General features: G+C 42.7%; 1 protein-coding gene across 8 annotated transcripts; it reads right to left on the bottom strand.

The window, feature by feature from the left end:
- Positions 1 to 69,025: 69,025 nt before the first annotated feature.
- Positions 69,026 to 198,762, bottom strand: PAG1 (phosphoprotein membrane anchor with glycosphingolipid microdomains 1). Of its 8 annotated transcripts, XM_023648395.2 has the most exons (10): positions 198,623 to 198,762; positions 155,584 to 155,653; positions 118,245 to 118,339; positions 103,181 to 103,303; positions 83,442 to 83,649; positions 81,794 to 81,845; positions 79,789 to 79,885; positions 75,984 to 76,585; positions 75,080 to 75,139; positions 69,026 to 70,584 (listed from the first exon to the last, which is right to left on the bottom strand). In XM_023648395.2, exons 5-10 carry the CDS (start codon positions 83,564 to 83,566, stop codon positions 70,216 to 70,218), a joined length of 1,305 nt encoding a protein of 434 aa, XP_023504163.1. In that variant the 5' UTR covers positions 83,567 to 83,649; positions 103,181 to 103,303; positions 118,245 to 118,339; positions 155,584 to 155,653; positions 198,623 to 198,762; the 3' UTR covers positions 69,026 to 70,215. The 8 variants fall into 8 exon arrangements, with proteins under 8 accessions (XP_023504163.1, XP_023504161.1, XP_023504162.1 ...); XM_023648393.2 differs by lacking the exon at positions 103,181 to 103,303 and having other exon boundaries at positions 83,442 to 83,864; XM_023648394.2 differs by lacking the exon at positions 103,181 to 103,303.
- Between the last annotated feature and the right edge of the window lie 15,895 nt (positions 198,763 to 214,657).

The following is a 214,657-nucleotide window of genomic DNA, read 5'->3' as shown; positions in this document are numbered from 1 at the left end:
GAGCAGCTGAAATTGGTTCCCATGAGCGGTATTTCGACCGCAGGACTGTGCGCTGTTTTCCCCGCAGCCCTGTGTGATGTTCTCCAGTTTCTCTCAGAGTTGGTGTAGGAGTGAGGAAGGCAAACACATTTGATATGTATCTGTGGTTCTCCCGAGACTGGCAGCGTCACCTAGACACCTGTTAGAAATGCAAATCTTAAACCGTGCTCCAGACCTACTGAATCGGAAAATCTGGGGGTGGGGTCCAGCAGTCTGTGTTTTAAGAAGCCCTCCGGGCGAGTGGGATCCATGCGAAGGTTTGAGAAACACTGGTAGACCACGGCCACCCAAGGTCTGGTCTGCAGAGAAGCAGGTAATTTGAAATGGGGTATCTCAGCCCCCCCTCCTCCCAGATGGGAATCTGGATTTTAAAAAGATTCCCGGGTGGTGTGTAAGCACATTAAGTTAAGAAGCACTCAACTTGTCAGCTTGTTCTCCCCAGGGGTATTTATAGATGAGCCGGTGGCTTCTTGAGGCCCTAAATTAGGAGGTAATCTTTAATGGAGTAATTTCAGGTTCAGTTTCGACGGCAGGGGATCTATCACATTGGGTGGTTAAGAACCCTGCCTGAGACCTTTCAAATGACACCATCTAGGTGGCTGCACATTCCATCTCCTTCCATGGATTACACATGAGACCAAGATTAAAAAAATACAAAACCAAACCAAACCAAATGCAGCCCTCAAGGCTAGTCCTTCAACAAAGGTTACTGAGTATCTATCGTGCATGCCCAGACTGTTCCCCAGTTCCTGCACTGAGGAGCTCCAGTCTAAGGAAGGATGCAGAGCTGTGAGCACATTATTACAATGCCTCTGGTAAAGACATGATCACAATCCACAAGGGAATTTGAGGATCTTGGGAAAGGAGGGAGCCGGACGGCCAGGGTGGGTCAGAGAAGGCTGTGGGCTGAGGTCCTGCTAAAGCTGAGTGTTATGGGGTGAATGGGGATCTACCAGATGATGAAATGGCACGAAGGACACTCCAGAGAGAGGCAGCCATGGGAGCAAAGGCACTGGGATGCCAGGGAGAGATCAGCAACTCCATCCAGGGCATGGGAACACATTCATTGCAATGCCCAGACACATCTTATTAAAATAACAGTTCTTTTTGACGTTTTCAGTCCAAAGCCTGTGTAGTCTCACTTGTGAACACAGCTCTTTTTGTCTGGGGCTGGGGCTCAGCTGGCGTGTAGAAGGATTCAGCAGTGGCAGCAGCACTGATATCCTTGCACTTCATACGGGAACCAACAGTCCAGAGAGAGGGGAATGAAGACGTGTTAGATGGTCTATGGAGAAACCCCTCTGTTGTCACATTCTCTCTTCTTCTCAATCCAGAAACCACGATTTGGTGGCACAGAAAATGCGAATACTCATGTTGGAAACATTTGACAATCTCATTTCTCCATTCAATGTGCCTAAGGCACCCTAATGTGTACCCAGGTCAGCACCGCCAGCCCTCTTTCTGCATCCCCTGGGTTATACAGTTTTAGCTGTGCTCATGCCAGAATACGCTAAAATCAGTGAGAAAAGTTCTCCAGGTGACTCTGCCCTTCCCCCACTGCAGAAGATGCCGTGAGTCGGAAGGCCTAGACGTCTTGTGCCTCAGTGTTCTTCAGCCTTTATAGATTTATGCTGGAATCTGTGACACTTTATCTTCTAAAATTGTCCCTCAAGAAAGAGGAAGATGGCTTATATTTGGGTCTTACAGCATCTCTCATTTTACAAGGGTGCTCCCTCAAATATTTAATTTTGAACAACAAAGAAGGCAAAGAAATTTACCTTAGATCTGGCGGTTTCTCCTGGGATCACCCATGTGGGATGTTGCTAGAAATTAAGACTTCTAGACATCACCTTACAAAGCAAGGTCGTGTGTGATTTTGGGGTGGCAATCACAAGCAGCACATGGTGTTCTGTGGTTGGAATAACGCGTCCAGAGACAATACTACACACAGATCCAAAAAGTACTGCGTGTCAAACAGCTCAGCTGTAAGTGAACAACACGTGCTCTGGAAAAGGGTTCAAAGATTGGAAAAGTGGTCCTAGTGATGGAAAAGACACTGCCGCCACGTGGAAAGTTTGAATAAAATAGGTTCAAGGAGTGTGAGAATGGGAGAAGCAATTCTTTTCACTTAAATTATTATTTCATACAATGCTTACTTTAAAATATTTGCCTGTAACCTGTTTAGTGAATAGTGTTTTTACTTAGTTACACACACTATAAAGTTCAGTTCCAACTACCCACTGAGTAGCAGACTCATATATTCACCATCCTACTCTACACTTGGATGTCTAGTAGGCTTCTCAAACTTCATAGGACCAAAACAGAATTCTTGGCTTTCTCCCCAGATTTCGTACCTTCCTCAGTTTTATTCCTTTCAGTAAATGCATTGCAGTTTACCCAGTAGCTAGGAATAAAAATCTAGAAATCATTCTTGACTCCTTTTTCTTCCGCATCCTGGCTGTATCTTCAAAACACGTCCTAAGTCCAACCAATTCCACCACCTCCGTCACTACCATTTTTATCCAGCACCAGCGTGCTAGACTCCTAATGAGTCTTATTGCTTTCACTTTTGTCTTCCTACAGGCCAGCCTTCACATAGCAGCCAAACTGTCTTAAATACAGAAAACCAAGTATGCCCTTCTCCTATCCAAGAGCCTCCGATAGTTTCCCATCACACTCGGAAGAAATCTAAACTTCCCTGGGAGGCCTAGAAGACCCTAGGCCGTATCTTGCTCCTCACTAACCTGCTCTCCTCCCCTTCCACACCACACTCTATCCACACCACCTTCTCAGTCTTCCTCGATCACACCAAACTCACGTTTGTGTCACACTGTCACACCGCCAGTGCCCTCTGGCAGAATGCCCTTCCTCCAGATCTTAGATGGCGTGCTGGCTCTTGTGCTTTCCTCAGGTGTCTGCTCAAATATCACCTCCTTGCAGAGTCCTTTCCTCACTGCCCTGCTAAAATTGCTCTCCGAATCGGATGCTTTTTCTCTTTAGGGCACTTCTCACCAGCAGCTAGAATGTAAGCTCCACGGAGTTGAGCTATTGTCTGTCTTGTTCATCCCTAGAATAGTGCCTAGCATTTGTGGATGCTCAAACATTTCTTTCCAAATTTCAAGTAGGTTCTTGACTATTCTGTTTCTATCCCTGTAGGAATGATGGTCCATTCTGGTGGGCCAAGATATTCATTTTTGGATCTTTTTGTTGAAAACTCCAATGGTTCTCAAGCTTCACCATGCCTCAAAATCACCTGGAGGGTTTATTAAAACATAGGTTAACACAGGGCTGGCCTGGAGGCCTAGTGGTTAAGTTCACGCACTCCGCATCAGTGGTCCAGGGTTCGCAGGTTCCGATCCCAGACGCAGACCTAGCGCTGCTCACCCAGCCATGCTGTGGCAGCACCTCACATAAAATAGAGGAAGATTGGCACAGATGTTAGCTCAGTGTCAATCTTCCTCACACACACACACACACACAAACACAGGTTAATGGCACACAGCCTCAAAGTTTCTGATTTAGAAGATGTGGGGTAGGGCAGGAAAAGAGCACCATTAATATGTTGTGGATGCTGCTGATTCAGGAACCAGACTTTTCAAACATGAGAATCACAGCCCGCAGCAGGGTCCCTCCATCACGGCTGTCTCTTCCCGACCCCATTACCCTTTGTACAGTTGCCAGTGGGATCTCAGAGAGCCAGTAGGACTTGTGCCTCAGCTCTGCTCCTCTCTAGGAGGGCAGTCTTGTGATATGAAGCACACGGTTTCCACTTCTCCACTGTCAGGACTATGTGCTGTAGTTGTCAGACTCTGTGAAAAAAGTCTAGTCGGGGAGAGTATTTGTGGAACATTATGCATTCTAATTATGCTATAATTTGTGAAGGGAATGCTTTTCACTCTCGTGCCCCATTAGGCTTTAAGCCAGTGTTCTCTGCACCATGTAGAATATGTCAGGGTCATCAGCACTAAAGGGCTGTGGTTGGCCACAGACCATCAGACGGGGCTCTGTGGTAGCGATTGCAAGTCTGGGCATTGACGGATTGTTTAACTTCTGCCCTGTGCTGTTCAAGGGGAACAGGAATGAGATCCAGTTCTTCAGCTGCAGCAGAGAGTTCTTATTTACTCCAATGGGTCATCGCAGGGTGGTGAAGGGGAGAAATTTCTAAAACATTTCTTTTTTTTTTTGAGGAAGATTAGCCCAGAGCTAACATGTGCTGCCAATCCTCCTCTTTTTGCTGAGGAAGATTGGTCCTGAGCTAAGATCCGTGCCCATCTTCCTCTACTTTATATGTGGGATTCTGCCACAGCATGGCTTGATAAGCAGTGTGTAGGTTCACACCCAGGATCCAAATCATGAACCCCGGGCTGCTGAAGTGGAACGTGTGAGCTTAACCGCTGCACCACTGGGCCGGCCTCCATTTCTGATTTTAGAGATATGTGCTATGACCTGAATGTTTGTGTCACCTCAAAGTTCATATGTTGAACCTCGGTCTATGAGGAAGTGGGCCTTCACCAGACACTGAATCTGCTGGTGCCATGATCTTGGACTTTCCAGCCTCCAGACCGGTGAGAAGTAAATGTTTGTTGTTTATAAGCCACTTGGTCTATGCTACTTTGTTATAGAAGCCTGAACAGACTGTGTGTGTATGTGCACGTGTGTGTGCGTACGGGTGTGTGTGCATGTGTGTATCTTTACTTCCACTTAGATGGATCAGCCTGGATGCTCTTGGTCTTATAAGAGGCTTCCATGTTTCTTCCCCACCCTGAGTTTTCTCCTGCACATTTGAGGCTGAGTGATGATTCTGAGCCCCGTATTCCTTCTATCTGCTCCCTGATTTTCTCCTACTGCACATCCCCCAGAGAGAAACCATTAAAGCTCTTCCTGAGACTACAGTTACCTTGGGGCTATGACCCATTCAACAGTTAGCATCCGCCAATACCTTAGGCAGAATTTATTTGTGCTAGGTTAAGCACACTCTTAGCAGGTGAAATCTGTGTAAGACAGATTATATCAATGTCAATATCCTGGTTGTGACATTGTACTATTGTATTAGATATTACCATGGGGAGAAACTGGGTGAAGGGTCTATGGGATTGCTCTGTTAATTTCTTACAACAGCATGTGTATCTGCAACGATCTCAAAACAAAAATTTGAAAAAGAAGTGCTACAGAGAGGACAGGCCTAGTTGATGCTAGAATGCAGAGTCCTGAGTAGCTGGGGCACCGAAAGGATGTTAGGAGCCTGAGAAAGGAGAGGACCCAGATCTAAAGGGAAGAGAGGCATGGAAGGGAATTTGGGGCATGTTCTTAAGGAAAACTTCATTCTCCTCCTGTCCGTAAGTTATACCACAAGGAGAATATAATCTGTCACCAAGCCATAATTTCTAAAATGATCATCCATTAGATGCTGAAAGCAACAATAATAACCGCTGGCATTCACTGAGTGCTGTCAGGTGCCACTTCCTCTACATGAGCTATGTCATCTGATCCTCTCCGTAGTCCTATGGGGTAGGCACTGTTATTATATTCACTTTACAGGTGAAGAAGCCAAAGCACAGAGAGATGAAGAAACAGCTGGGAACTGGCAGAGCCAGGATTTGTCTGATTTCAGCAGCAGCATCACCAACACTAACCAGCCCTAATGGTCCAGTGCGTAAGATTGGGCTCTCTCACTGCCATGGCCCCAGTTTGTTTCCCGGTCAGGGGACCATACCACCCGTCTGTCGGTTGTCACACTGTGGCGGCTGCGAGTTGCTGTGATGCTGAAAGCTATGCCACAGGTATTCAAATACCAGCAGGGTCACCCACGGTGGACAGGTTTCAGCAGAGCTTCCGTATTAGACAGACTAGAAAGAAGGACCTGGCCACCCACTTCCAAAAAAACTGGCCATGAAAACCCTATGAATAGCAGCAGAGCACTGTCTGATATAACACAAAAGGTGAGAGGAAGGCGCAAAGAAAAGGACAAGGCAGGATTCCACTCTGCTGTACACACAGTTGCTGGGAATTGGAATCGACTTGAAGGCACTAACAACAACAATAACAAAATTACCCACTCTACCTGGGCGCTCATACGTGCCTAGCGTACTGTCCTAAATGCTTTTCTCTTCACGAGGAAGAACGTGCCTATCATCACACCTTTACTTTTGGAAAATTCTCCATCATGTATTGGCATCAGATAATCACAGTTGTTTATTGTGTGCTTATTAAGCGCCAACCGCTTTACATAAATTATCCCATTAAATCTTCAGAGCAAGTCTGGATGTATTATCTCTGCTTTATTGATGAGAAAACAGAGGCCCAGAGAAGCTGGCTGTCTTGTTCAACTCACACAACCAACACGTGCAGACCAGTGGAGGTCGTCAGGTGGGTAGACGCCAGAGCCACCATTCAGCCTCTGAGGTCTGTGGCCTCCAACCCAGAAACCACAAACTCAAAGTCATTTAAATTCCCCCCAAAGCTAGGTGCTTGTCAGTCTCCTGGTATCCACTGACCAGGCCCAGCTCTTGTTTTATTTTGCCTTGTGTAACAGATACAGCTCTTGCATATCCATTTTGCAAAGCACACTCCCGGAACTTTCTTTGCTATGTTATTCTATTCCCTACCCAAGGCACCAGGACAAGCTCTTTCTACTCACACGGTTCGGTACACAACAGCTGCACGCACAATTCAGCGTCTAATAAGCCCTCTCTAATGACCATGGCAATGACATTTTGCTTTGAAGCTTTGCAGGAAGCATTCTACGTCTCTAACATAGAAACCCTCAGCTCCTCCAGTTTCCCTCACCTTTGTGTCACTTCAGAGCACCCCATAGGGGGCTGAGGAATTAAACGGTTATCTGTCAGTGCCCCTGAAGGAAGGGGACACACTCTCTGACACTACATGGCCCTGTAATCACAGAGACTGTAACACGAAGTCTAAGGAACTTGCTGGGGAAGTTTCTGGCAGGAGTTAACCAAACAGGTTTCTTGCAGGAGCTTACCAAATAAATCCACCTTTACATAATAGCCACAGGCTATTTGCATCTAGCCGCAGCTCCCTGCAGGTGACCACCCGGCTTCGCCCTGCGAGGCGGGCCTGCCGCGCTTTCCCTTTTCTCCTGGGGCGCACGCCCGCTCCGAGCGCACTCCACGTCCTGGTTTTCCCGGTGGCTCGCTCGGCAGGCCGCCTGTCACCAGCGGGCTGCAGGCAGGCCGGCGATTGGAGAACCGCCGGCCTCCCCAGCCAGCTCCGAGCTGTCAGTTACTGTACCGGAGAGCGCGATTTTGGCGCCACAGCTGGGAGAGAGGCTTTTGTTCCACAACAAAAACAAGCGCCTGAATGGCAGGGCTGCCAGCGCCCAGCCCGGCGAGGCGGGCAACAAGGAGCCGCCTGCTGGATATTTGTGCCCTGTCATTAGAAGCTCCCTCCGCTTCCCAACGATCGCAGCCAGGCAATGTGGCAAATGCTGTCTGCACCAGCCACGGCCCTGCTCAAGCCACGGAGGTGAACACCGGGCGCCAGGCTCTCGGAAGGGCTGTTGGCTCAAGGACGCGCACATCCTTGGTAGCCAACCCAGTCCTTCCCGGCGCTTTTGCCTCCCCTGTCAAGAACTTCTGTTTCCCCTCTGCGCCTGAAAGGCTGTCCTGGCTGAAACAAGTTCACTGATGGATTCATTTATGCCAGGAAGAAAAGCCAGGCATTAAATGTCATAAGGCAGTTCATGTGATTTGCGATCTCTGGTTGTAAACACATACAGACAGCTTCTGCTGGCTGATTTGTTTGATTTTTGCAAAGTTAGAGCACATCCAGATATAGATTGTTATCTACTTTGAGGAAATTCATAAGTGAAAACCTGAATCATAAACCAGATAGATGAATGGTGAGTATTCTCATTTCAGAAAGGAGTCTGTACGTTTCAAAAGCATTCAGAAGACACGACCCCACCCCGCCCCCCCCAAGATAAAAACCAACCTCAATCAATGCTGATATCTAAGATGCCAAAATTAAAAATCTATTCCTTCAGGGGCCCCATGGTGCAGTGGTTGAGTTCCCTTGCTCCACTTTGGTGGCCCGGGGTTCATGGGTTCAGATCCTGTGCGTTCACCTACACATGGCTCATCAAGCCATGCTGTGGGGGCATCCCATAAACAAAACACAGGAAGATTGGCATGGATGTTCACTCAAGGCCAATCTTTCTCATTAAAAAAAAAATATATATTCCTTCAGCTTTAGACTCAGTCTTGTTGCAATGAAAATGCTTTTGAGGAAATTGTGAGGTTTAAAGACAGTCATTTACACCTCAGTGTGAATGAGTTCAATCACTTCTGTCTTGAGAGCAGGTGTTTTAGAAGGGAAGAGCCTAGTTGCAACTGAGTTGCTGAAAAAAGACAGAGGAACAGTATTCGTGGCAACGGATGCAGAAAAAGAAAGTCTGGGGGCCTCAGAAAATAAATGTTGCTTCACAATTCTGGGAAAAGTCAGCTTTTTAAAGAGGGTTTCTTTGATTTGTTTTGTTTTGTTTTTGCAGTACTGTCTAATAGAACTTCCTGTGACAATGGAAATGCTCCACATCTGCACTGTCCAGTATGGTGGCCACTGGCCACATGTGGTTACTGAGCACTTGGAAAGCGGTGAGTGTGACTGAGGAATTGGATTTTAAATTTTATTTCATCTTAATAGCCATGTGTGGCTGTGGCTCCTGTATTGGATGGTGCAGCTTTGGAGCATTTTAAAAGTGGAATTTGCCCACAAGTCTTCAAGAATAAAGAATTGCTTAAAGTTAGTGTGGTGGGCGGCCTCTGAGACGGCCCCCAATGATCCCGCCTCCTGGTGTTCATGCCCCTGGTGAGAGCTGCTCCCCTTGAGCGTGGGCTGGACCTGCCCACTTTCTCTAACAACGGAATAAGGCAAAAGTGATGTCATGTCACTTCCAAGATCAGGTCACAAAGAGACTGTGCCTCTGTCCTGAGCATCCTCTTTGGCTCCCTCACTCCTTTGTTCTGAGGGAAGCCAGCTGCCATGCCATCAGCTGCCCTGCGGAGAAGTCCCTCTGGCAAGGAACTGGTGTCTCCAGCCAGGAGCCAGCAGCCAGCAAGGATCTAAGGTCCCGAGTTCAGCAACCTTCAAGGAACTAACTGCTGTCAACAGCTACAAGAGAGAGTCGGGGAGTGGACTCTGCCTGGTGATCCTTGAGATGACCGCAGCCCTGGCCAACCCCTCCACTGCAGCCGTGTGAGTCGCAGAGCTGGAGACACCCCAGGAGGCCCTGCCCGAATTCCTGACCCATGGAGAAAGTGAGATAATAAACGTGTATTGTTTGAAGTCATTACATTTTGGCCAATTTGTTACACAGCAATAGATTTTCATATGGTTAGGCTCGTTGAAGACACATTTGTACCAGTTTGGGCTTCACCAGAGCCAGAGAGACCCCCAATACCAGGGTCTAATGCAATGAAAGGTCTGTTCCTGCAACAGTCCAATGTGGGCGTTCTTCTGATGGTGATTCGGAAACTCAGCCCCTTGTCATTTTTGGTTCTGCCGTCTTTAACTTCTGGCTGCTCAGGTTGCCCAGGAAGTAATTTCCATTCCAGCCGGCAAGAAGGCGAAAACTGCAGAGTGGATCCCTTGGATGAGGGAATGGACCTTGGAGATGGTGCATATCATTTCTGTCCATGTTCTACTGGCCAGACCTCAGTCAAACGATCCTACCTTACTGTGAGTCAGACTGGAAAACACAGCCTGTGTGTCCAGAATGAAGGAGAAGCAGATTCGAGGATTGGCTGGCAGGCTCTGCCACAACACAGTATCCTTTCAGTTGGTAAGCTCCTTGACAAAGCCAGGCTTTTTTGTGCCTTGCCAAACCCCAGGATCATGGAGGCGAGGATCTCTTCACAAATGACAGTGATGGTGATGACAGAATGGGAAAGAGACTGGCTATGGTCCCCAGCTCAAGAAAGGAGTTCACCAAAGCTGTCAGAATGGTCTAGTCCTGTAAGTGTCCATGATTCAGCCAAAGGTTAACCAAATCAAAATAGTTTAAAGAAAGGTGTGGGCACAGTTCTGAAAAGGACTATGGAAGAATCAGAAAAAGATGCCCGTGCATTTTCAAAGGAAACTTCTGAACTAGAGAGGGGATCTGGGATAGAATTCTGAGAGCTCCCGCGTCCCTCAGATATGCTTCCGAAGGTATCTGTCAAAGCTATTGTTGCTTCTGAGGCCAACTCTGATTTTCCAGCTGCTGCCCCCAATGCCACTGTCAGTCCTGGGTTCTATAGATAAAGGAAAGAAATGAAAAATTTGGTTTATGATTAATTTTGTTGGTTTAAATTGAGGTGCTATTGCTCATGTATTGATACATTTTTTTTTTTAAAGATTTTATTTTTTTCCTTTTTCTCCCCAAAGCCCCCCAGTACATAGTTGTATATTCTTCGTTGTGGGTCCTTCTAGTTGTGGCATGTGGGACGCCGCCTCACCGTGGTTTGATGAGCAGTGCCATGTCCGTGCCCAGGATTCGAACCAACGAAACACTGGGCCGCCTGCAGCGGAGCGCGCGAACTTAACTACTCGGCCACGGGGCCAGCCCCTGTATTGATACATTTTTTAAACATCATGCCTCCATTCACCTCCTTGGGCCCTTCCACCCACCTCCCTTCACATTAACCCCATGAGCTTTGCCCTACAAATGAGTCAGTGAAGATGGGAATGTCAATTTAACTGAGTAGGTATCTGTCGACATTACTTTAGAAAAAGTTTTGGCACACAACCAAGAAAAGAAGGAAGGAAGGATGGATGGATGGAAGGAAGGTAAAGAAAAGAAAGAAAGGAAATAGAAAATGTCTGGAGCACATCCAAGGGCAGATTTCCGAGGAGCTAACGTAGCTCAAGCTTCAGGCCTCCTCATGGGCAGGTGCCCCTTCCTAGGCGGAGTGCTCTCCTCCAGAGAGAAGGAAAAGAGGCAGCTGCTCTAACTGAGGCCGGAAGTGCTGTCTTAGCTGGTGGTCCCCCATGCAGTTGTAATTGTTAACAGCTTTATTGAAATATAATGCACATAACATAAAACATTCCCGTTTAAACTGGACCATTCAGTGTTTCTTAGTATATTCACAGAGTCGTGCAGCCATCACTATAACCCAATTTTAGTACATTTTCATCACCCTAAAAAGAAACCTGGATCCATTAGCAGTCTCTCCCTATTCCACACCCCTCTCCCTGAAACCCAGGCAACCACTTATCTACCTTCTGTCTCTATAGATTTGCCCATTCTGGACATTTCGTATAAATAGAATCATGTAAAATGTGCTTTTCTGTGACTCGCTTCTTTCATTTAGCATAATGTTTTCAAAGTCCAACCATGTTATAGGGTATGTCAGACCTGTATTTCTTTTTATTGCTGAATAGTCGTCCATAGTATGGATATACCACATTTTGTTTATCCAGTCATCAATTGATGGGTATTTGGGTTGTTTATATATTCACTTTTATATCTATTTTGTAAATTCCTATGTGTGGTCCCAGAGTTGTGGATGGTATTGGCAGACTGCCAGAACCACCTTGATATCCACCTGGCCTCCTGTGACAACTTTCCTCTGGCAGTTGTCAGGGGGCATTTGGACCCTATTTTTGACCCCTGGAGAAGGATCTGAAACTGAGACTGCACTGCATCTTGCTCAGGGGACACAAAGACCCTGGCTTCCAGGTGCCTTCTGTCAACCCCAGAGCTGGTTCAGTGTGGGTAGGAGAAGAGGGGAGAGGAAGAAGCAGGGACCTGATCAAGCCTAACCAGCTGCCTGGGCACTAGTTGCAGGAGCTACGCCAACAATGATCAAAGAGCTGGAGTTCTCTCAGGGCTTGCTCTAGCAAGAAGCCCTGCCCGCGCAAGCAATGGGAGGAAGTTATAAATGTGGCATTGCTTGTAAGCTGTAAGAAATTTTTCTGAACTGTCTATTTCTTTGAAGTTTAGTTGACTATGCTACAGGAAAGACTAGATGCTCCTTCTCCTTTTTCCATGGAAAGTCTTATTACCAAATTATTGTTATATGAAGAAACAATAAAAGCACACAGAGAAGAGTGATGTCAGTGAAAATCATAGAGTGAGGAACCCCAATATTCTGCCCCTCCATAAAAGCAAAGAAAAAACTGGTCAGAATCAACTTTTCCAGAAGTCTGGAAATTAACTAAAGGCTTGCAGCAACCAGGAAGTGCTTATTCAAGGAAAATGCTGAATCTCAGTAAGAACTGTGAGCTTTGTGGCACTTTAACCTAGGGCAGGCCCTACCCCACACCCCGGCTCAGAGGTAGCCTTGAAAAGAGCAGCCTGCATTCCCAGTATAGGAGGATCAGTCTAGACTTCATTTGCAAAAAAAAAAAAAAAAAGTAATTATTTTCTTTTAATCTAGTGGCTCCATGGAAGCCCAGCTCAAAAGGCTTGTCTTTATTTGCCCTGATTTGGAACTGGCCCAGTTCAAAAGCTACTGGAAAGAAGGAGGGGCATCTGTCCAAAGCATTTATGGGCAAATGTAGTTGCAACTGCCTGAGGCTATAGATAACAGTTGGCATAAAAAGCTTGGGAGGAAAGTCTTGGAAATGAGATGTCCATAAAAGCTTTAAAAAGCTCAGATTCCTAGGAACCTAGAATGCCATGCATGCTCAGGAATGACTTGAGAAAGCTCTAGGATCTGACCTCTCGCTGACCCTGGGGCTCTGCACAAGCAGAAAGTGAAGGGCTAAAGCAGAGTTGCAAATTGCTTGGCTGAGTGTTGAAGGCATGCCCCAACACACACACACAGAGCCCCTTGGCAAAAACTTTGAAATACTTTTGGCTCCAGGCATTTAAGGAAATATCTGTCCAGTCATTAGCTGACCACTAATCTAATAGAACAGTGACTTCAATGGTCACCACAACAAAGAATACAGACTTTACAGAATTAGTTCATAAAACTCATTAAACAAATAAACAACAATAACTAAAATAAGCAGTAAATGCCATACCCTGAAAAGAGGAGAGAATCTGATTTCCAGAGTTGCCATATTCTAATATTCAAAATGTCCAACTTTCAACCAAAAATTGTGGAAGCATGCAAAGAAAAAAAGAAAACATGGCCCAACCACAGAAAATATAGAAATTAATAGATGCTGTCCCTGATGAGTTCTAGACACTGGACATACTAGAAAAGGACTTTAAACGAACTACTTGAAATATGTTCAAAGAGGTAAAGGAAACCATATCTAAAGAACTGAATGAAGGTACAAGAATGATGTCTTACTGAATAGAGAATGTCAATAAAAAGATAGAAATTATATTTTTAAAAGAACCAAGTAGAAATTCTAGAGCTGAAATAAAAAATTCACTAGAGGAGTTCAACAGTAGATTTTAGCAGGCAGAAGAATCAGCAACTTGAAGATAGGTCAATTGAGATTATCCAGTCTGAGGAACAAAAGAAAAAAGAATGGGGGCTGGCCCAGCAGCATAGTGGTTAAGTTTGCACATTCCGCTTCAGCAGCCTGGGGTTTGCAGGTTCAGATCTTGGATGCAGACCTACACACTGCTTATCAAGCCATGCTGTGGCAGCATCCCACATAGAAGAACTAGAAGGACTTACAACTAGGATATATACCTATGTACTGGGGCTTTGGCGAGAAAAAAAAAGAGGAAGATTGGCAACAGATGTTAGCTCAGGGCCAATGTTCCTCACCAAAAAAAAAAAAAAAAAAAAGAAAAGAATGAGCAAAAAATGAATAGTCTTAGAACCTTGTAGGATACCTTGATATACATAATGCCCGTCCTTGAAGGAGAGAAAAAAACAGAAAAAATATTTGAAAAAATAATGGCAGAAAATGAAAATTTGATGAAAAACAGTATCAACATATCCAAGAATCTCCATAAATCCAATTAGGATAAACTCAAAGAGATCTACACTGGAGCACATCATAATCAAACTATTGAAAATCAAAGACAATCTCGAGTGCAGCTGGAGAAAAATGGCTCTTCACCAACAGTGGAGCCTCAATAAGAGTAACAGCTGACTTCTCCTCAGCAACCATGGAGGCCAGAAAGCAGTGGGATGATGCCTTCAAAGTGTTCAAAGGGAATAAAAAGTCAGCCAAGAATTCCCTATCTGGCAAAAGTATCCTTCAAAAATGAAGAGAAATTAAGATAGTCCCAGATAAACAAAAAGAGAGTTTGTTGCTAGCAACCTATCCTACAAGAAATGCTAAAATAAGTTCTTCAGGCTGAAACAAAAGGACACTAGATGGTGACTAGGAGCCATACGAAGAAATAAAGATCTCTGATAAAGGTAACTACACGAGTAAACATAAAAGACAGCAGGAGTGTATTTTTTGTTTGTAACTACTATTTTTCTATTTGATTTAAAGACAACTGCATAAAGCTATATTTACCAATCTGTGTTGATGGGCACACAATGTATAAAGATGCAATTTGTGACAACAACAGCACAGAACAGAAGAAAAGAGAGAATTGAGGTATGTAGGAGCAAAGATTTGGAATACTAAAATTAGGTTGATCTTAATTTGAACTACAGTGTTATAAATTTAGAAGTTAATTGTAATCCCCAGGGCAGCTACTAGGAAAATAACTCAAAAATATACTGTCAAAGGAATGACAAGGGAATTAAAATGGCACACTAGAAGATATCTATTTAACAGAAGGCAGTTAACCTATTTAAAAGAAGGCAATAATGGAGGAACTGAGGGACAAAAAAGATATAAGACACATAGAAAACAAATAGCAAAATGGCAGAAGTCCTCCTTCCTTATCAGTAGTTACATTAAATGTAAATGAATTAAATTCTCCAATTAAAGGCAGAAATTGAAAAGATGGATAAAAAATGATTCAAATATATGTTGTCTACAAGAGACTCATTTTAGACTCAAAAATTACAAACAGGTTGAAAGTGAGAGGATGGAAAAAGATATTCTATGCAAGTGGTAACTAAAAGAGAGCCACAGAGGGTTATATGAATTTCAGACAAGATAGACTTTAATTGTTACTAGAGACAAAGGATATTTTATAATAATGAAGGAGTCAATCCACCAAGAAGATATAACAATTATACACATGCATACACCTAACAACAGAGCTCTAAAATACTGAAGCAAAAACTAAAAGAATTGAAGAAAAAAATAGACAATTCAGCAGTAATTACAGAAGACTTCAATGTTCAACTTTCAATAATGGCTAGAACAGCCAGACAGAAGATCAGCAAGGAAACAGAAGAATTGGTAGTGTCAAAGGACACTATCAAGAAGTTAAAAAGCCTACAGAATGGGAGAAAATATTTACAAATCTTAGTTCTGATAAGGGGCTAGTATCTAGAATATATAAAGAACTCTTATGACTTAACAACAAAAAGACAAACACCCCGATTTAAAAATGGGCAAAGGATTTGAATAGATATTTCTCCAAAGAAGATATGCAGGTGGCCAACAAGTACATATAAAGATGCTTAACATCATTCGTTATTAGGAAAATGCAAGTCAAAACAATAATGAGATACCATTTCACATCTACTAGGATGACTATAACAACAACAACAACAGAAAAGGAAAACAACAAGTGTTGATGACCATGTGGAAAAATTAGAAGCCTTGAACATTCAGGTAGGAACCTAAAATGGTGCAGCTGCTTTGAAAAACAGTTTGGCAGTTCTTCAAAAAGTTGAACAGAGCCAGCCCTGATGGCCTAGAGGTTAAATGTCAGCATGCTCCGCTACAGCGGCTGGGGTTCGGTTCCTGGCCATGGGACCACACCACTCGTCTGTCAGTAGCCATGCTGTGGCGGCAGCTCACATAGAGGAAGTAGAAGGACTTACAACTAGAATATACAACTGCGTACTGGGCTTTGGAGAGGAAAAAAAGGGGGGGAGAAGAGAGAGGAAGATTGGGAACAGATGTTAGCTCGGGGTGAACCTTTATCAGAAAAAAAAAAGTTAAGCAGAATTACCATAGGATCCAGCAATTCCACTCCTAGTTATGTACCCTACATAATAGAAAATGGGTACTCAAACAAATCCATGTACACAAATGTTCACAGTAGTGCTATCTAAAACAGCCAAAAGGCAGAAAAAACCCATACGTCCCTCAACATATAAACGGATAAACAAATTGTGGTATATCTATACAACAGAATATTATTCAGCCATAAAAAGCGGTGAAGTACCAATATACACTACAACATGGATGAACCTCAAAAACGTTATCCCAAGCGACAGAAGCCAAACACAAAAGGTCACAGATCGTAGGATTCCATTTTTGTGAAATATCCAGAATTGGCAAATCCATCTAGACAGTGAGTAGGTTGGCAGTGGCCAGGGGTTGGGGAGGGGTGGGGAGGAGGAATGGGGTATGATTGCTTAACGGGTGTGGGATTTCCTTTGGGGTGATAAAAATGTTCTGGAACTAGATAGAGGTGGTGGTTACACAACATTGAGAAGGTACTCAGTGCCTCTGAACTGTTCGCTTTAAAATGATTAATTTTATGTTTTATGAATTTCACTTTATCACATTTAAAGGAATACAGGACTGTTATAAGCTACAACATGGATGAACCACGAAAACGTCATGCTAAGTGAAAGAAGCTGGACACAAAAGGACATATATTGTATGATACCATTTCCATGAAATGTCCAGAACAGGCAAATCCATAGAGATGGAAGATAGGGAGACGGGGGCTTGGGACCAACTGCTGACAGCCACAGCACGTTTGGGGAGGTAATGGAAACATTTTGCAATTAGGTAGTGGTGATGGTCTCATGACATGGTAAATATACTAAAACCCACCAAATTGTATGCTTTGAAATGGTGAACTTTATATGAATTTTATCTCAATAAAAAAAGAAAAAAGTATAGAGAGAAAAGATGTAGGGAGAAGGTATTGTAGAGATGTGTCAGACGGTTAATAATAGTTATGATAAAATTATGTCACTGTTCTGAGTTTCGTGGTGCTTTTCAGCTCTTTATTATTTGTAATTTGTTGTGACTTCCCTCATTCTAAATGAATATTCATTTTTGTACCAATTTTGTGTTTTTTTTCCTAAGAGGCCTCTCAAAGTTGATTAAGCTTCGGGTCCCACAAAACCTGGATGCCACCTCTGCATGAACAGGTGCAGAAACTCAGCCACCCAAAGCTCTACACACAAGATTAAGGAATTCTGTCACCAAGCAGGCCGTGCACTGTTTCAGGGGGGCTCACTGTCAACTGCTCTATGCCCCTCTCACCTGTGCCACAGGTCCTCACTGCTCCTCTGAGGTACCCTTCTCTTCCCACCTTTTACACTGCCACTGTCTTCATCTGGGTTATTACTGTCATGCAGACTCTGGCAATCACCTGACATTCTGCAGTTTCCAAACCACTGCCTCCAATCACCCTCCGAACCGCTGCCAGGAAGATCTCACTGAATCGCAGATTCTCTGCCTTCTCATCTCTACCGAGAAACCTTCCAGGGCTCTTGATCTGCAGGATAAAGAACAAATTTCTTCACAAACAGGTCCCAGCCTGTCTTTCCAGACCCATCTCGTAGTCTTTCTCTCACTGAGATGTATCTCTGAGTCACAAATCACACCCAGCTCCTCCCTATTCTCCAGAACCTCGAGTTTTTAAATTTGTTTTCTAGAGAACTAGACGTCTATAAACAATTCAAGGCAGGGACGTTGTCACCCCTGTTTAGATGAATGTTTTCATCAGTAGTTACGATGTTTTCTCTACACGGTATGCACTTGCCCATCTGCCAGGCACCGATACAATGGAGTAAACACTTTCAGAATTTAATTGAATTGGAGATATGTGTGTGACTGTGTGTAGACATTCTTTCCCTCAAGGACTTCAGGCACATGAGAACAATTAAGAATATTAATATTATGAATAAATGTCCAGTGGTTTACTGCGATGAAATGAGCACTGACGGCATACAGGCCAGAGTGGCTTGTGTCCTCACCATTGTCACTGTCATTAGCATCATCAGAAGTGGGTTAAAGCTGATCATTTGGAAACTTCCTGGAGTAGAGAGGTCGTAAATAAAGAAAGGTGAAAGGAGTTGGTTTGGGCTAAGGAGGCAAAGTGGTTCTCTTTGAGAGGGAAAGAACCTGAAGGCTCTGAATCGTGGGAGAGAATTTTCAGATTTTCATGGGGATACAAGGAATTTTTTGATGCCCGGGGAGGCACTGGAGTAATTTAGTGTTTTCTTTGGATGTACCGTCTTCTTGTACTGAGATTGCAAGAGCTACAGTAATCTAGGAATTCTTACCACTCCAGTGAAAGTTCTCCCCCAAAATAAATACCCCATTCTGTGAGGAAGACGGAGATGGGGACCCAGCTCGTACTCTATTCGAGGTGGATTCACAGAACCCAAGCACAAGGGGGGCGGGGCGTCACACCTTGTTTTGCTCTCTTCCTTATTCTTTCTCACGCGCAGATGGAGCGTCATTAGGGCTTCACAGAAGAGGGGCAAGGACTCATGGATGGATTGGTAGAAACTAGGAGACATTTTCCTCACCTTATTTTACTGGACTAGGATTTCCAGAAGACCATGAAAAAAGCAATTTTCTGTGTGTAGGAGGAAGAGGGGGACCTCACCTCTCTTTTGGAATGTGTATGGAAAGGAGACTTATGAGCTCCTTAGGGAAACATATTAATTTTAAATTGATTTTATATCTTATGGTTTTCTTATGTCCCTTCTCTCACTCTATCTGTCTCTCTGTTTCTCTGTCTCTCTCTTTTCTCTGTCTCTTTTCCTCCCTCCATCTCCCTCTCTGTTCCCTCAAGTTCTTTCTCGTCCTCCCTCACATGCCTGCATCACTCTTTGCTCTCCGTGCTCCAGATTGGACCTTACCTGATCTTCTGGTTCAGAGACCCAGAGGAGACCGAGGAGATGGCTTAGAATCTCTGGGCCCCCGCCCCCGCCTTTTTGAGTCGTTGCTGAGTCAGCTGAGACTCACAACCTCGGGGGAGGAGCACGTGGGGGCATCACACGTGGTTTTAGTGACTTCTCACCAGAGTTCTCAGGGAAGGGAGTTGGCCGGCCAGACTCCCCATATGTTGTAATCACAAAATATGTAATTATCCATCCATATGTTCTTATGCAGTGAACAAACACAGGTTTTAAAAGCAGCCATAAGCGGGGGCAGTGTATTGTCCTAAGACATAACAACCGTCATTCATTTGGTAAACATATTACTTGTGTACTAGCCACAACGTACTAGACACAACGTACTAGTCACTGTGATACGGGCTGGGGAAAAAAAACAGATTCAGGTCTCAAATTGCTCATATCCTTAACCATCAGCCCTCCATATCCGTGAGCACGTTGCAGAATATTTCTTGTCTTCAGTTTAATCGAACTCAATTCAGTTACCATATTATGGGCACCATAAGAGGGAATACAAAGACAAATGCCTGGACTCTACCCCACAGGGAGTTCAGAGTCCAGTAGGGGAGACAGACATATCAACAAATATTAACAGTGCAGAGTAATAAGTCAACATTCTAAGTATGTCAAAGATTCACAGGCAGAAGAGATTGAGAGAGTGGTGATTTTTCCTTCCACTGGGACAGAATAATTGTAGAAGTCTTTGTGGAAGAGGTGACAGGTACTCTGAGCTTTGAAGGGCATCCCAGGCAATGGGGTTGGGACTCAAAGACACATCAGGATGAAATTTATGTTTAGAATGATATTGCTGGAGGTCGAAGTGATGGTGGTGGAGGTGAGTGGATGAGAAGGTGGGGAGGGCAGCAATGGTGAGACTGTGAAGGGGTTTGTGTACCCTCATCAGGAGTTGTGCAGATGATGGGGAGTCACAAAATACCACAGGGCATGGAGAACCACGAATGGTCCAAGCACTCTGGCAGGAGCATGGAGGACTGACAAAGTGTAGGCCACGCTAGAGGAAGGCTATGACATCCAGACAAGAGATGATGAAGACAAGTCCACGGCACTGGGGACAAAGTGCAGAAGTTAGACAGGAGAAAGGTTTAGGAAATAATTTGAAGGTATTGATGACTTATTGGATGTGTGAGGGTTTCGGCCCCCCAAAAAGAAGGCCAGAATTAATCCCAGGTTTCTGCCTCAGGAAAATGGGGTAGATGAAGATACCACCAGTTGAGAGACTATAGAAGGAAGACGGACAGTGGGATCAACAGGAGAGAGAAGGAAATCATTTAAGTTAGAGGTAGTTAAGGAGCATTGAAGTGGAGATTTCCAGAAGAAAGTTGGGTATATATGTCTGGAGCAGGAGGAGAAAGCAGAACTGAAGTGTAAATATGGAATCTTCCGGAATTGAAGTATCCACCAAGGGAGAGTTTGAAATCTCTTAAGCAAGGAAGATAGGAGAACCAAGACAGAACACAGCTAATCCCTCACATGATCAATAGAGTGATTACTGGAAAGATTTGAAAACTCGGAGAAAGTGGGGTTCTCAAAATCAAGAGGAGGATTTCAAGGAGAAAGTGGGCAAAATGTTCAATTGCTACAGAGTGACTAAGAGTGGCTAGATAGGATTTGACCATTAGAAAATTGCTGGACCACGTGTAAAAGAATGAAAGTAGACTATTATCTTACACCATGCACAAAAATCAACTCAAAATGGGGTAAAGACTTGAATGTAAGACCTGAAACCATGAAACTTCTAGAAGAAAACATAAGCATCATGTTCTTTGACATTGGTCTTAGCAGCATATTTTCAAGTACCATGTCTGATCGGGCAAGGGAAATAAAAGAAAAAATAAACAAATGGGATTATATCAAACTAAAAAGCTTCTGCACAGCAGAGGAAACCATCAATAAAACGAAAAAACAACCTAACAATTGAGAGAAGATATTTGCAAACCATATATTGGATAAGGGGTTAATATCCAAAATATACAAAGAACTCATACATCTCAACAGCAAAAAACCAATAATCCAATTAAAAAATGGCCAAAGTTCTGAACAGAGATTTCTCCAAAGAAGATAGATGGATGGCCAACATGAAAACATGTTCAACATCATTAACTATCAGGGAAATGCAAATCAAAACTACAATGAGATATCACCTCACTCCCATCAGAATGGCTATGATTAAGAGGACAGGAAACAACAAGTGTTGGAGAGGATGTGGAGAGAAGGCAACCTTCGTACACTGCTGGTGGGAGTGCAAACTGGTACGGCCGCTATGGAAAACAATACAGAGTTTCCTCAGAAAATTAAGAATGGATTTACCATATGATCCAGCTATCCCACTGCTGGGTATTTATTCAGAGAACTTGAAAACACAAATGCATAAAGATACATGCACCCTTATGTTCATCATAGCATTATACACAATAGCCAAGACTTGGAAGCAACCCAGGTGCCCATCAAGGGAAGAATGGATAAAGAAGATGTGGTATATATACACAATGGAATACTACTCAGATGTAAGAAATGATGAAATCTGGCCATTTGTGACAACATGGATGGACCTTGAGGGTATTTTGCTAAGTGAAATAAGTCAGAGGGAGAAGGTCAAATGCCATATGATCTCATAAGTAGAAGACAAAAACAACGACAAACAAACACATAGCAATGGAGATTGGATTGGTGGTTACCAGAGGGGAAGGGGGCCGGGGGGAGGGGGAAAGGGTGATTAGGCACATGCGTGTGGTAATGGACTATAACTAGTCTTTGGGTGGTGAACATGAGGTAGTCTACACAGAATTCAAATTACATTATGATGTACATCTGAAAGTTAAATAATGTTATAATCCAATGTAATTGCTACAAAAAAAATTAAAAAAAAAAAGAAAATTGCTGGAAATCTTTGTGTGGGCATCTTTCCCTACATGTTGGGAATGGGAGACTAGTCATGGGGTTGAGAGTGAACAAGTGGACTTTTGAATAGAGATTATGCCATCAAGAAACTTGACTTTGAAGGCATGGAGAGAAAAAGTCAGTAGCTAGAGAGGGCACTGGGTTTTGGGAAGGGTTGTATGTGTTAGAGTCTTGAACACGTTTGTCGATGGAGCGGAAGGAGTCTGTTGAAAGGGAAGTTTAAGAGTGAGAGGCTCCCAGAGAGACAGAAGGGGGTGGATTCCAGAGCACAGTTGGATCTTCAACAAAAGGAAACATACATCTTCCTCTGGAATTGTAAGAATGGCAGTGGATGTAAAAAGGCGTGTGTGTGAAAGGAAAATTTCGGAATTTTAAGCCAAATGGCCTCAATTATTCATATATGAAGAAGGCCGTTTTCAGGGTGAAGAATCAAAAAAGGAGATAGGTACGGGAGTGCAGACGATGCTTTTTATATCTTCTGTGGACACTGGAGGCATGGATCAAACTAGCTGGGCATTGGAACCACCAGAAAGATCACAGATCAGTGGGGACACCTGTCAGCAGTGCAGAGCTTCAAGCATCCAGCCCATCTCATGCTACAAAACCCAGGTGTGATACAACTTGAACCAGACCGTCTGATTCCTGGAAGCTCAGAGCTCTTTCCTCAACAGATAAGTACTCAAGTTAGATACATTAAAATAAAGCCAATGCAAAAAGAGTACAGTAAAATCATTGAATCTGCAGAGTGCCTGCCAGTGGTGACTGAATGCAGATTTTCCAGCATTAGGAGCATCCTGTCTGGCTGTTCAGTGTCTTTGTCGAAGACTAGACAATAGGAATAGGCTTCAATTGGAACAAAGTTTCAGTAAAGAAGGATGTTCTAGGGCAGAGTGGGATCTGAAAGGACAGAGGACAACCTGCCCTGGTGAGTCTTAGGAAAGGATATACTTTACATGATTCTGGTTCAATCCTAGGAGGAGAGTTTGATGTCTTACTTTCCCCTTTAGCTCTGCGCCACAGTTTGATGTTAAGCGAAAAGAATATCTATTAGCATACCCCATACAATGGAGACAACACAGAACACTTTGTTTTTCTTTGCTTAACTTTTTATCTTACTCTCTTCTATAATGGGCACATTCGAAGTAGCTACTATGTAAAAATAATCTGGACATTAAAGTAAAACAAGTCATATGCAACTATTAATTGTGTCATAGCCCCATCAAACAAAAAAAGAAGAGAGAGAGAGAAAGATTCATAACCCCCAATCCTCTATCCAGCCTTGTTGGTTATCTCTAGCTTGATTAAAGGGAATGATACTCATTTGTAAATGCATTTGGCAAACTTACCCTGCTATTGTTTCCATTATTTTGCAAATTACAGACATTGAGATGAAGGCTCTGTAATTTCCTAGCGTTCCCTTTATTCCCGCTTGGAAAACTGGTATCGCCCTGGCACACTTCCACTTTGCTGTTATTTCATTTGAATACAGCAAATTCTTTATTATGATTAACAAAGACTTCTGCTCCACTCCTCTTTGAATATCAGTCTGTTCATGGAGATGAGCTGATTTTGAGCCCTGCTGTCTCCTTGAATCTCTCAGCTTCGCTGATCTCAAAGATGTTCAAGACAACAGACACCCAAGTATTCCTAAATGACATGTTTTTTTTGTGTGTGTTCTCCCTTTTGAATTTGTTATATGTTTAGTAATTGTACCATCGTCTGGAACTTTTTTCTCCTCTTTCAATTGTCTGATTCTAAATGTCTCCCTCACTCATTACTTAAAAGCCTGAAAATATGCAAGCAGTTGGATTCGGTAATTTGCTATTTTTAAGATTCTTTCTCTTTTCATATTTCAGCTCTCCTTTTTTCTCATACGTACGTCTCTCAAGGTTTTACAATATTTTGTAAGCAGTCTTGATACCAGGCACTTTGGGGCATCTCGAATATACAGCCGATTTCTCTTGAGCACCACACGTTGCTAATTCATTCATCAGTCATTGCGCTGGAATCACTTTTCCCCAAATCAGGCTCTCCTTCCTTGAATCTTGCTGGATGTCCACCCAGTATAGTACTCACATGGCGGTCCTCGCCCTTAGAGAGCACTAATTAAACGTTCACCTCCTAAGATCAGTCACATTTAGAACGAATTGTGTTAAGAGAACTCTTTTAAACCAAGGGGCTCGGTGGAAAACGCTAAAACCAAAACAGGTACGTGACTGCGACTTGGGATCCCGTCTTCCACTATCAGATATCCTTGCGCAAAGTTCTCTTCTACCCCTTCTCCCCCTCTTGTCTTTTTCCCTACGTCTCCTCTGTGTTGTCAGCATCTTTGGTCATCCCTTGTTGCTTTAACTCAGTTGGGCCAAATATTGGGAAGGGTGTGCTGAGGGCGGGCAGTGCAGTCCCTTTTTTCCTATTGGGTAGGTTGTGATGCGGGATCGGTGAGCCGAGGAGTCGAAAGAAAGATTTCTTGGACTCTCAAGATCTGGCAGTAGTGCTCTTTTATTTAGAGAATAGTGTGGAATAGCATGGGGACAGGACCCATGGGCAGTCAGGCTGCTGCGCGGGGACAGGGCCCACAGTCAGGAGCAGCCGCTGCTGCTGCCCCCGTTACCGCTGCAAACATAGGTGGAGAGTAAGGCTAAACTTAAGGCATAGGTATGTGAGTTATCTCTTTACAAGACAAAGGAAAGCATATGTAAAAAGAGTTGTTAAAATGTTATCCATGCCGGTTGGGTCTGGTTATGGGGTGGTCCTATAAGTTTTAGATAAGAATCAACCCAGATTAAGTAAACGGCAGAAGCCACTGCTTCAGCTAAAGACAAAAGAGGATTTTGGGGGGGGTCAGTTACATGAGGTTGCCAGACGGCAAACAACTTAAGTCCTTGCCTTCCCCATTAAGAGTTTCCAAAGATAAGGCCATCGCACCTTCTTCCTGGCACAGAGAGGGAGGCATCTTTACAGATTGAGGTTTCCCTTACAAATGTAAATGTTTCCCAACAAAGGGCAAGCAAGTTCCACTCCTCGGAGCCTGCTTCTCATCTGCAGTTTTAAAATTAACCAGCCTAAAATCCTCATCAGGTTGCACTATGGAAAATGAGGAGAATAATAGCAACAATAATGTCTCACATTATTATTGAGAGTATATGCCGGGCACCATTCCATCTGCTATACATTGACAAGAGATTTTCACATATTGAGGTATATGGGGTAACTATTGGAGTTCAAAACTGATTCGGCTTGAACTAAAAAGCCTGACTTATGGCCTATCAAACATACATTGTACATCTGCTTAAGATAAGAATGCAGACTTCCCCTCCCACACCCTATTGGTAACGCCAGGATTAGTCCCCTTCCTGACATCACGGTCAGGTTGACCTGCTAATTTGCAACTGAATACCTCTTTGAAAGTTTGATGACAATATATCCTGGGTGTATTTAATGTATGTTCTTTGTTCTCAAAAGATATAAGACTATACTGAAACCCACGCTTCTCTGGAACGCCTTCTAAGGCCTTCCCAGGTTATAATCCTCCCTCTGGCTCATAATAAACTCACCCCAATTCTGACTTATATGTTGGTTATGGATTATTTGCATTGACAACGTGTTTATCTCTGTTAATCTTCTCAACAGTCTTATGAGGTAAGGAATACTATAGATCGATCTGTCAACTCAGAGAGGTTGGGGAAAGTCCCTGAGGCCCCACAGCTAGCAGTAAATAGAACGTGCAGGATTTGAACCCAGGATGCTTGACTGCAGCACTGGAACTATACTCTGCCTGCCCAGAGGAAGCTGTCAGTGAATTGTTAGCATTCTATGGTGATTATTATTCAGATATTTATCTTCCACGTAGTTTGCACTATTGCTTGTTAGGCTGTGTTTCACCCTTTCATGGCATTTAATTTTCAGAATAACCCATGGATTTATGGTTTCCCATTTTATAATCAAGGAAAGCAAATCTCAACGACATTCTGTAGCGGGCGCCAAGATTACTTGCCTAGTAAGAAGGGGAGGCCCAGAGCCTCTGGCTAGTCTCCCTTTTCATCCTTCTTCAGGCCTTACCTTGGAGAATATGTTGGATTTTTCCTCATCAGGCTGTGGAATCTGATGAGGTCACCCTGACAGTAACTCCCATGTGGATGGCTGGCCTGCCCACCTGCACGAGCCGGGGCCCACACGGCTCCCCCTGCTGAGAGCTGCTCCTGCTCCGGGGCACCGCCGCCTCCAGGGGTCCCTCTCACTCAGCAGGGCGTACTGTGCAGCACTCTGCTGCAATGGGGAAGCAGGCTCACACCAGGCTTCATCCGGGCAGGGCTGCGAGTGCCCTGGTGCCCTGAGGTCTAGAGGTACGGTTTCAGTGTTTTCCTAAAAACGTAGTAACAGTTCTTTAACTTTTCCCTTAGAGCCTTCTGCTGTCTGAGACTCAGTTATGAGGGCGGGGTGGACCAGGCTACGGATCCCAACCACTGCGACAGATCCACCCTGTGTTAGAGTCCTCCGGTTCACAGACTAAGATGCAGGCTTGCTTCCGGGTACCCCTCATGAGCCTGCATCTTTCTCTCCTCGGGTGACTCCTCCCAGGCCACTCCTCCGGCGGGGTCCAGCTCATCAATTTTCTACACCCGTTGTACACGCTAACTCCCTCACTAAGACTCAAGGGCGGGGTCTGTAATGGCTGCTTTTCCCTTTTTGCCCACCCGGCATCCAACCTCTCAACCCACCAGCCCGTATTCCCCTTTGGGGAAATGCCTTTTCCCCAAACTGTGTGGCCTGTGTGGAGGGTGTCACCTGCCTCTCTCTAGGGAAGCTGAGGGCTGCAGCCTCCTCTCACGCAGCCCCAGGGTGAGCACGTGACCTCGTTGGATCAATCAGTGCTCTCCTCTGGGACTCTGAATCGTGGATGAGTGACACAAAGACGAGAGGGGTGGACGGCAGTTAGTCGTCCCAGGAGAAATGCTGCCGCTGACGGCACAGCTCCTGCTGTGAGTCTGGAGGCCTGGCCCTTACACTGCCCTTAACATCTGAAGTTTTGGAGTCTCTAGCCGATTCTCTGAGCTCCTGGTGTCTGTACAATAAATGACCTTTCATGTGAAATAGCCAAGTGCATTTCTGTTGCACAGTGTTTTTAAGAAGCCAGACAGAAATACACACAAATTTACAGCGTAAATGTAGCAAAGAACATCTTTGTGGCCTTCTTGTCCCTCCTTTTCATTCCTCTCCCTCTTCACTTCTCCTCTGCTCCCAAATCCTCACTGTCTTGTGCTGCCCTGGCTGCGCAGGCCCTCTCATTGTGCTCATTGTCCTAAGCTTGTCCTCCCCAGAGCCAAGGGGTGTGGCTTTATTTCTCCACCTTTTCCCACAACCTAAATAACAACACCTTCTGTATTGTCTTCCCCAAGAATCATGGTCCAGGAGATTTTCACGGTCGTAAAGGGATACCATAAATCCATATATTTTAAATCTTAGAATACTCTGGAACAAAAGCCTTATATGAACAGTATGTGTATCAGATAAGAGAGGAGCTGCTCTGGCCCACATTGAGTTTGGAAATCTGTGTTATAAGCCAATTCATGCTCTCTTCCTTTAAGAGTATTCATAGCTGACGATGGTTCTGAGTGGGCAGCAGAAAGAGTATTTGACTGGGCCTAAGGAAAACTAGGATCTTCTCCCATCTCTGCCACTGTCTCATTGCATAGCTTTAAACAAGTCTCTGAGCCCTTTTGGGTTTCCCTTTTTGAGTCTGGAAAAATAAGCACATGACATTAGATTTTCCTTAAGTTTCTTTCAGCACAGTGATTTGAGTGTTGCCTATTCCATTTTTTATTTGCATTTTTAAAGAATACTCTTGAAGATTTCAAACTCTTGCATTCCAAACAAATAAATTATCACCGTCCAGAAATTAAAGTTCATAGTAGGCTAGAAGGAGAAATATTTTTGGTTTGCTGGTATAGGGGTGGGAGAGAAGAGAAGAAAAGGGGAGCGGTATTGCTAATTTTATTGTCCATGCTTTCTCGCAATTGCAACTCCACAACCAATTCCTTCTTTCATTCGATTAAGAATCAAAGAGCCTAAGCACCACACCAGCACGGTGAGAAGGGCTTTGCACATGTGCTTCTGTATTTGGTCCAAACACACGAAAGATGCTTTCTTGGCATTTGTGTAGCATTACTGATGATTGCTCAAAGGCAACTACTCTGTGACCAGAAACCAGGCTAGGACAGGGTTAATGAAAATCTGATCCATAACTAAACATAGTCAAGGGTTTTCCAGACAAAGAGAAAACTAAATGTGCTGTGTTTCAGAAGTTGACGTCCTCCTTTTTTGCAGATGTTGCCATCCAACTGTGAAGCTTACACGGTTGCAGCAGAACCCCTGTAAATTGCTCCAGCTCGAAGCGTCCAGAAGTTACCTTGGACATGTTATGTAATGGCATGTTGCATTGAGCTCATTATGCAATGGCACTGAACCCATGCACCCAGATCAGGCAGTTACACAGCTGTAACATATCCTCTGCACTCTGGAGTATAAAGTCTCCAACGGCCCTACTCTGGGGTGGGGTGGGGGGAAGAGCACTGCTTTGGGAGCTATCCCTGGTGTTCCCCATTGCTTGTGCAAGCAATAAACCTTTTTTCTTCACCCACTTCAGCCTTGGTTGTGCTTTTTGGCTCTGTACTCACCAAGAGATGGACCCATTGAGTTTAGTTACAACTCCTCTCAGAGTCCTTTGGTTCAAACATAGTAAGTCAGTCCACATTTTCTCCTTGAGTAAACAAAAACCCTGCTTTCCAGCCTGCATGGAGGGCCATGGGTTTGTCTGTATGGGCACATGTCTTTGCATTTATGTCCCTTGCCCTGATGGGGATGTATTTGTATTGTCAGCTTTATGTTGTATTCGTATGTTGTATTTGTTACATCAGGTTTTACTAATGTCAGTTATAACTCACACCAGTCAATATTAGCTATGATCATGCCTGTAATAGTTACTTCTTCATCAATATTTACCCAACAGATACAATGTGTGTAAATACTTTAAAAATGTTATCATTTGTTTCAATAATTGTGTAAGAGAAATGTACTTTTATCTTCCTTTTGGATGAGGCAACTGGGCAATAAGAGTGCCAGTAGCTTTCTCAAGGTCACGCAGACAGTGAGAGGCAGAGCTGGGCTTGGGAACCTGTGCTCATCTTTCTCAAAGTTCTTACTGCTGAAAGGAACCTGAAGGAGAAGGAGATTTTCCAGAGCGCGGGTATATCACCTCAAGAACTGGAGGCGGGCGAGCGCCTTTTTATCTCTATTCCTTCAGACTCAGGTCTGTCTAAAAGCAGGAAGTCGAAGGCACGAGAGTTCGCCACAATATTTGCAGTTCATAAGTTAGAAACGAGCAATCAGCCCCTTTTCACGGAGGACACTATAATAAACACTGGCACGCTCCCTGCAATTTGGTTATGCAAAGAAAACAGGAAACAAGCACATTTTCCCTGGGCTTCCGTTGGAGGAGGGCTGGCATCTGCCGTGGCAAGGGCTGGGTTTTCTTGTCAATATCTGTTTACTATCCTGGTCACATGAGCGGAGAGAGGCGGATGAGTCACAGTTAACTGACTGCTAAATTAGGAAAATGTAATCCATTTGTTTCTTTCAAATTAGATGCCCCCCAAAGCATTTTCAGGCTTTTTTTCCTCAGCAATCAAAGTCACAACCTAAACAGCTAATGCATTGCCAATGTGCGCTAATCTGGCTCTCTATTATAAATAAATAAATTATTTTGCAGCATTGTCTTTCTACAGGAGGGCAGGAGTTGAGTATATTAATCTTCACCTACAAATGCCAAATCTCTGTGGACCTTGTGCCTTTGCTTTACTCCTGTCCACCCCTCACTGCTTACTTTGCAGAGCCATCAAAACACACTGCCTCACGTCTGATGATTTGTATTGCTAGCAAACAACAATGTGGTCCTTAACCCATAAGAATAGCCCTTGGCAGCTCTGTAGGAAATCTAGGGGTCACTCAGCGCGACTTCCCTGTTCTGTAGATGAAATCGACACCTAGCCAGGCCTCTGCGATTTGGCCAGTTTGGGTTTCTGGATGCTCAGTTCCCCATTATGGCCCCTTTCTCCCTGTTGCACACCTGGAAATGAATGCCACTCAGGAAATCCTCATTAAGAAGTGTAAAATTCGTGATGGTCAAAACAAACAAACAAGTGGACAAAACAGCAGATCCACATATGGGGCCAGCCTGGCCATCCCTCAGGGGTCAAGTCTGGCCTACGACATTTTAGAAGGTAATTTACTTAATCTCCTGCCTGCACCCATTCACTTAATTTCCTTATAAAATTTGCTGATCAGAGCCTGATTTCTTGTTTTACCCAAACTTAGCAACGAGGTCAGAGATACCTGGTTTTACTCAAGCATGGACACCAGGCTGCCTGTTTTGATCTTTATTTTCAGGATGTGCTGCCACTCTTTGGGAATCTCTAACGGTGTTTCTCCCAATGAACAGAGCAGTATTTCTTCTTGCTCTGCACAGAGGAGGTGCACGTCAGCCCATGGGCAGGAAGAGCCCTGGACATTAATAGGGGGCACGAGAAGGGTTCCTCTGAAAACATCATTCCTCCTGTGGTCACCATTGTCATCTGCATCTCTTGCCTTTACGCTGGGCACCCTGTTGGGATCCTTACACGGATGCCTCACTTCGTGCTGCCACGGAGCGTTTTACAAATGAGAACACTGTTTTAGAGAGGTTGAGAAACTTAGCCCAGGCCACACAGCTAATGAGAAACTGAAGCCTGAAAGGGGAAATTTGACTCTGGAGCAAGTGGACAAAGCCACCTGTGTGTGGCCTTGGCCGATTCACCCAGAAGTTCAACAGCCCAGCGTGTGCAGCAGCCTTTGCTCTGGAAAGAGAGCATCTGCACATCACACAGGCTGAGGCTCTGGTACGCTCCTCCTGCTTTCCAGCTTGGGCATGAAAGTTGACTTCTCTGTCTTAATTTCATCTCCAGTCTAGCAGTGAGAATAGCAGGGTTGCTGTAGAATGAAGTGAAAAATCGCATCGTCTATGGTAGTCCCTAGGGCAGTGATAAAGTCTCAGCAAATTTCAGTTTCCTCCCTTCCTCCAGGGAGATACCTAGACCAACCTGAAGGACTAGTTTTTAATTTCTAATGGTGATTTTTTTTTTTGAGGAAGATTAGCTAATATCTGCCACCAATCCTCCTCTTTTTTTGCTGAGGAAGATTGGCCCTGAGCTAACATCTGTGCCCATCTTCCTCTATTTTTTTTTTTTATATGTGGGATGCCTGCCACAGCATGGCTTGCTAAGTGATGTGTAGGTCCATGCCCGGGATCTGAACCAGTGAACCCTGGGCCGCCAAAGTGGAGTGTGTGAACGTAACTGCTGTGCCACTGGGCTGGCCCCTTTAATGGTGATTTTTAAAAGGCTAAGGACCAGTCCTCATGAATAGAGCTTTTAGGGTAAAAGAGCACCAGCATAGACCCTTTTTTACCCATTTTGAGGAAGCAGGGATTTTCATACTGAGGAGCTCTAGTGCAGGAGCAAACGGCCCTATCACCAGGCTGTGTGGGTTCAAATCTCGGCTGGCTACTCACTCCCCGTGTGACCTGAGCTCTCTGCAAATCTGGTTCCTAGTTTGTAAAATTCTATTATGATAGCAAAAAAACAAACAACCCAGTCAAAACATGGGCAAAGGACTTGTGTAGAAATTTCTTCAAAGATTATATACAAATGGCCAAAAAGCACACAAAAAGATGCTCAAACATTGCCATCAGGGAAAATGAGTAGGGTTGGCAAGGACGTGGAGGAATGGGAACCCTGTACAGTGAGGACGTAAGATGGTGCAGCCTCTGGGAAAGTTTGATGGTTTCTCAAAAACTTAAACAGAATTACCATACGATCCAGCAATTCCACTCTTAGGTCTATACCCAAAACAGTCAGAAATAGGTGTTCAAACAAAAACATGTACACAAATGTTTACAGCAGTATGATTTACAAGAGTCAACAATGTGGAAACAACCCAAATGTCCATCAGCTACTGAATGGATAAACAAAATGTAGCATATGCATACAATGGGATATTCTTCAGCCGTAAAAGGGAATGAGGTACTGATAAATGCTACAACAGGATGAATCTCGAAAACGTTATGCTAAGTGAAAGAAGTGAAACACAAAAGGCCGCACACTGAATGACTCAATTTATATAAATTATCCAGAATAGGCAAATCCGTAGAGACAGAAAGCCAATTGGTGCTTGCCAGGGCTTGGTGGGAGGGGAAAATGGGGAGTGACTGCTTACCAGGTACATCATGGAGGTGATGGTTGCAGAGCACTGTGAATGTACTAAGTGCCACTGAATTGCATAATTTCAAATGAGTAAAATGTAAATTTTGTGGCATGTGTATTTTGCCATAATAAAAAAAGAGATAATAGTAACACATACCTCATAGATTGCTATGTCTTTTTTTCTTTAAAGATTGGCACCTGAGCTAACATCTGTTGCCAATCTTCTTTTTTTTCTTCTTTGTCTCCCCACAGCCCTTTAGTACATAGTTGTATATCCTAGTTGTGAGTCCTTCTGGTTGTGGCATGTGGGATGCCGCCTCAGCATGGCTTGATGAGTGGTGCTAGGTCTGCACCCAGGATCCAAACCAGTGAAACCCTGGGCTGCCGAAGCAGAACATGGGAACACAACCACTTGGCCACGGGGCTGGCCCCAGCTTTAAGTCTTAAATTACACAGTAAGCATCAAATAATCATTGTCGATGATGGTATTGGCAGGGATAAAGGATGGGGGAAGATAGAAAGGGTGTCAGAGAATTCAGGATTGAAAAGGTGGACTTTGGAAGAAGTAAGTTGAGGTCTGGGGGGTGAGGGCGTAAGAAGAATATAGGAATTGTGTAGCAGGACATGGAGGAGGTGGGAGGGATGGAAAAGGTGTATCCATGTGTATATTAAATAAGAGGGAGATAATAGCCACCTTTTCATAAAATTCTAAGCAATGGACTAGTTTACGTGGATTACCCTAAAGTCAATGGGATGGTTAATATTTTGCAGTGAGAAGAAAGTCACTGAATTTAGTGCTGCATGCATAGCTTTGCAAACCCTGACTTGTGAAGTAAAGAGAGAACATTCCCACAGTTTGCACAATCTTTAACATTTCTGGGTGCAATACAAAAAAGAGTATTGAGAGGCACTTTGGTGAGACTGGACATGTTTGTTAAGTAGTTCAACAGATTTCAGGACAGGAGGCTGTCATATTTGGCCCCACCTCTGTTGAGCCACAGCTCCCATTCTAGAGTGTTCTCGATAAGCAGCTTCCAAGATGTGACTCTAGAGGGAAAGAATGATGGGCTCGTGGCCAGGATTGCAACCCCAAGTGGCTCTGTGAGTCCTTTAATGAAAACATGACTGCGTCCCACTTCCACACCCTCCCTCCAGCCCTCCCTCACTCCCCAGAATTCCGGCCATGTCGGGCTGGGTGCGAGTTACACACATCACACACAAGAAAATGCTGTAATTCTTAGGGTCAAACCCAGAAGGGGGAAGGAAGAGGGAATAAGGTATGAGCTGCTACAGACCCCTTGGACTCAAAGCTATTTTATTCCTTGCCCCTTTTCTAGGCCTGGCCCTTAGAAGCTTCTTTCTGGCAGATGCTCCCTTGAGAGAGGAAATAAAATGCAGATTCTCAGCTGGCTAGGGTTCAAGAGGCCTTGAGGGGTGCTTCTGGAACCTGGGGAAAGTGTGGTATCAGCTGTGTTTGCAAGCTGTGCTCTGTCTTGCAAGGGCAGTGGGTTGAGTTGTTTCTGGTGAATGTTTCCAGTTCCCTCCCTCCCAGGCCCTCACCTCATCCACAGATTTCTGCTCCTCCCTTTCCACCTACTAAATGGGAATCCAGTTTGTTTCCCGGACTGTTTATGAGTGAAATTGGGAGAATGGAAGAGGGCAGGCTAGAGAAATGGAAAGGTTGGTGGAAAAGGACTGGGATGGGACAAATTGCGTAGAGTGGCAATGACAATGTACATAAAGAAGAAAAGGGAGAGGGTGGCAGGCAGAGAAAAACCTAAGCGGCGGTGCTGGAGAGGGGATTTTGGATTTTGCATGTGACAGGCTCTGGGAGAATGCATGAAACCCGGGGCGGGGGAGTGGGGGTTTGTGGAAGTGGCTTTGGGGTCTCTGATTAGAACCTCTGGGGGAGATGAAAGCAAAGATTCAAATCCTCTTAGACTGCTATTTGGCAGCTGGACAGGTCCTCTTTCAATATAGAAATGAGAACACAGGAGATCAGCTTCTATTTGGGTTACACAATAAAGGTAGGGACTTGAATATCCTCTGGCATAAATTGTCCCTCTGTTCCAGGAAAGAAACCCAAAGGATGCAGAGATTGTTGACTAAAGTAAAGATCCATGAGAAGCCAATAGCTCTAAGAAGCTAAACTTTCCTATGAGACTCTGGACACTTGTTCTGTGTGATTTAGACCCAGGTGCTCATAGGGTTTGTCCTCACAGCAGCACCGTTTTTCTGCGTTGTGTCAGGTGGAGCTGATCAGACGCAGGTCCTATCAGATGGAGCTGGTCTCTGCAAATCATGCTGTTTCAGAGAAATCCCCTCCCCTACAAAGATCATAAGTTGAAACACACCCACAGCTGTAGAAACAGCCAACATCCTGGGAGGTTCGAAAACGAAGAGAACTCTTAGAAGATCTTAAGACCGACTGGTTTAGGAAGATACATTCCAGTGGCGTTCATTCCCACCAGTTGCTTCCTCCTTTCCCAAGGAAATTTCAGGGAAATTTAAGCTCTTGTTGTAAACCAGGTGAGAGTTTCATTTAATCCATTCACCACGACCAAAGTTATAAAGGGCCCTGGTCATTTTGAAGTATCCAATTTTTTTTTTTCCCCAAAAATGGACGTTTTCTAATCGAAGCAAATAAAGAAAGCCCCTTGGAAAATAACCCTGTAATTCCTGCTTTCAATCTTTCAAAATGTCACAGTGAGGTCCTCTGAGCCCCTGTCCAGGTGAAATTGTTACTTCTTCAAAGATGGTCTCTCGCTGTGGTCTCATCCATTGTGTGATGGAAGGAACCACACATGGGGCAGCCCTTGGTAGCTGGGAGTGGTGAGAGGGAGCCACACGCTTGGGCCCCATGCCGTGTACCCTTCACAAGGCCCTGATGGAAGAGAGAGCTTTCTAGAAGTGCAGGGTGGAACTGAGATTCCTGTTCACGGACAGGGTAATGTTCTTTAAACGTTGGTCATAAAATCAGTCTGGGACATTAAATTTCTCAGCTTCCCACTCTCTCCTCCCTCAGTGAACTCTGAGGAATCGCAAAAACCAAACCAAACCAAACCACTGTGCTCTGAATTCCATTACATTTTAAAACTTCCAAGTCAGGGGAAATCGTTTTCAATCATTTACCCCAACACAAATAAGTGGGAGGGAAAGGGAAGGAAGAAAAACTGGCCAGCTCCCGAGGTCACTTTTCTCCACTGACCGCCTGCTTTTGGCGACCTGATAAATTAAAAATACGTTATTTCCCCACAGCATTTTGGACATCCTGCGGCGGTATTTTGAAAGAGGAGAAGAGTCCTGTTTGCTCGCCACACACAGGCCTCTTGGACTTTGGTTCCTTGAGTCTGACTCTGAGTTGGGAAGCGCTCCAAGTGACAGAATATTGGCAGGTTCCTCCTCATTGATTCCTCGAGGCTTGTAAGGGAGGGAGGGAGCGCTGCTCAGGACTCAACTGATCTCCTTAGGGGCGCCCCAGCCAGTTAGCCAAAGTTCAAGGAGCTTGACAGACAGAGGCTGTTTGTCTGGCGAGAGCTGTGAACACCCCGGCTGAGCCTACCATCCCACACCAGAACCTTCTCACTCCTTCCAGCGAAGCCTGGTTTCTGAGCCGGCTCCCGATGGATGGCTCTGTTCTCTGTGCGGAGACCTTTGCCCACCTGGCGTGGCATTGGCCCTGCACTGGGGTGAGCCCTGGATGGCCCCGTATCCCAATCCTTACGCTTCACAGTGCCCCGCAGGAGGACGACAGGGCCTGTGCCTTTTACTCAAATAGTTAAAAAAAAAAAAAAAGACAGACGGTTTAGACAGATTTCCAGGAAACAGACTGTTAGTCTAGTAAAACCCAGCCAACTTAATTTCAGAATTTGTGATTATTATTTCTGTCCTTATTTTGTATTCAACTCCCCTAAAAAAGAGTTAATAAGTGAAAAGAACTGTGTATGGGCTCTAAGCTTTCAAATGACCAACCGCTATACTGGCATCAGGAGAGTTACTATCTCAAGTGTTAGATTTATATATCGTTTCTGTGAAAAAGAACCTTTGAGTGAATCTTTTAAAAATCCTACTCTTTTTTTTAGAATAGCAAAAGCAACACATGTCATTGTTGAAACTCCAGACAAAATAAGCAAAAAGAAGAAAGTTAAAATCATGGATAATCTCACCATCTAGATAAAAGATTACACTGTTTTGTTAGGCAAGAATCAGCTTTGAGTTGGATACAGCAGAATTTGAATTATGAGCCTCACTGTATGATTCAGAGCAAATTCGTTAACTGAACATTGATTTTTTTCTCTCTGTAAGGCAAGACGCCTCTCCCCTAGGGGTGTTGGAGCATTGTGTTAAAGTTTCGGGCACAAAAACCATTGCTGATTGATCATATCTGTATTTTATCCCCTAAGCTACTGATCAGAGCTCTGGATTAATTTGTACCACCTACAGTTGCAGACAATGAGCTTATTTCATTAGTCTCAAACTCCTTTCTCTCCTTTGCTGCTATGACACGAATTTATGGCTTCAGTATTCTGGTTATTGTTTCCGTTGCTTAAACTTGTGTGGGAGAAGATGTCTACAGAGCCATATTTTATGGTGAGCAAAGCCTGATTTCGCCACTCCATTAATTTTGGCAGTGAACGATGTTCAGGCAAGTCTGAGAGCAACTCGATTTTCTTCCTTATAGGGGATTTATTTTGCTTGGGAGATGCCTGAAGATATTCTTCAACTTGAGTGATGTACTTTTAGGAGAAACTTTGATATTCTAATTGAGATATTCCTGGAACATGGGATGTACTTTTCATCTATAGCTTTAGTAATATCTTAAAATTCAGATAATTCTTTTGTATTATATCTTTGACTATATCTTCCATTTTGAGGTTTTTCCACTCAGATCTTTCAATTATTCTTATATTGGATTATGTTTATCCACTATATGTATTGTCTTTATTATAATTGCTTTAATTGTTTTTTTCATTTGCGTTCACTGTGCTACTAATTTAATTTTCAGCAGTTTTTATTCTGTTTTAATTTTATTAGCTCTGAAATGTTGCTGCTTGGTCTTTCATTAGTTTTCTTCCTCTATAAATTGACTTTTTTAATCTCACTGCCTTGCTGTCTTACTGATTGGATGTTTTTATTCAATTGTACTATAGTGAGAAGGGAGAGTGAGTAATATGCTTCTGTTGCTACGTTAAATTTTTATCTAGGTTAGGCTTTCTGTCTTTTGCATGCTATGATCTCTTTTTTTCCCTTTTCTTCATTTTCTTCTGCTCAATTTTTTAAGTGAAAAATTTTTATTGTATTCTTTTATTTTTTATTTTTTTGCTGAGGAAGATTCACCCTGAGCTAGTATCTATGACAATCTTCCACTATTTTGTATGTGGATTGCCAGCACAGCATGGCCACTGACAAGTGGTATAGGTCCGTGCCCAGGAACTGAACCTGGTCCACCAAAGTGAAGCTTGACAAACTTACCCACTAGGCCACGTGGCCAGGCCCTCTTTTATTTATTTTTAATTAAACTTTTTATTTTGACACAATTATAGATGCACATGCAGTTGTAAGAAATAGATGCAATGCATCCTTTGTCAGTTTCTCTCAGTGATAACATCTTGTAAAAACTATAGTGCAATATCACAACTGGGATATTGACATTGATACAACCAATTTTATTCAGATTTCTCCAGTTTTACTTGTATTTGTGTGTGTGTGTGTGTGTGGGCACATTTAGTCATATGCAATTTTATCTCATGTGTAGGTTGATGTACTTATCACCACAAGGATTCCCTGGGTTGTCCTTTATAACCACAATTTGCCTATTGTGGACATTTCATTTAAATAGAATCATACAACATGTGATCCTTTGTGACTGGCTTCTTTCATTAATGTCTCAAGCTTCATCTATATTATAGCATTTATCGTTGCTTCATTCCTTTTCGTTGCTGAATGATATTCCATTTTATTGATACACCACACTTTATGTACCCATTCATCAGTTGATGGACATCTGAGTTGTTTGGACTTTTTGACTATTATATATTGTATTATATATAATGCTATATATATTATTATATATTGTATAATATTATTATATACTATGCTATTATATAATACTGCTATGAGCATTCATGTACAAGTTTTTGTGTGGACACCTGTCTTCATTTCTCTTGGGTATGGCTAGGAGTGGAATTGCTGGGTCATGTGGTATCTCTACATTTAACTATTTGAGGACCTGCCAGACTAGGTGCCACAGTGGCTGCACCAATTTCTATCCTCGCCACCAATGTATGAGGCTTCTGATGTCTCTACATTCTTACCAATATTTGTTATTATCTGTTTTTTTGACTAGAGACATCCTAGTGTGTGTGAAGGGGTATCTTAATGGGGTTTTAACTTGCATTTCTCTGATGGCTAATGATGTCAAGCACCTTTTCATGTGCTCTTTTGGCCGTTCATATCTCTTCTTTGCTCAAATATCTATTCAGATTTTTTGCTCATTTTTTAATTGGGTTATTTTCTTATTATTGAGTTGTGAGAGTTTTTATATAGTCTATATGTAAGCCCCTTGTCAGATACCTGATATAACAATAATTTCTCCATTTTTTTGGGTTGTCTTTTCACTTTTTTGATGTTGTCCTTTGAAGTATAAAAGTTTTTAATTTTGATGAAGTCTAATTTATCTATTTTTTATTTTGTCACTTATGCTTTTGTGTCATATCTGAGAAAAGACTATCTAATCCAAAGTCATGAAGATTTATGCATACGTTTTCTTCTATGAGTTTTTGAGTTAATTTTTGCATATAGGGTAACATAGGGGTCCAATTTCATTCTTTGCTTGGGATATCCAATTGTTCCAGCAGTATTTGTTGAAATGGCTATTCTTTCCCCATTGCATTGTCTTGGTGTCCTTGCCAAAAATCAGTTGATCGTTAGGGTTGGCCCTGTGGCCGAGTGGTTAAGTTTGTGTGCTCCGCTTTGGCAGCCCGGGGTTTCACTGGTTCGGATCTTGGATGCGGACATGGCATCACTCATCAGGCCATGCTGAGGCAGCATCCCACATAGCAGAACCAGAGAGACCCACAGCTAAAATGTACAACTATGTACTGGGGGGCTTTGGGGAGAAAAAGAAGGAAGGAAAAAAAATATTGGCAGCAGTTTAGCTCAGGTGCCAATCTTTAAAAAAAATAAAAATCAGTTGATCATTTGATCATTGGGGTTGACCCTATGGCCTAGTGGTTAAAGTTGGCGTGGTCTGCTTTGGCAGCCCAGGTTCACGGGTTCGGATCTCAGGAACGGACCTACACCACTTGTCAGCCATGCTGTGGTGGCAGCCTCCATATAAAGTGGAGGAAGATGGGCACAGACGTTAGCTCAGGCCTAATCTTCTTCAACAGCAACAACAAAAAATCAGTTGAGCATAAATATGAGTTTTGTTTTGTTTTTTAATCCCTGAACTCTCAGTTCTGTTCCCTGGAGCTCTGTGTCTGTCCTTAGGGTAGTTGCTGATGCTTCCTCCCTGGACCTGTGTGTGTGTGCTTTTCCCCAGTTCTCCCGTATGCAGACCGCTTTTCGATGTCATAACTTCCTTGAAAGTGTCACCTCTACTTCTTGTCAGGGCCTGAGAAGTTCTGTTGTTCTCCTCTGCCCACGATCTCGTGCTCCCAGGCACCCGTGGGTCTGCAGCTACCCTGCAGCTCTCCCTGCTGCCACTGCTTTCAGCTGCCTCCTACCAGACATCCCAACTAGGTCACGTTCCTGTCAGGGCTCTGAGTCAGGCAAGGTGGAAACCAGTCCCTCGGGTATCCCAGACATGACTGAAGGGTACAAACAAGTTCCACGTCTCTCCTTCCATCCTGAAGGAGGACCAGGGAATTGGGCCATTTCCTCCTGATTTCACCATGCCGAGGTGGAGATGGGGCAAGGGCAAGGAAAACACCACACAATTTCCTACTGTTTGAGTGTGGCTTCTTCTTGTTTAGGGGTTTGCTTGGTTGCTGCAGATCCATACGGCTGCTATAGTTCCAACAAAACTGCTTTGGTCTGTATGTTGTTGCTTACTTGGCATTTCTGTGGGCCTGTAGCTTCCTGGTCTGCCATCTTGCTGATATCACTGCCCTGTCTGTGACATTTTTAAGTTTCCCACAGCTGTGGGTGTTGCCTGGGCTCTGCTGGATGGTTCTTCTGCTCCCCCTGGTGTGGCCGGGAGTGCAGCCTTCCACAAGGTGGGAGCCAACATTTTCCATGTCTGTCTTTCTCCATTGCCAAGGCCACAGAGCAGCACTGCCTTGTGCCCTTTGTTCCTTGAAAGCGAGTTTGTGTTTTGATGAGACTCGCTCTTCGCCACAGCCCTGCTTCCTAAGACTTCGGTACAAGGCTCGGAGAGGCTGAGTGGGAAACACACCTGCCTGCTCCTTCCCCAGGATGTGCTTAAGATTCCATCCCTTCCTTTCACCCTCAACCTTTGGGCCTCAGACCAAGCCTGTACCTCCCGGACCTCAGTATCCCCACTCTTCCTGCTCAGTGGATTGCTGCCTAAATCTTCCCTCCCTATTAAGAGTGGGCTGTATTTGCCCAACAGATCAAGGGGCTTATAAGGTCTTTCCAGACAGGTCTGAACACCTGCTGATTGGCGTCAGAGGCTCCCATGAAACTCCCTGGGCTTTTGTGCACAACGATCAGAGCAGCAGGACCCTGCTGGTCCACTGGCCGTGCTCAGACAGGTCTGAATTGATCAGGCTGACCAGTTTAGCCTCTGTCTTAGTCTGTTTGGGCCACTATAACAAATTATAGACTGGGTGGCTTATCAACAACAGATATTGATTTCTCACAGTTCTGGAGACTGGAGGTCCAAGATCAAGATGCCGGCATCGTCAGGTTCTGGAGAGAGCCCTCTTCTGGGCTGTAGACTGTCAACTTCTTGTTGCATCTTCACACGACAGAAAGAGAGCTGGCTAGCTAGCTCTTTGATCTCTTCCTATAAGGGCACTAATCCTATTCATGAGGGCTCCACTCTCATGACCTAATTTCCTCCCAAAGGCCCTACCTCCAAATGCCATCCCATTGGTATTAGGGTTTCAAAATATGAATTTGGGGGCGGGGGGGGGGGACACAAATAGTCAGTCCATAACAACCTTGCTCTGGAACTCTGGTACATTTTGCTGAGAAAAAGGATGCCTAAGGATAGCTAGTGACTGGGGAGAACGGAAGCCTGGCAACTAGATTTCCAGCTCAATAATGGGGTGGACCCTGGCTTATTGGGAAGAGGTCTATTATAGACTCTGCCTGCTATGTGTCCACTCACATAGAGGCAAAGGAGATGTCTGCAGCCTCTTGAAATGGAAGAGACACCTTTTTATTCTGTTCCTAAAACTCTATTATCTTCAGTGCTCTTGAAGGCCTTGGCTTCCTTCTCCAATTCCAAATGCATCTCAGATCCTCCTCATTCTTTTACGAACCGCTTGGCTCTCCTTTTCTGGCAAACTGTCTTGGGGTCGCCCAGCTTAGCACTCTCCTCTTCGCAGCCCTCTGATGAGACTTCCCTCCACCATCACTGACCCTTGGGCACCTATCCTAGTGGGGTGAACTTCTGTGTTCCCTTCTAGTTCTGTAGGATCAAAAAGAAAAGGGAACGTTTTACAGCAGGATGACCCGCATTGTGTCCTCAGGTGTGAACTCCATTCTGTTATGGATATTCCTTTTCTGGAAGTAGTTTATTTAGCATTTCCCATGGTAACCAACACAAACACACTCATTTCCACTGAACTTTTGTAAATTTAGGGGCAACCCCAGCCCAGAGTAGGTATGGCAAGACGAGGTGGTCTAGTCATACCTGTCCAAGGTGTGTGGCAGTAAGATGGTAGAAAAATCATGCAACGATTTGATCCATATGTTGTCACTTATCCATTCCCATCCATCACAGACATCACTAACCTGTCACAATATTTGTTCTTGTTGAGCACAAATTTGGCCTCAGCATCTTTCTTATCTTAGGACCATAGTGACAACACGCTGTGAAATTTGGCATGTGAAATAAATCTTATTTTCTCTTCCGAAATATAAAGAAGATGGTTTTAATTATTCAGAGTGAAGAGAGTAAGGGAAAGGCTGATCTGAACAGCCTGAGGACGGAGAGGAAGAAGAGAAGGAGGGAAGAAAATGAAGCGGCAGAGCTGGGCTGTGGGGGCTGAACAGTCACCAGGAGACAATGATGGAAGGGCTCCACGTGGGGGGAAACAAATAAGGATTAAGAATCTATTCCTGGAAGGAGGGACATTTGGGAAACTTCGTGAAGAGAGCTGCTAGGATGGAAACCATAATCTGAAGCTAAAGCAGTTTTGATTCGGGTTCTAGCCGAGACAAGACTCCGCTTCCCCAGGGCTCGGGGGAGTTAGCAGAGAAGTTAAGTCGGGCTCAAGAAGTGGGAACAATGGAAGGCAAGGAGGGGGAGCTGTCCACCTGGAGGTCAGGACCCGGAGAGATGTCCCCAGGGACCTAAAAGGGAAGGATGCCTGGAAGACTAGAGTACAGATTTTAAGTACTTCCTGAAAAATATATCCTCTTACCTGTCATTCATTCATTTACCCATAAATCATAGTACAGAGTTTCTTCACACATCTCTAACAGTGTGTTTGCGTGCAGGGGACAGAGTGGGGCTGGGGCCACAAACCCAGAGGAGCAGTTTTCAGAGCAAAAAACAGACCCCTAAACTTTAGCTGGTGGCTATGAATTTCTCATACTGGAAAGTCATGAGAAATCATGTGAGAAATCAGATGGAGATGTGCTGTCTGGGGGCCCCCCCTGGGGTTATTTGGTTTTGTCTGAGTAACAGAGTTTGAGATCCTCATTCTTTCCTGATTTGCCAAAGGGGACCACCTTCCGTCACCTTTGCCTGTGAACGTTCCAAAACATAATCAAGCTGGGACACCTGGCTTTCCCACCTCCTTCCAGTTTAAGCTCTGGTTTTATAATATTTTGGCACACAGGATACCATGATGCAGATCAAGCAGAGTGTCTGTCTAACTGGATGAGGCCGATGTCCAGGGAGCTTCTACGCTGGTTACTGCTGATGTTTCGATGACACATTGATAAGGAAAGACAGGGTGTGAAGGTTTGTGTTGATTTCTTAATGTTAACTTGAACATTGATTTCAGTTGATATTAATTAACTGGCTGCTCTGGGAGCATTTTCTCGTTTTGTCTTTTACTCTTTCTTGCATGAAGGTGTATCTGCCTGTGCCAGTCAAGCCCATGACTGATTTGCTGGGTCTCCTTGATTCAATGCCCATAGCTCTCTCACCTTCACTTCTTGATTCTCTGCCTACACCACGTCAGGGTATCATTACCTCTTACCTGGTCCCTTACAAATCCTGCAATAATCTCCACCTCTCTCCTCATTTTAGGCCGTTTTACCAACTTCTGCCAGGTAATTATTCTTAAACCATGATTTTGATCATTTCGTTCTCTGGCTCAAAAGAGAAACTTTACCCAGTACTCCAAACCCTTCAGGGCTGGAACCAAACTCTCCTCACGGACTCTCTTTTTAAGTGAAACTGAGCTACTTACTCCTCCTTATCAATGATGTATGTCTTCCTGTTTCCTTGCCTTCTGTTACTTCCTTCCTTGGAATGCCCTTCTCCCAGCTTGGCACGTTTAAATTTTACGTATTTCTTTCTAAACCAGTGTTTCTCACCCTGGGCTGCACAATGGATCACCTGGGGAGTTAAAAAAAAAATCCCACAAGGTTGTAATCTATCATAATCTTAATAAAAAAAAAAAAATCCCAGTGTCCAAGCCCCAGCCCAGACCAATTCAATCAGAACCTACAGAGGGTAGACCCGGGCGTCAGGATTTTATTTTGAGACTTTTTTCCCATGGTGGCAAAAATATACGTAACATAAAATTTACCATTTTAACCGTTTTTAAGTATAGAGTTCAAAAGTCATTGACTTAAGTACATTCACATGTTGTGTGACCACCATCACCATCCATCTCCGGAACTTTTTCGTCATCCCAGCTGAACAGGAGCTTCCCGCTGTACCCATTGAACAATAGCTTCCCCTTCCCGCGTCCCCAAGCCCTGGGAGCCACCATTCTACTTTCTGTCTCTATGAATTTGACGATTATAGGGACTTCGGATAAGTAGAATCATACAGTATTTATTCTTTTGTGTCCGCCTTATTTCACTTATCATAATATCTTGAACGTTCATTAATATTGTAACACGTGCCAGAATTTCCCTCCTTTTTAAGGGTGAATAATAATCCATTTGTTTGTATATGCCACATTTTCTTTATCCATTTATGTGTCGATAGACACTTGGTTTTTTTCTACCTTTTGGCTATTGTGAATATGCTGCTATGAACATCAGTGTACAAATATAGTTCAAGTCTCTGCTTTCAGTTCTTTCATGTATATATCCAGAAGTGGAATTGGTGAATCATACGGCAAGTCTATGTTTAATTTTTTGAGGAACCTACATCAGTATGTTTTAAAATTCCCAGGTGACTCTAGTGTGCAGCCAAGTTGACCCCACTGCCATGGAGCCTTGCCTGATTCCTCCAGCTAAATGTAACCTCTTCTTCTTCTGATCTCAGCTAGCATTTTAATGAATTTATCTTATGGCACCTATTTATTTCCATGTTATATTATTTATATCGTTATATTTATATTGTTATGCTTTTGCTAGATGCTGAGTAGATGATGACAAGCACAACCCAAAAAAACTAGATTTCACAGAGCTTGCAATTAAGCGGAAGAGACAGATATTAATTATAGAATCATGTAAATGAATAATTACAAACCAAATATCCGCTATGAAAGAAAGAAACCTGGTTCTATTGATGGCAAATTAACAAAGAAACTGACCTAAACTAGAGGTGGCGGTCAGGGAGTCTTCCCTAAGGAAGAGATGCTGGGGTTTAATTCTAAGAGATAAGAAGGAGTTATGTGAGCATATGGTGAGAAGGAAGACGTTCCAGGTGGAATAAACACAGGTCGATGGATGAAGAGCAGGCCGGTGTGGGTAGGATAGGGGTAGCAAGGGGCCAGTGCTGCAAGAGGAAATTGGTCATTTGCGGGAGATGGACCATGCAAGACCTTGCAGGCATTTTAAGGATTTGGGTCTTTATTTCAAAAGCAATGGGGAACCATTAAAGAGTTTTAAGCAGTGTGGTGACATACTTGGATTGGCATTTTGAAAAGATCATTCTGCTGCCCTGTGGAGAAGGGATTCGATGGGGTTAGAGTGGTGGTGGGGAATGGTTCCAGTGGTCCAGTGAGAGAGGCTGGCTCCTTGGACGAGGGAGGTAGCAGTGGTGACAAAAAAAGTGTCAGAGTTGAGAAATACTTAAGACAGATGATCCTTGATGATGGATTGGACAGAGACAACCAGGTGAGGGACCTGTCAGGGATGATGTCTACTTTTCCGACTTGTTCAAAGCTTTGAGATTGTAACTATGCTTGATTGAACTTTGCATGCCTCCAGAATACCCTGCACAAAACATATGTCCACTGAATAAGGATCTTCAAATGAATGAATGAGTCAACAAACCAACCATTATATTAAATTGAACACACCCCTATCAAGCATGCTGAATAATACTACCCTCCAGCTTATTTTTTTCTGCAGATGGATATTTGCATGATTGCCTCAATTGAATCCAATTCAAAATGTTTTCTTCTGCTCCTCTAGCCAGCACTGTGCTAGGCACTGGAAATACACATATAAACAATATATTGTCTGCCTTTGGGTAGTTCCAAATACAGTGGCCAAAAGGACACACAAATAAATAATTACAACCAAATATAATTGTAGTAAGAAATGCTCACTTTAACTGTGGAAAGAGTGCAGAGGAGGCAGTGATTAATGTTTTTCCTAAGAGAGCTAGGAAGTTTCCCAAGGCAGAAATGTAAGTGCAACATATTCGAAGCTGAGCCGAGGGGGTTTGTTTTGTTTTGTTTTTTTTAATGTACTTGGATGTTTTAGGGAATTGCAAGCTTATCGTGGTTAGAGCCTGGGAGACCACACTGGCAATATCGCCAGGCTGGGGAAGGAGGTAGGAAAGAGGAAGGAAGAGGGAGATTTTGGCCAGAGGTCTGAGCATCACAACAGCATAGGGGTTGGAAAGAGGGCGGAGGCCAAAGCATATTCCATGGTACCTTGGCCCTAAGATATTTTTGTAAATCAAAGGATTTCATGGTCAAATAATTTTGGTAGACACTGATAATTACATCTTCCTCCTGGAGATTTGTCTGCACATTGCCGTATCAAAGGCTCTGCGGAAGAGAAATTGGTTTAACTTTGTTCAGTATGGGATTTCTCAAGCACATTTGACTGATAAAGGCCCTTTTCTCTCATATTTCTTATCACACATATTGACATCCCGCAGGGGGTAGTCTCATATATTGGTCTATCGCTATCGATATGGACCAGCTATGGAAGCTCGGCTGTAGACCAGCTATAGGTAGCCATATTGGTCTGTGGGTCAGAGACGGTTTCCATGTTTTTGCTGTAATTAGGGTCAAGGTGTAGAGTGTGTTTTTGCTACTAATGGGCATGTATGGTGTGACCGTAGATCTTTCAGATGGAACACTGAGCTGAGCAGGACACGATATAGGGCAGGGCTTAGCTCTCTGCTAGCAGGAGGCAACAGAGGAGAAACACAGATTCAGGGTTTACTAAAACACGCGAAATGCCACTTCAAGAGTAGAAAAGGCACTATGCGTAGACTCCTAGGTACTTGTGACCCCGTAAGCAGAAGATTGTTTTATTGACGCTGTGAGACATTGTTAAACCGTAATAGCGACTGTGTTGTTACTGCTAACTGGTTTAGTGTCATTTTGAACTTTTAATCCCTTTGAAAGTACTGCCCCAATTTCTGATATTTGAAAGGGTTCTATGAATAGAAAAAGTTGAGACCTGTTGCTACTTTCCTGTCACAGCCTCTGAAGGACAGCAGAGTATCAATCTCAGTTCTCAGTGGCCAGCCATGGGATGGAGGCAGGGGTTCCAAGCGGGAAGGCAGAGCTCGGGGGCCAGGGACCTAGCATGAGGCTGTTGGATTGGCACGTCCAGCATCCATTTCTCCTCCTGGCAAAACACCTTGATTTTCCCTTTAGGAAGTTTCCTGAAATGTACTGAGGTACTTGAGTGTACAGGAGCCATCTTGTCCCTGTGTGGTGGAATAGTGAATCTCTCTCTTCCCCAAGCTTCTGTATTGCTCTTGTAACCCAATGGCTCATGGGTTCCTCCTCTGAAAATTTTGTCCTAGAGAGCAAAGCCTTTTTAGTTTTTACAGGCTCCTTCCTACATGTCCTAGACAGTACATGTCACGTTGCTGGGACTAAAAATAAAATGAGTGAAAGATGACCAGATCTGGCATAAAATATCTCTTCAATCAGTTACAGAATGGCTAAACCACTTCACTGCAATGTAAGCAATTATAGGGGCACACGCCAGAGCCCACTCGACTCTCCTATTTTCTTTGAATATTAATCACACAACTTTTTTCTTTCTGGCTTCTTCAGGACTTACCCATAAGTTCAGATCAGATGGCACCCTGGAAGGCTCAATATTATTCCAAGAAAAAATTAATATTATGTTGATATTCCACTCACAGAAATTTGCTTTTGCTTTTTCCAGGGTGAAAGTTCTTGATCTGGAGCCCTTGGTGTGCTTTCAAATAGCTTTTATTTGATCTTCCTTTTGAAGTTCATGTAGCGCTTTCAGGTCTGGAGGAAAATAATTCTTCCTTCTGTCCCTGGATTTCTCTAAAAACAAAGCAAAACAAAGAAATCTTCATTTTTTGTCTTCTCTGCCTGGAATATGGCTTGGAGCTCATCTAAGAATTTAAATTCTACCTGAGGAACTTTGGTCCCAAGACGTTCATCTTTCTTGTACAATTGTAGTGCGATCCAAGCTTCACTGTACATTTAAATTCTCCCACTCGGGTGAGACAAGTTTATCCAAAATCATATGTACTGTTAGATGATTCTCCTATATTTTTTTCATAACTTCAGATACTACACGTTAATAGAGCAGAAAGAATAGAACTCTGTTAATACATTAGCAAGGGCCCTTTTCCCCGAAATAAAATGCAAGGGAACGTAGGCGAGTCCTTGATCCTATGGAATAGCTCTGATTTTCACTGTTAGGTAGAAACAGTAGTCAGAAGGATGTTAGACAAGCACACCTTGTTTCAATAAAACTCACTAGGAGTGAGGAAGGGAAGATCATGACTTTACAGATGTCTGGACATCTTGGAAGCTTTTAGTGCCAAAGTAAACAGAAAATAGGCAGTCATCATCTTGGATTTTTAAAGGTCTCAGAGAGGTTTGCCCTCGGTGCATTTGTGTTAGGGCACAAGCAAGGACTTGATTCTGAGTTGACTGTGCGTGCAGGGAAGCAGAGATGACTAATCACTGACACAGAAGCTTCCCACACCAATATTGGGTCCAGTAGGATATTAGAGTGACGCACTTTGTATGAGAAAACAGGTCATAGATGACCCAAAGGGAATCTAGCATAGTAGTGCAGTAACATCCCTATTTAGGGTTTCCGTTAAGGAAAAGGGAAAAGGAAAACTTCACATTGGTTATCTAATGTCTAGATAACATGCATTTATTTATTTATTAAAAAGCAATGATGAAATTCCAGCTGAGTACGAGGCAATGCTCTAGGTGCTAGGAATAGAACGGTAAAGAAACAGTCCGCGCCCTTGTGCAGTTCACATTCCGGGGACAGACAGACATTCATATAAACTAAATAAACCGATTTACTCTTGTTGACGCCAATTCTTATTTTACTAAGGAAATAACCAGAGAAACAGAGTAGAGCATGACTGATAGTGACGGAAGCGGTGTGGACACGGTGAGGACTACCCAGGACGGTTAGGGAAGACCTCTCTGTGGCGATCCCATTGGAACTAAGGCTGAATGACGAGAAATAGCCAGACCCGCGAAGGGCAGCAGTGGAGCGTTTTAGGCCCAAGAGCAGCAGGAGCAAGGACTGAGGTCGAGGCTCGAAAGGAAGACAACTTGTGGCTAAGGCAGAACGAGAGAAGCAAAAAGAAAATGGAAAGTTATCCATTTAAGCACCAAATTTGGATGGGTTTTTTGCCCTTTTTTGTCGATTTTATTGAAGTATAATTTATGTAAAATAAAATGGATGCAGTTTAAGGATAAAGTTCAATGCATTCTGACATATGTATTCACTTTTGCTTACTCTAAGATCTCATAGATTTTTCTCTGGTTTTCTTTTAAGAGTTTTATAGTTTTAGCTTTTGCATTTGGATCCATGATCTACTTTGAGTTAATTTTTGTTTTTAGTTTAAGTTGAAGGTCAATGTTCATGTTTTTCCCATAAGGATATCTAGTTTTCCCAGTATCAGTTTTTGAAAAGACTACCCTTTCTCCATTGAATTACCTTGGCATCTTTGTCAAAAGTTGATTGACCCTGTATATGCGTCTCTGTTGCTAATCTGAGCTATTGGTCTATATGTCTCTCCTTTCATCAATGCCACACGGTCTTGATGACTGTAGCTTTATAGTAAGTCTTGCTATCAGGCAGTGTAGACCCTCCAATTTTATTCTTTTAAAAATTAAATTGTTTGGTTATTTGAGGTTCTTTGATTTGGGATATGAATTTTAGAATCAGCTTATCGATTTCTACAAAAAATCCTTGTGAGGTTTAACGGGATTGCATTGAATCTATAGATCAGTTTGTGGAGAGCTGACATCTTAGCACTGTTGGGTCTGCTGATCCGTGAATGTCATATATCTCTATTTATTTGGGTCTTTTTAAATTTCTCTCACTAATGTTTTGAAGTTTTGGGTTTCTATGTCTCATATATGTATTGATAATATCTTCCTAAACATTGCATGTTTTTCATGCTACTGTAAATGATCTTTCCTAAAAGTTTATCTTCGAGTATTTTTGGTCATATAGAGCAATACCATTGATTTTGAATATCAGCCTAGGATCCCGCAACCTTGCTAAATTTACTTATTTGTTGTAGTAGGTTTTGGTTGTTTGAAATGGATTAAAAAAGGTCTTAAGTGAATATTCAATCGTATGTGTTTGTAACTGAGGTTGAAGGCAGGAAGCAGGCTGCGATGTTGAGGGCTCAGCTCCTCTCAGCACATCTGGAGGCTGTCGAGGCTGAGTACGGGGCTGGGAGCACTTGAAACCAAGACGCCTCCTGACAAAGTCCTCATGCTGAAGAGCCAGCTGATGAGTCACATTTGGTTCAAGGACTGGGAGCTTTTGGAATGGAGACGCCCACAAGAGGTGAGATCTTTATCTGTAGTAAACATTCTAAAGAGCTATTTCACTAAAACCTTTTACAGCAAGTAATCCTTTGGAAGCCACTTGGGATAAAAGGTAACCACAAGCTAAAAAGACAAAGAGGAGGATCTCACTTTATTTCTGTGGTAATGAGCATGCGTGTGTGTGTGTGTGTGTGTGTGTGTGTGTGTGAGAGAGAGAGAGACATAGGGAGGGGATGAGGGAGGGAGAGAGAGAGAGAGAGAAGAGAGAAAATTTAATGACATAGCAGAACTAAAAACTCACTGAGGTTAAGTAGCTGGCAGGAATTCCACACCTCTGTTCTCCCTCGCTCACCCGACTCTGCAAGCGCCCCCTCCCCATGCCACGCATGCTTAAATGAAGTCTATTACATTGAAAAATACAGAGAGTTTTGTTGTTGCCATTGTTGTTTGAACAGTTAGGTGATGTGGTTGATCACAGAGGCATGAACCAGAACCAGCAGTAGTCGGGAGAATAAGAGGAAAATTTTGGCAGACTTTGGACCTCTACAGGGCGTGAAAAAAGAGGCCAAGTTGACCTCATCTAGAGCTCCTGGGCCAGGCTACTCAAACTGACATGGAGAATTCACATGTAGCAACAGGGCTGCATCTTCCTATCTCACCTCCTATCTTTAGAGCAGTGTCCGGAAATGTGCACATTTGAAATTTTGGAGAGGGCTGGCCATTGAAAGATTTAAGGCAATTCTGTGATCACAGAACCCCAGATTTGCTGGTCCATTTTCCAGCTGCCTAGGGAAGAGCTGCTTTGAGAGCTTTGTGTAGGGCACCTCCCTGTTCCCTCTGGTCATTTTAACTTCCCATCTGAAACTGTGCCCAGGTATTTAGTTCATTAATTCGCTTATTTACTCATTTATTTAAAAAATATTTGTTGACAGCCTACTATAGGCCAGGTATTGTTTTCGGTGCTGGGGCTTCAGCAGCAAATAAAACAGACAAAAATATTTATCGTCATGGAGTTTATATGTTAAACCATTCCTTCAACAACCATTTGTTGTCCTAGGACTTGGATCTGATTTCACAGTTTCACTAGAGGGAGAAAAAAATAACCACATAAATGTCAAAATGGAGGTAAGCGTGGGGTATTGTGGAATTGGTGACCCTATCCTGGGGAATGAGAAGCCTTCCAATAGGTGATGTGAGACTTGAGTAGAATGAGTATGGAGGGTAGGTGAAATTTTCCTCTGCTTTCCTAGGGGCTCCACCTGGGACTGGCATAAGATGGATTAACAGGAGAAAAGCAAACAAATTTTATTTTCATGTACATGGGAGCCCTCACAAGGAAAATGAAGGCCCAAATAAGTGAGTAGGCCTATGTGTCTATATACTAGGTTAAACAAAGAGTAACAATTGTGGGAAAGGAACTAAAATATATGGTAGGTTTGGGGAGGGGGAGACTAAAGGAAGATGCTTAATTTTAACAAGGTCTGTGTGTACAGATTTCTCTTGGCCTCAACTCCCAGTTTCTGGTGATAAGAGTGTTTCTTCCTCCTGGTACAGGGAGGGCACCATTCACAAGGGAATTTTGTCCCCTGCTATAAGGGAGAAAAAGGAAATTCGAGTGTCTTTCTTGCATCTGCTGTTTTTCGTGTGCCTTTAATTCAATCAATATGTCAAAGTGGCATATTTTGGGTAGCATGTTTTGAACGTCATCAAGTAGGAATTAGCTGAGTGAGAAAATGGGACAGGCATTCCTGGCAGAGGGACAGTAGTCCTTGTAGTGGCCTGGGGGACTACCCCAGCATGGCTCCCGTGTGGGCTGGGAAGAAGGAGTGGGGGCAGTTGAGGCTGTAACTTTAAGCAAAGTTTCATCATTGAAGGCCTCATATGTGATGGTGTAACAGTGTCTTATTGCTCCTGTAACACGTTACCTCAACACAAATTTATCATCTTACAGTTCTGGAGGTCGGAATTCTGAAATGAGTCTTACTGGGCTAACATCAAGGTGTCTACAGGGCTGCATTCCTTTCTGGAGGATCCAAAGGAGAATCCATTTCTTTACTTTTTTCCAGCTTCTAGAGGCCACCTGCATTCTGTGGCTTGTGGTCCCTTCTCCATCTTCAAAGCAGGCAGCGTAGCATCTCCAACTCTCCCTGTGCCTTCTGCTTCCGTCTTCCACTTTTAAGGACCCTTGTGATTACACTGGGCCCCGCTGAGTAACCCAGAATAATCTCCCCATCTCTGGGTCAGCTGATGAGCAGCTTCAATTTCATTCTGCAATCTTAATTACCCCTTGACGTGTAAGGGTACATATTCACAGGTTCTGAGGATTAAGACATAGACATCTGGGGGGGGGGGGGCATCATTCTCCCAACCACAGATGCGGAGCTACTGAAGGGCATAAGCTGAGGAGCAGTATGGTCAGATTTGCCTGTAGAGGAATTGCTATTATATTGTGTGGAGATTGGGCTGCGGCTGGGGTTGGGTGAGGGGGTGGACAGGAGGTGGGGGGGTACAGAGGTTGTAAATAAAAAGCCCAGTTAAGAGACCATTTCAGTAATTAAGTGAAAAATGATGAGTGCTCGTCTGCACACACTTTAGGTAATTTAACTCTAGGATTCTTAGAAGAATTTAATCTAAGGTTGAGACACACCCCATAGTGTGGAGAATAGGAAATTGTTTTTTAATCCTGGTTTAAGGCATGAATAACTTTGGAACAAAGGCTAATCTTCACACGGAGTTTCCTTACTTTTCCCCAAGAAGAAATGTTTTCTTAGTTTGTAAAATGGGGATGTTGGATTAGATCATCTTTAAAGTTCTCTCCGCACTAACTTCTCCAATTCTGTGAAAAGGAGACGGGTGTTTTTCCACCTTACTTAGATTGTGACTTGAAAAGAAATTAACACATGACTGGAAAGACCTTTGTGAATATGACAATAGAGCTGATGCTAAAGCTGATGCTAATGCTAAGCCATCATTCTACCAAACTGCAGATGACTAGAGCAAGATGCTTCAACGCAGGAAATAGGGACCACTCTGTGAATTCCAGGAGCTGGGAGCTTCTGAAACTCTCAGGGTGTGTTTTCAAAAGAAACATGGCAGATTTTAGTTTCAATTCTTTTCAACGTTGCAGGTGGGAAGAATGGACTGAGGAGTGGATTCCTACTGTGTCCTTCAGGACTCTTGGTGGCAACCGAGGGGAGCTGACTCTGCCTGGGAAGGACCTTGAAGATGCAGGGACTGGCTGGGGGCCGAAGTCTGAGCCAGGAGGACCATCAGGAAGCAAGGGAACACGGGGGCCTCAGAGCTGGGAGCACAGACACGGGGCACTGCAGCAATGTCTGGGACATTGTGCCACCCCTGTTTCTGCACAGGATCTGACCTCAAATTGTTCCCTCCATCTTGTGTTACTAGCGGGATGTTCCAAGCGGGATGTTGGGAGCAAACATCTGATCGGTCACGTACCCACCCCCTTAGCTGGAGAGGAAGAATCCGGCCCCCTCAGCTTGGCCTCCCATCTAGCCCACCATTCACAATGAGAAATCTCCTTGGAGGAAGAACAGATTCCAACAAGTGTGTGTATGTGGTGGGGTGGGGTGAGAAGGGAAGGCTAGATAGCCAAAAAATGACAAATGTCTTTTAATCCAACTATCTTGGCTTGTCTCTCTCATCTCTTTGCCTCCTCTTGGCTACTTTTTAGTTTGTTATCTTACTAAACAGGAGGTATGCCACATCAATTTAGACCGATGATCAAAGTAGGATCCCAATTACCAGGATGAGTGAGAAAATGAGACTTTTAAGAGTCACATTGATTCTTTTGAGATTGCCATCCTGATAAAGCATCCTAAATGCTGCAAATCTAAACCCTAACCTAGGTGGAATTTTTCAGCCAATATCTAATTTGTCTTTGCGGTGCAGACACAGCTTCTGACTGCATCCCAGCTAGGGCTGTGTGGACAGACAGGACAGGAGTGGAGCAGAGTCTGGAAGGACCATCACTTTGGGAAACAGGTGCACTTGTAGCAGTGATGTTTGACCACAAGCTCATCATGCCCATTTGGTTCAGTACCACCCCTGAGTGTGCGTAGTAATTCTTCTAGTCGGTGCTCGATGGCAGAGCTTAGCTCCATTGACTGCTTTGTTCTCCAGACACGTCTGTTTACCGTGAATAGGACCAGAGATAGATGGGGATATCCTTCAGTGCTAAATTTCACCATCATAGTGGTCCCAAGTGAGAAAACAAGAGAACACCCCCCCACTTGGGAAGAAAAGGGCCGGCTTTTAAGGGGTCCCTCTTTGTGTGTGTCTGGCTTAGAGGCTGGGACAAGCCCACGTTTGCTGGTAGGAGAGGAGCCAGTGGGCAGGCTGCGTCACTCCAGTTCTGTGCTTGCGGGGCAGCACGCTGGGGCAGGAACCAAGGCCAGGATGAGAGGTGGCTGCTGGTGCTGTGCAGACGTCCCCTTGGCCATCTCTGAAGGTGCCACTGATTCTCCCCATCAAAGAGCCAGCATTTGGGCACCCGCCATGACTGGGACTGGGCAGCTAGGTTACAGGTGTTTTGCTTCTTTACTTTTCACCCTTCTCTCCTGTGCTTTACTCTCCCTAAACCCTGGAGGGGCCTGAAGCGGCCAGCAGAGGAGAGAGCAAGAGAGGCAGATGTGGGGTAAGGAGTCCAAAGAGCAGGCCCTCCCCTCCATTGCTCTGAGCCCTGCGGTGAGCAACATTAAGGGGGAGGGCCGCAAGCGAGGCTGGGAGGGAATTGTGTACCAGTTGATATACGGGTTAGGAAATAGTGGTCTCGGTTACAGACACTAGGAATCAAACTCAGGTTTTTCAATAATTGTCATAAGGTGGGGTCACGTATATATCCGTCACTGGAATGAAAATGGCAAAGTTTGGCAATGCCATTTCCATTCAGTCATTTAAAAAGCAGTTATTGAATGCTTTCCAGGTGCTGGCTGTATCTACAGAGCTGTCTTTCTGTATTTAGCATTGAGAAGGGCTGAGCCCCTCGTTGGCTTTCCACGGCTGTTTATAAGATTCCCGCAGAGGCTCTCAGAGAGATCCGTCTTACTGAAGCCGCTAATGTGTCCTTTCTCGTCATTGCCGACACTGTTGACTGTAAAATGCACACACCATAAATCAGATGGGTGATTCCGTACTGGGGAGTGTCTGATTACTGCGTTCTGGCAGTTTATTTCCTAAATATTTCTAAATGAGTCAAGTACCCAGAAGTGGCGAGACTTTCACCCCTCCAAATCCTGCCTGACGGTTCTGAAGGACGAACATTCCTGCAGGAAGGGGCTCGTTTCTCACCTCTCTGTCGCTAAATTAGAAGTTAACCACTTTCTAAGACTGAATTTAGAGCCTTGTATTGCAGCCAAAACACAGTGTGGATTAGACAACTAAAGATGTCTTTTCAAGTGAAACAAAGAAGTTAATTAAAGCCAGACAGGAAGCGTCTCCCGTGTGGTGTCTGGCGTTGTACCATCTCTCGAGAGCCTGCAGGCGCCAGCAAGGAGGGGGCAATGTGGCAGGTGGTTGTTGGGAACCTCAGGCAGACCATGAAGTTGACAGAGAGCCCCTCAGGGGATCTGCAGCTTCCCCCACTGGTAGCGCTGGTCAGCAGGCGGAGGCCCAGGCCCAGAGGGAGGGAGTCAGTGTCATGCGTGTGCATGTGTGCAAGCGTGCATATATGTATGTGCAAGCACTCATGTAGGACCTGGGCAGGGTAAAGGGGGAGAAGGACATGAAAAGAGTCACAATGATAACAAAAGGGTGTCTTTTCTGTTCCCCAGTATAAAGGGACAGGGTCTCGGAAGAAAGGAATGAAGAGGACCAAACGTGCTGGGCAGGATAAGAAGTCGGGCACTTCCTGGTATTTCACGTAATGCCCTGGGGCGAGCATTGTCCCGTTTTTACAGATGAGTGGACAGAGGTAGACGGAGTGGCTAGTTAATCTGCAAAAGGTTAAACTGGTGAATAAGCAGCTCTATTGGGATTTGGATTCTGGTCTTTGACACCAAAGCCGGCCTGCAGACATCCCATTGCCCACACTGCCTCTCCAACGGCCCCTTCTTGCAGTTCCTTCCAAGAGATGCGTCTCCAGGTGACTTACCAAATGGCACTTTGGAGGGAAAGCGCTGCCTTGCTAGCCTCTGTGTCTCCACCTATAGACGGAGGCAGATGCATGGGGTCGGCTTGAAGATGCCTTCAAACTCTAACCTTCTGTCTGTGAAGCCCGGAGAGTCTGGGGGACGGGAACCCGGACTCCAGACTGAGCTGGTCGTGGTGGAATCTTACCTCATCATCAGGCTCAGACACACATGATGGTATTTAGTTTCTCTGAAGCTGGCTTGGAGGAGGCCACTAATCCCCACTCCCTCCCACTGCAGGCCTACTGTTTGTAGAGAAACACAGCGCCTGGCACATTAAGGGCTCCGTAACCATTTGATCAACGAGTGAAAGACTGAATGGAGCCTGGTGCTCAGTTGGCTGTGTGTTGTAGGTGGTGGACGTGAAGGAGCTGTGTGCAGAGGAACACAGACACACATCTGTACATCACAGGATTTAAAATGGTATTTCCTTCCAGGGCCACGTGGCAAAGTCTGGATTTTTTTTTTGGAAGCAAAGAAAGATCCAGTTTCAGTGGGTTGGTTAAATGACTTACTTTGATGTGGCTACTTTGTAGACACAGATATACAGCTCGACTCAGGCTGTGTTGTGGAGAAGAAAAGAAGTGAAACTTTAAAGCTACAGCCTGTTTATCTTTGCTGTAAAGAGGAGACCCAGAGTGGGTGATCGTTCATATCTGAGAGCCGGTTAAGTAGTCTTGGAACGTGTAACAGCAGGTCTCAGCTCAGCCAGGAGTGGAGACGGGAACTGTACGGTGTATTCCCATGGGGACGTTGCGGGGCGAGCGTGGTGGGAGGGAGAACGTTGCGGTGGGTGCCTGCAGTTCAGCCGAAATGCTTAATCCTCAGTTCGAACTTTTACCTTCGACAACATCTGTTACTTTCCTAAATGCTTTGTGTTGAGTCATTTTCAGGGAAATTGAAAAGACGGGGTCTAGATCCTCATAGAACAGGAGAGAAAACAGCTGCAGGAGCTGAGAAGAAAGCGAGATGGATGGTTTAGCAAGAAGTGAGAGCGTCGCGCGTCCCGGCACTCCAGACATCTTGGAACAACCTTGAGGGTTCCACTTCATATGGGAGACAGTTTTGTTTAAATTTCAAAAGAGAACCGGACCTTAGCCTAAATCCTTGCAGCCCAGTTATAGAGTTACGGAGTGTGGGGGGCATTTGGTTTAGGAAGCACAGTGAAAGCAAACCCGGAGGACACATGGTTGCTTTATTTCAGGACTCAGTGGGAAACCACTGGTGCCAAGGGATATGAATATTTAACATTTTCCCAAGGAAACAGTCAATCTGTTAGTTTTTCCTTCCCCAAATAACAAGACGGAGATGATAAGTAAGTGAAAGACACTGGGGACAATTGAAGGTCACTGGATCCAACCAGCTACGAAAAAGAATGAAGTCAGAAGCATCAGAGGATTGAACGCCGTGTAGACAACACCGTAACAATAACTGTAACCGACAACAAGAATCTCCGAACTAAAAACATTTCATTTCCAAAAGCTTCCCAGTAATTAATGAGTAATGAGTAAGAGGAGAGAGTAGGGAATAGGTTTTTTGGTGGGGAAATTATTTTTACCTCAACTTCAAAAATGTTCATTGGGTGTTACTGGACGGACCAGTAAGAGAGTGTAATTCCCTCTCACTGTCCGGTTCTCTACTTCATGGGGTCTCCATGTGGTTACTACGCTGGTCTTCAAGTTACCGCAGAGTCCTTCATCCTGCATTGCCTTGATCATCACATCACACATACTCATTGGGGCTGAGTAATGACTTACTCACCGGTGCAAATGAAGTTAACGGAGGAAGACGGTGGGTTTTCGGCAAACCCCTTACCGAAGCTTCTCATCAATGGACCCACTGATTAGGCTCGTGCCTGGTTAGCGATGTTTCAGTGGAAACTCCATAGTTTTCCAATGTATTGTCATTGGAGATTTTACATCTCCTTACTCTTCCCCTCTCGTGTCATGATATTATATAACATCTTTCACCAAAAATCTCAAAGCAGTATTATTGAATAACTCTGAAACCAACAGGAAATAGGTAAATATTCTATCACTGGTTGCGGAAATGGGGAGGTGGGTATTCTAAGCTCAAACCGAAATCATTACTTACCCAGGCGCCTTCAAACTCTCTCCTTTTGTCTCTGAGTTTTAATATTCTCACCATCTATCCACAGAGCCAAGTGTTATCTCCCCATCTCTATGCCCCCAAGTGCCCCACATCTCATCGGTTGCCAGATCCCTTCTGTTTTACTACCTACTATGTCTAGAATTAGCACCTTTTTTCTATCCCCTCCATCCTGGGCAAGCCCTCTTCACGTCCACACTGTTCCCCCTGCCTCTGCTCTTAGCTCCCTCCAGCACAAACTCCAAGTGCCTCAGGCTGCAGCCCCGCACCCCCTTGCCACCGTGTCTGCATGAACATCCACCCAGCCATCATCCACGCTTTCAACATACATGTTTAGTGAGCCTCTACTATGTGCAAATATACCCGTGGGTGAAAGAACAGGGCGGTGAACAAAACGGAGACTGCTGTCCTTACATGTGTTGCTTCTTACACTGATGCATGTTACTTAAACTTTTATGGAGAAGTTTTATAAATTTACGGAGTCAAATATATTCACTGTTTTCCTTCATGATCTGTGCTGTTTTGTGTGTATTGCTTAAGAAATCTTTCAGTTCTAAACCATCATAAAAATTTCCCATAGCACAATTATGATTAAGAACTCAGGCCTGGAATGCAGCTCCCTGAGTTCAAATCCCGTCTGTGCCACTAAAAGTTGGGCAGTGTGGTTCACTCTTCTGTGCTTCAGTTTGATCACACGTCCAAGTAACAGTACTTACGAGCATTTAACTCACGGGGTCATTTTGAAGATTAAATGAGCTACTACAATTAAATGCATATAGAATTGTGTCTGATAAATAGTAAGTTTATATTATCATAGCGATTATTCTATTTGTTCCTTATGATTCTCTCTCTAACCCATCTGAAGTTTATTTCCATTTATGGTGTAAGTTGGGAATTTTATGTTATGTTTCACATGGAAAACCAATTGTTGCCAAATCCTTGTTTATAATCTTTCAATGGTTTTTCTTCCCTCCTAGAATCACAGGACAATTCCTTATCTTAATCTACTCCCCTGTATGGGATCTGGCCCCGCCTGCTTCTCAGATCTCCCTTGTCACCTCTCTCCACTGCTGGAGCATAGCCACCCTAGCCTCCTCTGTGGTCCTGGAACACACCAGCCTCTTCGTCTCCCCAGGGCCTTTGCACTTGCTATTCTCTTCTTGGAATGTTTTCCTCCCCAAGATTTATATGGCTGCTCCACGTGATTCAGGCTCTCCTGGGCCACCCAGTATGAAAGATATTATTCCTCCCCACCCAACACAAACCAAGGCACTCTCTATTTCAATGCCACTTGGTTTACTTTGTTGCATCTTCTCTATTTTACTCATCACACTTATGATCTGAAATTTGTTTTGATAAATCATTTCTTTTCTTCCCCCATTGGAGGTAAGCTTGCCTGGGACAGAAATCTTGGCCTGTTTTATGTGCTGCTGTATCCTCAGAATCTAGAACAGGGCCCAGGAAACAGTAGGGACTGAATAATTACTTTTCTCCTGTCCCAAACAGGCTTGCTCCTTAGAACGATAATTCTGGTGACAGCACGGAAGGCAGATGGTGGTACCACAGAGATACTGAGGATGGGGCTAGCTGGACAAGGGGAAGAACGGTAGAGAAAAGGTCTGGAGGCCTGGCAGGCTGACCGCATATTGAGTTATTTATACTCGTGTGAGAAGAGCTAGGTGTACCCGGTTTGGAGCCTTGGTGTCAGCTGTGTTCCAGGCCTGGAATAGTCTCTCTGGCTTCTCCTTTTGGTCTCAGCTTAACTGTAACCTGCTCGCAGAGGCCTTTCTGGACTCCTGCATCTAAAGTGGATCTCCAGCGACTCGGGACGGCCAGCTGAGGTATGGAGATACCGATGCCCTGAGAACTTGAACGTGCCTGTCAGTCACTCCAAGGCAGGCACCGAGGCCAGTGGGGGCTGCGCCCCGATGAGGCCCGAGTTAATTCTTCTTCTATCAGTGTTTTTCAGCACCTGCCACATGGTTAAGTGCTCAGTAAATATTTATGAAATGAATGGTTTTTCTGTGGTTTCTTTTGTTTCCCTGTTAACTTGTCTTTCTACTTTGATGTGGCAGTTATTTATTTTTTTTCATTTGGACCCGAGCATCTAAAGCTGTTTGCTTTGAACGACTTGTCTGGTTTCGAAGGCAGCTCTGCCAGGTTGTGAGGCTGTTTATCTCCGTGTCAGATGTTTCTCTTCCTCCCCCCTCTCCCCCAGCTTGGTGGGCTGCTTCTAACTTGGAGGACCTCCCCACCTTGTGACTCTGCCATCGCTTCAGAGATTCACAGGCACAGAGAGGCTTCTGGTTGGGGAAGAGCTCAAGTATACCGTCCTCAGACTTTACAAACACGAGTCCAAGACAGGCTCGTAGGACCACAGATGAGAGACAGCTGTGAGAATTCAAGCCAGATCAAACATGTATTTAGTGCTTGCTGTGTGCAGGAAACGGTGGTGTATGCTATGGGGGGCACTTCAAAGCTAAAGCGGGGCAAATGGGGCAGCTGGGAAAGATACGCTCCAGTCCAGCAGGATCCCATTCTGAGAGGACATCAGGACGGACAGATGGAGAAATCTTGGAGGCAGATGTGATGCCTGGTAGACAGTTGGCTTTGCAGCACCCGCGGTCCAGCCTTGAGATTTTAAGAATCATCTAGGATGACAGCAAATATTCCTTCTGTTCATGAATGGGAGTGGAGAATTCTGAGACCCTAGTTACAGTGAGTCAGACATACTCCAGCCTTTTTTGTTATTCTTAAAAAAACTTCACCGGTCCACCTTTCCACCCCCGTGAACACCATCTGCACCAGGAGCGGTAAGGTCCTGAGTCGTTAAGAAAAAATAGACGCCTAGTGCAGATGCTCAGTACCTCATTGAACCCCCAGGACGAGCTGGTCGGTGGGTTCTACGCTGTCATCCCTCCCTTCTCATGTGCAGACTGGGGCCCAGAGGAGTCCAACAGCTTCCTACAAGTCATCATGGGGATGAGACTCAAACTCAGGCCCTTTTCTGCAGAGTTTGTGACTCCAACCACCACACTCTATCGCCCGGTCATCAGGCACATCCTCCTTCCTGTCACAGTGGTGCGCTGATGGCTGAAATCCCAAGACTCTGGTCATGCACTACAGGCGTCTAAATGAGCATCCTCGACCTTCCTAAACACCAAATGAACTGTGACAAGCTTTTATAGAAAACGGACCTTTATTGCAATTAAAAAAGAACAAAGACAATTTGATAAGTGCCTTTAATTACAATGTACCTGCTATTTACACGTGATTATACTTTTATATACAGCTTGAATAAGGTTCATACATGTAAACTATAAGATATTACAAATGAAAGTCCAGCTTTTTGGGAACATCCACAATAGAAATACTATGGGCAGAAACACACAGAAAACATATCCATTTCACTTCCTCAGGTACGATTACTGGATGAACGATCAAGATCTGGCCACAGAAGAGAATTACAAATATGCGTCAAATTGAAACTTATTCTTAACATGACTAACAGTATTGCCATTATTTAAACCTTAAACACAATAATTGGATCATTAAAGACAATATGACTTAAATTTATATAGCACCTTCCTCCCAGGGTTCAAAGCATTTGTATTTACCTGTCTTATCTCATTTGTCCCCATCACATCCCAATGAGGTAGGCAATGGTTGGTATCATTATCCCCATTTTGTCTATGGAGAAACTGAGGCACAAAGAAGTTAAATCATTTGCTCAGGGTCACACAGTAAAGTCAGTGCTGGAACAGGGACCACAGAGCCGTGAGCTCTCATCTCCCAAACCAATGCTTCTTTGACTAAATTGTCCCCTCTGAGAATTTAATTCAACAGCTCAATTCACTTTTCCAAGAAACAAAAAATGTGCAATTTTTTCTCTCATAAAAATTGTTGAAATACTGATAGGCAAGAAACAAACGCTGTGGGGTGGATGTTAGACTGATGCCACAACTCTTCTAGAAAGAGATTATGGAAGTCTTTTGTTAGCTTTTTTTTTTTTTATCGAGGAGTTTCTTTTCTCGGTTAAAACAAAGTTAGTCTTTAAACAAAATATATTTGAAAGGATGCACCTAGTCACCTACAGATGACAGCATTACTAGCCATATTATGCTATCCACAAACCGGATTTGTTCCTGAGTTTACAAAGGAGAAAATATCTAAACAAGAATTTAAATCTTTGAGATACTCTGTCTCATTTATACACATTTACTGTTTGCTCCCTAAGAGACTCAGAGTGGTAGACAGCGAGTCAGGAAATACATTTTCTGGAGACAGTCGGGGGCAAGGAGTCTGGCCCATGTCACTTAGTTCAAATTTTACTGCTAATCCCTGCTCCCCCCACCCCCCCACCCCTGCCACCCCAGGAATCAAACACAGAGTTGGTACTCAGGAAAAAAGAAAAAATGTCAAAATCGGAGGCATACAAGACCCTCTCAAACGCTTGTTGGCTTGAACATAAAATTCAGCTTTCCTGACATTTTTCGCACACGTCTTTAGCACACGTCTCCCTAAGGGACCAACTCAGCTAACGGTGCTGCCATTTTCCAGGACATCCGCGGGCGCTCACGCAGCAGCCCAGAGGAATTAAGCTTCTACTGGGGCTCCGGGACAAACAAGAGAAGCCTTTATTCAACACATAAATGCAAAAAGAGCAAGCGAATTTCTGCAATGGGTCATGAATATCACGTCAAGTTCATTTATGGGTTTTACATTAAAAATATATAAAAACTGAAAGGAATGCTCAAAATCCTTTACAGGCTCACAGGCTTTTAGTTTTCGTCTCCGGCCAGGGAAGGGCACTGCTGTCGCTCGGGGAAGCCTCTGCTGCCTGAATGGGGAGCTAAAGTTAAAAAAAATTTCTTCTCAAGCTTTAAAAAGGAAAAGGAAAGAGTTTGTTTTAAACTCATGGTTTCCAACTTGCTGAGCTAAAAAACAAACAAAACCAAACCAGACATTATAAGAAGATGGTTCCGAACTGCCATCTCCAGGGGCCGAGACTGGCCTGTTAGCCTTAACTGTCCCCTTAAGGATGTCTAACTGGTGTACGAGGTGGACTTTATACATTTAATGTTTAAAAGAAAACGAGCTGATATCTGTTCTGTTAATTTGGAAAAAAAAAATTACACCCCTGAATATCCATTCAGATAATTAACTATGATGACTAAGAGGAAAGTTTAAAAAATCAAAAGGAAACACATCCTGGGTCCTCAGGTGCTTAGAAAGGCAGACCTGCAGCCACCGATCCCCACTCCCCTGTGTGGGGACCTAAAAGGCCCTTGGTTTCTCATTCCGAATATGAGACAGTTGGCCTGTAAATGGCCAAGTTATCCTCAATATCTGGTACCTCCACGGTTAGATACGTGAACTCTCTGGTTTCCTTGAGACCTGGGACAGTAGGTCAACCCAGTTGTCACAGACATCATTCATAAGCATCATTTTCCGGGGGGAGAGGCTATCATAGCTGCATGGCTGAAAAAGGTTCCATTCAATTTACCTTATGAATGATGAATTCTTACAAGAAAGGGTTTTTTCCCCTCAAAACAATCAGTGTCCTCCTACTCTACAGGTAACTAGTGGTCTGCCATTCCAAGGATTTAGCTTTGCTGGAACTTGAGGAGATGCAAGGCCTTCTCAGTACCTTGTGGGGGACAGTGAGCTCACCCCATCAGAGCATGGGGCTAATTTTTCTGCATTTGGGAGTTTGGGTCCTCAACAAGAGGTTCTTTGCCACGGCCCTTTGGTGCCAACCATTCTCATGAAAGATCTGGGCAAAAGTGTTTTAGCAGAGCTCGTGACAGACAACACTCAGCATCTGCTTCCCCAGGTGGGTCTGTGGCCTTCTCTCCGTGGCCCGTGACGCAGGCAAGTGCGAGCGGGGAGCACTGCCGGCTCACCTCGCGTGGTGGGGAGCAGTTCTCTGCGGCGTCTGTGCCGCTGAGGATTGTGATGGGATTGAGAAAGACGTGGTGGGACGTGCTGCGGAAAGCAGAAACAGCAGAGCTGGGTGCGGGAGAGGCTTGCGGTGGTGCTCTGCAAAGCGACACAGGGGCATCTGCGCAGGAGGAGCGAAAGCAGGGCTGGAAGAAATAGTGGCCTCATGTCCCCATTCTTTAGACTCACTCCTTTAAAGGACGAGAGTCAGGGAGGCGAAAAACTCTAAGATGTTGAAGCCAGTAAGAGATATTTTTGGACTTAAACTTTAAAAATTCCCAATATTGAAAACCAACTTTCTCTCTCTTTTGTGACTTGAACATTTTGACCATTACAAAGACCTTTGGGGATGAGTGAAAATGCTGCTAAGCGTCATGAATTATTTTTGAGTGTTTTTGAGTATTTTCGAGTTAAGTATCCTGAGACTGATCAGGATCGCCTAACAGACAACACGTCACTTTTTTTTGGAAACTATTTTTATGAGGGAAAAAATGCATGAACAATGAAATGCAAATTCCTATCTGTTTACCTATTTTCATGTTTCCCCTGAAAACATGAGGCATGTTAATACAACACAACTATTTGAAAGGTAACAACATGAAAACATTTTACTGTTGTTAATTTAACATACAGGCATCTGAGGAATGACAATTACCAGCCTTTATAATCCATTATGCAAGGTGACTGAGATAAAAACCAAGCAGAAGACATTTAAAAAAAAATCCATAGTATATAAATGGGGAGCAAAGAAAAATCTAATCTAACTGTATTAAGATAAATGATTACCAAATTGAATGCTTTAAAAAAACTGCCTTCACAACAAAAATTGTATTTCTCGTTTCATCTGACATTAAGAGGAATATGAACTACTATTTCTTAAATAAAATAAGAACCTGGAAAAACAATGAATTACTTTGTAAATATTAGAGAGTGGATGTAAAGACAGACTTCAAAATGAGCAGTAGGAAAAACAAAACCCACTTATGAATATTTGTTCTCTTCCCGACCACAATTTTTTAAATTTACTTTGGTAATTCCGGACGAAGACTCTAATTCATCATGGTTTCTGGACTAATCTCTTTAAGTCAAACACTTTCTAAGTGTGTTCGACTTATCTAATGCCGCTGTCAAGAATAATGTATTTAAGAAAGGGTGCAACGCAGAGCAAAAAACTACTACTAGAAGGACAAGAAATTTAGAATTCACTGCAAAAAAAGCCATATTTGATATTCTTAGACACATGTTCCTATTTTTCACAGCAGTTACTTATTAATACCAACACTACACTTGAACTTTCCCAATTACACAGTACAATAAGCCTGTCAAGATTTCCAGGAAATAGCCATCAGTACCTACTGTGCTTCTAGCTGCCAAAGCTGGGTTGGCCGGGTACCAGAATCAATACTTTCAGAAGAATGGCATCCTCAGATCACACGGACTCAGAGAAACCATCACAAGGAGCACTGAAGAAAATGCCATCGCTCATTTACAACATCCTACTTCAGTCTTGAACGGAAGCTTTCTGACTACAGCCATGTCATCATCTCAGAGCCGCTGGTTTGCACATCACACTACTCCACTGCCTGTCGAGTCTGTGGGAAAACCTCGCGGTTCCCAAAGAGAGTGAAATAAAATGCCACCACGTGACACTGGGCCTCTGCTTCTGCTGCCTGGTGGGGGTCACCTTGCTGTGGCTCCATCTTGGCTCACGTGGCTCTTGAGCTTTTGGACAAATCTCTTCTCGAACACCTATCTGAGAAGGACACCTGGGTACCTTTTCCCCTGTCAGGTTGAAGACGCAGTGAGCCACATGGATAAGAAAACTATTTTAAAATACCACTCTTTTTCAGCTAAGAAAATTATGGACATAATTTAAAAGTATGAATGTATTAATTAGAAAAATTAAATGAGGGCAACTTAAGAAGGTTTTCCTGCAATTACCAAATGAAAACTATTGGAGAACTGTTGCTTCTACTCTGCTTTTATGAAAATAGTCATCACACCAGTAGGATAAACATTCAAAATACGTAATAGGATGGATCCTCATTAATTAAGCACCAGAACAACTTTATAGATATCCACATGTACATATGTATGTGTATATATATCACACATATACATAATATTATATATAGATCTCATATATATAATATTATATATATAGTTTGTTACTGGTTAAAGTAAGTAAATGCTCTAATTAGAAAAATGAAAATCAAATATGAGAAATAGATACAGTGACACACTGAGGTTAGATTTTAGTTCTTTGTGTTGACTACCTATTGCTAATTTAGCACTCAATTAGAATTAACTTTTAGATTTTGAGGGCAGATAAATCAGTAATGGGATTTTTTCCCACAAAGGAGAGTGGTACTTTTAAAAGCTTTAATAGACTTGATGTAATTCAGTGCAGGACAGGAAAAAAATATACGTGGCCAACATATTTGCATAAATAACTTTCTTCTAGAATTTAAAATTTCCTCAAACATTTCATATAAAACAGGTTATACTTTCCTGCTGACTATATTTGAGAAATAATACAAGTAGGATAAAAAACTTTTCTAAACTTTCAAAACATCTGAATAAAAACAAAGATCCTACTTTTAGGCAAGATGTTTAGAATTCTGATTTATAAGACAAAAAAGTTTTCTTAGAACTTTACCTTTTTGTATCATTTCACATAATCTAGGTTATTATAATTGAATCATGATATGGATGTCAAAGTTGAATTTTAAAGATACAGTAAATTCTTTTTTCTGATAATTATCTTTCATACATTTAAACTGTGTAGCATTTAGCTCAAGATGAAACTTTTTAAAAGAAGCCATAGGGTTTTGTCCAACTCAAAGATTCCAGCACAGATTTTCAAAGAACGAAGTACATGCGATGACATTTATGAAATGCTGTATGATGAGGTCAAAACAGTGACGATACATCAGCAAACACATTTGAGTAAAGTACCCGATGGTCTAAGGAGCAGAGCCGCCTCCTGGAGTTCACCCCGACTCTCTTGCCCCAGCCCTCCTGGACCATGCTATCACTTACTCTTTCAGGATTTGTCCTGGAGGGCCTTACGGTTCCTTTTAAAGTACACTAATAACACTTTATAGCACAACTTATTCTTAGCATGGGTTCTCAAATCAAGAGAGCTATTTCAGTGCATATTTTATGGCTATATTGCACAGCCTTTATTTCAAAACTTCTGGGGGAAATTCTGATAATGAAATTTCAAGATGATACAACTATTTATAAGGAGCTTCTCTCTCTAGAAATGGTTTTAGACTTCAGAGATCATACTCACTTCCCTGGCAATAAGTAAGACATTAAAAGAAATAGAATAAAACTTCTGAGTAGGCAGGTGCCCATAGAGGACGTTACCGCAGTACGCAGAACGCCAGGTGTGCAACGTGACATGGCTATCACCATGTACTAGAGGAATCCCATGACGTCAAATTCATTAACAGTCAGCAATGAAATCACCAGGCAAAATGGCGCTTATGAAGGATGTGAATTCAGAGAGCGAGGGCCTCCCATTTTCCTGATAAACTTCTCCCTAATTCAAGGGTATTCTAATCAATGATGTTGTGCTTTCTAAGTGTGTTCAACTTGTTCAACTTGAAGCCTTCATGGGAGACACCAGGCTGATTGAAAAATAATGGCGGCCAACCACTTTGACCCAACACAGCTCACCTTACAATTTCAGAAACATGTCACAGAGCAGTCACAACACTGAACTCTGAACGCAAGGGATGGAAAAAACATGCCATTGAGCTGGTCCCTACAAATTTCAGGAGGCTTCATTCTGCCGACTGCATTCTTAGTCATAACGAGTGAAAACAGCAAGATTATTCAATCTGAAAAGTCACAGATGTCACAGTGGTATGGAATAATTGCCTCTTATTTTCCTTTATCAGTGTAGGACAAGCTCCCTTTCTGTAGCCTACACCATATAATAGCACTTCAGCCAGGTTCCCTTTAAAATGAAAAGTGAACAGGTTTCCCAATGTTGGCTTTATAAGATCTAAAGAGATGATTAAATTCAGACCAGGCTGAGCTCTTAATCAGAGTTATTTCAGCCACTGATTTTTGTAAAATGGAGGAAAAAAAAATCTCAATAGGCAATTTGCATTTGCAAGCACTGGATTTCAGAATTCATCACTGTTTTCTTTAAAATGTGACTAAACCTTAATGGAATTATAATACTTTCATGAGGTTAATAATTCAGTCAGCCCTAGTCATATTTTGTTCTTCTTTCCATTTTGACCATTTCAAATATTTTAATATCGCCCACCACAAACCACTGAAAATGATCATTTCTGGTTATTCTACTTATTTCTCCAGTGAGCCAGATGATTTTGACCGGGAGCTCCAAGTACCATTTGAAAAGTTGAGTCTTTAAAAACCTTCAATGTTTTAAACACTTGGTTAGAAAAAAAATTAACAACTACTTGTAAATATCTACTTTATGTGCTTTATGGTGTCTTTTCAAAATGAGAGTATAAATCATTGTACATAAAATCAAAATAGTTAATATACATTTTTTCCGGCACTTTCTAGAAATTAGGTCTTAAACATAAAACATCTTATAAATTTATATAACAAAAATAAATGTTTATATTTTAATTGTAGATAGATTACCTTAGGGTGGCAGTTCACTTACGAAATCCCACACTGTTGGTGTGGCAGCAGAGATGATCAGAAACACACATTCAAGTCCACAGCCCTTCAGAGATGGACGTGATGGCTGCCATCCAAATGTGTGGTCTGTGTGCCAACACAGAGATTAAGGCTCTCTGTTTCGGAGGAATGAGCTCTGGGTTAAAACAAGCATAGAAGTACCACAATACTCATTGAAAATACTGAAAAGGCTCTGAAGAGTTTCAAATACTGGGGAAAAAAAACCTTTTTGGCTAGAAAAATAAAACAAAACATCTAGAAATGACTTCAAGTCCTTTGGGAGAGGCTGCTGACGTGGAGTGCCAAAATCAGAAGGACTGAAGACCTAAGAAACTCAAGGGCCGTCCCCAATCCTATCCAGGGTTCCGATGCCTGGTTGCAGCTCCTTGAAGAGGACTGGCGAGCTGACGGGAACCAGCAACCACAGTTTCTTACCGTCTTGAAACACCTACGTCGACAGCAATGACCAAGCCTTATGGGAGAATTTCCTTGGAATGAACCATTAGGAACTGGAAGATTTCAAAGGGAAAAAAGCCATACCTATTAACATTAGTAGCAGAAAGGGAAGAAAGGAAGAAAATCCTGGCTCTTCGGAATGGCAGTATTTTAGGCAGGTGGAGGTGTGGTTCTTGATGAGTAGATCTCTTCCTTACATCTTGGCTTTCCTCACCAACAGGACGAACCCACTGACAGCTGGGAGCTTTCCAGAGGGCGGGGTGCACGAGGGAGATGTGCTTGGGTGTGCCAGTGCCCCCACCAGGCAGGGGCAACACTTGCGTGCAGGCAGGTGTGTACCGCAGTGTTTCTGAAGCTGGGAAACAGTCACCAAATCTTCAGTTCAGTTGTCTTCAGTTTACTAAAGCAGCATATAAAGTGTAGGCTGATGTCGCTTCTTAGCTTCCACAGAAGAAATGTCCCCAACGGGCTGGTCATGTGATATCTGGGGCTGTCTTCTGCGTTCCTAGAGCCTGGTGATATCTCTGCCCTGCTGTAGGTCGCCAATGCTCTCGTAGTCATTCTCCTTTGGGAAACGACCAGGGTGGCCATTGGGCTCCAGGTTGGCCTTTTCCTCTTCTCTGTTTAGAGTCTGTATTGCTTCGTAGTCAGGTTCAGGCTCCTCGCCGGGTCTCCCCGCCGGTGGAAGCGTACTGATGCTGTTGGGAGTTTTCTCAAAGTCTTTCACAGTAGCATAGAGATCATTGCAGGAAGAGGGCGACCTCTGAGCAGCTCCTTGGATGGAGGTGTACGTGGACTCTGGCGCTTTAAGCAACTGTCCTGATTTATTCCCTGACTGTCCAGGTTTATTTACTGATGAATACATAGCCGAGATCTAGAAAACAAAGGATGAACTGGATAAACAAGCTTCAAGCCCGACTTCTCTCTCTCCCTTTTTAGTGACAAGCTAGATACTTAGCACTATGGGAATGTGTCCTTTTAAGATTTGTTCTTTATTTTTGCTGATTTTTTTCCTGTTTTTGTTCGGATATAAGTGACATATACCATATGTAAGTTTAAGGTGTACAACATGATGATTTGGTACACATATATCTTGTGAAATGATTACCCCACGGTTAGTTAACATGTCCATTATCATAATTATCATTTCTTTGTGATGAGAACATTTAAGATCTACTCTCTTAACTTTCAAGTTTAATAGTACGATATTGTCAATTATGGTCACCATGTTGTACACTAGATTCCAAGAATTTACTCATCTTATTGCTGCCAGTTTATACCCTTTGATCAACATCTCATTTCCCCCACCCCCAGCCCCTGGGAACCACCATTCTACTCTCTATTTCTGTGAGTTCAGCCCTTTTAGATTCCACATAAGTGTGAGAACATACGTCTCTTTCTCTGCCTGACTTACTTAGCACAATGCTCTCAAGGTCCATTCATGTTGTCACAAAAGGCAGGATTTCCTTCTTTTTTATGGCTGAATAATATTCCATTGTGTGTATATCTACATATGTGTGTGTGTGTGTGTATATATATATATATATATATATATATATATATATATATATGTGTGTGTGTGCATATATGAATCATTTGTCCATATATCTCTCTCACATTTTCTTTATCCATTCATCCATTGATGGACAGCTAGGTTGTTCCCATGTCCTGGCTATTGTGAATAATGCTGCAATGAATATGGGGGTAAAGATCTCTCTTCAAGATAGTGATTTCATTTCCTCCAGATATATACCTAAAAAAGTGAGTTCCTTTTTTTTTCCCTGCTTTTTCTCCCCAAATCCCCCAATACATAGTTGTATATTTTAGTTGTGGGTCCTTCTAGTTGTGGTATGTGGGACGCCACCTCAACGTGGCCTAACGAGTGGTGCCATGTCCATGCCCAGGATCTGAACCAGCGAAACCCTGGGCCGCTGAAGCAGAGCGTGCAAACTTAACCACTCGGCCACGGGGCTGCCCCCGGGTTCTTTATTATCTATATGAATCCTGGAGTACATTAGTAAAGAATAATTATATATATTATCTCCAACTTTGTAAGTAGACCAGTCATATTAGCAGAATTCCATGAAAGGTTCTCTCCAGGTCTGCTGAGGGGAATGGGGAGAGCAGGTGAGAGGGCAGCTCGAGAGGCCCCCAGGACCCGCCCACAGCATCATGTCTTATTTTGTTTCAATCTCAGAATGACATTTCACCTGAAAAGGGGCTCTGCTCTACTGCTTTATCAAAAAGGGAAGAAAACATGTATGAGATGAAATGATTCTCAAAATGTGGGCTTCGAACCAGCAGCAGCAGGATCTAGGAATTTATTAGAAAGGCAAATTCTCGGGCCCGCCCCAGAACCGCTGAATCAGAAACTCGGGGCCGGGGCCCTGCACTCTGCAGCTTCTGACATCCACCTCAGGGCGAGGACCACTGAATTAGACTGATCCACTCTTCCTGCATCACAGTGGTCTCAAGAGTAGTTCCTGGATCCTAGTTGGCAGTAAACATATATGTGTAAAAGCATCATTTTCCATTAATGCTTGACTTCATTGCATACTATTGGTCAAAAAGACATTTACAGAATGGGCTAAGTTTTCTTCAGTGGGAAAATTCAGTCTTATTTGCAAGCAGGAAACTCAGCAATGAAATTAGGAGACAATCAACTTACGCTCTTCCTACGCACACCTATTTTCCACGCACACCTGCTGAGTGTCCCTAATAGATAACGTATCATCTCTAATGTCAAGAGGGATGAATTTTCTTTGGTAATGAGAGATTAAATCTACTGATTAAGAGATTCTTTGGGGCTATTATTTTATTGTTAGAAATCATGGTTGGAAATTAGTAAAAATAGCCTTCATTACTTGTACTTATCTTGGCCACAGTGATCGATTCATTCAAACACCCGGGAAATAAATGAACATGCTTCCTGACAGATGCTTGGTTTTCAAGTGCAGAGGGAGATTTTCCTGCTTTCCCCGCTCCCACATACTGTGGACGAAGTTTCCAGCTGGCCTCAGAGGCTTCTTAAGACAGGCCTCTACATGGAAACTGGCCATCTGCATGAGAACTTTTCACTATGGTGGCTCCATTTTGCCAGGCCTCGACAAGCCAAAGGCTCAGAGTCAGGGAAATAATCTTTAGGAAACTCTTGCCATGTTGCTCTGACCTTTCTAAAGAATATTGAATTAACATTCTCACCTTCGAGGTTTTAGTGGAAAAATTACTCTTAAAGTGAAGAATTATAATTATTTGAATTTAGGAAGAATGAGGAAATCTGCTTTTGATAGTGAAGTGTGAATATATGGAACTTATTACCCCAACGGTGGTCCAAGCCAAAAATGTGGACAGATTATAAAGGGGTAAATCATGGAGGTCACTGACAAAGGAAACCAGCATTCTAGATATCGATGCCTCTCCTTCAAGGGCAACTTCAAGGACAAACACATTTCCCTAGATTATAATAATGAGAATTGGCCCCTCACCAGTTTCTGTTTCTCTCCTCAACTTTCTTCCCCATGGCCTCTGCCAGTAACGGCCCCCCACTTTTTGTAAGTACTGGGGTCTTCTTGGCCTTTATACTATTTTTTGAACTACAGGCTCTTTCATTAACTTGCAAGTTAATATTGTCTGGGCATGAACCTAATGTGCAGAGGGTGTCATTGTAAATCTTAGCTCCAATCCAAGTTTCTCAAGACTTCTGAGATTCCTTCTGAATATCTGCCTTCTACAGCTATCGCTCTTATTTTGTATACAGCTTTCTCTTCAAGCCCCTTTGCCATTTAGCTTTTCAATTTTTCTCTTTAAAATCTTTCATCTTCATTATTTGGTCTGTACATCGTTATTACGTTCTCATAAATTATTTTCTTCCTTTTTTCTACTTTTCTTTTTATAATCAACCCTTTCCCCATCACTCTGTCAATGTGGGGTCAGAGTCCTTAGAACTCAGGTCTCCGTCTCAGTTTCGACTGTCTAACCTTCTACTACATGAATACAAAAATAAATGATTTCCATGTTTCTTTTTCCCAAATCTTCTTCCTAAAATGGATATATGTGAATCATGGTTCTTTATTCTATGTAAAAAATTCATCAGTATAACTAGGTCCAATTTTCAAAAACCACAAATGTATGATTAAAAAGAAAAGGAATTCAAAATTGTACATAGTCTTGATTTATTTTAAAGGATTAGTTTTCAGGTCTCTTATCTATCTTACTTTCTTGTCCCGGATGGGAAGGCTCTGGTACGGTGTGGAACACAGACTAGAGGAGGTCAAAGGAGCTGCCCCAGGCCCCGGGGCGCGGCCACTGCCCCAGTCTAGTGAGGGGCGGCCACATTGGAGACAGGAGGGGTGCGTGCAAGAGAGCATTTGGAGGTGGACTTGAGGGGCCTTGGCTGCTGACTGGGTCTAAGGACAGTGAGGAAAATGGGGTGTCAAGGATGACCCCCAGCATTTTGGCTTGTGCAACCAGGCAGATAGACAGTAGGTCCATTTCCTGGGGTAGGAAACAGACGGGCTAGGAAACATCCCCTAAGAAAAGCCCTTCTGCTCCTGGAACTTTCAATGTGGGATTGTGGTCTCTCTTCATATTTTAATAGTCTACTCAGAGTTCTCTATAGGAGGAGCTGTACCTGCATGTGTACATTGTTTCTGTGCATGTACAAAATTCACTCTGCTAGGAATTCCAAACAGAAGCTATAAGCAGCTGGACAAATTAAGGTGCACAGCTCTCTGTCTGAGCCTCGCTTGACACAATAACATATACACTGGCTTTCACCATCGTAACGCTTCACTGAAAGTTTAGCCAGTGAACTTTTTGCCCTGGTGCTTAGGAGAATATTCAATCCTTTCTTGTTGGCTGCTACGTCTGCCAGAGCTCGAGCCTGGAATTGTTCTTCCTGGAGTTACCTGCTCTCTGCCTCCCAAATCCCTCACTGAGACCTTCTCCCTCTGTCTCCCAGATGGGATCAACTTCTCGACACACACCTGTTCCAATTTCCTGTATTTTCCAACCCCCTCTGAGTTTCCTTCTAACGTGGACTTCCTGACTGCTGACTACATCTCCTGTCCTTAATTCCTCTTTCCCATTGCTATCTTCTCCCCGCTCCTTTCTATTCTTTCTGATCCTTCTTTCCTACTTAGTTTCCTTTTCTTGGCTGACCTGTCTCCCTTCTTGTCTCACCATCTGCTGGTCACTCTCTGAGCCATTATAAAGCCAACATCTCCAGCTCTGCTCTCTAAACTTATGTTGAAGAGAGCCCTTCAGCTTTTACAGACAAAGGGCAACATGACCGTGAGTTTATTCCAGGAGAGAAGGTCTCTTCTTTATGACAGGGGCTTTCTGGTTATTTACAAAGCAACAAAACTTACCTCTTCTTCTGTGAGAGTGGGGTCTTCTTCCCGGGACTTGTACGACAAGCAGCTAAATCTCTGTTAGAACAAACACAAACCAAGGGAGAGTAGTTGAAGTCAATAAGCCAACCCAAAGAATCCTTTCTTTTGCACGTTTGGATTATTTAGACTATGGTTTCAATTCCTAATTGTCACTGAAGGATTGATTATCAATCAAGGAGTGATAATAGAAAAAAATGATGTTTCTTTATCAAATGCCCGAAATGTAAATTTCTACAGTTTGCATGAGTCATCAGGAAGATTCTTAAGTCATCTGGAGACTTTTCACAGCTAACGGAGAAATCAGCTCACATTCTGTGGCTTGCTTCCTGTGGAATACCCAAACTTAAGCGTTACAGGCTATTGTTTAGAAATTGTCACAAAATAAAACCTCTTATTTGATTTATATAAAGGTATATATATAACCAGACACAACCAGAGGCACCCATGAGTCGGTTCCCTCCATGCGTGTTCCTGTGCTTTGATTTCTGGGATCCTGGCAGGGAACATACCTCCACGCTGCGGAGGGAGCAACAAGCAGAAGAGGCTAAATGTGTGACAAAGCGTCTAGTCTCTCTATTTAATTCTTGGTCTTCAAAATGAAGGAAATAACACTTGGCCCCAATTAGACATGACGTCAAAACTGGAAAGAATCCAAGTAAGGTGCCAAGAGGGAAATCTTTTGTCAACATGAGTTTTCAGTATTTTATTACTTGGAGGGGGAAAAAAGTCAAACGCAGCTTACACTAAAACAGCTTTCATCGTTCAACGACCTTGAAAGTGTTTCGAGATATTTCCCAGAACAATGAGCAATAAAAGCCCCAGGATTAGCTAGATTCCCACACGTGTGAAAAGCACATGAAACAAACACGCTGGAGCCCACCTTGCTGGTTTCACTGGTCCCGTCCATGGCTCTTTCTTCTCCTGCCTTTCTCTCTTCCTTCTGAAGGTTTTCATTTTCATCCAGGAGTTTGACAGGTACAGGCGGTGGGGCCTCCTCTTCTGGATCACATGCATTTCCAAGAATACTCTCTGCATTCACACTCTGTCGACACTTCTTGTTTCTGTCCACCGAGGCGTATTCAGCAAAGTCCGCTTTGCCATCGATCTGGGGCCCTGGAAGCTCTTTCAAAGCGGAAGTTGACTTGGACCTGTTGCTGTGGCCTTTACCCGGGTTTGCGGCGGCGGCCACCTCCTTAATTTCTTTCACCGTTTCATACAAACAGTCCTCCACCATGTTTTCTTGGGAGGAACTATCCTTGAGCACTTCATACGGTCCTTCCATCCCGAGAGCCTGGTCCCCGTCCACACCTCTCTCATTGAGCATCGTGTCCACCGCGCTATCCGGAGGAATTCTGGGCAGTTCCCGGCTCTGATGACATTTTGGTTTGCCTGTGCTGTCCTGGGAGTCCAAGAGATCCGAAGCCGAGGTCTGGACTTCCTCGTAATGTTGCATGCAGGTCAAAGTACTGTCTTCTGAAAGAACTAACGTGGCAGAAGCATTAAAAGTGGAGAAAGACCATTCCTTAAATAACTATTCGTGAATCAGATCATGAAAAGTGAAGTTAAGTCAAGGTGCTTGCTTTTTATTCGACTCTTGCCTGCAAATTATAGATGTGATGACTGCTAGCTGATATTATTTCAATCACAGCTTAGGCTAAAGCCACGCATTACATCTTTCCAACACAATATTTCATACACCGTCTTGGCTATATATCTAGTTCACTGCTTGTTGTTACTCTCGAGGGGACTCCTGTAGGCAGAGGATCCAACTTGACCAGGGCATGAAAGCAACATTCCATGGGGCCAAACTGGGGGGGACTGGACCCCAAAAAGGGGGGCATGTGTGCTGGCCACTCTCCCCGACTCTACCAGCCTCCTCCAGTTTGGAGGGATGGTGGGTAGCCAACCCTTTCACAGGTCACTTTTGTTGGGCAGACGTGATAGAAACAATGGGGCAAAAGTGTACCCTAAGGCCATTATCCCATAGGGACCGCACGCCCCATGCCTCTTTAAGGTCTTCCTTCCATCTCGCTGCCCCACCCTAACGTTTCTACTCAAATTAGAAAATTCCAAGGGGAAATTCTTGGATCACCACAGAAATGTCACCACATGGAGCTGCTCAGTCATGCCTTACCAAATGTTTTTTCAGGAACTACTACATGCCAGGAATGGTTGAGGTGCTGGAGACACAGCATGCAACCAGGGTCCTGTCCTTCCGCTACTGACACTGTAGTGAGCAAGTTACTAAATTACCGTGTCTCCACTACATAAAGAATATATAATATATACACTATACTATAGATTGCTTATATATAAGTATAAAAAGCATAAGTATACATAAGTGTAAATATATACTTAAACATATATTTATACCGATATCTTCATATATATTTATTGTATATACTCTTTATATAATATATATTCCTTATATATTAAATATAATCTTTATATATATGTGCATGTGGGTATTTATGACTTATGACTTTTTTTTTTTTTTTTAAAGATTTTATTTTTTCCTTTTTCTCCCCAAAGCCCCCCGGTACATAGTTGTGTATTCTTCGTTGTGGGTTCTTCTAGTTGTGGCATGTGGGACGCTGCCTCAGCGTGGTCTGATGAGCAGTGCCATGTCCGCGCCCAGGATTCGAACTAACGAAACACTGGGCCGCCTGCAGCAGAGCGCGTGAACTTAACCACTCGGCCACGGGGCCAGCCCCATGACTTATGACCTTTTAACCCACTTGCTTTTACTGACCAGTCTGGGATTCTCTGAGACCCCTGGAGCCCAGAACAGTGTCTACCACACGGTGGGCACCACTGTGTTTTTGCTTGAAAAACTAAATGAGTGAATGAATAATAAAGTGCTCACCTCTTGTCCTGCCCTGCTATAAAGGCTGTTGCTCTTTGCGGGGATTAGAAATAGCATCCCTAAGGAGTAACTGGGGAACGTGACAAGGAAGCCCTGAACCCTCTGAACCTAATAGCATCACCCCCCTGTGTTCTAGATACTTGAATTGCAGGACGAGGTCAACTTTTGCCCTGTGGTTCCAGACGTCTGAGGCACGGAGGACAGAGAACCGGCCCTGGAGCGTGAAGACTCTGGTGTCAATACTGACTGTCCCACAGGTTCCTTGTCAGCAAATAGGGTAACAGGACCATCTCCCACCTCAGGGAAAAGTGCTCTGGAAACTGGAAGTGCAGCTAGGACTTTCCTCAGCGAGAGCATCCTGGGCGTGAAACAGGCAGTGTGCAGAGCGACGCCTATCGAGGGTGTGCCAGCGACTCAGACTGCCGCCTTCACATTACCGACCCTCTGCATGCTGACCGTATGATCTCAGGCAGATTATACCCTCCCTACGGCAGGCACACAAGGCCCCCCAAAGACGTCCACAGCCTATCCCTGGAACCTGTGAGGAGGCTTTGTTACAGGGCAATGGGGGAATGAAGGCTACAGATGGAGCTATCAGCTGACCTTCAGCTGAGGGGAATAGCCTGGCCTATCCAGGTGAGTCCAGTGTAACTATGAGGGTCCTTAAAGGGAAAGAGGGGCAGGAGAGTCGGAGAGGGACCTGAAGACGGAGGGGAAGGCCAGCAGTCAAGGACGGCAGGTGGCTGCTCGACGCTGAAGCAGGCAAGGAAGTCAGTTCTCCCCGAGAGCCTTGGGGAAGAAAGCAGCCCCACTGATCCTATGATTTTAGCCCAGGGAGACCTCTTCAGACCCTGACCTCCAGAGCGGGAGATTAAGAAAACCGAGGTTGTGGTGATTTGTTGCAGTGGCAACGGGCTGCAGTTGCCTCACCTCCTATAAATCGTGGATAGTGATGATACCTGTCTTACAGGGTAGTAATGATTCCTCTCTTACAGGGAAGCAATGATACCTATCTTACAGGGTAGTAATGATTCCTATCTTACAAGGTAGTAATAATACTTATCTTACAGGGTAGCAATGATTTGTATCTTACAGGGTAGTAATGATTCCTATATTACAGGATAGCAATGATATCTATCTTACAGGATAGCAATAATACCTATCTTACAGGATAGTAATGATTCCTATCTTACAGAGTAGTAATGATTCCTATCTTACAGGGTAGTAATGATTCCTATCTTACAGGGTAGTAATGATTCCTATCTTATAGGGTAGTAATGATTCCTATCTTACAGGGCAGTAATAATACTCATTCGACAGGATAGCAATGATACCTATTTTACAGGATAGTAATAATGCCTATCTTACAGGATAGTAATAATACCTATCTTACAGGGTAGTAATGATATCTATCTTACAGGGTAGCAATAATACCTATCTTACAGGGTAGTAATGATATCTATCTTACAGGGTAGCAATGATACCTATCTTACACAGTAGCAATGATAATTACCTATTGGGTACCAAGGACTCCTATAGTACAGGGTACTAATAGTATTACTATTAATAATAGTAATTTTATAGGGTAGTCATTAGCATAAACGAGTTAGTACACACACAAACCTTAGAACAATGGCACACAGAAGCCAATTAACAAATACTAGCTTTTCATCCAAATGAGATCAATTTTGCCAAAACTGGTAGTAATACTAAAAGTGAGCAAGAACACATTTCCTACTTTTTTGAGCTACATGGTTTGAAACCTAGTCCTTTCTTAGCTGTGAGGCCTGCGTGGAAAGCTGGTGTTTGCAGAACTTACTGTCACCATTGGTGAGAGCCCCGTTCTGTTCGCTGCTGGCGAGCGCGTCCGTGGCCAGGCTAGTAACTGAGCGGCTGAACATCTCCTTGTCCGAAGGCTGCCAAAACAAACGCACGGCACTAAGAATCAGCCTGCAGAGCAGAGGGAACTGTCCACAGCTTTCTCGAAAGATTAAAACAGCAACAACCAAAACCTGAATCCACGACTTAAATTTAAATCGAGTGAAGGTAAATCAAACCGAGTTCCTCAGTTGTCCTAGCCACATTTCAAGCACTCCACAGCCACATGTGGCCAGTGGTTACCGCATCAGGGAGTTGAGATACAAAACACTTCCATCGTGGTGGACGGTCCTACTGGACAGGACTGGCCTAGGGTCTCAAGGGCACTGGGGATCTTTTGAGGCCACCTGCAGAGGTTCCCACCTGATGATCACAAACGGGCTACAGGGAGGTCGTGGGGTATCAGTCCCCTGAGCTCCAGGAGGAGGGGACCCGGAGCCCAGTGCTGTGCCAAACTGACTCTAGCAGCAGCAGCCTTCTTGGACCACAGGTGCTGCAAAAGGTTATTCTTTCTAAAGGTGTGCCACGCCATGAAAACAGGGGAAAGCACCAGCCTTTGTCATCTGAAGGGAAGACACTTACATCAGGTCAAAGATAGTGGTAGAAGTCAATGACATTATCTATTTCACAACCAGCCAAGTCTCTGCTTCAAGGTTCACAAACAGTCATCAGCTAAAAAGTAGATTTGCAAAGACTCCTTATTCTCACAAACACATTTGGGACCCTTGGAGGGAAGAGTGGCATTGATTGTTTCTTTTCTACTGGGCTGGCATCTGTAGATATTACCTGGAATAATACACCAGGCTGAGCTATAGCTAGGAGTCGTCAGAAAGTAAGCTGGTAGTTCATGGATTTCTTTAAGTACCTGACTGGTCCCACGTAGCAGCCTGAATCATTGCTCATATGATCCGCTCCCCCACCCTTCTCATGAATGCATGGCCTGCGTGACCCAGGAGGCCACACCCAGACTAAGCTCCAGGACACCCCTCTATACTCTTCTAGCATCGCTGTAGGGCTCAGGCAGGACCTTGATGAGGTTGTCCTGTGACTGTGAGGGGGGACCCATCCCTGGCTGCTGGCCCCATGAGAGACTGAGGGCCGTGGAAAAGCCGGCAAGGCCAGGCTATCCCTAGGCGGTTGGGGGTCCCAGGCTCTGGTGAGCTTAAGGACCAGCTGTTACGGTTGAACTATGGCCTCCCCAAATTCCTCTTGAACCCCTAAGCCCTCATACCTTAGAATGTGACCTTATTTGGAAACAGGGCCGATGCAGATGAAACTAGTCAAGATGAGGTCATACTAGAGTCCTTACAAAAAGGGGAAACGTGGACAGAGACAGACACCCACATGGAGGGATGACCACATGAAGAGACTCGGCGAGAACACCACGTGACCATGAAGGCAGAGATCTGCAAACCAAGGAACGCCCCCGACTGCCAGCCAGCAGGCCGCCCGAAGCTGGAAGGCAGGCCGGAACAGGCTGACCACAGAGCCCTCGGAAGGAACCAACCCTCAGACACCCCGATCTTGGATTTGCAGAACCGAGAGACAATAAATCTGTAATCTAAGCCGCTCAGTCTGTGGTCCTTTGTTATGACAGCACTAGCAAACCGATATACTGGCTGGAGCTGGGCCGAGGCAAAGAAGAAACATCCCTGCCGTAGGTCGGAGCTATCAAAGGATGCTTTTGGCAGCTGCACAACTGCATCCGTTTCAGGGACTCTCCCAAGAACCTGGCCACCTGCACAGGCCTGTACCCACAGTGAACATTCACGGCAGGAGGAGGACACAGCCCAGGCGGCCAGCGAGCTCCGGCTGAGTTCTTTCCCTCCGTGTCCTTCAGGTTGTGAGCATGTGGGAACATGCTCAGATAAGTGGCCGATATTTTAAAACACAGACACACACACATGCACACACACACAGACACACACACACACACACAGGCTCACCACGTTCATCAGGTTCTCGTGGTCCCCGCTGTGCTGTCTCGGCTTCTTTTCTCTGAAATGGCAGATAAAACATCACTGCAATATCCAACATGCCACCTAAAATTAAACACACAGCCCATTTCCTATCCTAATTTTTATCACCACTTAAATCTCTTTTAAGGACCAAGTTTATTTTGCCAAGGAAGCAGAAGCCGGCCCGTTACTGGCAGGCAGTAGGGTCTGAGGCGGAGTCATAGCATGGGACAGTCTCCTCTCCTGCTCTCTCCTTCCTCCAGGAGTAGCAAATACACGTTCCCAGCAAGAGGACCGAGGCAGGTCCCTGAGTTGAAACTGTTCTAGAATACTGGAATGAATTATCGAATTATGCTTTTTTTTTTTTTAAAGGAAATCTAGACAATTCTCATCTAATTTTTCTTAATTCAGAGTCTTTGCAAAGTCACACGCTGCAACAGGATTGAGAAAATAATCCAGGAAAACACAAATTCTGGCACGTCAGGAAGGGCACATGCTCTCAGGATGAGTCATATGTACTTCCAGTCTATGGAAAAGTCCGTCAAGTAAAAATAGAATTTATTTTTACTCAGGACAGGCTAAAGAAAGCCATGAGTCCCAGAGAAGTTTGCCATCTCTGGATAAGGCAACAGTGACACCTAGTGGGAACATGAACAATTACAGAGGCAGGCCCTCCCAGGCCCAGCGAGCAAAGCTGCGCTCGCTTCTGTTTCTTCATCTTCCTGGTGACTCTGTCCTCGCTGGTGAGGCCTGGGACCAAACCGGGCGGAGGTTAGTTCAGAGTGGCCGGCTGTTCCCCTCTTGACAGCGACTTTAGGGGAGGAAGACCTATCCAGACTTTTAAACGACACTTGTTGAGCGTCTTCTGAGGTTACTGAGAGGAGAGTCTGGCAGAGGGCTTGCCAGTCTCACCCGCCCCTGGGAGCAAGCAGTCCACCAGGATTGTAACACGTCTGAACATCTTAAAAATTACTCCTAGTTAGAAAGAACTTTGCTTCCCTCTGAGCACAGAGCTCTTTTTTGAGGAGTACAGACATTTTACATGAGGGAGGGATAGGAGGAGAGAAGGGAGGGAGGAAGAGAGAGAGGGAGGGGGGAGTATAATTAAAAAAAAAAAAGACAAGACAATTATTTCACATAATGCATGTCTTTCTTGTAGGAAAACTAATCTGTTTCTTAAACCGCAGTTCTAGATTACAAATCTGTAATGAAGTGAGCCCTCCAAAGCCACATGACAGTAAAAATTCTCAGTAACCCTCAAGTGGCAACAAAAAGAATTTCTCTAATGCACACCATACTTAGATTTCCAAGTGTCCACAGATGGAAAAAGACAATATAAATTTTGACAAAGACGTGCTCAAAAGAACAGTAAGAATTTCATTCTGGGAAGTTTCTCATACAAGGGTTCTTCCAGCTGCTTCCCAGCAAAATCAAACGTAGATTTTGATTCAACTAATAAAAAGTGTCCTGGGATGCTTTGCAGCAGACAAGTAAATTAATCTTAATCTCAACACATAAATTTCTGTGAATGTCTATACAGTGGGATTCCATTTATAGCAGGCTTTCAATATAAAGTGTCTTCTAGGTACAGGGAACGAGTTATTTGAAGGTTCCAGTAGCTACCCATTGCTCTCACCTGTCACAGCTGGAGCACAGAAAGATGAGGAAGGCGATGAGAAAGAAAGTGGCAACGGCCGCCAAACTCCCCCACAGGACAATCTGCATTTGTCCCTCGCTCAGCATGCTCCCGGAGGGTCCCATGGCGGGAGCAGTAAGTGGCACAAGCTGGTGGAATAAGTCAGTCCTTCAATGCTGGCGACATGGGAACAGAGCGCTGTGTCCTCCTGCAGAGAGACCACCGTGTTTTGAAATGACTTCTCGTGTGATGTGCCAGAATCCTGTAACGAGTTCACACTGGGAGGAAGGTCTCTGAGCAAAGTCAGGAGCTGTGTGCAGGGGGCACTGTGCCCAGCGTTTGAGGCAACGGATGTCTTGTTATTTGCATATGACTGGGGATAGATCCTCAGTCATCAAATAAAGTCAGATTCCAAGTACTGCACTGCAAACAAACAAATGCTTATTTGGAGTCTTTTTTGCCAGAACAGTCTAAAGCATTTACTACAGCTTTCACAAACGTGCGGTTTACATTTTCCCCACCTGTCTCCCTAGCTCCCCAAACCTGCTTTTCTTCCAGAAGGTTTAAGGTCAATGCACCTAAGGAAATAGAATGTCTTTATATTCACCTTCCTAACCCGTTATCTGTTCTGAGTCTGTGACTGTTTATTCTCAGGGCAGGCTTTCACTAAGCTCCTGCGAGCACTCCGTAAGCACGTTTTCAAATCAATGGATGATGTACGTCCTAAAAATACGTCACCAGCAGTACATAAGACCTGTAAATAAACAACTACCAATTACGCATTAAGAGGTGTCCCTACTACATTTCAGTACCTGGCATGTGCCTGGGACTCTGCTAAAGGCTTTCCTTATTTCATTGCTGCCAGCAGCCTGTGAAGAAGGCACTGCTAATCCCCACCCATTTTCAAGACAAGGACTCTGAATGGCAGGAATATTGAGTAACCCCCACCCACACCCCCACCCCCACCTCAACCTGCAGGTGTCACAGCTGCTAAGCGGCTCGTGGCCCCTAGAGGGCGCTCCTTCCCCTGGGGGCTGCTGCTTCCTGTTTCAGCTACAACGCTTCTATGTGAAAATGGTCAGATGAGTTTTGTGAAATACGCTGAGTTACAGATTTTGAAAAAGAAGAGTAATATATCAAATTCACAATGATCTCTCATCAGCGAGGCCTTGTTTCAAGAACATTTGCTTCGCTCAACTCCAGAACAGACCATTAAGTTGGAACAGCCTTTAACTTAATCTCGTTTCATGAAGAAAGTAATTTTTTTGTCTTAGATAATGAATCAGAACTTAAATTTTTTTTTCTTGAAGAAGACTGTCGATGTTGACATTTTCATTTGCGTCACTGAAAGAGCCGTAACTGGACTCAGCCATCACTGAGTGTTCACGTCAAGCCAGCGCCTGGGTGGCTGGTGGCCAACAGGGCACTGTGTTCGACGGGACCAAATTTTCTCCAGGTGAAACACATCACATTTATTTGAATATTTAAGGCTGAAGAATAAGAAAAAGCTGGAGAAAAGGAAACATTATCTACAATGTATGCAGAAGGAGTTCCAGGAGCTGAAGTTAGCTGTTTTCCTGAGCTCCTGGAATCAACAGGAACACTTCCTAATGCTCTGTAAACATAGGAACGTACAACTTCCTGTGTACTCTAGAACTTCCTTCTCCCTGTGTTGGTTATATATTACGCCTGCAAACACTCAATGCATGCAGTAATGGACGGTCAAATGGCTTTAGCACTGAATGACAATCACCATCACTTCTATGCTTTGTTGAGGCAACACATAATTCACTTTAAACTCACACTACAAATTGGCATCACAATAGGTTATTAAAATACATCCAAGCAAGCACATGAATCATGGTGACCTATGAATGTATATGAAACACATTTTTATTTACAGGTCCAAAGCAGAATCCATTTTTGGAAATACAAACAAAAGATACCTATGGTGCAGGCGCCTGCTGGTTCCTTCATTCACTCACTCATTCATCTACAGATTTAGTCAACGTCTATTTATAAAGGGCTAAGTTCTTAGAAAATACTTTGCTGTGAATTATTCAAAAGCCAGATATCCATCCAGCAAGCTAGCGTGGGCTGTCGCTCCCTCTCCACTTCTGTATACGTTTTTCTTCTTCTCTCTCTCAACAGGGGGGAGGTCGATGGAATACAATGAAATATGTGGGGTGCCTGGCCTCCCAGAGCACTGGAGGGAGAAAGAGGATGAAAGCAGATTATCACAAGCTACTGGATAAAGGATGTAACGCAGAGAAGATATGTCAAAAGTCCTGGCTCACTCCTCTTCACTAGAACTGCTGAAAAGCTGCTGGAAGAACTCCTTTCCCAAGAGTTCTCATGGTGGATGAAGATCTCACACTGAAAACAGTGATCATGTGGTACACGTTTCTGACTCATATACACTGTGATCCCTTAGGACACAGGCTCCAGCAGCTTGTCAGCTTCCTCCCCTCAGAAGCCTCTAAGTGCAACTCTACAGGGGGACCAGAAGCAATACGATCACTGGGGGCGAGGGCCGGGCAGCAGGGGCAGAGACCACTTACTAAATCCTGCAGGGGGCACGGGTCGACCTACACATGAACATTGACCCTCAGGGCAGACCTCCTGGGTGGGACTATTCCCATTTTAGAGAAGTTCTGCACCCCTGTCTGTTACTCTTCTCTCCGGGTCTCTTTCTTTTGCTGGACTTCTGTTTCCATAACTCTCTTCACAATTCCTTCTCTGGTTATCTCCTTCTTAAATTCCAGAGGCTCAACTACAAGTGAGACAGGACTGGCCTCCCCACTTGTGTGTAGATGGACTGCCCCCCTCCCATGCGTGTAGAGGGACTGTCCTCCCCGAAGTGTGTAGATAGACTGCCCTCCGCCATGTGTGTAGATAGATGGCCCCCTCCCCTATGTGTATAGACGGATGGCCCACCCCCAAGTGTGTAGATGGACTGTCCCTTCCCCCATGTGTGTAGATGGACTGTGCCTCTCCCCACGTATCTAGATGGACTCCTCGCCTGTGTGCATAGATGGACCACATCCCCCATGTGTGTAGATGGACCGTGCCTCCCCCCACGTATCTAGATGGACTCCTCGCCCGTGTGCATAGATGGACCGCATCCCCCATGTGTGTAGATGGACCGCATCCCCCATGTGTGCAGGTGCATACATATGACCTTCATGTTCTTCTTTCCTGGTGGAAATGACAGTGGAGGCCTTGTGTGCGTGGTTTTGGCCTTTCCAAGAGGTGGAATGGCCTTTCCCCCTATGGCTGGACCCTCATGTACTGCCTTCACTGAGCTTCAACATCCTCATTTGGTTTATATTGAGCAGTGGAGGAATCAGTGTCCTTCCCCGTGGCCGAGAAGCTTCCCTCAGGATCAGCCACAGAAGGACAGAGTAATAGGCCACGAGGCACAGTGTCTGGGAAGTAAAAAGTGACCCTGACAAGGAAGGGCCCCTGCACAATGATGGCATGTTCCAGATGGCGCACTGTGCCCTTTACCACCAGGTTCCATGTGGAAAAGACAATCCATGGCTGCAAAGCCCACGATACTGTTATGGTCCTTGAGGACCGTCTTATTTTCTGCTCATTCCTACATCGATAAGATATTTTCTGAGTATCTAGAATTAATCCACACCAGCAGAAATACATGAACAACTTGGGGCTATCTCTCATGATTTTTTTTCTTAAATGACTGGCCCTAAGCTAACATCTGTTGCCAATCTTCTCTTTTTTCTTCTCCCTAAAGCCCACCAGTACACAGTTGTATATTCCAGTTGTAGGTCCCTCTGGCTGTGCTATGTGAGACACCATCTCAGCGTGGCCTGATGAGCGGTGCCACGTCTACACCCAGGATCTGAACCCGTAAAACCCTGGACTGCCACAGCAGAGCATGCAAACTTAACCACTTGGCCACAGGGCTGGCCTCTCTCGTGATTTTTTTCACGGAGATATTTAAGCCTATTTCTCTTGACCATGTTGTTAATTAACAATAAAGTTGTATTCAATTATAGAATATTATGTCTTCAAAGTTTAAAAAATATTCCCTTGTCAGACTACATGCGCGAATATTCTATGAGTTATTCAACATAGGGCAAAGGAGGACCATTCATTATTCCTCAACAAACACTGATCATGGCACCCGAATGCCCCTAAATGAGCCGCAGAAGACTGAGAGTAAGGAAACAGCAGAGGCAGTGGCACGCCTCCCCACTCCAATTCTACATCATTTCAGAGTACTGTGGGAACTTGTCGTTTGGCCCGAAGAAAGGTCAGTGCTTGAGGTGAGAGGACACTTTCAGAAGCTGGGCTGGATAATTATCCTGGACTAAAAGCTCCATAATCCCTCATACTTTTGTATCCATCCAGTTCACGATTTTAATCAATAAGCGATTTGACCTTTAGAAAAACCGACGGGCTTTTACTTTGAGAGCAGGTTTTGACCACCAGGTGGCAGTGTAATTCTACTCTCAGCCCTAATTACCAGGCTCCTTAAGCGGGAACTGCTCAGTTCTTCTTTCTGCTTGTGCCTTATGCTTGGCATTTTAACTGTCTTCGTTAAGCCTGGAGAATCAGCCACCAAAATCAATTCCAACAAGAAAGAAAACAAAAACAGGATGAAACTAATGATAGTTGCAGACCAAATAGCAGACACCTATTTTTTTTAGCCAAGTGCCCTGAACAGAATAGGTGCCCTGACCATGGCAAAGACTGTGAATAATAATGTGGTGGGTTTGGGATGGCGGGTCCAACTGGCCAGGGAAGCAGACACCCGAGCTCCTCTGAAGCAGGTTTCGGGCAGTAATGATGGTCATTACCATTTTATAGCTGTCCCAGTTGACGCATAATTAAGCCTGGTTGAAACCACCTCCACTCATGGCCCCTCATGGACGGATGAAATAAGGAGGCCAAGGACCCAACCCCATGGGAACACCTCCTTCTTGGTCATTACCAGGTATGGGAAGCATGTGGTTAAATGACACTTTATGAGCTACATATTCGCTAAACAAATTTAACAATGGCCAAGGAGCCAAATTCTCTGCCGGGCTCTTGTTCCGTGAGGCCTTGTCAGATCCACAGGCTAAATTAAGTTCTCAACAGAAGTCAGGTGGGTTTCTCTTCAGATTAAAGGGACCCCCACATGGGCCAGCCTGCTACACTGAACTGCGTGTGCGTGAGAGCTAACCAGGTTGGCTGTAGACACGGGACCCACCTGAGTGAATGCCTGCTGTCCGTCCTGCTAAGGCACCGGGGGGCTCTGCCTAACAGGGTTGTTACAAAGAGCTCCCTATTTCTCTGCTTCCCTGAGTCGGGGGGAAGACACCCAGAGAGCAGAAGGTGGAAAAGCCCTCCAAAGTAAGGTTTTTCTTCTTTATAGTTTACCGAATGATTTTAGAACATCACTACAGCGCAGTATCTTGACATTTCTTTCTGCAGCAGCTTAAGAGGAGCACACCACCGTGAGCAGAAGGAACCAGGAAAGGCTAGCATCACCCAGCTGCCCCTGTCATCACGGCTGGGGGCTGACGCTAGCAAGAGCCAGGCAATCACTCCAGGAGCAAGTCATAAATCCTTACGGCCATCTGTCAGCGAGGCCTGATTACTCTTCGTACATCCGAACTTATTGATCTGCACAGGAAACGGGAAAGCTGGCCCTTGGCGGGGGGTGGGGTATGTGTGGCTGTCACTCGTCTTCAAAAACACATTAAACGTACATTACAGAGGTCATACAGTTTACTGCTTATCAAAGCCCTGCTGCCATTTTGGTTTTGCCTTCAGGAAAGCCCAAAGGCAGGCGACTTGGGTGGGTAAGGAATGGCTTCCAAGGGTGCTTTGCTCATATCCTGACTTAAGAAAGCAATTCCCAAGGTTCTTTTTTAAACTTTAACAGTAAATCTCATGAGAGGGCAGGTGACTGGGGAGGGAGGAGGGGAGAGAGAGAGAGACAATGATTCTTTGGGACTGGCTGGGGAGCAGAGGGACGGTCTCTGATTTTGCACAAACAAGTCCTAATGGGACATTTCACAAAGGGCGCGCTGGGCTTCAGGTTCTGTTTCTTCCCACCTGGGATGCTCGCTCATTGATCTAAATTCAAAGTTTCTTGAGGGCAGGGACGCATCCGTCTCCCACCCCGCCAGCTTCTCAGCATCTACATGCGCTGGAAAACAGGAGGCGGTCAGGAGATTTTGACTGAATACTTGTTTCTGTAGGAAGAATGATGCATGGATTTCCAACCTGACTCTCAAAATACACGCTTAGTGAATAATTCATCAGGTAAGGGAGGGAAGGAGAATGGAAGGGATGAGCACGTCAGACAAATGATTAAAACATAAGCCGAGCGCGTCTGAAGGCGGAACCTCAGCTCTCAAATAAGCGCAGCTGCCCGGCTTCTCTGAACTGTCACCCAAGCAGCCCAACGTCTCTGGCGAAAAGTCACGACGCTGGAAAGGTTGGTTTCTCTGGATGTGAGGCCTCACCAGCCTCAGCAGCCCTCTCAGCACCGGCAATGTCCCCGTGTCCCCAAGCTCACGTTCCTCTGAGTCCTTCTCAGTGGTGAGGTTTGACGCCTTCTCCAACTCCTTACTGAGAGCCCTGGTGCTCCCCTTTCTCTGCTCTCCTTCACTGGTGGCTGACATTTCTCAAAGGCAAGAGGAGCCTTACACACTCTTATCTCTCCTTTCCTCATTTTCATCCCATGCAAGCCTACCCATCCTCTGGGTCTCAATTCAAATGTCACTTTCTTGGAGCAGTGTCCCCGATGCTGCATCCCCCCCCCCCACCTTTTCTGTTTTTTGTTTTTTTATCAGTTTTCCCTTCCTAGCACTACTGGAAAAGGGGACCATGAGTGCTTCATGTGCCTCCTCCGCTGGTCTAAGCCCCAAGAGGTTGGCGCCGTGAACGGACCTAGCTGGTTCACGGCTGCAGCCCGAGTATAGTATGCAGTAGGCCCTTAATAAATAAACTGAATGGATTAATAGTGGAATGAGTTAATAGTTCAGGGGAGGAAAAGCATCTAAGAGATGGTGGCTATGGATCAGGCCTTTTAAAAAAAACCATACCTTTATTTTTAAAACTCAAAGCTTTCTTTCATCAGTTCTCCCCCATTTTGCATTGACAGTGATTTCACCTGCCTCACGGAAGGTCAGTGACCATCCCACCCAAGAGGACACATCACACAACCAGGCACCACTAAGAAATGAAGATTTCAAAGGCTATGCAAATATGGAATAGCCAAAAAGCTTCCAATTGAGTCTAATGAGAATCTTGCTTTCATCTATATTAATCTGGAAATGAATGGAAAACAACTCAATTTTCCTAGAGCAGCTATTTTTTTAATACACACACACACACACACAAAGACCAGACGGCTTGAGTTTTAAACGACCCTCAGATCCACGTTATTTAATGACCTCCTCTTAGCGAATGGTCGTCTCACCCTCCTATGCAGACACACGATATGCAGCAGCCATCATTGGCCCAGGCAGAGCTCCAAGCATCTTCTTTTGCTTACACTTAAACTGTTTTTTTGAGAAGGGATAGGTAAACAAGATTTGGAACTTGAACTCACAAAGTTCAAGTAAGAATTAGAAGAAATTTTTTTCTCAGCCTTCTCCAATGATGGGGACACGAGGAGTTATGGAAGTCTGCTTGCCTGACGATGGGGTAGGCGAGTCTCCATGGCCTGCCTCCATCCTACACACAACCATCCTTTTTTTGAGGAAGATTAGCCCTGAGCTAACATCTGCTGCCAATCCTCCTCTTTTTTTGCTGAGGAAGACTGGCCCTGAGCTAACATCCGTGCCCATCTTCCTCTTCTTTCTATGTGGGACGCCTACCACAGCATGGCTTGCCAAGCTGAGACATGGGTAAGAACATGGGAGCCTCACCCATCTTTCTGGCAAGCTTAATTTCACTCGATCGTGACTTGTTTTCGGCACCAGAGGGAAGAACATCCACTCTCTTCCAGTTTTCCCACTGCTCATTCCCGGCCACACATCCATCGTGGGTCTTCCTTCCAAATCCAGTACTATACAAACTTCACCATCAACTTTGCGAGTCCTGAGATGCGGTACTCACATGTGGGCAGGCTGACTTTCATAGTCCCGCTCCATTCATCGTTGCTTTGCGATGTTTTTTATTTGGCTTCCGATGCATGGGTGATTCAGCCACTTCTTTTTTTTTTTTTTGGAGGAAGATTAGCCCTGAGCTAACATCTGCTGCCAATCCTCCTCTTTTTGCTGAGGAAGATTGGCCCTGAGCTAAGATCTGTGCCCATCTTCCTCTACTTTATATGTGGGACGCCTGCCACAGCATGGCTTGACAAGCGGTGCCATGTCTGCACCCAGGATCCGAACCGGTGAACCCCGGGCCGCCGAAGTGGAGTGCAAGAACTTAACCGCTGTGCCCCTGGCAGGGCTCAGCCACTTTTTTTTTCATAACAGTAAAAGACTTAACCCAAAGCAAACATCAGTTTCTCTGCTGAGAGGTTCAGAAATTTACGATTTGACATAAATGCCTCTCAAATCCTCCACTCATGGCTCATGATATTTCAAAGATCAGATTCATTCTAACACTTGCTTGAGCTGTGGTTGGACAGCTAATTAAATGCTCCAGGGTCTGTCATGTGTCAATCAGCTTTTCCCAAGCCCTCCCGAACCAGGCTAGCTCATGGAGATTGCACATCAAAAGATGCTGATTCTGGGAAAATAAACCCTCAGGTGGAAGAAGTAGAAGATAAGAGTTGGATGGGAATTTAAGTCGCGTACCAGAGGAATCCTAGTTTGCCGCACTAGGTTCACTGGAGCTAGAGCAGAGCTGTTTAAAGCCTCGTGTCGTCTCTGCCACGCCATTCGCCACACTTCTACATCTAAATGCCAGGGCTGCTGACTTCAGAGCTCACGTTCTACCTGGGCACGGGCAAGGAGGTGGCTCAAGGTAGCACTCAGCACCGAACACAGCACGGTTATCTTTAATTTTCACCTCTACCATATTTAAGAAATACTACAAATTCTTTATATTACAAAATCGGAAGACAAAATACTTTTTATTGGCTCCTAAAAAAAACGGAGTCAAAATCCTCGAACAGCATCCCTTGCAAGTTATTCGCTGGTGTTCTTGGGAACCCCTTAGGGCTGGGGAGCTGTCTCAGAGTGACGAGCTTGACTGCAATAAGTCAGAACTTGTCTTTGAAAATGTAGGCTCTCCGGGCTCATCCTCGAGGCTTTCTGCCAGGAGCGGGTACGGATGACTCAAGGGTCTGACGGCAAGGCTCTTGTAGAGGAAGTGATGGGGCACGGTTTCTGTAGGGCAGAGCTTCTCAAAGGTGGTCCTGGAGCAGAAGCCTCAGCAGCATCCGGGAACTTGTTAAAAAATGCACAATTCTCCCCGAGGCTTAGGAATCAGAAAGCTTGGGGAGGAGTTCAGCAATCTCTGTTTTAATAAGCCCTCCAGGAGATTGTGATGCATGCTGAAGTTTGAGAAGACAGTTCTAGAATAGTGCTTGCTGTTCACACATTAATGCGTCGACAGATCACCTGGGGATCTTGTTAAGGGGCAGCTTCTGAATTCTGCCTTTCTAACTGGCTCCCAGGTGAGGTCCGGGCTGCGGGTCCGAGGACCGCATTTGGAGTAGTACTAGCGTAGATGTTCATCTTTCTTCCAACCAGGGTTGAAGGGTCATCCAGCCAGACCCTGGAGCTGAAACTAGCCTTCACCTTACTCCAAGTTATGTGAAGATGAGATCAGAGCTCCTGTGTCCTGGGAGCCCTTCTCGTGCTCATGTAGGTACTCAAATATAAGGCAGCTCTGTACCAGGCCAGGGTCTGATGAAACAGCAGTGAGCGGCCGTGTCACTGACACCCACATTCTGGTCTGTTCTTTGCCACTACATTGCTATGCGGCCCAAAACAAGTCCAAACCTTCCTGTGCCTCAGTTTCCCCTTCTGAAAAATGAGGTCACTTGTAAGGTTTATTTCCAGCTCTGAGATGCTGTCCTAAAAGCTGGTGATCCCTAAGGTTTAAAACAACAAATTCAGGACTTTCCACACAAAGGGAAATGTTGACCCTGTAAGAACCTGAAATTCTCAGTGTGATTATTAGCTTCAACTCCCCAGAAAGCAGGGTCTTGGTAATTCATGGGGGAACCTGACGAGACCACACCAGTTGTACGGACGTCAGGAAAGGGACTCATCCGTGGCCTTTCCAGTCAGTGTCCCAACAGCGCCCCCCACATCAACTGCACTTCTGGCGACACCACTGCACTCCGGCGGCAGAGCCGACTTACTCTCTCTCTCTCTTTTTTCATTAACATGTACTTGGAATATTGCACATTTACAATTTATATTTATAACAGTCTTCCAACCAAATGCAAGGACCAAACCAAAATACGCAGATGAGCATGCACAGGTAAGGCAGAGACAAAATACTGCTGCTGGAAGCTTCTGAGGCTTTTAAAGGCACCTGACCCAATTTAGGAAACTCTTACAGAGACATGAAGTCTGAAAGGGATCCAGCTCATATCTAATCTCCATCTAATATCCAATCTCAGTATTTGATAAGCCTGAGGAGCTTCCAAAAGTGAAAGAACATTCTAGAGACCTTCTCTGTCTCTATTATTCAAGATGGCAGCTCTTTGGGTTGGTCTCATTGATTTCTTGACTAATACCTCTGATGATACTTCTTACTACTTGACATTAAGACACAAAGCCTGTTTTACTCTTTGCCATTCTGTCATGCATTAAATAACTGCTAAATGCCTACTATGTGCCAAGCACTGTTTCATCTTCTGCTCACACCTTGAATATGAGATTACACTGGTTTGCTGCAATCCAGTAGCAAAATTCAATTTGCAAGAGGTGAAAAATATCTAGAATTAAGATCCTGATACAAAGGTACACTGTGATCAAAGATGAAAAACAATTTACCGTTGAATTCCAAGCACGTGAAATGAGAGAAAAGCCGAAAAGCCCCAAGTCCTTTCTCTTCCACCCCATTGCATTAGAAACAACGCTTAGTCACAATAATTCAAGCTGGATTCTTTTCAGCCCGATGGCAGAGGCGCCGCGGCATGGAGGCAGCTACAGTGCCCTTGGACTGATGTTGTTTCAAGCTGAGAACTGTCCTCAATGTGTCTGGCGGATTCCAGAGGCAGCCTGTGCATGTTCACGGGGCGGAAAGGACCACCTCCCAGGCAGGCACTCACCACAGTCAGCCCCAGCCAGCCCCCGAGGACCGGTTGGGTTTCAAGGACCTGGGAAGGTACCTGTAGAGAGCCCCCCAACCCTCTACTGAGCGAGAGAAAACTGCTTTCACTTTACAGTTAAAGCAAAGCTGAAAAAAAGAAATATTCACGGAAGAGGTGGCATGGGTATTTAAAATCCTACTCAGGCATAAATGACTGGAACAGACCAAGTCACCCAGTGAGAAAAGGGAAGGGAGGGACAAGCAGAAGAGGGCTGAGGCCAGAATGCAGGGCACTGTGTGTGCGTCTGAGGGAAGCAAGGGGAATAGACTTGGGGAAATTTTCTAGTAATTTCTTTCTGCTTTACTACTTTGTCTATAGCTGCCCTTCATCCACAGGGTACTTTGTGAATATAAGAATGTCACCTGTATGTACATGTCCACATACTTCAATACATTTATTTTCCTCTCCTCCATTGCTCACTTAGGGAAGATAAAACGACATTGACGGAGGTAGGGGAGATAGGTATAACAGAACAGCATCACCCGTGCAGGTTCTGTTCTTACACGGTCTGGCATAACTAAACACGGAACGCAACAATCAGAGCCAGTCGCATTCTTTGGAAGAGGTCCATGTTCATTTCAAACTCATGAATACCCTGGAGAGCCAAAGACTCTGGACTTGATACAAAAGGCAATATGGACTCAACTGGGGTCTTGAGTAGAGACAGGAGAGGAGAGAATAGCGTCTCACTTCTGAGCAAGGGAATATTTTCTCAACTTAAATGGATGAATGTTTTGACGATGGCCCTAAGGAATAAGTAGCCTTGATTTGTATCACAGTGCACGGCCCCCAGGCGCCATCATCTACCAGCTTCATCACTTTCACCTCATCGCCTTTCTTCCCAGGCCATATGGGAGCATCAGCCATTGCACAGATGCCCTCCAGAATCTCTTCAGCCCTTCACAACACCTGGGACACCGGTTACGCTGCTGACACCCAGGCCCGACCCTCAGATATTCTGATATAAAAGTTAGAGTGGGGCCCAGGAATCTGTATTTTTAACATGTACCCTAATTGATCCTGAACTAAGCAGGTCACTGAAAATCCTTTGCTCAGAATTTGTTACAAGCCCAACAGGAACCCCAGTGAGGTGGGAGTTACTCATCTTATCAAGCCTTCAGAAGTTCGAAATTACTCAAAACGGACATAGCATCTGGCCAGGGGAGTCATAGAAAGAGTTAGGAAAGGGCGAGAGGAAACCTTTGTGTAAACACGGTTTCTACACGCTGCATTATTTCCACTGGTTCATCTTGTGAAAGGAAAAATCTAATCCCTTAGTGAGTCCCCGTGGGCAGAGGTAGCGAGACTTCGGGAAAACCCACTGGGGCAGCTCCACAGAGCCTCTCTTCTCCTTGCAATGCCACAGAGCTAATGTGATTACAAGACCTAATGAACTGAAGCTAATGCAATTTCGAAAATCTTCAGAGCTAATGAAAATCACGTCTTCTCCCTCAAGATTTCCCATTTTCTCTGTTTGTAAACCATGAATCAAATGGAAGTTATGGGTTAAGGCTGGGTTTCTGACAAGTCTCAGTATCACTGGAGAGTTTTATCTGTTGAATGTCACAGTGGTTTCCAAGTTGAAGGATCACATTAGGAATTTACATTCTATGCCACAGTATTAAGAAGTTTCTTGGAGAGACTTAGCATATGGATTCATAACACTGATATTTTAAAGACAGCCTTTTCCCCCTGCTGGGTTCAAAGCACTTTGTGTGTGAGGTAGTCAATGCAGCCATTCTGCCCCAACGTCCATTTTCTTTGGAAAGCAGAGAACAAGTCTTCAGACAGCACAACAAGAGCTAATGTCAGGGTATGGCTTTGACGCCCCCCACCCCTCACTTCTCTATGCTATGTTCTCACCCTTTTGGGGAAGGAACATTTCAAAGGCATTAAATTGAGAGGTAGGGGAGTGGCCTATGGTGAAGGGCCAAGCTTTGCAGATTAAGAGAGGCACAGCTTAGAGATGTGTTGTGGTAAGCTTAGGAGAAAGGTGCCAGCCATATCTTCCTGAGGGTCCAAGTTAGTTGACCTTAATTAATGAACTAAGTTCATTAATTTAATAATAAAAGAAACACAGATATTATCAAGGACTTAGAAAATGGAACATGGGAACCCAAAGCAATTTTGCACAGGGAGGCAAGCATGTGACTTCACCATTCTCTGCCACTGAGGCTTTGAACAGCTCTGGTTGTGCTAAGAGCACAGACTATAACACGCGAGTGGGGCCTCCTGGAGGTGTGGGTGTGCACTGCACAACCATAATGGAGCTCTGTAGATGCTCACTATGGGAATGTAACAGCGGGATTGGGCCCCGGGATGGTCACTGTTTAATTATTTCTCATGCCCCTATTAAGGGGAACTTCAATAAAAATATACTTATAAAACGGAACAAGAAGATGCATTTTCAGGACAACAAGAAAACTCATTTAGGAAAATCGAGGTAGTCATTGACACCTAGTTAATGCTATTGGACAAAGAAGTTAGTATTCAGCATTTTAATTCACTAGATTCAATCATCGAAGCCAAGTAGCTTCAATCCAGTTCTTTTTGTAAGCAATTATTTATAACGGTTAGGTGATGTCTTAACACTAATTATAAAACAATACAGTATTATTCCTTAAACGAGAAATGATTCAGCCTTTTTCATATTACTTTTCTTAGGCCTTTCTCCAAACTCTTTAAAATTCTACTTCATTTTATTTCTTAATACATTGGCATGCTATAATTTATCAGGAACAAGCAAATTTTAGGCACAGCCGGTCCACTAATAGTCACTGACAGCCTCTGTTTCATCTCACTGAGAACACGATTAAGGGCAATCTTACACGTTCTGTAGCACTCACGAATCTATCATAAGTCTCTGATTCTGTAGCCAGGATCCATCTAAGACACCAAGGGGTATGATGTCAGCGTAGGCCCCAAACCCTGAATACTCTCCCGAAGACTGTGTCATAATACCTCTCCTGTAGGAACTGAAAAGGGTAGAACTAGGCTGAGAGATCAAATTCCAAGCTGTCACATTTCCTAACAGAGCTGCGATCTGCTGTCTTTTCCCCTAATTTATTACTGCATATGGCTTTCAGATAGACTGAAGGACACCCTCCTGCCGCTGCTAGCAGGAATACCAATATCCCCCACACTGAGGCTGACATGGTCCTGGTGTCACAAGCCAGGGGCTCCATTAGGTAGCAGCTGAACCTACTGACTAATGTCATAAAAAAGTGCCTTTCATAAAATAATACAAGAAATTGTGATGATTTGTTTATCTGCATTTTTTGGTAAAACTATTAATGACATTGTTTTATTATGTAGTACATAAAGCCTTATGTGTCTGTGGGATAAGCTCTTAGAGATTTTAATGCTCAGAAGAAGGTTTTTTTTACCCTGATGAATTAGCTTGCCTCTTTTTATAAAAGCTAAACTATACATACAGAAATCATATTTCCTTTTCTCTTTCCCCCTCGTATGGCTGGCTGGAAGCTCAAAGCTGTAATTATCCTTCAATTATAGCAATTACTTTAGTCTAGCTTTTTCTTTCCTCTCTCTACACCAAACCCATTACAAGTTTTCGATTTCACACGTTTTGAAGAGTCTTAGATGTGTCTTTATTATAATCACCTCAACAGTTTTTAGAAGCAGATCCTAATTTCTAAATATTGCATACAGGAAGCTATAAATTTAATTACTATGGACTATTCCTTTATAGATTTTTAAAGTTCTCAATGTCCAGATTAGGCTTTAGTAGGAAGATAGGTTTTCAGAAAAACAAAGAAGGAAAAAGGAAGGAAGAGAAGACTCTCCCGTCAAATTAATCTTTGGGATCATAAAGTCTGATCTCTACCCTACAGAAATAAGGAAAGAAGTATCCAGATGATATGATATGAGATGCAAAGACTAAGATGATTACAATCAACTTTATCCTAAGAGCTCCAAAGAATTCTTAAATTCCTTTTAATCTGACTGTTTTCAAATGTGGCTATACATTAAAATCACCGGGGAAATTTTTTACAATATACCAATGGCCAGGCCTACCCCTAAAAATGGGCTTAATTGATCACGGATTGGGTCTGGATGTTGCTATTTGTACATGTATCCCCAGGGCATGGGAATACATAGTTAGGGCTTAGAATCACTAAGCTAGACTTCATTCATATTTCTAAACTCTTAACTAGCAAATGCTACACTTCATTTGATTTCTTACAGTACTGGAACATGGCATAATCAGGACGTGACAATATAAAACAGATATAGCTCATCCTTCTCTTCCCACACACATCTACACTGGGAGCCATATAAACCAAGTTTTTCGCACGTGTCTATCCTTAGAACCCAGGCCAACACAGAGGATGCACGGTTTCTGTTCCAGAAGGTGCTATCTGAGCTTGCAACATAAAGACTCAGGCTCAGAAGATATGAACAGTGAACCATGTTCTTTGTCTGCCATATTGTGTCCACATATTTTTCTCTGCATCCCTCAAAATACTAATCAAAAAGTTGTATGGCTAAACATAATTGATGAGATAAATTAAAATAGCATTATTTTAAAGTATTTTCAAATATAAAAATTTCAACGAGAAATACAAAAGATCTCCCTGTTTGTTATTGGTTTGAGGCTCACATACCACTGTTTTTAGGTTGTATGTCAAAGCTGATCTAAAATACATTCATTATCTCTCCACTTGTAAAATGATCCATAAATCTTAGAGGTCAAGAGTGTATTAGAAATCAGTGTATTACTAGGGGGCCGGCCCCACGGCCAAGTGCTTAAGTTTGTGCCCTCTGCTTTGGGTGCCCGGGGTTTTGCTGGTTCAGATCCTGGGCACAGATCTAGCATCTTTCATCGGGCCATGCTGAGGCAGCATCCCACATAGCATCGCCAGAAGGACCTATAACTAGAATGTACAAGTATGTTTTGGGGGCTTTGGGGAGAAGAAGGAAAAAAAAAAGAGAGAAGACTGGCAACAAATGTTAGCTCAGGTGCCAATCTTTTAAATATATATATATAGATAGATAGATAGATAGATATATTATTACGACAATACCTTTTTATATGCTTTAGGTTACTACAGCTTTTCTCTCGATCTTTGTTGTTTAAATGAACATAATACACTTTGTTTAGCTCAATTTGACAAACATTTATTGAAGGACTACCATGGGCCAGGTGGGCCCAGGCCCTCCAATCTTAGCTGGCTCTTTAGTGTCCTTGGCCATGACCTTCCAAACTCACGGACCTTTTCTTTCTAGCTCTTCAACATATTGAGCTTGCCCTCACTCTACAACTTTTATGCTAGCTGTTAATCTACTGGAATGATTAACTTTCAGGTCATCACACAGCTGGCTCCTCTTCATGTTTTCTGTCCTGTTCAAACATCATCAGAAGCATTCTCTGACCAACCATTCTAAGCCCTCCTGTCCACCCCCGACTCAGCCTTTATCCCATCACCCCGTCTTCCTTTCCTGTTATCCCTACCTGAAAGCATCTTATTCATTGGTCTTTGTGTTTACTGTTGCATGCACGACCTCTAGAATATAACCTCCAGGAGCACAGGCACCCTTTGTCCTTGCAAGTGTACCTCCAGCACCTACAACAGGAGGAGGCGCTCAGTAAATATCAACGGAGTGAATGAATGCATATCTTTGCAGTCTTACCAAGAGTAGTTCCAAATATAGTCTTGTATTCTTTAACATTGAAACTACTGCCATTACAGATAATAAATGAGTGCACACAGTTGCAATCTTCATCTCTAGTTTCCCACGCAATATGCACGTGCTGGACTTTTAATTAGACCCACAGAGCCAGCCACTTTTGCAGAGAAGGTGATTTGCGCCCTGTGCCTCACTTACCCCTGGCTGGCTCTGAGCTTCTGCCAGAGACAGCATCTCTGTCTGCACATCTCGCAATCTTGGCTGTTCCTTTCAATTCCCGGCAGAAAGCAGCTAGACATTAATGTTTGAAACTGCACCTCCAATCTTCCGTTGAGGAGTTAGACCACTTACTGGGTAACACCAGGTTTATTTGGCATAGGGTCTCTTGCTATTGTTCATTCCCATACACGTCTGGCTTGGGACAGGAGTCATATTGCAAAAAGCATCTACTTAATGTTGGTGGATTTATCACAGCCTGGGCTCTTTTGTCAGTAATCTTACCCTTCCATTATTACCACATGATACTAACAGGACTGGCCAGGAAGTCAGCTGTAATATCTTCAGGAAAAATCCTACCGCCATATGGAATCGACAGTTGGACACCACCTCTGTTTAGAGGCGCTTTTGTTTGGTCTAGACCAGTGCTTCAAGCCATATTGATACCACACTCTGCCAGCCTTGTGAATATGTGCCTCTGTCTGCATGTCAGCACCATGCAGTGTCTTAGCATTTCAGTTTCCCGTTCAGTATAAAAAACTGCATTTGATATCAAAATCAGCTATGTTTGTATCTCGTGAAACATGCATAATTCAGTGCCCTTGCCCAGAAAAGGCACCTAATAAAGATTAGTTTCTCCTGCTGCTTTCCTTGCTATTTTAACAAAAACTTATTTGATTCAAAAATCTACTTAAAGAAGAATCTTCGTCTTTTAAAAACTCTATGTATATAAAGTATTCAACTGTACAGCTAGCATCTGATTAATTCTCTGTTAATTAGAGCTCTGTTAAATTCAAATGACAACTTAAAATCGTTATCAATATCAGAATCAGTTGTTTCCAAATCAGGATGTCTAGGGACAGTATAAAGTCCCAAGAGATGGTGGATCTGGCCTTGAACAAATCCAATACATACAAATTTGTATTTATAAAAGAGTGATATTATGAAATATGAATATTTACAAAAAACACTATTTTAAATGATGATCAATTAAAATTTCTTTAAAATATAATTCAATCTCAAACAGACTTTATAGAAATTCACAGGAACTTATGTAATCCATATAGTAGGCCATAAACAGTCACAAAGACAACTTAGAACTAATAATTTCTTCTCAGCAATGACCATTCAAGGTTATTCAAGCCATAGGAGTGGGGCTGATAGGAAAGTTTGTAATGGGTGAGTCAGATGATTTCCCTGAACCCACTGACGAATCCGAACATCATGGAAAGAGGCACAGCCAGACCTGGGTTGTGTGATGCAAGAGGAAGCATTAATTATGAAGCTGTCTTGCCAAAAATGTGAACTTGAACTGATTAAGCCTCTAGGTGTAACCACCAGGCTTTTATTTATCCTTTTACTTCTATCACTATTAAATGATCAAATAATACTCAAGGATTTTGTCTACCCCTGTCAGTTAACTCACATTCATAAGACCATGAGGATTGTGCATAAGTTCCTACGTGTGTCTATCTCTGTAAAAAAAAAAATCAGAACAAATTTACATGTGCAACTATATGACTATCCATAATAATGATTGTCATCAATGTGCGTCAATTAAATGACATTGGATCGCGTGCAAGGAGGCAAAATGATAAACTACAGTGGTAACCACTCATTTGAGAAGACACCCCCAGTGCTTGGCTCCACTCCCTGGTTGTAAAATATCATGGTTTTTGTTCTTTGAGGTTCCATCTTAGACCCCTTTCCTTATTTTGCTCCATATTATCTTCTTGGGCATCTTATCCACACCCACGGCTTCAATTTTGTTTGGGTTGCCTTGATTCTCAATTTGTATCTCCAGCCCAAGCCTCTGTTCTGAGCTCTGGATCCCATATCCAGCTGCCACCTGGACCTCTCCACCTGCATGTCTCCAGGCCCTTGGCCTCAGTGTGCACAAGGCTGGATTCTCCATCTTCCCTGCACAGAAGTCCTCTTCCAGGGCTCCTCTCCCTGTGAATGGTACCACTTCAGCTAATTGCACTAGGTCGAATCCCAGGTCCTCCCACTTACCACCCTCTCAATTTTCCCCCATATCTAACCCAACACACCAAGCCATCTTGATTTCATCTCTTAGCTGACTTTCAAATCCATCTCTTCAACTAGTCCCTGTCTCTGCATCCCCAGTCCAACTCACCAGCATCTCTTGTCTTGGCTACTGCGTTCATACTGCCGCCCTCCAATCCCGTCTTCAAACCCTAGCCGGAGAGATCTTTTCAAAAAGAAGGTCTGATCACATCAAACCCTCTGCTTAAAACCCTTTAATGGTTTCCACTGATCAAAGGACAAAGAAAATGAAATCATATACAGTAGCTGCTTCCTGCAAGTTCTGGCTTTTGTCTACCTCCCTGCTTATCTCATTCTGCCCTCTCACTATCTCCTTCCCACTCATTTCCTCCTTACTTGCAACTTCTTCAACTCCACCCTAGCCCTTGGCCCAGTAGTTCTACCCCCATCAGAGGCCAGGGAGGCCTTCCCCTGAATAAGGTCATTGCCCACTGCTATCTGTGTTTCTCTCTTTCACAACACCTCATTTTCCTATGTCCACTTATTTGCGTGATAGAGTTGACAAAGGTCTGCCATAGCTACTAGCCTGCGCAGAAACCCAACTATGAAATCATACCTGAACTAGCAGTCAGTAGACACCGTATTCTGTCATCTGGTCCATGGCAGTCTCTCCTCCAGTCATGCCTGGGTTATCTTGCTGGATCTTGGGACTCTGGTCTGGATTGGTTTTTGTTTGTTTCTGTTGCCGTAGTTAGTAGTGAAGCATAAGGTCAGATTTAAAAGAGAGCCCATTTTCCTTCTTTGTTTCTTCAAAAGCCCACGACTTCATCATATAATTTTCTCAATTGTCTAGTAATATGCCATTTAATTATTTTAGGAAGTTTCAAGGTCAAAGTTTGACAAAACTAAAAGAGCACAAAATATTTCCTAGAACAATATGGATTTACAAAAGGCATATCAGTCTGACTTAGCACTTTTTAAGGCAGACTACAAGGAAAAGGCAATAATGACAACACTATAAATAGCACATTGAAAGTACTTGGGCTCAGGAGTCTGACAGACAGGTTACATCCTGCTCCACCGGTCAGTCGCCCCGTGAGCCAGGCTGAGTCTCCTGACCGGAGTCCTGGACTCGTCTACAAAGAGCCAAGAGCCTCGTCCATCTTCCCTCACCCCACGGACTCAGAGCAGCTATGAGCATTACCTTATTTTTATGTAACACTTCAGAGTTTAGCAAACATTTTCACAGATTTTACTTTTTGAGTAGCTCAACAATCTTGTGAGAAATTTAAGGCAGGGCTCTTTTTTAAAACGGGACTGGGGTGAACTATTATTCCACACCCTCCAATCTGGGTGTTGGTTGCCCTTCTTTTGAAAGACATGGAATCCTCTGAAAGGGAGAAAGTTCTATAGTCTTAAAAGGTGGAAGAATGAGGTGCATTACTGTAACAACTTGTGCGAACACTACAGATGTATGAGCCAGAACCAGTATTCATGGTTTACTCATCACCAAAAATGTGAAGGATGAAATAGATTAGGCTTACGAAATTTGTGAACGGCTTTCATTTAAATAGGGTTTCTAACAGCTTGCAAGACATGTGCTTAATATGTTTAATATACTGTAAATTCTTTACAGTGACAAAAATAAAAACCTTAGAATGCACACGGATCTTTGAGATCCAGTTCAACATATTTTCACTTAATTTTTTTAATAAAAAATTATTGCAGTAACTTAAAATATTTTCAGGGTCTGCAAGGGTAGAATTCTCTTGTCTTGGGCTCAGAAACCTGTATACAACTTCTAGTTTGGCCAAAAAAATGACAAAAAATATGGAATTCCCCTTAAAGATATTATGTATAAATAGAGTCATCAAATTTAGAATAGCAAGCCCCAGATGGTCTATCAGTATCAACAAAAACCAGTTTTCTTGCCACAAGAATTTCGTGCAGCAGAAATCATTCTCAGGCACACAGAGACAGACACATCAGGCCTATGAATACTTATTACCACATGCTCGGTACCAGCTTAGGTAGTTTATGACACGGCCCATAAAACATTACTTTAAAGGCAAACACTGAGTGTTCAAAATGAACTGTTGACTCTTTATGGTAAGGGCACTGAAGTCTTTATGGAAAGAGCCACCGGTCCTCTAGAGCGAGACAGGGTGGTGATACCGATGTGACCAGCAGGCTTTAAGGGCAGAAGTAAGGCTATCAGGAAACCTGTTCGTGTTGGGCTGTCTTGAACATTTTAACTTATTTCTTTCTGATAACCTAAATTTCTGGGATTCCATATTTGTGTTGTTAATAACCTAATGACTATAAATGTGATGGAACTGCCATGTAAATATAAGTGTCTTTGCATGATCATTATCAACGAAATAAGGAACTGAGGCTAACAGGGTTTCAGTAGCCACCCCTCTGGCCCCCATCACTCAGAGAGGAAGAAGGTGAGAGAGAAGATGAGAGCCACAGTGCTTAATCACTCCACCACAAGGACTTTCTAAAATCATAAAAGGCACTGCTGTACGATGAAACTCAGTGCTTGAAAACTAAGTGTAAGCAGACAGACATGGCCCTCTTGATGGCCTTGGGGCTTCTGGAGGTGGAGGGTTGGGTAAAGTATGCTGGAGTCAGGAGGCAGAGCCCAACGACCACCTGAGAGCCCTTCAAGGAGCATAAAAATTCCACAGTTGTAAAAAGCAGATACCATCCTCAATGAACATTTGCCATATTTCTATACTACACATTCTTGAATAACCTTTGATGTTCTATTTATTTCAAAGAAGACAGGTTTTTTTTGACCCAGTTCGCATCACTGATTAGAGATATTTTAGCTGCCAGATAAATAAATCTTCATTGAATCCAATTTATGGGATCCAAGAGCAATTTATGGATCGATCTAGAACTATACGGGGCTTAGCTGGTTTTGTGAAAATACTGTAACACAACAGTGAAAGAAATCAATAAAGATTTAGTAAGGTTTTCACTCTTTGAATTGGCTTAAAAACAGGTTCTGACCCATTAAAAAGGCCTTTAACATTTTTGGAGTTGAAATATTGCACTTCACTGTCTCTGGTTCTTCTCTTGACTTGACCCGTCACATTGATTAAGTATGTCTTTCTCCTGGACAGCTGTGAAGATGTCTGGCCACCACTGCCAGGCTTTGTCAGCCTCTTCAGCTGATGACACCAGAATTCTGCCAATATACACACATACTCACAAGCAGTGAGCTTTTCCCTACTTAGATTATCATTCTGCAAAAGGGAAAAAATGCATAACATGTAATCTTTGTGAATACAATTTCGAGGCTCATTTGATACTCTTCAAAAGTTGGTAGTTAAAGAATTTGGCTGACACTATGAAAAACAGTGTGGAGATCCCTCAAAAAATTAAAAATAGAACTACCATATGATCCAGCCATTCCACTTCCGGGTATTTCCCCAAAGAACATGAAAACACAAATTCAAAAAGATATGTGTACCCTATATTCACTGCAGTATTATTCAAAATAGCCAAGACATGGAAAAAACCTAAGTGCCCATCAATGGATGAATGGATACAGAAGATATGGTATATACATACACACACACACACACACACACACACACACACAATGGAATACTACTCAGCCATAAAAAAGATGAAATCTTACCATTTGTGACAACATGGATGGACCTTGAGGGTATTGTGCTAAGTGAAATAAGTCAGATGGAGAAAGACAAATATCATACTATTTCACTCATACGTGGAAGATAAACAAACATCTAGACACAGAGAACAGATTGGTGGAAAGGGGAGATGGGGGGATGGCAAAAGGGGTAAAGGGGCACATGTGTACGGTGACAGATGGCAACTATACTTTTGGTGGGGGACACGATGTAGTCTCTACAGAAGGTGAAATATAATGATGTACACCTGAAATTTATATAACATGATAGATCAATGTTAACTCAATAAAAAGAATTTGGCTGAAAATCTGATTTCTAATATATGTAAGAAAAAGTTAACTGCTTCCATTTATTGAACATCCGCTGTTTGACAGTTACTTTTTAATTTGGAGCCTCACCTAGAAAAATCAAGTCACACTTAACTTATTCTTCATAGGATTGCTGTGAGCTATAAAACACTGTATAAATGGTCATAATTCTTTTCCCTCCATATCCTCACTACTTGCAATGTGACTCTGTATAGATCGTTCCATCAAGAAATGGTGCCTATTTCTCTACCCTTAATTCTCGGCTAGCCTTGTGACTCACTTTGTCCCATGGAATGCAGTGGAAGCAACAGTGTGTCAATTCTGAACCCAAACCACATGCTTTTGCATGCTTCCACTCTCACTCTTGAAACCCTGATGATCCTCTATGTGAGTAAGCCCAGACTAGCCTGCTGGATGAGAGGTACATAGCCCAGGTGTCCTCATTGTCCCCAAACAGCCAACTGACAGAAGTAGACACACGTAGACAAATGCATGATCCCAACCAAAACCAGAAGAGATGCCAAGCTGAGCCAGCCCAAACTATAAACCCACAGAATCAAGAGCTAAGTAAATGGCTGTTTGAGCTGTAGGGTGGTTTGTTATGCAGCAAAAGCTGACTGATACAGAAGGCACTCTTGTCTTCACAGTACTAAAGAGAGGCACAGAAGGGTTAGCAACTCATCCAAGGTCATTCATTGGTAAGTAGGAAAGCTACCAGGTTACTATATCTTCCTTAAGGGCCCATACTCTTAGTCACTCCACTGTCCTGACTCTTTGATGTACATGTTGGGTGCCTCACACATGCTCTGTGTTGGGCTAGATATATTTCCTACATTTAGGGAACTTACAATGTCCATTTTGTTTTTCACTAAGAAAACTGTAATTTGAAAGTTTTGCTCATGTTATTGCTTTTCCCTAAAATGCATTTTTTACTTATTTTCCACCTTTAAAATCTGCTCAAATGAAACCATCTCTCAGAAACCTCTCTTAATGTCCCAAGACAGAATTAGATTTCCCATTGTGGTTGACTGCAAAAACCACCAGAACTGCTCCCTCCTTCCTTTATCCTCACCCTTGTGATGTGACTTTTCAGTACCATCCACCAAGAGATGCAATCTATTTCCCTACCCCTTGAATCTGGAGTGGACTTGTGACTGGCTTTGGCCAAGAAATGTGGCAGAAGTGATGGCGTGCCAGTTCTGAGATTAGGCCCAAGGTGCCTGCATACTTTCATCCATTCTCTAGGGAACTCTAATTCCGCCATGTGAACAAGGATAGGCTAGCCCTGCAGAAGGATGAGAGACCACATGGACCGGAGCTCCATCAGCTAGGTTGTCCCCGCTGAAGCCCCCAGACACGTGAAAGCCCAGCCAAGATGAGCAAAGCCCAACCACAGCTGAGCAGTGTTGCATGTGGGAGCCTAGCTGAGACCAGAGGAGTTGCCAGCTGAGGCCAGCCTAAACTGCCAACTGCAGAATCAAGAACTAAATAAATGATCCTATTAAGTCATTAAGCTTGTTAGGAAGCAAAAGATAACAAATACAGATCCGTTGTACTCTTCCGGCATTGTTAAACTTTTGGAATAGCACATCTATTAGATAAATGTTCACTGAATGAACGATTAAATATTCAATTACACTGAGATAAGAGTTCTCTATCAAAACGGAACTCTGACTTTTTATTTTTATTTGGAAGTGCATACCTTCTTTCTTCCCTGGCTGTGAGACAGAGCGATGTTGAGCACAGGGCCTCATACACAGAAGGTGAGCTCCATAAATGTCAGTGCGCATGCTGGATGGGAACAAAGATGCCAAAAAAGCAAAAGCCAAAGCAAACAGTCACATGGAGACACGCAGGAGATTTTCCCTAACTCCTTTAAAAATCAGGACAAATTCTTCTGGCATTTGCGAGGTGAAAATTTAGGGCAAAGAACATGCTTTTTTTCTTTTTTCTTTCTTAATATGGGCAAGCTTCTCTCTCTTTGAAAGTATACACTCTTTAAAGGACCCAAAGCTACTCAAGTCACCCAAAGAGTGGGAGAGTTCCAGAATAGAAAGATCATCTCAAGATGCATTCCCCACTCTTCCTCAAGGTGTGTAGTTCTCAACTTTGGCTGCTTGTTGTAAGCACTCGGGGAGTTTTAAAAAATGCCTCCAAAGATTGGTTTAAGTAGTTTGGGGTGCCACCTGCCCATGGGGATGTTTGAAAGCCCTTTGGGTGATTTTATTGAATTGTCAAAGTTGAGAACCACTATTCAACCGCTCCCCAGAGCGTCTCAACCAGTCAAACGGTTATTATTGGATTTAACTTTCAAGGCAGATCTAAGAAAACTTTCTTTCTTTATATGCCTTTAATCAAAACCCAGCAGTGAAATACTATAGCTAGAAGTAATTTCTTATAATGGACAATGACTGGCTCAAAAGGAATTACGAAATAATTATCAGATGAGTAACTTCCTGACGATTAACTCGACAAACATAATATGAAGACAAGGCAGGATCTTAAATGTCTTAAAGGCCTTACGCATAATTAGGTATTTCTAAATTTTATTGTCCTAAATTAAATTACCATGTAATGCTATAAATTATATTCAATAATAAATTCAAGCTAAGTTGTACAATCTGAAAACACATTAAGCTGAAATTTCTCTGTTTGAAAATGTACCTTATCATATGAATAATAATACTTTATGACAAATTAAGGTATAATTTAAAATTTTAATATCATTTTGAGTTCAGATTCAATGTGGTCTTGTCTTCTTAATGCGTAAGTGCCTCTCATATAGCAACAGCGTGCTTTCCAGGGACTGTTTCCTTTTTGGCAGAATTCAAAAGTGCTGGAAAATAATGAATAATCTTATGCTATAAACTATATAATGCATGCAAATTGCTTTAGTGCCAAAATTTCATCCTCAATAAATTCCATAGCTGCAATCACAAATAGCTCCCCAACACATCTCCGGAAAGTCAGAATTTTCTAAGCCACAGATTCCCCGAGAGAAAGATCTGGTTTGAGCCTCTGATTTCATAGAAACAGAAAATCAGTTCCAGAGAGGTTACACATGTCAAGCAAAGCCCTCAACACTGAGAGGCTGGGAGGTGAGCCCCAGATGTCTGAGCCTCCACCCTCTCGCCTCTCTAGAGATGGACACAGGGAAGACAGCAGCCGAGTGTGCTCCAGCCCTGCAGAAACAGTGGCTGGAGTTAGCATCGATGGCTATGCTCAGGAGGGTTTTGGCAATAGGAGAAGTAGTTACCACTTTCTACTCCAGTTCTTCTTATCACAAAACAGACTGGAGTGAACTCTAGCCATTGAATACATTAGTTCTAAATATAGTTACTGTGTATTTTTCTAGTCTATTACTTTTTTTTTACATTAACATGGTTCACTTGTTATAATTAATGAAACAATATTGATACATTATTATTAACTAGAGTCCAAACAATTCAGATTTCCTTAGTTTTTACGTAGTGTCCTTTTTCTATTTCAGAATCACAACTAAGATACTGTATTATATTTAGTTTGCTTTATTTTTCATTAATTCAACTCTGTGTGTGTGTGTGTGTGTGTGTGTGTGTGTGAGAGAGAGAGAGAGAGAGAGAGAGAGTGAGAGAGAGACTGAGAGAGACAGAATATGAATCTCTCTCTTCTTCTCACCAGCCAATAAAGGGCAAAATCCTGCAAATTACTATTCTCATATTCTCTAATGTAAAAGAAAAGGGCATATGTTAATGAAGTAATCTGCAGTTTTAATTATGAGAAAACACTGTGGATAAGAGGAAGGTTAGGTTAAAAATAATCTGACGTTTGGAGGGACCTAGAAACACGGTCTCTGATTTCAACATGGATTAACAAAATCTAAAAAGCAAGGGATGGGGCAGAAAGTGTGAGAATTTAGAGTGATAAAAGGCAGTTCATACAGAACTACAGTAATGCAGAAAAAGGAAGTAATATTGCGCAATTTGTCATTATTTACTTTAGGGGAGTTTGCTTTTTTAAAATCCACAGAAACGCAGCTACAGTTTGCTTGCCAATATTTGTATAAAACATTTTCCAAACAAGACTGATTCATCTTACTCTGAAATGAATTGTTAGATCACAACAGAGAATGTTAAAGAGTTTGCGTCCCTTATAGAAATGCCAAACATTTTACTCTGCCTGGTGCTGTACTAAAAATAGGGAAATTCAAATGCTAAAAATGTTCTTCAAGTTGCCAAACATAGTTCCTTAGCATCTACTTCCTAGTACAAATGCCTCGTTCTTCCAAAGTTTGAAAATGAAAGCTACTTACAATTCACAGAGAAATGTCAGCGTACATCAATTAATTAACCATAACAGATATTTCATTTATGTATATTTCCTTTTCCTTATATCATAGGCATTGAAATGCTTCTTTAGACTTTTACTGAAGTTTTATTAAAGAGCAGTTACTCTCCTGACAGCTGGACTTTTAAATTAACAATCAGAATAGCCAAGCAACATTAATATTGTTGGAAAATAATGATGCTGATTTAAATCTACTTGAAATCTGTTAGCTGCGTTTGGATGTAACAGATGTAAAATTTATTTACTGTAATAAAAATAAATTAATAGTAAAGCCAGAACATGAAAATTAATAAGCCTACCAAACAAGATGGTACAAATAATACCCCAATGTCTGAGAACACAAGGAAATTAAACTCTAAGAAAATTTAACTGATTAAGAAAATAGGACTTCTTAGGCAGAAATCACCTTTTGTTGTAAAAAGAAAAATAAATAGGAGAAATGTCATTGACTTATGATTGGTATTTAATATAGTATATGTATCCATGTATATCTTGCAATTCGTAAAGAGAATATAAATAGTATATAGATTTGGGTACCACATTCGAGGTTGGCATTCATTTGAAGAGGTGATCACTGAATTTCTCTGAGCGAGGACAGGAGACTACATGAGATGCTCATGTGATGTGTTCTGAGTGAGGTAGGCAAGAGTGGTTTCATAACACTTTCTTCTAATCAACTGACTCTACCATTGGCCTTTAATCTTCCTTCTGCAACTCACCAGACCTCATATTATCCAATTAGCAATCATCTCCTCGAGAATAGCAAGACTCGTAAACTGAATACAAATAATTATTACACCATCTTTTCCGGACTTCATTAAAGGCTTCACCTGTTTTGACTTGCATAGTGATATTTTTGCAAACTTCCATGGGAGCTATTTCAATTATTTAAAAATTTTATAATATATAAGAAAGAAGCAACTTAAGTAAAATTATTTGATTTTGGGTAAATTATTATAAAAGATTATATTATCAAGTTCATTTAAATGCAAACTTTAATAATTCTATTTTAACTTTTTCCTATTTAACAAGTGGTGTGCTCTTAATTAACTTTAAGTTCATGGTCTAACAAAATGGATGAATTGCAGACACTTTTGAAATGGCATACTGATGTACGATTGATTTGGGGACCAAATATATGTTTCAAACTACACTTAACATGATATCAAAATAGATAATAATTGTTTTCGCTAACGAGCGTTTGGATGTCTTGCATTTTGGACAAAAATAATCAACCTACAATAATTGTTATGTTTATTTACAAAACAACGAGACAAGACAAAAAGTTTTAGGCCACTGTTTGTAAGCATGTCTCTGCAATTAATATATATTTTGTTTGATTTGTGTTGTCAGCTTATCAGGAGGAGTATAAGGACATATTGTTAAGGGTATGGATGATGTTTATTTTTAATAAATAAAAAGCCAAATTGCATATGATCATCACTTTTCTTTTTTTCACACTGAATTTTATACCACACAGATATCTTATTAGGCTAATATGAAACTTATCAAATATATTAAGATATTTAAGATTTACAAAAAGTATAATACAACTGACACCCGTGTAACCACTATCCAGTTTAGGAAATAAAACATTACCAACATTATGAAAAGTATATAAGAATTTTGGCCAGATGACTGCAGCTTATAACCTCATAACATCAATGCTTCTTATGCTTACTGTCTCACTAATCAGATATCCATTATATGTATAAAATAACAATCCACGACCAGTTATCAAAACTGACTAAAACCGCATGGGGAGCTCGCAGTGTTTACGTGAGTCATAGCATGTCTGCTCATCTGACTGTCACTAAGAGCTCAGTATGCCCTAAGACGTCCTTGAACAGTATTATTTTCTTTAAAAATATTTAAGTAATCATTTTACTTACTAATAATTTAAAAATAGAACCTGGATTTGAAGCTTTCCCACCCTGGACAATCTAAAAGCCCCAGGATACGTCTGAAGCCCAAAGATCTTGGGAGGCGGCTGTAGGGAAACCCTGACGGAGGTGATGACAAATGGTAAGAAGTTAGAGATGGACCGGCAAGGGGATGAGGATCTGGAAAACACAGAATGGATGGATGTGATGACGATGGACACGGAAATGAGCTCTATAGACACCATCCACCCCGGAAATGCAAGTCAGACCTTGGGCCTCCCATCACACGGCCCTCTGGGTCCTGGAGAATACCTGAGTCCAGAGAGTCGAGACCCAGACGTCTCACACACACCAAAGCTGAGCTGGTCTATAAGCTGAAATGGGTTAATACATGAGGATGAGGTGTTCACAGCTACCTAGGAAGCACATTTAGGGAAGTTCCACACCTTTTTGGTACTGGCCTGTCACAGAGCCAAAATTTCTGCCTAAAAGACCAAAAAGGCCGCAGAATTTAAAAACCATGAGAAAAATTTGGTCTCAAAACTGGGAATAGTTGTTTTTCCAGGGAAAATTTATTTGTTTTTAGCTTAGGACCCCATTAATCAGGAAGCTAGGATTATAGTTCTCTTTTCAAACTGTTCTCTTGAAAGTATGAACAAAATTTGGTTCTTTCATATCAACCATAACGGATTTCACAGAATTCATTCTTCATACGAACCTCCCTCCTTCCTCGTCTTTCCCACTTTCTATTCCCTGTGCCTCATTTTACCCTCACTCTTTTTAACTTACTCTGTCTTTTTTTTTTTTATTAAGATTTTATTTTTTTCCTTTTTCTCCCCAAAGCCCCCCAGTACACAGTTGTATATTCTTCGTTGTGGGTCCTTCTAGTTGTGGCATGTGGGATGCCGCCTCAGCGTGGTTTGATGAGCAGTGCCATGTCTGCGCCCAGGATTCGAACCAACGAAACACTGGGCCGCCTGCAGCAGAGCATGCGAACTTAACCACTCGGCCACGGGGCCAGCCCCCTTAACTTACTCTGTCTTGATGTGTTGTGTATTGTGTCTTCTTAAATGCCCCTTTGGAGCAAGTTAGGATATAAACAAACAGTTAGCAGCTTATAAAGATGAAAAGAGCTTGGAGATAATCCAGTTCTATCCTCCACATTCTTCGGATGAGAAACCTGAGGTTTCAAGGTCCAAATGATACTGGTTTAAAGATGGGCTGGAATTTAGGGATCCCAAATGCAGCTGATTGATTTTTCCTCCATCTCCTCCATACCTGACTGCCTGCTATGACATTAGGGTCTCTCGCCTCTCCTCTTCTTAAGACAGCACTGCCCAAGGGATGTGGCTAGACATTTCTCCCCATCTGAGACAATAAAAATTTAGGAAATTCTGCATTCTGCACCTCGCTTTGGAGAGTCACAAGGACGTTCTGAGAAACCTGCAATAAGTAAATCAATTTAGTTTCATTTAACCCCTGTCTCCCAAATGTATCTCACCATAAATAAAACCTTTTTTCTTTTCTCTTTTAGTGGCATGGGGGGGCGGGGAGTGGCACCCATTTGCACCCTCAGGGCACACTTTAGGAAGTGCTGGGTTAAGGCAGGACTCCAGAAGGCAGCTGTCTAAATCCCCATGGCAGGTGGGAGAGAAGAATGGTCAAATGTCCATCTCATTGACACATCACCCTGAATAGTGGCTTCTCTCAATGATGGCAAGTCGGGCAACACCACTGGTCTCAGGGCCATTGTACATCCAAAGGTACCGGACCCATCCCAGGAAAAAGGCACTGAGGAAGAGGGAGAGCAAACCTCCTTGGCCTTTCTCCCAGTGCCGCTGGGGTGATCCCATGTGGGCAGGCTGGGGAGTACAGTGCACCTGAGAGCCTTGGGATGCAGTGCCTGGAACCCTCTGTTTACCACACAGCATTAATCTGCACCCACTTCGAATTCTAGAAGGAGAGAAATTACAAATTCTACTTCCACTGATGTAAATGCCAAAAGACCACAGGTTTACAGTTCCAAAACCAAGAACGTAACATGGCGTGTGTACCTCTGTGGGGCTGGCACGTGCGTTCACAGACCCCAAAGGGATGCGACAGTTAAGCAAGCTCTGGTGTGGTCCAGGAGGCACCTGTGGTTGGGCGCGTGGAGCCCTAGCCTAGACTCTGGTGCAGATGGCCCAGATGTCAATGCTGTCTACCCTTACCACCTGTGGGACCTCGGACAAGTTACTCACCCTCTCTGAGCTTCAGTTTCCTATTCAGTAAAAGAGAATAACAATAACAGCAGCAGGGCAGTCCAGTGGATCACATGATTTAATATTTGCAAAGTGGTTAGATCAGTGCTTGCCTCACAGCGAGCACAGCGTGTTTGTTAAGTAAAATGGTGCATTAAGTGTTTACTCCAATTTCCCTCTACCGCTCTACGTTTCCTTTCATAACAGACAGAGATGACACACATCATTGGTAAAACCAGGGCCCTCACCCTTCTGACTTTACGACGGCCAGGCCCGACTAGTTACAGGGATACAGATAAGGCCAGACCAGACAGCCTAGCTGCCTGTGAGCTCCCACTGCTCTCTGGCGGGCTGTGGTTGCATGCTATGGAGAGCAGGCTGTCACTAGCATGTTAATGATGAGGCCATGTACAGTGGTTACCAGGGATTCCAGAAGAACAGGAACAAGAAGGCAGGATGGGAGGCAGGGCTGCCAGCATCTCAGATGGGCCAGCGAGGACCCTGCAAATGGCGTCCTCCAGGGCTCGCGGGTCCTCTGCCGCGGACAGTGCCTCCGAGGAGCCCTGGAGGGCAGGAGCTCAGCCTTGCCTCCCTGGGTGGCTCGTAACTCCCTCTTAACTCAGTTGTTTCACATAATCAAACAAAAACCACTTTAAAAACGGATAAAATAAAAGCACCAAATAGATTGAAGCAGCGAAAGAAAATAGTTTGCTAATACCTCAGTTAATTTTTCTTGGTTTCCTTGCTCTTTACTTGAAAATATCACCATATAAATATATCTTACACATTTTTAAAAGGTTAACAAACACATATCTTTATAGATGGCCAAGTACATTTTAAAAGACTGAGAAATTTAAAAGCAACAAAGCAGATGATGTACACGAATGACGTCACACGCGGTGGAGTAAAACATCTGCATTAGGTGCATAAGACTAACAATCCTTATATGGGTTACATAAAAAGCTGAGAAGGGTCTGCAATAATCTAATGACCAACTGCATACTGATGACATCACAACTGTAATTTTAGAAATCTCATAATTTACATGATATACTTCTTGTAAAAATACGCAGAGAGATCCTCTTACAAATACAAGCCAAGACTGGGCAATATGATAAATCTCTCTCTGAGCATAAGGACGAGGGGCCCTTGAACTTGGCCGGGAACGGCCCCACCACCTGCTCTCGGGACTCCCCTGGTCCCTGGCTCACGTGCTCTGTCTGTGAACACAGCAGCCTGCAGCCTGCCAACATTTTTTTCTGCTCTAGGAAGAAACACACACGCACACACATGGTTTCCCCGGACACCAGGCTATCAGGGACCATCGGATCTTGCAGTTCCTGTGCTTGGGGAGGGGGAGGGGGGTCTCAGAGACTTAAGGAGCAGGAACGCTGAGCCTTGGTCACGGTTTACATTTCTGCCAGTTCAGTTTCCAACACAGAGTTTGCAAACTGCTTCGAGTCTTTGCTTTTACAGTGGCTGCCTTTAAAGTTCTGAGCATTTTGGGCGTGGTGCCCTCTCACGCTGTCCCTAGCACTGTACCTCTTACCTCCAGACACGTCATTTAATATCTTTCTTCTGTTATCTTAGGCAGCTCACACTGGCTTCTGTGAACCACCAGATGCCGTGCAGAGGTTATTTTTCATTTATACAGACACGTGAATCTAACGCACAGGGAGGGATCTCAAAAGCAGCTCTCGTGTGTTTATAAAGCACTTCTGAACTTTCACGATTTAATTCTTGTTACTGCAGTATTTTAGCTAGGCACACTGCTATCTCAAAGACTTTTTTCATGTAATACATGCATGACACAATGTGAAGGAAAACTATTTCCCCAAATTATGACTTGCAGCCACAGTAATGAGAAGCTATTAAAAAATATTTCTAAAAAAATCTCTTGGCTGATGTATTGCTTAGGATTTCGAGATTCCCCACTGCTCTGCTATTTTCCCATTCTGTATGCACAGCACAGATTCCTGCCAAGCCTATTACAGTGAACAAACAATGTCTTCTCTGTCAGGACAGAGAATGAATAGTATCACAAAATTCTCCTCTAATGTAAAGCTCCCCCCCAACACCTTCAGAGAAGGGCCAGAATGAGGACTGATGAGGAAAACACTACCCTCCCGGCGACAATCTGAAATCGCACGCTAGCAAGTTAAGTCATGTCAGCTACATTGTAACTGCTAAGCAGAGAAAGTTGGCAAGCTTACTTTCTTCTAAATTGGATAGTATATTTTTGCATTTCCGTGTGTAAGTGTACACGAATATCTTTATCAGGAAGGAAGGAGGCGTTTCATCAGACATAATTTTAGGGCTTAGCAAAAACAGCTTTTAGCTACAGACTGAGCAGCAACAGGGGAACTTCATGACACAGCAATTTGTGTTAAAATATTGGCAGCTAATTCATGAATGCTGAAGCTGACTGTGAATTCAGCTGCTTCTGTTAAGGCTTTATTCCCACTATGCTCATGATTCATAACAAAAGTGCCTGGAGTTACTTCTCTGAAACATACAGTATAATGCGGACAGACTTCCCTTTGGGGCCTCTTTCTCTCTCTTATTCATTCTCTCTCTCATATTCATTCATTCTCTCTCTCTCTCTCATATTCACTCTCTCTCTCTCACAAACACACACCTCCTCACCTCCTCCTAACAGAGGCATTAAGGATATAATCTTCTGAAAGAAGAACTCCATGAAGGATTTGTCACCAACCAATGAAAGCTTACTTAATAGGTGCTTTCATAAAAGAAGAACACGGATTTCTTGAAAATCTTCCATATTTGTAAATCTTAGTTGGTCTAAAATACTATGACTCAGAGTTTTTTTTTTCCTGGTGACATGAATACAGCATATCTTCTATTTTAACCTTTAAAAGGAATTACCCAACGCCTTCCTCTTAGAAGAAGAAATGCTATTTTTGGAATCACACCACACTGCCTTTTGATTTCATGAATATCTGAGAGAGCAACAAGCAGAGAAAAAATATGGCTTCCCCTTTCCTTGCTTTTTCCCACACATTTTTAGTACAGCTCAATGAGCTCCAGATTCTGATGGCATTCTCCCGGTAACACATTTAGAAGAGACTGCAGGATATTCAAACAGCTCTGCCCTCTTCTCTCTCTCCCTCTCTTTTCTCTCATATCACTCTGGGTCTGTATTAGACTACACAATTAGGCCTTTGGGCAGTACCACTGCAGTCTGCAGATTCTAAGGATGTGCCCCCTTATTGGTACAACGGTAATATTTACCTTGGAGAAATGTCTGTCGAAATAAATATTCAAAATTCTGGCAATGTACTCCCTTTGAAATGTTGTTTGCTGAGAGTTCTCTCTTCTTTCTTGGCCTATAACCAAAGAGAAAGAAAGTTAGAAAAAAAAGGCAGATGGATATAGACTGTAAAGATACTTGTGGAGTTCACTGTGGAAATGCTAGCAAATTTATGCCAAACACTGAGCTTTATATTCCGTCCTGAACAAAGCAGCTGCAAAGTAGAGGAAAAACTTCAAACAGTAGTGAATAGATGAAAAATTTTCTCTAAAATAACAGCCACGTCAATGTCTAATTAAATACACAATTGAAAAAAATTTATTTAAATACACAATTTGAGTAAACACATCAATTTACTTGCTCTTTCCATAGTTTTCCTAGTTTTATGACAAATAAATCTATGTGTTGTAATATTAGCAATCAAATAACGGTTATCTGAATTTGAGATAAAACAAGTGATTTCTATGAAGCGAGTATTTTTGCTTTTAGGTACAGTAAGCTGGGACTTAACTGTGAAAATGTCTTAATAAAAGGAGATTCTTGGTACAGCACGAATAGTGTGTGACCCGAATGACACGAAGATCCCCTGATCCGAGTCTTCATCCATTCCACTGTGGAAAGGGGGAAGACACACAGAAACGGAGGAGAGGACAGGGATGACCTCCCTCGATTGCCCTCCTGATTCGGCGGCGCTCCTCAGTCCCATCCCATCTCTGGCTTTGCTCTATTTTGGTGCCCAGCCTTTCCTCCATCCTCCTTTCCTCTCCCTTTCTCTTTGCATCCTCTAATAAATATCTCCTGTATTGAACCTCTGTTTTACATAAGACACCATGATAGGTGCAGTGTGAGAGGGAGGAGGGGAGGGGAGGGGGATGGAATGAATGAATGAATGTGTTTATACTCTAAGGAGAATATCTTGGCTGTTGCCTAAGATTCAGAACTTCTCAATTATTTTAACAGACGGAGGTACAATTCCTGATTTGCAATATAACACACTGAGCAGAACGTGAGCCTTCTAGATTTGCACCTAGTGATGTTCTTTTATCAGGACCACAGATCATCACCTTAGACTGAGTGTTGCTTGCTTTCACAGCAGAGTCAGCAGATTATTCATATTATCTTCAGGTACACCTATTGTTTTCCTGACAGTTACCAAGGGAGAAATGGCTGCCTTTTGTTTGCCACTGCATTCAGCTACATTATTATTTTCTTTTTTTAATACATCTAAAAAGATTAGAACGAGACACACAATCACCAGCTGTCTTCCTCCCACCCGACTCCAGGTCTTTCCACTGTCAATCATGCAAACTAAGAGGGCAGGCCTTCACTGGGTGAAGGGCTTGACACACAAGAGCCTTTCCCAAGCCATCTTTCAATCTTTCATTAGATTCCGAACCAAACCTCCTCCTGAACCCCTGCCATACAGATCTGTTTAGATGTGGATGCCAACTGCAAACCTCTCTACTTCCTCGTGCAGTCATGCTCAATCCCAGGGAACTCTCTTGAACTCATTAGAAATATGAGCAAGATTGATTATCTAAATCGAACTGCTACAGTAAAAAGTTAAACTGAAAAGAATAAACATTTTTCTTAAAATGCCAAATCTTATTAATCTGTATTTTAGAAATAATATGTTTGCATATACTTCACATATTACTAGATAGGAGTAAAGAGTCTGATTTAAAAAGTGAACACATGACTTGATAGTTAATTTAATAACATAAGAGTGGCACATAATTTTGTATTTTCAGAAGATGCATTCCATGAGTTAAAAATATTCCAAGGAAACAAGGTAATGTGGTACTTACATAGGACAGACATATAGATCAATGGAATAGAATTTAGCATCCAGAAGTAAACCCATATATCTATGGTCAACTGATTCTTGACAAAGATGCCAAGACTATTTAATGGGGAAAGAATCATCTTTTCAACAAAACGTTCTGAGACAACTGGATAGCCAAATGCAAAAGGAAGAAGTTGGATCCTCATCTCAGACCATATAAAAAAGCTAACTCAAAATGCATCAAATACCTAAGTTTAAGAGCTAAAGCTACAAAACTCTTAGGAGAAAAAATAGGGGTAAATCTTCATGAGCTCAGATTTTGGCAGTGAAGTTTTAGATATAACACCAAAAGCACAAGCAATGAAAGAAAAAACAGATAAATTGGACTTCATCAAAATTAAAAACCCGTACGCTTTAAAGGAGACTATCAAGAAAGGGAAAGACAATTCAAAGAATGAGAAAAAATATATGCAAATCATATCTGATAAAGGACTTTAATCTAGAATATATAAAGAACTCATAACTCAATAATAAAAAGACAACTCAATAAAAAACAGACAAAGGATCTGAATGGACATTTCTCCAAATAAATAAGCAATGGCCAATAAGCACATGAAAAGATGCTGAATATCATTAGTCGTCAAGGAAACGCAACTCAAAACCACAATGAGATACCACTTCACACTCACAAGGATGGCTATAATCAAGAAGTCTAAGATAGTAACAAGTGTTGGCAAGGATGTGGAGAAATCGGAACACACACTCTGCTGACGAGAATGTAAAAATGGTACAGCCACTTTGAAAAAAACCCTGGTTGTTCCTCAAAAAGTTAAATACAGAGTTACCACATGACCCAGTAATTCCACTCCTAGATACACCAAGAGAAATGAAAACATATGCCCACACAAAAACTGGTACATGAATGTTCATAGCAGCATTATTCACAGTAGCCCCAAAGTGGAAACAATACAACTGTCCATCGACTGGTGAATGGATAAACAAAATATGAGATATCCATCTAAAAACACATTTTTTTAGCCATAAAATGGAATGAAGCACTGACACATGTTACAATATGGATGAACCTTGAAAACATGCCAAGTGAAAGAAGCTAGTCACAAAAAATCTCCACATATTATGATTCCATTTCCATGAATGTCCAAAATGGGCAAATATATAGGTTGTTTAGGGTTAGGGGATGATAGCTAAGGGGTGTGAGGTTCCTTTTTGAGGTGATGAAAATGTTCTAAAATTGATTGTGGTGATGGTTGCACAACTGTGAATATACTACAAACTATTAAATCGCACACTTTAAATGCATGAATTGTATGGTAGCTGAATTCTATCTCATAACGGTGTTACCAAAAAAAAAAAAATATTCCAAGGAATGTGGACAATATAATGTCAGTCATTTTCCAGCTCAATCTGAAAGAAAGATGGCAACTCAAAGTATAATTCTAGTTGGAATCCCTGGGGTCATTGCACTGAAACAGGATTGCCTGGGTCCACTGCCAACTATCACATTCTGACAGAGACAACCTGAGTAAAATTCTGCATGGACCAAATGTTCCTTCAGGTCCCCTTTCATCCTCATGACTCACGTTTGAGTTTTAAAAACCATACCTAGAGGCAAGATATCTACTCAATATGAGACTAGAATCATGATGCTCAACCACTGATTCTCAAATATAAAAAGAAATTTAAAGGCAATCTATAAATCAACCCCAGCGGATACTTGAACCCTTTCGACAATGTCTGGAACACCCAGTTGATAAGTGCAATGTCAAAAGAACTTGGTTAAACGTAACAGTTAGAAGCACTGAGCACTGAATGAATCACTCAATATTCACTGATTGAGTGGATTAATTTGAACATGTCAGAGTAGACTCAAGGATATTGCTATAATAAAGCCACTCTCACTCGCCTGTGTCCCTGAAGACAGAGAAAGGAATAGGACTGCAGGTCGCTCACGATTGCCATATCACCACAGCCAAATGCCATCCAAGTAAACACAACCCTTTATTCGTGCAATAACAGAAACAAACCAATAAACAAAACTTAGACTTGCTAATCCAGCCGATGCTGGAGTCCCTTCCATAATGAAGGGCTTCCAGAAGGAATCCCCTTCTATCTCCAGGAAGTGCTGTTAGGTTTGAACTAGAGGTAAGGAATGCTCTTCTGCATCCCAGTAGCTCAGTGGCTTCAACCTAATTTGAGTCCTGGTTCTAATTTCTCTGGCTATGCAGAACAAGTCCAGTAGTTTCCCTACATGGCGACCTTTCAAATACTTGAAGACACCTATTTAAAGAAGTCCCTCTTCCCTCTCCTTGAGCCTTCCCTTCTCCATTTCAAAGACTATAGTTTTGAGTCCTACCTACCGTAACTCCAACAGAGCACAGAGGCTGTACGGAGAAGGGAGCTGGGAGCTAGCCAGGCCTGCTCACAAGAACAGAGCAGGCTGAGAGCCTGATCCAGCTACAAAGCCCAACCTAGGAACCAGGCATGACATCCAACAGACGAGGTAACCTTGATCTGATTGAGGAAACAATCCTCACCTGGGCTTTGATGACGGTGGTAGGGGAATTCTTGGGGCCCAGCTATCACAGGGAGGCAAAGCTATCGGCAGAGAGCAATAGGCTGGTGAAGTCAGGAAGGTGGTCCATTACCATCATGGAGGTCTGATCACAGCTACAGAATCTAGCCACTGTGCAGTGACTCAGGGTAAGAGACATGATTCTTGAGAAGACCTCCTGGCAAGACGAAGACAGGTCACGGTACTCAAAGTAGGTACTGAGTCCCAGATGCTTACATACACAGGAAGAGAAAGAGCTGAAACTTGGAAGGTCAGGGAGTAAGTATCGTGGGAACCTGGAAATCATTCCTGGGATAACAGATCCTACATCTGGATGGCGATAAAGGCCACTTGGAATGCAACGGTCATCCCAGTGCTCAGCACTGGGGCAGCACCATTCTCAGCATGGTGGAGATTAAAATTCAACAAACCAGTTCAGCCAGCATTGAGCAAGACTCTACTGTGGGCAAGGCACAAACAGAACACGATTAGTGATATGCTCCACTGGACTGTGGGGAGGTCTAAAAATCTTAAGCATTTCCTGCTTTAGTCAGAACAAATTCAGATTTGGGGAGGGCAAGATGACGCATGCAAGGGGAGCAAGAGGGGAGGCAGGAGGAGACCAGCTGGAGGCTAATGCTCTCATTTGTTGGTTGTTCTCTTCAAAATGGTTAAGCTCAAAGGCAAGTCTCCAGAGGAAGCAGCACTTCATCAGTGAAGAGTAGGCCAGGACCCGTACGCGTGTCAGTCTAGATTCTATACTTTTATTTGGAAAGCCTAAGATCACAGAAGATTTTTCACCAGCTACATTACACTCTTGGCATGTACGAATCTTATACTTGACTAAAACAAAGTCTAACCGTCTTTCATATGTGCTGCTGCTAACCACATCTCTGCCTACTGCCCATTTGCAATTTAATTGGTGGTAGTGATGGTGGTGAGGTGCCTACATCACCCCTGTGCCATTTCTGCCTCTTAGATTTGGGTCATTGCATTAAATGTCAAGATGTTCTTGATTTCTCTTTCTCTCTGGTTATTACATTAGCATCTCTCCCAGCGTCAGGCCATGCATTTATACACTTGTACCCAAGTGAGGCCTAATGTTGACTAGGACAGGGTTAGCTTCCAATACCAGAAGCCCTTCTCCAGGAAGAGAGCAATTTATTAATCAGTTCCCTCTGGATATACTTACCAACCCAGTTACTAATTCTGCTAATTATACACACCCCCCATTTGTCCAAATGATAAATGTTAGCAATTTGATACCCTTTGGTTAAAAAACAAAACAAAACCAAAACATATCTATAAACGAATGCATACTATTTCTTATTAATCCATCTGAATTCTACAATGGGTTTAATAAATTGTCAATATAATAAAGATCAAGCTCAAAGGACAGACATTTCCTTCCATTAAAATTTCAATATTCAGTCCTTCACAGTAATCATGCAAGAAAATAATACTAGATATGCTCGATGGTACGGCAATTAAAGGCATAGCTAAAGACAATGCGTATGGGCTATGACGTCTGCGCCATGGTGGATTAACAGGACTCACAGTGCACCCTCTGCCCTCCTCCTGGAGGTCTTGTTCACTCGGGCTGCACTTCTCCCCTTGCTAAGCTGCCTCGTGCCTGCTGGCCGCTGGTTCTCCCCACTGTGCCTCTCCTGTCTTCCTCCCCCCAGCTGCTTTAGCTCCCACGGTCAGCCGTCCTGGTATTTACTGAGCTAACAGTTCTAGTCTTCATGCCATCTGATGTCTCCTGCTTCATTTTTCACACACTCTAACAGCTGCAGTCCTTGATGTATGCAAAGCAACAGTCCATCAAGAAAAGAGTGTTTTCTGGGGTTTTATTCTCCTTATGGAGAACAGAAAAATGGAAGAGGCAAGAAAGGAGAGTTCACAGAGGAGCCAAAGAGAGGCCATGATGAAGATAAGATGAAGGCCAAAAAAAAAAAATCGAAATTTTTTTACGCCTCAAAAAGATTATGACACTGGAAAAATAATTCTTTCTGAAAATCCTCTTTGATGGTGCAGTTTATGAAAATAATCCCCGTTCCAAGAACATATTTCTCTTGAATTCTAGGGAGCCAATGATAAAAATCCTTGAACATGTATCTTTATACCATCTACAATATACAGAACCCAAGTAAGCATAGACATAATTATATTACATATATCAAATTATTTACAAATGACATTTTATTAGCAAACCCTTCTTTTTGTAGTATTGTTACCTGTAAAGAGGCTTAAAATGACACGATTTCCTATAAGCCTTATCCGTAAGCATGCTTCCTGTGCGAGGCTTGAACATGAATTCTTTGCAGTTTCAGTATTAACAGAGAAAAAATCAAAATGACCAAAGCACTCAACAGGAAAAACACCCTTTCTTGTTGGCAAAAAATAGAATAGCTTACAATATGCAAATTCAATGTATTTAAGGAAAGTTGCATGCTTCTCAGACATCGGAACATAAAGCAAGGTAGCAAAAACAGTGACATTAAAAAAATTAGCTTCAGAATAAAAATGTTGCTTTAGCAAACAGAAAATAGAGAAATAGACTCCTCTAAGTACTAGTTTATGAATTGGCAGTAAAATATTTTAAAAACCCTTCTTTAGGCAACGTAAATAAACATGGAACAATAACCAGGGCAATCAAGGGGGTCATTCATTCATTCATTCATTTCCTGATTTACTGTTCAATGCTATTTCCTCGCTACAAAGAACAAAAAGTAAATATTACTCCAGTCCTTTCCTCACTGTGCATCTGGGAAGCTGTCTTTCGGACTCGGACTCAGGCTGCCATTTACAGAGTCTGTAGCTTTGGCTTATCTTCGCCTCCTAATGGGTACCTAACCGGAGAGCCACGTGGCACGCTGCCTTCTCCATCACAGAGCCTCAGATCAGCCTTCAGACACTTCCTGATGAGGAACAGCTTCTGTTTTATCTAGTCCTGGGACCACCCAAGGGTTGGTGGAGTTGGAGGGCTGCTGATCGCTGAGTTTTTCCAGAAGTTGTGTGAATGGTGTATAAGTGTGGGCTGGGGGCTTTGCAAGGAAGACCTCCCCTTGCCCAGAAAGCGGAGGAAAGTGTGGGGTCAGACAGTAACTTGAAGTTTGCCCACATACGCCTTTGAGATTCAAAAATTTATAGAAACTTATTTACTGTTATGAGTCCCAGCCACAGAGTAACTTCAGGATAGAAAAGGCCCTCCCTTCTGTTCTTAAGGTTCTGCAGACCTGGCTGTGCTGTGTGTGCTGACCTGAGGCCACGGCTCTGCCTGTGGGGTCAGAGGAGGAGACGCACTTAAGATCTGGTTATTTTCCTGGCAGCTTTCCACATTGCTGAAAGATTGTTGTCTGTAAAGTGTCTGAGTTTCAGAGGGGTGTGTAGGGGTGTGGTGGGGAGGGCGGGGTAGGTTGGTATTTTGTAGATGGACCATATGAGACAAAGCAATTTTCTAGTGTCCCCATTCTTTCTCTATATGTATATATAAGTATATGTATTCCAGACTATAGATCTATATCCACCTCTCTATTAGCGTGTATAAGAGAGAATACATATTTTATATATATGGAGTAACACACACACACACTTGACTGCTTCAATCTTAAACTTTCACCACTATCTGCAGATGCCACACCAGAACTGTGCCATTGACATCATACCCACATGGCCATTCTCTTACGACCTGGGGCTAGTTTTATGAGATGCTATCATACGTATGACATTTCACTTATTTCTCTGATGGAAAATAACTACTAGATGACTAAGTTGAACTTTACAGAAATTCTGGGACACTTAGTGAGATGTCATGCTCAGTATCCCAGAGAACGTCAAGGAGATTCGTTTGAATGGAAATAACGCACAAACTAATGGATGCATGAGCACACTGGCAGGAGCCTCCCAACGGCCAGTGCTTGGCAGATGTTAGCTCTTTCATGATTCGTAAGACACGGTGTGTTCAGCAGAATGGAAGGGAGCAGGATGGACCCCAGTCTACCAAGCGACATCTCTGCAGGGTGGCCACATTTAGAATACTGTACTTGGCATGTGTGTGTTTGCACGCCAGTGTGCTACCTTTCTGAGCCTGTTACGGGTTGAATTGTGTACCCCCCACAAATTCATATGTTGAAATCCTAAGCCCTGGGACCTCAGAATGCGACCTTATTTGGAAATGGGGTCATCACAGATATAATTAGTTGAAGTGAAGTCATACTGCAGTAGGATGGGCCCCTGATCTAATATGATTGGTGTCCTTATGAAAATGGGAAATTTGGACCCAGAGACTCACACAGGGAGGATGCCACATGAACACTGGAGTAACGCTGCCACAACCCAAGGACGTACCAGCAGCCAGGAGAGAGGGCTGGAACAGACCCTTTCTTAACACCTTAAGAAGGAGAAAGGCCCTGCTGACATCTTGATCTCAGACTTCTGGCCTTCAGAACTGTGAGGTGATAAATTTCTGATGTTGAAACCACTTAGTCTGTAGCATTTTATCATGACAACCCCCGGAAACTAACACAGAGCCAGCACATGAAAAAATGGTCAAGTTCTCTAACATTAGTCTTGACTTCAAGGCACAGAGATGAGGGGGAGCAAGGTAAGCTCATTACTTTACATTTCTCTTATCAAGAAGTCTTACACATCAGCCCAGCCACTATTCTGAAGTTATCTCTTAATTTTATAAATTCATGTGAATGCTGAAATAACATAGAAGTTCACATAACTCAGGACACAACTTCAAAGGGGGAATTTGTATTTTTAAACATTGTTTTCTGTAATAGATCGAGGGACTAATAACCAAAACAACATGAAGCAGAGTTAAAGAGAAAACTTTCAATAGTTTTCTTTAATTGAGAGGCAAGTCTTGAAAGGATGCCTTAAGAATTTGGACTGACCAAAATTTCTAAGGAATTTCTTTGCTTTATTGGGACATATTACACTTAGATTGATATGATAGAACATTTAATTTATTTTCTTTGACTCCTCTGCTTGGTTAATTCATGCTTTTCTTTGACTTTGAAAGGTCACTCAAAATTCCTGCTTAAAAGTCTGCTCTGCTTCCCCGTCCACTGTTCTGCTGTTTAGCACTTGTGCATATTTCAGAGTTGGGTTAATATAATTTTAGAGTTAAAAGCAAAATACACAATTTTTTAGCTCAACTAATTTTAGCAATAAGGAAACCGATCCCCAGCTGTGATCACACCCTTCTGGGTTTGAGCCACGAACATAACCCAGGCCACTTTTCATTACCTTCTGCTCTGTGGCGGTGGCTTCACCATGTTTCACAGATGCTACCGGTGTGTGTTTTCCCTAATCAAATGATTTGGCCTCAAGGCTGGTACCATTTTCTTTTTTTTTTTAATCTTACCCGAAGATTCTCCTGCAATGTCACATCCAGAGCAGGCATATCAAAATGCTTCTTTAAATACAGATTATTTATGATATCTCTAAGTGTCCATAAGGAGATATCAGCAAGTGACGGTACATGAATGTTCTTTAGCACACTGTTATTTTTTTAAGGTCTCTTCCATTTATTTAACACCTACGGTGCATTTCCTTTAACCTGACCGTAGAACTAAACGGCATTATGTATAACTCAGGTTTTATTTTCCTAGTTGTTTAGATTTCCATACTACTGGCATTTTGAGTGAGATGTGAAATGTGAGCTCTACTACTGTGGTCCTTTGTCTGGCTGTCTGGTCAAAGAAGGAACATGAGCCCATCTGATCGACTGAGTAAGACAGGAAGCAGAAAGAGAAGGAAATAAGAGAGAAAAACAGGCTTTAAAGATTTGGAACTCCCTCGGACAAAGACACGATCTCTATTATAGTTGGTAAAAATCACCAAACAAATGCTGCAGGAGGTAATACGGTGGCATCTTAGCATATAAAATGGAAACAGCTGAGTGCAGTTTCCATGTCAATCTGCCCTAACAGAGAAATGAAGATGACACAAAACATCCGTGAACCTAACTGGGAGAGCGGGAAGCAAGAAAAACAGGAGCAGCTTCATCACTGCAGAATTACATCTTTTTTGGTCTGTCATCAACAGGTGTTGCCATGGTAACTATCCTGTAGTTAAGACGTAGTAGAGGTGAGAAAATCCATACAAAACCACCATAGAGGGAAACATAAGAAAGGTGTGCTGTAGCCAAACTAACCTCAGCCCTGATAGAACGAGCGACTAGAGACTCGCTCCGCCACTCACCAGGTGCTCATGTGGTCGAATCGGAGGCTGCAGGGGAGAGGGGGTCTCAGCCCAGGAGCACGGTCCTTGGAGGAGCCAGAGACTCTTGGGGGGCTGTTGTGGCTCTCAATTTATCTTAGGTGCTAATTTACATCCTCACTCCCACGTGTACAGTTGAGCTTTTTGATGACTTTAGGGGGAAGGTTGCAGCTGTGTAACGTTATGTCTGGAAATTCTAGGAAGTGAATATCTATCAGTGACTGACTTCCTTACTTCACTTCTACCTCTCACAGGCAGTATATTTAGTAACAATTTCTCTGCTTTCTTCCTTCAGATGGAGAAGCTAGGGTTTGCACACGATGAATTAGTGAAATAATTAAAAGCTATTTCTTCCTGTGAACAAGTATAGCCAATATCTGTGGCCCTGGTACCAGGAAATACCCCGGAGCCTGGCTAGGAACCCCATTTCTATGGTCCTTCCTCCATCGCTCACAGCTTATGACAGTATTCCATATATTGAGCACCACGAATGCTGAAATACTTATTATTTCTGAAGTTAAACTCTGCATTTTTATTTTGTAAACTATTGTTGGTGCCCTCTCCAAAAAGGGCACAATCTATCACCTTTATTTATGAAGATTTTTATTGTTGTTGTTCAAATGACCGCTCCACTCAATAAATAACATGGATTAACATCCTTTGGTAATGGGTGTGATTCTTCCAAGTTAGGACAGCTGACAAAAAGTTTTTGAAGAATAAAATCTGACAGGTCTAGCCTGACAGGCAAATCAGTGTGGCACCAAGGAAATTCTGCTAAGGCCAGGCAGGCACCAGAGTGTCGTAGAATACAAGACAGCTGAGGTGTCAGCAGACATGGCCCTGAGACCCGACTCTACATCCTTTGCCCATTTCTGGGACTCAATGTCCCGTTCCCTAAAGAGATGGAAACATTGCCTTCTTCACAGGCTTGATGTGAGGCTCAAAGGAAATAATGCATATGACAGCGTTTTTGTGCATAAGCAGTAAAACACTAGGCAAATAAAAGCTGCTGTTGGAAATACTACTGTCACTTGTTTTTCAGGCTTTCTGCTACACTAATATTACGTGATTCACATTTTTCTTTTTAAGATTTTATTTTTTTTCCTTTTTCTCCCCAAAGCCCCCCAGTACATAGTTGTATATTCTTCATTGTGGGTCCTTCTAGTTGTGGCATGTGGGACGCTGCCTCAGCGTGGTTTGATGAGCAGTGCCATGTCCGCGCCCAGGATTCGAACCAATGAAACACTGGGCCGCCTGCAGCGGAGCGCGTGAACTTAACCACTCGGCCACGGGGCCAGCCCCTACATGATTCACATTTTTGATGGTAAGTAGGCCACGAGATTTTCACATGATGTTTCTAGTAGAAAATTTCTTTCCTCATTATTATTTGGAGGCGTTTATCTGATTTGGACTTCGTTGTCTTCTATTAGTTCCTTTTAACTTTTTGTTTTCAGGCTGGCAGATTTGTACCACTGGGGCGGGTGTGTATGTGTGTATGCAGGTGCGTGTGCAGAAGAGGAAGATGGATAAGAAAAGGAAGAGAGAAAGGAAGGGACAATGAGAGGAACAAATGAGTTAACAAAGAGAAGGGGGAAAGAGTTTCCCTTCCATTCCACACATATGTATCTATCCCTGATGGTGTGTGTTATTTGATTTGCAATCTGTAGCTCACTAGTGGTAAGTTATTGGTGGTCTTGTTTGCTCTTCAGCAGAAGCAATTCTGGGGCCAACACTAATTCCTACAACTGACTCTCATCTCATGCTGCTTCTCCATTCCCATGCCGAAGGACTTTGCTGGTTGTAGCTGAAGATGCATAAATCCTCCTGTTTCTCAAACTAAGTCCATAGATCTCTTTACAGTAAGATACATACTTTGTCTTTTTTTGTTTGCTTGTTTTATTTAAAAAAATAGCTCCCTCTTTAAAATGTTGCCCTTTTGCTTCTGAGCGTTTTGAATTCATGGTCCCCCATTTCATCCTTTCTATTCTGTCCCCCACTTTATCCTTTCCTTTCCATCCAGCTGCTCATCCCATTCAGCTGTTGGCCAAGTCTCATGGGTTCTAATCCTTAAAAGTCTGTCATAGTAAATTTCCAGTTTATTATAACCCTTGCTCATTGAAAAGGTCCACAGAATACAGAAAGATATATTATAAAAAATGAAAGTTCTTTTCACCTTATTGCCCCAATCCCATTTCCTTCGCTATGGGTTGGCACTGCTAGAGCTGAGGGCAAACACTTAAAAAAGGTCTAGAAAGACAAAAATCTAGAAGTATTTTTTTTCTTTGTTACATATATGGTACCCCTACACTAGACATTGTTCAGCAGTTTCATTACATTCATTTACCAGATCTAAGAGAACTTTCCTTGTTAGCACATAAAGAGTTATCTCGTTCCTTTTAACTACAGAGCATTCAGTGGCATGGATATACCATAATATATTTAGACATTTCCATGCCAATGGATATTTAGATTGTTTTTGGCTTTTCCCAGTTAGAAACAATGCTACAAAGATGACTCTCGCACGTACATCTCAGTACATGAGCCAGTATATCGATAGGATAGATTCCCAGACACAGAATGGATGGGTTACAGCACATGTGCATTTTCCATTGCATTCTGTCTCTCCTTACTGACCTAAAGCCAAAGCTGTATTAACACAGCTGTAAAAGACAATACACTTCTCAGTTCTGTTGGGTTTCACCACCAAACAGATTCATTTCTTTGCATGCCTTTGGGATTCTTGAGTATCCTTGTCTGCTGATGGTATTTCTTCCTGGCTTTCCAGCACTGCTGTGGATTTGTGGCTTTCTTCTTCTTCTTTTGTTTTTTCTTTTTCAATTTGGTGAGTGAAGAATAAAGTAACACCCCATATACTTGGTGAGCCATCGAGACTCATCAGACCTCTTGCCTGGACAAGGCCAATAGGGGCCTAACTACTCTTGCCTCCTTTGTATTCATCCTCCAGAGCTGTTGGAGTAACTTTCTAAAACACAAATATAATCACTCCATTCCCCTACTTAAACACCCTAATGCTTGGTGGGTGTTAAGGGTTGAATTTTCTCCCCTGAAAAATACATGTTGAAGTCCTAGCCTCCCGTCCCTCAGAATGTGACCTCGTGTGGGAAATAGGGTCTTTACAGAGGCAATCAATTTAAGATGAGGTCGTGAGGATGGGCTCTAGCCCAGTATGAATGGCGTCCTTATACAAAGGGGAAATTTGGACACAGAGGCAAACATGCATGGAGGGAAAACGATGTGAAGAAACGGAGGGAGAATGCCATGTGAAGATGGATGCCGAGACTGGAATCATGTCGCCACAAGCCAAGGAACTTCTAGAAGCTGGCAGAGGCAAGGAAGGAGCCTTCCCTTACAGGTTTCAGACAGGGCATGGCCCTCAGGATGGCTTGATCTGGAATTCTGACCTGCAGAACTGTGGGACAATACATTTCTTGTTGTTCCAGGCCACCAAGCTTGTGGTACTTGGTTACAGCAGCCCCAAGAAACCAACACAGCAGGTAAAGCCAACCTCTTAGGCAGTTCACAGAGTACCTTTCACACAGTGGCTGCCCTCAGCATCTCCTCACTGCCTTTCCCACACTCACCCTACTGCCTTTCCTGCTCACATCCAAAGGCTTTAGGATTTTTCCTATGGCCATGCTTTTGAACATGCTGGCCCCCCTATCTAAATTCCTTTCTCCTATTCCCCAAACATTACTAATGTGTCTTAGCCAATCTCCAGGGTCACCTCCTTTATGAGCTGTTTGTGACATCCCCTTCCCCACCAGTCTCCCCAGGCACAACTGACTGACCTCATGAGTCCCCTCGGTGCTGCACCTAGAGTATTTTGACATTATTTTGCACTTATTTGTTTACACACATCCATCCCCCTCTTCTATGCTGTGCACTCCTTGAGGGTAGAGCCATTCGATGTATCCAGCAAAGTTCCCGCACATAGAATATCCAAAATGGGATTTTTCTGGGTGAACAGTGCACACACAGTGTCATGAAAATATAAAAACTGTTCACAATTTCTCGTAGACGCTATTCTGTTAAATGGCTCTCATGCAAAGAGGTGGAGTAGAGTAGGTCAGGGCTGACGATAAATGGTTAACGCACACAACTGACAATGGCCGAGGAGTACTTTTCCACATACTGAATTTGCGGCTATTTTCAGCTTGTTATTATTTTTGATGAGATTCATTCTTCTAATCAGTTACACTGAGAAATTTCAGACTTTTCCATCAGATACTGTGAACTCCAACAGCTCCAACCGTCAACGATAAGTGTCTAGTATCCACTTCAACCCTGATGTCCACTGCCTCCTTCCTTTATTAGAAAGCTTCCTCACAGACAGAAGCAGATCCATGGTTCCTCGGGCTGGAGGAGGGTGGGAGATGGAGAAACTGTGGGGGAGGGTGGCAGCTAAGGGGTGAGGGACTTCTTTTCAGAGTAATGAGAATGTTCTAAAATTGCGGTGCTGGATGCAAAATTCTGAATATACTGAAAGTCACTGAACTGGACATTGAAATGAGTGAATTGTATGGTATGTGAATTATAACTCAATAAAGCTGTTTAAAAAAAATGTATGGTTCATTTAATCTAATCCAGTCCACAAAAATTTCTGTTAAAACAGGTCAACTTTTTAGCAGCCAAACATCCACACAGATAAAATAAAACAAACCTTCTGTACTAATAAAAAAGAAAATAAACAAACACAAAACCACAGCCTGAATGTTTACAGCATCCTAAGGAAAACTTGACAGACACTGGGACTTCTCACGTCAGGCCCATTGACTCTGACCGTCCTATTGCGCAGTTATAGCAGCATAACTAGGCCTCAGAACTTTCCTTTCGTCTTAAAGTATCTAATTCTCTCTTCTTTTTCCTGTGTCATTAGAGATACACTTAGTTCAATAAACATGAGAGCTAGGAGGGAACTAAGACAAAATGATAAATGATGGCCAAGAAGCCAACTCTTAAAATCTACTGAGTTTTAGATAGTGGAGGGGATAGCAGTTATGGAAAATCCAGTGACCTCAGCGCTCAGTGAAGACAGTAGCATTTGTCAGGGTGTCGGGCAAAGGACACCACATCTTTAACACTTGCCAAGCTGTTCACTGTCTTCTGACTAAATGAGGGAATGAATGGCTAAAAGCAGACACCATGGTGTTCATTCACATACTCTGGTATCTACCACGTATCATGCAAATGCTTGTCTTATCTCCCCAGTGACGTTTCAAACCCCTTGAAGACAGGGCATGTAGCTAATGGGTTTTCTCTCCTCCCACCGCTCCATACCCAAAGCATCAGCAAAATTCAGCGAACAATTGCTTTACGTGGCGCAGGATACACCCATCTCAGAGTCTCACCCTACTAATGAGACTTTTTTCCTTTGCAGTAACATTGTTTTGGAGCAAACATGATTTAATGCATGGAATAACAAAATCTATGCAATAAACCATTTCATTATTGATTGTTACCATGCGTTGAAGCCCCATTTCTAAGGGCTTTATTTTGGAGAAATGTATACTATAATCACTTAAGCAACAGAAGAAGCCTTCAAAATCAATAGGTTCTTGGCTCATGAATGTATTCGAGCGTGACTCAGTGAGCAGGATTCCACTGGGTCCACCCAGATTGATACTTACTACAAACTTCAGTTTTGAAAACTATCTTAGAAACAAAGCTTTTTTAGAGGTAGTTTTTAATGTAACCACAAACAAGATCTTTAACACGGAAAGGGAGGGAATAATTTCTCTCCGCAACATGTCCTTACGTAGGTCACACACTTCAAAAATTACTACTTCGGGGGCTGGCCCTGTGGCCAAGTGGTTAATTTCACGTGCTTCGCTGCAAGCGGCCCAGTGTTTCATTGGTTCAAATCCCGGGCGCGGACATGGCACTGCTCATCAAACCATGCTGAGGCAGCGTGCTACATGCCACAACTAGAAGGACCCACAATGAAGAATATACAACTATGTACTGGGGGCCTTTGGGGAAGAAAAAGGAAATAAATAAAATCTTTTAAAAAAAACTTACTACTTCGCTATTGAAATCTGATGATCAGTCACGGAGTTCAATATATACTTGGAACGCCTATAGTTAAATGTGATTAGCCAAGATAAATTATGGAGAGAATCATGCAAATATATGAAAAAACATTCTCAGAATTCAATGCGCTAGGATGCAATAAAGAAAAAAAAAATACCTCTTACATTCACAAAGAAATACTCAAGTGTGCCACTTAGGTAAGGAGGGAGCTCCCTAGTTCCTGTGGGAGGGACTGCCCAGCCCTCTGTAGCCTGACCCGCCAGCTGGACCTCCTTTCCAACACAAACTCACCCTCCCCTGCCTGTGCCTTTGCTGGTATCATTCAAGCTTCGAATGTTCTACCCCCTTCTCCATGATCACTTAGCTCTAAGTCCTGATGGTCCTTCTTTGTAAGGCTTATTCTTTTCCTTCTGTCTTTAGAGTCTGCCCAGTTCCACTGACATCAAATATTACCTTACTTGTCCTATTTTGGGGGTGAATCCTTTTTTCCCCGCACTGTTCAAGCAGATAACACTTCTGGCTCATTCCCTCTCTTCCTTTCCGTTGAAGGGGAAGTGGAGTGACTTACCTAAGGAGTGATTCCCTCTGGGAATGTGAGTTTTCCTCTGATCCTCTATGCCATCACTTGAGTTCATCCTTTGGGCCCACAGAGAGGGCTGTTCCGGGCAGTATGGCTTGTGCTCAATTCTGGGGTTCCAAATAAGCACAACAAATAAATCCTGCCCTCCAACCTGGCCTTTACAAGTAACAAAGGTGATATTTGAGACTTTCCTACCAATTATTTTATCCTATCTCTTAATTTTGTTCAGAACTTGGGAGGGCCAGAGGGGTGTCATTATCGTGGTTTTCACCAAAGACTCCAGCATCATTCATATACGTAAGGATACAAATATTGATTAGATGGCTTTAAAAATTGATGTGAGATTGTGTCCTATCTCCCCGTCTGAACACAATTTTGAGTCATGTCTCATAAGTCTTTGCCACCTAGTGCTTCACCACAATGCCCAACCTATAGTAAACACAAACTCAAATAAGTTCAGTCAGGAGCACCTCATCTAACTAAGGATATGTAGAGAGGATTAAAAACAAAACAAATCTTAGGACTACAATAAGTGTGATTCCAGTTAATGGTTATGAGCTTATTAACACATTTTTGGTGTCACTTATCAGCAGTGTTAGCATAAAGTTAATACAGGCAAAGTGAGTATAAAATTAATATATGCTACCCACTGTGATTCTGCAGAGTAAATTTAACTGCACACTGAGCAAGAAGAGAGAATAAAAGATAAAGCACATTCTGACAGATTTTCTCCATCAAAACACACAAGATCTCATTTCAACAAAATCCTGTCATTAAATTTACAGCACCTCTAAGAGTGAATTTTATGTGATATATATTCAAATCTAATTTCCAAAGCAGTGATGGCAATCCATCATAAACCAAGTTTTCCTTTACCTACATGTTAAACCTTCATATTATTTGCTACATTATCCTTTGCTCATTCTTACATAAAAAGCCTCATACATACATAAAAAGCTATTCATGTGCAATGTTGCTGAGAAATAATGATTTACTTGACTATGTGCATGTTTTTGAATGTTCCCCCATGAAAAAACACAAGTAAATTAAATACACAAAGGATTACAATTATGTCAAAATAAATACAATGTTTTAAAAAACTTTAGAGGTCAATTAGTGGATAAACTACTAATTTTTCTTCAATTTTATTTTCAGCATACTATCTTTTTTTATTTAAACTTGCATTTATTGAAGGCTAACTGGATGTCAGTACTAATGAATATATGGTGCTAACAAGCAGTACATAACAACACAATAATAATGCTAGTAATGATTGCTTATAGAAAGCCCTTTCTAATTTTCAAAGATGTGTTGGACATTTTTCCTTTGACTCTCATAGTCTCCTGCTAAAATGACAGAGCAAACACACCCACTTTACAAATGGGGAAACTGAGGCTCAGAAAGATTTAGTGATATTGCTAAGGACAGGCAGGGCCGGCCCTCCAGTCCAGATTGCTGACTCCCAGTACTTAATCATTCACTTGGAGATTCAATAAATAGTTACCGAGCACCTACTATGTAAAAAACCCCATGTTGGGGCTGGGGATAGACACAGTCCCTACTCTCCTGGTCTCTCCCTCTGGTAATCTTATTTGACATAGGACCAGTCATCAACAGGCATGTTCAATGTACTATTTTTATTTTACATATGGATAAAAACAAAAATAAGTTTGCAAATATTTTTTCCATAAAAGCAAAACTAGGGAAGACTGCTTTAAAATTAATACAACTCAATTATTTACTTTAGAAATTAAGACCATGTTATACGACCACCTGAATACATAGACCAAATATTAACAGACATAAAGAGAAAAATCAATGGTAATAAAATCATAGTAAAGGACTTTCAACATCCCACTTATATCAATGGATAGATCATCCAGAAAGAAAATCAACAAGGAAACATTGGTCTTAAATGAAACATTAGTCCAGATGGACTTGATAGATACATACAGAATATTCCATCTAAAAACAGCAGAATACATGATCTTTTCAAGCACACATGGAACATTCACCAGGAGGGATCACACCTTAGGCCATAAACAAGTCTCAATAAATTTAAGAGGACTGAAATCACATCAAGCACCTTTTCTGACCACAATATGAAACTAGAAATTAATTACAAGAAGAAAACTGGAAAAAACACAAACACATGGAGGCTAAACAACATGCCACTAAACAACCAAAGGATCAATGAAGATATCAAAAAGAAATCAAAAAGCACCTGGAGACAGACGAAAATGGAAACATAACATTCCAAAACCTATGGGATACAGCAAAAGCAGTTTAAGAGGGAAGTTTAAAGCAACACAGGCCTACCTCAACAAAGAAGAAAAATCCCAAATAAACAATCCAACATTACACCTAAAGGAACTAGAAAAACAAGAACAAAGACTGGAGTTAATAGAAGGAAGGAAATAATAAAGATCAGAGTGGAAATAAATGAAATAGAGACTAAAAAACAATAGAAAAGATCAATGAAACTAAGAGCTGGTTCTTTGAAAAGATAAACAAAATTGATAAACTTTTAGCTAGATGCATCAAGAAAGAAAGAGAGAGGGCCTAAATACATCAAATCAGAAACAAAAGAGGAGAAATTACAATGGACACCACAGAGATACAAAGGATCATGAGATTACTATGAACAATTATACGGCAATGAAATGGACAGCCTAGAAGAAATGGATAAATTCCTGGAAACATACAACTTTCCAAGACTAAAACAGGAAGAAATGGAAAGCTGAACAGACCAATTAGTAGTAATGAAACTGAATCATAATCAAAAAACTTCAAACAAACAAAAGTCTAGGACCAGACAGCTTCACAGGTGAATTTTACTAAACATTTCAAGAAGAGTTAACACCAACCTTTGTTAAACTATTCCAAAAAATTGAAGAGGAAGGAATGCTTCCAAACTCATTTTATAAGGCCAGCACCACCCTGATACCAAAACCAGACAAAGACATCCCCACACACAAAAACACACAGGTCAATATCACTGATGAACATAGATGCAAAAATCCTCAACAAAATATTAGCAAACCAAATTCAACAATACATTAAAAAGATCATACACTATGATCAAGTGGGATTTATCCCAGGGATGTAACGATGGTTCAGTATCTGCAAATCAATCAATGTCATACACCACATTAACAAAATGAAGGATAAAAATCATATGATCATCTCAATACATGCAGAAAATGCATTTGACAAAATTCAACATTTGTTTAGGGATGAAAACTCTCAACAAAGTGGGTAAAGAGGGAACATATCTCAGCATAACAAAGGCCATATATGACAAACCCACAGCTAACATCATACTCAGTGGTGAATAGCTAAAAGTGTTTCCTCTAAGATCAGGAACAAGACAAGGATGCCCACTCTTGCCACTTTTATTCAACATAGTATTGAAATTCCTAGTTACAGCAGTCAGACAAGAAAAAGAAATAAAAAGCAACCTAATCAGAAAGGAAGAACTAAAACTGTCAGTATTTGCAGATGACACGATACTATATATAGAAAACCATAAACACTCCACTGAAAAAAATATTAGAACTAATAAATTCCATAAAGTTGCAAAAGATACAAAAAGATATAAAATCAATATACAGAAATCTGTTCTCAGAAAGAGAAATCAAGAAAACAATCTCATTTATAATTGCATCAAAAACAGTTAAGATACCTAGGAATAAATTTAACCAAGGAGGTGAAATACCTGTACTCTGAAAACTATATGACGTTGATAAAAGAAACTGAAGGTGACACAAATAAATGGAAAGATACACAATGCTCATGGATTGGAAGAATTAATATTGTTAAAATGTCCACACTACCCAAAGCAATCTACAGATTCAGTGCAATCCTTATCAAAACACCCCTGGCGTTTTTCACAGAACTAGAACAAATAATCCTAAAATTTGTATGGACCCACCAAAAACCCTGAATAGCCAAAGCAATCTGGAGAAAGCAGAACAAAGCTGGAGGTATAATGGACCCTGATTTCAAAATAGACTAAAACACTACAGTAATCAAAACTGCATGGCATTGGCACAAAAACAGTCACATAGATCAAAGGAACTGAAATAAAGGCCAGAAATAAACCCATGCTTACATGGTCAATTGATCTATGACAAAGGAGGCAAGAATATACAGTGGGGAAAAGACAGTTTTGTCAATAAATAGTGTTGGGAAAACTAGACAGCTACATGCAAAAGAATGAAACTGGACCACTTTCTTACACTCTACACAAAAAAAAAAAACCTCAAAATGGATTAAATACTTAAATGTAAGACCTGAAACCATAAAACTCCTAGAAGAAAACACAGGCAGTCAGCTCTTTGACATCGGTCTTAGCAATATCTTTTTGGATCTGTCTCCTCAGGTAAAGGCAACAAAAGCCAAAATAAACAAATGGGACTACACCAAACTAAAAACCTTTTGCACAGCAAAGGAAACCAGCAACAAAACAAAAAGGCAACCTACTTAATGGGAGAAGATATTTGCAAATGATACATCTGATAAGCGGTTAAATCCAAAATATATGAAGAACTCACACAACTCAGCAGCAAAAACACTCTGATTAAAAAATGGACAGGGGACCTGAACAGACATTTTTCCAAAGAAGACACACAAATGGCCAACAGACACATGAAAAGATGCTCCACATCACTAATCATCAGGGAAATGCAAATCAAAACCACAGTGAGATATCACTTTATACTCGTCAGAATGGCTATCATCAAAAAGACAAGAAATAACAAGTGTTGGCAAAGATGTGGAGAAAAGGGAACCCCCCACATGCACTGTTGGTGGGAATGCAAATTGGTGCAACTGCTATGGAAAACAGTATGGAGATTCCTCAAAAAATTAAAAATGTATATAAATGTTGAATCATTATGTTGTACATCTGAAACTAATATAATATTGTATGTCAACTACACTTCAATAGAAAAAAACAAACGTTTCATTTTTACTACTCAGTGCTCAAATTAGAATGACAGTGTTTCAATTAAAATTGAGACTCCAAATTAAAAATATCCTTTGGCATTTTTCAATGACACGTTTAATCTTCTATCAGAAGAATGAGAATTTAATCACATAAATTAGCCTACCTCATTCATGTACCAAATTTATCTAATGATACAGATTTAAACATTCACAGGAACAGGCATGAGAATGTCGGGGGAGACGACCTTTTTTTGAAATTCAGTTTGAGTTTTAGGCATCTAAAAATCACAGAGATCTGAGGTCCCAGGACCACTCTGCAGGTCTCATGCTACAATTTTAATATGAGATTGCCCCTTCATAGATGCAGTTGTCAAAAAAGTCATACTCTATGTGAGAAAGAAGATCCATGAAATGAAAAGGAATGGTACCCACACTGCTTTTTATCTATCTATGCCCATAAATTAATTTGTGAGTAGTAAATACATTTGGATTTAAGGCAGGTTTTCTTCCAGGTAGGAAAACAGACAGACAGACAGACAGGCAAACACGATGTGGAGAAACCCAATGAGGCAATGAAAGAAAAAAAGTCACGGCAGGCATCCATCAGCCAGTGAGCTGACCCCACAATTGCAGCCTCACTTGCTGGCTGATGGGCTGGCAGAACACAGCAGAACCTGTGCTCATTACAAACCAAATGCAAACTCACCACCTCACACCTCCAGGAGTTGTCAGTCTTCCAGAATTAAACAAGTAGAGAAGAGTGCCAACGTGCATTTCAGCGGTCCATCTCCTTCCAGCACTCTTTCTTTCTCTGCAGGATTGTAACTTCGTGCTACACTTTTCTTGAGATAAAGTCTAAATATTTTTTAAAAACCTCTTAATAAATGCAGCATCATTTCCTAGGCAGTGTATTTTTCTGTGTCAATCTGAAAGCTGTCTCTGATACTGTTTGAAGGCTGGGGTGGATAACTGTGAAGCCACCTTTATCACACACCCAAGTTTAGCATCATCCCCAGTGCCTGAAGGCTTGCTCCCTGCTGTAAAATGAGCAGAGTCCCTGTTAGATGTGATCAGAGGAAACAGGAAAACGAGAACACAGAGAAGTCCTGATTTATATAAATCACTGTCAGGTACCCTTTAAAAACCATGGAAGCTTTTTAAACCATCAGGTCCCAGATGGCCACATAACTTACTATAGAATGATACACCTATTTATGCATTTCTGTATTTGTGTTGGATTAATTAAAAATCTAAATCTTCTGTTTAACCTCCCCACCTTCTTCAGTTTATCGAACATACACAAGGTTTTGGCAACCCAGGGGGAAAAAACAACAGCATCAGAAGAGGTCTAATTTACAGAAGAGTTTTATTCCAAAAGTTCATCTTCAAGCCTATCATTAGGAACACTGAATGCACTTTCTCATTAGAAGTGAGTAAATGAAGTTTATTCATTCTTAAGACAAATAGGTCATAACAATTTTCACCAAGTTAAACAACTTTGTGGGAACCAAAGAAACCAATGAACATTAAAATCCTACTTACTGTATTCTGAAGTTTCCTTTGATCTTTAATTTTATAGAAACATTTACAAAGTTGCCATTCATGAAGAAACACTGTTAGGTACCACTTTCAGTTATGATGTCAGATCTGCATTTCCATGTTTCAAAACAACCTGCATATGCCATTTTTAAAAATTATAAAATATTATATATTTTTATATCCTTAGACACTTCCCCATTGTTGAGTCAAGTAGTTTCCAAATTTTCATTTTTTAAAAAATGTGCTGTGATGAATATTTGCACGATTACTTTTTGCACATTTTTCTCAATAACACGAAGTCATGATCTTATATGATAGAAAGGATAGCATCAAAGAAGAGCTATTTATTTATCAACATTGAGATTACTCTTCCTTCACTCGGCTAACTGGAGCACCTCTGAGTGACAAGGACGACATCAGAAAACTGAACAGAGATGACAGAATTAACGAGTGTGATGTCTCCAATATGGTGGTGGTGATTATTATTGTTATAACATCAACAACCACTACCACCACAATTTCCTAAGCATCTGCCAACTGCCGGGTGCTCTGCAAACCTTATTCCTACCCTTTACAACTTTTATAAAGTAAAGATTATTATTCCCATTTTAAAAATAAAGAGGGGTTCAGGGACTCACCAAAAGCTACACAATTTCCATTACAGTCAGACTTCCAACAGAAAGCTCTAGCTCTTTGTTCTGCCCCAAACTGCCTACTTCTTAGGAAAAGATCACTGGATGGGACTATTGACCTGCTAAAACCTACTCACTAAAGACTTGAAAGTGATTTTTATGTGACACCTTGTAGTGAGACTTTACATGCCACCCTCCAGCTTAGGTGTGAGGTCTGTTGGGGGCACCACCACCACCACCAAGCGGACGCAACAGTGAAAGAGTAACAGTGGCAGCTGAAGCCACCTCTGTTGCAAGAGGCTACCTGGACAATGGGGCCCTGACACAATCTTTCAATGTCCTTAACCACGTACTTTTTTCCTCTAAGTATTTCAGTTATTTTGAAGCCTGAGGGGTGGGTGGCATTTTTCTCTAAATCAGAATGTAAAGTCATCCTTAATTTGACAGTAATTGAGCTACATCATTCCTTTTCATGTCTGATCAAAATATAGCTTTGAGAGTCTACAGATAATTAAAATTTCAGGAAGCATTTGGAGAAGCTTATTAATGTATTACATAATCATTCACCAAAGAAAAATATTAATCTTCAAGATCACTGTTGAGCACGGGGAACTATTATTATTCTTGGGATTATTTCGTGTGAACAAGCCCGAATCCTTATGTTACACAAAGGCTAATGTCTTTGCTCAGAGGATTAGAATTAATTTATGACCTCTGCTTTTGACTTAAATACTATAAACATCTCTGTTGTTCTTGAAAACAAAGGCTGCTCCTGCATAATTTTTCAGATAGAGAAACTGAAACTCAAGGACTAAGAAAAAATATTTACTGGATAAAACAAATGCCAAGATCAAAAATGCTAAGCCACTGGGTGGATATTTATTATCCCCACTAATCCTTTCCCATTTCAAAGTTTATTTATTTTCATTATGCTCTTCCATGCTCTTCATCAGTTATTATAGCATAATTTTAAGTTCACAAAAGAGAACTTAGACTTAATAATATCATGAGCTTTAAAATGATATTCAAGCAATACTGATGAGGATGGAAATGCATCTGTTATCTGAACACGTTCTTTGGATGAATCAGAAAAAATGGTAATGTTAGCGTTTTAACTCCCTATGCCCTGGTCAGTTAGGTCCTACCTAAAGATCAGAGATTTCATTTTAAAACATCAATGACGAATAGTTTTAAAGTGACAACTCAATAAATCAAACAGTCATGCTCTCTTACGTGTATTCAAATAATGAAAATACAAATTTTACAATGGTCTGCCTTTTTAGCACTCCTAAATTCTTACTTGCGAGGCAGTCTCTACAGTTGAGAAATGGACCCATCTCTCCATGGCTTACTTGATGCAGACACACCAATAGTTACCGCTCACTGAGTATACTTGACGGCAACTTCTAAGGGACTGTAAAAGGAATTTCTGGTCTAACTGCAGATGGGGCCTGAGAACACAAGAATGATAAGAGCATTGGTGACTTCGAAGCCTAGATGGCTGTCCTCAAGGTGTTGATGTATTTTGGATGGTCAGTGGACTGGCCTTGGTGACAGATCAGGCACAGGAGGAATATAAAGGAGAGAAGCACTTTGGGCATATGGTGGTCCCAGTAACTGTGATAGGAAACTCAGGAGGAGGAACTGACTGGGGTGGGAAATAAACACAGGAAGAATTTAGTTCAGTAAATGTTGATTTTAAGGTGGATGCGGGGCATAAAGGTAAAGAAATCTGGTGAGTGGCTAAATTTAGGAATCAAGATCTCAGGAGAAAGGTTGAAAGGAGTGAGCAAGATCAGGATATGGGAACATTTTCTGTACAAGGCCAGAGAGTTAACACGTTAGGCTTTGTGGGCCATGTGATCTATCACAACTACTCAATTCTGCCATTGTTAGCACAATAGCAGCCATAAACAATAGCTAAAGAATGAGTGTGTGCATATTCCAATAAAACTTTATTTATAAAAACAGGTGCCAGAATGCATTCGACCTACAGGTCATAGTTTGTCAACCCCTGAAGCAGATGACAAATGCAGCCCTGGGAATGGACAAGGTCATCCAGAAAGAACATGTGCAAGGCAAATTAGTATGACACGAAGATTGAAAACACGTAGTTCTGAATTTCTCTGGAGTTCAGTAAGGATATAAACTCTACATAAGGCTTGCAATCAGACAGATGCTTCACAAACCCTGGCTCTGGTTCTCACTAACTGTGTGTGAAGTTGGGCAAATTACTTAACCTCTGAGCCTCAGATCCCAGGACTGCAAAATGAGGATAATGATGCTAACAGCTAACGCTAGGCAGGGGGCCAAAGAATATATTAATATTTATACCAATCCTCAGAATTAGGTACTATTATCGCCTCCTTCTATAAATGAGGATACTGACCCACAGAGGGGCTAAAACGCACGCCTGTGTGACACAGCTGGTAAGTGGTGGGAGAGGTCTGATTGCAGACCAGGCAGAAAGCCCTGGACCCCTCACTCTTAATCACACTCACACCTCAAAAGGTTATGCTGAGGGTTAGATGAGAGACAGTGAAGCCTTTTATCATTGCACCTGGTGTGTAGAAAGAACCCAGTAAGTGGTGGCCATTATCATCATAACCCTGAGTGAGGCTGAGGGGCTAAGGACACAAAGATGACTAGGACAAGGCCAATCTCATCCAAGACACTTACTTTTGCTCTATTTCTAACACCAGCTTTAAAACGGTCCCCAAATCAACTCCACTGTTAATTCTCATGCTGCTTTTCCCTTGAAGAGGGGGTGTGAGGAAAGGAAACAGTATCAGCTTTCTTTATCTTTTTGTTGTTTGCTTTTACCAAGTGTTCTAGTAAAGTTTGGTGTATTCTTCTTAGTGTGCATACATAGAAACTTCCAGAAGGACCAGCTTTTTTTTTTTTTTGCTGCTGGTGTTCCAATCTACTGTAAGAATCTACAGGTCCCTATTTTGGGTCCACGTAGAAAATATTATAATAAGCATTCAGTCTTGACAGAAACTAGGATTAGCATTCAGAAAAAAAATGCTTCCGCGAAAGATAGTTCTGTCCAACCAACTCCTATTTATCCACTAAGGTCCAGCTCAAATCTTTCCTCCTTTCCAGAATTCCCTGATCCCATTTCTCTTGGCAAATTTTTGATATCTCTCTTAGGGCAGTGACCACTGTTAACAGTTTATTTTGTCCCTTCTGCTGGATGAGGAATTCCTAGACTGATGGAACTAGAGTTATTTTTACCTTTTTTCTTGATATGTGGAACAATGGTTAACACAGGGATTTACATATATGACAGTAGGAAGTACAGGAAAAGCCATTAACTCAAAAAGAAAAAGGAATTTAGGTCATAAGTAAACAATAATGAACTTTCATATTCTATTTACTAGTGATACCATTTTTCCAAACATTTTTAAAAAGTTGAATAATCACATGAAACATACCCAATTATAATTTAAATTTATTTAACTAACCAGTGTTGCTGAAATGGAGTTAAAGTCAGTGTTTCACTTTTCCAAAAGAATATGAACCCTGGGATGAATTATCCTTACCTATGAAATGGCGGAAGTATTTAGATCTTAAAGAGAAGCCAAGGAGGGTACAGCAAGAGGAAATACAACGATTAGCGCTTAAAAACACGTCTGCTTATTTCTGTAATTATTCTATATAACTATATATAACTTTATAACTATTTTTTTAATAACGGTCAACATCTTAAATATATACTTCACTGTAAAAGGACTAAATAAATGCCGTTTCTGTTTAAACAAAACTCGGCAAAAAACTTCAAATATGCCTTGGGTGCTATGTTAATGCCAGGGATTAAAGACCAGTATTTATAGCACAAAAAAAAAAGCATAGCCCCTACTTGGAAGGGGTAAATCAGGGGTTCTCTATCTGGGGCCCTATAGATAGATATCAAAAGGTCCTTGGCCAACTTTGGGAGGGTGTGTGAACTACCCGCAATTATATGCAAAGCTTTCTGTGCACGGGTCTTCTTCAGAGCAGCTGTCTAGAATCCCATTAAATGCCCGGAGTCCATTATCTCCTCAGACCTAAATCACCGTCTGTAAACAGGCCTCTCCAAAACACAGTTATCTTACTCAAAAAGTCTAAGTATTCCAACCTCCTACTTTTGAAAAGAATAGAGGACTAGATTATTAGTCCAAATTAAGCAAGTAAATATTTGTGGTTCTATTGCAGACCACTAGCATGAGAGCCAAACACCAAATTTTGTCTATTAGTTAGAAGCCAAGCCTCTTTCCCATATTTCCCAGAGAAACTTACCCTTAACTTCAAATTTTTAAACAGTTCAGTGTTTTCAGGGGTCTGAGACATCTTTTTATCCAAAGCGCCAATAAAAGACCAAAATCAACATCCTAACAGATGAGCACTTCTGAAAGGCTTAACTATTAATTAGTATACCTTATCTTTAATCTACAGAGTTAACTCTAATTAATAGACCAAAGAACACAGTGGTGCAAGAATGTGTTTCTTCCAGGTTGTTTTTTAAGGTAAATCACAGCAAGTTGAGGGCTAAATTAAAGTAAGAATTGAGAATTCCCACTATTCCACTCATAGGCTATCATCCATCTCTTATCAACAAAAGATGTTTTAGTTGAGAGAGAAAACTATTCTTTCTAGAACAAAATAAATTTCTCTGAAGGATTAGATTTTGGGAGACTTTATAGCACTTACAAAAGGCTTTTGGGATAATCCCCCTGCTAATTTAATTTTCTGCCTTTTCTCCACTAATAGTCAGGACCAATTTGGAATACCTTTTCCAAATTATTGAAAATCAGTGAACACGAGTGTCATTAATGCTTTCAGGCCACTAATGTACAAGAGGTCCCTCCTTCAAACTGTACAAGATGGTCGAAAACGAGTCGACCTTCCTAAATTAGGAAGTAAGTAAGAAAGGCCCGGAAATTCAAAAGCTGTCTTCTGTTTACAGGAACTTGCTCAATAAACATTATCTCTGACGATCACAGAACCAGCATTTCCTTGCGTTCACCTGACATGAGGACCCATAAAATTGTATCCCGGCTCTACAGCAGCTTCTCAGCTCCCTGAAGGAATAGTTGGATTCACACACGTTCCAATTTCTATCTGTTCTGCATAAAAGAAGTAGACTCGTAGAAAAGACTGGATTCATTATCATGTAAAATACAGCCATTAGCAGCAAATGTAGTAACTGTATTCCCAGACATAACAAGATCAGCCTCTTAGGCTTCTGGGCTGGAGTTGGGGGATAAGAGGTGGTTTCCAAAAGAAGAAAACCTTCCTTCTGAAAGGGTCATTCAGAGGGGTAAATTAAACAACAGGACCAAAAAAAGGAAGCCACAGCAGGCCATTCCTCCAGGCGCCATCAAAGCAGAACATTCTATCCAAATGCCCCTAGGTGCTCACACCAGCGTACAGGTAATTCCTAAACGCGCTTCTGGTCCTCTCTCAGAATCTCTCATAAGCTACCTTGTGGTTGGAAAACATGACTCACTTGCCTCAAGCGTCTATCGTGTTAACACACAGTAGATGTGTTATCATCATGCCAATTAGATGCCACCACTAGGAAATAACCATGGGTTAAGGACAGAAGTGCAGAAATTCCAAAGCAAGGGGAGGAGAAACTAAAACCCTAGTCTAGGTAGTGATGATGAAATGGCCTCAAAGATGGGCAAGAGGGGGAAATCTAGAGAAGAAGGCCGGCGAATGGAAGGAACACAGCATGAGTGCTCACTACATGCCAGGCACAGCTCTGGGCACTGAGAACACAAGGTGAACAAACGGATGAGGCCTCAGCTTGCTCCCCTGTGGGTGAAGACGGACAAAAGACTAATTCACACTAGAGGATCAGACAGGGAGAGTGAATTAAAAAGGCAAAGAGGAAAGAAGCGACGGAGGGCCTTGAGGGGCTCCTGAGCCAGCGCTCTTGGCGGATGTCCTTTTTGAGGACGTAACACTTAAGTTGAGATCTGAAGGACAAGAAGGAACCCTATAAGACAAAGAAATTTGAAATCGGTCAACAATGATTCAATCCCGTCACTCGCAACAACTCAACTATCAACGCCTCTGTTCTCTAGAAAAGCACGCACACTCATCTTGATAGTCACCAGTGCAGCTCTGAGTTGCTATCTGTAGCTAATCCCACACTCTTGTATCCTCTGGAGGCAAACTTGTCTCCGGTTACAGTAAACAGGAGAGCTTTCTTTATCGGGGGTCAAGAACACACTAAACCAAAAACTAAACTTCACTTGTCCTCTGCAAATGTAACCTGTTTGGCTTCACAAGTGCCTAACAATACCTTTAACTGAATATACGTATTTTATAAACTATATATATTCAAATGTGGAAACATCAATGTTAAGCATTAATGTGTGACAGCATGCCTTTGTGCTGTGGGGCATTTGCTGGGCAACGGCAAAGGATGGTGCTCAAGGGATGGCGAGCCCTAGTTTGCCATTCTGCAGTTTCTACATTTTCTGGTTGTGCCATTGGGAAATAGCATTCATTTTCACGGAATTCTCAACCTTTTGGTCCTTCCCTTATATGAAGTATTAAGAAAAGTTTTTATTTATTTTATTTTTCCTCCCTGTTTTCTGATTCTTCATAGTTAAAACCACCAGAGAGAGGCCATCAGGATAACTAGCCTGATGCCTACAGAGACGTGTGGGACACACACAGAGAAGGGCGGGTCCCAGCACAACCAAGCAACATATCAAAAGTACTAGAAGCTATGGAGGGGGCCAGCCTGGTGGCATAGTGGTTAAGTTCACATGCTCCACTTCAGTGGCCTGGGGTTCACAGGTTAAGATCCCAGGTGTGGATCTAGCACCATGCTGTGGCAGCATCCCACATAAAAATAGAGGAAGATTCACACAGATGTTAGCTCAGCCACAATCTTTCTCAAGCAAAAAGGGGAAGATTGGCAAAAGATGCTAGCTCAGGGTCAATCTTCCTCACAAAAAAAAAAAAGAAGCACTAGAAGCTATGGTTGATCCCAGAAGTCCAGTGTTCAAAATCATCATGTTAACATTCTGGATGTAGGGCTGTCTGGCTGTGACACCTGTCACTCCTTGATGACCAGGGTTGATTTGGTGAGCTAAGGGGGCCTCTAAAGGAACCAAACACAGGGTCAGGGAGAATGGCTTTCTGAATCAGCTTCCCAGAGGAGTGCATAATTAATTAATTTAAAAAGATAGAGCCAATGGGCAGTATTAAAGAAGATAAAGCTGATAATATTGGATGAATGTTAAAAAGACTTTGGAGGACTTAGCTAAAGCCGTTTAGGAAATGCAACAAATAACCTTGACATAATGGTTAGATTCCAACAGCCAACCCCTCTTCTCCTGACAAGACCTCTAGGGGACCTTCCACGCCAGGAAACTGGAGGTTTCTGAAACCTCAGCTTCCATCATCCAAAAAAGCAGCTCTTAGAATCTTCCCATTTCTGCCAAGTAAGACATCCATTCATAAACTGAATAGCAACGTTCTTGGAGCTTAATGGGAAAAGCTCTAAAACAGTGACATGCCACTAGGTTGACTCAAGGCCGAAGGCCGCAAGGCAAAGGAAGACAAATGTGACCAGCAGGGCGTGAATGGTGTATATCCTTTCCCTTCTAGTTCTTGGAACGCTTCTCCAAAGGGGCTCTCATTGATGCTGTCAGGAGAGAGGAAACAGCTGAGATCCAAAGGGACAGTATCTTAGAGACTTCTCTCAACCCTCTGGGGAGGGACTGGGGCCCCCTGGGAGCCACGGGCCTGGCTGGAGCACCCAGCTGCTCAGTCTCCAAACTCAGTGTGTCCCCAAGGGCTCCGGAGTTTCTAAAGAAACTGTGGCTGCTGGAGGCTGAGCTCATCACCTGAGATCTTTTCTTTTCACAGAAAATCATGGACCTTTCAAACGGAAAGAAACTTTATTCTTCAGGAAGAAATAACCCTCACTTCATCCATCCCTTTTTTCTCTTTCTCTTTCATTTCCTCTTTCCCTTTTTTTTTTCTTCCTAAATGTCAACTAGTTATTTTTAAAAAGAAGAGTCCTGGTATAGTGAAGACTATGGAAGTCAAGGGAATGCCTACCAATTTCACACACTCTCACACCTTTATATAAATGAGCAAATCAAACAATGATATAAACGAAAACAGGCCAGGGGAAGTTCTGGAATTCACCCTGGGTCACACACTCACCGGGGGTAAAGAACAAAACCAGTGTCTAGGCCGTCTGACTCCCCGACCAGTGCCACCACGCGAAGATGAGACAGCTAACAGAAACTGATATGTAAAATTCCAGATGGTGACATTTAGCCATTAGATGCATTTTTTTTAATCACTCGAAAAATCACTTAAGATTAGGGAAAAAAATGCGGCACAGATTTTCTGTAAGTTACAAAAATTCTAATAGTAATTTTCATAGGTTAAAAATGTAAGAAAATAGAAAATACACACACATATATCAACAAAAAGTGACAACGTCTAGAATTACACATGACTTCTACAGCCTAGCTCTCCAGAGAGCTATTATATATGCTTTAACATACCACCAAGTGCACAAAAGTGTTCTAAGGTGAAGGAAATAGCCCAGAGTGAACACTTGTATTAACAGCCCATTGGGTAGAAAAGCCCACCCTTTGGGGCCCCTCCACTATGAGGCAAAATTACAGGGTTTGGATCAACAGGGCTAGCACTGCTTTTGACAGCAAGTGGACACATTTGGGGTCAACAAGGGATGGCTGCTGAAGCGTTGATTGTACCAGCCTGATGTTCCAACTTTAGTTACACCTCTTTTAGGTCCCTTTGAAAAGTGGCGTACAAAACAGAGGAAGGAAACAACCAGATGCTCACATCTTCCCTTTACACTTACAGGCATGGCCAACGCACTCTTCCAGGCTTATGAGGTTACCCTTCCAGCGTCGGGATTGATTTTTGAGTCTCACAAAAGCTCTTCATATTGTGCCCGCACCACAGATTTACACGGCTGTAACTCCTGTCAGACATCATCTCGGCTTTATGAATAAATAAAACTATGCCCCAGGGAAACATTGATTTAAGAGGAAAAATCAATACCCATCCAGCATGTGACATACTTGGGCTTTAAGGCTACTCATCCCCAAAGTACAATGTAATACTAAGTGAAAAACCATACTTTTTGATCCTAATAAAAGGTAAATGAGGGCACGTGAAATGGGAAGGGAAATGCTTGCCTTCCGTGGTCCTCGTATATCAGGATTCGCCTTCTCCTTTCAAAAGTGGTTAGCCGATACTTCAAAAAAAGGAAAGAGGAAAGGAAATAGAAAAAAAGAGATGGATGAACCAATGGTGGCAACATCTTGATAATTTGTGAATACAGATTGTGAGCATATGAGAACTCCCTGTATAATGAATTCTCTCATGTGCGAGAAAGCTTTCATAACAAAAATTTAAAAGTATGTATGTTTGCTTGGAGAGAACTCCATAAGGCTAATTAACAACCAAGATGCTGACCATGGTTCTCTCTGGGTGATGGCCTCATTGGGAAGCTTTTTTTCTTGCTTGGAAGCATTACATTTTCTAACTTTCTATAGCGAATATGTATATTGCTTTTATAACTCAGAAAACTCACACACAATAAATGCAGAAAAGGATAGCAAAAAAAAAAGATAAAGCTTAATTAGACTGATTGCAATGCATTTTCTTGACTGTTGGCCTAGAGACAGCTAAGATTTACATCTTAACATATTTATTTTCAGCTCTTTCTCACTGCTCTTAAACATTTTTCAGAGCACAGCAGGTTGCTATTAAAACTGCCTGATTTAAAAAATAAAGCTAACAGCTTACGCTGAAATTAACCTCATCTTCGTGAGCCAAAGACCAAACACGAGACAAAAGCTGGCTAAGCTCATCATTTGCCCAGTCCCACAATCACCGTACACCCAGTCTGTTTGCATAGCGGAGACAGTCACTGAAAGTTCTGACAGGCTGGTGGTAACCTTTGGTTACAAAGCCCCTCCAGAAAGCCAACACTCTTGCTTTCTTGCTCAGAATTGGTTGGAATTAAAACTGAATCCCATTATTTTCCTCTAGCTGCTCATAGATTGTGTTAGTGGCTGCTTTTCAAGAAGCACACTCATTTGTTGATTTCGATGAGGGCTCACGGCTCACCAGACAGACACTGATGCCGTCCGTAATCGCTGCTTGTCTTTCTGATAAGTAGAAAGAACAACTCTGGAAATTTGGGGTAAGTTAAATTTTGAATCTTAAATTAACAGACCATAAACTCAACCTCTATGACCACTGAAGTTGGCGAGGATATTGGCTGAACCTACTTCCAAGGTGGAAATGATACACAACTACAAGTTCCAAAAGTATGCAGCCACCGTGTTAGTACTGATGGGAGCAGAAGAGGTAAAGGGGCCAGAAATGGGCTTTGGTGGCTCTTTAATGCATCAATACTAAAAGCAAAGTAGAAGGCAAAACATCATTTGTGGAGAAAAATGCTTCTATTTAGTCAGAGAAAAGCACAGCTTCAGATTACCCTTCACAAATACTATCTTATTCTTTATTACAGTTTCAGAGATACACTCATTTAAAGAAATTAGAGCACCTGCTGTGTGTTACTTTGTGTAAGGCATTCATTAGATGTTGTAGATACAAAAATAAGATCCAAATCTTAGCCTCAAGCTTTGTTTCTATAAGAGGGTCAGGTATGTAAGTGGATAATTAAATACAGTGTGATCAGAGATACAACTGAAGAATTGTGGCAGCCCAGCTATATGTGGGGGAATCAGGGAGGGCTTCTCAGAAGAGATGGAAATTGAGGTGGATCTTGAAGGACATACTGGAATTTATCAAGACAAAAGGGGCAAGGGCATTCTGGGAAGTGAGAACAGCGGGTGCAAGGGCGTGTGTGCCTGAAAGGGCACAAGTTGCTGGAACACCCTGAGGAAGTCAGTCGTAATGAAGCACAGACTGCAAAGTGGAGGAAGCCAGGCAGTGCGCTGGAGGGGCGCACAGAACTGATCATGGAGGCCCACACCATGGTATTTGGATCTATTCTCAAGGTTACAAGGCCCACAGAAGTCACTGAGCAGGCAGTCATGTTATAAATTAGACAGCAAGGCAGCTAGAATGGGGACAGTCTGTTGGAAGAGAGCTATATTAGTTCACCCCAGAAACAGACTGGTGCAGGGCTGATGAGGGCCAGAACTAAAACAGTGACAGTGGGAGGCAGAGGAGAGGACGAGCAGAAAGATATCTACAGTGAACATCTGTGACAGCGGGCAGTTAATACGTGACCTCATCAGTGTTAATCACTGTTCTTGGAACTTTCATACACTATCTTAAACCCACAATCCGGTGTGCACTGAACGCAGAGGGTGAAGCAACGTGAGGACGTAGATTTCTGGCATGAGTTACGGGGTCGACAGTGACGCCTTTAATTGAAATACTGATTCCAGGAGAAGGAATTGGCTGTAAGGAGAGGACAAGTGAGGGAGGTGGGGAAGACAGCTTCATTGTACACATATTAATTTTGAGAGCTGCTTGGGATATACAAATGAGGACAACCAAAACATTGGGGTCAGGAATTTGGCAGAGAGCAAACTGGAAATCTGGGGCTAAAGTTGAAAAAAAAAAAGGTGGGGGGGCTATAAAAATATCCTCATAGTAAAATTTAAGGAATCAGCTACACACAAAAAAGCAGTACACAATACAATGCTTTCCGGAAACTTATGAGGACTGTGATTCCACTCCTAAGACATCTGAGATCTATTCTGAAATATACAGATTCTTGAGTTAAATCTTAATTTCCCCTCACTGGAAAATGCTCTACATTTCAGGCCCACAAATAAAATACGTAAGGTGAGCAGCTCTAGTGGAAATGGAAGTGCATTAGAGAAAAACAAGATTTAACCCCTGAATTGAGATTCTTGTCAAATGTTGAGAGACCAGAGGAAGGCAATTTTGGAGAGAGGATCATCAAAGCTCTCAATGCACTGATTCTTTAGACTAAGTTAACTAACAAAAGGCAGGCTGTTTTCCAGGATCTGCAGTTATATTTAGAAAGACCTCAGAGGGGAACCCAAATGACCCCGAAATTACTCTCTGCTTTTCTAGGAAGAAAGTGTTACTCTGGCAAGAGAAAGAATTTCTCAACGAGTTGAAGGAAAGATTTCATTAAAAGACAGTGGCCTATTTCACAAGATTCCTTCTGTGAGGAGATTGGGAACACACAGGCCAGATGTACCCCTTCCTTTCCAGCCTGTAGAGGAAGTGGATAATGATGTATGATAGATAGGGGTCAGCCAGGTCACAGTGCTGGAGGTCTGTAAATCTTTTAAATGGATGGACTTCAAAATTCAGGATTCATTATAAAAATTGATAACCATGCAGTCAACCAATTGCTAAAATCAGACACGGAATGTCTTTGTGTTAACCTGTCATTCATTTAGGTTGCATGAATTTTGGATCTGGTTCCATTCAAAGATGACCCAAGGTCCTTAAGGAATTTTGATACAACTTTATTCTCAGCACTAAATGAGATTACTAATACCACTAATAATATTAACAGTAAAAAGCAGCCTCACGTATTTTTGTTGTTGGTGGTAGAGGTAGTGAGCAGTGTATGGAACCGGAAACTCATGAGGGTATCCAATTATTATCTCCATCTCAAAGATGAGGAAAGAGATTGAGAGAGGTAGGCATTTTGCCCAATCTCACACAGGTATTACAAGACAGAGCCAGGGTTGTGCCCATCACTGACCAAAGGGAAACACCATGTTGCAGGAAGCATGACCATTGGTGTCAGTCTCTCTGGCAGAAGACCCACGGTTCTAAATTCTAAATTCAAAATTGGACTAGCTAGTACCCTAGAGATTTTTCAGTTTCAAACCTTTGTGTCTGTAGTCCTACAATTCAGGGTCCCCGAATAAACTACTGACGTCTGGACAAAGTTAAGCTAAAAGCAAGCTTGAATGAGCAAGAATGTTGAATAAATCAGATAAATGAATACCTTGAAATCGCTCTTTCCCTGTTCTGAAGTTTCACTCAACTGCTGAAATAAGAGAATGACCTCGTGCTTTCTGGAAAGGAAACACAAGAGGAAACAATTTCAAAACTCTGAACTGGAGTAAAACTGCAATAACTAAGGGCAAAATGATTACTTTTTCCTTTACTTATCAAAATTTTGAGTAATAAAGAAAGCAACGGACAAACAACTATTTAATGAACCTTTAGTACTTTAATACTACAAAAAAAAGAATGTTGAAAAACATAAGTTAAAACTTGCTCTTAAAATATAGTCACCGACCTATACACTATCCCAAATTTTAAATATGTAAGAGAGCAAAAATGATGGCATTAACCACATGTGCTCTCAATGATTAATAATTATGCCCATGCTTTGTTTTTGATTCATTGCTTCATTCCACCTCTTTCTCCCAGACACTGACAGTAACTATGGGTTAGCACCATACACCTCAAACCTGGACCCTTCGAGGTGCGCAAGGTACCACAGATTAAAACACAAACAAAAACAACTGCCTGTCTCAAGAAGACGACAGCCTTGCCAGAACAAAGATGGCTGGACCAAAACGGTACAGAATTGTGTGATAACTGTTATAATAGACTCAGCCATATTATTTTATGTCTTCATCTTCAAACATGCTATATTTTTGTTAGCATGGTTTCCTATGGTTAAGATAAAACTATCACTTACAAAGATTACTACTTCCAAGAGGATATGTGAATCAAGTTTGAGGAATGTAATCTCAGATCTAAAACTCTGTTTCTGTGGACTGTGTATCTAAGAAGGCATCTTAAAATACGCAAAGTGGAAGTCAAAAGCATTGGGAGCAAAAGAATGATCCAATAACGAGACTGAATGTTCTCAGATAAATTATCCACTGAGGTAAATCAACGCAACTCTTTTTCTTTTTTGATAAAGTTTAATGGGGAAAAGAAAGTTATTTCTTAGAAAGAAAGGAAAAGCAAAGCAATGTTAGAAAGACAAAGGGGAAAAGGAAAGCTGACAACAAGCAAGGAGGCGGTCCCTCCATGACCTGCCATGTCAGACTCTCCAGCGGCAGGCAAGACACGAGCTCCCCAACCCCATCCCAGCTTACGGGCCCCCGCCCATGTGGTCGAAGAGTCTCCTGGACGTGAGCTCCAAGAGAAAAGTGCAATAGAAGGTGAGGGAGAGTTACACGTCAGGGGAAGAGGAAAGGCGTGAAGACCACATTTGCCAGGAGTCCACTTTCAACAGCGAAAGGCAATGGAAAGTTTCTTCTCCTGGCCTTTCACTGGGAAATCCCCTATTCTGAACCACTAAGCACTACAACTCAGCAACACTGTGGGTTCTGGAAAGTTTCCACACCAGCCTGAAAACCCTTCATTTAGAAAACCAGGAAGATGCATTTCAAGCTCTAAGCTACTGTGTCAGAATCAAGTGTTTGGGAATAGCACCTGTTTAAAAGCGGAGAAATCACTATTTTGAGATGCTGCTAAATCTGTCTAATAAATGCTTATTGATAAGTCTTTGGACTATACAACAGCAAAGATGATAAGCCCCAGTTCAGGAGACCCAGTTACAAACATATACAACATAGAGAGACATCAGTAATAAGAGAAGTATGTAGAGGCTGTGGGTACAGTACAGACAAGAGCATGAGCACCCCACGCATACAGCTCTCCACAGCTCTTGGGATAAAACCCAAGCCACCTGGCGTGGTCTGACAAGCTCCCTGCCATGATGCCTGCCAGCCCACCCAGCATCATATCTCATCGTCTATCCCATGATCCTCATCGTCTATCCCATGATCCTCATCTCCCATGCAGAGTTCTCCATGCCTCCGCCATGTTGTTTGTTTGCTTGGTTTTTTTTTTAAGAGGCTAAACAGCTAACATAGATATGAATATCTAACAAAGCACTTGTTTTTAAGCTGGAAACCACCTGTGGTGTGCTTCTTAAGAGTTAAGTGGATCCTGGTACCTGGTAGGTGGGTCCTCCAACTTGTCCCAACCTGGGTCCTCAGCCTGTCACATCCTTCTCGATCTTCTCCTTCTTTGATTTACAGTCCAGTGAAGAAATAAACTGTAAACACCAGTGTAACATATACAGCACTGGCATTTTGGGCTGGATAGTTCTTTGTTTTGAGGGACTAGCATTCCCCCCCACAGCTGTGACAACCCCAAAACATCTCAAGACTCTGACAAATATCCCCCGAAGGGCAAAATCACCCCCGGTTGAGAATCACTCCTCTCAAATGAACGAAGACTTATTAAAACATAATGATACTTATACCCTAACCCCCATAGTAGGGGAAAAAGACAGCAATTTGGATGGGGAGCATCCAAAAAGGCACAGATGGGGGAGAAGTGAGGCGGGAAGGCACCTGTATCGAGCACCTGCTGTATTCTCGGCCCTGTGTGAGCTCAATCATCTATTTTAATGCTCAGACCTCACCCCGCACCTCCTGAATCGGAATCCTCACGTTAACAGGTGGTTCATGCTCACCCTCAATTTGAGGAAGAACTGGCTTACATTTGAGCCAAGCTGCCTCAATGTCCACCTGACCAGAAGCCACAGGCACCCTATAAAAAGTGCCATTGAATAGGTTTCTGAGGTTAGGGACTTCCCTGGGGCTCCGCTTCCTATCCTCCACTTTAAACGGCTCACTCTGGCTTCTTGGTTTCCAGCCAGCTGCCTCATGCCCTTGCTCTGTCCACCTTGCAGCCCTACAATATAGCTGGCAGGCTGCAGATTCCACTTAGGAAAGAATGCTGCTCCTCCGAGCACCCCGCTCTATTCTCACACCATCTGTAGGCAAACGGCATCCCCTCACTTCCTGAGACCGAGTTCCAGAGACCTCCCTTTGCTCTCATTGTCTTCAAAGGGGCAACCAGATACTTAGTTCTCTCAATCCAGCCTGCACAATTCCATGCACCACAGAGATCTATTACCAGGCACTAATGCAAAATATACCGTGTTGTCATTGTGGTTTTGTAAAGGCTTAGCTTCCCGCTATGACAATGACTCAGGGTCTTCTATCTTCTGTAACAGGAGCAGACTGCCTTCACTCTTTGTGGTTAATTTCACAAAACAAGGAAAACAACAGCCACATCCAACATTACAGAATGAAAGACGAGGTTGAGCCTAATTAATGCAGGCTTTGCTTCAACAACAGCTTTATTCCTAATAAACAGAGTGGGACATTTTCATTAACCCAGATACAAACTCCCGTACAAATACGCACACACGAAATACTATAACAGTACCATATTTAGACTCTCTTGAAAGACCCAAACCATTTCAGATGCTGGCACTTGTAACAGTTTTATTATGATTTACTAACATTACTGGTCATCCATCTTACTATTTGCAGACCCTGTGCTACACATTCCATACGTCCTCATCTCATGTAATGCTCACCAGAACTCCATGGGATCTGGACAATTATGATGCTGGTTCTACAGATGGGGAAACTGAGGCCTGGAAAGGTTACGTAACTCAGCCAGTGAGTGGCAGAGCCAAATTTCAAATCCAAGTGTCCCTGACTTCTAAGCAGCACCTCATTCTCCCGCATCATTTTAGATAACACACAGCTGTCCCCTAAGAGTGTGCCCGTGTACAGTGTTCTCTGCATCCCTAAGCACATACAGAGTCACTACTGAACATTACATGCGCCTACGTGAATCAAGCAGGTGTAAACCAATGGTCTCCAATCCCGTAACTGGTAAATATTTGATACAGACACCTTTGGTTAGATGTGACCATTTTCCAGATCTGTGATAATTCTTTTAGCTGTCTCTCACCTAGAATAAATCAACAAGCTGAGAAAACCTGGCATCACCCTGCTAGATTGGGATACGGTTCTAACAAACCTGCTCATCACCATGGGTACCTGACCACAATCTCCAGTCGGCGGGGGGCCTGGCCTCCAGGAACGGAATCTGTTCTGCTGTCAGGAAAAAATGCTGGTAATGGCCACTCATCGGATCCCTTCCTCCACCAAGGCAGCTGAGACCTTGGTCAGTTCAGCAGGTGTACAGAAGAAAGAGAAGTAAATCCAAAACTTCCTGTGTAAGTTAATTACCATGAGACTTTGGACACACCAATTTCCTTCTTCGCATCACTTAACTGCCCACAATTCAGAGACGACAATGTCCAGCCCTGCCTCCTCTGCTACACAAGGACAGTGTGAGGATGACGTGATGGGCCCAAGGCCCTGGGGTAGAAAGAGCTGAGGTTAATGAGCCTGTGTCCACAAACACAGTGTTGAGCAACAAGAAATCAGGCTGAGACACCCGCATGTGGGAATTAGGGTTAGGCGTGTGGTGCTGACAAAATATTTCTCTTGAAGTTAGTAGCCAAAATAAACAAAACAACAACCAGAGAAGCCTCAGAAACTGACCTTTCCATTCCACACTCCCATCTGTAAAATAGAAACAGAAACCTCTTGTTTTTAAGCAAAAACTGCAGAGCAATCTTTTCAGTTTCCCAGATTTTAAAAGGAACAAAAGCTGTAAGAAAATAAATATTCTAAGGCCCATGCTAAATCCATAACCTTTTCACTTTAATATATTCCATATCTGGATGAATATTTATCGCTCACTACTTATTACTGCCTCCATATTTATTACTGTTTCTATGCATATTTCTCTGTCTGTCTTAGATTGTCAAATCTGATAAGGCAGGGACCAAATCTATTTAGTTCTTTTTGTAAAGCATGTGAAACTGTTACGCATAATTAGGCACTTAAAGGGTTTTTGATGAAGATGATTATGAAGAATGAGAACAGTGAATACCATGGTCGGCATGTTTCCTGGAACCCTCCTGTCTTGCTGAAGTGTCAGGTGATCAGACTCTCACAGAACTGTAGAGATAATGGAAGCTTGGGTGCAGAGATCATGCAGAGCTGGCTAAACATGCGGTCTGTGGCCCAGAGCATCAGCACCACCCAGAAGTTCGTTAGGAAGGCAAATCTCAGGCCCCACCCCAGACGTACTAAATCAGAATCTGCAATTTAACAGGATGCCCAGGCAATTTGTAGGCACATCAAAGTCTGAGAAGCACAGACTAGAGAACCACCTAGTTCAACGACTTCAGGAGAATCGGGCCTCGTACCTTCCGACTTCAAGGTTCTACCAGTCTTGCTCCTTCAGAAATATTCCTCCTTAAACTATTCTTCTCTGGGTCTGCAGAATTAAACTGCAATAAATAACAATCTCCAGATTGCCAAGAACACTGGTCACTTTTGTTTGCCACAGAGGCCTTTATTCTTTCAACATTTTGAATACACATATAAGATGCTGGATACAGAAATCTGGAAAACCTTCTCCCAGTAGCGGGCTTGCTCACTATCTGCTGGCAGAGAGGAAACCACACTGCGATGGCATGAGAAACTGGACACCATGCTTCTTGGTCGAGATCTGGATCCCACATTTTTCCACATTTTGGGTTCAGTGATGCAGCCCAGGTTGCCATTCACCTTTGACCTCTATTCCCAACTTTCACTAAATGCTCCTAAGTCCTGACTTACACAGGTCTCTGCCCTGGAATTCTAGAGCCCAGCCAGTGAATATAATTCAAATCCTCAAGGATAATGCATGCCAAGAAGAAGAAGAAAAAAAACAGAACGATCTGAAAACACTTCAAAACGTCTTTGGGTTGCTGTTGATATGCTGGTTTGTCATTGCATCTTTTAAACCAGTTCCCTCTACACTTTCCTTGTCCAGCCTGTCTTACAAGTTAAGAGTCATTAATTTGTAATTAGAAGAAGTTTATTACGGGTTTTACCCCTAGACTTCAGCCACAAAAAGTAGTTAGTAAAGAATATTCAATAATGTTCAAATTCCATCACTGTTGTACCACTAATATTTTCCAAAAGGCTGAAAAGGACGGGTGTGCATCTTAATCAGATCTGTACGTGGCAGACATCTGTCTGGACTCATATCTGAATACCAACTGGCACCCTCCCAACATATGCTCACTTTTCTGGAAAAATATTAATTTCTCCAGATATGAAATGATTGGCTATACTTTTTTTCCACAACTGTATGGTTTTTTCTGCACATTTAGAAATCAGAAAGGAATTTGTTGGATATTAAAATAGCAAAGCACTGTGATGAAGAAGGTATGTTTTAAGAACACAAAAGATTAACTGAATCAATAATTCGAGGTTTGCCGTAAAGGTTTCAAAGAAGGTTGAAAATTTTGCTGAAAGAAAAACGTTTAGATTAGACGGAGACAAAGACTGACCTATGTTGTGGGTACCACTTCCCAAATAAACCTTGAGAGAGCACCAGATCAAACAGATCCAGAAGGGCCCAGACTTACTCTAGAAGCACTTCTCTCTGTGAGGGCAAAGTCCTTTCTAAGAGAACATCATCCTGCCTTTTGGGGTTACAATGCACTCCAGACAAGATCAGAAAAGATGAAGACAAAAAGGACAGGAAGAAGATACTGCTGAACGGCACATCCCAAGAAGCTTATCACAAATTGGTTGAAGTATCAGGTTTCAGGAGAACTTCACTGCATCTTTGGGGTTGTGTTAAATCAGTATATTAAGCACTTAGAACAGGGCCTACCTGGCATATGCTAAGTGGAAAGTAAATTCTACCAGCCCTAGATCAGCATTACCAAATTCTCAAAAAGCAGGAACTGAATGAAACTATTTAACTGTTGCCCTTAAATGAGGCATGAACTCCCTTTTGGCCACAATCCTTACTACTCCCTAACGTCTCCCAGATACTGCAGTCAAGCACCAGCTGCTTTTAATCATTGTACAGCATTGTTTTTGTTCTTAAAGTAGAGTTAAAGGAAAGGGATTTTCTGGTTTTACCCACCTCTCTATCAAATTGTTGACCTCCTGAGGCAGCTTTGAGATCCTCTGCCTCAAGTCACTCATTTATGGTACTCACTCGAGTCTGTGACTCTCGCCCTGGTCAATGCTACTACACTGTTGCCTCTGCCGGGACTATGTTCTCCTCTCTTTCTCCACCTGTCAAATTAGAATTCACTTTTGAAGGCTTATGCAGTCTTTCTGATCTTGTCAGTCAGAATCTACTGCCCCATTATTATGGGTATTAACATTTTAGAACTAGTTCTCTGGACTACAGATAATTTTAGGCCAATGGTTGAATCTTTTGATCTTCCTCTTCATAACCATAAGGTCCTCCATTGCTCACAATGGCCAGCTACAGGTTCTCAATCTCCTTTCTACTGGAGCCCTAATTACCACCATCCACACACACACACACACACACACACGCCTCAGAATGGGTCTAAAGTGTGTGGGTGTTTGGTTGGGGGGGGGCATTTCCTGCTAGGAGGGAGATGGGGAGGAATGGGGAAGGTAAAAAGTACAAAGGAGGGGTTTGTGTGCCTCCCTCATTTCGATCTCCCATCCCCATGGGACCTACAAAGAGATGGAGGAAGTGGTAAGGGAGATCAGAAAAGATGAAGGAAAAAAAGCTGCTTCATTTTCTTCCAGCACTTCTGGAACTCCCCTCTCCAGCTTCTACTCTGCAACCTAGCGGGGAAGTCAGGTCTATGTGGCAAGGTAGGATCAAGAGCGAGGAGGAGGAGGAGGAGGAGGCAAGAGATAGGAGAAAGAAACATCCCCACTTTTGCTCCTCATGACTTCCTCACCCACTCTGCAAAATCCCCCCCTTCAAAGATAAAGTCTGCAGCTGTTGAAAGGATAGGAAAGAGAGAAGATTCTGGAGAACAAGGTGCGGTCAAATCTCCTCACACCACCCTTGCCTGCCATCGCAAAAGCCTTTAAACTTCCTTCACTCCGATGCCTGTTTCTGGGTCACAAACTTCTCCTTGGCAACACAAATGACTCTTCCCACAATTCACTCTGCTCCTTCTCCTCCATCCCTAAATCTAGTCAAAGAAGCCACACTAGAGGTGGGAAGAGCAGCTCCTTGAAGACAGGGCTCACATCTTTTTCAATTGGTGTACAACTCTGCCTACTACTGCCTGGCCCACAGGAATCAAGCCCACGTGAAGGGAACTGGATCAATGGAAACCACTGAACTCAAAAATACTTTTCCCCATAGGATCACTGCTATAAACATCCTCAGCAAAGCTCTTTACATAGAGAAGCAAGAAGAATAGAGAAAACGTCTGCTGGTTTCTTTCTTTCAAGGACAGAGTTTCTGGGCTCAAATTACTCAGATGCGTATTATTTCTCATGTACTTGTTCCTTGAGATAAGGTGACAAACTTTTAATCTGTTTAATAAAATGAACTGCAAAAAATTTTAAATCTATTATGAAAGATACTTTAAAAACAAACAGCTTGAAAATAACTGAGGTCGATTAATTTCATTGTTATATGAAGGGTTTTCTTCTTCAGTCCTCAGGAAAGCGGGATAAGAACTAAGGCCTTTCCCAATAGGGCCAAAGACCTTCCTAACGTTTTTCTAAGTCATGAATGGGTATATTTTGGAAATGAGCAGACAGCCGGGTTTAATGCAAAGACTAAACCTGAAAAAACAACCAAGTTTGGAAATAGTTCTCCAAAGAGATGTTGGAAAATGCTCCCGCACTGATAAGGGTCCCAAAAGCACACGTAGCTTCGCGGTTCTTTATCCTGCCTTATTTTATCGAAGTTTCTTCCCAGGCTCCTGACTCCTTGCACTGAAAGATAGGCTGTCTCAGATGACCTTGTAGGTACAGAAGAAAAAGAGCGATTGACAAAGAAGAAAAGAAAATTGTACAGAGCAGAGATGTTGCTATTTACGAAAGGAAACATTGACCGTTGGGTGCAGTGTCTTCTGTCCTTGTCGTGTGGGCCTTCCCGTCTATGACAGCAAACAGTGACAGTGGGCTGACCACACACACCAGGCACTGTTCCAAGAACTCTTCATGTGACAGCAACCCTATGAGGGAAATACGATTATTATCCCCATTTTACAGACAAGGGAACGGAAGTATAGAGAGGTTAATTATTTGTTTAAGGTCACAGAGCCAGGAGGGGGAGACGGACGGGCAGGGAGGCAGACACACAACAACCAATAGTCTGGCTCCAGAGTACAAGCTCTTATCCTCTCAACCTTCACTCTATTTCGCCCCCTTTTGCTCACTTATCCACTATCTTCCTTCTCTTCTGCACATGCTCGAGTTTCGCCCAGAGCAGCATTATAAGCTCAGAAGTCATTGACCTCCTGGTCTGAGGAAACACTACCCAGGTCTCAGAGCTTCCCTTTGAATAAGGATAACCCGGATTAGCAGTAAGACATGGGGCAGGAAGAGTCCCCAGATGACATCCCAAGCGGCCTTTCCATTCCTGGAACGTCCCCCATCCCCCGCATCTTCCATCCACACTAGTCACACGCCCAGCCTGGAGGGTGATCACCATCGTGCAATTTTCAGTCACTCCTCAATCCTAATGCAATTTCTGCCAACAAGGCAGCCCCCCGTCATCCACTTTTCGATCAGCAAAAAAGGACACTTCTAATTGTAATATAGTTTGCAATACCATTACCCTCAGACGATATTGAATTACTTAGGGGTTCAATATTGAACATAATCAGTTCACTTCTGAACGTCTGCCCCGCAAAGAAAATGTGCTAAGTATTACAAAGTATATCAATATGAATAACTTACTAATGCTGTCCTCACGGTAAATTCCCCTTCTGTGAAACTCTTTACTTCCATTTCCTACTAGGTCAACTACTCAGACTGGGTATCTGAGAAGCAGGAGAGACACTCAGAGCTGGGCCCCTCAGGAGAGAGAAGGGGCCTCCAAGTTGCAAAATTGAAAACACCTTGAACACATCGTTAGAAAACCAGATGCAGAGAACTACGACCTCTTCCTGTGCACATTACGTGTCATGAAACCAAATCAATTTCTAAGCATCTCGTTGAAACTCCAGTAGAACTACCAGAATGTCTTCAGCAAGGAATGTTAAAGTGACCATAACGATGAGGAAAGTAACTGCGCAATATTCATTATTACTAATTTAAGAAACGCCAAAGGAGACACATTCCATTTCACGTCTGCCTATTTCATTTTAGGGAAGGGCCTTCACAGATGGACTGATGATGTCAGCTCCTCTAATTCCACAGGAGTCTTAACTTCAACAACTGAAAATGTTCTAATCACGGAAGTTCTCAGAAACATAACTTTAAGTAGATTATAATTAGGGAAGCTACAACTATACAAATGGCTAAGATAAAAGGGAGAACTTTAAAGCCATGAGAAATAAACATGGCTTGTATATAAAAAAAAAAGAAAAGAAAAGAAATTGAAGCAATAGATTCTTACTGAAGAGAAGATCAGAAAGGCTGCAGGAACTTTGAAGAATGAGTCCCACTCGGGCAGGTGAGGAAGGGCCTTCAGGAGAACACGGTCCCAGCAGAGCTGACAGCTTTGGTAGTATCATCAAGGGTAAGAGTCACAAATCCCAGTGCTGACTAGGGTCAGGCAGGTACCATATACGAGTGAAGTGCACCAGAGGAACTCAAAGCCTTCTCAGAAGGTCTACGATTTGGTAGAGAGGTAGGTTAAAATGTTACTTTCTTCCACTCTGCCTTAAGAAAAACAAGTGCCACACAGTGATAAAAGATAGCTGTTGGCTGGCTGCATTATCGGAGACAATAGGGAGTGATGAGGACAGTGGCAAACATGCCTCATCTAAAGGGGCAGTCACTAAGCATATGTATCTAACTCCTTTGTGGGAATTTGGGAATGTGAACCCAGAGTTGGCAGATTTTCTGTTTTTTCCCTAAGAGAAGCTAGAAACCTGGATTTGTCCACATTATCTCACACTGTTTAAATATATGCTACTAATATAAATTTTAAAATAATATTTTATCACCCAACACCAAGAGGGCCAACAAAATAGGCTTGAGGATCAGGTGTGAGGGTCATGTAACAGATGGCTTCTGCTGAGGAGGTGGAAGGATGGGATGTGGATAGCAAAGGCCTGGAATTTCAATCCCAGACGTGCTACTCTGTGGCCTAGAAAAAGTGCCCAAACTTCCTGAGGCCAGCACCTTGATCCAGAAAGATACTGGGAGACTAAATTAACAGCCTACGCAAATAGGCAGAGGGATGTGGTGATTATGAAAGAACACAGGCCTCGGAACCAGACGGTCCAGTTCAAATGGCCTCACTACTCATCAGGGCCAATTATTTCACATCTCCGTGTCCTCTTCTTCAAAATGGTACCGACCTCACAGGGTGTTGGGGATTCAACAAATAGTAACTATTTTTTGACACACGATTGATATAACAGAATCCCTTACTTTCCTTCACAACCCCCACCAAACAAAGAATAATGGTACTTTAAAAGAGACAATTTCACACCAACATCTTTCTGAATCTGCAGTTGGGAAATTCTTTAGAGTACGACATTGAATTGTGTTTTCACATCGAAATGATCTATAAGAAATTTTAAAAGTTCTTCATTTTCCTTCTTTTATTTTTAATTTTTTTATTTTTAGATAACTGTGGATTCATATGCAGTTGCTTCTAATACAAAGACATCTCATGTAGCCACTACTCAGTTTCTCCCAATGGTAGGTAACTTCTTGAAACAACATGGTACAATATGACAACCAGGATACGGATATTGATACAGTGAAGATACAAAACATTTTCATCACCACAAGGATTACTCATGTTTGCCCTTCTGTAGCCACACCCTGCCCCTACCACATCCTTAACCCCTGTCAACCACTAATCTGGTCTCTATTTCCATAATTTTGTCAGCTTTTAAGAACATTATATAAATGTTATCATGCAGTATGTTACCATTTCGAATTGGCCTTATTCACTTAGCATAATTCCCTGAGATTCATGCAAGTTGTTGCATGCAGCAATAGGTTCCTTTTTATGGCTGAGTAGCATTCCATGGTATGGATGTACCACAGCTTGTTTAATCATTCATCCATTGAAAAACATCTGAGTTGTTTCCAGTTTTTGGCTATTACAAATAAAATTACTATAGATATCTGTGTATAGGCTTTTGTGAGAACATAACTCTTCATGTCTCTGGGATAAACGCCCAGGAGGGCATATAGTAGTTACATGTACGGTTTCTTAAGAAACTGCCAAACCGTTTTCCAGAGTGGCTGTGACATTTTACATTTCCACCAGCAATCTATGAGTGATTCAGTTTTTCTACATCCTCACTAGCATTTGGTGTTGTCACTGTTTTTTATTTTAGTCATTCTGATAAGTGTGTAGTGATATTTCAACACTGTTTTAGTTTGTATTTTCCTGATGGCAAATGATGATGAGCATCTTTTCATCTGTTTATTTGCCATGTGTATACCCTCTTTAGTGAGGGTATTTCTTTCGTCCATGTTCTAACTGCATTGTTTGTTTCCTTTTATTGTTGAGTTTTACTAGTCCTTTGTTAGAACATGGCTTGCAAATATTTTTTCCCACTCAGTAGCTTGCCTTTTCATCCTCTTAGCAGGATCCTGCACACAGCAAAAGTTTTTAATTTTGGTTATGTCCAATTTACTAAATTTTCCTTTCATAGATTGTGCTTCTGGTGTCAAGTCTAAGAACTATTTACCAGCGCTAGATCGTAAAGGTTTGTTCCTATATTTTTTCTGAGAGTTTTATAGTTTTACATCTTACGTTTAGGTCTATGATCCATTTTGAGTTAATCTTTGTTGACAGGTGAAAGTTCCTTTTTTTAAACATATGGAAGTCCAATTATTCCAGCACTTTTTATTGAAAAGGCTAACTTACCTTCACTGAATAGCTTTAACATCTTTGTCAAAAGTCAGAATCCCATTATGTTGTTTATAAACCACACAGTCTGTGGTGTTCTGTTACAGCAGCCTAAATAGACTAAGACAGTATCTTAAAATGTCTCAGATGTATACCCTTCAGATCTGGAAGTCAGAGGACACACTGCCCTCCATCTGGAGGTGCTGGGGGAGAACTGCTTTTTTCGCCTTCTCCAGCTTATAGAGCCTGCCTGCAAATCTTGGCTTGTGACCCTGCATCACATTGCCTTTTCTCTCTCCGCCTCCATCACATCTCCTTGTCTCGCCCTCCTGACTGCCTCTTATGAGAACTCTTGTAATTACAGTGGGCCTGCCCAGATAACGCAGGATATTCTCTCCATCTCGAAACCCCTAAATTAATCACCTCTGCAAAGTCCCCTTTACTATACAAGTAACGTATTTGCAGGTTCTTGGAATTATAATGCGGCCATCTTTAGGGGGCCATTATTCAGCCTACCATACTTAGCTTCTTGTATCTATAAATTTATATTTTTTGCCAAATTTGGAAAGTTTGTAGCCATTATTTCTTCAAGTACTTTTTCAGTCCCTCCTTCTTCTTTCTCTTCCCCTAGGACTCCAATGGCACAAACGTTAGATCTTTAGTTAGAGTCCTACAGGTCCCCGAGGCTCTGTTGTTATGTTTTCTTTATTCTATTTTCCTCTCTTTGTTCAGATTGGGTAATTTCTATTGTTCTATCTTCTGGGGCACTGATTCTTTTCTCTGTCCCTTCCATTCTGCTGTTCAGCCCATCCCGATGTTTTCATTTGGATTGCTGTATTTTTCCAGTCTAAGATGTCCACTAGGTTCTTCTTTATATTTCCTTCACTTGATGAGACTTTCTATTTTTTCATTTGTATCCAGATGTTCCTAATTGCTCAATGAAGCATTTTTACGATGGAGGCTTTAAAACTTTTGTCAGATAATTCTAACATCTCTGTCCTCTCAGTGTTGGCCTCTGTCGATTGCCTTTTTTTCAGTCAGTTCAAGATCTTCCTGGTTCTTGGTATGACAAGTGATTTTTTTTCATTAAAACCTGGACATTTTTGGTATTATGTTAAGAGACTCTGGATCTTATTTAAACCTTCTATTTTAGCTGCTGTCCTCTGAGATCACTCCAGCAAGAAGAGGGAAACGGTGGCATTATTGCCAGGTCGGGGGAGAATCAGGTTCCCCACAACACGTCCACTGAGAGGGGGTCCAACTTACTGCTGGGCAGGGCAGTGTGGCTCTCTACCAGGCCCCTGCTGCTACCTTCTTGGATGAAGGAGTGGTGTTACTGCTTCCTACACGGTCTCTGCCGACCACACCCCAGGGGTTGGGAGAGTGGAAATCAGATTCTTCCTGTGGTCTTCACTTACACAGGGGCAGAGGTGGCAAGTTTTGTTACTACCTAGCAGAAATCAAAGTCTTGGCTCCCCACCACTCAGCCTTCTGTGACACCACCCAGTGTGGGGGCTGGGTGCTCCCTTAGAGCCTGGCACGGGTGGAAGTCTTGGGGTCCCCATCAGCCCTTGCTAGGAGGGTGGGGCCACAGATTTTTCTGTGATGTTTGGCTAGCAGTTGTTGTCTAAGTTTTCTGTCTTGCTGGGGTGTCCCTTTGCTGGTCCTCTGGCTGGAGAGGACAGGATGTTGTTGTTCTCGTCGTTGTTTTGTCTGTCCCCGCTGGTGCTTCCAGACTGCCGGCTTCTCCAACTCCAAATCAGGGCTACATGAGGCCAAAAGAAAACCCACGTACTCATCATTGTGTCATTCCTTGATCTTGAGATCCACGGATGACCTGCCCTCTTTTCCGCACCTGTCACGTCCTCTGACGTGTGCTCTACCGAGAGTGCCTAGAGTTTTTAGTTGTACTTGTAGGAATAAAAGGAAAAAGTACGTGTCCTCTGGCTTCCCAGAAGAAGTAGTCCTTCCTTTCATTTCGAGGGTAAAATTAGAAACCTTATCAAGCAAGGAAATTTCATTTACTATGTTGAAAAAGCTACATCAAGTAGTAGCAAAAGTTTACACGAAATTAATTTCAAATACTTCCAAATAACCTCACGAAAAACTTTAACAATGTGCCGTGGCATTTAACCCAAAAGAAAACCAATTTACAAAGAACATGTTTTAAATGTTCTCAAAAAAATACCCAAATAATTTTAGTTAACTTTTTATTTGAAGAAAAAGAAAAGGACTTTCTCTCTGTGGGTGATGCTTTGCAATTAATTGTGTAGAATACTGAGGTTTTTAGCTTTTTTCCCCTGCTTCAGCCATCATTTGAAGGCATCTTTCTTGCCTATGCCGTCTGCAAGAAGTAGCTGCACAGGTCTCGTGTATGATTATCTTTATATGATCTGAAAGCTTTTTCCCAAATGACCTCTTTATAGAATTTAACAGAACTAGCTGCATGCTAAGGGATGGCAGTCATTATGAAAGAGCAGAAAGGGCCGTAATATTACATCTATTTTCCTCCAATCAACGCTCTGTTTTAGACGAAATGGACAGAGCGAGAAAAAGCCCAGCTAAAAGTAAATAAAAGTCTGCCTAAAATACATTCAGAGGAAGTCTGTTTTCAACAGAAGCATTTTTGCAGTTCAATATGAAAGGTTACTCTTGACAAGAAATGCAGTTAAGGAAGTGTCAGAATCAAATAAGATCTGACAGTAAGTAGCAAAAAATGTGCAAATGAGAATAAACTTCACATTGACAAAGGCACTTTAAGACCATCTAACAGCAGCTCTGAGTTAAGACGGCTGGGCATTTACTTGGAACAGTTCTGGGGAAATCAGGGTTTGCGTTCTGTACTCCACTCGCCAATTAGAAGCAAATGGCGATTCCTCACGGTCGACTCTACATTCATCCCATTATTGCTTCACACAGCCATTCTCTCTTCCTCGGGTGAACAGAAGGAAACCGCATGGTACAGCACTCAGTGAAATGTAAAATAAGGATTAACAAGCCATTCTGGAGATTTAGCAAAATTAAGCTTCATCAACCAGCTTGACTCACAGCCAATCAGGCAAAAAGCATCCTAGAAAGAAAACTAACAGTGAAGGGACAAGGAGCACAAAAAATTAAATCACTCACAGAAGCATTAAGATCATGAAAAGGTGCATTGTTTTCTGTGGTCGACCAAGTCCATTACTAAACCAACAAGAGTCCATTCTGTACTCAATCCCCAAGTCCAACACAGCCCACTGGCCCCCTGTAAAATCTGCTTAGGAAACAAATAGTACATTCCCCTACTATCTCCACAGAGAGGAACACGTGGATGGCGTGCAGACTTATTTCCCCTTTATGGGAAAAAGACACACGAGACATCCTTACAGAGCCGAGGTGTGGCAAAGGCCTTCTCCAGCTGCCTGAGGGCTGGAAGACTGAATGAATTTGAGGTCTGTTCGGCCTGAATAGGTCTTTCATATACAAAACCGAACTGCCAATACAGTCAGGTAAACTTAAGGACACAGTTAATATGTGAAGTCTTTAAACGCTTAAAACTAAAAGCACGCATTTTGGTCAATTATTTGTTTTATGACTTTTTCATACACAATTCTAATTCTTCTAGCAAGCAGTGATGTTTTTTAATCTGGCCAGTTTATATGGGCTATTTGATAACAGGATTTTGTCCTATTTAATAGCTATTACAGACTGTAAATCAGAATTGAGAGCTGGGAGGACTGGAAAAGGGCATCGAGTTCGTTCCTACCTTCAGGCAGGATTACATGAAAGCAGCTCAGGCCCAACATGCGTAGTTCTTATTTTCACTGACAGGGAAGAAGAAAAAAACGTATGCATATGTGTCTACATGTGCGGCCTGTGTATTTTTTGTGCGTTTATTTATTTATTTAATTTGCATTTAGCCCAGAGTCCACGTGCTCTACCGTGAGCCTCTTTCCAAGGGTCTGTGTCTCCCTGTCTGAGAACAAATCATTAACGTCTTTCCACAAAACGTTTGAATATTATTATTAAAAATACTAGAGGAGGTCGGCCCTGTGGCGCAGCGGTTAAGTTTGCACATTCTGCTTCAGCGGCACGGGGTTCGCTGGTTTGGATCCTGGTGTGGACCTACGCACTGCTTGTCAGGCCATGCTGTGGCAGGAGTCCCACATATAAACAACAGGAACATGAGCACGGATGTTAGCTCAGGGCCAGTCTTCCTCAGCAAAAAAGAGGAGAATTGGCAGCAGATGTTAGCTCAGGGCTAATCTTCCTCAAAAAACAACAACAACAACAACAACAAAATACTAGACCAACCGGTTAGTCATATGATTATTAGATCCTACCTCTTATCCTATGCAAACATCAATCTCAGGTCAACTAAACATTTAAACGTAAAAGGCAAAACCACAGAACTTTGAGAGGTCTTACGAGCTCAGGGTCAGAAGGATTTTCTTGTGTTTTATTTATTTATTTATAAAAATATATATATAATAAAATACATACGAAATAGCTATATTTTTCATATATAAAAAATTTTTATAAACATATAAAATAGATTTATATATTTTTATATACTTACTATATAATACATAAAATATAATTGTATCTTATATAATGTATAAAATACACATTCTTTAATATATATTATTCTTTTATATAAGGAGACTACTAGATTCAACTATATTAAAGTTAATATGTTCTTGAGAATATACTAAAAATCACTGAACTGTACACTTTAAAAAGGTAAACGTAACGGCATGTGAATTATATCCCAATAAAGCTGTTATTTAAAAAAAACTCCCATAAAAGGATGCAAAAACTAGTCACAAAAGTAAGAGGAAAATATTTGAAACACATAACAACAATGGAATAGTACCTGGAATATATAAAAACTCCTATATATCAACAAGGAAAATGCAAACAGCCTAAACGGAAAATAGGCAAAAGACCCCAGGAGGCGTTTCACAGGAGAGGAAGCACAAATTGCTCACGAACATAGGAAAACATGCTCCACTTCGCTGGCAATCAGGGAATGCAAATTAAGATACACAATAAGACACCATTTCTTACCCACCAGACAAGTAAATTAACAGATATGATAATGTTAGGTTATGGTGTAGATAAGGAACACCAGAAACTCTAACACACTGCTTGTTAGAGGATAAACTGAAAAGCCAAGTGGAAAAAAGTTTCTCGGTGCCCATTACAACGAACATATCCATAACCAATGATAACAACTCCACTCCTGGTATACGTCTTAGGGCAAAGGTCAGCAAACTATGGCCCACAAGCTAAGAATAGTTTTTTACATCTTTAAAGGGTCGTAAAAAAAGAAGAAGAAGAAGAAAAACGTACAACAGAGACCACATGAGCCCTGCGAAGCCTAAAATATTTCCTAGCTGGTCATTGACAGAAAGTTTACTGACCCTCATTTTAAAGAAACTCGTGCACATTCTTAACACTGTGTTAAGAGACAGAGTGACACCCCGAAGGTCCATCAACAGGGGATTGGCTAAATCAATTGTGGGATATTCATACAACAGAATTCTATTCAGCAATGAAAATAAACCACAGCGAGAGGCAACATAATTTAATCTCCAAAATAACTAAGTGAAACAAGCAAGTCATAGGAAACAGAGTATGATTCCACTTACACAAAGTTACAAAACAAGCCCAACTCAGGACTTGGGGCTACACCCACGGGGAGTAAAGCTGTGGACCTGTGGCAGCATGACAACCGACGCTCGGCCTGGGAGCCACACTGCAGTCAGTCACTTGGACTGGCCAGGCAGCCAGCGCCGGTGAAGACACAGAGAGGCAATTCTGTGTACTGTCCACGATGATTTTAAGAATTTTGACAGAGGAAAAGAGAGGCATTTTAAGGCTATTGGGATCCTCCCAAAATATATCAAGCATCAGTGAAACAAACACTGATTAAAAGCTTAAGGTTCCTCAGTACAAAATATTTACTCTAATTTTAAGATATTTTTATATTCCTAATTACCTCATGTTGTAGCAAAAATAACTCCTTGGTATCTATTATCTCAAGAGAGCTTCAGATTTGGGTGTGGTTCTTTGATTATGTATTATTTACATACCAACTCCTGCCTTAAAGGATTTGAAGCAGCCTAAGTGATTTATAAGTTTATGAAGAAAAATGTACTAGACATAAGCAGAGCATGTGTTGTAACAGCAGCTCATTAAAATTACAACTAGATATCAATGTTATGTCTATGATCTTTAATCCCTCAAAGGCCATTTCTCTCCAAAAGAATAGCTCCTGGCACTAAAATAAATATTCTATAATCATTATTAATTGGGGATTTTTTTTCACTCCTCTCTTTTTTCCTCTAATGCATATAACTCTGTGTTTATCCATGTTATGGGTAAATAGCAAAACAACTATGATATCTTTAGATGTAATCAGAGGAAACGGGGTAAGGAGTCCTGGAAAAACAGCTGGAAAGTGCTAAGCCTTTAAAAAGAAACCAAATAAATCTGCTTTGCCAAACAAACATTTAAATAAAACAAAACAAAATCACTACACACACATTCAGAAAAAAAGTTAGCTTAACATGCCAGCAGAAAGGACCATGGATGCTAAGCTCTAACAAGGGCAAAGGAAAGTCATTACCAAAAATGTTAAAATGAAAGGCTTTAGACAAACTGAAGAGGTTCACTTGTCATCTTTAGGGGAAAAAAGTTAAATCAGCAAAGAAAAGTTTCTATCTTGGCAATAATACCTGGTCTATTTGCTTTTAGCTTTTTTGAGAAATCATTATATCAAATTCTTACTGTTCCCTCTTGAAATTCAATATGCTAAATTACTTTTACAAGTGGAGATTTATCAAAACTCTGTCAAGAACTGTGAAGGCTCTGAGATTTTATCCAACCTGTAAGGTAACAAGTTGTCCAGCCACATTTTCAAGGATGCTGTAAGAAGACACGAGTCTCCTGGGTCAGAAACGAAGGATTTTATTACTCGCAGCATAGCAAGCATCATGAGTTTCACGTTTAGTCACTTCTGTTTGATGCTTGAGTCCCCAGGGCTGCTATGAGGGGCTCAGGTGGATGCTGTGCTCGCAGCGGGTTTGCATCATACCTAAAGAACCCTGAGTTTGGGGAACATGAATTGTTCATAAGGGAGCCTTGCCTTGGAGGGAGACATTATCTTTATTATCTCAGACAGTATACAAACCTGCCCTTTGCTCTAAATGTAGACACTATCTCCATCTTCTAAGGCTGTTCACATTACAAACATCCTTGAAAAAATAGTTCAGAACAAAATGGCAGTTAGTGTTTCTGCTTGCAAGACATGCAGAAATGTGAGGGACGCTTCCCAATACTCTTCTTTAAAATAAAAAACCAAAAGCAAAACCTGTGAAGACTTTGATTGAAACTGAATTGCATTTATAGATTAATGTGGGGAAAGACTGCATCCTGTCTATATGGAGTTTCTCAATCCAAGAACACTGCATGTCCTTCCATTTATTTAGGTCTTTCACATGTTTCAATAAAGTTTTATAATTCTCTTCAGAAACACCTTTCCTACCTTTATGAGGGACTATTCTTGAGTCCTTTGTAGCTTCCTTTGCTAATGTAAATGGTATTTTTGTATTATTTGAAACAGTCTAAAACAATTATCCACTTCTCCCTGGTTTACAGAAACACAATGATGATAAATCTCACAATCCTTCTGAACTGCCTCCCAGCTAACTTCTGGAACTCCCTCTCTGCTTTATCAATCAATAGCATTCCACAAATTTTCAGCGAGTACCTTACTATAAGTCCTTGGGGTAGACTATAAAAACAGTTAAGCGTTCATGGAGTTCTTTCTTACTACGTGCCAGGTACTATACCAATGCTTTCTATGTACCAGCTCTTTTCTCTCTCAAAACACTCTAAGAGATAAATTCTGTTACTTAGGTGAGGACAATGAAACAGCATACGTAACTTGCCCAAGATCACACGCTGGACACTGGAAGAACATGATGAATGCCCTCAAGGAATTTCCAGTCTAGCCTTAAGATTTATACATGCATGAACATTTCAGTTCCTGCCTAACAGTGACTTTCCTCTCCAGGAGGCAGTTTCTGTGATTGGCTGAAATGTCGCTGTGGACCTCAAGTCAGGAGACTTAGGGTGAAGTCCTGCCAACAGCCTCCTAGCTTTTTCATACGTGCAGGCATGAAATGTACCTGCTTTAAGCCTGCATTTTCAATGCCACAAAGAAAATGCTGATTGCTCTATCAATTTCGCAGGCTTAGAAGGGGGAAGCGAGTAAGAAAATGGTAGCAAATTGTGTAAAATATCATAAAATGTAGGTAATTAAAGTGTAAATAGTCATAAAAATGCAGGTATTGATCCTTACTCTCCGATTCTAGGCCGTGGCTATATAATGACATCCATCCATCTTATTTTTATCTTCAGTTCATTTCAGATCAATTAGAAAATATTTGGTTGACTACTGTAGACTAGATTTAATGCTACACTGGGGAAATAAACATTAATAAGATGTGATGTCTGCCTTCAAGGAACTCATAGTCCAATGGCAGAAAGAGAGACCACTAGTCAGGCAATTACAATAGAGAGTGAGCTGTTCTTCAAAAGGGATAGGATAGAGCATTACAGGAATGTAAACAAGGGACAGCTAAACCAGATTCATCTGGGGTGGCTGGACAATCCGGGTCAGCTGCTCAGAGAAAAGGGCACCTGGAGAGCGAAGCAGAACTTAGTCATTTAGGGGATTCAGGAGGGAGTTTACACGGTCTCAGGCCCCATTTGAGGAACTTTGAGTTGATGTCTAACCAGAACACACTAGTGTAAGAAATGGGCTGGACTGACCATCAGGGACCACATCACTAAAGACTGTGTTTGTGACGCTAAGGAGTTAGCACTCTTTCCTGGAGACCACAATCAGAAAACTCAATATAGGATTTTAAAGAATGACAAGAACAAATCTGCATACTAGATAATTCTCCCTGGCACCAGGATGGAAAATAATATAGTTCTGGTTAAGTCTGGTAGAATGGAGACCAGTTAGAAGACTCTAAAAATAATATTGGGCCATATGTCATCCAGATGATAATACTCTAAACTAGGAGACTGGCAGAGGGATTTGAAATTAAAAGGCAGATTCAATATTCAATAGATAGAGTGTACAAACCTTGGTGGCCAAGGGCTATAAAGAGTGAGGCTTAAAGAGGCATCCAGATGACTTCTGTTTTATTTGCCTCATCTATTGGATGGGAGACGGTAAGCAAGGCAAAGCCTACAGGAAGAGATAGATGTGGCAGAAGGAAGCAGGTGGGGGCAGACCGGTGAGCTGGGTATCCAAACATGTTCAGTTAGAATATCACACAGCAAACACTCATTTTTGCATCAGGCACCAAAGGGGAACTCCGAAGGAAGCACTAAACACAATTCATTTCCTCTATAATCTGGTTGAGAATGTACATATATGACTAAACGGTTCATGGCAGTACTTGATAAACGATAGAGTCAATGAAACCTTCAACAGTGAATGGCGAATTTTATCAATGAGTTGTACCATGACAGTTGTATCCTAGATCACAGAGTGAAGCAAAAAACTCTGACAATTGTAGTTTGGACATCTGTCGGAATAAAAATAAATCCATTTATGAATATTAAAACAAACTTTCTACAATGAGGCTTCAGAGAAAGACATTTATTCTGAATACAATTTTATCTTTGTCAAATATGACAAATCCATAGAATCTTTGCACCTCAGAGCAAAGGGGTTTCTAAAAGTCAATCAACTAACCATCAACTCTCGATGTCCCTATACAGATTCAGCAATATTAGCTGGTTCCAAAATTTTACACCTTGTCACGGAACTGACTTGACAACTGCAGCAGTGTTACAACTTTGTAAATTAAGTCCATCACTTAGCAGCACGCTTTTCCCAGCATCACACAGAAAAGACAACGAAGAAAACTATTTCTCAAGTCAAGTCAATGGTATATACCATTTTACCGAAGTCAGAGGGGCACGGGATCTGATTTAATAATTCACTCTTTCATCCATAACTGACCTTTTCAAAACCAGTGTCTACGCCTTTGGTGGCGAGCTTCAATGGGAGCGATCCCAGGATCACAGAGGGAGGGAAGCATGGAGCACGACTTCTTTCAGATCTCCCTGCAAACCCCAACTCAGAGACTTCCTGGCTTCGTGACTCAGGCAAGTTGCACCACCACTTCAACTGGATTTCCGCTCTTACAACGCGGGAATTGTGAGGCCTTAATGAGATACATTCATGCGGCTGAAAAATACTTGGTTTTCAATAAACATTTAATGAACGAGGCCTCCAAGACATATATTGAACAAGCAAAACAGAAAACAAAGATGATGATACGCTAACAAGACACAGCCTTTTGGCACCATGAAAACTACCTACAGGGAAACAGAACGGACTGTACAGCTGACCTGAGGCTGCCCCAGGTAGTCATCCCTCCTCAGCCGGTGAGCCAGGAGTCACGATGCTGCGGAAGCCTGAGAGGGATGGCCTAGCACAATTAAATTTTAAAAAGGCCTGTGGGTGGTCACAAAGTCTAGAAATCCGTGAATACATGTAACAAATGCTATGTCAATATTACTTTACAATACACTATGTGTTCCAGAACATATATGTCTATTGTTTCCAGACTTTACAGAAAACCTACATAATCAACACCTAAATGCTTTCACTATAATCACCAAGTCACTCTCTCCCCCTGTGCAAACCCACCCTTCTTTAAACTGCAGTTAGACCTTTAGTTTTCTTTTCCTTTCAAGATTGTCACTAAAGTTCCTTTTTCACTTATAGACAAATGCGGGCACAGATGGGGAGGGCATTTGCTTTCACAATATGATGCCTTGTCTTGTATGCTATATCCCCAGAGGTGGCCCTCAACCCACCTTACACCATTAATGATGGAAATGAGACTGACCGCCAACACCAAGCAAGAAAACATCCCCCTGGGAAAACCTGTACACGAGACCTTAGTCAGCCCCATACGCAGCAATAGAAGCTGATGGCTGCCGATGAAACCAACCTCAGGAAGGGGTGTTCATCTAATGTTCTAAAACCACGAAAGCAGCCATCTATGCTGTGACAATCATGGTGGGATGTGTAAACAGAAAGGCCTGCCTCTCCCCGGCCAATTCTGCAGACACAACTGTCAGGCTTCGGGGGAGAGAGAGTCCTTCACCACTTACAGGAAGCTCATTCGAATTGGTTCATGCCTGAGGCAGGCAATTCACAGCTGGAGTCTAGTGTGGAAGGTGGCTTATGTCTTAGAGGATGCCACCCTACAGCTCACAGCTGTCCTCCCCTTGGCCCACTTCAGGGGGCTCAAGGGAGGGGGTGTGGCAGTGTAGGACAGGAGGTACCCAACCCTTGGAGAATATTTTCTTGCCCTTTTTTCAGGCTCTTCTTCTCTATATATTCCCTGGGGGGGATGTGTGGGTGTGTTAGGGACTGAACTGTGTTTCCCCAAAACTCGTATGTTGAAGTCCTAATCCCAGTGCCCCAGAAGGTGACTGGATCTAGAGCAAGGGTATTCACAGAGGTCATTAAGTTAAAATGAGGTCATTAGGGTGGGCCCTCATCCAACATGACAGGTGTCCTTAGACAAGAGGAGATTAGGACACACAGAGTGACTCCAGGGACCCATGCACAGAGGGACGATGATGGGAAGAGGCAGCAAGAGGATGGCCATCTGCAAGCCCAGGAGAGAGACCTCAGAGGAAGCCGGCCCTGCTGACATGGTGGTCTTGACTTCTAGCCTCCAGAACAGTGAGAAAATAAGTGTCTGTTGTTAAAGCCACATAGCCTCTGATATTTTGTTATGGGAGCCCTAAGAAACCAAGACAGGATGTCTTCCTAAACGTCACACCAACCTAAACCTTATGAAATTAAATCTTGCAGATAAATACGTTCAATACCCTATCCACAGAAGAAAACAAAGCTGGAAGCTCCCTGACACTTTCAGATCGGGGCAGGCAGGGAATTTATTTAAGTAAACGTGTTTTCAAGCCAGTGTGCTCCATACTCAGCAACCCTCCGCCATCTCTTCAACATCATTTTTACAACTCTTGCTTCAAGAGCCACTTAAGAAATAAATGATTCATGGCAACTGAAAGCACGATAATTTTTCGTGAGACACAATGGTTGGGTTTCTAGGTCTACGGATGATAAAAAACCGCTACCCCTTAGCCCTCTTAACTTCTTTTATGGAAAATAAGGCAAAGAGAGATGGATAAAAATCAAACCTCTCCTTTGCAATATATATTGTCCTCCTAGGACTTACAATTCTACCTTTGAGGAACAAAAGTAAACTTCTCCTTCAGAAAAGAAAAGCTAGCAAAAATGCACATTTTGGGTTCTCTCTTAAAATACGATGTACTGAGTCCTGGATTTGAGAGAAGGATGGTGTTCATTCATAAGACACATTAGCCCGCAAAGGTTTTCTGAACTCTGCAGGGCCGGCCTTCCCATTCCCACGCAGGCAGGACTATCCACCACAAGGGGCACACTGCTTTGCCAGTTGTAACATGCAGCAGCCGCGCGACATTGGGCCAGATGCTTAATCACACTGAGCCTGTTTCCTAATCCGTAATCTACGGAAAATACACATCTTTACGGGGTTGCTGTGAGAATTAAGTGGGATATTAAAATAGCAACACAGTCCTTAGCCACAATATTTCTCAAAAATTGGTCCGTGGACTCTGTGCATCCTGGAGACACCTGGAGGTTTAATAAAGACTTGGGCCCCGCTCCACATCCCTAGACCAGGATGGGGTGTGGAAATCGGCGTTTGTAACAAGCATTTTAACAAGTGAATTAAGACAGGCGTCCTCAACAGGCTGTCACGCCCAATCTAGGTCTAGACAGAGGACAGAAGAGGAGCCCACAATCAGCATTGTAGCATCAAGTGGGCATGCTGCCTGTTCTGCTCTCAGCAGGGACCCTGGTTCCAGGATCTGGGCTCCAGCCCGAGGCCCCAGTGTCCCTGTCTCTGGTTCCAGTTCACCTTTTGTCCTGATCCAAAGAGATCTTGCTGAGATACAAATCTGGCCACGCTGCTTCCTGCTCCAGAGCACCCAGCCTCAACTCTCCGCCCTCCTGTCTCCTCCAACCTCCTGAGTCTGCTCTGTCCGGGCTGGTCTCTGAATTCCAGCCAGCCAGGGTTGTTTCCTTCACACTTCAGCTTAAACGACACCTCTTCATGGGGGCTCTCCCCAACTGCCCATCACTCCCAATGACATAAATATATTTACTTCTCTGCCTAGAACCCAACACCTGCTGATGTTCCCTTGTTGATGTGGCTGTGTCCCCCCTAGACAGTGAGAGTAGGCAGCTGGCGTGCTGCTCTATCCACTGCCTCCGACAGCACCCGGCACACAGCAGGAGCTCAACAAACGTATGCTGCATGGGTGAACATCTTAATGAACGACTGGCACACACCACTGCCAGCCCCAGCAAGGTTCTCACACTGTACGCATGAGGCTGACTGATGGAAAAGTTGCGTTTCCTTTTTTTTTTTTTTTGAGGAAGATTAGCCCTGAGCTAACATCTGCTACCAATCCTCCTCTTTTTGCTGATGAAGACTGGCCCTGAGCTAACATCCGTGCCCATCTTCCTCTACTTTATATGTGGGATGCCTACCATAGCATGGCTGGATGAGCAGTGCCATGTCCACACCCAGGATGTGAACCATCGAACCCCGGGCCACCAAAGAGGAACGTGTGCACTTAACCACTGTGCCACTGGGCCGGCCCAAAAGTTGCGTTTCTTACCACGCAACAGGACGACTGAGGGGCAGAATTTGCTTTGTGCAATATCTGTGCTCAGGGGAAAGTGTTACAGAAACACAATTCCTGTAAACTGACCCCATAAAACTAAAGAAAGCCGGCCTTTAAATCATTCCTCTACGTCCATGCTAGTTTGTAAAGGGGAGAATTTCTTCTTTATTTGTTTTGCACAACTGGATTTTCTATAAATTTCACACAGGATGTCCTTGAAACAGCTGTTCATACTTGTTATTAATACCAAAATCGCCTCACTTAAAGTTTCCTATTTACAGTTAAAAATAAAAGGATTGGGGCCAGCCTGGTGGTGCAGGAGTTACGTTCGCACATTCCGCTTCGGCAGCCCGGGGTTTGCTGGTTCGGATGCTGGGTGCGGACACAGCATCGCTTGGCACGCCATGCTGTGGTAGGTGTCCCACACATAAAGTAGAGGAAGATGGGCATGGATGTTAGCTCAGGGCCAGTCTTCCTCAGCAAAAAGAGGAGGATTGGCAGCAGATGTTAGCTCAGGGCTGATCTTCCTCAAAAAAGAAATAAATAAATAATAAATAAATAAATAAATAAAGGATTGTCTTTGGAGCACGATGTCCCTAACAGAGAGCTCTGTAAACTTGCTCATGGTATCAGCGTTGTCCATCCCTCTAGGCTGTGGACAACGAAGCACATCGAAGGCCCTGTGCTGCTTTCTGGAAACAGACGAGCCTTCTGACCACAGAGGTTCTAGAGAAGAAGCTCTAGAAAGAGGGCTCTCTGAATGCATTTCTGTCCAACTTCTGAGTTCTTCATTGTGTAAGCAAGGATTTCAGAGACCCAAAGATATATTAAGAATAAAAGAAAACTATGAATAGATGACAATTCAATTTTAGCAGTGGCCTCCCCTCTCCCGCTCATCCAGCAAAATTAGACTCCGCACACTAGTTTCCCGGCAAAGACCCTGCCACCCATCCTTCTCACGAGGGAAAAGCAAAGTGAAAAGCTCCACGTCGGAACATTACTGGTTCTCCTGTGTGTGTCAGGACGACGAGTGAGTTTCAAGGGAGCTAACAGTAGAGGAGGACAGAGGGCGCGTGGCTTCGGCTTATAGAGCGTTACAGAAAGGAAAAATGGAAAGAGTTGGTTGCAAGGCAGGAGGCCCAAGTTAGGAAAGGACAATCAGGCCCCTGGTGGCCAGGCTCAGGAGGAGATAAGTACACGCTTCGCCTGAAATGGTTTCTCGCCTGCTGGGGGCACGTGGATGCCTGGGATTTACTGATAAGATCACAGTGCAAGGGGGAGAAGCTGTCACACCAGCTGGGCGGGTGTAGGTGCCACTTACAGAAACCCATTCTCCTGAGCTGAAACTGAAAGTAAACCGAGAAATGAGGGAGCCTTGTGGTTGTTTAATTCCTTCCCATCCTTTTTCAAACATCCCCGCTCCTCTTTCCACAATGGCTTACTACCTACTACAAGACAGGTATCCCGCCTCTAAATTAGTGGTTCTCAGCGATGATGGCTGCATCACCTGGGGAAGCTTTCAAAAACCACCACAGTCAAGGCCCCCCCAGGGCATGTTAATCAGAATCACTGGGGGCGGGCCCTGGGCATCACTAAGGGTTAAACCTCCCCAGATAATGCTCCTATGCAGCCAGCATGGAGAGCCACTGCTCTAAAGGTAGCTGGCCAGAAAGCGGGTGAGAGAGAAAGGAGCACGGAGTGGGTGGGGGACATATTTAAATGAGGAAGGGAGTGGCAGCAGTGACCAGGTGAGGCCCTGTGGACTGTCAGCTCTTTCACAACAGGAAATGTGGTAACGAGAAGAAACGTGTGCAAACTCAGGAAGACACTTGGAGAGAGAAGACAGTTGCAAAACCAAGACACGGCAGGTTCAGCTCTTTCAAGTTGGGAGATGAGAGAGGAAATACTTGCGAAGAGGTTGCAAGACCTGCGAGAAGGCTGCCGCTGGAGCTGGAGTAGGAGGCAGGTGTCAACTAAGACACCTCGGACGAGTCTGGATAGGAAGGGCGGGGTGCATACTTCCACTCCCAGACGGCTGAAAGGCCATGGTTCAATGTCTTCTCCCATTGATGGTTCGCCTTTAGATGGAAATTCTGGTGTCACACTTAAAGCAATTAAGAAGTTTTAAAAAAGGAGGTTGCAAATAATAGCAACACAGTCCCTAGACATGCTCCCCAGTGCCTATCAAACATCCAGAACTATGACCGCAGTCACTCGGCTGACCTCTGGCTCACATTGCTCTTTGGGAACTTATTACCGCCTTGACAATGTTTTGAGTCCTCAGAAGGTAAAATTCTCGGATGTCTCTATAAACATACAACTTTTCTTTGATGCAGGTGTTAACACTACACTCTCTTTCCTTTGATTTGCAGAAATTGGGTCCCCTTGCTCGTAAATGGGTACCACAATCCATAGCATGTTCTGCCTAAGTAACCTGGTCACGAGAGAGTGCATGCTCACCTGCAACTGAAGCAAGTTTTACACATTGATCAAAACATGCATTCACATTCATGACGGGCCTATAGCTCCCTAGGAATGCCACGGAAAAGCAGTTAAAACTCACTGCTACACAGTTACAATTATCTGAGTCCCATGGTCGGAATCTGGAAATTAACAAAGATGTGAAATTTATGGTTAAAAGGCTAACAAGGCTTGCCAAATACCATTAGGCAAATTATATAAGATGATTATGGAGAATTTTTAAGAATTTGGAACAAGTCTGAAATGCCTCGCTTTGGGAAGCTGTCTTACTTCTAAGTTGGGAGTCCAGTAAATAACTCTGTGCCATTTTCTCCATGTCTTTATCTTTCTTGAATTCTAAATATCTTTATCTCAAGAAAATTTACTCTAGTGGATTCTTTACTCTGGTTTTCATCTCTTCCTAGAGCTGTTTAGTCTCACTGCCCAAGACATGGGATGGGTGTGAAGGTTAGCAAGCAGGAATCTGGGGCTACTTGGAAATGACAGCTGGCATTACCTTTGAATTTTTCTCCAAAGACATCTTTTTGACCCAACAAAACTGTCTTCATCTTCCGGGGCCCTAGGGCCTAGGAGGGCTGGAGCAGATGAACATGGCTATAAACCAGGCCTATAGCAGAGAGGTGAAACCAAAACCACAAGAGAATGTAGGTCTGGCTGGCCATAACACATCCATACTTGGCCTTCATCCACCAAAACGGAACAGCTAACTTGGCATTTTGTCAAGTCTGATGGGAAGCTAATGAAGTGAAAGAAAGACAAGTACACCCATGGCTAACTTACAGGAAGTGTGTATGTGGCAGAGGAGATGGGGCCGTGGGAGCTGGAAAGAGGATGGGACAATTATTTCACATTTAATATCCTGGGAGACATTGGAACAGATTTACAAACCTTTATCCACAATTTTCAAATGCAAAACGTTCTGAAAACAGAGTTTCTTTGTTACTTTGCCACCAAATGAATTTGCTCTAAAAACTGACCTGACCTGACATCAGGTGATTTCGTCTTTTTCCTATCCAACTAAACGTGAATATTCATCCACTTTGCTACAGAAATTATTGTGTTTCTTGAATGCCATGGGAGTATTCCATAAGATACAGTATATAAACTGTATTACCTTTCTAAAAGCTGAATTCTGAAAGACATTTGGCCCCAAAGGGTCTGGCTAAGGGATTGTGACGAGGACACAACTCCCCAGACAGGTGAGTTCTCCAGATTTAACCCTTTTGTAGCTTTCCCACATCAGGCTTCTCCTTCGCCACATTTTCCACTTTATTAGTCTGAGAATTTGGAAACTAAGAGTACGACAACCTGCATGGTAGCGTGTGTCTGGGACAGGTAATATGACAAATATAAACATGACACTGATCTTCAAAAAGATCTCAAACTATATTTTTATTGTAAAAATTAATATTCCCAATTAAATGTCCACAGATTTTGCCAAAAGGCTGGCAGTGGGAATGTGGAGTGACCACCAATGGGCACAAGGGATCTTTTGGGGTGACAGAAAAGTCCTAAAACTGGATTGTGATGATAGTTCCATAATTCTGTAAGTTTACTAAAAATCAGTGAATTGTACACTTAAAAGAGAAGACTCTTATAGCATGTAAATTACACCTCAGTGAGGATGTTAAAAAACCAATATCCTAAATTTCTAAAGCAATACTTTTTATGGCAACATCTCCTCTTTTTTCCTGATGTTTCAAATTAATACCAGTTCAAATGGGGGAAGATATGGGCAATAAATGGGACTCATTCCTGATTATTATGAGAAAATAAGAAATTTCACTCACAAACGACTAATTTTACAGCTCGATAGAGAACATGATTTTTTCGAGATCTTCCCCTGTACTTAGCAAATGAAATCGAATTTATTTCTATTTTAACATGTTATGCACACCTCTCTAATTACAGCATGTGTCCCATCAAACAGTATTTTATTTATCAGTCATCTTGCAAAGAGAGCGTAAGGTCCCGAGGGCCAGGACTAGGTCAGTCTTCCCTGTATTTTCAGGACCCAGTAGGTACTCAATGAATCATTACACTGAATGCAATGATTCCTTCACCAGAACCATTTATCACATTTCCATTGGCTTGAACAACAGAAAGCAAATTAAACAGACATGCCCCACCTTCTAGATCAACCTCAGCACTGTTGCCATTTTAGCCTAATAGCTCTTCCCTGCGCAGGGCTGTTTTGTGCACTGTAGAATGTGTCACAGCATCCCTGACTTCTACTCACAACATGCCTGCCGGTAGTGCCCCGTTTCCAGTTGTGACAACCAAAAATGTCTTCAGACATTGCCAAATGTCCCCTGGGGGGTCAAAGTCACCCCTGGTTGAGAACCACAGCTCTAAACAGAAAGCGCATAAGACAGATCAAACCAAACCAACAACACTTTTCACATTATCACTTCCTGGAGCCGGTGAGAACGGCAAGAAAGAAAAAGCACACAACTAGCAAATGATGATTCTCTGACCACAGGCCTTGGCACATTATGGGGAGAAGAAAAAGAGAGAACCTCTGTTTACCCTCCTTGTAACTGCAGAGACACAAAGGGCTTAATCTAATGCAAGACACAGTTTTCAGGACAGGTGGAGCTGGGAAAATACTCAAGGATCCAAATGCCAAATGGCCCATGGCTATAAAAGCAGCATGCTCATTGCCAGCGCGGGGCTGTTTATTATGAACTGTATCTAGGAGAACAATTCTGAAAATGCTATTGAATATTTATTAAAAGAAAAGATCTATAATAATTCAGGTCCTGACATGCTACTATCAGCGAATCACTCAGCCAGTTGGAAGGGTTAAGAACTGTGGTGGCAGAAACCATTAAATTAAGCGTACGCTTAATACTTCAGTGTTTTTTCTCAACAACCATCATGTTTAGCAATCCTGTTCCAAACATCCCAGCACAAAGCCTGAAAAGCCGCTATTTGCATTATATGCTTTTAGCAAGACTCCACACTTCTTCGCTTCAATTCTACTTGGAGATACTCAGCATTTCACACTGACGTTAAAGTTCAAGATGCACATTTTGGGCAAGCTGGCCACTACATAATAAAGCAAAGAAAAAATATTCTTGACACTATCCAAATATGTTTAAATATTTATCAAGATTTCTAATACTTCAAAGCAACTTTTTTATTTAGGAAAACAAAGAAGTACACTTTTAACCTCAACATCAAATGACGATAAATGACGACATTCTCGTTTTCAACTACTTCTATATTTCTTACAAATTTATGACGTATAAGAAAAAGCTACAGTAGGCAGTTACGTGTCAATTCCTAACATCTGAAAAGAAAGCATATCTTTTTTTTTTTAAAGATTTTATTTTTTTCTTTTTTCCCCCAAAGCCCCCCAGTACATGGTTGTATATTCTTCGTTGTGGGTCCTTCTAGTTGTGGCATGTGGGACACTGCCTCAGCGTGGTTTGGTGAGCAGTGCCATGTCCGCGCCCAGGATTCGAACCAACGAAACACTGGGCCGCCTGCAGCTGAGCGCGCGAACTTAACCACTTGGCCACGGGGCCAGCCCCAAGAAAGCATATCTTTTTAAATTGTTTGTAAAAATATTTTTATTTTTCTCTGTGTGCCTGCTGGTCAACACAAGCAGGTTTCGGACTCTGAAATTAATCAGGTAATTCCTAAACCCGCTAAGAGAGAGAACGTACACAATATGCAAAAGCTCTCTATTCAATCAAGCCCTAACTGTACACATAATTATGGTATTCAAATTAGAGTACTAATTTAGACATGTTCCATCATGTCAAGTATACACTAACGTAAAAGTTTCTGAATAAAATTTAATAGGAAGAAAAAAGATGTAAAGAAAACTTAATTACTCTTTTTAGAAAATGAAAACTCCTAGTACATAATATTAAAATATACACTCATGGAAACATTAGTAGGAAATGCAGCTTAATTCTTCATCTTGGTAGTGAGTAATAAACACAGTACTGTCAGATCACCTCAACAGATTACTAACTCTGTGCCCTGGATTATCATATTTGCATTTGGATGACATTGGGACACATCAGGCATGAAATGGCCAAATTAATTTTCATTTTACTTCATTTGCGTTTCCTCACATACTATTATAAATACAAAATGCAAAAATATATAAAATACCATATTACTTTATATTGTTATTTAAATTTTCATACGCAAACATTATAATTTCTAAACTATCCTAGGCGAGGCTACCACAATGTACGATGTGTAACGATAATTACTAGAACTAAGAGAGTTACTTAACCTTTTTATAAAACTTTCAAAAATTTATAAATGTATGGTCATTTAAAAAAATCAGCACCTAGGGGCTGGCCCTGTGGCCCAGTGGTTAAGTTCGCGCGCTCCGCTGCAGGCGGCCCAGTGTTTCGTTGGTTTGAATCCTGGGCGCGGACACGGCACTGCTCATCAAACCACGCTGAGGCAGCGTCCCACATACCACAACTAGAAGAACCCACAACGAAGAATATACAACTATGTACCGGGGGCTTTGGGGAGAAAAAGGAAAAAATAAAATCTTAAAAAAAAAAAAAAAAATCAGCACCTATAACAAAAGATCAACCAACTCAATGTCACAAGTGGATAAGCCCTTTTGGATTCAACGTTTCCTACTAAAGCTAAAACGTCAAATTGGCCCCATGAAGCTTGAAATTGAGATTTTAGGATAAGCACTAGCACCAACATTTTGCTACTTGCTAGAAATTGCTTTCATCTGGAAATTGCCAGTTAGTAAGGCTCATAGAAATTTTTTGCAAAATAAGAAAATGTAGCATCATAGATTTTTCAAACAGCCATAAAATTCCATGCATATTTCATGATTCTAACATTACTGTATATGAATAGCTAACACTTGCTCTAACAGCAGCAAAATTAGGTAAATCATAATTTTAGGATATCAGGAGCCAAAAGACAAGTTGTAAAACTAAAATTAACCCTTTAGATTTATCCTGCATCATTTTACACTGCTTAAGAAAAAGACAAATGCTTTAATACTTTTGCAATAAATGAGTAACATAATAGCCACTTTGGCAAGATATAGCAAGCTGCATCATAGAACATATCTGGAGAATTCAAGAAGGATAGTATAAACAGAAAAACAACAGTTTAAACTTCCTTTGGCTGATTTTTATTTCACATGTATGCACACATACATGTATGCACAGAATGCTTCTCACATTGCAGCAACTGGAAAACAAATTTCCATTGTATCACCAACAGCAAGTCGAACTACAATAATTTTGCAGTTTAAACTATTGAATCCTTTTTGTTTTATAACAGATGCTTTTTAAAAGTTTTTAAGATGACAGAAAAAGATGTTCATTTTGTCAAATAAGAGTTGCCCCTCATCTAACTTAATCACATATATTTGCATAAATAACCTGTGGTCCATCAAATATAGAGACTGTGGCCAACACAGTTTCTATGGTTGGTGCCTGAGAAGACTAATAAAAAAAATCTCTTAAATATTTCACCCCCTTATCTTTCCTTAGTTGCTATTCATGAAGGCACAGGGAACATGGTGGGGTGCTAAGAATCCCCAATTTTAAGTCAGAACGCAGCTCTACCATTTACTAGCTGTGCTATCAACGAGCAGATTTCTGAACCCTCTATCTCAGCTCCCTCTTCTCTATCCTGGGAGCAATTCTACCTTTAGATCAAAATTAAAGGACTGAAATGCATGACATTAACGAAAACACATGGCAATTACTTCCATCATCCCCAAATACTCCAGTTTGTCTATAACAGAACAAGGCCTGTTTTTATAAGACAAGTGAAAATGATAGGAAACTGTCCTCAACATATCTCAAATAAACCAATGAGCCAAAAGGCTCATTAATAACTATAAAAGGATTGGTTCAAGGGTCCAAATCCTCTGAAAATGCTATGGCCATGATAAAAGCTTAGTTTTTGTAAACTGTCAAATAATGCGACATTTGTCACTTTCCCTTTTGGTGTGCTCATTCAATGACACAACGAGACATACCCATTATGAAGAACCAAGCACCTTATGCACCAACAAAGTGATTCTTCCATTCTTCCCACTTTCCCAAGTGCTCATGTCCTGCTGTCAACGAAGGAGAGAAATTAACGGAAAAGGAAAATGAGAAATGACAATTCTATTCAATAGGCAGCTTGAGACCCAGGATCATGCTTTATTCATGATTTTATTTCTTATTTCTTTCCCTTACCTCCATCCCCACTCATCTTCCACATAGTAGGTCTTCATGTTTTTTGACAGGCACTGAAATCTATATGAGAAATAGCCACCATCATCTGTGTAGACACAAGCAACTTAACAGTCAGACCTGTCCCTTTGCTCTCTGCCTTGCCTTTCTATTTCTTTCCTTTTGTCACCTGGCTCCCATTCCATCCAGCAGCTCCTTCCGCTTTGCCTCTGGCTTCTGCCACTTTGTGTCCTAGGACTTGTCAAAAACTGCTCTCACTTAATCTTACTATTCCATCTGCTCATCTTCTGCCTGCCACCTTGGCCTTCATCTTTTTTTCCATTCCACGCATTCTCCCTGGCAGCTCACAACCTCAAAAGCAACTTCAAATACACCAAAGACTTGCAAACCTATATTTCCAGCTCAGCCTCTGTCTTGAATTCCAGAACCACAGGCTGGAACAACTGTCAACTGAATCTCAAGCCTGGAGGTCCCTCTGGTGCCTCACATTACATAAATCCACACCTGAATTAGTCATCTTCCCCTGCGCGCTGCGCCATCTTCTGTATTCACCATCATGAGCAGTGGCACCTCTGTGCATTCAATTACCCAAGCCAGAGACCTGGGGGTCATCCTTAAAGTCACCATGCCCTCCCTACTTCTCCCCTCCTCCTCCTCTCCCAACTCTATCAGTCTCAGTTCAGACCTCAAATCCACACCAGGATTCAAGAGTTTTTTTACGCAACTTCTCTTTTCCACTCCCCCATCCTCACACCCCATCCATTCTCTACCATACACCCAGAGCGATCACTCTAAAAGAACACCCCAAAGTGATCAACTTCACCTGGACCAAATACAGCTCACAAGACCCTCCTGAAAGTGGCTCCAGCCTCTGCTCTCCATCTTCAGGCTCATCACTGCCCCTGATGTGCACCAGCGACATGGAACGACCAGCTGTTCCACAGACGCTCGGCTGTCTTTAGTGCCTTCACTGCACTGTCTTCCCTGGTTCCTCTGCTCAGAATGGTTTCTGCCAGCCCACTCCCATCCTCAGCTGCCTAGTCCCTGCTGACTCGCTCTTCCAGACTCAGCTCTAGCCCTACGTCCTAAGGGAAAGTCATCCCTTGGAGTCAGGTGGCCCTGGCAGAGCTTGGCATCCTCTATGCACTCGTTGCAACTGCTGCTCAGCATCTTTTCCCCTCATGGGACTGAGATTTTGGAGGGCAGTGAGAGGAATCTTCTTACACCCGAGGTTTCTTCATCCAACAACATGCCTGGTATCATATCACTATATATCCGGTGAACGCATAAATGAGGAAACATCACTCCAGGCAAATGTGCGAGCTGCCAGTGACGGATTACATGTGAATTAGAAGTTCACGGCTCTCCTTAGAAAGTGTCGGGGACAAAATAATAAGGCCACTTGGGCTGCAATTCCCAAGTGCTGAATGCAGAGGTTGTGGTGTTCCTGTGTGTAGCTATGTGACAGATTGGCTTTTTGTTTTAAGTAAAAGAAAAATCATTGTCTTGTGTGGTTTTATTGCCTCTGACTTACAACACGAGCTGCCTCGACATTCAAGATTCCCAGTAGCTTCAGCAGGTTGAACCACAATGGGGGTGAGGGAGGAAGGAGCAGAGTTAGGGGTAAAGGGCAGGAGTGAGCAGAAGCAACATTAACAGTAATGATGGAACCACAAATGCAATGACGCCTGAGGACTCCCCTGATCACCGTTCATTCCTCAGAGAATAAATGCACAGAAAGGCTACCTGGGGCTCCCCAAAGACCAAAACGACAGACGACAGCACTGCTGACTCAGTCGCACCTTTTCAGAACATCAGTTGAAGCTGATCACTTGTGAATGAACATATGACGTGGTATGTAGGGTTTGGGTTCTACAAAATGGCAGAGGAAGCTACAAAGCCACTGCTGATCAATTAAAAAAAACATTTTTTTCGTTACTTGCCTACTTCGTAAAGTTCAGAGGGTTTCAAGGGCCCTGTATTTTAAGCAAAGGCCCCCAGTTAGGCCAAATTTCCCTGTCCTCTGTAATGAAGGCTACTTGAAGAAAATTGAATTTTTCACAAGTATTTAGTCACTCACAGGTTTGAAAATTGTACAGTCTTATAAAATGAAGGAGGGGGAGTGGTTGGGACATCAACACGATATGCTAAAGTCTTATAACAAGAATAACTAAAACCCCAAGGGATACGAAGAACTTATTGAACAAATGTCAGCTCCACCATAAAACTAAAAAATGGGGGGGTGGGCGGAGGGGAGGGTCTTGAAAATATTATCAGTTCATTTTAACTTCTGTCCTTTTACTCTGCACTTGTCCTGGCCTGAGAATATAGCACAGACACAGAAGACGGATACAACGTTCCTATTTGTAGACAGCCCACTTGAATCTTACTTGTTAGACAGACATATTCATTTACTTTAAAAACCACAGTCGCATTGTGAATAACACATGACACTGTTGGAGTAATGTTCCTTACTGATACCTTTTTGATTTATTTTTATTATTTCTTTAAAGGTATGCTTTATTGGTGAGGAAGATTGGCCCTGAGCTAACATCTCTTGCTAATCTTCCCTTTTTTTCCTCTCCCCAAAGCCCCAGCACATAGTTGTACATCCTAGTTATAGGTCATTCTAGTTCTTCTACGTGAGATGCTGCCACAGCATGGCTTGATGAGCGGTGTGTAGGTCCATGCTCAGGATCTGAACTGGTGAAACCCAGGATGCCAAAGGAGAGCGTGCAAATGTAACCACTCAGCCATGGGGCCGGTACCTTTTTGTGATTTAAATACATCTTTTTTTTTAAATCACCCGAGAAAATCTCAGGTCTCTGCACTTCCCTTTCTTTAACGAGAGAATAACGCAAGTCCCTGACCCCAAACACAGCTAAAGGGAACGTGCGTCTCCAGGGCGTCCCATTATCAGTTGGAGACTCTGTGTTTCCTATTTCACAATGCTAACATGTGGGGTTCTTTTCTGAGCTCGTTGCATGAACTTACAGGAAGTTCTTCTCTACAAAGACAAGGAGATGACACTATCTGTGCAGTCATTGTCAGCTGCTGGCCCTGGGCAAGAAGGTGGGCACCCGCCTCTCCACCATCCCATCAGCCCTATCCCAGGGTCACTGTGGGGACCACATGAGACAAGACAGAGTTATCCTGAGAAGCACAAATATAGCACCTACACAACACAGTCCAACTATCAGGAAGGCTGCAAAATCGGAGGCAGGAGAATGCTCTGTAAGGAGGCCCGGCCTCGTCAGATGGCCCTGAGCTCCAGCCATGGCTCCAAAATTCACTAGTGTAACCTTTGACATGTACCCTGGGCCCTCAGTCTCTACTTCTGCAAAAGAAAGGATAATAAAGTAACTATCACATAAGGTCACTACGAGGATTAAAGTAAATTCTGTATGTAAAGTTCTTAGCAGGGCAGACAGCACGTGGTAAGCGCTGCGTGTTCACTAGTCATTCCAATTCTTATCCAGAAAGCACGACCAGTAAGGACCAGAAATGTGGCAGATAAATCATGCTCAGAGCCATCTTCCTCCTAAACCCACCCAAGGTCTCCAACTCAGCGATGTCCCATCCTTGAGGGACCATCTCTGTCATGTTGTATAGGAACTGCTTGCTTGTATAACAGAAATTTCTATAACACCCCAACTCATCTCTCACGGACATATGACACAAGAGATATAGAAATATTATCAGCTCCTGACTCCCCAAGCCCAAAGCGAAGATAATTCAAAATAGTAGATATGAGTGGGGAGAGGAAACAATCTTCACTCACTTACGTCCATATTAAAATTAGCTTATATTTCTTGTCCATGTTGACAGCAAGGGAAAGCTGGCTGTCAGAGGAAAGCTAGTTGGAGATTTAGAAGTGGCCACAGATAAGCCAATATATAGATAGCACAGACAAGAAAGAAAACAGAACTATATGTAAGTTCTGAAGAATTAGTTAAAAGTGTATTATGGACCCAGCTCAAGTCGCAAAAATTGATCAGGGAAAATTTTACTACAGAATAACCCAAAAACAGAGGAGCATTTGAAATGTAAGTACTGATTAAAAGGGAATATCTGTACGCTGAAAAGGAGGGATAAAACTGAAATAGAAGCTATCTCAGAGAGTTGTGGAAAGACTCAGCTGATGGCAAAGACTTTTTTTGGCACACAGTGTCTGGTACTGTGTCCCCAGGCACACTAAGGCCCTCTCCCAGGGAGTTTTAATTTTATTTTTAATTGAGATATAATCCACATATAACATTATATTAATTTCAGGTACACAACATAAGGAATCATTATTTGTATATACTGCAAAATGATCACCACATTAAATCTAGTTAACATCCATCCATCACCACATACAGTTACTTGTGATGAGAACTTTTAAGATCTACTCTCTTAGAAAGTTTCAAATATGCAATACAGTGCTATTAACTACAGTTACTATGCTGTACAGAGAGTTTTGATATATATATAATTTTTTTTGGTGAGGAAGATTGGCCCTGAGCTAACATCTGTTGCTAATCTTCCTCTTTTTGCTTGAGGAAGACTGTTGCTGAGCTAACATCTGTGCCAATCTTCCTCTGTATGTGGGATGCTGCCACAGCATGGCTTGATTAGCGGTGTGTAGGTCTGTGCCTGGGATCCAAACCCACGAACCCTGGGCTGCTGATGCAGAGTGTGCCAACTTAACCACTATCCCACTGGGCTGCCCAGAGAGTTTTGATTTTAAAAAAGGAAAGCCAACTTAGAACAGCCGCCTTGGGGTACCTTTCAGTGGTAGGACGCATTAGCTAAGAGGTTGAATGAAATACTAAATCAGTCTGTGAGCAGTCTGTTGCCTGTGTGCCTTATCCAGTAATTAAATTTTACTATTTAGAAAATAAAGTAAATATTTACCAAAGGGTGGGAACACCATGTGGTATCTGGACGGTAACCTGAGAAAGCCACAAAAAGAGCCGTGGCCTCTCAAGCATTCCCAACCTCTGGAAGTCAGGTGACAAGTGCAACAGCCTATGGACCAGACTTCTAACAAAGTACTGTTCACCCAGGGCCCTGGAAGCTACTTCCCACAACACTGGTACTAAGGCCTCGAGGCAGCACGCTTATTTAATGTGGAGGACACATTATTTCCATTTCTGAATACACAGTACAACATGCACCAGAGTGCAAGGCCTCTCCCTCCCTCTGGGAGTTCCCCAGTGGGGACCGAATTCACACCCAGGGATGGCTGTGGATCCGTTACTGCTGCTCGTGGTGGTTTCCGAGGCTGCGTGGATGGCTGCAGCTACATCTGCAGGCAGGAAACGGCCCGCGGAGCACTGTCCTCGGGGGTGAACTGTGACATCATACCAACTTTTTTTCTTGACTCATGGCATATATGAATAGGGAAGTGAAAAGCAACTGAAGCCACTTCAAACTGAAGGGGAAAACTCACTTCACCTGCTGGGGCCTCTGCCACTTGCTAGGGTAGGCAAGTTATTTACCAACGATGTGACAATAATAATAGCTCCCGGTCATGGAGAGCTATGTTGTGAATGCTGCTGAGTACTTTGCATAACTTAATGCTTAACTTGAATTTCCTCATCTATAAATGAAAGATGATGACGCACCTATTTCATTATGTTATTATGAGGATTAAAGAATAGGTGGAAAAAGCACTTTCAAGTCGAGGCGGCACGATCAAAAAGATCCGAAACAGACAGACATGGGTTAAAATCTCAACTCCGATTTCCACTATTTGATCTCATGGAGCTTCAGTTTCCTCACCTCCAGAGTGGAGATGAAGCCACCCACGCCAGCGAGGAACCGAGGGAGACAGTAAGCCAAACCCCAGCTGTCTGCATCACTGGGAGGTGTTCAATTATTACTTGTACCTCACTCCTATTATACACATGAACTGCTTCTCTTCTCCGTCGGCAGCCATTCAGTGTCTGTAGTATCCAAAGATGCGTGTCCTTCCACAACAATGATACTGTCACACAGTCTGATACGCCAGACACGGGTTGAACAGCTTCATGTCTATGAACTCATTTAGTCCTCACCACAATCCAGGGAGGTAGGTGCTACTCTTATTCCCATTTTACAGATAAAGACACCGAGGCACACAGTCTAGGTAACCTGCCCAGATTCAAAAAGATGGTACCAGAGCCGGCAGCCCGGGCTACCCAGTCTGTCCTTGTAACAATGATGCAAAAGTGCTTTTGGGGGTCAACTTGTTGGAGATTTCATGCTTTGATTTATCTCTTGTAAAGATCAGCAATGGATGGTCTCACCGACCACAATGTGTTGACTTGACTACCTTTTCAACCTTTGAAATACCATTTTGTGTATTTGCTTAGAATTCTTTAAAAAACTATGACACGTTTTAAAATGAGGTGCCTATAACTAGTTCATCTCGTTCTATATGCTGGAATAACATAAATGTCCTTTTTCTCTCAAGACGACCTATATAAATCTTACATTAAAATACACTCCTGAGTTTTGGGTTAAACAATTATTACACGTCCAAATTAAAAAATTAGGGCAGCCTTAATGTCATCTGTTTTGTTAAATTAATGACTTCTATACCAAATAATCTGAATATTCTCCTTATTTCTAATGTCCACTGTTTTAACAGTCACTGCAGTACCGTATGGTATTTCAAAGTATTCCTTTTACAAATTTAATCAACTCCAATATTAAATATCAGTGATGACAATCTATTGCTCTGCTTTAAAGGAAGCTCTAGGGGACCAATAAGAAAGAAAGGTTAAAGAATTCTATCCTTCAAAGTGCGACAGGACAGCTACCTATAAATCATGCTCTTTCTTTATTAAGATAATTAAGCCCATTGGTACACTTCACTTGCAGACTTTTAACTCTCAACAATTGTCAGGCAGGAACAATTTCCACTTTTTCTAAAACAAAGGGGATGTGTTCAGAAGGGGTCCCTCTGCAAGCTCTCTGCACAATGCACGCTATTTTAAAACATGATTTATGTGTCTAATTCCTGAAGCTGCCTTGGAAAATATACTGGGCTTTTCCCCGCATGCTCCCTATTAGGACAAGACTCTCCAATTTGAAGAGCGCACTCTGTTTCAGACTACAGGCCGCTATATCATGTCAGCATTTTCATTAAATTCTGTTCAAGCTGGACCTTCCACAAATAGAATGGAAAGCCACAGCTGCAGCCACTGCAGAGACAGAGTTCTCCCGACGGGCGCTTACATAAGAGGCGCAGGACAGTCAGGGCGAAGGAAACACAAGTGTCATCCTCTGAATCCTATTCCTTTAGGACTAGCCCGCATTCTTCAAGTGCATGAAATCACACACACAGAATGGATTTCTCATTTTATTTGTCTTATAGCACAAAACGCTGGATTGACGTGTAAGTTTTTTCCCTTAAAGGACTGGGATCCAATTATTGGAAACGTTGGCAACTTCTGCCTAGAGGAAGAGCAAAGTGGGATGCGCGGGAAGCTTGGAGGCCTGGGAAGGGAAGGCTTAGCTCCATCCCCAAAGATCCACCGCATCCAGGAATACGACAGGAGTCACTCCCCTGAGGACTTAGGATAAAGGTGACAAGACTCTGCACGCACCCCCAACCCCCCCAACACACACCCCCCCCGAGTCAAGAAGCTGGGCATGTGCCGTCAGCAGCAGCCGAGATGCCCTGAGAGCACCTGTCCTCTCCCTGCACATCGCCACCGGCACGGCCGTCAGAGGCCGGAGCCCCCGCCCGGACCGCAGCCTCTCCCCGCGGCCGCGGCCGCTCTCCGCACCCGAACTCCCGCAGCTGGAGCCCTGCGACCGAGAGGGGCCGCCCCCTCTTCCCACGACAGGCAGATGCTGAAAACCAGCCTCGCCTTCCCCGGCTCCCTGCAACTTCGGAAACTACGGTCAACTTACCGGGACGCGGAGACAGGGCGCCTTCGGGGGGCCGTGCTGCCCCAGCCGCCTCGCTCCGCCGTGCCCGGCGCGGGGACCTGGGCAGGGCGCAGCGCCCGGCGGCGGCGGCGACAGCGGCGGCGAGCGCGGCTGCACCGGCGCGCGGCCCCGGACGGCGGCGCTCCGAGCGCCCGCGCGCGGCTCGGGCTCGGGCTCGGCGGGGATCGCGGCCCCGGCAGGACGGCGGCAAGCGCAGAGCCGAGGCGCTGGCACCCGCACAGCCGCAGCGCGCTCCGGGCGCCGGGTCACATCGCGGGCGGCCGGGCTCCGCCGGCCCGCAGAGCGCCCTCGCCGCCGCGCCGCGAGAATGACAGCCGCCGAGGCCGGGCGGCCGGGCGGGCGCGGGGCGCCAGTGCGCATGAGCCCGGCCCGCTGCGGCACGTCACCCGGAGGGAGGAGGGGGGAGGAGGGAGGAGGAGGAGGGAGGAGGCGGAGGGAGAAGGGAGGCAGCGGCGGGGAGGGAGGGAAGGAGGGAGGGAAGGAGGGAGGGGGCGCGCCGGGCGGGGCCGGGCGGGGGGCACCCGGGCGCAGCGCCCTGCCCGCGCGCCCAGGGTGTACAGGAAGTCTCCCGCCTCGGAGGAGCTGAACCTCCAGCTGTGTGGGTGAACTTGTTTGTCTCCAGAGCCCATTGTCCCTTAAGAACCACTGTTTACTCTCAACCGTCTTTAGGACGCCGGGCAGGCCCGCAAAAGCCGGTGCAACTCAGGTTATCGCTGAACCTGGAAGGGCTGCGCTTTAGGGACAGTGGCCTTCCGCCTGGGCTGGACAGGAAAATACCTTGGGCAGCTTGTAAGAGCCCTTTGCCCCGGCCGCGCCCCGGAATCCAGAGGGAGGACGTGAGAATCTCCGGGTGGGGCCCAGGTATCAGGAGGTTGTAAAGGTTCTCAAGTGATAGCGAGGGAGGTGTATCCAGCAGAGCTTCTCAAACCTTTAATGGGCGACCGAATCTCCCGGGGGTTTTGTTTAAATGCAGATCCTGATTCGGGAGGTCTGGGCGCTACGGGGGGGATTCTTTATTTTTAACAAGCTCTCTTTTGATGCCAGCGCTGCAGGTCCAGACCACCCACCCTTGCTACTCAAAGTGTGGTCTAGAGGCTGGAGCAGAGCTTCTGAAACGTTGGTCTGTGTGGGAATCACCTGAGTAGCTTTTCAAAAATGCAGGGCGCATTCCCAGGCCCTACCCACAGAGGTTCCGGTTCAGCCGCTGGGCAAAGGTGGGGCTCAGGAATTCCATTGGTAAGAAGCACTCTGGACAAGTCCCATATAGGTGTTATTTGGACCAAACTTCAGGATATTAGATCAGCAACCTGCGGCTGGGTATTGACTTTTGCAGGAAGAGAAATCAGGACGTCAGACTCCGAGTCCAACTGGCGCTTTGTTTGACTAGTCCAAATTTTCTACGATTATTATGCATTACTTTTAGTAAGAAAAATATGTAAACACACAATACATACAGTGTATTCATTACACATATTATTAAAGGGGGCTTAAAGTTGACTGGGGAAGAAGGCTCCTTAGGCGGGGAGGGGTGGGAGTAGGGAGTAGAGTGATGGAGTGAGGGATGTGAGATGGCTTGTTGGTTAGGAGGCTGCGGAAGGAAGCGTGTGTAGGAGGAGGCAAACCTTGGACTGACCTAGAGCCTGGGCAGGCCCCTTGGAGAAGAGGATCCAGGGACCAGGCTTGGCCTCCTGCTGGTAGCACAAGGTGAAACTCAGGTGTTCAGGACCCTATGGATGTGTGGCCCGTCACATCCATTACCTCATGGAAATCTCACAGTGGTCTCAAATTGGATAAAAAAGATGTTATGCCCATTATACAGATTTAAAAATGGACGCTCTGGGCATTGACTTACTCAGACAGTGGAATTTGAGCAAGAGTACACATGTGAGTGTTGGGCGTGGCTTCTATAACTAAGGAAAACGATTCAGATCTTACAAAGAAATGGTTTCTGTGTTTACTATTCACATCATTTAAGGCTGGGCCTGAATTTTGAGTTAGAAAGGCTTCCATTTTTTGTAGGGAGGAAATACGTTTTGTGTCTTCACCCCACTTCTGCAGCTCCACGAATTAGGGGGTAAAATGTTGCTCTAAGAGCATGCCAGTCCTAGGGCAGTGCAGTCACATAGTGCAGGCGTTGCCGAGAGGTTCAGACAGCAACACGCATATTTTCTGGTGACAAGCGCAATTACCATCGTCATTTTATCCAGGCCCAAAGAAGCTAAGTGATTTAGACAAACTCCAGGCAGGAACCAGTCTCAAGCCTCGTCCTTTTCCTCTGCTCTCCTTTCACCAAATGACATCCTGAAGATGGTTTTTCATTTTCAAGTTGTTCACACCAGGATTTGCCATCAGTAAATTAGAACCCAAATGTATGTCAAAGCCACTCCTTGATGTAGAACCAGAAGTGTCAGGAACAATTCTTCTGCTTGTGATAAATGCTATGGACTGTACTTCTGATCTGAATACAGTCTTGGAAGAAAGTATGTGATATTTATATGCAAACTCCCAATCCAGAGGTTTGCCTTGGAATGCTACACGGTCAACTGTGTCCTCCCCACCTTTATCTGTCCCTCCAGCCTGGCTCTTCTATTAGAGCTACCCTTCTGTGCGATTTGAGATTAAAAAAAAAAAAAAGAAAGAAAGAAATGAATTCCTAATTAAAAGAGAATTCTCTGTAAATGAGGGAGCTCCAATCAAAATATTTATCTGTATAGTATATGAATTCATTTGCATATTGCCTTTAAGCTATCTAGGATTTTATTACATAAAAATTTCATCAGTATGTCCCACTGCCATGGTGTTGTGAGCCACTATTATTAGCATTAAACTCAGGAAAGGTGTAATGTTGGCTTGATATTGACTGTGTCCTGATATTGACCGTGTCTCATTTAGAATTTGTTTCTCATTAGCTGCCATTGTTGTCTAGCAGGAACAGCAGCTAGGTTTTTTCCTCTGAGGTCTGTATTCCTTATGGGTCAGCAAAGGCTGCTCTTCGGCTGAGAATTCCTTCCTTCAATGCCTCTAAAAGTTCCAACAGTGAGGATTTCAATTATAGAGAAGCTAGTGACTCCTTTGAACCTATTCTCTGCTCATTCGAGAAGCTATTCCTAGAATAGATTTTTATGAAACTTTCTGCTAAGAATCACAGGCTTCTCCCTGACCTCAGCTTTGGCCCCCAAATTCTCCATAGTTAGTAATTACGTTTCTTCATCCATTTCATTCAATGGGATTCTTTGACATGAAAATCTTGCAGCCTCTGCCTACTTCATAGTTACAGTCCAGATGAGAGAAGTGTGGGAGTCCAAGGTGACTGGCACAGCTGAGACAGAAGTGGGAACATAGAATTAGATTTCACTAGGGAAAAATAAGGCTGCCATAAACGTTAATACCAGTTGTGCTTGATTTTTAGACATGGTTTATTACCAAGTTTGCCTTGTTTGAACACATGCAGCTGCTGGAAACTTCACAGGAAACCCTAAGCAAGTCCCTGGTGGGATGTGGGGGTGGGGGTGAGAGTGGGGATGGAGAAATCAGCGTTCTGTCTTCTTTTCCTGGGAAAGTTTTGAAAACTATTGGAAAGCTCGATTCCTCTGGCCCCAACACAGGAAACTTACCCAGTGCCTGCGTTTCAAATGTTTACTTCTAAATTATTTGTTCTAAAAAATTTGTTTAGAATTTAGAGCAATGTAATAAATGATCTGGATTTTAGGCTAGCTCCAAAAAGTTTTTTGATCCCACGAATAAGTTAATACAGTGTTCATTGTAACTCCAAGCCTGAAAGGAAATAGGCGCCAGGGGAGGATTCTGGCCCAAGGATGGGGTTTGGGGCTGGGGAAGACGAAATTTAAAGATGGAAGAGCAAGACTGGCTATGGTGTTTGGTGGCCGAGGAGCAGAGGCTGGTGAAGACTGGATATCAGCAGCCTCTGAGATAAAGTTGGGAGAAGTATGGGCCTGTGACCAAGAAGAAAAGTGGCAGTTGTAGCTGTACCTGCAGCTTACTGCTTGCCTGTACTTCAAGTAAGTGTCTCACATTTGACTTAATCTATAGGGAAGAATGATCAGAGATTAATAAATAGGTTATAAATCCCTTAAAAATAGATAAATGCTTTAAAGAAATGGACATTCAATCTTAATCTCTGAGAATTGCCTACCTCTCCCTCCCAACCAAGTTGCCCACTGATGGAAGGAAAAGGCGGCCGGTGGAGAGGCCACGTTCACAGTCAGAATCACCCAGAATTGTTTGGTTCCGGCTCCCAGCATCTCCCTCTGTCGGCTGTAATCCACATTGCTGCCATCTTTGATAACCTACCACGGAGGGACAATAGCTTCAAGCACGTAGTAGCTTCCTAATAAATGCTGGTTGTTAGTATTAGCTTTTTTTCTCTCTCTTAGAGTTAAAATCTGTAGCTAGATGTCTCTGAATGTCCCTTTTATCATTTTAATGCAGGCAGTGATTAACTGTAGTTTTTAAAGGAGTGCTTTCCTTTTCCATCAGAAGACTCGAGAATGACTTCAGGCCTCCTCTGAGAACAGGGGAATCATGTGGAAAAGGCTTTCGGGGGAGATCAAGATAAAGCCTGCTAATGTTACTCTGTGGCCTCACACTGTATTGCCGAGGAAAAGGCAGGGGTTAGGACTTGACACGTCCAGCTCTTTCTACTGGGAGAAAGAAATGATGGTGGGAAGAGAGACCGCATACAAAAGTGAGAACGGAGAGCGCCTTAAGGAAATGTCTTTATATTACAGATCAAAGAATGGATATTCCCATCATCCTTTGTCATCCTGACCTTACGCATTCCTTGAATTCCTATCCTGACATCATCGCTCAAGATTTGTGGCTGTAAAACTGATGTGGATACTCATAATGTTGGCAGAGATTCCTTATGTTTGTTTTTAAATTCTTACATCCATAGAATACAATTCTTACAAACCTATATTTTAAGTAGGCATCAGAGGAAACTGTGTGTTTCATTAGTCATAAGTCATTCACCAGCCAAGAAACAAGAATTCAGGATTGAGAAAGGAAGATGAATAAAGTTAGAGTTTCACCTCCAAGAGAAGCTAGTTGCACAGGCTGCAGTGTCAGAAGGATGTGAAAGGCTTTTAGTGGCTAAAGCATTCCTGACGCTTCTTACCCTGTTGTACATCTTCTTCCTCCATCCCCACCCTCTCAACACTTTTTCAGCAAATAGACTTTTCTGCTGTCAGCCTTCTACCTTCCCTGGAGCGGAGGCTATCTCTTATTATAGAGGGACAAAGGTGACAGGGAGAGGAAATTCGGTGTCCTGTGGCTTTCTCTTTGAGCCAGCAGCCCACTTAGAAGTGGAGGCATATGCTTATGCACTGTTTGCGTGGCTTTCTTCCTCAGTCTGCAGAAGGTTCCTCATCTGGAAAATGGGGATAATAGTCGTAGCCATTATTATTCTCTGAAAGTCAGCCATTTATCTATTCCTCCTTTCCCATGAAGAAAGAGCATTCAGTTTCTGCTGAACTCTCTTTTCTTCCTGCTCCCAAAGAAGAGAGCACCTTCTTGAGAGGGTGGATGGTCCACATTAGTGAGAGCTAGTGAGAATGAGGGCTCCCCAAAGTTTCTGCACACTTGGCAGTGGTCAAACCTACTGTTCTGAACGGCCGACAAAAACTTCTGGAATTTGAGATGTTACTTGTGTGGCTGGTGGTCAGACGATCAGTGGAGTCTCAAACGTATTCTTCTGGGAATGAATAAAAACACGATCATAGCCTGATGGAAAGGCAAGGGACCTTGGAGATTCCACAGCAATTCATGTAGAGAGAAGGATTCCGAGAGGGAAAAGCCATAAAATAAACCATCACTCCAAGATGTCTTGTAAAAACAGCAGTTGGTTTTAGAAATATTTAATCCCAAATTCCACTGAAGTGCACGTGGTATTTCCTGTTTCTGGAAACTCAGAGGAAAATTAAGCTCTGTTTGAAAGAAAGCAAGCAGAGCCAGATGTTGGTGTGGTACTGATCTGCAGAGCCTGACACTCATGTGGCGGCAGCCGGGGAAATGCATGACAGCTGTCTGAAGCCATGGAAGCCTAATTTCTCTTGGCTAGGAAAGAAACAAAGTGTGGAGGCTGCTTTGTTTATATATATAAGGGGACAGCTGAGCCTGAGAGACTTTATTTTGGTTTGTGAAGCCAGTAACAGCAATTTAAAATATTATTTATGTTTCTTTGACATACTTTGTCCAAATCACTTATTCGGGAATGTTCAGTATACAACCAGCCACAGTGCCATTCTAAGGAGTTGTTTTGTTTTGTTTTGTTTCGTTTAGAAGATACGAGACTATTACATTTTGAAATCAGTTATAGGCAGTCTGATGGTAGTATGCTTTGTCCCTATTAATAATTATAATTTTTTTCTGAAAATGTATGATTGGATTTAATTAACAGAGCCTTGAGAACCAGCCCCGATGGCCTTTCAGTTAAGTTCTGCACGCTCCACTTCAGTGGTCTGGGTTCCGTTCTGGACGCAAAACCACACCACTCGTCTGTCAGTAGCCACGCCGTTGTGGTGGCTCACACAGAAGAACCAGAAGTTACAACTATACACAACTATGTGCTGGGGCTGTGCAGGGGAAAAAGAAGAAAAAAAGGAGTCAGGTTGGCAACAGATGTTAGCGTAGGGTGAATTTTCCCTTGCCACAAAAGAAAAGAGTCTTGAATATATAGACATTATTAAATTTGCTTTGTCTTTCACTGTACCCTACCCTAAATGTTCTGCTTTGCTCACACTGGCTTTCTCTTCCTTGCTTCATTACCCTTTGTACTTTCTTGCGTTTGTGTTTCACTGCTGTATTTTACTCAAGTTCTCCTCTCATCTCTGTTGTTCAAATACCAGCCATACTCTAACGCCTAATGTATTCATCCCACTCCACATCCTGTCCATGAAGCTGACCTTGATGGTCCTAGCTCCCCTGCTGGAGAGGTCTCTCCTCCTGTGAGCTTCTATAACACCTACTGTCTCTATCAACCACAGAGCACTTCTAAACTATCCCTGGTTCCTGGCATAGACTTTCAAAAGCCCTTGGAATTTCTTGAGTGGTAGGAGTGTCTTATTTATTTATTTATTTTTTTTGAGGAAGATTAGCCCTGAGCTAAGATCTGCCAATCCTCCTCTTTTTGCTGAGGAAGACTGGCCCTGAGCTAACATCCATGCCCATCTTCCTCTACTTTATTGTGGGACACCTGCCACAGCATGGCTTTGCCAAGTGGTGACATGTCCGCACCCGGGATCCGAACCGGTGAACCCCGGGCTGCCGAGAAGCAGAACGTGTGAACTTAACTGCTGTGCCACCCGGCCGACCCCAGGAGTGTCTTATGATATTCATAATGAACCCCATTTGACCATACCTGAGTTTGTGCTAATGAGATGTGAAAGGAAACCAATTGTGTGCTTAAAAGGTTGGAACCTTCAGCCTCACTCCCTGACCTCTGGGGAGGGGGGCTGGAGACTAAGTTCAATCACATGGCCAATGATTTAATCACTCATGCCTATGTAATGAAACCCTGATAAAAACTCAGGACATCAAGGCTTGGGGAGCTTCCGGGTTGGTGAACATATTGATGTGCTGGGAGGGTGGTGCATCCTGACTCCACAGGGACAGAAGCTCCTGCACTCATCGTTCTTCCAGCCCTCACCCTACGTACCTCGTCATCTGTATCCTTTATAACAAAACAGTAACCATAAGTATAATGCTTTCCTGAGTTCTGTGAGTTGCTCTAGTGAATTATTGAATCTGAGGGAGGTTTGTGGGAAACTGTGAATTTGTAGCTACGTCACAGAGAAGTGCAAGAAGCCTGGGGGACCCACTTGCATCTAGCATCCAATGTAAGGGCAATCTTGTTGGGGACCTTGCTCTTTAACTTGTGGGATCTGATGCTAGCTCCAGTTAGTGAGTATCAGAGTTGAATTGAATTGTAGGACACCCAGTTGGTGTCAGAACACAGTATTATACAGTGCATTTAAAAAGACACCATGTCTTTGTGTTGTCTTATTTATAGCTTTGATTAACATATAGAGCAGAAATGACATCACCATCTCAAGATGAAGAAGAGAGCAATTATATCAGGTGCTTATGTCCATACCAGTCAGTCTGCAATGTTGATCGATGGTCAGTGAAATAATCAACAAATTTTAGTATGGGCATTCCATCTCTCAAGCTGGACTGTAGGATTTGGGAGTAAAGTCCACATTTTCTACATCTTTGTATTTTGAACCATGCCTAGTGAATTGTCTTAAAAACTCTAAATACTAATGACTTGCTTTATGGTTGATATGATGCACAAATAAATACTTATTAATTATAATATTCACCTTGTATATCATGCCTATTTAACCATCTTGTCTCTCTGGATATTACTTTAATACTCCTTTTTCTCTCCTTATTTCACAAATAGGAAAAGCTAAGCCATAGATAAGCATCTTTCCTAGGGTTTCAGAGTAAGTCAGGACCAGAACTGAAATTAAAAATCCACTTCCTTTGGCTTTCTAAGCTTATTACTTGGCTTATCATGCTCTGCTTATGTATTAAGAGCTACTGGTCATTTCCAATCCCAACCATTCTATGGGTGATGATAGTGATGTGTAGCCACTGAAGTTCAGAATCAGGTTCTATCGTGCTGGTGTACTTGTCATTCATCTTAGAATCGTTCGTTTAGCCTTGTGTTTATGCTAGTAATTAAACCCGATGCCTTCTTGCCAAAGGAGAATCATTTACACTGATAGGAAAGGTTAAGAATCTAACTTAATTTAAGATACACCCTTAAAAAGGAAAATAAACAGACTTCAAGTATTGACAAAAACAGAAACAAGAAACATTTAAAAAAAGAAATCTCAAGAGCATAAAAGTAATTGTATTGCTTACCCAGCGGTTAAAATTTAATTAGCCCTATTGAGTTGTAGCCGGACTCACGCTTTGAGGCTTCTTCATGTTATAAATCAGAAATGAAACAGTAACTTTGAGTTTTTAATGACTATGGGGGATACCAGCCAACAATTTATTTCAGGAGAACAGAGAAAGAAATCTCGTTTTATTTTATCAGATTTAATGTTGCTCTTCAGAAGTAATGACTTGCTTTTCTGACACACCAAACTTTTGCTTTGTTGCTAACAGAATCTCTAAAAATGGCATCAGGGAGCAGTCATTCCTGCAACATTCTACTTGACAACATGCAATCGTGTTCATTAAGAGCTTCGAATTGCCCTCAAACATGTAGTAGGAAGCTTCAAAGTTTGTTTAACCCAGTGCTGAGTACCCAGCAACTCAATAATCAACATGTGTTTATAGGCTGACTCTCAACACATTTCCCTAGGAGATTTATCTAAATGGCACACTGACAGAAATGATTGTTTCCTGGAGACTTAGGTTGAGACAGTCCTTGTGACACTTTCTCACATACAGAGCAGGTGATTTTAATGGCCATTTTGCAGTTAAGGGAAAGGTCCATGATCTCTCCCTTCTAGAAGATTCCTGGATAAACAGTGACATGCTCCTGACCCCAGATGTTTGTTGCATTCAAGCTTTGTTCGCCCTTTCAAGAGAAGACCTCAGAGTTGGCCTGATTTTAATTATTTCCATGGTATTTAATTGCAGGTGAGTCCAGATCAGTTCTTTTGAGATCCACTTACGGTAATTTCAAACGTTCGGAATTTCAGAGCAGCGTCTGAGCTAGACTCTCTGACTTAGGGGTGAGGTGGCCTGCTGTAGGCTCACCCTCCCGGGGCCACAGGAAAATTGATCGAGGCTTGGTTAGAAAAAAGTGGCCTTGGCTAGAGAGTTCTGTACCTGCTACAAGAGGGACCACAAAGCAGTTTTTCTTTTCTGTAGGAGATGGAGCCGAGGATGAGATTCAGCTCCCAGCACCATAGTGAGCAGTCTGGGCTCTGGGGGAAGGTAACCCAGGCTGACAAGCTTCACCGAGAGGTACGAGCCTCTTAGTCAAGCTGCTTATTCTCTCTCTGTCTCGAGTCCTCATTTATAAAATGTAGCAGGGACTTATCTTAATATTTTGTAATAAGATAAATAAAACCAGTGGTTTTTCAGCATTTGGCACTGCCTCTGGAACCTAGAAAGGGTGCCAGTAACAACAGAGTGCTTCCTCTGTGCCTGGTGAAGTTTGTGCGTTTTATAGGTGTAACTCCTCTATATTTCACAAGGACCGTGCAAGGTACCACATTCCCACTTTCCAGATGAGGAAACCATGGCACATGCAGGCTAAATAACTTGTCCAAGATCCCACAGCTAGTAAGCAGCAGATTACCTCTGCATAACTCAGGCCATGCAGCTCCAGAGTCCATGTGCTTAGCCACCATTTTCTGCTTCTTCTCTAATAAATAAGTGTGATGTTTAGTTATTGTTATTTTCCTTCCTGTAAGTCTTGCCAACGCCGTGACACAGGCGTGACCTCCGTTGCCTCAGATCTTGTGTCCCGGGAGAAGCAGCAGCTGGCTCCTCCTAATGCTAAGCCACCATGATCCATGACAAGCCACTTGTCACTTGCATCACTCCCATGGTGAAGAGGAAACGGGGGCAGGAAGAGCTGAAAGGCCACGTGTGAGGAGTTATATTTTTGTTTGGATCTGATAGTCTGCTAGCTATGTACATTTAAGATCTCTGGGCTTTAATTTCCTAAATTATAAAAGCCAGTTTCAAACTGGACTATTTCTATGCATCTTCCGTATCTAGAATTTCATGATAGTTTACTTACCTAAATTTAAATATTTACTGAATACCTACTAGGTGAGAGCATGGTGTTCTTTGCCGTGGATAGAAAAAAAAAGTGAATAAGCACAGGATCCCAACGACAAGTGTTTTTCACATGGCATGATAGACACCTGTGTAAGTGAACAGGCTGGAGAGGCTGTGTGCGCTGGGAAGAGCCGGGTTCGAATACAATTTTCCTGTTCTTCCTGAGTGTCACCCTAAACAAATTATCTATCTGAACCTTAATTTTCTCATTGGCAAAATGGGCTTGATCATACTTTCCTTATCAGTTTTGGATCATTGCTGGTACTCATAAATGTTATTAAAAGTATTCAACAAGGAGGCCAGCCCAGTGGCGCAGCAGTTAAGTTCACATGTTCCACTTCTGCAACACGGGGTTCGCCTGTTCAGATCACGGGTGCAGACATGGCATTGCTTGGCAAACCATGCTGTGGCAGGTGTCCCACAATAAAGTAGAGGAAGATAGGCATGGATGTTAGCTCAGGGCCAGTATTCCTCAGAAAAAGAGGAGGATTGGCAGCAGATGTTAGCTCAAGGCTAATCTTCTTCAAAAGAAAAAAGTATTCAACAAATGCTTTGAATAAATACATTATTAAAAAGAAAGAACATAGGGATGTCAGCAGGAAAAATATGTAATACTGTGAAAGTTTAAAAAGCCTATATGGAATCATGAACAAATTAATTTCCATGCTCTGTTTTCAAAATAAACTAAATAAGAGGCTGTTTTCCAAAATGCACTGTAAACTGGTTAAGAAATTCAAAGTCTGGACCCCAAACACAATTTCTGATTAGGGTCGCGTGTAGCTCATGATCTCTAGAAATGCCCTCAGCATATGCTGTGGCAGGGGGTTTGTGCTCATCTGTGTGGGGTGTGGAGAGTGTCTTCTGTGGACGTGGCCAGAGGATGCGTAGGTTGTTTGCTGTCTCAAAACCCCCGTGCCTATAAAAGGCAGCAACATGTGTATAAGCAAAAAAGTGTATTTTCAATAGTGGGCAGTAAGGGAAAGCTCTTCTTTCCCAGACCTGATGTTGTCCTCCATGTAAAGTGAGTTCCACTGGCATGAACTCTCTGGACTCTCTTCTCCTCCTTACTGGTTCCCACTCAGGGAGGGAGAGTGACATATCTGACTAGTGAGGCTGAAAAGCAAAACAGGGCATGGACAACCCATCACCTCCTCCTCTCTTTTGGGTGAGCTGCCAGTAGGAAGCGAGCCCTCTGCTCTGTTCCTTCTCTCCTGTTTCTAGTACAGACTGGTCTGCTCCCGAAGTCTAGCACCCCTGCAACAGAGACGGGGAGCCTGCTTAATTCCAGAGAGGGCCAGCCTGTTGTGTTGCGATGTCTCCGTGCCCATGGATGTGTTGTCACATCCTCCAATAACATCTTTATTGGTAATAAATGCTAGATTGTGGCCTCCACCTACGTACCTTCTCGGTCTATTCGGAATTCAACTGAGGAAAAAAAACGGCGTTAATTATTGAGTACCGTTGATCTCTGACATTCAAGAAGTTGTTGACCCTACCCCGGGGACTTCTGGTTTTCCTGCTCAAATAGGTGGGTTTATACGGATTCATTCACATTGCCTTCTTTCATCATCCCTCTGATGGTGCCATGTATTTTTCAGGGTGACAGTGGACTAATGGAGCTAATTTTCACACAGACTTGGAATATTTTAAAGCCAAGTCAATGAGTGGGAAGAACTTAATTTAATAATCATGTCATCCTCTGCATATGAAATGTGCTATAAAGAGATGTCAATGAACACTCTCATAATTATAAACATATAATTTTGATATATTACTTTAATGCTAAGGGAACTTTTTCTGTTACATTATTATCAACACTTGATAAGAATAAAATGTGTATTAAAATGTGACATGTCTATGCAACATGAGAAGCGTGCCACTTAACCAATTTATAAATGAAGAAAAGATAAGGCGGACAGAGACCAAGTTCAAAGACATACTGCCCATTGGTGGCCAAGCTGGGTGCTGATGGTGGATTTGTGAGTGTCCCAGGTACGCCCTCACTCTCGTGTCCTACCTTAATATCATATGGCACAGCTTCCACATTGACCATTTTTAAATTCAGGGCTCCCACAATAATGTTATCTGTTCAGTTCAATTCAGCAAATATTTATTTGATTCAAACTTTCTATATGCTACATTCTATGTTCTATTTGGGCAAAAGAGCAATGAACCAGACAAATACGGACCATGCCCTCATGGAAAACAATGGAAAGAACCCAACTGTATTTGTTAGTTAAATTTGTAATTAGCAAAGAAATATTTTCTAAAAATATAAGTGCCATTATTTAAATATATTCACTATTATTTTTATTGCTCTGTTTCTTATAATATAAAAAAATAAGGAAAAAAATCCTGAGTGTTCATCCTTAGGAGGTGACTTCATAAATTACCATACTTCCACTCTATACAATAGTATGTAGTTATTTGATAGAATGAGGTAGGTCTTCTGAAGGAATTTGGGAAAATGTAATGATACATCGCTAAGAAAAAATTTAGTTTTATGTATGATGCCATTTTTGTAAAACAGCAATAGTAGCAATGGTATTATATGTATACTGTCCATGTTAGTTTAGTGAAGGAACAAATAAGGAAGATGAATACCAAATTTTTAACAATGGTTACATCAATTGGGCAAACTTTTAAGTTGTAATACAGAGAAGTAGTGCCTTTAATTAAAAGCACTGAAACAAATGTTTTATTGGTGAAAAAGCACGTAATGTTAAGTGGAAAAAATAGACTATGTCTCAACTAAGAAAAATAAACAGGAGTGTAGTAGAGATGAAAGTGTCAAGTTGTTAACAAGATTTGCCTCAGGGTAGTATAACGATCTTTATAAGTAAATTTTTTCTCTCCCTCTGGACACTTTTATGTACTATCTGTATTTTCTACAGAAGCAGGCGTTACTGTAACAATCAGGAAGAAGTGAAACTTATAAGGAAGATGTTTGTGCCCTTTGACTTATTAATTCCACTCGTTTCTTTTTGAAAACAGAACATACCAGAAGAATCCAAATGAGAGTAAGTTCTCTCAAAGTAATTATAAGGCGAGGCTGTGCCGTCTTCCAGAAGTGATTATTTAAAACCATTTTTGGAACTTCTTTTGGATTTTCCAGTGCATTCCACAGAATCACTGGAATATCATACCCACTCCAATTAAGCAGAAAGTTTATCTCTGAGCTCCTCTCTGCATGCTAACCACGTTCCAGTCATTCTGGGTAGGGCCCACTCCATGCTAATCTGTGGTATTATGATGTAAATTCCTAGGAAAAACAGCTCATCTCTCCGATATTACACAAGGCTTTCCTCTCTAGCTATTAGCTATTCAAAAAGAGGCATATTCTAAAGCCAGTCCCAAAATAATAAATAATAAATAGAATCTTCGTAGGTAGAATTTATATTCTCAAACCCAAAGAGCTTAAAGCTTGAGTCATTGCTTACTTTTTGACTGTGAAGTATTGAGGGTAAAGTAGACAATCCATTTGACAAACAATATTGATTGTCCACCATGGTTCATCTTCTCATCTCCGGGAAGCTCAGCCGCCGATGTAAACAGCAATTACACCAGGTGTGGTCAATGGTTGTCCAGACCACTTCTGAGGCACTTAGGCTGGGCACCAGGGGGTAGGGATGTGGAGAGAAGGGGAATTCACAGGGAAGGGCGGAGCTTCATTCCTACCTGGAAAATCTATGCTGTTAAAACCTGGAGTGGAGCAGGAAGACCCGAGGTGGCCTTCCGTCGCTTTCAGGTGGTTGAACTTGAACGTGTCAGTTCACCTCTGAACAGTGAATCTCTGATTTGCTCTGTGCTGAACTGAAAAAAGCTACAAAAAATATACAAGTGCTTTACAAAGTTATTGTGAGGATTAAAGGAGAGAAGGTATGCAAAAGCATATTTTATAAAGTTCAATCCATAAATTGGATATATTAATAATCAAGGGCATGTTTATATCATTTGGGACACACAGTACAGTGTCTTCCACTTGGTCATTACCCGTTAAATACTTATTAAATTTACTTGGTGTGGGCCAGCCGGTGGTGCAGTGGTTAAGTTTGCACGTTCCACTCCGGCGGCCCGGGGTTTCCCAGTTTGCATCCCAGGTGCGGACATGGCACCACTTGTCAAGCCATGCTGTGGCAGGTGTCCCACAATAAAGTAGAGGAGGATGGGCATGGATGTTAGCTCAGGGCCAGTCTTCCTCAGCAAAAAGAGGAGGATTGGCAGCAGATGTTAGCTTAGGACTAATCTTCCTCAAAAAAAAAAAAAAAATTTATTTGGTGAGACAACAAATGTTAGTAATAAAGTAATGTTTGGGCAGCTATTTTCAATAGAAAAACAAGGTTCCCTGGGAAATGTAAAATTAGAGACAGTTATCACACTTTGCATGGGCACAGAATACTTAACATCAGGCCATCTTCGAACTGGTAGGATAACGTGTGGTCACTGGCCTCATCTTTCTACTGGTGGTTGGTCGTGTCTCATCCGTTCTTTCCTCCAGCTCCAATTCATTGACTCAGGTGACTCATTGATAAAATTATTCAGCCGGGAAATATTATTTGAGAACTAACACGCTACTAAGAGCTATCGATACAGTGGTAAGGAATGCACACTGTCCTTGTGGAGGTTATGGCACAGTGCAGGAGACAGATAACGGTCAGGGAACCACACAAACCATCATAACTGTGGCAATCGCTTGGAAGGAGAGAGATGTAATGCCACAGGAATCTACAATTTCTGTGTTTGATTTAGTCAAAGAAGTCAGGAAAGACTTCTGGCAGTGGCCAAAAGATGCAGAGGGGAGACAAGAACATTCTAGACACAGGAAACAGCTTGTGCAAAGGCCCTGAGGCAAGAGGGAGGATGGCAGTATGAGTAAATAAAAGAAGGCCAGGGGTGGCTGAATTGCAGAGTTAGGGGCTTGTAGAAGAAGCAGCAGCTGGAGAGGCTGATAGGAGCTGAAAACCACGTGAGACTTGAAGGCCAGGTTAAGGAGTTTGCAATGCTTTCAAAGAGCAGTAGGAAGCTAACTAGGATTGTAAACAGGTGTGTCTTGATCAGATCTGTATTTTGGGGGGAAAAAAAATCACTCTCATTGTGTTTGGATTGGAGATGGGCCAGGTTGATGTATTAGTTTTGTATTTCTGCTGAAGCAAGTTACCGCAATGAAGCAGTTTAACACAATATTGGAGTTTTTGTAGGTCAGCGGCCTGGGCACAGCTG

The sequence above is a fragment of the Equus caballus genome, chromosome 9 (genome assembly GCF_041296265.1).
Source record: "Equus caballus isolate H_3958 breed thoroughbred chromosome 9, TB-T2T, whole genome shotgun sequence".
Taxonomy (NCBI): domain Eukaryota; kingdom Metazoa; phylum Chordata; class Mammalia; order Perissodactyla; family Equidae; genus Equus; species Equus caballus.
Note: the sequence above shows the minus strand (reverse complement) of the source record. Positions and strands in the feature narration are given on the sequence as shown.

What these genes read in the sequence shown, in the direction of transcription:
- PAG1 (XM_023648395.2), bottom strand. Translation starts at nt 83,566, where the DNA reads ATGGGACCCTCCGGGAGCATGCTGAGCGAGGGACAAATGCAGATTGTC. An exon ending in CTGTGCTCCAGCTGTGACAG is followed by an intron (nt 81,846 to 83,441) that starts GTGAGAGCAATG and finishes CTGCCATTTCAG; the next exon opens with AGAAAAGAAGCCGAGACAGC. An exon ending in GGCTCTCACCAATGGTGACA is followed by an intron (nt 76,586 to 79,788) that starts GTAAGTTCTGCA and finishes CTGCCACGTTAG; the next exon opens with TTCTTTCAGAAGACAGTACT.